Genomic DNA, 254,857 nt, shown 5'->3' on the forward strand with positions numbered 1-254,857 from the left:
ATTTAGATCAGACGTGTATTATAATTTTGTTTGATTTTCTTTTTTTGTAATGTATTTCTTTTTATATTCATCCCTCTTTGTTGTCTGTGGCTCACTTTAAAGTGGCTTAATTCTTGTGTACATTATCCGCCGGTTGTAGGTTCAAAACCTTTTTATTCCAAACCATTTTATTCACTAAACAACATGAATACCCGCACAACTCCTTTTTGTTCTTGTTTATCTCTACAGGGTGATTTATACTTAGTTGTGCACTGGTGTCGTGCACCATAAATCGCAAATCTACTTGTAAATCAGCTGTTTCCAGTGCAAACCCCTAGTATAAGACCTGAGGCCCATTAAAAAAAATGACGTATACATCCTAACAGTATATTGAAAACCCTTTGTTGCTATATCAGTGGGTTCTCAAACTCTTTCATGTCAAGGATCCCAAAAATGTATATGCATTTGGTCACGGACCCCCATCTCAAAATATTTTGTTCCAGGGACCCCCAGAAGCAAAGATTTGAGTAAGAAATATTTGCTTTAAAAATGTCTACACAAAGATTTGCACACATTCACTTTTTTCTCCCCCCCCCAAAATGGGATAACTCAGGTGTATCCCTCTATTCTACTATAAGTATGACCATATAGGATACTACACCAAATGTAATTCCCATCGCATCTTGCTGCATACATCCACAATCTTTACAAAGCATTTGTGTTCTCATACTGTTTATAATTTGAGGTCTCTTCAAGTCAGCTACAGTAAATCACTGACTTAAGACCTCAAATCAGACATAATTATACATACATAAATAAATGAGACAGTGGAATAATTTTTGTTGGAACCATATAGCAAGATTCAAGCTGGGTTAGCGATGTGGACAAAAAGCGGTGCAATTACTCTACTGACCTCTGTTATAACCTCTTATCTCTTAACCCTTATAAAGTCTATGTATATTTGTAGTTTTTGCTGTAATATATTTAGAGGCATTTTTTTATCATGGGGAAATATATTTGGCAATTCCTTGGGATTGCATGAGTTTCTAATAGTTTTCTTTTGTAGGGACATAATCTAGGCACAACTGTTTTTGTAGTCTAATCTGAGAACTGACTTAGATCTGTATTATTTCACTGTTAAATCACCAGGGCAAGATTTGTCAGGTAAATGCCACAGATTATTGCGCAGTGAAACTCATAAGTAACAATAACATGCCAGGGAGTGATGTGAAGTCATCATGGGATCTGCAGGAAAACGGTTGACTGTAGAGAATTGGAGAGGGGGTGCTGAAGCCTACGGTATTTGTAAAGTATGTTTGTAAATTGCCCTTGGCATGGTCTTCACAAAGGATAAACCACTCTTTATCATGTGTTGATATTTGCTGTGGCAAAATTATCATTTCTGAAGCAAATCATTGTTATCTGACATTGTGTTATCTGACATCAAGTTAACTACACACATTTTACATTTTTAACCACATGAACTTGGTGTCACACTATTCTGGCCATCTCCTAATCGACCAACATTTGGTGAGAACAGGCAAACTTTTGCTGGGAATAGCAGAGCTATAAGATGCTATTTTCAACAGTTCTATATGCCACAAAGCGACTCATTGTGATCTTGTTGATCGGCTATTTTAGGTGAAGAGGTTTGTGTAGAAGGCAGAAAGGAGATTACCAAGTATTAGACCCCTGCGGGACCCCAGCCAACAAAGTATGTATAGGGTTTAAGTGACATGGGACAGAATACAGCATATCCAATCATGGAACTACAGACTTCAACTAGGAACCCGGCCACCCGAATTGTGCACATTCAGTATCTAACTATTTTCTATATTCTCAAAGTGTTAATTTTTAGATCGTGGTTATGAAATAACCAGTAGCGAGACCTCCATGGGGAAGCATAGATATTTGAGCAAGGGAGCGGTGATAGAAATGAAGAACAGCAGGTTAGGGGTGGGATGGGAGGGGAGTTGGTGCCAATGACTGAAATGTTAGTCGCCCATTACCTCATATTACGAATCTGGGAGAAAAGACAGCTTGTCTGGTGTGAATAGAACCTTGTAGATTGGTCTTCTGTGTTTTTGTCTGGTCCTTATGTTTTTGTTAACTTTACTGTTATTTCTTATGAATCTGATCTTGTACATTTGTCATAATAAAATGGGGTTAAACCTGATTCTGACCTGGACTTTTTTTGTTCTTTTTTTGAGGGGCGCTCCTATAAACAGCTATAGTGTTCAGAGCTCAGGGGCTGCCACCGCAAACGCACGGTCACCTCTTGTTCTGAGGGTTTGGGTTGTTGGCACGGTCAGCAGTGACTGGTCTGCAGACCTCAGAGCTCTGCAGAGGTTGTGGCGCTGTATGAGTTCGGCCATACATGGGGGGGGGGCAGCAGCATTTTGGATTAATTGGAGTCGTCTGAGAGATTGGGGGATACCATAATATAGAGCATTACAGTAGTCCAGCCTTGAGGAGATGAATGAATGGATGACTGTTTCGAATTGTTTGGGGGGGAGGTAGCTCTGGTCCATAGCTCTAATTAAGGCCAGTCTCAGAGCTTTTATAGTGTTTGGAGGACACTGGCCAGGTGTCTCCAATCCAGCACTGCAATAAGGCATGCCTCACATACGGAACAGAACCCACAAACTAGTACTGTGTTCATACCTCTTTTGTGCCTTTGATACTAGTGACCTTGACAGTTGACATGCTGCAGCTGTATGCATCAACTTCCATTCTACTCCATCCAGCATGATATTTGATAAAACACAAACCAGGAACTGCTTGGTATGGTATGTAAGATGGTATGGTGGGTACATCAAGACAATACAAGTAAAAGTTCCTGAAGGAGAGGGTGCACTTTCTACTAGTGCCCAGAATAGGGATGCTAGGGTTCATGTGATTAAGGACATAATGATGAAGTACACAACACTCAGCCTCAGCTGAATTTGCACACCATTTGAATGGTTATGCAACGTGTGTATGCTTTTCAATATGTTTTCAGTGTGCGTGCTAGCCTCAACAAGGCAAAAGGTAAAAAAACCTCACACAGATCTGATTCCCTGATGATTATAGACTATAGAGAATAGAACATATTTACGTGTGTCATTGGAATGCAGGCCACCCTTTGGGGCAAAGTGGCTATTCTTAGAATGCATTTTATAAGAAAACTAAAACCTACAAATGAATACATTGTAGGTATACGATCGCTCTCGACTGCAGTCCTGTTGATGTGAATGGGGGTGCAAGTGCTGCAGCCTCCTGTATCCTAGTTCACAAACATAGATTGTGTGAACTTGAAAATTGTTAACATTTTCACTTTTTTCACTAAACTCCAGAATGCAAGCCAGACTTCTTTGGAATATTGACCTACATGCAATCAGCAAAGCCCAAACCAAGCAGCCGTGTTAGAAGAGCCTGAGATAAAATCACCAGCAGCCCTGGCAGCAGATATGTTGTCACATGTGTGTGCTAAGACTGCCATACGGATTCCATTCCATTTCTAGCACGTGTGAACTGAGAATGCCACTGTGTAGGCCTTGTCATGCACTTGCCATGACTGAGACTGACGATTTGGGGCTAAGAGAGCTCTCCTTTCATTGCATTCCGGGTCAATTTTTACACTGAGAGTTAAAATAACACACCAGGTTTTACTGTGTTGTAGAGCTACTTTGGCGCATGCAAATAAATTGCATTTATACTAAGGTCCAAAGAAACATTGCTATTCTTTGATAAAGCTGGCCTTAAGTTGAAGGTCTTGTTTACATACGTACATTTACTCAAGTACATACATTACTGGAGTATTTTCAATTTGCATTTATTTTTACTTCTACTCCACTACATCTCACATCAGGCAAATATTGTACTTTTACTTATTTGTAACTACTTACGTACTGTACATCATGTGAGTACTACTTCCATCACTGCAGCTAGGGCCAGGCCTATACCTGGTCAGATATCATAAGCTTGAGTCCACCAAAAAGAATAGACATTGACTACTCTTCTCAGCCGAGTACATGCCTTTGTTAGGCCTTAACATCCTGAGTAACCTGGTAGTAGGTGTTAGTAGTAGATTGTGCGGCTTGCGCCACAAGATCCTGTTGCTACCACGTGTTTGTGGTTTCAGCCCTAACCACTTATTGATGTATGATGATATTAAAACAGACACAAGTCTGGCTTGCATGAATGAACAGCAGGGGCTCACGGTAATGCCTGTAATGTATGTTCATGTCATGTGATGAAGTAAAGCAGGCTTCATTCATTGATAACTAGGTGAGAAGTTAGATCAGACATACCTCACACCAAAAATATCCCTCAGATATCTGACAAAAAGGTCACACCCTTGATGATGATGTGGGTCCAGCCTCTGATTGGCTGTCTTTAACATGTTTGGGATAGACCCGTACCCGTAATCTGGCCATGTGAGATCTACAAATCTCATGTTGCAGATTGAAGGGGAAACTGGTGCTCCTGTCTTTGTAGCTGGGTCTAATTTGGACAGAGAGGGGAGGGAGGGAGCAGATAAAGGTCAGGTTGAGCAACAGATGCCATGCAGTCCCCCAGTGCTTTCTCCTTGAGCATTTGTCACCAATATAAATTCTTTTCCCTTTTCTCAACCACAAAATACAGAATAATGAACAGTTTGATGTGCTTTACACATTAAAATCTAATTTAATTTAACTCTGGGGTACATTCATTCTTTGTCACACGCACGCACGCACGCACGCACGCACGCACGCACGCACGCACGCACACAGGGTCGACGACAGAGTACAGCATCTTGCAATGGGTCTGGTCCACAAGATTCGATACTCCACCAAGATACCCATGTACCTGTCTAGATACTTCCTTAATGTTAACGAAGTCCACACCCACAACACCAGAGGGAGTGCAACGAACCATGTACAACCCAGATTCGGCACAAACAAGGGACTAAATTATTTTCGCTCCTATGCCACCAAAATGTGGAACGCCCTACCAACAGTCATTAAGACATGCAAATCCCTTGACTCCTTCAAAACCGATCTCAAAGGGCACCTACGGACGGCTGCAATTCAAAACTGCCCCCGTAAAAATCTGAATCCCCCCCCCCCCTTTTTTTCCCCTCACTGTATATGTCTCTTTTTCCATTTTTACCTCTATGATGAATTCCTGTTCTGTTCTTTGACTATATAGAAGTGTCTATTTGTACGTCTCTAAATGTTTTGATGAATTGAACATGGTGGACCCTATTGTAAACAAGTGTAATGCTTAATTGGGTCTCTCCACTCACAGTTAACAGTCTTTTGTATTGAGTTTGTGCTTGAAATGTACTGTAATTCTGCAAACTGTTAATAAATATTTCAATCAATCAATCAATCACACACACACACACACACACACACACACACACACACACACACACACACACACACACACACACACACACACACACACACACACACACACACACAACCCTCTAACAACCAGTCTGTGCATATGCCCTAGGCTAGCTGCCAAATAGAAAGACAAATAGTCTGCACCTATAGCCCAGCTCTGAGATGGTATGTAGAAGTGGTTGGTATTTAATGACCTTGGTCATAAAGGCTTCCTCTAGGCTGTGGTCAAAGGTGCATGGGCTATCTCTAATACAGACACTTCTCTGGACTCTTCATCAACCACAACAATATCTGGTGTATTAGCTGCTAGGGATGTAAAGGTATCTGAGTTATCACTGAGTTGGAACATGGATGGGATGACCCTGGAATGTTTGTACATTCTCACTGAAGATGCATGGTATTTTCATATATCCTTTGCTATGAGTTCCACTATTCTATCATGGCGTGCTATGTACATTCCTTTGTATGCATAACATCCATTCAAGATGTGTGACAGTGTTTCAGTGATCTGTTCTGTGGTGTGGTGCAAGCAATGAGGGACCTGAGTGGTGGGGAACCAGATGGATAGATTGAGTCTGGTGGGAAGGACTTGTAGTCTGGCTTTAACTGTGAATGTGATAATGTCCTCATTGAGTGCAGTGTTCTTGATGAATGCGTGTGAAACGGAGTGATCAGCATGGGGAAGACATGCAAGCTTCCCTTGGAGTTTTAGTCCAGTCCAGTGTTGTTGTTGTTGGTGCTGGTGTACATCCATGAGGACTCGTCTGGCACCTGTAGCTGTTAGCAGGTGACTGTGTCCAGCATAGCTGACCGTTGCCCTGACCTGGGTGAGGGGGTCAGTTATGATATCCTCGGAGACCCTCACAGTCTCTGAGTCAGACCGCACCCACTCCAGGGACACTCCAGTACGGACACAGAGGTCATTTAGGTCTGGCCAGTCCGGAACGGGTGTCAGCGGAACGGGTGTCCAGTTTCCCGTTGGGTTTCCTCCGGAAGCCAAGGAAGTGTGGCTCTAACTCCCTGGCCAGTGGGACCTTACGCCTCCTTAGGTCCAGGAACAGGGAGGATCGAGCCAGCTCCCTAATATCCTTGTCGTCGTTGTTTAACATTTTTAAGAGGTGAGAATTCCTCATGCTGGTATATATCCATTCCACGTTTGGGACTCCCAGCCCTCCCTCCCACTGTGGATGAAAAATTATGTTGCGGGTGCTGGGTGAGTTTAGTCCAAACCATTTTCGCACTAGGCTCACTGTTTTGTCATTCATCTCACACAGACCTTTCTGTTGAATGTGGACATTCGAGAACAGATGTTGAACTTTGGAGAGCGCCACCTGTCTGATTGCTTCCAACTTCATAGTTAGGGGCAGTGGACACCTGTCAATCAGGTCCAGCCGAGATGTAAAATCAGACAAGATGTTGTTGACCTGCTCCTTCCATTCTCCTGCGATGTTGATTTTATGTCCAAGGTAGTCTCATGGAGAGCGTATACACGTAGAGGTTTCGAGGCTATGGTGAAAACTGGGGGTGTGTCTGTTTTGGAGTGGTACCACCGGTTCCCTCCACTCCTCCTTTCGTACAAGACAGCACATTTCGTGTTTTTGACCTCTAGGCCTGACCATTCTAAAAAGCGGTCCGTCCTGGAGAGCATGTTTTTAATTGTGCTCTCTTCCCTAGAGGCCAAGGAAATGTCATGAGGAGAGGCATTAAAGCACTACATATTTGTTTTCCAGATTAATGGTGGGGTGCATGGGTCCCCAGCCAATTTAGTGTAGTTTAATGTCACTATTATTATTTTCTCTTGACATTATTACAATAAATTATTTCACTACACATACTATTCAATATTACCACTATTTATCTGTTTGTGTATCGTGTACACTGAACAGCTTGCTCATGTACGACTATTCAGACAATGAAATGGTAAGACAATTTGGGGGTTTGGGGGCCTCATGCGTTGTGCATAATGCACAACCATGCCAACCTGACATGACAACCAACAAGCGGCTGAAGAAGAGGTAATATCAGAAAGGCATACTGTAGGGGGTGTCAAAAATAAGTTACCATAGCTCCATTTATGAAATACTGGTGAAAATAGTGGCTCTACAAGTGGTGCCTATAATGACATATCCAAATAGGGATGCCACGTTGAAAGTGATTGATAGCATACAATAAAACGCTTATCTGAATGATCCCATTTAGGACTGAGGCTGATAGATACAATAGGATGTACATAGCAACAAGAAACCCCAAAAGGGGTTCCTGACCTAAATGGGTTAAAACATGTGTCATGTGTAATGGCAATTTTAAAATGCCAACTATACTATTAAATATATAAGCATTACTTTGTCTTCCATTCAGTCAAATTGAATGGACTCTCACCAATACGCATTCGAACTGAACTACAGCTGTCAATCTGACAGCTGAGTCTCCATACCACTGTCAGCAAAGGTGTTACTAATAGTGTGTTGCTTTCATCTTAGAACTATTAGAATAGCATGTTGTCTTCTGCTTGCTTAACTCCAACCATGAAAGGAGATGTTGAATCACCACCTGTTATTGACTATATTGTCTATTTCCTTGTTGTATATTGGGACTTGCCTGACAATAAAAGGGGGTGTACAGTATGTACCGACTGAAAACTCTGAATAAACGATGATGACTGAATCTTGATGCTGGAGTCCTGCTTCTGATGCTTTCTTATGCTTACTAATAATGAGATCAAAAACTCCCAGAACACATGTAGAAGATGGACGGGCATTGATTGCGATGAAATCTGATTAATATGCAAAAACAATTCAGGGTTGGGGACAATATGCATAACTGAATTGAAGGTGAAATGTGATTTGGGGGTGGCAATTTCCATCCCCTGATGGCCCAAATGAAGCCCCTGGGCTTAAGCCCTATAAATACTCATCGTACAATGAAGTACATGATGTTTTTTAAGTCCAAAATGGGGATGCCAGGTTTAAAGTGGACAAGTCTTTGAACAGTGCCATCCACATGGTCCTTAGCAACAAGCATGTTGCCTGTCTCACACTAGATACACCATTTAGTGCAAATTAGTTTCTCACCAACTGGCAGCCTTTCTGACATGGCATTGTGTGTTGTGCCAGTATATGCCCTGGGTTTCCAGTCAGTCAAGTTACCTCTTCGTTGCTGTCATAGAAAGGCCTTTGTGTCTCACAGATGAAAGCTATTGTATTACAGTGACACAGGCAGCTGCACTGTCAAAACATCAGCCCCTTGATCTAGTGCTGCATGATTCTTGCTCAAATGTGAATCTCGATTTTCCTCCACAAGAATTGAGATCACGACTCTCATTTTTCCCATGAAAATATTTATTGTCTTTAGTCTGTAGTTGCTGAACATTACTACATTCAAAATGTGGCACCTGGAGCCCACTACTGTGACTTTAAACAGACAACGTGCTTAACTTAAACCTCTCTTAAAGTATTTCTCTTGTAGCAAAAACACAAGAGTAACTAAAATGAATTAGTTATTAGACAGCCAACTAGTGCTGCACGCTTGCTCAAATTTTGAAATGAGATCGCACAGGTGTCTGAACCTAGATCGCACTCTTTTTCTGATTAATTGTGCAGCACTACCTTGATCGTTATTCCAGTTGATCTTCTCCATACTCTGAGACAAGAACTCAGGAGTCAACAACGATAGAAATATTTACAATGGAACAATTTGGGTCAGGAGATGGAGATGCAAAGGTGGTCCATCTAGACATTCTGCTTATATCATTTATATCTATCAACTCCCCTTAAACCACTCCTTTTTGTTTGTCTCAGTTGGCGTGGAGTGTGGTTGAATGGACTATGCACCCCGTGAAGGGAACAAATAAATAAGTGACTGGTAGGCTGTCAGAGTTGACAGTAGTCCACCAACTTGTGCTCATATTTAAATTGAACATGATTAAACCTGGTTTTAATCCATAAAGACAATATTGGAAATAATAAATTGAGCTTTTGATATATTATTTTCTATAAATCAGGCATACATACATTTCATTATAACATTACATAGTGAGGCATGTTTGGTTATGTAACCTTAACCTTTGAGGTATAAATCAGGCATACATACATTTCATTATAAAATAACATAGTGAGGCATGTTTGGTTATGTAACCTTAACCTTTGAGGTAATAGATCCTGTGTCTACATTTCGATCGAGTACTTCTGTGGCACACAGAAGATGAACTCAACCTCTATCATCAAATGTCACAAAGTATCTTCTGAGGTAACCCTAACTACAAGGCATTTAGTATTAGCTCTTATCCAGAGTGACTTACAGAGTAAGAATGAACCCTAGTCAACAAACATCAGCAGCAGAGGGCTTCCTCTTATTGGCTCCGAGTCCCCCCTCAGGTACAGTCAAAACTTTGTAGAAGAACTAACCAAAAACAAACATCGAACACCATGAGTGGAAATAACAGCACACTAAACGAAATAATTTCTACTTGGCCAGAGGCATATCTACCATAGAGGAAAGGGCGGTGGCTTGTCAATTCCGTAGCGCGACCCTCACCCATAGTAGTCTATGCAGTGAGTGACACGACACATTTTGCCTGCTTTGACCTCTCCCCCACCAGGAAACCCGATCCGGGGGTCACGATCCGAGATCCGAACCCGGAAATAACACCCGAGATTTGAACCTGGGTGACTGGCCTGGGTAACATCTAAACACTTTTGACATAATTATGTCAAATTATGTCAAATGTGTGTGTGTAATGTGTGTTGCACAATGCACATGGGGCTGCTGTGTCACAAGACTAATTTATGTGAAAACTGATATTGAAGTAATATATCGTATTGTATCTATACCACTCGTACAAGAAGGGAATCCCCTTGGCCAGTGGAGATATTAGGCATTTAGGCTTCAGGCTGAGCGACTCTGCTACAATTATCTAATCTTTCCAATCATATGGTGTTTTTTCCAAGTAATCCTAACTTAGATTTGAATCTGTTCATAGTGTTGTGCCAACATTGACTGTATCCTCACATTGAATAATTATACAAAAATGTATTACAAAACAAGAATCACATTTCAACACTACAACCTCATCCACCAGGCAGCTAGTGTGAAAATCTAACATTAAAATAAGTGTAATGTCAATAAAGGCATTGTGCATTTCATGTTGTGCTTGGAATTGAGCGATTGGAACATCCGAACATTTAAGACATGCATGTATTCATCCTTACGATGAACAGACCAAAAGCAACTGATCCACCCAGTGAAGCTGGTTAATATGGTTTTGCTACTGAAGTTTCTCTTTCAGTTCTTTTAGTCCAGCAGTACTTTTTCCAGAGAGGAACGGGATGATTTTCTCAAAGAGCAGTATGCAGCTTGCCACACCTAGGGAAAGACAAGAAAAGGGAGGTTATAGTTTTGTTCAGCATTTGGAACGACACAAGGCCTAAAAAAAATCTAGTTCTTTGATTACCTAAAACTGGTCCAAGCCAATAGACAAAACTGTATTCCAGGAACGTGTGGCCACTGCATGGAAACTGGATGGAGTACGCCAAGATTGGGTTGAAAACGGCACCCGATATGTTACCTCCTGCACACAAGAAACATACAAAACATTCAACACATAAACATATCAACCACTAGCTTCACAACCTCTAGCACAGCTCCATTTGGGTGACTGTAATGTGGCAGTCAGAGTAGCTGAGCCTGAAGCCCATAAGCCTAACTTCTCCCCTGGCCAAAGAAAGGGGATTCCCTCTTGTCCTACCAGTAGATGTTTCCCTTCACGGAAGACCCGTGTTCGAATTTCAGATGTTAACTTACACCTACCTAAGGAAATGCCTAAGCACATACCTAAGCAAAATTGAACTTAAGGTCACCTTCTCCCTCTATTATAGTCTAAAAATATCAACTGGGTTGGGTACTACTCCTCGGCCTTAACAGCAGATCAACACTAAGCCAACCACTGTGCCTACATATGTCTACTTTACCATCCATGTACAAAATATTTTACATCACAGTACAACTTTTAGCCTACTGTACATTTTGCTCTTTTCACACAATCAGAAAACAATTAATGCGTCATCATAATTTGATGGATTCTTGTATAAGCCCCTCGGCCTCGGGGCTTCTTACCTCACCATTACACAACAACTAACTGTCAAATACCATTCATATTCATGCATATGTATTACATGTACTGTTGTGCAAAATCCAATAAATACAAATAAATAAATTGATCAAAATGTTCCTAATTATTAATTTGGTAGCACCTTATACATAGCATGTATATAATGTATTATACTTAATCAGAAAACAAATAAGTTGTCATCATAATTTGATGGATTCTTGTATAAGCCCCTCGGCCTCGGGGCTTCTTACCTCACCATTACACAACTAACTGTCAAATACCATTCATATTCATTCACATGTATAGGCCTACGTACTGTTGTGCAAAATCCAATAAATACAAATAAATAAATGGATAGAAATGTTCCTAATGAATAATTTGGTAGCACCTTATACATAGCATGTCTATAATGTATTATACTTACATTAAGCTGCTTATGAAATGGCATAATTATAGTTATAAGCACTCTATACTCAATACTAAAATCATCACGACACATAAAGCATTTTATAATGACTTAGCTACAACGGTCAAGTATAAATGCATAAGGCACTAATAGCCCACTTTTAGTTAATGATCCATTAGCCAGATTTACAAAAAGAAAAGTTGCCTTTAGCAACTAAATGTGGGTAGAAATGTGCTGTTAAACATGCCATAGTAAACTGCACGGAACTATGACGAACCTAAGTAGATCAGAGTCGTGATAGCACCAGCAATCGCGTGGATCCTCAACCTTTCGTCCAGTTTATGGATGTGCAGCACTGCAGCTTGCATTGCGAAGGAGCAGGCCAGCTCCACGGCGGCGGCCTCGATCACACTCCCACTGAAGGGGTTGAAGCATCTGAACCCAAACCGCTCGTGTTTCACGTGGAGCTCGGACATCCCGAGGGTCCAGACGGTGGCTGCAAAGTACTGCGCTGCGGTCGCCGCTAAAAACTGACACGCTATTAGGAGAAATGCACATTTTGCGCTGAATCGCCCGCGGTAGGCATGCTCCAGAGCTCCTATGGGATTGCCCGATGCGCCTTGGAAAGTTAGTATGTGGATCACACATACTATGTAAGTTAGAGTCAACCCAATGTGAGGCTCGATTCTTGCAACTTCGCCCAGTATCTTGAGCTCATGCGTGCATGCACACAGTTGGAAGGTTGACACTATTTCCAGCAAGTAAATCCAATAATCCTTCTTCTGGGACACGAGTCTGGCTGTTGTCCTGCGTGTCGCCTCGCAGAGAAGCACGATCGCAACCAGCAGAGCTATAGAAATGATCAAGTCTGCCATTGTCCCGTCTAGAGAGCTGCGGACCGTCCGTCTCCCCTGGTTCACTGTCTCGGTGTACTTGATGCTTCAGTCTGAAAGTACAGTTCCACCACTGCATAAACTACTGACTAGTAGTAGTAACTGCAGACTGCAGTGCAGGCGGAAGCTGGTGGAATCTTTAGAATGTAGCGGTAGATGGCGCTAATAAACAAGTAGTGTTATACCGGTATGTGAAGTAGTGTAAAGTCTGACTCTGCAATAGTTGAGAGAGAGAGAGAGAGAGAGAGAGAGAGAGAGAGAGAGAGAGAGAGAGAGAGAGAGAGAGAGAGAGAGAGAGACGATGCATTAAGCTAGGAAAATGCCTATCTAGCCAGTAGCAATAATTGTGTTTCTATTAAAAAACAGGCTTAAAAAGGAAAGTAATTTTCACTCGCAGTCAGTTTACCAGGGTGAATATGAACACAAAAGTGAAATTTGACCAAATCACTTGTGATTGACAAAATATTAAGACATATTCATATTGTTAACTGTTAACCATCCATCCATGTCAAATTCCCTCCATTTCATGATTCCTTTACTTTTGTATTATTTTATAGATGTAGCCAGGCCTACTTATAAAGCACGATATGTGAAGCCTGAGTATGCTTAGAAAAGCACTATAGCCTATATAGTCTAAGTGTAATTTATTATTATGATACTACACAATAACAATAATAATTTGAGTGGCTTAAATTATGTTCAGAGACTTATGTGTTCAGACTTCAGAGCCAGGCCTATAAGAGTAAGAGATTGATTGCATTGATTCCCTCTTGGTAAATTATGTGAATGGTGCATGACTGTGGCAATGTGGCATCATCTGTAATGATGTTATGTTCTCTGGCTCTACCTTGTGGCGATGTCTAAGTGCTGCTAGTTACTAGTCTACTCTATTGGACCTACTGAAGTAGATTGTGACAAGGGGCAGGGAAGGATTCCACACAATTATCAAAAAGGATAATTAATCACGCAATGAAGCCACCAGATTAATTCCACTGCGGTTTATCCCTTTGACATCAGACTATCAGATTCATGTTCCTAAAGTAATCACATTATTAGATCAGTGGAGAGACGTGACACAAACTAGTGAACATATCAGATCGGCTATTTTCACTAGGCTACTTATTAAACATTTGTTTTCTAATTTATGGAATTTCTTAGATTTTTATTTTATTTCTTCCTTAAATTATTGAAAAAAATTGAAATGTTTCAATTACAGTAGCCTACCAAGTATTAAGTGGTCAAATATCAAAGTACAATATTTGCTTCTGAGATGTAGAGTAGAAGTAGCATATAAAGTATACTTAAAAAATCACACCCGTGTGAACTGAGTGGTGCAACTCCCCCCCTTACACCCCCCCCCCCCCCCTCTCTCTCTCTCTTGCTCTCATTAGCAGGCAACAGTGTAGCACTATTTCTCTCTCTCTGTTTCTGGCACGACAGCGCCCCTACTGGTACTCATGAAATGAAATGAAATGAAATCTATATTTACCCAGGGTATCTGGGCTAAGCTCATGAGTCACACATGAGTCACACACAAACATAGGTTAACACGAGTCACATAGGTGTCACACAGACACGGACATTGCTGTTCCTTGGAGTGGTTGCACCACTCAAAAAACACTCAAGTAAAGTAAACTACCTGTTAGAGCCAATTTAGTTATTTCGATCTTATTTGTTGGTTTGCTTGGACACTCGTTGCTGCCCCCCGCTGTTTGGGCAATGGAATAGTTGCCACAGGCCCACAGCTCACACAGCAGGATGGAACCTCTTGAGAGAGGGTGTGACGGAGGGTGTGACGGAGAAATGTTTGGACACGCACACGCGTGAGCGAGGATGGCAGCAAATAGTTTTTTGACCACATAACAAGTCCACAAGTTAACACAATATAAATAAGAATGAAATAAGAAGAGAATAGTTTGTTACGTTATATTGAATGAACTCTCACATTTACACTGACACACACATACACACAGCGAAGCCAGATCGTTTTGGAGTTTGTTTTATAAACAACGCTGTGTGATCACAAACAATGGACCCTTGAAGTGCGTCTCAACTACTAGGCTACACTGTCTCCGCGCTGGCGACTTGAAAACTAAGGTAGGACAAGTCTCCATAACACTCGCGCATTATCATGATGATAACATTTAAGTTACATTACTTAGGCCTAAGTACAGTAGGCCTACTTTAGTAGTAGTAGTAGTACAGACCAGATTAAAATTGGCTTCCTTGATCCCCCTAGTGACTTTTAAGAGGTTTGCCTCTGGCACACTCTCCAGCCATTGCTCCTGCTTTGATGAGTAGCAATTGTTGTGTTCTTAGTTTTATATTAGCTTAGTAGTTTCTTGATGTATTGTTCTTATTGGTCTTTTTGAGTGGTGTAAACCACTCCTACAACTGGCTTTGTTAGTTTGCGTGTCTGTCTGTCTGTCTGTTTGTCTGTCTGTCTGTTCCTACCAAAAAATGAGCATGGTTGCTATGGTCACCCAGTTCACACGGGTGTGATTTCATTACGTCAGACATTACGTCAGACCACAGATGATCAGTCTATATAAGACCTTACACCACTCAGTTCACACGGGTGTGATTTTTTTAGTCTGTACTTGGTTAGCTCTATCTGAGTCTCCCTGGTAGTAGGTTTTTGGTATTACGGATGTCATATGTTTGTCTTGTCATGTCCTGTATTTGTTGTTAATGGCAGAGCTGTGTAACATATATTTGCCTCTTCTCTTGGCCTATAAAAGATACTATGGTCTCAATGTGATTTTACTGGTTAAATAAAGCTTAAATAAAAAAATAAAAGTAGTTACTTTCCACCACTACAATGGTGTGGCTGAAGATACCCATTTAGGTGGCTAATAATATATTGTTTATAATTAATTCATAAATTGAACATAAATCAAAACATAAATTGACTGATGAATATTCTTCTGAATTGAAAATGGAGGACCCTATAAACAAGTCTTAGTGCTTTTCCTGGTTATATCCTCATCCTTGCTTTTAATTGATTTGTTTTTTTAATTTATTTTGTTATTCATGTCCTCACTGTATTGCATTACTGCTCTTGTTTTTTTTAATGTTTATGCCTTGCTTTTCTTTTTTTTTCTCTCTTCATTGCTCTGTAAAGCACTTTGAGCTGCATTTCATGTCATGAAAGGTGCTATACAAATAAAGTTGTATTATTATTATTATTATTAGTAGCAGCTTCTGTATTGACCTGTACTTTCTTTTGAACTGTACCCATTCTACAAACGGTGAATACAAATTTCAATCAATCAATAAATGAATAAACACAGAAGGCACAGCCGGTTGATTCCGTTTGCTTTAATGAAGGTATTAATAAATACAAGTTAACACAGCCTTAGTTATTCTGTTCTGACCCCAGTTCATATGGATCAAAAACATTGAACATGACCACATGTATGAATACATTTTGGAGAAAGTAAATTTGATGGTTTTGATTTAAGTATCTTTGCATGAAATCTCGGTGGATATTTGGCGCAAGATGCTCAAGATAGATGGCCTGAAAAGGTTAATATGCAACCACCTGCAAAGACATATTTTGCACTTTCACTAATACAGATTTGATACATTTGACTTGATTATTGTGCATACAAACTCAAACGATTGCAGTATAAGCTAGTAGTATCACCAGGAACCAAATTAAAATTTCACACAAAAAAAAAAGAATGCATTATCGGTGCCATTTTCCAGCATGGTATCGCATGACTTAAGAATACTGGGGGTTCATTTTTGGTCACTTGTCCGCCAAAACTATGTTGGCAGTGTGGGGCATGTAAGGGCAGCTTGCCTGGCTGAGTGAGGCCTTGGTGCTGAAGTAGGTTTTTGTGACGGCAGCACTGCACTGTGACAGTGGCCTTGTATTGTCTGTGTCACTGCACTGTGACAGTGGCCTTGTATTGTCTGTGTCACTGCACTGTGACAGTGGCCTTGTATTGTCTGTGTCAGTGCACTGTGACAGTGGCCTTGTATTGTCTGTGTCAGTGCACTGTGACAGTGGCCTTGTATTGTCTGTGTCACTGCACTGTGACAGTGGCCTTGTATTGTCTGTGTCAGCGCACTGTGACAGTGGCCTTGTATTGTCTGTGTCACTGCACTGTGACAGTGGCCTTGTATTGTCCGTGTCACTGCACTGTGACAGTGGCCTTGTATTGTCTGTGTCACTGCACTGTGACAGTGGCCTTGTATTGTAGGTGTCACTGCACTGTGACAGTGGCCTTGTATTGTCTGTGTCACTGCACTGTGACAGTGGCCTTGTATTGTCTGTGTCACTGCACTGTGACAGTGGCCTTGTATTGTATTTGTTAGGTGTCAGCGCACTGTGACAGTGGCCTTGTATTGTAGGTGTCAGTGCACTGTGACAGTGGCCTTGTATTGTAGGTGTCAGTGCACTGTGACAGTGGCCTTGTATTGTATTTGTTAGGTGTCAGTGCACTGTGACAGTGGCCTTGTATTGTAGGTGTCAGCGCACTGTGACAGTGGCCTTGTATTGTAGGTGTCAGACTCAGCGCACTGTGACCGTGGCCTTGTATTGTAGGTGTCAGCGCACTGTGGCAGTGGCCTTGTATTGTAGGTGTCAGCGCACTGTGACAGTGGCCAAGTTGGATGTGGTCGTCAGACTCGTCAGTGTGCTGCTGGGAGTTTCTTCTGTGGGACAGTTGATACTGGAGACGGACCATACGTCACTCATCTCTGTCACAAGAGAGGTGGGGGGGGGGGGGGTGTTTGGGGAGTACAGGTTAACAACAGAAAAACATTATTTTCTATTTCAAGTACATTAGTATGTATATATATATATATATATATATATATATATATATATATATATATGGTCCTGACAGCTGAGAAATTAAACTGTCTTCTGTTCGTCATTTGCGTTCACGAAAATACATTTTAAAGGAGTAGTAAAAAAGACGATCAATGAAGCTTTGAATTCATGGAGACTGTTTGAGCGGTGCCTAACGGCTCAATGACTGGCCGTCTGTTGTGTATGTCTGTCTGTTTAGAGTACCACTTTGTTTGTAGTACGGCCCATATCCGCTGCAGCTGATTGGGGTCGCATTCGGGTCACACACACACACACACACACACACACACACACACACACACACACACACACACACACACACACACACAGGCCAGGAAGGAGGGGTTATTACAACCCTCATCAACAACTGTGCTTGACTCCAAGGCACCGACCATTTTGTTTTTATTGCATTCCTAAGACAATAATTTGATGTGCACATTTGTGCGACTATAAATACAAAACAGAAGCGGGGAGGTCCCGGAGGTGGCGTCACATCCACTTTCAGAGCTTCCGTGCTCCAGACTTGCATGATGTAAGCATCGGAGAATCGTGGGAGGCCTGCGAGACTAACCTGGTTCTAACCTGACACCTAACCAAGGCCACTGTCACAGTGCGCTGACACCATTCTAACTCACCTGTTCTGAACTTGCTGTAAGTGCCGTTGTCTAGTGTTGTCCCATTTCCTGAGCTGAAGGCCAGTCCTCGCTCTCGCCACCTGTGTGAGAAACCCTGATCGTGAGAACCGTCAAACGTCTAACGTTCCATACAATCACTTATAAGGTCCATATACCGGCAGGCTGACAATCATGTTTAGCCCACTGACTACAACTCTCGGTACATGTGACATTACTGCCGACCATGTTCCAAAACGGGGGGCACGCGATAGTCCGACATCCTGTTTGTCCGACTACGTGGCGGGTTAAGACTCACCCGTGGCTTCCACGTGCGGTTAGGGTTTGGGAATAGGGTTAGTATGGGGCTCTATGGTTAGGGTTTGGGAATAGGGTTAGTATGGGGCTCTATGGTCGGAATATTTGGTGTCGGATTATTGGGACATCAGACTAATGCTACGCCCCTTCTTGGATTGGAACAACCAGAGACAAGAAACTTTCCTTAAAATAGTTAATCTAACACACAATAAAGTGTGTTTTGTCAAAGTTATGTCATTGCTTGAAGTATTTTTTAAAACACAGATTGATTTGAATGGTCTTGCCAAAAATAGTCCCCAGAGAAGGGATTGATGTAAGAATTCAAAGATTTGAGACTTATTGACATGATGTTTAGTTAATATTTGTTCTATTATTCAGATATGTTTGGTGGTGTCACTTGCCAGTGCAAGGCGAATATGGCGAGGACCAGCATGAGAGACACGAGATCTGTCAGGATCCACATCCGATTGTACTGATCTGGAGTCTGAGACAGACAGACAGACAGACAGACAGACAGACAGACAAGGCAACAGTTTGGTCATTTGATCGCTCTGGGGCACTATCAGGTGTGGTGATTAAATACTCTTGACATTCTAGGATACCAATCTAAACCAATGTTTCTAAAATGGGTATGTGTACCACTGAGTTTATGCGGATGTACTACAGGTTTGTGAGAGAAAGTGGAAAATATGTTTTTCAGTCATGTTTAATGATAACACACTGACACCCTTTGTGTGAAGCTGTTGATCTGTTAACTCACTCATTGCCACGGACTTCATTAACGTGCATTTCATGAAATCCCAGGTGGCCAGGAACGTGTTTAATGCCTTTTTGAGCTTTCTATTAATTAATAATCCTCTCGATCATATTTACGTTAATGCAGGGCTACCGGTCGCTCTGCAGCTCTGTGCCTAATGTGTTTTGCCTGCTTCCAGAGAGGAGCGCCCCGCACACAATGCTAGGGCCGCTGATGTTTATAGCCGCTTATCTCTGAATTAGGGCTCAGATTGAGCTGGATTGATTGGTTACTGGTTACCATGAGGAAGAGCGGCCTGTGCAGAGCGCTGAGGAGCTGAGGGGCGTTGGTGGTGACAGAGTGAGCGCCAGCACACCAGGCCAGGGAGTAGAGCCACGGCTGGCTGATCACGTACAGGTTGGTGCTGATGTTCGCTGCCGCGTAGAAACTGTGTGGGAAAACGGAGAGCCAAACACTGACACTTCCTACACTGTAAAGCAGGGGTTCCCAACCTAAAATCAAAACACGGAAGACAGCTGACTGGCCTCAAGTAGCCTACACGCTGCTATATTATTATATCACAACATAATGTTACATCATTGACCTAAATGAGCAATGATGTATCAACAAGGATAGGATGATTAGAAAAATGTTAGGCCTAACGGGTCTTTTTCAGAAGGACATGTGCAAAACTTTAGTTAAACATGCAGAGTGACGCGTTCTGATACTTAATGTTTTGACGTGAAATAATCATCCTGTACCGTGTAGTGCTTTGTTTCATTAGCGCGAGCATGACAAAAGAGGCTACAGCTTGTTGAACACACATGGAACGGTGAAGATACCAAGGATTTGACAGTGATATGATGTCACTGTTATGCTATGCAACACGGAAGTAACACAGACTCAAAGCTGTTTCACAGTCAGTGACGCACGCGTTGCTGCCGAATCCTTGGTATTTTCATTCGACAGTCAACTTTTCAGTGCTGTTTGGAAAATCCTGGTGACGGGAAAACTTGGGATTCCCTTCTCGCGTACCAGTACTCACGTACCGGCACTGGTCTGCTTACCAGTGGTTGGGAACCTCTGCTGTAAAGCAGTGGTTGTTCTCAACCTTTTCTGGCACCAGGGCCAACTTTTTTTAAACATATCATTTTAATTTTAATAATATTATATATAATATATAATATTAATGTTATCTTATCATAGAAATCTTAGTGTTTCGCCAATTATTTGGGGGCCCACTTTCAATCTCCTCAAGGCTCATCAGTGAGCCTCAGAACCACAGGTTGAGAACCACTGCTATAAAGTGTTACGGGTCCATTTGGTTCCATACACAGAGGGGCCATTTGTTCATGCAATGAATTCATATGACAATATATTTTGTTCAAACTGTGTGATAAGTACATCCACACACAACGGCGACATTATGTGGCGATAAAGGGACGCACACACACACATGCACATGCACATGCACGCGCGTGCACACACACACACACACACACACACACACACACACACACGGCTGCGCACGCTGACCTAATGCGCTCACTGGACATGGTGCTGTAGTGTAAATTCAGTTTAACTATGTGGTTGCGCTGCAGGTCCACCAGGGGGAGTTGGCTGCCTGATGTCTGTTGTAGGTCTGGGTCCAACTCCTGGACCAGAACACGCAGGTCTGGAGGAAGCCACAGAACCTGGAACACACACACACACACACACACACACACACACACACACACATGCGCAGTCTCAGCACAGATAAAGATTGACAGATAATGGCGTTTTGTGGCACATGATGCACTGTAAACTCTTCAGTGTTCATTTGAGAATTAAATGGACCCATAATGGTCCTCTCAGAGTTAAAATAATCACTCATGACTAAACAGTGCGGGGTTTAGGGCCTTTGTCATAACTGAAATCTAACAACTTTACTGAGGTCAACAGCCAGATAATCCCATGAGTACATATTTCTAGACTCTGGGTTAAACCAGCCAGGTCAGGGTTTTACTGTGCACGTGTTCTGACAATTCCTTTATTCTTAGTTCTTTCTTCATGCCGTGTGTTTCTAACTGCGCCACTGCCATGACAACATGACATTTCAATGCTTTTTAGAGCTCAACACATTCCCCTGACCTCAATTGAAGCGTTTCAGTAACAAAAAGTGCATGTGATTTAGGTTCAAATGTTATCGCTTTGTTCTCATCCAGGAGCAACTTCAAATGATTCAGCAGAAAGAGATTGTGTCGTCCTTATCTGGTCCTCTGCACTTGGACAGCCCATGATTTGCAACAGGTATAAATAGGCTATATATCATCGCCGTCGTGCAGAAACCGATTATCTCCATATTTAAACAGGTTTGTTTTGTGTACATTATAATGCCCTACATTATAGGCCATCACACGGCTAGCACTTTCAATATCAAATTACATCAATTTACAATTTAGGCATTTAGCAGATGCTCTTAATCCAGAGCGATTTACATTAAGCAAGAACAAAGAATAAAAAAGCATGGTAATACATCAAATACATACAAAGTAGTTATCAAGAATCATACGTAAGCTAAGAGCGTAACAGTGGAAAATCTATATAATGAAACTATGTATATATATACTATACAGTGCTATGTTTACATAAAATGCTATAAGTCTACATACACTGCTCTCTAAGTCTACATAAATATGCTATCTAAGATACATAACTTGAGCCTTTTCATACGCCTGTAGGAGGTCGAGGCTAGGTCAATTGCTATGGCAAGTGCTATGGGCTAAGATGGAGTCAGAAGAGGTGCGTTTTCAGACTGCGGCGGAAGATTGGGAGCAAAGATACAGAACATTGCCATGGAAAAAGGTCAGTTTTGTCCCCTCAGCCATCGCGGTATTAAACAAACTGCCCCGCCGATAGGATGGTTCTGTATACAGTAGGGACCTCATGTTTTTGAATTGTCTTGGTGTTATGTGCTGTGTTGTTTTTTGATGTGGGTGTTTGAACAGACTGTGAAGACAAATATCCTTCGGGGCAATAAAGATTATTATTATTACTACTTTATCATACACAGTGACACACAGAAGTAGCAAAACGTGATGCTATTTTGCCCAAAAGCAACGATAAATAAATTATAAATGTACATTTGTATCAAAGTGATTTCCTGAGTGTGTCCCACCTGGTTGGAGTGAATGGAGGATTCATTGCGGATGACCTCCAGCGTGCGTTGGATCCACGAGTCCCTGTACGGATGACCTTTGGGCGGACGGTAGAGGTCAAAGATCACCAGCTTGTCCCTGTGCGCTGCGAGCTCCAGGAACGCCTGCAGGCTGCACACAGACTGGTTGCGTGCCCGCGCCTTCTCTCCACTGCTCATTGACCCGACTGTACCGAACGGGTCATGCTGGAGGGAAACCATCGATATGTAATGAATGCACTGACACAGCATGCCAGTATGGTCTCTATACCAGGGCTGCCCACGCTTTTTTGAATTGAGAGCTACTTTCAATTTGACCAGCTCAACAAGATCTACCCACCAAAAAATATAGCGTCGCTGGCGTTACATATGAGACAAATGCACTTGGAATGGGAAATAGAAGGGGGAAATGGAATTAGTAGGGTTTTCTTTCTTTCTCTCTTTCTTTCTTTTTTAATAACCTTGTAATGTAATGCTACTGATGTTTGTGTGCAGGTATTGCATTATGGGTTTGAGCTGACAGGCCCTTTTTGATGTCAATCAATCAAGTCACCTTCATTCAAGTGGCAGATGCAAAACAATGCAAATTTAAATTATATATTTTTAGGGGCATGTTTTAGAGGCAAAGGCACTGCCTTTGTGATCTACTGATAGATCACGAATCACAATCTACCTTTTGGGCACCCCTGTACTGCTACTCTGTTACCTGCTGTATTGTACATGCATGTGACTATAATAAACTAGACATATTACCCATTGTCAAAATTAGTGAAAGATGTCGATCTACAATCTCACAACTAGATCTACTACAGTATTTTCATTGATCTTAGAGAAATTGTAGAACATTTACAACATTTTCACCTATAGCCTAATGGCATGCCCAAAATGGATTAAATAGCTGCCTTGTGTCTCCCTCGCCTGACTTCCATTAAAAGCATACATGCCTGCTAAAAGCTCATGCACTCCAAAAGACAACCAATGATATATTGATCATGGCAGTTTCTATGGAGGTTCTACTTTATGTCTGCTTTCACCTTTCATTTGGTGCAGCATTTGAAAAGCTAGTACTACTGCATGTGAGCAAGTGGACATTGTGTTGTAAATGTGGCTTTTCCACTGCATGGTACTGACTCAACTCGAATCTACACAACTCTGGTTGCTTTACTCCACATGTCGGAATGCATGCATGGGACCCGGATGGAAACAAGACCGCAAGGTCTTTCTTCGGTGATGTCCTTTTGGCCAAATGTGCGTTACTGTACCCTGTACTGTTTTGCATCTTATTGTCTAATAAAATTATCAAATGTTAAACGTTACAGATAAAGCTACCGTTGATGCTGTCTGGAAACAATTTATTTCACCTGTACAGTCCAACAGTTTCTGATAGCATTAGGTGAGAAATAGGCAATGCAGTTGCACAATGTTGATTCATTTCACATTAGGGAGCTTCCATGGAATGCAGTAATCAGTATCGGCATACCGCTGTGATGCAATGACGCTAGTCACGATTCTCTCTCTCTCCCTCTCTCTCTCTCTCTCTCAAAACAGTAGGCCTAATCTGCAGTGTTGTCACCTTTTGGTATCATCGCTGGTCGCTTGGAACCAATATGATATAGTGATATCAAAAAGAGGTCTAGCTAAAAGGTACTTTTCCTCAATGGAAAACCATAAAGTCCAACTGACTGAGGACAGTATAAGCTAAGGCACTGTTTCCCAAACACTGGGTCGGGACCCATTTGCGGGTCACAGACAATTTGTTATGGCTATGGGTCCCCTTAGGTTTTGTTTCCTACATTTAGTATTTAATTATTATTAACTTTTTCAAAAAACATTCCCAAAAAAGCAAAATTCCATGAAGAATAATCTAAGAAATTTGGGTCACGGGCTAAAACGTTTGGGAAGTACTGAGGCTAAGGAACCCAGGGCAGGCGACCTACAGAGAGGAACCAGGCCCCAGCATTGAGTCTCTCCAGCTGGCCCCAGGTGAACCAGGCTGCCGGCGTGTGTGTTTGGTTGGGAAACACGTCCTGGATGTTGGTGGTCCGTCGCAGGGTCCGGTCGTGCATCAGGAAGGGCACCCCGTCGTAGCTACCACAAACACATGACATGAAACATTTTGCTCATTTGAAAATAGCGGACAGGTGATATATTTTAACCACTTGAACTCTATTTACTTTGTTGACCGGATCCCCCCAGGGGTCTGTTTTTCTCTGTACAGTACACCAAGTATTTTTGCCGAAAATAGCACATGTGAGCTTATAGATGTGCTATTTTCGACTAATGTTTCGATTTACGCCGTAATGCTAGGGTTCATGTGGTAAAATTCATCTCTTGGCAACTATGCAGCTGCTTGCTGTGTGTTTGCTGTCAGAGGCCAGAAGCTCCATTTTCACTGGAGTCACAAGGTAACACCCACTTTTATTTATCTTATACTGTACATACAAATGACTGTCAAGCTCAGCAGGGAACTTTATCAGTGTGTTTGATTCATAAACTACACAGTGAAATCTATGGTGTTAAAATGACACTCCAAGTAATAGTTAGGATGTAAAGTGAGACTTTCCGACATGCAGCAGGATTCATTTTAAACGCAGTAAAACATCCTGGTGTGAATGCATGCGACCTAAGTGATCATTGAACAATGACTACGGATTACATGTATATATGACCTACATCCATAAGCTATACTGACCTAATGGTGACATCCGTCTCCAGGCCTTCGCTGCCTGCCTCCACGGCCTTCTCAAACGACATGAGGGTGTTCTCTGGAGCCAGCTGTAAGCGGGACAACACAGCCGTGATGATCACAGCCCTTCTCCTCAAGCACACACACAGAGGGAGGGAGGGGGGGGGGGGGGGGATTCTAAATGAAACATTTGAATCACTGACGCCTCCTCCTCACCATGGGTGCTCCTCTGTGCCCGATGAGGGCCGGTGCGGAGCCCAGGCTGCCCTCGGTCTTGATGCAGGGGGAGTACAGACCCAGGGGCACCATGTAGAGGGCCAACAGGACGACCAGGTAGACCCCTAGGATTAGCCCCCGCCTAACTGGTACGCACGCCACGCATGCACAGAAGCACGCACAGAAGCACGCACACACAGACACACACACACGCACACGTGCAGACACACACGCACACGCGTGCACACACACACACACACACACGCGCGTACACACACGCACTCACACGCACGCACGCATGCACGCACAGTGTAATAATACTTCAGTAATATGTTACTTCCAAAAAATGAATTAATGAAATAACCACATAAGCCCTATTAATTAGTAATGACAATAGCGGATCTACAAGTTCACAACGAGTTGCGATGTGACACGTTGTGAGCTTGTGGATCTGTTGTTTTCCGTGAAAGCTTTCCCCACAATAAGGATGCTCCCCGAGGCCGATTGTAGGCCCCTCACCTCTGTTGTTCATGCGAAAGAAGTGCAACGCTACGGGCCATGTCACGAGCAGCATCAACAGGACTCCCCCCACGTGTAGATATGGTGCAGTTATCTATGGCAGAACACAAAGAAAGGCCTGCCGGTTAGAAGAAGGGGTGCGCACCATAGACCAGCGGTGGAAAAAGTACTATATGTTTTACTGTACAAATGACAAATTAATGAAAAGTCCGGAATTCCAAATTTACTTGCATAAAAGTACAAAGTATTTTTTTATCAAAATGTACTTAAAGTATACCAACAATAGAAAGTACGCATTAAATCATTAAAGTTTTCAAATGTATAAATATCTTTTGAAAATAGCAGATCTACGAGCTTGTGGTGAGCTAAGTGGGTAATGTATGTTTTGTAATAATCACAATCTACAAAGTAAATAGTAACTAAAGTTTTCAAATAATTGTAGTGGAGTAAAAGTATAATATTTGCCTCTGAGATGTATAGTGGATTAGAAGTACTGAAAATTGGATATACTGTACTCCAGTAAAGTAAAAAAAAAACCTAAACAAACGTTGGCACCATTGCCATAGATGTACATTGGAGCGATGCATCATCGCGGCTGCCATATTTTGTGGGGAAAGCCGTGCCTTTAAGCCTAAAGGCATGTATGCATGCCCCACTATTAAACAACCATTAACTTGCTGAATTTCAACCGATTCTCATGTGGTTTGGTTTGTTCAAAACACCTAATCTTACATAGAAATAGTAACAGTAATGGTTATATTATAAAACAGAAGTTTTAGTCTCAGGTACGTCTACTACACAACTCAAGACGCAGTGCATGGAGTTATGGCAAGCCTCCCTACGAAATATGGAGGTGGTGTTGTCGTGCGGCCCCACTGGCCAATGAGGTGTCTACCCTAGGGGTGGGCACCTTTGACGATGGAGAGGGCCACTATATTTATACAGTCACTCCAGAGGGCCACATTGCATATTACGGTCGTAGCAAAAATAGACTATCTACTAGCTCAAAACGCGATCAGCCATTTGTGCTATATTTGAATTGAAATTCTGATTTTTCTTTTTGTGCTATTTTGGAATTCGAATCCTGAAAAATATTTTAGACTGAAGTAATTCAAGTAAATTTGAAAATTATAACAGAAATTAAATAAATACTTTATCACAATATTAACCTGAGGACCTCATTAAGTGAAGGTGGGGTCTACCTGTGGCCCCCGGGCCACCAGTTGCACCCTGACCCTATATGTCTAGATGTTGAGCACAAAGGAACAAGGGCGTTAGAAAGGAGGGGAGGAAGGGAGTCACCTGAAAGGAGAGCAGCAGTGTCGTCCACTCTTTACTCCAGAGGTCGGACAGCACGGCGGTGGCTACGATGGAGAAAGTCAAAGTCACCAGTGTACCCATCTGACAACAGAACAGTTAGTGATGTTAAAGCTGCTGCCACATGCCTCCATGCCATCGACATGCCGATCTGTTCTTCAAACAGAATGGGGGGGGGGGGGTTGGGGGGGCACAGGTAGACAGACAGATGCATTGATCTCCATAATGGGCACAGAAGTGTGCATCAGGGATTCTGACAAAGACCCCGTCCGACACTATGACTCAGACATGATCAGAGGGGCCCAAACCTCTAGTAGAATAAAATAGGGCTTGAGTGATTAAAACCAGGATTCCATATCACAATATTACGATATTCAAAGTAGTAACTAAAGTTTTCAAATACATGTAGTGGAGTAAAAGTAAAATATTTGGATCTGAGATGTAGTGGAGTAGAAGTAAAAGTATTGGAAATTGGAAATACTCAAGTAAAGTACAGACGGTATCTATACTAATCTCAAATCACCATATTGATCCATATAATATTGATATGTTGCTCAGCCTTACTTTTTGACGGGGCGCCCTCCCAGCTTTGAGTGTTTGTGTGTACCAAATTGAGATGATTTGATTGGCTGAGCACATAATGTGATGTATGATGATGTATGACGATAAGAGCGCCCCTCACTTCACATGAGTGTGACTTTTGTTTTTTTCAACATGACAGTTCGTTGTATACAAGATAAATAAAAGTGGGTGTTACCTTGTGACTCCAGTGTAAATAGAGTTTCTGGCCCTCTGACAGCAAACACACAGCAAGCAGCTGCATAGAATACAAACAGAACATTTAAGTTACATCCACAAACTAAAACCATGCTTACGAGATGCCACATTTAAATTTATTCTATTACAGAAGTACATCAAACAGATAACTGCCCGACTCTCTCCCCTGTTTCCTGTCAATCTCCACTGTAGGCTAACTATTGAAATAAAGACAGAAAAGCCCCAACAACACGTTTAAAAATAACTAAACAAAAAGCATATTATGCTATTCTGTATACATCTCTATCTTGTAGGAATAATTTGTATCACTAAGCTGTCATTTACTGTAGGTGAACAGTCAGTGCACAGTCAAATCCTTAGTGTTAATTGAACTGTCGGAGGGTTTCTGGCACAGCCTTATCTACTTCCAGGGGTGCATGAAGAAGGGAAAACACCCTTTAAAAAATGTTAAAGGGTGGAGGTCAAAGTTCCAGCAACACTTAGTATATAGAACAACTTTTATTGTTGGAACAACACGTCTCGGCTTGTGTCCTTCATCTGGGTCACCATGTAAAACATCACAAACATAGCTTCATACCTCCCCCATTTCCCTTTCCTTTCCTTTTTTTGTACTTCTACCCCACCAGCCCTTGCTTTTAGCGATTTAACTTTTAGACAACATTTTTTTATATTCTACAAAATAACGTTAATTTATTCATAATTAATTAATGAATTAATTATAATGTTGACAGATGTAGCGGCGCGCTCACATCTAGCTTAAAAAATAAATAAATAAAAAAGCGTTTCTAATCATGCACCTGTAACCCAAGAAGGAAACACAGGAGTCCAGTTCTGGCCCGTTTTAAAAGGCTGTTTTCTCAGAATCTAGGCGGTGTTAGGAACGCATTGCCACTTCCGGTTATCAGTGTTAGGCTACTGGCGACTGCTGACGACGTAAATTGCTATTTTTGTGCATTTTGTGTCGGCACCCACCATGCACCCAAATCACGTCAAAAGACTATTGGCTTAGGAATGTGACAAACAAAACAAATCTCCGTGAATTCAAGGCTTCGTGGCATGTATAATTGATACGTTTTTGGGAGAGTGAACTATCCCTTTAGCATGAAACGGTTTGAGAAACACTGCACTACAGTACAGTACAGAACAGTGCTTTATTATGAGGGCAGTGTTTATTAGTAGAGCTTAACTACACAACCTTGAATGACACACCGCACGTGTTTGACAAACCACTTGTTTTCACTACGCAAAGGTGACAGGATGTTTTCTTAATGATGCATAACAGCAGTGGTGGAAAAAGTACCCTTTTTTTTTACTTAATAAAAGTGTCAATACTGCAGTGTAGAAATACGTAAAAATATAAAAGGTGCTTTTGGGCAAGAAAGGGATTTCTTTTCACTGGAAAAATATTCTCTATGAAGGTTTTCTCTTGGCAATATCGGTAGAGGGCGCAGTGGAGTAACTAAAAGTATTTTTTCCCGGTGAAAAACAAATCCCTTTTTGGCCAAAAGTACCACCACGTGTGGTGAGGGGCTCAGAGTGCTTCCACTAAGGAAAGTAGGCTTTCTAATGACACAACCCGCCTTTGTATTGGTGAGTAGCAAAAACGTTCTTTTTATTTACGCTAAAGATGAGAGGCTGGTCTGCATTTATGCGAGCCCCGGAAGTCATCGGTAACATAGCTCTAAATGCAACGGCATTAGAGCTATGGATCAGAGCTAAGGGGGTCCCTGGAACGAAATATTTTCAGATGGGGGTTTGAAAATACATATAATTGTGGGGGTCCTTGACATGAAAACGTTTTAGCACCACTGATATAGCAAACACGTTTTTCAGAAAACTTTTGGGTTTCAGAAGACATTTTTCAAATCAGCCCCAGGTGGTCTTAATGGGTTAATGACACGCGTTACTGACCGTCAGCACAGTGACGTAGGTGAAGAAGGCCGCGGCGATGACCAGCAGCACCACAGACCAAGGAAACCAGAAACCCAGGTTCCCAAAGTTAAACCTGTAACTCACAGGATGGGGGGGAGGGGGGAGACAAGGAGAGGGGGTAACACTAATGAGTAAAGGACTGTGTCTGAGTGGTTCTCAAAGAGGGGATTGGGGACCCCATGCAGGCGTCCTTGAGGGGAGTTCCAGGGGGTCAAAGCGAAATTAGTCATGCCATTTAACCAACCACTAACACATCGGCTATTTTCAACAACTTGAATTGTTGTGAACAATTTTGAATGAAGAAATTGTTTGACCCTGATATACGGTATAATAGATTTATCGTGATTATACCACGGCTATGGGTGTTGTTGACAAAGGGCCTGCTTCACACATTATTAGCTATGGTATAATCAGGATATATCATGGCCTTTCGTGAATTATTAATTTTAATAATACCATTGCCAGTGACTAGCAACAAGATTCACAAGCCGATTCTATCACAAAATTGCATGTTTTGTCTAACCTTTCATGTAGCATAGCAGTGGATTATTGTGATTATACAATGGAATTCTTCAATGAATTACAATGGCGAGTTAAAATTCCACCGTCACTACAGATTATTACCCGAGCATTCGCCTGAGTTTATCCAATCAAGGGCAGGCTGGAATATGTGTGGCCAAGGTTGGATAAAGACTTTTGTTGGTACGCAGGCATTGCGTGAACTATGATGACGTTTTCTGATGTGTTTTGGTTCCAGTTGTTTTCTTTGGAAAACAACTGCTGTTTCGATCCCATAGGGATGGTTGCGTCAACCCTTTCAGTCTCATAACCCAGAGGGACCATTGCCACTTCAGCTACCATACAGTAAAGCCTTGAAATATACCGGTTCTGTCACAGTCTCTGGCTGCGTCCTTTCTGTTGTCTATGTGTTTGTGTCTGTCATTGTGAATGGGCATGTGTTAGGGGGTACGTAGGAAAGGCTCCAGCTTCCAGCTAGGCACACCTTTTACCAGTTCCCTCATCTACCTCACGTGCCTGGCATCAGCTCATCACCTCCAAGTCTATAAAGCTCTATGAAGATCTACATTCTACAAGCTCACCAATTCCACCTTTGTTTAAATAAACACCCTTGGACTTTAACGTTGTGTTGTTACTGCGTTTGGGTCTGCCAGTTGTACCAATCGTGACAGGTTTCGCTTGCGTTGAGTGGTCAGCTTCTAAATCACCCCTAGGAGTTATACAGCTATTCGGCTGACCAATCAGCACAAGCTTAAGATCAAGTCTGTCCTTTTATCATGGCTTTTTTTTCTTTTTTTTTCTCCCAATGTACTGCCTTGTCCAGGACAAGGAGAGACTTGTTGTCCCCACACTTGTTGTCCCCACAAGGACAGACTTGTTTTCAAGCACGGTTTCCCACCCTTGAACACACATTTTGGTTTGTTGGAGCGCCTATAGCCTAGTCAGCACTGCGGAGTTTAGGGGGGCTTGAATCCTCCACGGTGCATCAGGCTTGGCTAGGTGCTCCAACAGGTGGGCACAAACCTTTCCCCGGTGCCACCCAGATGCCCCAATACCGTGCCTCTTACCCAAATCAAAGATACGCTATCTATGCATGTCATACTGTATATGTTGTATATTTAACTATAATTTAAACAAATATTTGTGTGTGTGTGTGTGTGTGTGTGTGTGTGTGTGTTTGTGCGCACGCATATCTGTCCTTATATCTTGAGAATTGTCCAACCGATCGACTTCAAACTAGGAGTGTGTATCGCGGAGGCCCCAAAAGAGTATGGTGCCCGTCCGATAAGAAGTCAGTTACAGTAGATCAGCAGTTGTCCAGAACCACTGATAACCGGAAGTGGCAATGCGTTCCCAATTGGCATCGAATAATAATGAATATGTGTGTGTCTGTCTGTTCAGCGGAGACGAATACCAAAACGCTCGCCTCAAAACAGTTGCCTCAGGCGTACAGCCAGCATAACTGAGGTTACCTCAGTAAACTATGCCTAAATGGTTAAAACTAACCTTATTCCTATAAGCTTAACCTCAGTAAAATCGGTGCCAAACCTAACCCTATTCCTAAACTTATCCCCAATAAAACTGTGCCTAACCCTAAACGCGTTCACAACGGGCATTGTTCCCAACGGGTATCATCCTATTGCACATATGCCCAAGCATTTGTATGCATGTGTAGGCCTGGTGCTTGAGTGTATGCATTCAGAACTTGAAGCGCATATCGTTGCTGTCGGGAGGAAACCACCTAACTCAATTTTTGAGGTTTTAGATTATTTTTCTCCATAAATCAATCTATTGAACATCCTTTACGTTTGTGTGTTGGTTATACAAATTTGGAACCAATGGAAAGTATTAAAAAGTGCTTCGGACAAAACCTCTTAACTCCAGGACCCTCAAACTGTCTGCTAAAGCAGCTAACTCCACCACCTCTCCCCCTCTCATGCCAAGTAATTGACTATATAAAGTCACAAATTCACAATACCAACTTTGATGAGGCAGTATTGCTTTGTTTTCAAAATATACGGTTTTCTTCAATTCCTGAAAAATGTTTTTCATTTCCTGAAAAATTTACATTTTGGAGTTAGGTGGTTTCTTCCCAACAGCAGAGATATGCATGTATATCATTATACAGTAGCCTACTATAGGCTGTTCATGTGAGACTCAAAACCCACCAGTCAAAATCATTATAGTCATTCTGCGCTTCGCCCCAGAAGTATAGAAACACCAGCGTGAGACAGAAGGACACGATGAGCAATGCAAAACTGGCTCCCTCCACCTGCAGATAAAAGAAAAAGAAAAAAATCACACCCATGTGAAGTGAGAGGCGCTAATATATTAAAGTCTAACTCATGTTGATTAGGTGATGTAATGGTGATGTAAAACAAACGGTGCCAACACAAACATTAAATTATCTTTATTGTTAATGGCATTTAATGTTTGTGTTAGGGACAAACATTGAACTAAGTCAGCCAATCCTCAACATGTGTAAAATCAATGTTACTGCCCTGTAACATTCCACTGTGTTAAAAGAATAACTATTGAACCGTAGGGAGAGGAATTCCAAGAACCAACAGCTCCTTAATGGCTAAACTGGGATCATAAGTGGTATGACGCAAACTCTCAGAACTCTAAATACTGGAATGGAGACAGAACCGCTTTCAACGAAGCATTGTGTGGTGTGTGCGCGTGCGTGTGCGTGTGCGTGTGCGTGTGCGTGTGTGTGTGTGTGTGTGTGTGTGTTCTCGCGCGTGCGTGCGTGCGTGTGTGTCACCCACGTCACGGGCAGCACATGCAATGTGTTGTGTTCAGCCCTATAGTGTGGCCTCGTACCAGTAACAGTGATGGAAGAAGTACAAGTACTCAGTAGTGCTACTACTCTGCTACAATAAATGTATGCCTAGTCATTATGACGAATGCCCATTTCAGAATAATATATCGTTGCTGACAGATGTAAACCTTGTCAGTCCAAAACCATTCCCCTTTTGTTAATATTTAAAAAACGATTTAGAATAGTTTAATAGTATATACTAACTATAGTAATAGTATTTCCAATACTTTTGTGTGACACTCTTGTGTGATGAAGTAGGGCAATTTACGCAAAAACAAAAAGTTTAAATATGGCCTGACAGCTATGATCTATCATGTCATTGACAGTGTTGGTGATTCGGAATAAAAAGTGTTTTAGGTATTATAATACTTGACATTAATAAGTCAGTATAATAAGCTTTATAATTATATATAATTATAAATGTTTATGAGAAAATTATATTGTCTCGCTCTATAGACCCACATACAACCGTGCCCACCCCCCAACACACACACACACACACACACACACACACACACACACACACACACACACACACACACACACACACACACAGAGCATACCGCTCTAACTATTTGCAAACAAACACACCCTACACGTGCACACCAGTATGTACACTATTGCGAAAAGCGTACTTGTAAAATGCATATATACCCATACATGCACGCACACGCACACACTTCACTTAATTCTCTGTGACTGTCCGTGGGCTGGATTTAGTTACCCGCTCTGACTTTCCCGTCCCCTTCTTACTCATGATAGTTACCAAATTAAATACTGAACTGTAAACTCCCTATTGTACGGAAAGTGTACTCTGAAAAATATAGTTTAAAAGGATTAATCCAGCCGTGTTACCGAAGAACCAGGTTCAAGCCGCCATCCTGTTCCTTGCGTCACGTGACTTACTGGTTCAATCAACACAGATGATTTTACTGTGTACAGTAGGCCAGTGGTTCTCAAAGCGGGGTCCGGGGACACTCGTAGAGGTTCCAAGGGATCCCCAGCAAAATTATTGAAACCAAATTGACTTATAAAGGTTTTTAACTCTGACAGTGTACAAATGGCAATTTGTAGTACGCTGTCAAAGTTAAGGGGGATATCCGTGGCTTAATGCATAACAAAGTGGGGGTCCTTGAAATAGTTTCATAACTACTGCAGTATAGGCTGCTTGTGTAAACGTGCACTCACTCACATTTAACCTACCTTGTTACAGCAGCAGCCACCGGGCCGGGCGCGGTTCCTCTGGTACTGTCGCCACTGGCAGCCATAGAGACCGGCCAGGCACGACACCAAGGGCCCGTGCTCATAGCGCTGGAGCAGCAGCCGACGGACCGCTCGGAACTGGCCCAACTTCAGCTCGGACAGCATGGCCGAGGATGGGGCCATGCCTCACACACACACACACACACACACACACACACACACACACACACACACACACACACACACACGCCTGCACACTCACAACAGATATTCACCTTTCATACTTGTCACTCACTCACAAGAGGCAGCACGGCCTGGCAGATATAAAATGAGAGAGATTGAGAGGGGACCACCATTGCAGATTGATTGATTGATTGATTGATTGAAGTGTTCTATAGACAAAACGTGCATATACATGACCATATTTAACCATAAAGTCAATCATTTTATATTGAAACAGGTTCCTTTTATATAGTAGCCATGGTGTTCTTTGCTATTTTACTTCTCTAGTAGGTTGAACTTGTATGAATTGTATTATTATATACACACATTTGCACTCAAAGGCCAACAATGGTAATAAGTTGTCAAGCTTTTGTGTTCCTTCCTTTTGACAGATGTGTACTACAAATGATGGTCATGTAGGCCTATATGCAGAGAGAGAGAGCGAGAGAGAGAGAGAGAGACACACAGACTGATGTCAGTGAGTCACACTCAGGTTGCTCATCTCACTTTAAGTGAGACATAAAAAATAAAGATATAGGCCTATTATTCTGTCATTGTTAGAATAGTGTACGAATACATTAAAATTACGAGGACTGACAATGATTTCCTTCAAAACGTTATGTGAACACAACATATAGCCTAAAAGACATTTTACTCAGGTAAGAAAAGAAAACAGAATGTCAGAATGTGAATAAAACAATGCAACGTGGGCTGCATAGGAGTCCATTTCCAGTCTGAAATGTTAGCCTAATTCAGTCTAGCATCCTACTTGGCTTTACCATCGTCCGGTGAGACCCGTCATACGTGTATTATCAAATTTGAATGCATCTTTATTTGTTTGCAAAAATACGTGTTGATAGCAAGACAAGCCTCGATGGCAGCGTCAAAAGAGTCACCGTTATAAACTATTTGTAATCAAACGCACACTATAGGCAACATCGACCGAAGGGTGCAATTTTGTTATGATCGTGATGAATCCTTGTCTTGATAACCTACCTCGATCCTGAGCAACAAACATCCCCACGCAGGATAGTAGGCTAGAGAGAGAGGTCCAAATACGGGGAAGCCGCAGTGCGCTGTTCCTGTGCGGTCGTCTCGTCTCTATCGGTAGGTTACTGCTCTGGTTGTAAAGGAGCGGAGGTTTGGGACACCCTATCTATGACATCCACTGCCACCTGTTGCCATGATGTAGTCTACACAGGAATCAACAGCTAGCCGTATGTAGCCTGAGCCTCCCTACCGGTGTCCTCCACTGCAGTAGCCGATACCTACCACTTTTACTTGAATAACTTTGAAGAGAAAAAAACCCTTTGCCCTTCATTAATTTCAGTGTTACTTTCAGTGAATTATTGTCTCCACCAGGCCGAAGGCTTGGTGAGAGAGTATGTTTTGCACTCCGTCCGTGTATGTGTGCATGTGTGTGTCCGTGTCCGTCCGTCCTTCCGTCCGTCCGTTACCAGCTAATCTCCGGCACGGCCCGATCCATGCCAAACTTTGCACACACACTCCCTGGATGCCAACGACGAACCTCTGCCCCAAATATTCCTCAACGGCCTGTTATAGCGCCACCATGAGGCTGATTTAGGCAAAACACATTTATGTAGATTACTCATACACATTTTATCCATACATCACACAATTCAGTATACACTATCCCCATAGTCATGTGATCAACACGTATCTGCACCATTTCCCATCTTCCATCCTGATTGGCTAAGATTGGCTTCCAATTAAAGCTCACATAATTGGTCCGTTTCGAACAAAATGCCACAAATCACGTGTAAGTGTGCAATTTCCGTGAAATTATACACGCACATTTCCACTAGGCTGAGGACAAATCAGCCTCACGGTGGCGCTATAACAGGGCAATTCCTGTTTTAACCTATAACTGCGTCAATCGATACAACTTATGTATGCGCACTCCCTGGCCATGGAAAAACATTTCCTCTGCATTTCCTCAACAAAATGAAGAAATTTGTTGCAAAAAACAAACAAACAAAGAAACATGTTTATATTACTCCTAAACATTTTGCCAAATAGCCTATCACACACCCCTAACCTCCTGGTGGAGACCTGTGCCCAGAAGGGCACTTTCTCTAGTTCATATTAAAATGTAGGCTACATTGTTGAGGGGCACTAGTCCATCTTATGTCCAGCTTTTGAAATGACGTATGATAATGTACGATGATAGGCACGCCCCTCACTTCACACGGACGTGATTTCACAAAGCATATGGGCTACAACACACAACAAATACAGAAAACAAAATTATAAAAAATGACTGAGCATAAACAAGATTAGCATAAAACAGTAAAAACGGTAGGCCTATACAATTATAAACATTATAAATCACACTTGTGTGAATTAAGCAGCGAGTGAGTGGTGTGGCGTCTGTGACTGTCATTGCAGAGGGGGCAGAAAACAGCACTCGAGCTCTGTTCATGCAGCCCTGGAGTGTGACAAGGTGGAGTTTTTAATACATTGTTTTCAACGAAGGCGGCACAAATATCATCAATTTTAGGCATGTGTGGAACATGCCAACTGTATTATACAGTAGGCCAATAACAAGTACAAGTACAACTATAAAGTCTACTGTCTCGTAATGTTTATCTTGTATGTTACTGAAAATGATTTAAAATAAAGGGATTTAAGATAATTAAAGCTGTCTCACATTCCGTGCTCATACAGACAGCCACACATCCTGCAACATCTTACTACAGAAAGTGACTGCTGTTGTTTGTCTGGACTGAACCTGTCAGGGGTTTGTTTGAAAGACCTACCGGTATCGCTTTCAGGGTCACACACTGGGTAGGGTTTCCGAGGCTACCCACTGGGTCACTGAAACCTCTCCACCACAACAAGGTCACAGCAACAGGAGAGGAAGTGGCCCTGAAAAGGACCATATTTCTTTTTTTAACATTTTTTATTTATATATAGAGATTTTCTTATGGTATAATAATTTATGGTAAGTGTTGTTTGGCGATGACGTCTCCACCAAATCTTCTCCAACCTTCACGGTCCTTTCTCTCTGCTGGCCTCAATCATCCCCTCTGTCACTTTCTTCTCCAACTCCTCCACGTGCGTCAGCCACTTGCCATTGTCTTCCACGCTCCAGAATGCTCCACCCTGGAGAGAAGCTACACTGCTCCAACTGCAGCTTCTTCCTCTTCTTCCAATGTCCTCTCCCAGTCCACCTCCACTACTTTGTACAGCGCCATGCTGGCTTTGGCATCCTCCACGGACGAGTGTCCTCTCTTCCCCTTCTGGATGTCATGGTTGAATATAGCCTTGGTGAGTCTCTTCAGCGAGACACACTGTGTTTCAACGAAGCCGGCCTTCTGGTTGAGCAGAGGGATACGGGAGGTGTCTCTGGTGAGTGCCGTGGGGTGACAGTAGTCCAAGGCCTTGAAGTCATTGTCGATGGCATGACCAATCACCACCTTGCTCGTAATGAGCCGCAGTATCTCCTCTCTGGCATACGAGTATGGTGTGGCTTTAGCCAGGTCACGCCGTCGGATTCCACTCCAGCGGGTGCGAAGGTCAGTAACTGGCACGGGCGGTTTGATGAACTTGTCATACACTACGTCTCCTTTATAGGACACGATACTGCAGCGTGCCAGTTGACTGATGCAGCCCTTTGGGCCCGTGCCCACCATCTCACAGTCTATGGCAAACTTTGTTGGGTTTCCAGTTGGTGCTGACCTTCTGGAAGAGGCTGTATTGCACATCACCATTTCATTTGATTGCTCAGGGTTTTTACAGTTTGTTATGACTGCTACCCATGATTGCTGTGGTATACTTACACATGCCTCTGAGTGAACTAAGTTGAACATGGCTTTGAACCGGTCTACGGGTTGCGTCCCACTAGGTTCATCATTATATAACACCAATTCGATCGATAGCTCATTCATAATTTATCCTCTGCACTGAGATCTCTCTTTTATTTTGGCGGTGATGTCACTTACAGTATAGTATGACCTCACACTGGCTGAGAGGCATTGTCACACCCATATAGCCTACATATTGAAATGTAGAACTCAGAGTGGACCTTATTTAACTTATCGCCACATTAACAAGGTGGGCTTATCGAAGTCAGATCTGTGATGCTACGTCGCACCGCCAATCCGACAGATATATATATGTCTGAGTTAATAGTATCAGGGGATTTCTTAGTTCCCCTATGTACCAGTCTGTGCCCCTTTTATGCCCATACATTGAGATCCCTGATGTCATCAATATATGCCCATATATGGGCATACCAGCAACAGTTCGCCTGTGGCCCCTGGGACCACATGCCCCCCTGGTGTGACTATTGTCATGGCCTGACCGGCCACCTGACCGGTGTTTGCGCCAAGAATTGTTGAGAAACAGTGAGCCCTGCAAGTCTAGATGGCATGACAGTGGATAGATAATGAATTCCCAATATGATAGTCAGATTATGAGCAATAAATTACTTCCTTCGTCTACACACAAACAAAACACACAGGCAAAAACGTAATATCCATCCTGGCAAAGATGTAAAAAAAATCACACCCGTGTGAACTGAGTGGTGTAAGGTCTTATATAGACTGATCAACTGTGGTCTGACGTAATGTCTGACGTAATGAAATCACACCCGTGTGAACTGGGTGACCATAGCAACCATGCTCATTTTTTGGTACGAACAGACACGTAAACTAACAAAGCCAGTTGTAGGAGTGGTTTACACCACTCAAAAACCCCACATAGCAACCATGACATCATCAAAGTATTATCCCAATCAGCGCACACCTGTGACACACCAACTTGGGAGAGTTTGTGGATAAATAAACGTCTATTTTGATCATTCTTTCAGAGTTAACAGTTATACTCTCTGTTGTACTATTTCGTTACTTAACGTTTTTCGTCTAAGGCAAATGGACGGAGGACAGAACTTCAAGTCTGGGAACCAGTCAGGTGATGCTGACGGCACCCCAGTTCAGGACGAGCACCCTGTGTCAGATGGGGAGGCTATGAGCAGCGACAAGCATCATTCAGAGGACGTGGAAGGCAGGGAAGGTCTTCACAAAGACACTGAGGAAGAGCAAAGCCAAGGACAGAAGTGGAAGGCTGTTTTGCAGTCAGACAGTGAGGAGGAGGGTGGAGGCAGCATGAATGCTGGCAGTGACGGAGAGCAGGAGGACAAGAAGAAGGGTGCAAATGATGATGCCGTTGATGATAAACCAGTACAGGAGAAGAAAGCCATTCTGTCAGACAGTGAGGAAGATGATGATGATGATAATGATGATGAGGGCAAGGCTGTCAAACCATCAGTGAAGAAGATAAGAGTGGTGTCTGACAGTGATGGAGGCTCTGAGGAGCCTGACAGGAACATGTCTGCCAAGCTGAGGGAGTCAGGCTCAGACAGCGAGAAAGACAAGGATGAGATGAGGACGAATGCTGCTAAGAGTAAAGACAAGAAGACAGCTTCTGATAGCCACAGTGAGTCTGGAGAAGAGAAAACGATCGCAGACATCTTTGGAGAGTCTGGGGATGAAGAGGAGTCTGCCTTAAACCAAGAGATGGATGGAGAAAAGGAGAAGGAGAAGGAGGAGGTGGAGCAGGTGGAGGAAGTCGTGAACAGAGGTAGTAAAGACACCCGTTTCAAGTCAGACTTTGATCTGATGCGGGCTCGTAAGAAGGCCCAGAGTGGGAGGAAGAGAAGGAAGAACAGAGATGGAGGAACCTTACTCAGCGATGCCGACGACGTCGTCAGCGCCATGATCACCAAGATGAACGAGGCTGCAGAGGAGGACAGAATTCTCAACAGTCAGAAGAAACCAGCAGTAAAGAAGGTAACTCTGCTGCCGATTGTTGTCATGCACCTGAAGAAACAGGATCTGAAGGACACCTTCATAGACAGTGGCGTGATATCAGCCATTAAAGAGTGGATCAGCCCTCTGCCAGACAAGAGCCTCCCGGCACTACGAATCAGAGAACAACTACTCAGGATCCTACAGGAACTCCCCAATGTCAGTCAAGAGACGTTGAAAGACAGCAGGATTGGAAGTGCTGTTATGTTCCTCTATAAACACCCCAAAGAGTCAAGATCGAACAAAGATCTAGCGCTGAAACTAATCAATGACTGGTCACGGCACATCTTTGGTGTGTCATCCAACTACACAGCGATGACAAGAGAGGAGAGACATCAGAGGGACCTTGACCAACGGATGCCACATGAGAGAAGATTAAGTTCCGACAGTCCGACTCCTGGTAGAGATCTGGAGAAGCAGCTTAACGGAGAAGAAAACGTGATGATACAAGGTGACACTGGGTTCAGTGCACGGGCCCGGGTGCCCATGCCGTCTAACAAAGACTACATGGTCCGACCGAAATGGAACGTGGAGGTTGAATCCCACATGGGTCCTGCAAAGAAAAAACGTTCTCGTGTCAACAAACAGATGCGCCGTTTGGCTCACAACCGCCGTATGGCAACGAAAGGTCATGCTGTGAACATCAGTGTGGACGGAAGCCATATGCCACTTTGAGTAACGCTCAGTCATTTCCTCTTTTTTGATCGGTGCTAAACGCTCCAACATGTGACTTTGTGTGTAAGTCTATATGCATTATTATTCTGCCCCAATTCCCATTCAAGTCAAAATAAACAAAATTACATCATGTGGGCGACTAGCCCACATCATCATCATCATCAAATACTCATTTCACACTGGGGTGTGATGTTTTTCTTTTTTCCCCCACAATTCCTCCTTTAAAATATGTGCAGAGATTCTCTTTTCTGTCCCTCTCTGAACAGGACAGAACACCGCAGACTGCTCACTTAACCGGACATTAAGTCTGAATGAGAACAGCTAGACCGGAACAGATCTAACAGCCACCTGAGGACTGTGCATTAGTCCGGCATCCCGTTAGTCCGACTACGGCTGGTTAAGACTCAACCCATGGCGTCCGCGTGCGGTTATGGGTAGGATTTGGGTTTGGACTAATGATCGGTCAGTCGGACCAGTGACACACTACCCAGCTATCCTCCCTAGGGACTGACTGTATCTCTCGCGGTCTACAAAGCATACCTGTCTCTATTTCACTGTGCGCACCCCAGCTCTGTTCAGGCAGTTGAATAGATGTTAGACGTCGATGATGATACATCTTTACAGGAGGGAGATGGATGGCAAGAGATGAACTGGCCCTCAGCATGGACAAGTCTGGATTGCAAGTCGCCTCACGTTCTTCAGAAACATAATTTTAAATCAAACACCAGATTATTTCTGCAATTCACTTAATAAAACAAGCAACATCATTACCACACCAGCAATGCCAGCCACGGTCATTTAACACTTCCTTTTCCAAGAACTAATCTCCCCAAACGTTATGTATCGATCAATATAATTCTGGAATTCTCACATTAATCTCACACAAAATAAATTATCTTTCAGGAAAACTTTAAAAACACACATGATGCAGCTGACCACATGACTGGAATCATCATAATTCTTATGTTTATAAAAAATAATAATCATTATTATTAGATTATTACACTATTATTTATCATCATCACTGTTATTAATATTATCATTATTATATAATTAGCTATTGTTGTTGTTGATGTTGTTATTACTTGTGCAAGCAGAGAGCGCAAGTACTGTTTTCTGTCTTCAGTTATTATTAATATCATCAGATAATGGTTTATGATTATACAATAAGCCAGGAAGTGTCTGAGCTTATAAACAAGTCTGACAGCAGGTACAGGTCGAGACAGGCCTAGAAGGGTTCAAGACTATATGGTTTGCGCTTACTTAGAGCTGGGAATTCTCTGGATCAGAGGCTGGAACATTCTGCGTTGCACATCTGTAAATCTTATGTTGTATTTATTTTGTATTATGTCATAAATATACGGTATTTTCATGTTTTTATATTGAATGTACAGTACCTTCTATGGACCCCAGGAAGATTAGCTGTCGGCCCGGCGCCAGCTAATGTGGAATCCGTTTATAAAACAAAAGACAATGGTCAATGGAAAGACGAAAGAGCTGATCGGCGACTACGGGAAGACAGACTGAGAGCACACCCTGCATAGATGGCGCAGCAGCAGAGTGGGTCCGAGACGGATGTTGTGTCAACAAAGGTAAGCTCACATGCTTATCAAAGACCCTAGCCACCACAACCAACCATGCATGTTTCAGATGCTACCAAGGGGCAAGCAGGGCTTCGTAGCCTCAGAGCCTCTAGCTGGCAGGCAGTAGATTGCAAAATAGCTTCTTCTCCAGACAATCATGCATCTATTTGAATGATCTGGCTAGAGAAAAGAAAAACCAATGCCGCTAGTCCCCCTCGTCCCAACGGCCTGTATGGAGCCAGTGTGCCAAGGGCAGTGGCACAGGTCACTTTTCAGCTGTCAATAGATGTTTATAACCTAAGAGTACCCTGCACACAGCACCTTCAAGCACACTAGTCAATGGTCAAACTGTTTCTTGATTTCTTTTAAAGGGGCCAAGCATGAAGTGCTTAGGTACCCTATTGTAGGCCTATTTGTTAATTTTCTTATTTTTGTTCTGTCCATTTTAAGAAACTTTGCAGAATGGTATAGATGGTCATGCCAAACAGAATCGTACTCTCATTGGCCAAAGGGGTGCACTATAGTAATCAATTGGAAACCTTTAACAGCGTAACTCATACCCCTTTTGACTGACAGCCAAGGAACTTAGTTATACATATCTCTCCTTATGAGGAACAACTTTGCCACGATATTAGATTATATTTGAGATTTCCCAGAATTCCAGAATTAGAAAAGTTTGTATGACAAAAAACGACGCCTTCATGAGCTAATGAATGAATTTGGTCAATGCCAAACAGCCTTGATATGAATCTTATTCTGGTTGGTAAAGGGCGTTCAGGGATGCTATAATATTGAACTAAAAATGCAAAATTTGAACAGGCATATAATTTCCTGTTTGATTTACATCAAACCTTTTACACATACAGTACTGTATGTCACTCCTCATGAGGAGCATTTGTGATTCAAGGACCCATACAAGGTGGGTTCAAACTATATACGAATATAGTTTGAACATTTTGAGGAATCTGCACAAAACTCTATAGGCCTACACATAATCTGGGACTATTATCTGACATCCCAGGAAAAGAAACGTTTGTACATCAATAACTACAGCATCCATGAGCCAATTAATATTGCAGAGTACGTGCCTTTTCACACAAATGCTGATAACACAATTCCACAAATGCTTTCATAAGAACCCCAACACTGTAACTCAGACAGACATGATGCCCGGATCGACGGTGCAACATAGGTCTGAAGGCCACATAGCGGCCCGAACCTCTAGTATTTTGGAGCGGCGCTAACCGCTCCAACATGTGACCTTGTGTGTATAGTCGTTAGCAGGGTGTCTGTCTATTAGTTGGTAGCAGCACGGTTACTGCGTCTATACATGGTCATCATACAGTATATCATGATCAAAAACACCGCTCACTTCACACAAGTGTAGGGATGGAACTCGAAGCCTGATATCCGAAAAAAACAGATAAGAAGCTTATTGAGTACCCGGTATCAATAAGCTTTGGGCTTATCAAGCATGTTATCGAGCATAGCGGCCCATGAGGTCAGGTCATGTTTACCGGTATACAATCAGACAAGAGGTGATCAAAAAATAAATCTAATCACCCATGCTGGCACAAACATGTCAGTCTAAAAGTGTATCGACCTGCCAACCAACGCTGCCCAGGGAAACAAAATTACGCATTTAATGTGACGGTACACATATTTGAAGGCCCTAGTAAAAGATGCTGGTTCTGTTCAGAATTTATTGTCATCTTCTGTCTTTCCACAAAATAATAGGAAATGCTTGATAGTGGGCTCGATAAGAACCCGGCTCGATAAGGTGCCCTGTTATCAATAAAAATCACTCCCGTGTGAACTGAGTGGTGTAAGGTATTATATAGCCTGATCAGCTCTGATCTGACGTAATGAAATCACACCCGGATGTGATTTCACAACTGGCTTTTTTTGTGCAGAAAAAATGAGCATGGTTGCTACGGTCATCCAGTTCACCTGGGTGTGATTTAATTACGTCAGAAATTATTTTGAACATAGCAACCATGCTCATTTTTTTCTGCACACAAAAGCCAGTTGTAGGAGTGGTTTACACCACTCAAAAAATGAACAAGCTCCATCCCTGAGTGTGATTTTTATATTGACGGCTTTGGACATACAAGGTTTCCACCCGACAGAGACAATATGTTCTGTAGCCTACTAATGAGGGTACATTTTATTTATAGAGCACATTTCACAGACATCAGTCACAAATTGCTTCACAACAATAAAAGCAAAACATATCAATAGTAACAATAGTAATATTAATAATAAAAATAAGAATAATGAAAAATAAAGCAAAGAAAGAGAAAACAGAACAAACTGGTAAAAATAAATAATAATCAAGAGATCAATACAGCACTATGTTGCAAAGGCCTGTCTAAAAAGGCTGGTCTTTAAATGTTTTTTAAAAAGGTCCACTGAGGCCACAGATTTCAGGTGCTCCGGGAGGTCATTCCATAGCCTGGGGGCGAAACTAGCAAAGGCTCGATCACCTTTAGTTTTTAGCCTTGTGGGTGGAACGACCAGCAGGGCTTGGGATGAGGATCTCAGAGGCCTTCTAGGAACATATGGGTGGAGTAAGTTACAAATATATGGGGGTGCCTGACCATGGAGGGTTCTGTGTGTGATGACAAGAATTTTAAAATTAATTCTATTATTTATGATAATAATTTTGTGATGTGGCAGGATCTCCTGGACCTGGTTAGCAATCTGGCAGCAGTGTTCTGAACCAGTTGCAGGCAGTCTAATGAGGATTTGGAGAGACATGTGAAGAGGGAATTACAGTAATCCAGACGTGATGATATAAATGCATGGATGATCATTTCTAGCTCCGTGTGTGAAACGACTGATCTAAGTTTGGCGATATTGCGAAGATGGAAAAAACAGGTACTGGAGACAGACTTGACATGCTTATGCAGAAGCATGTCCTGATCTAGAATCATTTCTAGATTTCTAGGGTTAGAGCAGATGTTTGTTTTTAGTGACCCAAGGTGGTTGGCAACATCTGCAGTGACTTTATCAGGGGTGACAATTAAGACTTGTGTTTTTTCTGCATTTAATTGCAAAAAATTGCTAGCCATCCAGTTATTGATGGATGATAGGCATTCATGTAGTGTGTTGATTATATCAGTCTTTCCTGGCTTGAATGAGCAGTAAAGCTGAATGTCGTCGGCATAACAGTGGTAGGAAATACCCTCAAAGCTGCTTATTATTGGTCCTAGGGGAAGCAAATATAAAGCAAATAGAAGTGGACCTAAGACCGATCCCTGTGGAACGCCACATGATAGAGTGGAGGACTCAGAGGAGTAGGGACCAATGACCACAGAGAAGCACCTGTCCGATAGATAGGACTGGAACCAATCTAAAGCGGTCCCGGAGACACAGACCCACTTCCTGAGCCTATCAATTAAAATATGATGGTCTACGGTGTCAAAGGCTGCACTTAGGTCAATCAACACCAGGATAGAGCAATCACCGACATCGGATAACATCATAATGTCATTTGTTACTCTAAGTAGAGCTGTTTCTGTGGAATGCATTTTACGGAAGCCTGATTGGAATTTGTCGCAGATATGTTGATTTAATATGTCATTGAGCTGACTGGCCACTGCCTTTTCTAAAACTTTAGAGATGAATGGTAGTTTGGATATTGGCCTGTAGTTTAATGGTAGGGATGGGTCCAGGTTTTTTTTTTTTGAGGAGTGGTTGAATGATTGCCCTTTTTAAATTAGATGGAACGTAGCCGGATGTTAGTGACGAGTTTATAATGGAGAGTAGGCAGGGGCCTACCGACAAAAATACATCTTTTAATATTGATGTGGGCAGGACGTCTAGCGGACAGGAAGTTGTCTTCATCGACCTCACAAGGTCAGTTCATTCTTGCAGGTAGAATAGATAGAAGAGAAGATAGAAGAGAAGCTAGATAGGATTGACTGCCGGGTAAGACAGGGAGGAAGGGGAGAGGAGGAAGGGATGATGCTAGCTCTTACTGTGTGCGCCTTAATTGTGTACAAAAAATAAAAGAAAGTCACCACAGGTTCACTTGCTATTGTTGTGATCGCTCTGGTAGACTTTAACATGTAGTGATGTTTTCGATTATTAAAAGCTGAGGTTCTTTAGGAGCCAAAATAGGTTTAGATTAGGCTTTATTTATTATTACTTGTTTGCGTGCAAAGTCCTCAATTTTAGTTTTAAAATACAATTATTTATATTAAATGTTGTGCCTTAAGTTGTTATATCATAGTTTCATTGTTTTTGCATCTGTGAGATATTGCATATTTACATTTGAACATGTTTTGTAGCGGGTAAATTTATCGCAACGGTAAATTTATGCTTTGAGTGACAAGTTTCACATGACAGGAGAGAAGTACAGGACATTTTGAAATGTTAGTACCGTAATGAATCTGTTAATTAATTAGTTCACCCATCCCACTGCGTGTCCATGGTGCATAAGTGGAAGTGGTCATGAAAAGTGTTTATTTAACACAATATACTTTAATGTATTAGTCATATTTTTGTGAGGAAAAAGTGCTGGACTTTTTTGTGTTCTATCCTCGATGGTTAACCTCTATGCTTGTTATATTGTACTGTTTGGTTAATAGAAAATCAAATTGCTGGTTCAGAATCCAACGGTAGTGGGTCGGGGGTTAAAGACAGAGTGCCGTGATGTTTTCTCCCCTGAAACATTATACTAGGAAGAAGATTTCTTTCAAAAAAGTGTACAGAAAGTGTTAAAGTGATGTTTTTATGTGGCAACACCCACCAGTTAATTAAATAAGTATGAAAGAAGAAAGTGCCAGCACTCAATGAATGTCCTTTTCACTTTTATTACCTCTGACGAGCCGACGGCCAGGTGGGCCTTCCTCAGCGCTTGAGCCTTGCACCTACAAGAATTTACTCTTCTAATTTGGTGTGTTGCGGCTTGTCTGCTTCTGCAATCTTTGTTCCTCTCATTAAATAAGTAAAAGTATAAACCTTAGCACCACCCATATGAACTGAAGCCACACCCACAGCTGTTGTATGATAATGGAGGAGGGGTTATGGGAAGGGATGATTTTGGTGTATTTCGATTGGGCCTTTTGGCTCAAAGGCTTTCAGCTGTCAGGAAGAAACCAAAAATACACAGGGAAGACATATTTGAGTATTATAACCACACCTGCGGGTCTATTAGAGTAATGTTAACTCCATAGACACAAAACAGAAAAAGTACAAAAACCACAACACTCCAACTTTAAGAAAACAGTTCACTGCACTGCTCTATTCTACACCACTACAAGATCACAGTAAGAGAGGTTATTATTTTTTGTTTCTTATAATGTATTATGCTTATAATTATACATAATTTAATACTAGTGGCAAGGTGGTGTGTTTGAAAAATGTTTGAATCTGTTGTGTTTAACTGTTGATCAGCTTCAACAGGTCCTTGAGAACCACTTCGGTCTTGGGAGTCCACATCATCCTCTTCCTTCTTGGAGTGGTCAAGGATCTCTTTGAAGAGTTGAGGGAGCCTGGTTGCTTTTTCATTACAGATCTCGTCCAGTGTGTTTACCCTCGCCATAGTGACATGAAGACAAATCTGCTGTTTTGGACAGCAGTCCTGATCCGTTTCCCCACTCATTGCTACAGGGTCAGTCTTAACTGGCCACGTAGGTCGCTAACCCTAACCTCAGTCTTAACCGGCCACGTACTGTAGGTCAGACTAATGGGATGTCGGACTTATGGGCAGTCTCTTTCCTACAGTAGATGGAAGTTTGCAACCATGGTTTACACACATCCCACACCCACAGTTGGGTCCAGTTCAAAGCTCTGCAATCTGGATTAATTCACACCCTTAAGCGACTGAGGCTTTTTCCTATTTTGCTCCTTCCTCTCTCCTCCTCATGGCTTCAATTACTGCCATTTCCCTAGCTTCTTTCTTCTGGTTCCTCACCTCATACTGCAGCCTATTCTCAATGATCCTTTGGACAATGTCATCAGTGACGATGGCGTTCCCACTATCTATCGTGCGGAATATTCCCCTCTTTTTGGACTCATCGTAAGGGTCTGAGCCATCCTGGTCTGTGAGCACCTCCGACGTTCCGTGACACACCAGGTCCACCTTGAAATGATCCAGGAGATCTTTGCCCACCACATAGGGGGCTCCAATCACCACCTCTGATACATACTTGCAAGCAAGAACACTTAGTGTTCTCTCATGGACATTCATGATTGGATAGTTCTTCCCTTTGTAGCGATTCACTTCCTGATCAATGTGCAGGCCTACAATGACATAGGGCCTCTCTGCCAGCTTATAGACCGCTTCTAGGAAATCAACATGGCCGGTGTGGAACAGGTCAAAGGCCCCGGTCACATAGATGATTGTGTCTCCGCGCTGGGGCTCTTTTCCCGAGGCAATCTGGATGATCTTCTGTGTTGTCTGGAGGAACTGAGACACTCCTGTCCACGGGCTGTGCCCTTTAGGACCCTTCCCGAAGTTGTCTATGTGCTGCTGGAAGTCCGAGTTATCAATGTTCCTGTGATGGGCTTTGGTCATGATGTCTGAGCTATCAATGTTGCTGTGATGGGCTTTGGTCATGAGCAGCATGCGACCCACCAGCTCAGTGGTGGAGACTCCCTGCGTCCGTTTACACTCCCGGTACCGGCCCTCAAGCTTCACCTCCGCATATGTATCCTTTCCGTCCACCGTCAAGGTGATGTCATCTCCATGCACACAGAAATCACTGTTGTATTTGTTCAGAGTCTCTAGGGTGGTGACATAAGGTGCTCCCTCCACTATCTCGTCAACCCACTTGATGGCCCGCACCATCTTATAGCGTTCCGCCTGGGTGAACACTGGAGGACCTTTGTGTTTGGCGATCTCTGCATCCGTATGCAGTCCTACTAAGAGGTAGTCTCCCATAGCCTTGGCTTGCCTCAACTGGTTAGAGTGGCCATAGTGCACCATGTCAAAACAACCGTCAGACCACACCCGGATGATGGGCTTACTTTTGTCAGGGCTACGAAAGGAATCCGCAAGCTTAGAACCATTGTCTCTCCCCTGTCCATTTGTGGCATGGTTGCCATTTTTAATCATTTTGATGGCTTTGGCTAACAATCAAAGCAAATACCGGAACATTATTTGAATATTTAACTTAAATTAGCCATACATCAGAGGGATATTTGATATTCAAATTAGACGTCAGACTAATTATGTGGGGGGAGGGGGAAAGACCTGTATACAGTTTAAGTATCCTGTCTGTCCGCAGAAGCGTGATGTAGGTGATGATTTTCTGACAATCACATGATGTCAGAAAATAATAACCATGTATAGCTTTGCAAGACGTATTGGCAAAACATTTATAAAGTTGGAATACATTGTCAGAATACCCGTTGTACCGTCTGTCTGTGTCTCTTTTATGCCGCATATATGGAGATCTCTGTATCTTTGTCTGTCTGTATCCCTATTAGGCTTAAATGTGGAGATATTTGCTGTAGGCTACAGTATGTTTGTCTGTTTGTTGTTTGTTTGAGCATGTAATGTATTTGTAGCACGGAATGTGATGATTTGATTGGCTGATTTATGATGATGTATGGCTGTATCGCAAGACACGGCCAAAGCATTTCTGGGGGTAACTTTGAGAACCCCTGATCTACAGGACCAGAACATGTGGCCGAGAGATTTTGGAGAATGGTGACATCTTGGGCAGTTGGAGCTAACTGACATTCTTTCAGGGGAGTAGTGAATTGTATCAGATTCTGCACACAGAATTATGCTAATTAATGTGAATGAGTTAATTATGGAGATACTTGATGTTAGATAAATTCTGATATGTTGTTTACACGTCATGTCAATTTGGCCACTCCATCATATTCTGTTGGTCAACACAGATAGAACTTTGGGCCCAGACCGTGTTCCATTTAGGTCATTCATATTGTCACCTTACTCTTCAGTCTTCATCATTTTACTCTTAGCCTACTGCCTGTTTACTCCGAGTTGTTCTCCTTATCCTATTAAATGTCATGTCACCATCCACATGCCCTATATATAAGCCCTATATTATCCTTTATATTATTTTATCATATTTATATTATGGATTTCCTGACTCCACATTCAGATTTAATATCTTATATCTTGTTGACTCCATACTGTCTGTCCCCAGTCAAGTTAACTCGCAATAATGAGAGGTCTACTACATGTACTTGACCTTGGCCTAGTGAGAAAAGAGATAGCTGCTCAGTGGGAGTCAGGGAGTGTTTTTCTCTGCCGAAAGTTCCCAGTGCAGGGAAAGTTATCTTCAGGTTGCCATAGCAATGCCAGCCTCTGTGCTTTCCGGGTCTATGGCCATCAATGACTGAACCAAGGAAGATGAACTCTACGTCGCTACGCATCCTCATCATCAATGCGTTGATCTTTAAAGGCTGGTCTTTTTTTTATCCGAGAAGGAGCTTTATTCCAGATGAAGGTAGATATTATGTGATCAAGCTGGATAAAGAAGGATTTTGGAAGATACATGGGGATCATTTGGAATACATATGAGAATCTAGGTAATATATTCATTTGTATTGAATTTATGCGGCATGCGAGAGAGAATGGAAGTTTTGGCCAGCGTTTCCAAGTCACTCTTTGTGTTGTCCAGAAGGGGTTTAATGTTCTGACTGTAATGTGCTTTGAATTAACTAGTAACCTTTATTAAGTATGTGAAGGATTCACGTTCTAATTTAAATGGGAACTGATAACTATCTAGTTTGGCTAGGTTATTGAGTGGGAAAAGTATGCTTTGGAGAGGTTTAGTTTGTAGCCGGATAGTTTACCGAACCTTTCTAAAGGTCCAGAAGGTTAGGCAGACTACTGCTATAGGGTCTGTGATGTAAAGAAGCACATTGTCCGCATAAAGCGAGATTTTGTGGTTAGTTCCAAGCCTATTAATTCCCTGTATTCCCTTGTGGGCTCTGACAGCGATAGCTAGAATTTCAACCGCAAGATCAAACAAGTATGGGGATAAACAGCATTCCTGCCGGTTTCCCCTGTGAAGGGGGAAGTAATCTGAGGTAATGCCATCAGTATGTATAGAGGCCCTCGGGTATGTATAAATAATTTTAATCCATTTAAGGAAGGCTTGTCTGAACCCAAACCTCTCCAAGACTAAGAGCAAGTATGTCCATTCAATTCTATCAAATGCTTTTTAGGTTTGGTGCGTACATGATGTTCAATAGTCACCTCAAGTTAAAGAAGGATTGGCGCCCCACTATAGAGCACTGAAGTCTGACGTCACTTTCAGTAGAGGGCACCAACACACAGGTTTATAGGTTTTTTATTTGTATTGAAATCTCCATAGGGCGATTTTATGTCGCTTCATATAAGAACTGTGTTTGAAAAATAAACCGACCACCCCGGCGTTTCTGTCAGGGGAGTGGCTGTGCGTCGTTAATGATGTCCATTCATATTTGATACAGCCAGTTTCTAGAGAAAATGGAATTAATGTGACCGCAAAAGCCTTGAAACTACATATGAATGCAATGTCGCTGAGCATATACGTCACGCCCAGCTGTCAACATATTGCGTTCCTGAGATTCCTCGTTGACGTAAGCTCAGCTGGTGGTGACTCGACTCGTACTAACCACGATACATTATATATATCAATAAAATAAAAATAAAAATAAACGTAATTAACGTTCAGTTTCTGTTGTGCGACCGGAAATGTAGTCTCTGGGTTGTTTGGCTCGTTTCTAACGCTTATTTTGTTACTCTTTGGGTATATTTGTACATTTCCACCTTCAGTCGATGCTTCATATCCATATGAGTGAAAAGGCCGGGGTGATCGGTTTATTTTTCAAACACAGTTCTTATATGAAGCAACATAAAATCGCCCTATGGAGATTTCAATACAAATAAAAAACCTATAAACCTGTGTGTTGGTGCCCTCTACTGAAAGTGACGTCAGGACTTCGGTGCTCTATAAATCCCGTTTAGTCCTGATCGATGATATTGGGTATTATTTTTTCCAGCCTACGTGCTAATATTTTTGTGCTTTACAGAATAAAAACAAATACAGAGTGCAACAGTGCACTTTAAAATGAATACAGATTATAATAGATACAATTAAAATAAGATAAAGGAGCATATCAATTAGAACAAATACTCCCACCTTTTGATTAAAAAAGAAAGAAAAAATACATCATTGGGATGGTCAATGTTAAATAAATATGTTTTTAAATTGGACTTAAAAAACAGCTATGGTTGGGGATTTCCTTTGTGGTGCATAATAGTGAAATGCTGCTTCACCATGTTTTGTTCCAACTATGGGGTGAACAATTAGTAGGCCAGCCCCAGATGACCTAAGGGTTCTAGGGGGTTCATATGGCTTCAGCATTTCTGAGATGTAGCTGGGCCCAGAGCCACAAACAGATTTATAGACAAGTATTTTAAAATGAATTATCTGGGAGAATATCTGGGAGATTATAGTATGGGTGCTTGTGTTGCAATCTGCTGCAGCTGTTTATGCCGTGCTTATACCAATACAATAGCTGAGCATACTATGCTAGTTAAGGACACTGTTAGATGGATAGTATGACACTGTGTGTTGTTTTCATTATAGGACGGTCAAGTGTTTCATGTTAATGATGAAAACCAGCTCATTAACAGTTGGCACTGGCCAATTGACATGGGTATGATAAATAAGGTGCTCTCTTATTTCTATTTGGAGATGTTGGGAATGCCTCTCAGCCAATCGCAATGCAAGGAACTAACTGTGATGTCATCATGATAGAATAGAGATAAAAGGGAGAAATATTGAGTGACTGCAGACTTTGCATACGTGGTTTACACTGTAATTAAAGATATGTCTGATGATGAGGTCTTTCATGAATCTCCTGTCCAGCTTATCACCCTTTATAGTGATGAGGTGGATGACGCGATAGAGCCAAGGAAACGGTCCATGGCACACTCTTCTGGAGACTTCAACTCAAGGACGGGATCAAGACCTCCTCTCCTGAAAACATTGAGAGAGGCTGACGCAGCTGCCAGCTCTGCAGCTGATCATCTTGCGTCCGTTAGGGATGCCATGCAAGATGATTTTGGTGAAGTCCACCAAGACAGAAGACAGCAAGAGAAGCTTCTGGAGAAGTTGGATGATTTTAACAAAATAAACAAACAGGTTCGACTGCAATTGAAGGAGGCAACAACAACAGAGGCTGATCGCATGAAAAGAGATGGACACATTGTCTTACCAAAGAATAGTGAAAACCTGCATATAAAAAAGAGTTATAGGAAGGAAGAAGATTTGCGAAGGCAACCAAAGCAGAATCCATGCTGTCAAGATGTATGCAAACAGGACATGCGTGCTCACCTGCAATGGCACCTACGCAAAAAGGCAGCTGACAATGATCGTCAGACCGTGCAGCTCCGCAACTTGGAAAGTGATAACGGTAGTCTGACAATGCAGATTCGGGCTCTAAAGAAAACACTTTTTGACAGAAAGACAAGTATTGTTGACTTGAAGAGGTCCATCGATGTTCTGTCTGATAAGGCCCAAGAGGACAAAGAAATTCTCCAGAGCACCGCCAGAGCCCATAAACAGAGATCTGATAGACTCCAAGCTGCTCTTGATAGGATTAACACTCAACTGAGAGAGAGGGACGCTCAGCTGGACAATTCTTGTGTTGATAGGGAATCCGTTAGAAACCAGAAGCTGATATTGGAGCAGAAGCTAGTTGAATCCGAAGCTGCCCTGATAGAGGAGAGGAAGAAAAACACAGCTGAAAAGTACTTAAGTCAGCTGGCGCAGCTTAGAGATGAAGTAGATGTTTTCAGAACAAAGTACGAGCGCCTTTTAAGGCAGATGGAGGATGAGAGGTGTACAAAAGAATCAGAGGTTGAAAAGCTCAGGCAGGAGCTGGATGGGCGTGGCGACGAACTGCAAGCCTATCGTGATTTACTGAAGGAAGCCGAGCAGAGGTTCTGCGAGACCCAGGGGAACCTGCGATGCTCTCAGAGGAGCTTTTTAGAAAAGTCAGAGGCCTTAAGGAAAATGCAGCTTGAGCTGGACAGTGAAACAAAGAAGGCCAGATCGCATCAGAAGATGAAAGAGTCTATCCACGAGGACTACACTCGTCTGCAAGACAGAGTGTCTTCTATACAAAATAGGACAGAGGAGCTCCAACAGGAGAACCGGGAGCTGGTGCAGCGGCTGACAGATCAGGAGGAGGCTCTGACCTACAGCAACAAGCAGGTGGAACATCGCACTGCAGAGTCTCAAGCCCTCAAACAGCAGTTGGACACACATTTGTCGGATGCTATTTCCAGAGAGACAGCTCTAAAGAACAAGATCTTTGAGTTGGAGGCAGAGAAAGGGAAAAGAGAGGCTGAGCTGAAGAGAGAGTTTAATTCGCGTCTCAAAAACCTCAATACTAACTTGGAAAAATCAGAAAGCAGCAGGAAAAACACCTTGAATGAGATAGATTTCTGCCATAAATTGTATGATAAGACGTTTGGTGAGCCATATCGAGAGCAAAGGGCTGGATCCTCATATCACAACTCATTGACTTGATCATTTCGGAGTATTTGCCACAGTCTTCTGTTCACAATTCCAGAATAGCATTTTCATTTGTCTGTGTATGTGTATGTAATCTTCATTTATCCACTAATTTAGCCTATGCAGTTTTACTATAGGCTAAATGCTGACAAATAGGGATTAGTCAGCGTTACGTGTTTCTACCTCAAGAACATAGTTTAGGTTTTTTTTGCCAATCCCCACTGTTGACCTAGAGAGGGTATAGACTGCCATGTACAGTACATCCTCGGACTCAAATGGACCTAAAATCTCCTGCCCAGTTGGACAGCTATTTTTTGTTGTTTTTTTTGGATACAAGTTTGTTGCCAATTTACCAGAGATGCCTTGACTCGAGCCAGACTTGAGTTGACAGTTTGAGGACTTGAGAGGACTTGACTAACATTGATAAAAAGACTTGACTTGATGTTGACTTGGTAATAGTGACTTAAGACAACTGGAGACAATTAATTACTTAAAAGGACTTGACTTTTGTTCTGAAACAGTTAAGTTTTGCTTTAGTGCAATGCATGCACACCTGGCAACAAACTAGGACACGGCAGAACACATGCCAGCACACGAGGCAGGTATCAATGTAGGGGGCTAGTTAGTTAAATAAGGATTACAAGGATTATGTTGATGGTGATAGTAAGAAGAGAATAGCTGTATGCAAGATCTGCAGCTCAAACAAATCTGTGACACAAACGCCACAACATGCAACTTTCATCCATCAACCGAAGGATCCACAAGGAAATGTGAATGTGTCTTTTAGGCACCTGTAGTTTTATGTTATTTAACAAATCTTCCATGTTTTCACTGTAGGCCTAAAATGTTTGAATGTATGTTAATTAAAAAGTGTATATTTGTAAGTTACATTAATTCTATGTTAGATTTATAACAGACTGGAGTCTATGCTGTGATTGAAGTGATAATGACTTAACTACTGTATAAACATCCACAGTGGAACCACTAGCATCCACTGCTGGCCTAAAGTGCCTCATAAAATGTAATGACTATGAAATGTCCTAAAACTCACACATTACAAGCACCCGCATCCTCTGTCTCCTCAACCACAACCACACTAAGTGGCCTAGGTATAGGTCACTTCACTTGTCCCTGGCCAAACACGCTAGCAAGTTGATCACAAGGCCAGTGTGTGGTCCAAAAACAGAGCACCTGAATGTGCTGGAGGTACCTTATACCCTGCGATGTATTGGCCTGAGGCCCAATTCTTTTCAGAGTTCTATTAAAGGTTCCTTTAAGTTGATACATCAACTAAAATATGGCGTCTTTTTCTCGAATAAAAATAAATATTCATTCTAATACATTGATTCTGCATCCTACTTGTGTGTAGGTGCGCTATAAGCTCAATAGGATATTACAGATACAGAAATGTGACTGACTAGAATGATTATAGTTGTTCTTTGTTCTATTTTGAGAGAACAGTTCCTCCGTCATTTGATCTCGTGTTGCCTGCCTATATCTGCCTTTCAATGGTCCGATTAAATCAGTACTTCCACCATTATGTTGTGTTTTTTTTACTTTCATGTCCTACGTGGGATTACAGGGTTACAGGGTTCTAATTACATTGTCAACAATAACGTACAAATCGATCAAAACATTTTATTCACAAAATAAGTTCAAATGAATTATTCACTGAACTAGGACATTCTGGTGAATGGCTTACAGCTTATGAGGTTTTAGAAATGTACAATAAAGAACAGGCACATGCATCCACTGGACAGCAGGTGCAGGACCAACAGTGGATATTTTAAGATGGAATGCCATGAGTCTTTCTCCCGCATAAAACATGATCATCAGGTACTATGATTATTCTTATTTCTCTCAATTTATTATTTTCTCGTTTTACTATGTTTGAATTGTACTATCTACTATGTATCTGTATGCTGTCCTCTCATGTCTTGTTATGTCAGTTTTGTTTAGTGTTTAATGACTACAGATGGAAATTAGCATCTCTGCTAAATCCGGTGTATTTACGCTACATTTTTATGTAATGTTCATTAATATGCTCTGTCCCGTCCAAATAAACCAATAAAGTAAAGTAGAGTAAAGTAAAGTAAGAGGGGCCCTTCTTATGATGATGAGAGGGGCACTCTTATCGTCATACATCATCATCATACATCACATTCCGTGCTCAGCCAATAAAATCATCTCACTGACGCACAAAGCTGGGCATAGGAGGGGCTAGCGCTCCCCTAAAACAACATTTTAATACAAAATGATCATTCAGTAAGACTAAGACAGTGAGAAATTAAAACAAGAACGGTCTGATATAAAGGGCTTCGAGTATCTAATGTGGAGATCGAAAATGCCTCTCTCCTGAGAAGTACAGTATAGTGTGTTGATGTCACCTCCTTCAGGGGCAATTTGACCTGTTCAATGGCAATACTTTTATGAAGAAATGTTTGGCTTCTGCAAAATGACGAACCACTGGATTCCTGTAATCTTTTTCTAAGGTCGGCAGTGGCTCAGGCTTATTGGCCGGCCGGTAGAGTTGCAGGTTGGTGCATGCCTTGCATGGTTTCCTCCGCCCATTGGTGTATGAATGGGTGAATATGCACAATAATCTCTGTAATGCGCTTTGGATAAAAGCGCTGTATAAATGCATCATTTACCATTTGTGAGGGTCGCTACTCACTAGCCCCTACGTCATATGACTGCCAGTGCCAGCCAAGTTTATGGACTTTTAATGATGTAAAAAACGTGACGTCATGTGGCAGCCAAGTCTATGGACTTTTAATATTTGTTCAGAGTACCAGTTTGTTGAAATAATTAAGTGATGAGCCCCTCATCATCATCAGACAGCATCACCATACGTTATCATTAAGGCACCGCTCACTTTACACTGGGTGTGATTCTTTATATAGAAATGTACAATAATTGCACAATGTGGAATGAATGAAGGTTAATATGGTGCCATGTGGAACTCTATTTTTGGACATCAAAATTACGTCAGTACTTGGAGGTCAATATGACATCACTGTAAGGCCACACTGATTCTTCTGGAACAGTAATGTCTAGTTTAGCCATTTTGTCCTCAACCCCCAAGAAGTTGTCCCAGCGGGTGTGACAGAAGAGGATGAACTGGCTTTCCCCCTTAGCGTCCAAAGGCTCCGGACCTCTCCAGCAACTACGACGGCTGCAGATCGACTCTCTGAAAACCGCTCACCCCAGCCTAGCAGAGATCCAGAAGGATGTGGAATACAAGATACCGTTCACAGTCAGGAACTCGACCATAAGCCTCAGCATTTTGCTCCCTCCTCAGTTCCCCCAGGAGAAGCCAGTCGTCAGCGTCCACCCGCCTGTTGGCCATCATCTAGTGGACAACAATAATGGCACCATGATCACAAGCCCTCTCATCACAAATTTTGGGACGCATTCTGACTTGGGCAAAGTCATACAGCATCTGTTGGATGAGTTCTGGACGAGCCCTCCTGCTCTGACATCTAATGGCCACTCTGGCTTCCCATATGGTATGTACAAACAATCAGGAATGGCACCGTACCCAATCAGAAAAGGCAATATCCGCACTCATGAAATAAGTTACAAAGGTGCTTTTAATGCGTCACCTCAGCAGTCAAACAAACGAACATGTTTTGGCCCTGCTGACCTTAGTCAACGTTTACCAGCACCATACCCAACACAAGGATTCCACTACGGGTCTGGCCCTGTATGGCCCAATCAGGCACCACGGCCTGTCTCAGCTCTGATGCCTCATCCCGGTGTGGATACCATGCATGGCACCGCTAGAGCAGCGCCAGTGCCATATGGTTTAATAACTAACCTACCACCATCTGTGCCCACTGTAAACTCCCAGGCCGGGCTAAACGGCCATTTGTACAAGATGCCAGAGATTCCAGAGTATTTTCCTGAACTCTCTGAATTGAGTATGTCCCAGCTGAAAGACATGTATGAGCAAGAGGATGTGTTGCTGGACTTCTTTGTGAGCCTGCCACAGCTCAAACGGGTGACCAGTGATAAAGAAGAGCTGATTACCAACAATCGAGACATGGCCAAGAAGAACTTCCAGATGGAACCACTGTTGGAGCGGAAGAGGCAGGAACTCCATGACAAGTACCAGCTTCTAGCCAAGAGGAAGTTAGCCTTTGAGACCAAGATGGAGAGGCAACATGAGTTGAATGAGAGTTGTAATCTGAGTGCTCTGAGGGCCCGTTTACAGGTGGCAGCCCACCAGGCAGAGGAAGAAGCAGAGGAGACAGCTGATATCTTCCTAGAGGGACGTACAGAAATAGAAGACTTCCTGACCAGCTTCATGGAGAAGAGAACACTTTGCCACAGCAGAAAGACCAAAGAGGAGAAGCTCCAACAAGCCATCAGCAACACAAATGGACAATTCCCCACCAGCCAATAGAACTCAAGGGCTGGAGTTCTAGCAACCAGCAACTGGCATCCGAAAGGGTTGAGAATGAGATGATGAGAACAAGACGGTGAAGAGGATGATTAGACCCTAAAGAAACGAATGCCATCAGCACAATTCCCGTCTTCACAAACTTAGGAAAAGCATCCAAATGAGTCAACCTTATTTCTGTATTCCAACTGATTCAGTTGCAATTAGATTCCTAGATTTGACCGTCTGGAATGGTCTCCGTTTCAATTTTAACCCCTATTCTGGGGGGAACATAAGCCCTCTACAAACTCACAATGTGTCGCAATGGGACGCGCTGTGAGCTTGATTCCCTTTGTGAAAAATAAGAGTCAACACACCAGCAACATTTTACAACAATGGGTAAGTAACAGAAAAAAGTTTGTAATGTGTTTTTTGTTCGTTTTTTTGTTTTGTTTATTGCGACCATAGGTCGCATTTACTGTGAACCTGCATCTCCCGTCAGTTAGTCACCCTTTCATATATGGTCATGCCTTGTGACATCATGTCTCCATATATGGTCACGCCTTGTGACTTCATGCCTCGTGACATCATGCCACCGTATATGAAGATCACGACACTGACCTCATCTAACCCTGGATAACCATACATGGAGAAGACCCTAGATCTGCATATATGGAGCCGGCCAGCAACTCTACATCTGACCTCAAACCTCAAACCCTTAGATTTCCATATATGGAGCTGACCTGTTCTTACATTCCATATGTTGATCCTTCCCCACCTGTCCTTCATGGTTCTGACAATCCATATGTTTACCTGACCCCATCGAACCCTGTACACTCAAGACACGCTCCATATATGGCCTGTACAGAACCTGACCCTGCAAGCCGAGCGCTCAGCCTGCTGTCAGCCTTCCGTCAGCCTTCCGTCACCCAGGCAAATGCATACACGTGACCTCGCCCTCAGGGCGTCTTACTATATATTTTTTTTCCTGGCTGGTTGAACTACAATTCAAAGTAGGCCTAAATAAAAGGAACTCGAAAGGGATCCTGAGAAACATCCAAGGAAGGCAGCAGGCGTGCAAATTACCTTAAATCCTTTGACAAGTCTGGTGCCAGCAGCTGCAGTAATTCCAGCTCCAATAGCGTTTCTTAAAGTTGCTGCAGTTAAAAAGCTCCTAGCCGCAGTAATAGGCCTATCTCACAGCCCGCTTTCCACGCCCACTTCCGGTAAATAGTGGTGTCTTTAACATTAGCATTTACACGTTTTTTTCTCTGGAGAATCTAAGTACATTTTCTAATGTAAAAATGTGACAGACCAATATTATTATGAAGCAAACAAGATGGTAAATCAGCTCGAACAGATAGAACAAACCTTACCTTGAGAAAACAAAAGTTGTAGACTTCTTAAATTACCTCTGTTAACATGTAGCGTCTATGGAGTGACGTCACGCTATCACCACTAACCCCGAAAGGGGCGTATTAAGGGGGGCGGGGAAATTCTGTGAGATAGGCTTATTCCTAGCCTGGTTAATAAACCAGACCGAATCAGCCGTTGGCAAAAAAAAGTTGCCTACCAGCGGATTACGGTCTGGCGAGGCTCAGTAGCACGCCTCTTTCCTACAGCAGAGAACAGGTCGGACCAATCGGGACACGGTATGCAATATAGGCGGGCTTTGGTACAGTGACGTTCAATGCTTGAGACTTTTGACTGACAGTAGCTCTGACCAATTGCGTCAAAGAGAAAATGTTCCCCGGGAAATGAAATCCAAGTGGAGCCAGCCCAGACTGATATACCGCGACAGTGTTGTGTGATATTAGTCTGGCTTATTAGCCAGGCTAGCTTATTCCAGCTCCAATAGCGTTTCTTAAAGTTGCTGCAGTTAAAAGAGGCGAGCCACCTTCCGGCGCCCCTGATGCTCTTGGCTGTTCCGAGTGTCCTGCTTGGGTCCAGAGCGTTTACTTTGAAAGTAATCACAATTATGTGTATAGCCTAATATGTGTTTTTAGATAAAATTTTAGATTTGAGTCATGACAAATTTGTCATGAAAATGTGGTCTCACTTCCTTCCTGGACTACAAGTCACACCTCACGCAACCTCCCCCTCTCCACAAGAAGGGGAAGTGCAGCAAAGCATAATGGTCATTGTAGGAATTCAGCAATACAGTCAAACACACAGACTTCATTATTTTTCTGTCCATATGGTGCAAATTTGAAATTTGAAATTGTGCTACTGTTATCTACTACAAATACTATTAACATTGAGTGACTGGAGTTTCTTCCAGTGGTGAAATGTCCCTTTAAGGGCCAGGCAATTTTCACTCTGATGGCGGTTATTTGCAGAATACATTATTTTCCCTCTACAGGCACAAGTTCCTGTTGCATTCTCCCAACAGCTCTGTCTGAAGACATCCTGAATGTTGACCTTATCCCCATCATAGTGGGAACGATGCCCATAGGGAATGCATGCACCCCCCCTGCAACCTAGTACTGCACCCATTATCATATTTACCTGGAGACCAGTCTATGATAGTTCTCTCTGATGTCATATTGATGATAGAGATGCACAATATAATCGGTAGTGTAATCGGAATATAAAATACCATATCGGTATCGGATTGGTCTCAAAATAATCCAGATTATTTTCACCGATATTGATGACGCAATAATAATGTGACCGCCAATGGCTAAATTCTACATTTAATTTGCGTACTCATCTCATTCAGGAAAGAAATATTGATTGAATACTTTATTAACACTTTGGGTCAAACTCCTATAGGGCCTAGGCTTGTCTCCATTGTGGTCCTCTGTATAATATCAGAATCTGTATTGGCAGATATGTCCCTGCAAATAATCAGAGATCGGTCATAATTTCATAATCACGCACCCCTAATTGAATGACATCAAGGATCTCCATATGGCCATTATACTTGCACACAGACATGCACGCATTTCAGTGATGTTGAAACACTTGCCCATACAGTATATGCATTTCTAGATCTATCCTGAGACTTGCCATTGGTTTAATTGTCTTCACAGTGCCTGCTGTAAATAGGAATAATGAAGCACTGGCTCTATTAAAAAGGTGTTTTGTCCTGCAGAGAGACTTATTACCATTTTGTCATATCAAACGTACCTTTGTCCACTGTCAATTTCCCTTGTGTAGCAGTCCCTGTGGCTGCTCCCAGTAAACTAGAGCGGTGGTGCCATGTTGCATAATGCATAAAACACTATTCTTAGCTGGAGAACTGGAGTCTCTCTGGACGGAGTAAAAGATTGCAGCGAACTTCTCATCTGACAAGATCTGAGACTGGAACTCTGACATCAGAGGAGAGTTATTTGCTTCCGGGATCGGGATGGCGGGTAGAGAAACAACAGTTTGTATCGCACTGCACTGCACACCGCACCTCAAAGAGGTTTTTAATTAGGATCAATGTCTGGAGGTCTTCAAAGGTACGTTAGGAAAGGTTTGTTTGGTCTAGACAGGCAAGTATTAGTTGTTCTGGGAGGCCTTCTGCATGATGACAGAACACAGGCTCAGTATCTGCAGGTACTCATCTGCTCCATCTACTAGGCACTTATCAACAACCACCATCTTTTCTGTGATGGCTGACTTCTGCTTGTAATTTAGGTCTTGGCCTATGACTGTCTCATGGAGCTGACCCAGGATTTGAGTGGCTGCGTAGCCTTCATCCACTGTATTCCGCACAGCAATCTCTAGATTCTCAAACGTTCCCTTGTAACAGATCTGTAACACATTGTCAATCATCTTGGGAGGGACTACACCAGCTATCTCAATAACAGCTCTCTCTGTGATCTCCTTGTCCATGTTGAGACGAGCCGCACTCTGGAGGAAGGTGATTGCTTTTCGTAGGTCACCTTCCGACACGCTCACCAGTGCCGCTATAGCCTCGCCAGAGAATTTAAGGTTCTCCTTCTGACAGATGTCCATCAGGCGCTCTTTTTGGATCTTATTGTCTAGAGGCTTAAAACGGAACATGGAACATCTGGAGGTCAATGGCGCAATGATCCTGCTAACATAGTTACAGATGAGGCAGAAGCGTGTGGTACGAGACTCCTTCTCCATGGTTCGCCTGAGAGCGGACTGGGCGGGGGCCGTCATAGAGTCAGCCTCATCCAGGATGATGATCTTGAAAGGAGGGCATGGCTTTCCATCTGTGCGTTTCCCAGCCACAGTGAGCCGAGCAAAGTTCTTGACCTTCTCTCTGACCACCTGGATCCCTCGTTCATCAGACGCATTCAACTCCAGCACCCTCTGTCTGTAAAGTTCTGGACCATAGAGTTCTCTGGCAGCTGCTAGGATGGTAGAGGTCTTTCCTGTTCCAGGTGGGCCATAGAAAAGCAGGTTTGGGAGATCTGCCCCTTCCAGTGACTTCCTCAGCACTGCTATCACCTCTTGCTGAAACACCACTTCATCCACACACTTTGGCCTATATTTCTCTACCCAGGGAACAGGCATGGCTTTCTTCTCTGTGCAGGTCCCTGATACTGCCTTGTCCTTCTGAGGTTTAGTGGCTTGGAGAGATGCTCCTTTTAAAATCCCCTGCATGACTTGCCGATAATAATTAAGGCAAACTGTGATGCGAATAATCAGTAAGATCAGTAAAATGATTATTATATTTCTTGCAATGAATACATCCAACGTTGCACTGTTGTTATGACTGTGATTTCACGTCAATTTCCCTCCCTGCTAGTCAGTACTGATGGAATATTAAGCCATATATGGTTATTATACTTTCTGACCTCACATGTGATTGGCTGATTGGCTGAGTGGCAGAACTACATCACGTCTTGATAGAAAGACTGGCTACTTAAACTGTATTCTGGAAAATAGCTTTCCTGTAGAGCTTACCATGGCACCCACCAAAGCTTCAAAAGAACAGAAATATGACAGACAACTGAGACTGTGGGGGGACCATGGTCAAGAGGCTCTTGAGAATGCACATGTGTGTCTCCTAAACGCCACAGCAACTGGAACAGAGATACTGAAGAATCTTGTTCTACCAGGCATTGGAGCTTTCACCATCGTTGATGGACACACAGTCTCTGGAGAAGATGTCGGAAATAACTTTTTTCTCAGCCTCAACTGTATAGGGAAGAACAGAGCACAGGCTACCACTGAGCTGTTACAAGAGCTGAACAGTGATGTTTCCGGAGCATTTGTTGAGGAGACTCCAGATAAGCTCCTGGACAATGACCCAGAGTTTTTTCACAGGTTCACCCTGGTCATTGGTGTTCAGTTGCCAGAAAGCACGTGCCTGAGGCTAGGCTCCGTTCTATGGAACGCATGTGTGCCCTTTCTAGTTTGCAAAACGTACGGACTAATCGGCTACATGAGACTAGTGGTGCAAGAGCACACAGTGGTTGAGTCTCACCCAGACAATACCTTGGAAGATCTGCGTTTAGACCAGCCATTTTCTGATTTAAAAAAACACATCCAATCCTATGACCTGGGCAGCTTGAAGAAAAAGGATCATAGTCACACACCGTGGATTATTATTGTTGCCAAATACTTGGAGGAGTGGCTCGCTGAGCACAATCGCCAACCACCAAAAACCTATAAAGAAAAGGAGGCCTTCAGGCAGATGATTCGCGAAGGAATTTTGAAGAAAGAAAACGGTGTCCCTGAAAATGAAGACAACTTTGAGGAGGCTATTAATAATGTCAACACCGCTTTAAACCCTACCAAGATTCTTTGTGATGTGGATGAACTCCTGAAAAGTAAGCAGTGTAATGACATCACATCGCAGACCCCACCCTTCTGGGTGATGCTGCGAGCTGTCAAAGAGTTCATTCAGAATGAAGGCACTGGTAACATGCCTGTGCGAGGGACCATTCCAGACATGATAGCAGATTCCCAAAAGTTCATCAACCTTCAGAATGTTTACAGGGAGAAGGCCCTGCAGGATGCTACTGCTGTGTCTAAGCATGTCAAATGTATCTTGCAGTCTGTAGGAAAGCCACCAGAAAGCATCTCTGAAAAGGACATCAAACTGTTTTGTAAGAATTCATCTTTCTTGAGGGTGGTGTGTAGCAGGTCTCTGGCTGACGAATACAGCGTGGATTCAGTAAATAAAGATGAAATAACCAAATGTATGGACAACAATCCAGACTGTGACATGGTCCTCTACCTCATGTTGCGCTCTGTTGATGGCTTCTTTCAGCAGCATTCTCGTTTCCCAGGGGTTTGCAACTACCAGTTGGATGAGGACTTTGGCAAGCTGAAGCTGTGTTTGAACAGTCTGCTGCAGGAGTATAACCTGAACGTCGACGTCAAAGACGATTACGTCCACGAGTTCTGTCGTTTTGGTGGTGCGGAGCCGCACACAGTCGCAGCATTTTTGGGAGGTTCAGCTGCTCAAGAAGCAATCAAGATCATCACTCACCAGTTTGTACCCTTCAACAACACCTTCATATACAACGCAATGTCTCAGACAACCGCAACCTACCAGCTGTAGAACAAGGCTCACCTAATAACCGAATGGCTTCCTTGTGAATCTCCAACGTAATTTTGATGATGTCAGTCTTGGAGGGGCCGATTAATCAGATTCACACAAAAAACAGAAAATATATTCACACACACTATTCAGGGATTAACTTCCGGGATGTTTGCCCTTCTGTACATTCAATAAATCGTTATCCTAAAATATCCTCACCTATATTTCCCCCATTGCTAAAAGTAAAAAGATGTTATCGTACCTGCCATAAAGGGGGTTTTAGAGGGGTGCAAGCCCCTCCAATACATGGCGTTGGCTTTTGAAGATTATACGTCATATATGGCAGCCAATTGAATTGAAACAGAACCGGAGAATTCATAGAAAAAAGGAGCCAGAATGGAAAAAGGAAAGAAACAGTACCACTGTAAGCATTGTAGAAAAAGGTTCAGAAAAATAATGGTGGGGGAAGGGGGGCATGTGAAACTATTGAAAACCTGTTGAACCAATGATAACTTCCGGTAGACCGATGTACTGCACAACATTTAGGAGAAAGAACACATTTTCCTGGAGGAGTTTTATCTTTATCTTACAAATATATATTGTCAAGGCAGACCGGGAACCCAGATGCAGACAGACCGGGAACCCAGATGCAGACAAAGACAAAGGAAACGTGGTATGCCAAAAATACAGAGTATAAATATTTACTCAAACACAAGGCCTCAAATCACTCAAGCCAAAAGGCACAATTTAAACAAATCCAAAAGGTTATCTGATCTCTAAAGTCCAAAGCTAACAAAAGCTGAAATAATACCAATGTCCTCCTAGTAGAACTTAGCAACTAAGCTGCGTGGGAGGCGGTCAGGCTGGCAGGTACTGAGGGAGGAGATCGAGAATTAGAAGTAGGCCAGAGATAAGGAATCACATTCTCAAGTTCACAGACAGAGCTTAAACTGACCAAGTACGGAAGGCAAGAGCACTATGTGCAGTCGTAGCCAAACCCTGGAGATCAGCCAGGTAATTGCCAGGACACACCTCCCTGAATGTGCACTGCAGCTCCTGCAACATAATAAACAAAGAAATAGTAAGTGTCAGAACAGTCAAGCTGCCATGACATATACTTCTAAGTAATTAGAAATAATTAATGAAGCATAACATCTATATTCTATACAATACATTCAAATATACACTGTTGTTTTTTCTTCTTCTTTTTAGGTCAACTGTACAGAAATTAAGAAACATTCAGGTCCATGTTCTTTTGAAAACAAACTTGGTTGGATCATACCAACTTTAGCTTCAAAAGGAAAAGTCACCCAAAATATATTTACATCACGGATAAGTAACAAAATGTAAATAAGAAAATACAAACTAGCTGGTAGACTACCGGTACCTATGTGCCTCATAGAAAATCTACTATATAATGTATCTGCCTGCGTACGTGTGTGTATGGTTGTGATGCACGTAACTCGAGAACCGTTTGACCCACCGACTTCACATTCGACACACGCATTCCAAATCCCCACAGGGAGTGCAGTGCCAGGTATCGAGTCGGTCGGACCCACGGTTCTCCAGAACCACCACAAAAGGCTCTGGTCAGGCTCTGCCAGTGGGCCCAATGAGGCCAACTCCTTTCACCTGTGCAATTTCCAGCCTCTGCCTCAGCCAATTGAGGCTCAACCAGACACAGTGACAGGCACATACACAGATCTCCATGTGGGACACCGGCTGACAGTTAAAACGGGTGCTATTACAACATATATCATTAGGTTCCCAAGTTGCATCGTTCGACGAGCACGTACAGGTCTAGTATTTTTCAATGTAGGAAAAGAAAATGGGATGTGTTGGATGGTCACTTGTCACGTCAGGGGACCGCGGGTTCATTGCTCAGGTGCCAGTGAGTATTATGAGAAATTAAAGAAAATAATAATAATACAAAAATTACATGACATCAGGTAACAATCTGTTAGACCTGAGGCCGATTCTAAAAAAACGCCTCTTAAAAACCTAACCTATAAAGCTTTCAGAAACAAATTCGTATTAAAAAAAATCACACCTGTGTGAACTGAGTGGTGCAACTCCCCTCTCCCCCTGCCAACCACCCCCCCCCCCCCCCCCCTCTCTCTCTCTCATTAGCAGGCAACAGTGCAGCACTATCTCTCTCTCTCTGTTTCTGGCACAACAGCGCCACTTTTGCCCCTACTGGTACTCATAGTCACACACATTAACACACAGGTTAACATGGACAGGTTAACACGGACATTGATGTTCCTTGGACAGGTTAACACCATAGAGTATATATATAATAGAGACTGAACTGGCGCGAAGCTCCGCCCCCCCAGCTATTCATGTCAGTGGAAGTTGCTCAGTGGCGTTTTGAAGCACCCGGAAGACTGCCGGAAGTCCCTCCCAGGACCTCAACTTTGAGGTCCTGAGTGACGTAGGGCAACCGAGCGCTCAACGTTAAAGCCCAGCTGCACGGGGTTTCCCGGTCATGAATCCACGGGTCCGCCTGTAGTCCCTCCTCCTACCACTAGGACCCAGAGCTTCAACGTTGGAAAGTCTGCCTGCCCCCTTGGTTAACACGGACATTGATGTTCCTTGGACAGGTTAACACGGACATTGATGTTCCTTGGAGTGGTTGCACCACTCAAAAAAAGAAAAGAAATGATGTTGCTATATGAGACACAGGTGTATGTGACACATGAGGTTGCATCCGGCATGAAGAGTAAAACACTATATACACAAGGTCTAAATGGGTTAAAACAACAGAGTCCTACCTGAGCTCCAGAACAAGGCGCAGAGCATCACTTCTTGATACATATTGATTGACGCACATTAGTCTGAACGGGACCTTCACTTAACAAAGTGTGCCCTCTTCTATCTCGATTTTCGACACCTCAGCTCTTTTTTGAGTGGTGCAACCACTCCAAGGAACAGCAATGTCTGTGTTAACCTATGTGACTATGTGTGTGACTATGAGTACCAGTAGGGGCAAAAGTGGCGCTGTTGTGCCAGAAACAGAGAGAGAGATAGTGCTGCACTGTTGCCTGCTAATGTGAGACAGAGAGAGAGAGGGGGGGGGGGGGGGGAGAATGGCACCACTCAGTTCACTGTGATTTCAGTGTGATTTTTCCTTTTCATCAGGATGTGGTTTCTCTTCAACACATCTTACTGACAGGTGACAGGAAGCTGTTATCATTAAGATCTCATCTGAAATGGGAAATGCAACACTATGGCAACACTACTTAAACACTACTTAAAATGTGATATCAATTTTTATTCTCTAAAGTGATCTATAGAGTGTCACACTTTTTAGAGAGTTGTGATGATAAAGTCCCACTGTATCAAATACGCGCACGCGTACACACACACACACACACACACACACACACACACACACACACACACACACACACTAAACAAGAACATTCAACAAGAACATTCAACAGTCTTGCTCAAGATTATCAGGCTAGTAGTATGGTATTGTTGCAATTCAAAATTAAATATTGTATTTTTCAGAATACTATTTTATCTACAAATGTCCCCTAAGGCTGCGATCACACCAAACTTTAGTTCTGCTTATGTGGACGGATTCGGCTGATTCTTTTCATTGGGAACAAGCATTCTGTTTTTTGAGGAAATCCTGACTGTGACCGCACCATACCTGTATAGTGACATTTTTAGGTGAAATATTTCTAGAGGTATAGTTTTATTTTTTAAGGGTGCAGGGTGGAGTCACAGCAAACTGCCTATAACACAAGTGTTATGTCAGATTCAGGAAGGGAACTCCTTTTGGTGTTTTACCCCTTCTTGTTGCTATATGTACAGTATATTAGCATACATAAGATGTTTTGTAATTTTTGAATTAATATTTGAACATTTTCAGAAAACTTAGTTCAGTATTTAGAAGCTGTTTTTAGTATAGGCCTCAGTAGTCAGTCAATCATTCTGAATCCATTCCAAGCATTAGTTTTGCACAAAAACACTCCTTGGGCTAAAAACGGCATCACAAATGTGCCCAAATGTGATGAGGTCAGCACATTTGGCCAAGTTGCTATGGCCGAATTTAGCCCAAGGAGTGTTTTTTGTGCAAAACAAATGCTTGGAATGGATTCAGAATCATGAAAAAAACCCTAGTTTGACACGTCACATGCTACAGCATAATGACAGTTTGCCACTGTGGTGACCCCGAAGGTCGCCGCATCGGACGCCCTAGCTAAATCATTAGAGCATGCCCTGGGCTACATCTGTGCAAAATATGGCGCTTTTAGACGAATTAGCGCAAAATATCCCTTATCTCTCCGTAAGCTCCTCCACTAACTGTGTTTGTACAATACCAGCAGGGTCTTCACTTCAGGCCTGCTGGTGAACTTGACTCCACACATGGACATGACGAGTCGACACACATAAGGATGTGATGAGGTTTGTAGCTGCACGCCAGTGGTGGAAAAAGTACTCAAATGATTTTGTAAAAAAGTAAAATTTATAAAAAGTAAAATGATCAATACTGCCATATAGAAATACTCCGTTCCAAGTAAGTTTGGAATTCAAAATGCAGCCTACTTGAGTATTGGCATCAAAATGTACGTAAAGTAATAGTACTCTATGCAGAATGTCCCATTTCAAGTTGCCAAGTGTATACAAATATTTTGAAAATAGCAGATCTACAAGCTTACAATGCGTCGCATCGCATTGTAAGCGAGCTTGTAGATCGGATATTTTGAAGTGGTTAATGTATGTTTTAGTAGAGTATAGAAGTAGTAAAAGTATTGGAAATACTCAAGAAAAGTACAAATACCTCAAAATTGTACTTAGTACTAAGTACATAAGAAAATGTACTTTCCACCACTGCTGCACGCTTACATCAGATGCACTGTACTCATGTACTGTAAAGTCCAAGTCAATCCAGAACGACATAGATTGTGGCCATGTCATAATAGACAAACATTTGGAGAAAATAGAAGATTTAGAAGCTCACAATATGCTGCAACATGACACGTTGACAGCTTTGAGATCAGCTATTTTGGGAAAAGACATTTCGTTTTGGAGGCTTTCGCCTTTATTTTATATTTTTTTATGGAGGGACAGACAGTAGGCTGACAGGAAATGGGGAGAGAGATGGGGGGGTGACATGCAGTAAAGGCCGTCACACATCCAGTCTGGCACACTGCCAGACTGGATTACCAGCCACGGTGCCTGGACCGCTGAGCCACGGCCCAGGCCACAGCCACAGAGTTCTAAAGAACCTAAGAGAGATGGCGTGAGATAAGAGGACAAATCGAGATGGAATTTTCCATTCCATATCGCACTTGGTCTATCGATAAATGTGTACGTAATCTGTGTTCATGTCAAGGTGCGAGTTCGTCCAGATGGGTTCAAATGTTACAATGTCCATGTATTTGCCAGAGAATCCCAGTTTAATTATTTATATCCATAATAATATTTTTTTCCCTTTAAAAACACATTTTTGTCACTATATATTTTCACATACTGTATGTGAGGTGTTAGGGCTTTAGTGCATTGCAGGGATATGCTGACACATATAGCAGGGCCGGGGGGCAAACCCAGGACCTTTAGATTCCCAGACAGCCTCTCTACCCACTCTGCTATCCAGTATGTTAAACCAAGTTTAACCCTAGCATCCCTATTCTGGTGGGAAATGCAGATCTACAAGCTCACAAGCATGACATAAGCTTGTGAGCGGGGGCAGGCCGTTTATTTATTTTTAATTATAAATATTGTACAACTATACAAAACATTATGAATATATTTTACTATATCAGTGCTGTGTATACATTCTTCAGTACAACATTTTAATCATTTTAATTTTTTCTTTATAGCATATTTGCTGAAATTAATGCCAGAAGTATCAAAATTAATTCAGTATAAAGCCAAATCCACACCAATTGCAACTCCTTGCAACAAAACAGTTTTAATGCAACTGCTTGCAGTTGCAGCTGCCATTGGGGATAATGGTTGCAAGTAGTTGCATGGCGAATCATTGGTGGTTTGGGCTTTAATATGGAACAACATCTACAGTATGTCACCCTCTCAAAAATATAGTGTAAATAACATAATAGAATGTACACAGAATTAGCACTTTGTCACATTAAACCGTTTTTTGGTTTGTATTTGGCTACATTTATGGCTCCTAGAAGAGCATTAATCCATGTCCCCTACATTTGTGTCTGTCCACAGCTAATCTTGTGAAACACTACAACAATAGGCACCACATTTCTGAATATTTATGAGGGGCGCTAGATGAGAGAGCGCCCCTCACTTCACGGGTGTTATTTTTTTTAGACTTAAAGGAGATGTGGAAGAATTTAATGAACAACAGTGTATGTTTTGGTGAATATTAAGTAGTTCCGGTCATCTGGTGGGGGGCACATTGAAAACGAATTAATCCACAAAACTAACATCATTTGTATTGTTGACCTATTTCTACCAGTGCCCCCAGTGCCCCCCACCAAATGATCGGAACTACTTAAAGGGTAAGACCACTTTTTTAGAGATTTGGGTTGTTTTCTTACCTTAAACTAGTTTAAGAAATAAAAAATAGTCGATCATTGACTTCCATTGTAACGGGGGAACAGCTCTCAAAGTCACTCTTTTAGCACATAAACCAACGCAACAAAAGCTGATTCTGACAGTTTCTGACATCAGGAAAAATGCCTACGCCGACCGAATCACTGCTGTTCGTGTTGAGTAAAAAACTATCTGATTGGACCAAAACTGTACACCCACTCCTGAAGCGTATTATTGGAATGCCGTTGAGCCACGACGGGGATGTAAACAAATGGATTTGATTTCGTCCGCTTGTCGCTAAAAACATACACAATGGACGGGTTTGAGGGAGACACTTTAGAAGAAGTGTCTGGAACTGCTCGTATGCGAGGCTACAGCTGGGTGCATCTCAAACAGCGTGGCGACTTGTTTACAAACGAAACCTCGCAAGATGTCCCCGCGAGAGTTGGGAATGCCGTAGTAGTACTACTTCAGTATATCTCCAACCAAAATAGTAACTTTATAAATCTAATTTAAAAGACGAAAATAAAACCGCATTAATTTTCCTGATAATAAACTGTCAGAATCGGCTTTTGTTGCGTTGGTTTATGTGCTAAAAGAGTGACTTTGAGAGCCTTTTCCCCGTTTAATGGAAGTCAATGAGCGACTATTTTTATTTTAAATTGCAAATAAACAACACAACGGAGCGAAATAACTCATGGAATGAGTATTTCCTACAGCTTTAAGTACAAAGATCTGAACTAACTAAAGATAAGGCATTTCTGCATTTTTCAATTATCACATGCATCACACTGCACTCTGTGAAATTATTATTAACATTTAATGAAAACTTTTCAAAATCAACACAATAAACAAATCGTTACAAAAAAACATTACAAAATTAACATGTCTCATTTGTCACATTTGACATACAGACTGAAAAGCTTGTATAAACTAGTAACAAAAAGAATTTCAAAACAAATCCCAATGTATCTAACAAACAAGTCATTAATCTATAGCGGAGCTGTGCAACAGCAGCATGCTGCTGGCTGAGCTTGATGCTCTGCATCAGGAGTGGTGATGATCCATTCCGACTTCTCACTCTATAACCCTGTGGCATCTCACAGACAGGGCTGCCTGAAAATATCTTGCACTGCCCACTTCAGTCTCAGAAACATCCTCTACAAATGGCTTGTTAACGCAAGCTCACAGCCTCGTCATTCTCCCACCATCTTCAATGCTGCCATGGCCCCTGAGGCTAACCTGGATCTGGAACATTGCTTGGAGACCAGATTAACAGCCGGTGTACCTGTGGCAGGTGGACAGAGAAGAGACTTTCTCTTATTTTTGCGGAGGCAATAGATAAGAGGGTATGTGCATGCATAAAGTGAGTGGAAAAGTGAGTAACGTTTTTTTTAACCTAGTTTAATGCAATCAGATAGGACTTTTCTGTTTGGATGTATGGGCTGTCAAGGCCAGAAGGTAGTCAATCAGTAGGCATTCCTGCACAACTTCCTGGTATGATGATGATGCCACGCATATACCCGATAGGTGTGCCGATGGTGCAATGCATGTACAAGCCATGTAGATAGCACATACTTGCCGTCTCTCGAGACAGACTATTGAAAAGAGGGTGCCGTTTTCCCTTTGTTTTGCAGATGCGTTCCCACTTCCCAGATTGAGACAGTTGAACTTTTCATGATTAGTCGTGTGGCTTGACACATACGGTATGCCTGTCAGCTTCCTCTAACAAAACCTATCCGGGTTTGTGTTCACTCTGCCTCTACTATAGTTGCCGAAATACTGTCTGTGATGTACAAAATACAATGCAGCCAAAAAAGATTCAATTGTCTGAACCTGATTTTTTCACCTTTAATAAAAAGATATTCATCCTTCTGATGTTAGAGACAATTACGAATATGGTCTAGGTGCTTCTGGGAGGGACTGTGTTTATGATTTAGGTCTGCAAACATGTAACTTACAATGACACCACACACAACAATGTTTTTCATTATGTACTATAATCAGGATATGCATGTAGATTTATCAGCAGAAGAGGACTCCAAAACCTGTGTCCTGTTTCTGCAGTGTGACACTACTGGAGGCGGACGCAGAACACAGCTCGGGATTTCAGTTTCCTCACCACTTAATTCAGTGGCTTCACAGTAGTGACTAAATCTATATTTGAAGGCGGCCATAGCTGAATGGGAAACAGGAGGTCATTGGTTTGCGTCCAGGCCTCGGCTATGTGTCAAAGTGTCCCTGACTGAGCAAGACACTTTAACCCCTAACTGCTCCCCGGGCACTGCACCCACTGCTCCAGATACTTAGGATGGGTTAAATGCCAAGAACACATGTCACTGTGTATATACTAACATACAGGGGGCATGCATCCTTGGAGTTGAAAGGGGAGTTCTCCTACGATGGTGACTAGGTTTCTTTTCTAAGCGTCAATGTTGTCAAGGTTTAATGTATTCTATGTTCGGGGCATGAATCATGCTACTGACACTCAGCGCTATCTTGAGATCATGTTACCCAGCTTGTACTGACCTCAGGGGGTTTGGGGGACTGTTGCTGGTGGGACTTCTGGCTGTTCTGGCTGTTCGGAGAGTACAGGATTAGAGCTGGCTGCCGGGGCCTCCTCCTTCTTCTCCCCCGAAAGGAAGTCATGGATGGCGGTCTCGATGTGCGGCCTGAATGTGTGATTCAGCTTGGGGTCCACCACCTGAGTGATGATCCTGTCAACACCAGACTCCATCATACCTGATCTGAACACGAACACACACACACACACACACACACACACACACACACACACACACACACACACACACACACACACACACACACACACACACACACACACACACACACACACACACACACACACACACACACACACACACACACACACACACACACACACACACACACACACACACACACACACACACACACACACACACACACACACACACACACACACACACACACACACACACACACACACACACACACACACACACACACACACACACACACAAAGAGAGAGCTTTAATTCTCAAAGCACATTGACACAAGAGGTTAAGTAGATAATATAAATTATGTTAAAAACCAATACTCACTTTATGACACTTTGCCTCAGTCCGTTCCTCATTTGGTTCTTGTTGATGGACGGGTTCCAGTCCTGTGTGCTCAGGTGTGTGGCGACAAAGTTGTCAACTTTCTGCCGCAGGTTCTGATAGGCAGGCTGGGAACACAGTGACACAACAGTGGTTACTAACTTTAGAGTAGTCTAAACTAAAGTAACTAGGTGTATTTCTATTTCACTTTTAAGACACTTCTGGGATCATGTTAAAGTCTACTTGGGCTTGTGGGTTTTAAGATGCTTGGTTCAATATTTAGATAGTTGATATTCATTATTTTGATCAGACAGCCCCCCCCCCCCCCCCCTCCCTCCTAAAACAGTCCATGTTAACCATGTTAGAGACTCATTGAAAACACATTCCTGCGTCTGTGATTTATATCTTGCTACACTAATTGAAAGGGGGGTGAACCGTTTATACGTTTAAACGTACAGTTTGCATTTGAATTAAATACTATGTTATTGCGCAACATTTCACTGATACAAATTACAACACATTTTAGGCCACTCCCCTTTCCATTGCACACACGCAGGGTACAGTACGGTACAGTACGGTACACTTTACAGTACCGTGCAGTGCAGTCAGGCCCGGCGCCAGGATGAAATGACTGAGGGCTCAATTGAGATTTTTTCTTTTCAATATGATATATATTTTTTTTTAAATCATATTGTGTTGCTAAATCAAGCAGGCAGTGTCAGTTCTATGAGCTGGTCATATGCAATATTGGAATGATGGCACTGCCCTGCCAGGGGGGGTCCGGGGGGCTCCAGATTTTTTTTTTAAATTTGCGATGAAAATGCTTCAATCTGGTGCACTTTGAGATAAAAATGAAGAGGCTAGATCTATAAAGAACTACACACATCATATTAGATTATTATCATCTTTACTGTGCTATTCTTGCCATTTGCCAACATCACAGTAGGCTACAAAACAACATTGGATAGGGCAGGGGTGGGCAACTTTGATGATGGAGAGGGCCACTATATTTCAAACTCACTCCAGAGGGCCACAATGCATATAGTCAAAAGTAGCTGATCTACAAGCTCAAAACGTGTCGCAGTGCGATGCATTTTGAGCTTGTAGATCTGCTTTTTTGCTATTTTTTTAAAATTGGAATCCTGAATTATTTTCACCTATTTTTTTAATTGGAATCCGGAAAAGTAATATTTTTTATTTAATTTCAAATACATTTATGTTATGTTAACTTTATGATTATGAACTGAAATGCAAATATTGGACATAAAAAAGGCTAGTACTAGTCACTAAGCTACTAATATAGACTGAAGTAATTAAAGTGGGTCATGTTTGCATGTTTGGAATTGTAACAGCTGAAATCAATAACATATCAGTATTCTGATATTAACCTGCAGACCGCATTAAGTGAACTGAGTCTGTGCTCAGAGAATACATTCTTCAGCGTGTCCACAATAGTCCACATCTAGCCCAAACATAGACTCTCGTAGAGGTTTTTTTCGATTCTGACGAAAAAAACCTCTACGAGAGTCTAAATGTTTGGGCTAGTCCACAGCCCACTTTGCCACTTGCTCTGATCCACTGCATCAATAGCACCCCTCCCCCCCAATGGCAGACAATCATATGTCAGACACATACATTCAGTTGATCCGAATTAACATGTGTTAAATTCCTGTGCCTCAGGAATGTCATACTTCCTGTTCTTTCTTTCCAGATGGGAGATGGCCATGACGCATGTTAGATGTTCCTTGCATGCCTGTACAATACATGTTTTTGTTTGTAGCAGCATGTTTCGAGTTGTTATAACCAGTGCTGTTTTTTTTTTTTTTTTTTGGGGTCAAGGTCTGGTTGAGGGGTCAAGTACCCCCTTTGACCCCTGCGTGCAGTGCAGTATGGTACAGTACTGTACAGTACAGCATGGTACAGTACAGTATGACACAATACAGTACAGCACAGTACTGTACAGTACGGTACGAGGGATTACTTTTTTCATGTGATCACAAACTGTTGATGAATATGGCACGGTCTACTCTACAACGCGTTGACTGGAGTCTGCCATGGGTTCATCCCAGTAGCTCTGGTCCAGGCCAGGGCATTAAAGAGAACATCCCAGGCAGTCCCTCTGGCCTCTAGTCTAGAGTAGACTCTATACTAGCCAAATAAGCCAATATATCCGTGGTTCACAAATTCAGAAAAGGTAACCGACTCACCGAGGGTCCCGAAAGGGAATGATGACGCTCGTACTTTACTACTTTGTAACTCTAGACCAAATCTCTTCACCGAAAATAGCCGACATACGGCGTAGAGCTTGTATATCAGCAATTTATCCGACTGTCCGCCCAATGAATGGTATTATGTGATGTGGTTACGGTAGCAGTACAGTAGCCTTAAACTAGCCAGCCTACCTTGGTATCCACGTCTGCCAGGCAGTCTCGTCGGAACTCGTCGAAAAGACCTCGGTTCTTCAGATGTTCCACGATCATATTGATGAGCTGCGGGTCGCCGGGCGGGAGGCTCTCCAGCGCCGCGCCGACACCACCGGCCATGCCGCCGCTGCTGCTCCCCTCCGCCATGACGAGGAGCCGCTGATAATCTGTTGTGTTTAGTTATATATGGCTGATCTGTTCTGCTTTGTTGCTGGCTTCTGCTGCTCAGTGTTTACTGTTTTGTTTTCCTTCGGTTTGTTTGATTTCACGTGCGAGCGAGGTCAAGCAAGAAGACTTCAGTACGGAAGTAAAACCGAGAGTCACCCCGATTTGTGTAGAGAGCCCGCCTACTGTATCCCACAGTTACGCACACACACACACACCGACGTCTTGTAAGGGTCACGCATGCGCACTCCATCAGTGCTAGTGGGATTGCAAGTAAGCAGCACTGTGTATTCTATTCATTCAGGTGGCACCGCGCTGCATAAAGGTACTGTCTGTTAGCTTACTGCTAGTTCAAATGTCTTACTAAAACTCCACTAATAATACAACCATCTCCGTCACTGACTCTCAATAACTAACTAAATAAACTAGCAACGTCGTCCCATGATGTGCATATAATTTGGCGGCCACTGTTAACGTTATGCTAACGTTATGCTAACGCTAGTACACCGAACGTAGCGTGTGCAACTGCAACTCGAGCCACAGTTTAGCAGCATGGATAACGTTTGTTGTTGTTATTATTATTATGGCCATGTTTAGCCTGCTAATGTTAGGTCCAAGTGTTGATGAATTTATCTGTCTGGCTCCTCTCACTGGCAGACTGCACAGTGTGTTCTAATCTAGACTGAGCTATGATCTGATGAATCTATGAATTATGATCCACCCTGGGGGACTTCGTTGCCAGGGTGTGAGGGGGACCTTTATTTAGAAACATAACAGAGTTTATGATATGTTTTGATATGATATGATATGTCTAACCGTACGTAGCGCCTTGTTATCCCCCCTGGTTGAATTATGTAATATTAATATCGGTTATGTATTATGTAATAACAGTATGAACTATGACACGCTCAGTTGAGACCCAGTGGCACAATAGCCTTGGCTTGGATCAAGAATGTCAGATGTATTTGATCCATTTTGACATGTGACAGTCTTGAATGAATCATGGCTAGTTTCAGAAGTGAACCTATGCCTAATTATTTCTTTCTTTCTTCTTTTACTTATCCTAATTGTATTTTTGATCAGCCCTGGACTCACTCTTTATTACTGTGTTTCACAGTCACTGCTGTTGCTGCTATGTGCTATGACTACCTGCATTCTTCCCTGCCCCCTTTTCATTCTTTGAGTACTTTGGAGAGAGGCTCTGAAATATCAATCAGTGAAATCTCAATCAGTGCCAGATCAATTGTGATTTTTGGCATATCCAGATTATACGATTGTTTTTATTTGTTTAAGGCTGAAAAGAGAATACACATGAAAACCACATTCCTAGGTGGATTCAATCAGCATTCTGATTTATTTCATTTCATGGTTACCACGGGAACCAAAACCAATGCAGATAGGTCGGTGGAGGATGCCTGTCTGCATACACAAATCTGATCTGATCACTTGCAAATAAATGTATGAACAGTCAGTCCTAAAGATCGGATTTGAGGAGGGAGCCTGCAGTCTGAAATAAGAATTGGATTATTGCATGGCAGTGTGTCTGGACCAGAGTGTAGAGTAGGAGAGTAGCGACACACTTTGATCTCGCCACAAAGCGGGTTCCAAACATTGCTCCTATGGCTGGAACTATCCCATGGAGATAGAATGAGCACTTCCGCATTCCATTGTTACAATGGGAATCACGCTAGTATATTATATTGGTCTGGACGCTGTCGCTGCATCCATGTCTCTTTGTGATGAAGGGTCACTACTAACCCCACTGATTACGGCTGCCTGCTTGTCCCAGTCAAGTGAAACATTGTTAACGTTGTCATTTGTCATTAATATTCAACAACCCATGTGACATGTCATTGTGTGGTTGTAGATGAGCGGCGGCGACCCTGACAAGAACAAGGAGTTTGTGGAGCAGCTGCGGTTGCAGCAGCTCTATGGTCAGCGACCGGAGGACGGCACAGACCAGTACACCTTCACTGATCCAGAGGATGGAACTGTGTACGACTGGGACCATGACAAGAAGGCCTGGTTTCCTAAAGTATGAGAGCCACTCTTGGCACTCAGCCACCCACTAAAACGTCAATCCTAAGCGCCTAGGTCCCTAGGATCTCGATAGTGGTGCAAAAGTGAATCAAACTATTTAATCAGTTTACTCGCTTATGAAAATATCACACCCGTGTGAAGTGCGAAGTGAGGGGCGCAGTATAGTTTGGTTAGGTAAGGTTCCTCTGTGAGCAGCAGCAGACTGCTCACAGAGGAACTTGTCAACTTAAATGTGTATGCACCAGCAGGACGTGAAGCTAATATAATTGCAGCTGTTATGAGTTGCTCTGGATGTATATTGTCAGCTCAAGGCCATTTACAAAGCAAATGTGTTTGAGGCAGCTCACTTGACTTCCTGACATGTCTAGAGACTGGTGGTTCTTGGAGCTAGTTGGTTTAACAGACATGCCGTTGTCTGCCTGCCATCCTCCAGATAACAGAGGACTTCATTGCAGCCTACCAGGCCAACTATGGCTTCACCAAGGATGGAGAGCCAGATGCCAACGCCGCGTTGACGAGCAGTACTGAAACGGCTCCCCACGGTCCGGACGGCAAAGTACCCGCGCAGGAGAGCACCGATTCAGCCAAAGAAGCCAAGCAGAAAGGAGATAAGAGGAAGCCAGATCCAGGTAGCGTGCCGTCTGCATGTTTGCGATCACAGATTCACAGTAGGCTAGGGTACTGCTGTCCCTACAATAGCTGTGATACATTTCATGTATTCCAAATACATGAAATTAAACCAAATTCATTCTCTGCCCCTATAGCGGGTGGAGAATGTTGTCCGTGAGCAGCTTGTGGAAACGTTTTTATTTTATTTAACTAAACACACATTTTCTGCCAGAGCTTTCAAATGGATATGAAACTAGAGAAAAATATATGACTCCAAGCCGCAGTAATTAATGAATGGATGAGTACACACACAGTGCTGAGAAGTTTACAGAGCTGGGCATGAGAGCAATCTGTGGCTGTGTATTTTTAATACATGAAATGAATGTGATATCACAACCATACTAGGGCTAGGGTACGTACTGCATGTGATATCACAACCATACTAGGGCTAGGGTACGTACTGCATGTGCTTGCTATGGTTTTAATAGGATTGCTTGATAAATAATGACGATTAAATACATCTTTGTTTCCTGTGCAGGATGGTTTGATGTGGACAACGATAAGAACACCAATGTCTATGTGTCAGGTTAGTGCTGCCTCGCCCCGATCATACGTTGACTTTATTCTGCTGAAAATGACTTGGGGGTGGGCAATATGGAAAAATATTATATTCTTTTCAAGCAGTATCACGATGCTCACTATTATCACGAAGATTTTCTCATGTTTTTGTATGGTTACTTTTCAAGTTAGTTAACCACCTACAAGGTAATAACTAAAAGAAAAAGCAGTAACAGTCCATTTAGAACAAAACCGTCGTTCTACAGAAGAATAAATTAACGTATAGAACTTCAAATCATAGAATGTGCATTCACTGTATCACGATATATATTATGATATCTCTGAAAAGACATATCGTGGAGACATTGTATCATCTCGATATTTATCACCATATCAACCACCCCTAATTCTTATACATATGTTTTGTTTAGATCAAATTCAATTAATACGGTTATTGTGTCAGTGTAACCACTTTCAGCCTAGCGACTGTATTTTTTGCATGTCATTATTGCAAAAATGTTACCCCAAATCTCCCTTATTCTTCTAAAATAGCAAAAATAACTAGCAGATCTGCAAGTTATTATGGGGTCAGCCAACCTCCCATCCCCCTTTCTCCCTCCTTCCAGGGCTGCCTCCAGACACCAGCACTGAGGAGTTTGCGGAGATGATGTCTAAGTGTGGCATTGTCATGCGTGACCCCATCACAGAGGAGTACAAAGTCAAGCTCTACAAAGACCGAGAGGGCAATCTGAAGGGAGACGGCCTCTGCTGCTACCTCAAGGTCTGTTGTCTTTCTGCCTGTCTCTCGAGGGAAGCATGTGTGCCTCAGTCCCTGTGGGCAGATTGGGCACCTACCCACGCACAAACAAATGTACACACCAACACAGCATCCCTCTGTCATCTTTAGCTGTACCGGACTCAGAACGTATGGTAATTGGTCACTTCAGTTAATACTCATTAACTGGGTGACTATTCTTAGTTGCACACCAAAATATCTGACCTACTGAGGACCTGCTATTTTTGGTATGTGACACGGTGCTCAACCAAGTATTACTCAGATTTTTGCTGCTGTATTAAAAGCTTTTCTATGGACTATGTACTGTATGCGTGTGGTCTGTGCAGAAGGAGTCAGTGGCCCTGGCTTTGCGTCTGATCGATGATTCAGTGGTGCGAGGGTACCAGCTCCATGTCGAGGCAGCCCGCTTTGAGTTGAAGGGCGATTACGACGCCAGCAAGAAGAAGAAGAAGAACAAGGAGTACAAGAAGAAGTTACAGCAACAACAGAAGTAATTCCTGTTCCCTGTTTCATATTTATACCATTGGCTGTTCATGATTGTTACATTTGCTTTTCATGGTTATATTCTAAGATACTTGGTTGCCACTCACATCTCTCTCCGTGTGTTTGTGTGTGTGCACAACAGGCAGCTGGACTGGCGGCCAGAGAAAAAGGGAGAAGTGAGGAAGAGGCATGAGAAAGTTGTTATTATCCAGAATATGTTTCATCCCAGCGACTTTGAGGTAGGAGGCGACCCACACATGTATTGCAATGACACCCCTAGCTGTTTGTCTGTGTGTTGTATTCATGCCTCTGTTGATCTCTGTAGGAAGACCCACTGGTGCTGAATGAGTACCGTGACGATCTGAGAACGGAGTGTGAGAAGTTTGGACCCGTCAAGAAGGTCATCATCTTCGATGTGAGTTCAAGGTCAACTCTTTCATCACATTTTTCAAATGTGAACGCAAGTAGAAATTAAATACTGATCTCTTTCTAGAGTTTATGAATTAGTCTGTGTGTGTTGCAGAGACACCCAGATGGCGTGGCTTCAGTAGCGTTTAAGGAACCAGATAACGCTGATGCCTGCCTGCTAACACTCCATGGACGCTGGTTTGGAGGCAAGAAGCTCTCTGCGACGCTCTGGGACGGAACCACCGATTACCAGGTACTACAACTCGGGCTGTGTTCTTCTCGTATGATCGGTGTATGAATGTGTGTGTGAATGGGTGAATGTAATGCACAATCTGTGTAAAGCGCTTTATATGAAAGCACTATATAAATGCACCATTCACCATTTACTTTAACTGTGGCAATATTCCCAATTTGGGGAATATTATATGTGGCAATTTAAAAAAAAAAATGATTTAGAAAATAGATTTCTGTCTGACTCACAAACACTGAGGGGGCAGTTGCGTACCTGCAGCGAGCACTGAACCTGGGACGTTTCACTAACCACTAGGGCCACCCTGTCACCAAAAGTGTCTGCTGGGACAGATCCAGCTGTACAATATAGTGGATTCAAGCTAATTGACCTATGACATAGGTCCTATGACATAGAGTCCAACAAATGTTAAGCCACCGCTTGGAATTCCTCTGCAGTGCCTATGGTTTGGCTCAAACGGACACAGTTGTCCACGGTTAAATTGGCGAGAAATCTTTATTTGAAATAATGAAGGTGTTAATACTAAACTGTATAGCCTATAGAAAATTGTGTGAAGTAGCAACATTTCAAATCTTTGAATGAAAGTCTACAAGAACCTTTTATATTCAGTCATGTTAATTAATCACTGAACAGAAAAGGTCATTCAAGTTTGATTTAATAAGAAATGCAGGTATATTATAGATTTGTGTGTGAGTTTACGTGTACTTACTTTCCTTGTGACGACCAAATGTGCCCAAACACACGTAGCATGTACTGTATACCGGTAGAATTTGAGAAATACACATTATGAGGACAATTTTCCTGGTCTTCCCAAGAGAAGACATTATTTTTGCAAAAATGTATAAATTGGCGTCCTAAACTGCTGATATCCTCACAAGTACCGTAATTGTGTGCAGGTGGAGGAAACGACTCGTGAACGTGAGGAGCGGTTGAAAGGCTGGTCTACCTTCCTGGGGGACAAGGAGGGGCAGAAGCCGGCCTCCTCCACCACCTCCGTCGACCCAGCACAGACCACCAGCACCACAGCCCCGACCCCGGACCCTCCGGACAAGACAGAACCGCCGCAGGAACAAGAGGTGGAGACGCCCAGCCAGCCCGCACAAGTTCAAGCACAGCCCGCAGCGCAACAGGAAGACGACGTAGGCTCCACAGACAGCAGTATGGCAGGAAGTGATGATGAGGCGGCTTAAGTTTGATTTACGCTTCATCAGACAACGGTGGTGTATAAATTAGATGTTAGACTGCCCCCCAGCCAGACCTTTACATCTCTTTGTCAACTCATGAGGACAGCCCTGCCTGAAAGAGAATTGAACTGCTGCAAAACTCCTTGTGGAGTAGTCTTGAGAGAAGAAACTGCACTGTGGGATGTTTTGTAATTTGTGTAATGGAATAAAATGTGTCTCCCCCCCTGACCTTAGATCATTTACAAACACCTGATTATATATCTGTAGATGTGATCTAACTTAACACCAGAGACTCAATTCTTTTTTATGTACTTAAGTACTTGATTTCTTTTTAATACTTTAGTCCACTACATCTCAGAGGCAAACATGTTCTACTCCACTACAATTATTGGACGCTTTAGTTACTTTGCAGATTTAGATTATTATTAATACAAAACATAGATTGATGATAATGTATTATTAATATTATAGGTTAAGAAAGCTACCCAGGCAGCAGAAAGTAATCAAAATCACCTTACCAGCTACAACATTAAAATGTGTAAGGTAAAGTTATGCATTATTACTAATTGCAATGGAACACAAATTATGCAAAATAAGCACTTTTAATTTAGGAGAACTGTAAGTGTATTTGTCATGCCTGTACTTGTTACTCACTATTTTGAATACAGAAGGACTTTAATTTGCAACAGAATTTCTAAAATTGTGGTATTGCTACAAAAAAAACCTGATTTCCAGTTGCACTATTGGACTAATCAAATCATATGATTTGTTGAAAATGCAGTCCTGACTAGTGAGACTTGCCTTTTTAAAAGCTGTGCAGCACAGCAGAATATTATCAGTGGAATTGGATGACGGTACAGTAAAACACTGGAACAGTGGAACCACAAATGACCATGAATCCATCAATGACATTGATGGGTCAGTGATGGGTCACCTACACGTGCATGTGAGAGTCACTAGACCCTAGTCACCTAGTGTGTAATGGTGATGATGCCGGGACAACACTCCACATCATGTCCCAAACTTCTCCCTTCTGGCTCCAAAACTATGGAATGCACTTCCCATTGCAATCAGAACCGCAGACTCACTCCCAATCTTCTGCCGTAGTCTGAAAACCCACGTCTTCAGACTCAAGACTCCATCTTAGCCCGTAGCACTTGCCATAGCCTCGACGAGTCCGACGACCTTACAGGCGTATGCAACGGCTCAATCAACTTAAGTAATTTAGATAGCATTTTATGTAGACGGCAGTCTATAGTGTATAATATGCATAGTGTCATTATATAGATATTCCATCATTAGACCTTAGAGTATGGTTCTTAGCTTACTTATGATTCTTGATGACTTCTATGTATTTGATGCATTACCATACAGTTGTTCTTGCTTACTGTAAGTCACTCACTTTTAAGAGTGTCTGTTAAATGACTAAAATTGTAAATTGCATGACCCTATGGTCATCACCATGCACCATTTTTGCCGGCATGGACATACAAATGAGTGGACAATAATATTCCCAGAAATGCAAAGAGTCTGCCCTAATATTGGTTCCTTGAAGGTGGTCTATAACTCTGAGTGTACAAATGGGTACACTACATGTGGACTCCTGATGTACCATAGTAAATCAGTGTCCTACTGTCCTCAATATTCTGAAGAAAACCTGGAGACTGACATTCAGTAATTGGCCTTGTTCTTATCAAAATAAGAACATATATAAGGTTGTGTAAAAACTAAAGCTAACATGCCCCGGACAAAGACAAGTCTTTGCCAGGGACACATTTTGTCCGTGTACGGACCTGGTACGGACATATTGATGATGACCAGTGGTACTTTACTACTTTGGCATAGAATAGATCAACCTGGAGTTGGACTTTATTTTGGCGTTCAACCGGAAGTCTTTGTGGAGCCGTTTACTGCTGTTTTGTGTGTGTTGGAGCTGCATACTCTACGGTTGGAAGTGGACGCCAAACAACACGGAGAAAGACTTGTTTCATAAAAGGTATCGATTCAAATGAACTATCGTGCTATTTATGTCCCTCTTCGCAGTTAAAGTTATCTACATTAAAGCAAATAGCTATTAAAACGCAGTACTCGAGTCGTGGCTTATGTTTAGCTAGTGATTCATTTATTAAATAGCAGATTGATATGCAAGCTTACAAGGCGTCGCGGGTGACTTGACAGACAGTTTTTTATATTGAAAAGCTTTTCTCCGCGATGGGAAACGTCACAGATTCCCACCTTTTGTGTACAATCTTTTTTTGGACAGAAAACGAAATATAATACCAGTATGTCTATTGTGGACCAGGCGGATATTATTATTTAATCAAGTGCGCCACCTACAGATCTGATCAATAGCATTTTCCTATTGACCAGATCTGCCGAGGCTACCAGATCTGTAGGTGGCGCACTCGAGCCAATCAACGAGTATCCCCTCTGGCATAATTTCATTTTCTGCCCAAAAAGTGGATTTTACACAAAAGGTGGGGTTCTAAGACGGTTCCCACCGCTGATAATAATACTTCAACGTCACAAAACTGCCTTTGTTTCGGCGAGAAGCGAAATAGTTGTATTTATTTTTTACTACAGTTGAGACCTCGCACGTTTAATGGACATTTCAGTCTAGGGGAATAACAATGCTCTTGTGCAGAGCGCTCACTGACGCTACGGACCAGAGCTAACGTGCTTTTAGTGAGCAATGATGATAAACACGGGTGCTAATGATATGCGACTATGATTCATCCCCGTAGTTCGACGAGGCGATGAGTTGGTGGTCTGTATATATAATATATCCGAATGAATCTTTTTCTGGATTCCAGCCTATTCTTTTCCCTCCTAAAATGCAAATGACCGATGACGTCCTTCCGGCTTATTTCATGTTTTGTCGTAGTTTCATTTTATTGTGAAACTATTTGTATATAATATTTACATTTTCAATACAGATGAAATGGGACAGTCAAAATGTCAAATTATGTCAAGACGTTTAGGTCACTGTTAAAAGTACTAAGTTAATACGTCTAATTAATTTGACTTATAAATAGGATAATGGACAGTATGTGATTACTTTAATATTCATACATTTTCTATTTATATTTATATAATTACTACATTTATGCTATGGTTAAGTAATTCTGACAATACTTGAGCCTGTGTGGCTGCGCAGGTTCTCCTTGTAAATGGTGGTGTTCATTCAGACCATGGACAGGAGCACATTAACTCATATTTTCAGATGAGGCTCCACGGCCAATTACACATAATTTTGGGGTCCTTGACGTGAAACAGTTTGAGAACCACTGATAAAGAAACAGGTTTTTCAGAAAACTGTCATGATTTAGAAGACATTTGTAGAATCTAGTCTCAGGTCTCAATGGGTTAAAAAGTGAGGTCCAGAGCAGGAGGAAATGTCAGGGATCCAAGTTGACTGAAGGTGGCTGTAACTCTGAGAGTGGACAAATACTACAAATGGGACCAAATGGACGTTTACAAGTCCATTTGGCTCCATTTTGTACACTCATAGTTATGGGGTCCTTGGCAACCATTGCAGTTGCACATTGGCTGATATTTATAATAATGTTGTCTGTGACAGACAGGCTCCTGTTAACTTAATGTCTGTTCTCTCTTTATGCCTTTCTATCTGTTCCCCAGGTGAGCCTGTTTAGATAGGCCAACATGTCAAAGATAGACAAAATGAGTATCCTGGGGGTGAGGAGTTTCGGGATTGAGGACAAAGACAAACAAGTCATCACTTTCTTCAACCCTCTCACCGTGCTCGTCGGACCCAACGGAGCCGGCAAAACGGTGCTGTCTTTATTTCAGCTTAGCTTCATAGTCTTTAGCACTTTTTCAACAACTTTTTCCCCCCAAAGTGGAGTCCTGGGTTGATGAATTGAGTCTGTAACCGGACGTGTGCAAATGGAACAAATGCTTCCATTTGTACTTATTACAGTGTAGACTGTAGAGCGGGGTCCCAGACCTTGAAATAAAAAAGTATGTGCATTTCCAAAATGCATTGATCTTATCATGTTACGCTTTTTTTCTGTATCCAGACAATCATTGAGTGCTTGAAGTATGCAACGGCAGGCGAACTTCCCCCTGGAGCCAAAGGAGGTGCTTTTGTTCACGATCCAAAGGTGAGATGAATGTGTTCCTTCAAGGGGGAAATAATACTCTAACAGGGGTGGGCAACTTTGACGATGGAGAGGGCCACACTCACTCCAGAGGGCCAAATTGCATATTACTCTCTTAGTGATGTGTTTTGAGCTTGTAGATCAGCTATTTTTGCTATATTTGAATTAAATCCAGAATTCTTTTTTGCTATTTTTGAATTGGAATCCTGAAAACTAAAAATTTTATTTAATTTCAAATGCATTTAGTTATAACTTAACTTAACTTTCTTTACTTATAACTTACCTTATGACCTATACAAATACATTTCTAATACTAGTCATTCAGCTACTAATATAGACTGAAGTAGGCTACCGTAATTAAAGTGATTGCAATCACAAAAACAAGTCAGTGAACGTATGCTTTCAACTGTGTGCATTCATTTGAATGTGTGGTGTGGTCACTACTATCATCTATTCATCTTTGCTATGATCTTATACTAACTAATAACCATCATCATTATAAATAATGAGTAATGAGAATCAGCAATTATCATTCTGTTATGTGCTTTTGAATATCTCTGCCCTAATAGGGACGCTAAGGTTCATTTGGTAAACAAGATGCTTTTCTCTGACTGTGCCATACAGTGTTGATTTTGACAGCAAATTTTGATTTAACTTTTGTCATCGTCTAGTTTTAGTCTAGTTCCTAGTTGAATAAACACCGTAAGATTGACATTTTGGCAAGCAGTGATGGTGTTGATTGTTGAAATGCCTGATTTATACTCAGCTGTTTGCTATAAATAGCAGATCTACAAGCTCACGTGTCGCGCATGTGAGCTTGATACCTGCACACAACCAAACATAAAATGGCTTGTCTTTCAGTTCTACTGAATCTCTTCTCCACTAGTCCCTCCCTAACATTTTAGTCTGTTTTTTTATTTATTCATAGTTATAGAGCGTCACAGTCCCGCACCCTTTCATGACGACAACAGGCCCAGGAAATAATTCCCAATGCATTTTTCCCATAGACATTTCAAAAAGTATTTATTTAAAGATCTGTAAGCCTCGAACAAAGCCAACTCAGATTGTGACAAATCATGACAACAAACACAATATTTTGGGCCGAACAAATAATTACAAAGAAAAACAACAAAAAAAGTGTTCAGCCCAAAATGGGTTTATTGTCATGAGTTGTCACGATCCGAGTTGGCTTTGTTCGAGGCTTACAAATCTTTAAATAAATACTTTTTGAAATGTCTATGGGGAATTATTTCCTGGGCCTGTCGTCGTCATGAAAGGGGGCGGGACTGCGACGCTCTATCTATAGTGATCATAGCATAGTTTTTATTGGTTTTCGTTACTGAAAACAGTAAACAGTTTTTGTCGTAGTTTTAATGACACTGGTGCTGCCATGTGTCTGCAGGACGCGCATGAGACGGAGGTGCGTGCCCAGATCAGGCTGGTGTTCACAGACGTCAAAGGAGAAAAGGTGGCCATCCAGCGCTCCCTGTCCAGCACCCAGAAGGGCAAGACTCTCACGTTCAAAACCCTGGAGAACGTCATCACCAGGGTCAAGTAAGTCCAGACTCTTTCAGATGACTGCTTTGTATTGAGGGGGGGGGGGGGGGGAGATCAAAAAGTGCAGATCTCCAAGCTCACAACGTGTCGCAATGTGGTGATAATTTGGTCAAAGAGATGTTGTGTAGAGTGATACAATGGCATACCAAGTGTAAGAGCCATTATGACTTTGACTATGTTAATTGACGATGTCACAATGGGGCGTGGTCAGGACCATGGTTGCCATGGTTACAGGGGGTATTTAGCCCTGTCCCTGATTAGGCACAGGTGTTGCTGACAGGCAGAGGCACACTGTTTTAAATTGTGTTTGTTAGGCTGATGGTCTCTGTATGCGTTAATTGGCCATTTATGTTTATTTTATTGTATTTCATTTCTAGACTGAAGTATAGGACTTTGGACTTTGAATAAATATGATTTAATACCAACTGAATGGAAACGTTTTGGACTTCAGTTCTTCTACACACGTCTGAACATCCTCCCTGGCCGTCGGCAACCACGTAGTGCCAAAGTATTGGACTTGGGCACTACACCAAGTATGCTCTTTACAGATAAGTTTGACTAAAACACTAGAGGAGCAAACGGCAACTTGTGATAAAGATAAGGCTGAGCTAATGGCAAAATCATTTGCAAAGGTTCATAGTGTGGAAAACCTGTCAGAAGAGGGGAAAAGGAGAAGAGAAGTGAATATGAGTCAGTATCCAGGAGTGCTAATTAGGAGGATAGGTGATGGGCAGGCGATGGATGATAGGTTCACTATGGCAGAGCTTGAGAGAGCAATTAAAAGAGCTAAGCCCTCAGCCCCTGGGGAAGATCAGGTAAGCTATGTCATGTTAAAAAAGTTAGGGGAAGGGGGAATGTCTAAATTGTTGGGACTGTACAATAGAGTATGGGAGGAGGGTAGGTTGCCATGTGTTTGGAGGGAAGCGGTGGTGATTCCTATTAGGAAGCCAGGTAAGGACCCAGGTAAACCTTCTAGCTATAGGCCGATAGCTTTGACATCAAATGTATGTAAAATTATGGAAAGAATGGTAACAGACAGATTGACGTATGAACTTGAGAAGAGAGGAATGTTGGCTAGTTGCCAAAGTGGATTCAGGAAAGGGAGAAACACGATGGATGCAGTAGTTAGGCTAGAAAATGAGATCAGGAAAGCACAAGCTAACAAAGAGTCCGTAGTAGTGGTGTTTTTTTATATAGAAAAAGCCTATGATATGATGTGGAAGGAAGGACTGTTAATAAAGTTGCACAAGATGGGAGTTGGTGGTAGGGTCTTTAACTGGATTAAGAGTTTCCTGTTTGACAGGAAGATTCAAGTGCGAATTGGGTCTGATATGTCGGATAAGTATCTGGTAGGGAATGGTACTCCTCAAGGAAGTGTAATTAGTCCATTACTGTTTATTATTATGATTAATGACGTATTCTCAAAGGTGCCAGCAGATATAGGGAGGTCACTGTTTGCAGATGATGGGGCTTTGTGGAAAAGAGGTAGAAATTTGAAACATATAATCGGGAAAGTACAGGTAGCAATTGATGAGGTGACTGAGTGGGGGTTTGACTGGGGGTGCAGATTCTCAGTGGAAAAAACACAGACTGTATTCTTCACCAGGAAAAGAATTGAGGAGGGGATGAAACTAAGGATGTATGGGAAAGAGTTAGAAAGAGTTGGAGCTTTTAAATACCTGGGAGTTGTTTTTGATTCCTGGTTAACATGGGCAGATCATATCAGGAGAATAGGAGATAAATGTAAGAAAGTAATTAATGTAATGAGATGTCTGTCGGGGAGGGATTGGGGAGCTAGCTGTTCATCACTGAGAACAATATATGTGGCCATGATTAGGTCAGTGATAGAATATGGAAGTATAGTTTATGGATCAGCAGCTGTTTCACAGTTAAAAAAGTTGGATGTCATGCAGGCTCAGGCGTTAAGGGTGTGCAGTGGGGCTTTTAAATCTTCACCAGTGTCTGCCCTACAGGTAGAACTGGGGGAATTGCCCTTGGAACTGAGACGGAATCAGTTAATGTTGAACTATTGGGCTAATTTACAAGGTCATAGGGATTCCCACCCCACAAAAGCAGTGCTGCAGGAGTGCTGGGACTATGGGAAGTGTAAGAGGGATCATTTTGGTCGGGTAGGGAATAAATTGGCAAAAGAGTTTGGAGTGGTTGACATGAAAATATGTCCAACAGTGGTCTATCCGGAGGTGCCGCCATGGAGGTTGGTGTGGCCAGAGGTAGATTGGTTTGTGCTAGAGATAAAGAGGAAAGAGAGAGGAGAGGCTGACCTGGTTGGGGTATTTAACCAGCACGTGCTGAATGAGTATAGTGAATTTGTTCAAATATATACAGACGGATCTAAACAACCTGAGACAGGAGTGACGGGGTTTGGCGTGGCAGTTCCATCAAAGGGAATAGGAATCAATAGAAGGACAACTGATAGGCTAGGGGTGTACACAGTGGAAATGTTGGGGGTGCTGGTGGCATTAAAATGGGTAGAAGCAGCAAGAATGGCTAGGGTTGTAATTTGTACTGATTCTGCAGCAGTCCTAGCAAGTCTGAGATCATCCTATTCAAGTTGCCGTCAAGGTCTATTGTATGAAGTTCTACAGGTAATTACTAAGTTGGTGCAAAAGGGTGGTCAGATTAAATTCTTATGGGTACCAGCGCATGTAGGGGTGATCGGGAATGAGAAAGCAGATAAGTTGGCTAAGAAGGCCTTAGAGAAAGGGGAGGTAGAAATGAATGTAAGCATTAGCAAGGCAGAAGTTAAGTGTATAATTTGGGAGAAAGTTAATCTAATGTGGCAGGAACAGTGGGATAGTGAGGTGAAAGGGAGACATTTATATAATGCTCAAAAGAGTGTCAAAGTTAAAAGAGTGGGAAGTGGACAGAGAAGAGAAGAAGTAGTTTTAACTAGATTAAGGTTAGGGCACAGTGGACTAAATAATACATTTTGGCATTAATAGGGAAACATCAGTCTGGGTTATGTGAGGAGTGTCAGGAACAGGAGACCGTTGAACATGTTCTTTTGAAATGCAGAGGTTATGGGCCAGAGAGGGAGGCGATGAGGTCTCAGATGAGGGACATAGGGGTGCAGGATATTACATTAGAGGGACTCTTAAGAATGGGGGAAAGAAGACATGTTAAAATTCTATTAGAGTTCTTAAGGGAATCAGGAGTGTTTGACAGGATATAGTTTAGGTAAAGGGGTGTGAGAGAATGAGTGAGTGTGTGTGGGTATATGGGTTGGGACTCGGGAGAGGAGATAGAGGGAAAAGGATTCATAGTACGGTTGATCCAAGAAGATGGATCACTAGATGGCGGTAATGCACCATAATTTGGTTGCCAACTGCCGTAAAACTACAAAAAGAAGAAGAAGAAGAAGGCACAGGTGTTGCTGACAGGCAGAGGCACACTGTTTTAAATTGTGTTTGTTAGGCTGATGGTCTCTGTATGCGTTAATTGGCCATTTATGTTTATTTTATTGTATTTCATTTCTAGACTGAAGTATAGGACTTTGGACTTTGAATAAATATGATTTAATACCAACTGAATGGAAACGTTTTGGACTTCAGTTCTTCTACACACGTCTGAACATCCTCCCTGGCCGTCGGCAACCACGTAGTGCCAAAGTATTGGACTTGGGCACTACACCAAGTATGCTCTTTACAGATAAGTTTGACTAAAACGTACCCCCACCCCCCCTGGGACCTGTTCTTGCCAACTACGTGTCCATATATGGACGCGCCTTCCGTCTGTTTACCTTTTAGCATTGCTCCGCATAGTATCGACCTCCTCCGTCACCACCAGCGATGCGATTTTTAAATCCAGCTTCGTTGAGCCTCCATTATAACAGGATTTTCAAAGCGCCGTATCTCCAAAGGTTAGAGAGCTGTCCATGGTGCGCTGCCGGGCACCCGACGATCGTAAATCATTTGTGAGTTTGTATGGCACCGCATCGAAAATATAGCTGGTTGTACTGCTAGCTAAAGGCTGTGAGCTGAGTTGTGTGGTGGTGTTCCCCTTCCGGAAGCCCGCCCCTTCCTGTACCTGGAAACAATTCAAGCGCCATATAATGGGAGCAGACGAGAGGCACATCTGCAGTCAACGCATTCGAACACTAGATGGCAGTCAAAGATTTATGTGCTACCCGATCCCAACAAACATAATTTCCCGTATTCGAGATTGGGAAGCCATGTGGAGAGGGCTATTGCCGTTTACTGCAACAGTGACTACATGGTGATCAGGGGAACAGAATTTTGAGGACGTTTTGAAGAATAGCATATTCCTCGCTGCTCACTGTCCGGTAATGAGAAGGGTACTGGCAGTGTAGCGTGACGGAGGAGACACATGCTACAAGGGGCTACAGTACAGGGGGACATGGGAAGTGACAGAATGACTAAATCAAGAACAAAATATGGGAGGGGGGCGGGGGATTGATGAGCCCACCACAGGGCGTCATGTATAAATGCTATGTACGCGCAAAACATGGAGTTATTTTCGCAAAGTTGCTAAAACCTTCCGACCGAAATGAAGCCCCGTCTCTTTTTGTTTCCCCTCAGGAACGGTAAGAAGGTGAACCTGTCGTCCAAGTGTGCGGAGATGGACAGAGAGATGATCGCCGGGCTGGGCGTGTCTAAAGCGGTGCTCGACTACGTCATCTTCTGTCACCAGGAGGAGTCCAACTGGCCGCTCAGTGAGGGCAAACCGCTCAAGGAAAAGTTTGACTCAATCTTTGCTGCCACAAAGTAAGTAAAGGTGTGTGTGTGTGTGTGTGTGTGTGTGTGTGTGTGTGTGTGTGTGTGTGTGTGTGTGTGTGTGTGTGTGTGTGTGTGTGTGTGTGTGTGTGTGCGTGTGCGTGTGCGTGTGCGTGTGCGTGTGCGTGTGCGTGTGCGTGCGTGCGTGCGTGCGTGCGTGCGCATGGTTTGATTTGTTCAAAAATAAATGTTTGTGTGTGCGTGTGCAGGGTTTGATTTGTTCAAAAATAAATAAAAGGAACACTGGGAGGCATTTGCAAAGGTGTTGTTATGTAAATGCTATTCAGATTATTGTTTTTACAATGAAAATAAGTGTAGTAAAAGGGACACTTTCAGTAACAAAAGAGAAGAATTAGCAAAGCTAAACAGTGAAAAGAACCGTGGGAAAACAAATATTTCCAGAAAAATCAGTCCTGTCTGAACAACGCTGCGCAACAGTGCCATCCAGTGTTATTGGCGAGGTGTTTCAGCTTTCCGTGCTGAGACAGACGGGTAGGTACGTACGTAGACATAGGGACACAAATTGGTGTCTATAGGAGTGGCTAGCACCACTCAAAAATGCAGGAAATGTACAGGAAAGACTTATAATCTGTAGATTATAATTGAAATAATAATGCTCATGTTGTCTATGATCTGCCAGGTACATCAAGGTCCTGGAAACCATGAAAAAGCTGCGTCTCAAACAGGCCACCACGGTCAAAGAGTGCCAGATTGAGCTGACCTACCTGAAGAAGAACAAGGAGAAGGCCCAGCAGATCAAAGACCAGCTGTCCTCCAAGGAGGTCGAGCTGCAGGTGTCCAAAGACAGCGTCCAGAAGATAGAGGGCCAGATAGAGCCACTGGAGGTGGGCCGCCATTCTCTCTCTTAGGTCATTGAGACCTGACACCAGATTCTACAAATGTCTTCTAAATCCTAACAGTTTTCTGAAAAACCCTATGTTTCTATGTCAGTGGTTCTCAAACTACTTCAAGGACCCCAAAAATGATATCTCATCTCAAAATATATTGTTCCAGGGATCCCCCAAGCAAAGATTTGAGTTAAAAACATGACAGACAAAAATAATGGTTAAAGTGTTTAAAAGCTATATGGTGGCTAGAAGGACGCACAGATGCGTCCTTGGGTCTAAATGGGTTAAAACGAATCTTGCTGCGTGTGTGTCGTTTGGCAGGCGTGAAGGCTCATTCGAATTTTGGTGGGCATCAAACAAACAAATTCTAGTTCACCAAAAAACTGGGGTTTCACTTCGCTTCCAACCGCTCCTCACTTCGATTCACTGCAGGTGTGCTGTGAATGCAATCCGCATCAAATAAAGGAAATGTAGCGGATGTCTGTCTGTGTGTAAACATAGGGCTCTGTCACTGTTTTAGCATGATCGATGTAACTGTAGCTAACATGGCACATGCATAATCATTTTATATGAAGATCGGATCATCAATCGATAAAGTTCCCTGCTGCGGTTGACATGGCGCATTGTGAATGCAAACACAGTAAATAATAAATGCAAGAATGACGCAACTTCACCCCCCCAATGACACCCCCAGTCTACCGAAGTACAGCTCTGAATGCTACGTGTGTGTGCGTGCGTGCGAGCTCGACCGATGCCAGGTTTTCAACTTCGTACTTTACGTTGCAGGGGCGAATGGACGACATTAATCAGGACCTGGGCAAGGTGATGAAACTGGACAACGACATCAAGGCTCTCGACAGCAGAAAGAAACAGATGGAGCAAGACAACAAAGAGCTGGAGCAGACCATGGAACAGGTTGGACACGAAGACTTTCACACATTCTGTTAAACTACTCAAACCAGATATACACTTTGTTGTGCGGAAATAGCTGATCTACGGGTCACATTGCGATGCGCTGTGAGCTTGTAGATCAGCTATTTTCGCTGAACGCTTGCCTATTTTCACAGAATTCCTGCCCCCTTCTCACAGAATTCTTGCCTATTTTTGACAAATCTTATTATGACAGTCCCACAATACGAATGCTAGTTTTTAAATATTTTTTTTGGTTTAAAATTATTTATGCTGTATGAAAAGAAACTAACTAAGTTTGTATTGACTAATTCCAACACACTTTGCTAGTTTGGCACGGCTCAGGGTAGAAGACAGGGTTAAGCTAATATCACTGGGATTAGTATTTAAGATGATCAAAGAGTCAGTGCCCTCAATACCTTCATACCTCGAACTACTTCTCCAAGGTGAGTGACACCCACAGCACAGCCACAATACTAGAGGGTGTGACCATCATCTGGTAGCACTCGCATTTAGAACAAACGTGGGAAAGTTCTCATTCTACTGCTCTGGCTGACACTCCTTTTAGCTTTAATGTCTTACTGTACCATGTTTTCATTTCTGACTAATAAAGTATTCAATCAATCAAAGCTAGACCCATGCCAAGCCAGTAATGTATGTGTTGTTTTGTGGCTGCCAGGTGTTCCAGGGCTCAGACGACCAGTTGCAGGACATGTACCAGAACCACCAGAAGACTGTGAGGGAGAAGGAGAAGAGGCTGACCGACAGTCAGAAGGACCAGGAGAGAGCCAACCGCGAATGGCAGAGACTCAACAAAGTCAAGTCTGACCTCCTGCAAGAACAAGGTGCATACTGTAACTTCATTATTTGGATATCAAAATCCAAGTAGAGTAAAAAAAGATTCACAGTTGTCTGTATACACTAGACACAAGCGTGCAATTAATATGGATCTACTATACAGAGTGTTTCCACTGAAAACAAATTCAGTAAAACAGGTTCAGTATCCTAAAAGTTGGTTCAGAACTGGAAAAATGGCAGCCGGGGGTGTGGAGTGGGAAATTTGGTATATCGTTTTTTTTTATTGGCCTAAAATATTGTCTATATACATACATTCATGAATCCACTTGCTGACTGGCTGTCGGTATTGAGCAATTATTTTAATAGCACCCCTATTAAAATAATTGCTCAATACCGACAGCCAGTCAGCAAGTATAATGTGACCATACCATTGACAACATGTCAAAATGTCATTATGCTTTAAGTAGCATGTGACGTGTCAAACTAGGGGGTTTTCATGATTCTCAATCCATTCCAAGCATTAGTTTTGCACAAAAAACACTCCTTGGGCTAAAAACGACCATAGTCGTCATCACAAATGTGATGAGGTCAGCACATTTTGGGCACATTTGGGCAAGTGGAACCAGTTCTAGAACCAAAGTTATTTCCCAGCAAGCCAAATGACGTGATGATGACATTATGATGACTTCCTCCGGTGACGTTAAGGACTAGGCCAGATCACAGCCCATATGGCGATGATCTTTTAAATGTTTTTTTGTGGCTTTCGCCTTTTATTTTATATTTTTTTTATGGAGGGACAGACAGTAGGCTGACAGGAAATGGGGGGAAGACATGCAGTAAAGGCCGTCGGGATCGGGAGTCGAACCCGCGGCACACTGCCAGACTGGATTACCAGCCAAGGTGCCTGGACCGCTGAGCCATGGCGATGATCTTTTATGTCATTTCCAGGACGTCTTCACCAGTTGAAATAATACAGCTTATGTGATTGATCTGGCCTCGATCAAACTCTCTGATTCATCCAGCGACGTTTGTCTCAGTGGGCAGAATTTATGTTGGTTGAAATCAGGTGATACTGATATTCTGGGCCAGATCTGACTTGTCTTGGTTTGACTTGATATGGCCCCAATCGAGACGTCACTAATTTGTCAAGGTCCTGACTGTGCTTATTGGTATGGGTTTGGTGGAAAAGGGACCTACATTTATTGTTATATTGAGAGCAAATCGGTAAGTTACCGTAATATGGAAATGAGTGGCACAGTGCAGTTCTTTAACAATAAACACTCTCATTGCCCGGGGTTATTTAATCCATTAAATCATAGCGCCCGGTGATTTATAGTAGCGGAGCACTTTTACCGATGGACCGGATGTTATCCTGGATGTGGCTGTAGCAGCTAAATGTAGCCAAAACACTCTAGAGCCGATCGACAACAACGGGAGGTATGATTAAATCTAACGCGACTAGCGACGGGACTGCGGTGGGCCATCTAAGACATGATCTTTCTTAGAATTGGACGGGATGATTTAGATCAAGAGTTATTAACGTTTTAAGATTTTCGGTCTCGTCGGCAAAACAGGGGGGGAACATTTTTGTTGACGTCCCACTGTTACGGAACATCAAATGTTGCGCAACAGGGGCTCCCAGGCTGTGGAGCGATGTGATCGGTTTTGATATCAATAACCTCCGTCTTTTTGATAAAACTTCGTCTTGGGCGCTGGGTGTTACTAATTGAAAGGACGGTGAACTTCGTCCTGGGCGATTGGGGTGTTAAACACACACACACACACACACAAACACACAGAGTAGAGCATCACAGTGACTATCTGTCTCTTTCTGTTTCCCTAGGTCGTCTAAATCTGGAGGCTGACAATCACGCTCTGAACATCAAGAGTCGTGATTTTCAGGTCAGTCATTCTCTATACCAGCTCTAATTTTCTGATTGCTAGCTAGTCATCCGTTGACCAGTCAGCGAGCTAATATGACTCTTCTGCTAGCAAAGAAATGGCCGATCTACAAGCTCACTACGCATCTTGGATGTGGCATGTTGGATGCCTTGCAGATCTGCATTTTTCAGCGTGCGACACAGTCATACAACAGAGCATAAATGAAGCATTATTCTCCGTCAGATTCCATCTCTCCCTGCCTTCCCCTCTCACTTTCATCGTCTCTCTCATTTCTCTTAACTTCTCTCTGTTTGTCAGGTGCGCTCCCTGTCCTCCTATCTGGAGTTGGACGGCTATGACCGGACACCATTCACAGAGCAGCAGTTGCAGAGCTTCCATCGCCATGTGACAGACCGACTGGAGCAAGAGAGAGAGACGGCCAAGCAAGTTGTGGTAAGAGGAAGTTACACATGATCTGTGTGGGAGGACGGTGGCTAGGCTACACATGACCTACTACACATCGTTTTCGTTTCAAGTGTTGTACCCTGCACTTTTTTCTTCTTTATAATTATTTGTTCAGCCCCAAAAATGTGTTTGTATATAGTGTTATATAGTGTGATACTGTAATCAAGACAATGTAATGAATGTATTTCCATCAAAAACGAAATAAAGTTAAGTAATTGGAGTAAATCGGTTGCCTATATCAGTTAAAAAAGTAAGTAAATTAAGACAACAAATTGATGAGAAGGGGGAGAAAAGCTATTTAGAATTAGAACAGTGGCATTTGTATTTATCCACAGTACCTCAGGCCCGCGGGAAGTACTTTACATTAGCTGGGGCTGAGCGTCAAGTAGGGGGTTTCACACGGAAAAGTGGCTTTTACTTTCCCTCTCCACACGCAAGTTATATGAACAAACTGACATGCATCATAAAAAGGCATAGGCCTATTTAGGCTACACATGACATTGGCAAGGCGCCGATATCAAAACAAAACATGTAAATTATAGCCCTATTATACAACAGACGAGCTGACAGTGCAGCGCGTTTGGGCTCGGCGACCCGGGTGTTGTATCGTCATCATTCATCATAGATCCCTCCCCGTCAGAATCTAATATCTAACATTAAATTGCAGCAGCATTCAGCAGTTCAGTTGGCACGGCGGCCATAGTAATTAGTAAATACTATATTATTTCTCACTGCAATAGTGACTATTAGAGAAATAATATAGTTAAATAGTAAATGCTTTACCTTAAACCCCAAATGTGCTCTTGCGCTCCGGGGTGGTTAATTCCCTCATCATGACATTTACTGTATATCCAACGTGTGTTACGAATGTCATTATGTAGGCTACGTGAGGGTAATAACGGTAGTCGCCTGGCTCATGGCTGCAGGTACAGGGGCTGCTGCTGCTGTTGTTGTTGACGACAACTCCACGACAATGTTCAATGTTAGCACTCGTCCCCTGCTGAACACTGCTGCTGGTGCTCATGAAGGGTTCATGAACTAGACTTGATTTGGGCTTGGACCCACCAAATAAATCACTCATTCTCTTCTGAGCCATGTTGACAACAACACACACACACACATTCAGGCTGACCGGAGAAATTCAAATGTGTGCGCCCCGTGCGTAAAGGTAACCGGAAATAGCGTCAGAAGCAGAGCAGAGACGATGATAAAAATAAAACCCCAAAAAGTCACACAAGTGTAGTTTAAGAATACTATTTATTTTATCCTCCAACCAGTCCACTTTTATTTATATAAATAATAACGTGACATTTCTATTATTCATATATATTAAAAAAAAATGTTGCAGTACCTGTAACATTAGTATGTTTTGAGCAATCTGATATTTCCTTTACACATATTTGCCTATATATATTGTAAATAATCTATTTAAAAACACGATGCAATCTTTGCGTTCAGACGGACCTGCAGGAGAAGGAGCAGCAGAAGCAGCAGTGTGTGGACGAGCTGCGCGACAAGAAGACAGGCCTGGAGAGAACGGTGGAGCTGAAGAGAGACCTGCAGGGCAAGAAGCAGCAGGAGCTGAGGAACCTGAAGGCAGAGCTCCAGAGGCTGGAGGGCTCCTCCAGCAGGCTGCACACACTGGACAATGAGCTGGCCAAGGCGGTAAGGCTCAAGGCCTATTCATAGTCCAGTTTTCGGTGAAGAGGTGACCACCTGTTGGTGGTTAGTAAAAACAGAGATGTGTTGTGTGCACGCTTGAGCGTTGACCACCGCGGCGAGACATCATGTTGATTTCACACTGTTACATAAATCTTTATCTCTTAAAGACGGAGTGCCATGATTTTTGTACTTTTTCTGTTTTGTATTTGTCTATGGAGATAACATTGCTCTAATAGACCCCCAGGTGTGGTTAGAATATTCAAATATGTCTTCCCTGTGTATTTATTCTTGAGGGTGCGTTCGGAAATGCGACCCGTGAGCGCATTCGCCTATTGGTTTGTATTGGCAGTGCGCTCAGTGTGCCTATATCTGCACTATACTGGTTTTGTTGGTGTCAATTTGTCATGCACCGGAAATCGACAATCTAATCACAGTGCAAGTTCTTATGAGCTTATGAGTTGGCATTGTTTGGTACGTGACACTGGCACACGACAACATATAAATCAGGCATAACCCCAACCCCTAAAACTTAAATATTTAGACTTTAATTAACCCCATAAAGGCTGATACCGACAATAAGCCACTCCCGACCGACCAACCAAGTTAATATAGATGAACCGCTACACAGACACACCTGCACACTTATGTTGAAGGTGCCATGATATAGCTCTGCATTGTGAAGGTGCATTGCTATGCACCTTAAGCTGCATTTGAGTTGGTTTGTGTGTGTGTGTGTCCGTGTCCGGTTGTCCTGGTGCAGGAGCGGGACTTGCAGAGCACGCTGCAGAGCTCCAACGTGGAGGGGCTGAAGGTGGAGGTGGTGGACCTCCAGAAGGAGCGAGCGGAGCTGGACCGCTCGCAGCGGCAGCTGGACCAAGAGATGGAGACGCTGAGCACTAACTCCACCTCACGCACGCAGATGGACATGCTGAGGAAAGACAAGGTACCACCACACGCCCCGTGTTGATTTTGACAGCAAATTTTTATTTTAGTTTTAGTCATAGACTCTTGGATAGTTTTCATTTAGTTTTACTCACATTTCAGTCATTAAAATGTTTTAGTGTTAGTCTAGTTTTAGTCTACTAATGTCGCATTCACACCAGCATGCGATTAAAAGGAATCCTGCTGCGTATTGTCGGAAAGGGCGCTTTGTTTGGCAGGTGTGAAGGCTCATTCGAACTATAATGCGGATCAAACGATCGCATTCTAGTTCGCCAAAAATCAGGGGTTTCGCTTCGCTTCCAAGCACAGCTGACTTCGATTCACTGCAGGTGTGAATGCAACCCGCATCAAATAAAGACTGAAGCCCTCATCGAAATATGAGGACGAGCACATTAATCAATTGCTTAAGGAAACACATAAAAATGTATGATGAATTGAACACCTATTGTAAACAAGTGTAATGCTTTATGGTGTCGTCCACAGTTAACACAATTTGTGCTCAAGACGTCTCCAGACGTCCTAGGAATTATCAGTCTTGTATTGAGTTGTGCTTGTGGGGAGTGGGGACTTTCTTCATCTCGATAAACTTGTAAAAGTCAGAGGTCGGGTTCATTTTGTACTGCTGTCTGCGCTGAGTGTGCTGTGCCTCCACGTTCCCAAAAGAACAGCACACACACACACACACACACACACACAGTGTCAGAGAGTGAGAGAGAGAGATACGTCCAGCCCCAGGACTCAGCGACTCTACTCCGAGTCTCTCGTGTGACTGAACTTCTCATGCTATCTCTAAGGGAGATGCCAGCCACCCGTCGAAGAAAACTCATTTCGGCCGCTTGTATTCGCAACCTTATTCTTTCGGTCATGACCCACACTTCATGACCATAGGTGAGAATAGGAATGAAGATTGCTCGGTAGACAGAGAGCTTTGCCTTTTGGCTCAACTCTCTTTTCGTCACAGCAGTGCGGTACAGTGACTGCAATACCGCCCCTGCCGCTCCAATTCTCCGTCCTCCCCTCACTCGTGAACAAGAACCCGAGATACTTGAACTCCTTCACCTGGGGTAATGCCTCATTCCCTACCCGGACTGCACTATCCACCGGTTTCCTGCTGAGAACCATGGTCTCGGATTTGGAGACGCAGCCTCATCCCAGCCTCCATACACTCGAACCGGTCCAGTGAGAGCTGAAGGTCTTGGACCGATGGTGCCATCAGGACCACATCACCAAACGGGTAGTCGACGAACATTTTTCGTCATAATATTAGTCGATAAAATCAACACTCCATGCGTCCTGCATTCAACCACGTCCTCATTAACCACTTTCATCCTTGCGTCCCATATTTTGGGCATGTTATTATCGATAGAAATGTTCTAAAATGTATTTGCAAATAGCAGAACTACGAGCTTGTACAACGTCATCATATGAGTGGAACGAACAACCCTGCCTCCCTACTGGGAGGAAATTAAAAGGTGCTTCTCTGAGTCTCGATTGCACATAGTTTTCTTTCTTTCAACATGGCACTGGTTTCCTTCCCTACTCTAATTTAAATTGTTAATGGCAGGTTTTTAAACATTATGATTGAGGTTATAATGAGGATATTATGAGGTTGGGTGTCATCAACCATGCTAGAAAGGTTAACGGGCACCATACAAGCACGCAGACACCACAGACACACACACACACACACAGTCAACTGACCAGGCCAGTGTAACGAAGCCTATGTGAGTGACCTTTTCTTAGTGGTAATCTGACTCCGGAGAGATCATTGCTCTCCTCCGCCGCTCTCCTTCTCTGTTCTCCTTCTCCTCTCTTCTCCCCTTTCCTCTCCTCTTCCTCCTCCTGCAGACAGAGAAGGAGGAGCAGGTACGCAAGATCAAGTCTCGCCACAGTGACGATCTGGTGTCTCTGCTGGGTCACTTCCCCAACAAGAGGGAGCTGGAGGACTGGATCCATGCCAAGTCAAAAGAGATTGATGGCACCAGGGACAAGCTGGCCAGGCTCAAGTTGGTCACATTTCTACTGTCTTACCCAAATTCCAATATATATTGAATAATTACTTTAGTTTGTCTTTTAAAGATGGACTGCCGTGATTTTTCCCACCCTAAAACATGATCATCAGGTATTATTGTTATACACTGTACACAAAAAAGTGTACAGTGTTTGTTAAAATGTTGTTTTTATGTGGACACGCCCACCAGTTCATAAGTATGCCTGGTGGGTGGTGATGGGTGGTGATCCACCTGAACTGAAGCTGCACCGACAGCTGTGGTTGTATGATAAAGGGGGAGGGGTTAGGGGAGGGAATGATATTGTGATTTCATTATATCACTGTTTTTCTCATTGGCACGTTTTCACTGTCAAGGTTTCAGCCTCCAGGAAGAAACCCTAAATTCAAAGGGAAGACATCATTTCACATAACAACCATACCAAGGGGTTTAATGGAGTACTGTCACCTCATAAACACATGAAAAATCACACCCGTGTGAAGTGAGCGGTGCAACTGTACCGGGGGTACCCGGGGGGGCCCGGAACATCAGACCCCCAGGAACGCGCCCAGGGGGGCAGCCCAGTTCCGGCGAGCATTCCCGCGTCCGAAACGGTTGAGAAATGACAGAGTTACCGTGTTGCAGCTTTTCGTGCTCGGACATACAGACCTAGGGACAGACACGGGGGCATACATACATTGCTACGTAATGGAGAGGTTAGGCACCGCTCAAAAACCGGAAAATAATACAAAAACGGCACTCCATCTTTAAATGTATCTTTTTCGATAGAAAGATATATCCATTTCACTCTGAAAACATTGTCAGTAGTGTACTTGTACAGCTGACACGGATGATTTATTAAATGACACTTCCAAGTAGAGTCTAATGAAAGGAAGAGCTGAAATGATGACATTCCAAATGTAAATCTAACCTCATGGTGTTTTGCAGCAAAGAGCTGGCGTCCAGCGAACAAAACAAGAGCCACATCTCCGGCGAGCTGCGCAGGAAAGAGCAGCAGTTAGCCAGTGATCAGGAGAAGTTCTTTAATGTGTGTGGCAGTCAGGACCTGGAGCAGGACCTGGGGAAGCTACAGGATGAGCTGGAGAAGACCTCAAAGCAAAGAGGTGAACGCTTAAAGGATGCATGACCTGGGTTTTCATGAGATTAAAATACAACAGTGACCCATCACCCAGGTTTTCATGACATTAATGGACTGCATCTATAAGCTTTTTCTAGTCGTTCCGGCCACTCAATTGCGCTTTGCGCTGTACTTCATATTCATCATAGGCAACTATGCAAGAAGCCAACCTGCTCATCAGGAGAAGTTAGGAGTCTTGCTCAAGAACACTTCAACACTTTGCCAGTGTATGGGACTTCCCTTACTCTGAAGGGAAGTGACAAGGTTGACTGCAGGGTCAGAAACAAATTAAATAGAAGTCACATTAAATAGACTTAAGATGATCAAAGTATTTTGATACTAGCAGTTAATGGTATGAATAGTACAGTAGCAGTTATAGTGTGTGAGGTGTACTAGTTGTGGTGGTAGAAGCAGTAATAGTTGGAGGAGCAGTATTGACAGTTGCTTTGTAAAGAAGCAGTATTGGTGGTATATGACTAGTAGTACAATACTGTAGTACGAGAACAGGAAGTAGGATGCCCTCTCATCTGTCCCGTCTGTCTGTCTCCGTCTCCAGCCATGTTGGCGGGAGCCACGGCGGTCTACAGCCAGTTCATCAGCCAGCTGACAGAGGACAGGGAGCCCTGCTGCCCCGTGTGTCAGCGGACCTTCCCCTCGGAGTCGGAGCTGCAGGACGTGGTCAACGACATGCAGTCCAAGCTGAGGCTGGTGCCTGACAAGCTGAAGAACACCGAGCAGGACCTGCGGAAGAAGGAGAGGAAGAGGGACGAGATGATGGCTCTCAAGCCCGTCAGGTATGGAGGCTTAACCACTCAAACGTTAAGTGTCTCAACCCACCGCAATCTATCTATAATAATAATAATACATTTTATTTATATAGCACCTTTCATACAAAAAATGCAACCCAAAGTGCTTCACATAAAACAAATAACAAAATTGGCTTTTGTTTGGTTTCTGGGAAATAATTATAGTTTTTGCATATATTCTGTAAGTTACCAGCAGGTTCTTTGGGGAACTCGAACACAATAAATTAGTGATTTCAGGGTACTCAATGTAATGTTTAGTTGTGTTGCACCACTAGGTGGGGCCAGAGGTGTTCCCTCCCAGTCTTTTTTTTTAATCATTATTTTTATTGGGTGATTGAGTGGTTACATACATTCTTGAATACAGATCCATACACAATATCATAAGCAATGATCGTTGTCAAGGAGGAACAAGGAATGGTTTTACATGACATTATAGATTTTAAACATTACGTATTTCAGTAAGGTTATGGCTTCACCCACCCAAGGTTTTATCATTTTATTTTCATTCACACCTCATTCTCACTCAGCCTCGCTCTCACGCGTACACACACACACACGCCCGCACGCGGCTCCACTTTACAATGCCTCATAAATTGAACTCCACTGATAGTTAAATTGGTTTTCTTTATGACTGTCCTCCGCCATTGTTTTATTATTAGTGATTTCCAATCTTTTTTTATTTTTTGATTTCCAATCTTGAAGGGAGGGTGCTTCTTTGTTTTTCCAGTTTTGCAATAACAGTTTTTTATATACTAAACATGAAACAAGACATGATTCATTCTGAATAATAACCAGCATCTTCCGTATCTATGTGTGTTTAATATAAGGTTAGCATTTTTAGGAGCCTTTTCAGGCTGTGACCCCCCCAAAGTAATCATATTTGAAGTGGGGACCCCCCACTTCAAATGTATCCACAGATAAATGTTGTGAATAGCAGATGTACAAGGTCGTTGTGAACTTGTAGATTGGCTATGTGCACAATTATTGCCTCCGTCTTATATAATAATAATAATAATAATGTATTATTATTTCTTGTAATAATAATAATAATTATTGTGACAATTAAAAAGCAAAAGTAAAGAAATGAGATTGTCCCATTCAGACACAGAAGTACAGGCCTATGTCTGCATCAAATTGTCTAAGGAAAATAAATCACACCCGTGTGGTGTGAAGTGAGTGGTGCAACTCGGTGTGTGTGTGTGTGTGTGGGGGGGGGGTTCCAGACCCACAGGAAGGCACCCAGGGCCGACCCGATTCCAGCGAGCCGCCCCGTGTCCGAAACGGTTGAGAAATGAGGGAGTTACCGTGTGGGGGTCCCTCTACTGTAGCCTACCCTCTATGTACTGTCACTGTACTGACCCACAGGAATGCACCCGCCACCCATCCAGAGCAAAAATATGTACGCACATGTAGGCCTACACAAGATGTAATGAATAAATGCTAGGAATCTAGGTTGGTTTACTTTATATATACATGTGGGCCTATAGTATTGCCTGTCTGACCTGCTTTCATGACGTCGCACATGATCAATAATAAAGTTTGGGTGCATGCACTGCACACACATTTAACTGTAAATGTCTGTATATAAAATATAGCTAACTCAGCAAATCTCTTAGTTCCATCAATATTGTTCCTCGTAAATAGTTGGTTTCACGTCACGCATGATCAATAATAAAGTTTGAGTGCATGCACTGCACACACATTTAGGTAAGAACGTCATGACACTGCTACCCCTGTGTGTGTGTGTGTGTGTGTGTGTGTGTGTGTGTGTGTGTGTGTGTGTGTGTGTGTGTGTGTGTGTGTGTGTGTGTGTGTGTGTGTGTGTGTGTGTGTGTGTGTGTGTGTGTGTGTGTGTGTGTGTGTGTGTGTGTGTGTGTGTGTGTGTGTGTGTGTGTGTGTGTGTGTGTGTGTGTGTGTGTGTGTGTGTGTGTGTGTGTGTGTGTGTGTGTGTGTGTGTGTGTCTTCAAACATTCCGCCTCGCGAAAAAGGGAGGAGGAAATGTTGCATAGCGATTTTGCTTATTCCTTCTAAATGTCTGTATATAAAATATAGCTAACTCAGCGAATCGCTTAGTTCCATCAATATTGTTCCTCGTAAATAGTTGGTTTGTGCCTAAGTATTGAGATTATAGAGTTCGCTTTGGCGATTTTGCCTGCACATTCCCATCCATGTCCCATGATCGCGGAAGTTTGACTCAGAATGAACTGACTGAGAGAAAAGCAGCCAATCAGCAATCAGAAGTACTCGGCAGTATGGTTGCCAGTGTTGCCAACTGTCGTGCCAGAAATAAGCTAACCAGCCTCCAAAAACCAAACCAGGCAAGCAACTGTGAATGAATCCACGTTAGGCTGGAAATATGCAGACTTGGCAACACTCAGCAGAATGATCTACCGTCGACTACCAGTGTTGCAAGTTGATCTACCGGGGACTACCAGTGTTGCAAGTTTCCCATGCAAATACTGACCAGCACTTCTCCGAAGATGCTGGTAAAAAGAATTTGCCTACTAATTGGGCATCTGTTTTTCTCTACATTTTGGAAAATACAGATCATAGGTGTAAACACGAATGCACAAAAACTCAATTTTCTCCTAGATCTTTCTAACTTTCTCACAGTACCAGAAGGCATGTATAAGGGAGTCCCTTTGTGTGCAACACTTTAAACATCTGTCAGAGGATGTGGGATCAAACTTATTAATCTTATCTCTAGTGTAGTACATTCTTGTCATTACTGGATTAGTCTTAGATTTGAGTTTGTGGTAATTTTACATGTACGTTGTAAGCACCCCTTCCATTTATATTGTTCCCTCCCAGTCTTAACTATGCTTTCCCCATGACTTTAGAACAACTGCCCTTCTGCAGTTTTTCCATGCACACTGGACCCTATTTTGAGCATTCCATTATACGTGAAAAAGAAGAAGATTGTGTGTCGTGTTCCATCGTTTTCAACTTGTATGTCTGCTATTTTTGCTATTTGTTGTACAAGAAAGAATTATAGGGCTTAAAGTGCTTAAAAACAAATGCAACAACAAGTTAAGTATAAAGATTGGAAAGACTTACCTTAAAACGTTCCCCCCTTTGGCGAAGATCTACAGGAATTTAATTAATCTGACCCCCTACCATTAGCGTAGATCTACGGCAATTGGTCTTTTATATAGCTTATGATCGATCGAGTCGCAATGATACTCACATTAGCATTGGGTTGCTAGCTGGTGTTGTCAACAACACTGGAGCGCGCCATCTTGTATTGCTCGTGTTCCTTTCAATTGCCTTTATCTCAAATTCCTTGTCCCAGATAGCATCCCTCCATTTCTGGTCAAAACAAGGTTTATTCCACGGCCCATAGCCGACGCTGTGATCCTCGCAATGAGGCTTTCTCGTCGCTGATCGCGGGACCGGGAGTGGATGCGACAACAAGTAGTAGTAACATTTGTAACATCTGGTCGTGTGTTTGGCTCTTACAAATAAGGGTTGCACGGGGGGAAATCGATTAATTAATTATTCCTGGCAGGTAAAGTGTTAAACGACACTCAGAACAGAACGGCACTCAGTGAAAGCCTTTTGATATGTCTGTATGTAATATTGTGTATTGTGTTGTATACTTTTTATTGTACACTATTTATGAATCTGTGCTCCATACCATGTGATCATGGTCGTGAGTTAAATAAAATGATGATGATGATGATGAGAAATCTCTTTTGCTGTCTCGTCTCTCTGGCAGGCGGTCCATAGTGGAGATGGAGGACAGGGAGCTGCCGGAGCTGAGGAACCGTCTGCAGGCCGTCAACAGAGACATCGAGAGGCTGAAGCAAGACGTGGACGACCAGGAGACCCTGCTGTCCCACCTGGTGTCTGAGAAGGACACGGCCACGGCCTGTCTGCAGGACATCTCCCTCATGGACAGATACATGGTAACGTTGTTACTCATGCATGTCCTACCTATGCTCCTCACATTAACATGGTAACGTTCCTAATGCATGTCCTACCTACTGTACGCTCCTCACATTAACATGGTAACCTTCCTAATGCATGTCCTACCTACTGTATGCTCCTCACATTAATCCATTTAGGACCGTAGGACGTGTGGAGCCGTCCTAGCTAATCGAACCGATGGATTGCGAGGACGTGTACACACGTCCTAGCGCATTTTCATTGATATTAAACGAGAGAAAAATATTCAGATTCTTTTTTTGCCTCTCCTTCTGCACCATACTCCTCCCTGTTCACGCATGCGACCTGCCGTTCACTTCCCTGTTTACCGCTCAGAAAGAAAGGCTCCTATCTCCTAATCTAGGGAGCTCTCCGTGGTTTTGACCAGATGGATATATACTACTAAGCTCTTCATTTCTGACATCAACATGCCTCTCGTTTAAAATATGAACGCGAGGGATTATCGAGCGACTTTATCGTAATCATAGTGAGGTAAGCAAGCAACATTATTTCTCCCGGTTTTTGTACGGAACGGAAGGGGGGGGGGGTAGCTTTCATAGTAAAAGCTGCCATATCTGCGCGGCACCCGAGCGCTGATTGTGTTAACATGGTAACGTTCCTAATGCATGTCCTAGCTAAGCTCAAAACGTGTCTCACTGCGAGCTTGTAGATCAGCTATTTTTACTATATTTGAATGTCTCTCTCACTCTCTCTCTTGTGTGCTTTGTGCCTGTTCTCCCTCCAGACTGACCTGAAGGAGGTGGAGAGAAAGGTGGCCCAGCAGGCTGCCAAGCTGCAGGGAATAGACCTGAGCAGAACCATCCAACAAGTCAGCCAGGAGAAACAGGAGACTCAGCACAGACTGGACACGAGTACGATTGCAACGTGCACGCATTACACTCGCATACACTTACTGTACTTACAGAGGCCCGTGTTGTGATCCGTACTGTTGGCTCAGCTGGGAGAGTGTTGGGGTTAATTTATACTTGTCAGCGTGTTGCTCAACTCGAAAACGTAATTTAATTTAATAAAATGTGATTGATTTCCCTCGCAACACAGTCGTGGGACAAAGTCTAAATTGGGCTTTAGCTTCAGACTGCCCCTACCATGGTTGTGAGTTTCAGCGAGTCAATTCTAGATTCTTATTTGGTTACAAAGGCAGCCAGCCTTTGTTGGATAAGCACTTTCCCATTTAGGACGGGAACGCATCTGTGTCTCCTTAGCTCTTGTAGGCACTTTAATCATTATTTTAAACGTCAGCTGTTGATAAATAGCAGATCTACAAGCTTGTAGATCTGCTATTTTTGAAAAAACGTGAAAATGTGTCCGAATCTTTGAATATATATTCTTTCCCAACAAATGTTTTCAACTCAAATATTTGCTTCTGGGAGTCCCTGGAAAAACATCTTTTCAGTTGGGGGTCGGTGGCCAATTACAATTCTGGGGCTCCTTGACATGAAATAGTCAAAGCACCACTGACATAGAAACATAGGTTTTTCCGATGACATCATCAAAATGCGTCACCTATCCCACTCCGTCCGATGGAAACCCTGTAAGTCTTAAAACTTATTAAAATCAGGAATTAAACAATGAAAACATAACTTGTGTAACTCGTTATTGGGAGGGATGCTGTTCTACAGTCAATTAACTTGTGTAACTCGTGTTAGGGAGGGAAAGTGTTACGGCAAAGTCTGTTTGAGTGCGTTTGTGTGCGTGTAATGTATGTGCCCAGGCTTCTCTCTCACGCACGGCAAAGAAATTAGCATTTGGGTAATGTCCCTCCCTCTCATCGCAGCGTCGAGTAAGATCGAGCTGAAGCGTAAGCTGATCCAGGACCAGCAGGACCGGATCCAGACGCTGAAGAGCTGCCTGAACGAGACGCGGGCCGAGAAGCTGCAGCTCAGCAGCGACCTGCAGAAACTGCAGCAGCTGCAGGACCAGAGCGTGGAGATCACCACTGAGGTCCAGATGTTGACCAGAGAGATCAGGGTAGGTCCAGATGTTGACCAGGGAGATGGGGGTAAAACCGCCAGGCTTGTACTCTTAAATGGACTCTTAAAAAAATATATGTTAATGACGTTTAGAAGATTTAGAATACTTTCCTGGGCGTCTTTATGTGTGTAATATGTGGTTTTAGATATTTGAGATTTTAGCAGTGTCCATGATGTCACAGACACTGGTCTCACTTCCTTCCATGTCCATGTTGTCATTGCTGTACCTCCACTGCTCCATCTAGGAGGCCAAGGAGCAGCTGTCGCCCATGACGTGCACTCTGGAGAAGCTCCAGCAGGAGAAACAGGACCTGGCGGAGCGAAGGAGACAGAAACACGAGGAAGGACAGGAGAAGGTAAGGCACTGATGAAGGACAGGAGAAGGTAAGGCACTGATGAAGGACAGGAGAAGGTAAGGCACTGATGAAGGACAGGAGAAGGTAAGGCACTGATGAAGGACAGGAGAAGGTAAGGCACTGAAAGGAGACAGAAGCACGAGGAAGGACAGGAGAAGGTAAGGCACTGAAAGGAGACAGAAGCACGAGGAAGGACAGGAGAAGGTAAGGCACTGATGAAGGACAGGAGAAGGTAAGGCACTGATGAAGGACAGGAGAAGGTAAGGCACTGATGAAGGACAGGAGAAGGTAAGGCACTGAAAGGAGACAGAAGCACGAGGAAGGACAGGAGAAGGTAAGGCACTGATGTCTCAAGGAGACAGAAGCACGAGGAAGGACAGGAGAAGGTAAGGCACTGATGGAAGGAGACAGAAGCACGAGGAAGGACAGGAGAAGGTAAGGCACTGATGCCACCTTCCCACAATTTGGCTTCCTGGCCTTCTGTTTCAGTGGTTCTGACAACAAGGACTCCCACATTAACATGCATTTGGTGGGAACAGGCTTTAGTTTAGACATACTATTGGTCCGACTGTCATTAGATCGACCCTGATCTAACCCTAACCGAAAGCATGGGAGCAGCACATGTTCAACCGCATGTCCGACCATTGTTTCCGCATGTTGGTCCGTCGGTGTGTCTAATCTGCGTCCACATTCGGCCACGGACCCCCATCAGAAAGTGTGTGTGTGTGTGTGTGTGTGTGTGTGTGTGTGTGTGTGTGTGTGTGTGTGTGTGTGTGTGTGTGTGTGTGTGTGTGTGTGTGTGTGTGTGTGTGTGTGTGTGTGTGTGTGTGTGTGTGTGTGTGTGTGTGTGTGTGTGTGTGTGTGTGTGTGTGTGTGTGTGTGTGTGTGTGTGTGTGTGTGTGTGTGTGGTGAATAGCAGCGCTGTCCGTGTGGTGTGGTGCTGCAGTGACTCCCGATGGATTGCGTTTTCAAACATTTAGAGAGACTACGTGCAGCAGGCAGCAGAGAAAAGTCAAGAATGAAAGAAAGGCTGATTTATATTATTTATATATTTGATTACATGCTTGTAGACATTGAATCTGACTGTGGTAAGTGGTGTTGTAGCCTTGTCATTAGAAAGAACAGCCTGTCCTGGCTGCATTTACATTACTGACAGTTTTACAGCCGCGGTGCCTCAGACACGTACTCAATCACATACTGAATTTGTGAATACAGACAAACAGGTTGTTTACTATGACACACATTCCTAAAGAAACTCCCTAAATTGCATGCCAACCTCTCCTCTACTCTGAGCCATGAGAGACTGGCATGCAAACTCTCTGTACTCTGCCTCACACCCACTGGACAGTGCAGTGCAAGCCTTGCAGCTTTATTCTGAGCTATTTGAAGCTTGGACAGATGTTTTTTGTCTGCACCCGACCAAATTGTAGAGCAATAATCAAGGTGAGATAGTACCAGTGCCTGTGTCACTAGCACTCTAGAGGCTGGGGTCAAAAACGAGGAACACCTTTTGATGCATGCTATTCCTCTGCCCATTTTCTTAACAATATTTTCAATACGTTTCTCCCATGTTAGCTGTCCATCGAGTGTGACACCCAGCAAGACAGCCTCTTGAACCTGTTAAATATTTGAGTCCTTACGTGATAGGCACAGCTGACTAACCTCCTTAGTAGCATTTCTAGCAGTGAACACTATACTTTTAGTTTTGGCTACATTCAGAACAAGTCTGTTCTCAGATATCCAGTCAAGTAATAGTTTCAGTTCTGATTGAAGTGCGTTTTTTATCTCAAGTAAACTGTTTGATGCATAATAAACAGTCGAATCATCTGCAAATAAAGTACAACGACTCTTATCTAAAACAAAAGGCATGTCATTTGTAAATATTGTGTAAAGTAGAGGGCCAAGGCAGCTCCCCTGGGGTACACCACACTGTAAACCTTTAGAAGAGGAAAAACTACCATTAAAAAAGACACACTGCATCCTATTGGATAAATAACTGTTCATCCAATTGATTGTTGTCGGACTAAACCCATATGCACATAATTTCCTTAACAATAACCCATGATCTACAACATCAAATGCTGTAGATCATGGGTTATTGTTAAGGAAATTATGTGCATATGCAGAGAGACCGTCGTGGAGAGAATGAGAGAGAATGAGATGTGTGACAACATGGATTTACTTTAGCCTATTGTGTGCACAACATAGTGTTTTTTATGAACAACTGAACATGTGAAGTTGCCATTTTGCCAACTATTATGTCAGTTCTCCCACGCTATAATTTGAGCCTGCTGGCTATTTCATTTATTTTATTTTTGTGACAAATTGGTCTACAAGTTGTGGACCTGTAGATTTTTAATGCCTATATTAACTAATTGGGTGATTGTCACCACCTAATATTAGTTGGTCACCACTACTTGCTGTTGCGATGCATTTTTTTAAGTCTGTATTCGTTCTGTGCACTGGACAGATCAACGCCATCAAAGACAAGCTGAAGACTATCACAGATTTGGAAAGAGACATTGCCAAGTACACTGAAGAAGGCAAGGAGCAGTATAAAGAGGTAAAATGCATGAGTTGGTTGAACCCCTCCAGTATGGATGTCAGCACGAACACGCACTCACACACTAGCACGGTCATCATCATTTGACATACAGTAGTGTTTCGATTGATTGAATACTTTTATTAACAGTTTGCAAAAAGCGGCACGGTGGCACAGATTTATACAAAATAATGCTAAAGGGATAACCCAGATAAGCCCTCGGGGCTTGTTTCCATTATGGTCCTGTGTATTCAATTCATAGAGACATTTAAAGACAAACAAAGGTTAAAGTCCGATTTGCCACTTACTGCTTGCTGTATGCAAGATTTGTTCTCCGCATTTGATCCATCTCTTGGAGCGGTGAGCTCCAGCTGTGCCGCGCTCGGGAATTGTTTGTAGTTGATCTAACACTTGATGCCGAGTGCCAAGCAGGGAGGCATTGGGTCTCATTTTTACATTGTCTTTGGTATGAACCGGCCGGGGATCGAACCCCAACCTCCCAGTTTCAGGCCGGACACTAACCACAAGGCCACTGAGCTGGTAATAATATACAATAGTATGCAAAAACATCATATATACTGTACAAGTAGTAATAAGAAAGAAAGATATGTACAGTAAAGGGGGTGGGGGTTCATTGTTGTTACAGGGGCGAGTTACAATTTGCAGCCACCTGTAGGTGCTCTTATAGTGCGGTTTTGAACTGAAGTAGGCAAAGAGTCACCCTTTTTTATGACTGTTCAGTTGGTAGGGCATTCCACATTGTAGCGATAGAACAAATCTGACCCCATTGACATCAATGGGGCTCCTTCTGCTGTTGTGCCTTTGTGTGTCTTTTATGCTATTGAATTAGTCCAACGGGTGCATGCCTGCATGGCTATGCTCTATTTCCTCACGTATCTTGAAGACCGGATACATCTACAGATAGGTCTTCGTTTGCATTCCGTTGTTGTCGGTGCTTAACTTGCTTACAATGACCGCTGTGCGTGTTGTGTTTTGAATGTATTTTTAAAACGATCAAACGTAAGTTCACGTCGCTGTGTGTTGCCCTCGACAGCGAAAGGACAGCGAGCTTCAGGAAACGAACACGCACCTCCACGAGGCCGACAAGCAGAGAGAACGGATCAACAAGGAGATGGGAAACCTGCGTCAGGACATTGACACTCAGAAGGTGCCTTTTTTCTTCTCCGCTCAACAACAATTTTGACTTTAGTACTTCCTTTTTCTATACTTATATACCAGTGGTTCCAAACTATCATTTAGCTGGGGACCCCCTGGAACTCCCTCAAGGACCGCTGGGGGTCCTCGGACCCCACTTTGAGAACCACTGCTTTATACATCTCAAAGGCAAATATTCAATTTAAAAAAAAAAAAAAAATTATCCACCACACGTATTTGACAGCTTTAGTTACTAGTCAATTTGCAGGTTTAGATGAAAACAGAACATGTGCATGAATCACTTAAGCCCTATTTTATTCTTTGGCTATTGGAAGATAGCTGATCTACAAGCTCATCTATGTGACATGGTTGCGATGCGTCGTCGGCTATTTTCGTAAAAGTTTGACAAATCTTTGACATTGGTACTGCAAGTATATTTTGATGCCAATACATTTGCACTTTTACTCGAGTAACATTTTGATTACAGCACTTTTTGGTTTTTGCCGCATTCCTGAGCCAATAACATTGATAGGAGACCAATCTTAACAAGAGCAATAAGACATTTAAAACCTTTTCTTTGAACCTGGATCATCAGGCCTCTCCGTGATGACACAGAGTTGTTTCTCATCTATATTATTCTTTTATAAAGTCCCCCAGCAGCGTCGTCAGCCTATATTGGATTATTGTCTCAATCGCCATGAATTCAAGGCTTCGTGGGGTGATTAATTGATATGAATATATGAATATGATAGAAAAGTGGTGAAGTATTCCTTTAAGATATCTGTGCGCTTTTTTCTGCCACTGCTTCAGGGTGACACGACTCAAGCCCTGAGATAATACTCTACTCCTCGGGTTAAAATTGTAGCCGTTACTGAATTTAGGTCAGCCTCAACTTTGAGACATTACATGTTCATATCCTCCCAGAATCCACTCTCCACATCTCCGTCGGGCAGAAACCTCTTATCTCCATCTTTTTTTCTTTTTAACTTTTTGTACTACATAACAGTGGGTGGGTTTCCATCAAAACATTTCGAAAATAGGAAGCGAATAAGACTCATTTGACGTTCTTTTAGGCTATTCAAGTTGGTCTGCATGAAGTCCGACTGTCCAGATGTGCCACTGGGACAGGCAGTCTTTCAAACAGGCTGTCTGTTAAATAAATAGGCGTGTGTTTTTGTCTAGACAGGGGCTGGTATAGTTTCGTTTTCAAAGTACAGGGACGATCGGGACCCCTGCCCTGCGACTTGACAGTACATTTCCATTTTGACTAGTCTCCTCTCGTCCATTTCGTTCCGAGCTGTTTAGGAGAAATATCACCGATCTAACTTCATGATCAACGGCGAACGCCCTCACCGGGGAGAGCAAAAGAGCCTCAGACAGAGGCTTCGAGACTCGAGTGTGTAAATTTAATAATTGATGTATCCGCATCCCACCCACCCTCCCGTTCGATCACTCCACAAGTCCACTATACTCACCATCACGTGTGTTTTTTTCTTTTCCAACTGTTAAAAGCGATATAATGCGAGTTCAATGCTTTCTAATTAGAAATATTTTCCGCAAGTGTTTCCATAACCCATTTGCGCATTTCACTTTTTCGATATAGCCCCAAAATCCGCCACCTTCTAGCGAAAAAGTGTTTTTGCGAAAAATGCAGACTTATGCGCATTTTGAGGTATTTCCATCAACGAGATTTTGCGAAAGAACCTTAATGCGCAAAAAAAAGGCTTTATGGAAACGCACCTACTGTCGCACAAAAGTATCCAAAAATAGCAGATCGATCTACAAGCTCAAGACAACATTTTGAGCTTGTACATTCTATGTGCATTGTGTAATGTACATTTCTATTGAATTAGGTTTTTTTTTGCTATTTCTTTACTTTGAATCCTGAGAAGTAAGCGTTTTGGGCCGGTTTCCACGGACTTCCACGTCTCCATGTCTCTGCGTGTGTTTGTGTTGGACAGGTCCAGGAGCGCTGGCTGCAGGACAACCTGACCCTGAGGAAACGCATGGAGGAGCTGCAGGAGGTGACGCTGAAACGCCAGGAGCTCATGAAGGCCATGGGCACCATGCAGGTCATGCTGCTCCAAAAGTAATTAGTTATTACATCACTAATCATTCTTTGATCGCAATTATTTGAGGTAATCGCAATTAGTTTGTCATAATAGTGTCCATGTTGTAACATTTTCATACATACAAAAAAAGAGCAGAAATGGCAGATGTACAAGCTTAGTACAGAGTACAGTGTGTGTGCCTGTTCGTGCATGTGCGCGTGTCCGTTTTATGCTTTTATTTTGGCCTATTCGCAGCTGCCTCCCCCGCCCCATGGGAGGTCAAGTCAACTATGTACAGTTAGTTCCTTTCCTCCATATTTCATTAATTCATCACAATTTTCAGTATACTATAGCGTGGGCTGCGTCGCTAAAAAGACTCGGACTTGTTTGTTGTGGTTTTTGTGGGCGTTCCCTTAACTAGCTGCATGCTTTCCCCCGCTGTGTGCCCGGCGGTTTGATTGACAGGATCCTACCTACACTAAAGTACACACGCATACACACGCACACACACACAGGCCCGCCCCCTGGCCCTGGTGACAGTTTCTGAAGCTGTTCTGTTCTCCTCACACACAGCACAGGCACACAGGAAAAGTAATGGTTGTCCTCTCGTGTCCCTCACAGATCGGGAAATCAAATTGGTCACCCTAGGTAGCGGAACGCCCTCTACAGGTACCGGAGCGCAATCAGCAGCTCCGGCATTAAGTCCTGCTTACAACATGTCACTTTGTGACGCTATCTTTTAAAGTACAACATTTATTTAAAAAAAAAAAAAAAGGTAATTTCTTGGTATGTTTCATTTATTTGGCATATCTGCCCTGTGTATTATTTTATTACAAAGTCTAAAAGGCAAACCAATGCCAAAAACACAATCGTCAATTAATTAATTAATTGTTAAATGTGTAATTATGTCAGCGCTAGTAAGAGTATCTGTTACTGTAGGTAACCATGGACCATGGTTACTCTTTTTCGTTTAGATTCTATTGATAAGTAGATAAAGCAAATGGGAGCAGCTTGTGGTGCTGCTACGCCGTCGCCATCTTGAACGTCGTGTGTTCCCCCGTTTTGTGTGTTTTTCTCCAGGGAGCGTCGCGACCTGGATCGCAAAATCGAAGACCTGAAGAGGAACCGCAGCATGGCCCTGGGTCGCCAGAACGGCTTTGAAGATGAGATTCTCCGCTACAGGTTAGATTCAGTGCTTCTCGACCTTTTCTGGATCAGAGCACACTTGAAAATCTCGAGAGGTCTTTGTTTGCTGGTCAGTAGGAGACTGTTAATGGGGTGTGTAATTGATAGAAAATAAGTAATCTTTTGGGTGAATTCCTCCTTAAAGTGCGTAGCTGTATTGAGAACATAACATATGTAGAATTAGGATTGGGCAGTTGTCCCTTGCGATCATCCAATGGGCTATAAGCTATATGCACAAAGTGTTACTGCTGATACTAATGAAGGCTCTGTTCCATTCTGGTCAAACAGGGGCAGCACACCTAAACCTAACCTTAACCCATGTCTAACCAATGACTAGTCTAAACGAAGTATGCACCCCCCTAAACCTAACCCGAACGGCCTAACCTCAGTAAAACGATGCCTTCCCGGGAGCCAATCAGACACATGGTGAGGCGGGTCTACCCTAGAACGTTGGTGGGATTCATAATCACGCGTCAGGGTGCTGCTATTGTGCGTGTTGGCTCACTGGAAACACTCTGCCAGTGGGTTCCAAATGGCCCTGTACGGGTGTGTAACTCGGAGTGTACAAATGGCCCTGTACGGGTGTGTAACTCGGAGTGTACAAATGGAACCAAATGAACCTGTAATTGGTTCCATTTGTACACTCTCAGAGTTATGGGGATCCTTGAAATTAAAACGTTTGAGAACCACTGCACACTAATTGGAAATCATTAGTATCATCAGAAACACCTGTGAAGGAAGTAGGGAGTTATTCTGTGTGCATAAAGCACATTGGCAATATCTGAGCTCGCCAATGCCCAATCACTCTGGCCAAAGGCCCACAGCTTGCCAGCTGGCACCAATCACAGACGACTGATCTTGCTCAAAAAGAGATTATTGACAGAGGCCAGATCCATCCTGTGAACACATTGTTTGCTACTTGTTGTTTTACACATCGCCATGCGATGTGTAAAACAATTTATTTAAAAAAAAGAAAAGAGGTGAATAATGGTCTTGACATAATGGCCCGACAGCGATAATATGAATGCTCAGCTGCAATATACTGTACAATATACCCGTTTTATGCAGGAAGGAGTTGCGAGACGAGCAATATGACAAAGCTGATAAACACTACAGAGAGAAGATGATCATCATGAGAACCACAGAGCTGGTCAACAATGACCTGCAACTCTATTACAACGCTCTGGACCAGTGAGTGCTCTGCACGCGTACACACACACACACACACACACACACACACACACACAAAGTCACACACACACAATCACACACACACACACGCTTGTATTACTATTCTTGTGAGGACATTAACATTTTAGGACGCATTGAAAATTGCTGCTGGAAAAAACTGCCAGAAAATGGCAAATCTACAAGCTCACAAAGTGTCACAGTCAGCGTGACATCACCGCACACCTGTGTATAAAATAAGGACAACTCTAACCCTGACCCCTAAACCCAATATTCTAATGTCACTATTTCATATTCTTATAGTATAAGATTTGTCGGATCAAAATTGGAATAGGTTAGGACATTTAATACTTTGATATCTGGTGAACCTCTCTGGTCACCAAGCAAGTTATTCTGAGATGCTGGCAGCCAGCAGTAATAATACTTGTTGATCTCATGTATACATTTATATTATTAGTTTAGCTACAGACAAGGGCTACAGCTCTGCATTATATAATTAGTGATAATTCTATTGAAAAAGTGATTATTATTGAAAAGGTTATCACATTTTCAAGTAATTCTGAAGCAGGTTTCTTTTTATAATTTGTATTTGTACCAGCTGCTGTGTAAGCACAGCTGGCTCTGCGGTGCTTTCACACCCACCTGCTGTAGTTGAGACCTATGTTTCTAGACGACCTCTCAGCCATGGGGCAGAAGCTGGTAATTAATTGATGTAATCAATTCTTGTTTATGTTTTATAATCAGTACTGTACTGTACTGTACTGTACTGTACTGTACTGTACTGTACTGTACTGTACTGTACTGTACTGTACTGTACTGTACTGTACTGTACTGTACTGTACTGTACTGTACTGTACTGTACTGTACTGTACTGTGTGTGCGTGTGTGTGTGTGTGTGTGCACGCGTGCAGAGCACTCACTGGTCCAGAGCTTTGTAATAGAGTTCCAGGTCCTCGTTGACCATATATACAGTTTGTGTGTGTGTGTGTGTGTGTGTGTGTGTGTGTGTGTGTGTGTGTGTGTGTGTGTGTGTGTGTGTGTGTGTGTGTGTGTGTGTGTGTGTGTGTGTGTGTGTGTGTGTGTGTGTGTGTGTGTGTGTGTGTGTGTGTGTGTGTGTGTGTGTGTGTGTGTGTGTGTGTGTGTGTGTATTAGGCTGCACAACAGTGACACTTCATTTCGTGCTCGGACACGGGGGGGGGGGGGGGGGGGCTGGCTATCGTTGCTTATCTGCAAATATCATCGTTTTCCCAGGCGATGGTGTGGGGAAATCCCACTTACAAATGAGTTAATGTATACACCAAATGACTCAAGGTGTTTACACCATCTGTCAATGTGTCTGTGAATATTTCACATGCTGGTAGATGCATCATTCATGCAGGTTGATGCTTTTATTCACAGTGAAAAATCTATCTTGTTTGTTTTTGGGGGGGTTTGTAAAAAAAGAAAAGAAAAGCAAAAAAAAAAAAAGCAAGAAAACACATTGAAATTATATATTTTCAGGTGAATTGATTGTGCGCACACACACACACACACACAATACTTTCTGGTGTGTTAGGGCTGTAGCACCTCATAATGTAAGAATGGCTCATAATGTAATAATTAAAATGTAATACAAACTTGTGATGTAATAATCAGCTCATGATTGTAATAAAAATGAGCGCATAACGTAATAATAGATTTTTCTATAATGTAATAATGTGTTACATTAAGAAGTAGAGAAAAAAAGAATCCTGCACACTGTCTTCACTTGAGTTAAATGTATTGAGCAATGTTTCGGTCGTCAGACCTTCATCAGCCATAAAGAAGAACTGACAAACATTTACAGTTACATTACATTAAAGGAGCATTCAGTGATTTGGGTGATTTGGAAAAGAACCCCGTCTGCCCCGGTAACATGATGTGCACATGCACACGCTCTACAGTGGGGGAAGTACAACAGACCAACAGCACATGCACCAAGGCCCGCCCCACTCGATCATGATTGGAGGAAGGCCCCTCTCATCCTGATTGGATGAAGGCTTTGCCGCCCAAACCGAAACTAGGGTTTTTTTGACCCCAGGGGCTCACTGGGGACAGGGAGGAACTCCTTATATGGTCAGCACACTTTATAGTAGGGAGGATTATCCAAAAAATAAGTGATATTTGAATTTAAGAACCACACATGTATAGTCACTCATAATGTAATTCAAGTTCATAATGTAAAAATGGCCCATATTGTGGAGAAAAGTCTTACATTGTCATATTTATTTGACACATTATTACATTATGAGTTGAGTTGCTACAAGGCCTTTGTTCTGGAGCTTTACACCACTGGACTTTAAAAGGTTCACATAATTTATAAGGTGAGGGAAAATACACAGCTGATAATGCTACAACGATCAGGGGGTGTCAAACTCAATTGAGAGATATATGTATGATGGTATTTGGCGATGGTATTTCAAGCTTGTAGATCGGCTATTTTCACTACTTCTTAATTAAAACACAGATGAAAAAAATTATAATAACAAAAAGATACATAAAAATAACCAAAACATAATACACTGACAACAACAACAGATCTTATCCTAACTGCTCATTTGTCATTGGAAAGAAAGAGAAAAATAACATATTCACTACACACATACACAGTTGTATCACACAGACAAGTGAAATCACTTGTCATGTATGTTTGGCCTACTTATTGCACCTTATCTCCATTTCCTGTTCAACTGATGACTGAAGGAATTAATGAGCTTTTGTCTGTGGACATGAAAAGCTGCAGTGCAGACAAGAGCAACTCAGACTTGGTGTGGGAAGCATCCAGTGACGTTCTCGTCTGACCTCTTAGTCACTGTAGTGACGTAGACCAGGGGTTCCCAGACTTTACAGGTCGAGAGAGACCCAAAAGAGAGGTTAGACCTAAACTAATGAAAATGGCAGATCTGCAAGCGCTTGTACTACTACTGAATTATTTTCATTTTTTTATTCATGATATTTCTTGACACAATCCGTGCTTTCCTCGAGATCTCTCGTGGAAAGGTATTAAGGTCACCTGGGCCATCTACGAGAAACGAGATTTGATTAAAAGAAATATTTAAAAATATGTATTTACCTTTTTTTTTAGACTCTGTTAGCATCCATAGGCCTGTTATTGTAGAAACAGAGTACATGATAATCCACAGTACACGTGCATGTGCTTATTAGTCTCAAGCTGCGCTGATCATCATCGCTTCTATGGGGATGATGGTCCGTCCGTTCCCTAGGCTTACCTTATCACTTCCGGCGCGGGCAGAATTGACCCGTTTTCTATGCTTTATTTGCAGATTTTTCTGGCACTGGTGCCACCCTCTGGCTTGAAGGGCTGGGCAGTATTGTGTGTATTTATTTGTTTGTTTTTAAAATAAATCCATTTTGTTTATTTTATTTATACAAAAAAAATATTTTGAATTCTTTTTTTAAATGTAGGAAAACAAAATGGGATTTTTACTTTACAAGTTGGTCCGTGACCCACCAATGGGTCCCGACCCACTGTTTGGGAAACGATGACGTAGAGGCTAGCGAAATCTTTCTGTTGCTCGGCTCTATTCGTTGCACTACTACTAGACTGTAGGGTGAGGATCACTAAGCTGCTCAGTGTGGTGGTGTCAGTCGGATACCATCTCTGTTTGTCTCTGAGTCAGAGAATCAATCATAATCAGAAAGACTTTCACAGGGACTTGCCAGTCAACCCCAGCAGCAAGTGCTCATCATCATTTTAGTTTTAGTTATTGTCAGTAGTAGTAAGAAGCTGTGGACTGTATTATCCTCATGAATAAAGGAGAGGATGTTAAACTATTCATTACATGTCTTAAATTCACTAAGGCTTAAAATAATAATTTTGTTAATTAAACATTTGACCTCTTATTTAAGTTATTTTATACCATTTTGGAACCGAAATAGGGAACCGCTAGGAACCGGAATCGGTACATGACTCATAATGATCCTAATGATACCCCTCCCCAGGTGTGAACGACTCAGATTTTGCGAGTTGGCATGCCATGGTTAAAGTTATTAGTTTACGTGTTGCTGAGAATCCTGACACTCAGCGAGAGACGACGGGCTGACTTTAATCCCGGGCCCTCTATTCTCAAACTTGCTCAGGCTGAAAAACCGGCATAATGCCGAGAACACAGCCACTTTCAGGATTTCTCATTCTGTGGTCACTTGAGCATACGGCACGCTCAAATCTCATGTTTTTTTTGTTCATCAATTTGAAACAAATTAAATTACTTTTAAAAATAATTTTCATAAATCAGGAAAAATAATGTTTAAGAAGTAGTGAAAATAGGCATAGCATAGCTGCTATTTTCACTAGTTTGTGTCCCGGGAGAGACATCACATTTCTATTTTGGGTCTCGAGCTAAAACCTTTTGGAACTAGAAAGATGCAATTATGGATTGCAAAGTGTGGTTGCTTCAATCGCTAATATAGACCCCTCAGCATTGTTTTACAATTTGACAGGCATTTAAACATTATGCAGTTGCCACTATTCACTTAAAATGATGTAACCGGATGGGGAGATTTGGTAGATGGCACAGCGACGACTCAAGTCCAGTTTACTAAGTCTAGGGTTTAAGTACTTAAAGGACCACTTCACCACTTTTCAACCTATCTTCATATAATAGGTCCTCACTAATAATCATGATAAAATGGCACAATTTATTTTCTACTCGGTCTGTGTCCTCATAGGAGGGCTGTGGGCACTTCAGAAACCCGTCCACCAGTGACATCATCGATGGGTAATCCAAGCTAATAGAACCTGCAGGCTTTCTAGTCCTGAAAAGTTGCAATGCAGAAATGGAAGCCATCGTTCTCACGATAATAAAAATCGAAACATTTTTGTAAAAAAAATATTGTTTAAAAGAAATCTGCGTAACGATGATGTCACTGGTGCACAGGTTTCTGAACTGCCCCCAGCCCTCCTATGAGACACAGACTGAGTAGAATAATTGTGCCATTTTATCATGATTATTAGTGAGGACCTATTCTATGAAGATAGGTTGAAAAGTGGTGAAGTGGTCCTTTAATGTGTGAAGAATGGGAACTATGCATGTGGTTTTTCTTTCTCCTCTTCCTTTTTCTTTTCACCAGCCTCTGCTTTCTAAGTAGCGTTTATCATCGGTATGATCTTTATCATCGGTCTGATCTTTATCATTGGTCTGATCATGAGAACGCGTTCATCACCCAAAACAATGTATACCGCAAATTGGAATCATTAGATTCATTATTCATTCCAAGACCAGTCCTGTCATAGCTGTCGACACCCCCATATGTCGTTGTTGTCAAGATGAGGTGTGTGGGTGTGTGTGTGTGTGTTTGTGTGTGTGTGTGGGGGGGGGGGGGGGGGGGGGGGGGGGGGGGGTGTTGTAGTATAAAACCATTTTCCCAGCCAAACCACTACTTTGGCTATTCCAAAATTAACCAACTCAGTGGCCTTCGAAACCTGGCTTCGAACCCTGCCGGGTCATACAAAAGACTAAAATGGGACCCAATGTCGACCTGCTTGGCGCTCGGCATCAAGGGATGGATTGTCCTGTATGTTTATGTAAATTTAATGGAGACCGTTTGGCGTTTTCCAAAGCATACTGTGATTAGATTGGATTACATTCACTTCAGTGTGGTATGAAAATCAACTCCCAACCCTAAACTAAATATTTTCAGATAGGGGTCCGCGGCCAAATACATATAATTGTGGGGCTCCTGGACATGGAAAAAGTTTAACTTAAAAGTAACTTTTTAAACTGGATGTAAAATACATTTGTAGAATCGGCCTCAGGTCTTAATGGGTTAATAATCAACGTCACAAATCTGTGTTGCTCTTTCTGTGCTCTGTGTGAGTTTCAAATGTGGTCTTCTTGTCAGAGTTCCAAACCATTTTTTTCTTTTTCTTTTTTAGCTCAACATGAATCTCAGGCCTACTCTTATCCGGACAGCTGCCTTTTCTGCAGTTATGGATAACTTTTCACATTTTATTTCCATCACTCTTTTCAAAAGGCAACTGATATTAGGTCAAACCTAAATTCAGATCCTGTGTTGTTTGGATTCTGTCCTGTGAAGAGCCACGGCTTCTATACATTCAGATATACTTAAAGAAAGGGAAAAAGAGAATTTTAAAAGCTGGAAATTAAAAAAACAGTACCTTTTTAATCGTCATAATTTGGCATTCTCATAAAGATTTTGGAACTTGGTGTTTGAACAAATAAATACACTCCGCCCCCACATTAAAAAAATCATCCATTAAATAACATGCTGTGATGACGGGAGTGGAAGAAGTCCACCCCGGTGAACTCCACCGAGCCCCATAACATATATAAGAACAGTTCAACACTTGTATCATCAATATATATCTAATGTAATATTTAATAGTAGTGAGGCTTCCAGAACCTCACTAGCTGGTTTTGAATGTTATGCCAAGTGCAATCAATACAGTATGTACAAATAGCAACTTCTCCACTCCTTGATGTCATGATTCTTCATATCCGGACACATTTTATTTCAAAAAGCAACTGATATTGTCTAGATGTGGACAGTAGACTGTGGACTGTATGTAAACATCCAAATTTTATCTGTTCAGCCATTTTCAACCTTATGTGCATATTATTCATACTCACTCGCTCATGACATGATGGCACCAGTTCCATCTGGTCACTGTGCATCTCAGAGGAGGGCTGTGGACGGTTAAGAAATCTCTGCCTACCAATGGCATCATCGGTTGGCTCGTTTGGTCATTTCTAACATGATTTCAAACAGTTGTTCGTTTTATTAATGCAAGAACAATGGCTTGTATTTCAGCCTACTAACATTCAGTGGCGTTTCCAGGAATTACATTTTGGGCAGGCAAGAATTACATTTTGGGCAGGCAAGAATTACATTTTGGGCAGGCAAGAATTACATTTTGGGCAGGCAAGAATTACATTTTGGGCAGGCAAGATGTGTTAATTGTCGTCCCCCCTCGCACAATCAGTAGCACTGATCATGAGAACGCGTTCATCACCCAAAACAATGTATACCGCAAATTGGAATCATTAGATTCATTATTCATTCCAAGACCAGTCCTGTCATAGCTGTCGACACCCCCATATGTCGTTGTTGTCAAGATGAGGTGTGTGGGTGTGTGTGTGTGTGTTTGTGTGTGTGTGTGTGTGGGGGGGGGGGGGGGGGGGGGGGGGGGGGGGGGGGGGTGTTGTAGTATAAAACCATTTTCCCAGCCAAACCACTACTTTGGCTATTCCAAAATTAACCAACTCAGTGGCCTTCGAAACCTGGCTTCGAACCCTGCCGGGTCATACAAAAGACTAAAATGGGACCCAATGTCGACCTGCTTGGCGCTCGGCATCAAGGGATGGATTGTCCTGTATGTTTATGTAAATTTAATGGAGACCGTTTGGCGTTTTCCAAAGCATACTGTGATTAGATTGGATTACATTCACTTCAGTGTGGTATGAAAATCAACTCCCAACCCTAAACTAAATATTTTCAGATAGGGGTCCGCGGCCAAATACATATAATTGTGGGGCTCCTGGACATGGAAAAAGTTTAACTTAAAAGTAACTTTTTAAACTGGATGTAAAATACATTTGTAGAATCGGCCTCAGGTCTTAATGGGTTAATAATCAACGTCACAAATCTGTGTTGCTCTTTCTGTGCTCTGTGTGAGTTTCAAATGTGGTCTTCTTGTCAGAGTTCCAAACCATTTTTTTCTTTTTCTTTTTTAGCTCAACATGAATCTCAGGCCTACTCTTATCCGGACAGCTGCCTTTTCTGCAGTTATGGATAACTTTTCACATTTTATTTCCATCACTCTTTTCAAAAGGCAACTGATATTAGGTCAAACCTAAATTCAGATCCTGTGTTGTTTGGATTCTGTCCTGTGAAGAGCCACGGCTTCTATACATTCAGATATACTTAAAGAAAGGGAAAAAGAGAATTTTAAAAGCTGGAAATTAAAAAAACAGTACCTTTTTAATCGTCATAATTTGGCATTCTCATAAAGATTTTGGAACTTGGTGTTTGAACAAATAAATACACTCCGCCCCCACATTAAAAAAATCATCCATTAAATAACATGCTGTGATGACGGGAGTGGAAGAAGTCCACCCCGGTGAACTCCACCGAGCCCCATAACATATATAAGAACAGTTCAACACTTGTATCATCAATATATATCTAATGTAATATTTAATAGTAGTGAGGCTTCCAGAACCTCACTAGCTGGTTTTGAATGTTATGCCAAGTGCAATCAATACAGTATGTACAAATAGCAACTTCTCCACTCCTTGATGTCATGATTCTTCATATCCGGACACATTTTATTTCAAAAAGCAACTGATATTGTCTAGATGTGGACAGTAGACTGTGGACTGTATGTAAACATCCAAATTTTATCTGTTCAGCCATTTTCAACCTTATGTGCATATTATTCATACTCACTCGCTCATGACATGATGGCACCAGTTCCATCTGGTCACTGTGCATCTCAGAGGAGGGCTGTGGACGGTTAAGAAATCTCTGCCTACCAATGGCATCATCGGTTGGCTCGTTTGGTCATTTCTAACATGATTTCAAACAGTTGTTCGTTTTATTAATGCAAGAACAATGGCTTGTATTTCAGCCTACTAACATTCAGTGGCGTTTCCAGGAATTACATTTTGGGCAGGCAAGAATTACATTTTGGGCAGGCAAGAATTACATTTTGGGCAGGCAAGAATTACATTTTGGGCAGGCAAGAATTACATTTTGGGCAGGCAAGATGTGTTAATTGTCGTCCCCCCTCGCACAATCAGTAGCACTAAAGGCTTTCAAAGAGATATACCTGCCAGACAGTAGGATACAAAGGCTGAAAGGCATTCGAATGGGTGATTGAGGGTCGCGCTCTATACGCGCAATGGCCAATCCGCTGTCCACTAATAGTTCTCAGGTCTTGTTTTTGTCCTAGTGTATGGATTTTGTCCAGGCAGAAAATGGATTTGGACAGGCGGACGCCTGTCCTCGCCTTATTGTAGATACGCCTCTGCTAACATTCCAGGAAGAGAAAGACTTTAGTTATTAGCTTGTAATCCCCATCAATGTTGGCAGAAATGATACCATCTTCTAATGACCATTAGTGAGGACCGATTTTGCATTGAATTAAAGTATTGAGTCTTTGCTAAAGTTAATATTTTATGTTGCCTTCAACAGTTTTAAATCGATGTGTATTGATTTGTATTGATTGTACTGTGCCTAAGCTCCAATGGGGTATGTGACTGTGTTTTCTCCAGAACCATCATGAAGTTCCACAGCATGAAGATGGACGAGATCAACAAGATCATCAGGGACCTGTGGCGCAGCACCTACCGGGGTCAAGGTGCTCATCCTGGCTCCTTTTTTTGTCGTCATTGGGGGAGCATGGAACGGTTTGGAAATCCCTGATCTTAACTACTCCTTCCTGTCCTGCTGCGCCCCCACACCCCCTTTCTCTCTGTGCGTGCGTGCGTGCGTGTGTGTGCGTGCGTGCGTGCGTGCGTGCGTGCGTGCGTGCGTGCGTGCGTGCGTGCGTGCGTGCGTGCGTGCGTGCGTGCGTGCGTGCGTGCGTGCGTGCGTGCGTGCGTGCGTGCGTGCGTGCGTGTGTGTGTGTGTGTGTGTGTGTGTGTGTGTGTGTGTGTGTGTGTGTGTGTGTGTGTGTGTGTGTGTGTGTGTGTGTGTGTGTGTGTGTGTGTGTGTGTGTGTGTGTGCGCGCAGACATTGAATATGTGGAGATCAGGTCTGACATGGATGATGCTGTTAGTTCAGCTGTCGGGGCGAAGAGGAGGGTGTACAACTACCGGGTGGTGATGGTGAAGGGAGACACGGCCTTGGACATGAGGGGGCGCTGCAGTGCTGGACAGAAGGTACTTCCCACAATGGACCCAAACACTCACTCCTGCTGAGCTCCGTTTTAAATCTCCATTCGCCATGAATGAACAGTGTGTGTGTGTGTGTGTGTGTGTGTGTGCTTTGTAGGTGCTGGCATCCCTGATTATTCGCCTGGCCCTGGCGGAGACCTTCTGTCTGAACTGTGGCATCTTGGCGCTGGACGAGCCCACGACAAACCTGGACCGAGAGAACATTGAATCACTGGCCCACGCCCTCGTCGAGTCAGTACACATGCATGCTAACTGTCTGTCATTGTGTTTGCTAATTCATGACACTCTTTGTTCAACTCTTCACCCTATCACAATATTGCTTTTTGATCGTGCACCTGTAGTTTACTGTGATTAGATTGGACTGCATTCATTTCAGTGCGGTATGAAAATCAACTCCCAACCCCGCCCCCCAAGTTCCTGAAGAACAATTTGATTTATGAGTACATTTCACACATGACTCAATATTATCCATGCAATGATGTTTAGCCAACATTGATTCCGTTGAGCAGCCGGCCATAGCTGAATGGTTAGAGAGCTCGCCTGGGGAGCCGGAGGCCCCGTTTGTCCCAGGTTTGCATTCCAGGCCAAGCCTCGCAATGTGTCAAAGTGTCCCTGAGCAAAACCCTTAACCCCGCTCCCCCTCTGCGCCCCTCGGGGACAGCAATCAGCTGGGTGAAGCTGAAAACAAAATTTCCCTGGCAGGAGCAACTAGGTCTAATTTGTCCTCATCCAGTGTTGACACATATACAGGGATGGTGGAAGATGATTCCGGCCGGATTGAATTAAAGTTAGGGCCGGGACTTTAACGCGTTAATTGAGATTAATTAACTACAGAAAAATTAACGCGTTCAAAAAATTAACGCATTTAATCACACCTTTTTTTTCACGGCGGAACGTTTCTCATTGGGCGCATTTCTAGTACTGAATAGGCTCATTAGGCTGCTGCACTCCTTGCACGGCTTGCAGGCAGGCTGCAGGGGGAAGAGCAGCCCCCTCGCAGCAGCAGCAGTCCAGACCAGTTCACTCTACACTACAGCTCCGTCAGACAACAACAACATACAACACCCAAACAAATCGAATGAAGAAGCCGCTTATATCGCTTTTGCTCCGTGGATGGGACATTTAGATTGAAAAGCTATCGGATGGACGCGTGGATAGCAGCATGGTTGTGTGCAATGTCAGAGGGAAAGGATCCATAAAGCCATATGACCAACGCTAGCTTCCATGCTAGCTGCTTCAGCTTAGCATGTCTCGCAGAGTAGAGGCTCGCGGAGATTTCACCACAGCACAAAGCTGTCAAGCTGTCCTCAATGCGAAACATACTGAAGCAACAAGTGTGAAAGTCCGTGGTCAGACAATGGTCTGCCCCAACCCCATGTGAAATGCACTTGCAGCTAGTTCATTCCACCATTTTTTATTTTATTCCTTTGTCTAAGTGTTTCCCCCCTAATAAAGTTGTTTTTAATGGTTTTATCATGCCCCACCATGTAAAGCACATTTGAGTATTCATAGACACTTTATATAGGCACATGCTGCACTTGTTTATCTGTTGGAAAAAAAAGTTGTATTGCTTAAAGGGGAATACCTCTCATTTTCAACATGTTTCTATGGAGTTGTGTGGAAAACAGGAAATAATAAAAAGTCACCCCATTTTGTGTTGCCTAGAACTGGAGGTCTGACAAAAAACAGTAACAATATGAAGTACAGCTTTGTGATGTCACTGAGATGTACTGTACTTGTTACTGTTACTGATTTTTGTCAGACCTCCAGTTCTAGGCAACACAGAATGGGGTGACTTTATTATTTCCACACAACAGCTCTAAGGTATATTAATGACAGTAAAATGTTGAAAATGAGTGGTATCCTGTAGTCACTATTCATTGATTCACTGGGATACCAAAAAACATTTGAAAAAAAAGGTTTATCACTGTTCTCGCGTTGAATATTGATATGCGATTAAAATGCGATTAATCAAGATTAATTAATCACAAAGCTTCAAATGAATTAGATTAAAAAATGTAATCGAGTCCCAGCTCTAATTAAAGTATACGGCTAGCACTCTCAATCTCAATCAAATGACACTGATCACCCTCTGTATCGCTTTTTTAGACTCATGCCATCTAGACAAAGATATAGAACATTGCTATGGAAAAAGGTCAGTTTTAGTAGGAGTTTTGTCCCCTCAGCCATCGCGACATTAAACTGCCCTGCCGATAGGATGGTTCTGTATACAGTAGGGACCTCATGTTTTTGTATTGTCTTGGTGTTATGTGCTATGTGTTGTTTTTGATGTGGGTGTTTGAACAGACTGATGGTAAATATCCTTCGGGACAAGCCTGCATGCCACCAAAAAGTCTAGAATACATGTATTTTTTCCACCACTGTCTCGTAGGATCATCAAGAGCCGCTCCCGCCAGCGCAACTTCCAGCTGCTCGTCATCACCCACGACGAGGACTTTGTGGAGCTGCTGGGACGGTCCAGCTACGTGGAGCACTTCTACCGCATCCGCAAGAACCAGGACCACAACTCTGAGATCACCAAGTGCAGCATCACCTCCCTGTCCTCTTATCTCCACTGAGGTCCAGCGGCGACAAAACGCAATCGACATGTTCTGTAAAAAAAAAAAAAGACGTTTTGTCATTCTGTGGATCTGGTTGGTGTCATTGAAGGATCGATAACTGTGACTAAGCTATCATTTGAAAAGGGCTTTCGTGTTGATGTTGAAATATCCGTGTTGTTGGTTTAGGGAAAAGTGGAGCAAATTTGGAGGAGAATCACATTAGACGAGTCTCTGTCGAGAATTGAGCGAATGCTGTGCGCTTGTTTGGAGTGGCATGAGTGAGTCGTCCCCAAACGTTCGATCGCTTTCAGTGTCCGCCGCTATCTACACAGAGAAAACATGAAGTGGTTATACGGGGATAGAGCACTGGAGAGAAACTCGATGTCGTTCACCTCTTTTTGAACTTTGTGCAAAGGCTTAAAACCCCAAATGAGCAGCAAAGTTGGTTCACGCACCATTTAAAACCCAGACACTGCAAAGAAAGTAAGTTGTTCACTTCAAAATGGTGTTATTAAAAAAAAAGGTTATTGTTTTGTTTTTGTACACTATGTACATTATGTTATGTTGTACAATGTTGTTGCCATCTGTTGGTAAGAATGTATCATTAAGCAATGTTGATGCCATTTGTTCAGGGGCCAATTTAGCATGCAGCAATTTTGCAATGGAGATTTAAAAAAAATGTTTTGTCACCTATCAATAAATAAGTTCTGATATTCTGGAAGGCTATTGTCAGTGAATGTCTAAGTGTCTTGTCTTTTCCATGTATCAAGGATGCGGCTCAGCGTCTTGTCTTTTCCATGTAGTGAGGATGCGGGTCCGTAAGTGAAAGGGTTTTCTTTCCTGAGTGTGTCTGCCGATCCGCCGATCAGACAAAAGTCAGTCAAGGTCGCGTCACAACAGGTGGTTAATCTACCACATCTCACTCAAAGATATTCTCCATGGTTCCTCACATACTGCTGACAATCTGTGCGTTTTTCTTTTTTTCTTTTATCTTTTTGATCTTTTTTTTCTGTAATTGAGGGGAAAGCACAGCGAGGCGTGGGCCAGAATGAGCATATAAACGCGGTTCCTCAGTGGAGACATCATCGTCGTAGGCAGCTGTGAGACGACACTACTGACCCGTTTACAGTGAACCTCCTGCAGTAGCGCTTTTCAACAGGTCCACTAGAGCCATGAAGATGATGCTGCTCCTCCTCCTGGCGTGCTCTGCAGCGCTGATCTCCAATGTGGACGCCAAGACTAGGCGCATCTACCTCCACCAGGCCAATAAGGCCAATGCCGCCAAAGGCAAGGCTGACCTGGAACGCCTCAATGCCACGCTCGTGACGCTCCCCCAAGTAAGAGCTTGTGACCACAGCTGCAAAAACAGACTTTGTTCGTTGTTTTGTTGGGGTTTTTTTCACCGGTAAACTGCACAGTGCAGAACTTTTTTTTTATATCAGTTCTCTAGATTATTAGTTCTCTAGAATGTCCTTTCAGTGCTGTTGAATACATGTTCACTTTGCATAATGCATAATTGCATATTTCCTCTTTTTCATTGTAGGAGGTGAAGGATACATTTGCCCACAAACGCAAGTCTGTCCTGGATGCCCTCAATGCCACACGCAAGACACTCCCCCAAGTAAGAGCTTGTGACCACAGCTGCAAAAACAGACATAAAAATGTGATCGTTGTTTTGTTGTTGTTTTGACACTGGTAAACTGCACAGTGCAGTACCTTTTTATATTAGTTCTCTAGATTATTAGCTCTCTAGAATGTCCTTTCGGCACCATTGAAAACATGTTCACTTTGCATAATGCATATTTCCTCTTTTGCATCGTAGGAGGTGAAGGAAAGCTTTGTGGAAGACATTGGGAACCTGACACGTGCACCTCACAAATGCAAGGTGAGATATCAACTGCTGATACACTCTTTTCGCGATTAATATCTTAAGCAGTATTTGTAACTGATTAGCAGGAGTCTGCACAGCAGAACACATAGTCGTTATAAAGGATAATGACACATATTTGGCACATGACTAGATATTTAGATCATGCTTATTGTTTGTTGTTCCGTTACAGGCTGAATTCTTCTGCAAAGTAGAAGCGATCCTGAAGATGGTGAAGCCAAAGGGGAAGGACCTGATTAAACTGACTAAGACTCTGACTGTACTTAACAATGACAACAAGGTAAGAACTGCGTCTGCAAGCATACTGTAATTTAATGTACATCTACAGTATCATGTCAGTCGGCTATGACATATCTGTGACGTGTGACTCATAATTTGGCAAGATTTTAAAAATATGAAAAAAATACTACTTCTGTGGCTTGGCAGTGTGCACAAGAAATGTGGTGCTGATCGGTCCAGCGGTTTGCAAGATTAGTTCCTGACACACGGAGAGCGACACTCTTACAGACAGCTAGGGAGCCATGTTGTATAAGACAGATAAACGGAATAACTGACATGTTATTAACAGGGTGTGTTGAAATGATTTAAACTAGAGGTTTAAACTTCGAACTAGAGTTCGCGAAGATGCAACGCGGCCCTCCCATCAGTATATATGCCCATATATGAAGATCTCTGTAACTCACGACCCATTAGACGATTTTAATTATGCTAGACCGGTGCCCGGCTGTAGAGCACTGAGTTTAACGATGGAAGCCCCACACGACTATGCAATACCCGTTGTACCCGTGTCAGAGTACCCGCTCCACCCATTTGTCTGTGTCCCTTTTATGCCCATATATGTAGATTTCTGTATCTGTCTCTCATGTGTCCCTTTATTCTTATGGAGTTCTGTGTCAGGCATGCCCAAATATGGAGTGTTGTGATGTCGGAACAGGCCAGCTCCATATATGGAGCCTGGGCAGGGGACCTGTCCATATTCCGGGCAGAGGCCTTTTGTGGCGGTTCTGGACAACCGTGGGTCCGACGGACTCGACACTCCCTGTGGGGGTGTGTAACGCGTGTGTCGAACTTGAAGTCGGTGGGGCGAACGGGTTGCGTGCATTACAGAAGTACACGTATAGACAGACGTACAGAGACGTGGTGCATTCATAGATAGATGGGGTGTTCAAAAAGACGACCTTTGAACATTAACATGAAATGTAATGCCACTGAGAGGAGTGATCATTTTAGCGTCACAAGTTCAAAGTGAAATGTTCATCTTTCAGGGCAAGGTGAAGGAGAGGGAGCCAATGGATGACCAAATAGAATTCCACAAGCTGCTGACACTCCTTGAAGAATGTATCCAATACTGCAACGTATATGTCCAAGAGTGCCTCGGTCTACAAACATTTTACAATGTGTAATAGTAAAATGGTGAAGACGAATACGTACAATGAGAACTTGGTTATTGCAACTGGGTCAGCTAAACCTTCTGATTGATTACATGTAACTTTATTTATTTATTTTTATTCTACTTCTAAAAACCAAGGCACTCTTCCAGCGATTATGTCCCCCCCCTTCTCCACAGCATTGTTTACTCTGTATCTAGGCAGCACCCCTCTCTCCATTTTTGTAATTGTTGAAACATTTTGTAAAATGAGCATAATGTGCTGGTGTCCCTGTTCGGAGCATCTCGTAGGCAAACGATCAAAAAGACATTTTCAAACATACTATAAAATAGCTATTTTCAGTTGAGAAAATAGGTCTTTAGTTTAATACTGGATATACTGCTTTGAAAGTATAGGGAAGATCCATTGATGATTCCATGTTTGAACGATACCAAATACCATGTGCTTATTTATTGAATGTCATTCTATTTAAGAAAATAAGTTAAAAACAATGTAATTTATTTATTTTTTTGAACTGCCCAAAATCCATATTAATAGTGATATTTATTGGGACTGGAATGTAGGTGTGATTGTATGATGTGGCCATGTGTTAATAGAAATAAAGTAATTGTATGAATCAAATGCATGACCTGTCTATACGAGTCCAAATGGTAAACAATGTATTGAATATCAGAATAGGCTTTTGAAAAAGGTATTTAGCTCCTGCTTCTCCTATTGCCTTGACCTAATGTTAATTAAATCACACACATGGTGAGTGTGCACGGTGCAACAGCGCAACCAAGAGTCAATATTGCAAAGGGAGGTACAGTATATTGAAAACACTTACAGTATGTTTAATTTATGCTTTGTGATACAGTGTTGCGCGCCGTAAATAGACGATCTGTAACCAACCACACAACGTGTTTTGGATGTGATGCATTGTGAGCTTATAAATCGGCTATTTTTGTGACAAAGTATATCAGGCTTTGCCACTTGTGGTGTAAACATGGATCTAACACTGTATACCTATAATACTTTACTGTGTTTATCATTATTAGGGACCAAGAAGTCACGTAGTGACTTTGGTCACTTATTGTTTTTGTGTTTATTTTTCTTCTTCTCCTTCTTCTCCTTCTCCTTCCGCCAAAAATAGCTGTTCTGACTGAATGGTGCAGTCGGTTTTCGCGAAACGCGGTAATCTGGTAGAGGGCCATGCCAAACGGTGAATATGCGAAGCCCAAGACGATTGGCCAAATGGTGGCGCTATAGCGCTCAATTGAAAATGCTAACTTTGAACGTGCATAGCTCATGAACCGTTTGACCGTTGGCAATGACACTTTGATACCCATATGCGTCTCCTCATGCTGAACAACTTTCGTGTTCTGACTTTTGACCTCTGACCTTTAGATCACCCGCCATTTTGAATTATATGATCAGTACTTCTTCTCCTTCTCCTTCCGCCAAAAATAGCTGTTCTGACTGAACCGTGCAGTCGGTTTTCGCAAAACTTGTCAACATGATAGAGGGCCATGCCAAACGGTGACTATGCGAAGCCCATCATGATTGGCCAAATGGTGGCGCTATAGCACTCAATTGATGCAAAACTTGCAAACTTTGAACGTGCATATCTCATGAACCGTTTGACCGTTGGCAATGACACTTTGATACACATATGTGTCTCCTTATGCCGAACAACTTTCGTGTTCTGACTTTTGACCTCTGACCTTTAGATCACCCGCCATTTTTAATTATATGAAAAACAGTTCAAATGTAACTCCTCCCAGAATCTTTGCTCAAAATGCACGAAAACTTCTACACGTGAACTTTGGACCTATACGGACAAATACTCGTAGCACATTTTTTCTAAGTGAAAAAATGAAGTTTTTATGAACCAATGAAAATTGCTGTTTTGTGAAACTTCTTCTGCACCTAATACCTATATGAATACTGAATGATGTTACTGTTTAGAATGACTGTGTCTGCATAGCTCAGTTGGTAGAGCTCTCGCCGTTGGACCACAAGGTTGTGTGTTCAAATCCGGGTAAAGACAACTCAGTGTATGCATTGTGTGCTGCAAGATTTGTGATGACTCAACTATAGAAATATTGAAGTAGTTTACATTTGACATATTGTTGAACGCCCTGTGGGCTATATCAGTGAGATCAATAACTTTAAAGACTGGTGTGATAATAGCCACCTTATGTTAAACACCACAAAAACTAAAGAGATGATCTTCAATCCAAATCCATGGTTATGAACGATTGTCTGCCTAACACACACACGCATGCAGCCATGCACGCGCACGCACGCACGCACGCACACACACACACACACACACACACACACACACACACACACACACACACACACACACACACACACTAAAGTTTGAGTACTTATGCTGAACTAACACTGAATGATTTTCCTGTTAACAATGGAGTAACAGATTGTCTCTGTCTAGCTCAGTCAGTCGAGCTCTTGCCCTTGGACCGCAAGGTTGTTGTTTCAAACCCGGGTACAGACAACTCAGCTCGTCAGTCTTATTTGTACATATTGTTGAACGCCCTGTGGGCTATATCAGTGAGATCAATAACTTTAAAGACTGGTGTGATAATAGCCACCTTATGTTAAACACCACAAAAACTAAAGAGATGATCTTCAATCCAAATCCATGGTTATGGATGATTGTCTGCCTAACACACGCACGCACGCACGCACGCAGGCAGGCAGGCAGGCAGGCAGGCAGGCAGGCAGGCACTTTAACTGTGCGTGAAAACACACTGTAGTAATGGATAAAGACATGCCCAAAATGAGGACACACCTTCTTGTTACCAAATCACTGAATGATTTTACTGTTTACAATATAGTCACTGATTGTCTCTGTGTAGGTCAGTCAGTAGAGCTCCCGCCTTCGGTCCACAAGGTTGTGAGTTCAAATCCCCGTACCGACAACTCAGCTCGTCAGGCTCATTTGTGCATGTTGTTCTTATTGCGCATTGTTCTTCTTCTATCTTGGTCCCGCTTTATCGCTGCTTGCAGCTATATTTAGTATTATTACCTGCTTTTTTGAGGGGCGCTAGACCCTTCTATATGCCCAGCTTTCCGGGTTTGCCCTCACTTCACACGGGTGTGATTTTCTTTTGTTAACCACTTCACCACATCACTTTTCAACCTATCTTCATATAATACTGTAGGTCCTCACTAATAATCATGATAAAATGGCACAATTTTTTTCTATTCGGTCTGTGTCTCATAGGCAGTTCAGAAACCCGCCCACCAGTGACATCATCAATGGAGAATCCAAGCTAATAGAAACTGCAGGCTTTCTAGTCCTGAAAAGTTGCAATGCGAAAATGGAAGCCATCGTTCTCACGATAATAAACCCTGTTAGGGTCCATTTGGTTCCATTTGTACACTCTCAGAGTTACAGACCCATAAGGGTCCATTTGGTTCCAAACCATCATTTCCCTGGGGACCCCCTGGAACTGCCTCAAGGACCCTGAACTGCCCACAGCTGTGTGTGTGTGTGTGTGTGTGTGTGTGTGTGTGTGTGTGTGTGTGTGTGTGTGTGTGTGTGTGTGTGTGTGTGTGTGTGTGTGTGTGTGTGTGTGTGTGTGTGTGTGTGTGTGTGTGTGTGTGTGTGTGTGTGTGTGTGTGTGTGTGTGTGTGTGTGTGTGTGTGTGTGTGTGTGTGTGTGTGTGTGTGTGTGTGTGTGTGGGGCTGATGGTCGTTAATGTCAAAGCAATGCTGTTTATGCACTGTCAAATAGGTACCTACATCTATTCTAAGGTAGCATATACCTGTATAGACATATTATCCTGCTCATTACTGTACGGAAATATACATAAATCTTCGTGTTTGAGGACAAAATGCATTTTGAGAACCCACAAATTTTCACACTGTACGGCCCCCCATACACAATCATTCTACAGTTGTGGCCCCCGGCCTAATCTAATTGAATACCCCTGCCTTAGGGTTACCATTCAGGGAGGGGAAAGGAGGTTTCTAAAGGTCTGGCAGTGGCAACCCTTTCTTATTTTAGTTTAGCCAGATGGCTAATGTTGTGTGATCTCTCCTTTGATTGTATTATTGTTATTACTAGCCCTTTGGGCACTGGCCTACTTGGAACGATGCAAGTTGGAAATGCATGCCCCACCCAGTTAGTTATTATGTCTGTGCCCATATAGAGTTCTTTGTCAGGCATGCCCAAATATGGAGTATATGCAGACGTCAGAACATTATTATGATGACGGAACAGGCCAGCTAATACAGTATATGGAGTGAACGAGTTGTGTGGATTACAGACGTACACACAGAGACATGGTGCATTTATAGATGGATATAGATATTTTATTTCTTATTTCTTTGCTGTAAAGGGGGAGGGTTGGAAGGTCTGTGAGGATGGTTTACGCCCCCAGGCACTCTGTATGGGTGGGTGGGTGGGCTGGTGTGTGATGTTTTGTATGTAAATTTAAAGCAGAATAAAACGCTATGAATATGTATCATGTTGTATGTACTGCAATTTACTCGGTTGCACGACGGTGTCTCGCGTAAAAAAATACCAGACAGAAGTAAACTGACAGTCATTGGAGTCTTTTTGTAGGTGGTGTACATACGTACCCGAGCGGAAGTCATGTTTATAATTATGCATTAACAACTTTTGACAAGATTTAGTTTGTGCATAATTATGAACATTTATAACTAGTGTTATAAAGCCTTATAACTGCATTATAATGCATTATAGACACAACCTTAGTAAGTCAAGTTGTAATGACCATAATACTTCATAAATCATTCATAAAAATTATAATACTTCATAATACTCGCACTGGTGAACTTGAGTGCAAACACTCAATAGTAAATGCCTCAAAAGTACAAGTACTGAACTTGAGTAAATGTACTTGGCTACTTTCCCCCCACTGCATGCGCACACACACACACACACACACACACACACACACACACACACACACACACACACACACACACACACACACACACAAACAGGCGACCTCGACCTGAGATGATAAAAGCCCTGCCTTGGTACCCAGGCTTTTATTTTAAGGAACCAAGTTTCTTTAGAGTGATAATTGTGGCACCCCAGCAGAGATACATTAACTTGCCATGTTCTCTGCCTAGCAGTGTTGTGGGTAATAACTCTGACTGGCTGAAGCGCTCGCTCTCTGAGAGAAACATGTTTTGCCACTCCTCTCCCCTGCCGAGGACAATGTAGCCGTCACTCATTGACTTGATGCAATGTGAGAGCTGTTAGGAGGTGTTCTGCTTCTGGGTTCTCCCTGTGGCATTCAACCGTGTGTGTGTGTGTGTGTGTGTGTGTGTGTGTGTGTGTGTGTGTGTGTGTGTACCATGGCTCCCTCATTTACTAAATAATAGAGATGCTCCGATAATCGGCCACCGATCAGAGATCGGCCGTATCGGCCGATATTCACTCCGATTGGTGATCGGCAATTTACCCTATGTAGAGAAACCGATCTTTTACACTATTTAAGTGGTATAAATGTCAATCAGATATATAGTGTAATATAATTTTTCATTTTTGTGACGGGCCTAAACATTCTCCCCTTCCTCCCCACACACAGGAACAGTTTTGATGTGGGTTTTGACATAATTATAATAATTTTGGAAATATTCAAATTTGCCTCTTACGCACAAGATCGGTATCGGCCCCAAAAAACCTGATCGGAGCATCCCTACTATCCATATTTTAACTTTTTGTGTTTTTGTGTCGTCAATAATGCCATTTTAATCGTAGGTCTACTACAGCGTCGCACAAAAGCATCAAGGAGTATAGCATCTAGAAGCTCAAAACACGTTGCTTCATGCCAGACGCCACGTCTTGAGCTTGTAGATCTGCTATCTTATTCTTTTTAATGGGGCTTTCAGAATGTTCCATATACACGTGGCAAGCTATCCACTCCCACACATTTTCCTTAAAGGAATGGTCTACACAGATGCTTTTGGCAACTTGACCCTTCTTTGACTAATCTCTGAGGTTTGTACACGCTACCAGCAGGCCAAGGAACTCAATTCCTGAATTTTCTTTACATCTGTCAACATCCTTTTGTCCATCCAGGTTATGGGAAATGTTTCCCCAACAGTATAGAGTGGGACTTGCTATTACAAGCTGTCCGTCCGCCATATGGGATCTATACACTCTATGCCAATTCACGCCTCCATTCAGCTGAAGCTCCACAACCCCAACTATACCCCAAACTATGTTTGACGTTAATGCATTAGACCAGTGGTTTTCAACCCTTTTCATGTCAAGGTCCATTATTTATTCGGCATTTGAGCCACGGACCACCATTTGATGGTATTTAGACTCCCAGACCCAAGACTTAGAATATTGTGTTGCCGTTGGATAGGATTTCGTCCACATTTCCATTCTGTATTCATGTGGTACCAACCATAGGAGAGAACAGGTTGATCATAACAATTCTGCTGCATTCTCTAATTGTGTCGAATTCTTGTAAATTAAGTAATGCACGTGTTTAACAATATTTAACTCTTGAGAGCGTGACATGAAACCAAATTGGTTGGCAAGAGTTCAGGATAAGGGTCCATTTGGTTACCAACTCCATCATTTAGCTGCGTCCACTCAAGGACCACTGGTGGTCCCCTGGTTGAAAACCACTGCATTAGACTGTGAAGGCCTAAATATTATTATATATTTAGGAGTGCAGATATTAGCACTCCATCTGAGCGTCTCTGTTGAAATAGTTAATAATAAAAAATAAAACGTTTTAATCAGCTATGGTTACTGAGAAGTGTCGACTGGAAGCTTGTTAGTATGCTGTAGCAGTGCTAATGGAAACAAATGTGATCAGCTAGCTGGTATCTGGCTAACTGATCATCAAAAGAAAGTACACTTATAACAAAATAAGCAAAGTGAAGCTGTTTAATTCCTTCGTTGCATATTATTAATTATTCTATATGTTTAGTACTGTGTCCTGATAAAAACAAATGATCACTTTGATTAAGTCATTCCTTTGTCTAACTCATCATCCCAGGGGTGTTTTGATTTTCTCTCAACTCCACTAGTGACATGATTATTCATAAGGAAGATTATTAATTATTCATCGTTGTTTAATATTTAATAATTGATTCAAGGTAGACTCGTGAGGTAGGCCTAGACTTAGGGCAATGTCTCTGTGAGAGTTTCTTGCACAGAGGTGTGTGTGTGTGTGTGTGTGTGTGTGTGTGTGTGTGTGTGTGTGCGCGCTTCAAAGTTACCTTTTTTACTGTGGTTTTAAAGCATTTGTGTGTGCTAATGCATGCATGCTTGCTCCAGATTGGAAAGGTGTGTTAATAAGGTGTGCACATCTGTTCTGATATATTAGCCTAGGTCGTGGAAGATGTTTGTTCCTCCTCCTGCCTTCCAACCTACTGTAGTATACTATACTGTGTATGTATGTGTGCCCTCCAAGTACAAGGCCTGTGGGGTTAGTGCTTCAAAGAACGACAATGTGCTGAAATCACCCCATGGCATTCTATTCAGCCCAGATCTGGTCTCTCTCAACTGATCTAACCTTATGTGTTGCAGGTTATCACACATTTAAAAGCCGTTGTCAAATCCAGGAAACCTCTCGGCTCAAAGATCATTGAGCAGGTCTGAAGAAACGGCTCGCCTCTTTGCCAACTATATGGTTAAAGCTGATCCCCAATCAGTGTTCTTTATAAGACACTTAATAGATAGTCTATACTAGCTACTGACTACTGGGGGTGTCTTACTTTAGGGTCCTCCCTTGATCTATACACACGTATAAACAGAGAGAGAAATGACGGTCCTGGTCGACTAGCCCGGGGCTACTCTTCAGGGCCTGAGGCCAGAGGGACTACAGGAGGGGGGAGGGTGACTGCTAGGGGACCTCCTTCAGGGGTCCCATGGTGGGCCTGGCACTGTTTTCATGTCTGCCTTCAAAGGCACAAAGAGAGAGAGGAATGCTTAATCTAGGCTCCATCGCACGACTATGTCGCGCACATGGAGAGATAGCGGATCTACAAGCTCACAACGTGGCACAGACGTTGTCAGCTTGTAGATCAGCTATCAACATCAGGGCTAAAGGCAGAAGCTCTGCTCAGCCCGACACTGCACACTTTTTTTCCTGTGTTATATACCTTTGGGCTTTTCCATTGCCCTGAAGCTAAGGGAGACGGACGCATTGGTGGACAAGGATTTGGAATGGACCACACACACACTGTGTCCAGTAGAAAACCCACTGGGGTACTCCTGTTGTCACAGCAACTCACTGTCACAGCTGGTAGGAGTTATTCTCCTCTGAGATAAAAGAGCCAAGAATATACAGACATCTTGATCATCCTGGGATTTTCTTTCTGTCCTTTTTTGATGGTAAAAAGATATAGAAGATACATATCCCTCTCACCTCTACGCCTCCCTTTGACCTCATTGTCTCAAAGAGGATTGTGATGTCGGGTGAGACACTCGTTGGCCCTGGCCTGTCCTTCATGTCGTCGAGCCCTGCGTGGCCTGCTGTCTGACTGCGAATGCCTCTGCTATAACCCGGGCCAGCTAAGTGCCGTTGTAAGGGGATAAAATCACGCCACAGTCAGTTATTTCTGGCTGAGTTAATCTTATTTCTCTGGGCTCTGTGATAATGGAGAGGACTTGAATAATGAATGCCTTGGTATAATACTGTTCTCCGGGCCGCTGCATGAATGAATTAAGGATGCACCGTTCTGTGAGTTTTCTTAACACAGGCTATAACACCACATCCCCTTCTGTCCAGCTATCTGCCTAATGGTTCCTGTATACATTTGGAATTGGACAGAAGTAAGGTGCCGTGTTGATGTGACAGGCCTGGCTGTCACCCATCTCCATTAGTTTTCAGAAAAACAACAAGATGTATAAAAACTTTTTCAGAGAGTCAAATGATAGGCTGCTGTACTATGCTCGAATGGACCACAAACTATACGGTTAGTAAAGTAAAGGTACTTAAAAGTATTACTTTTACTTAATTAAATTAAGTAAAATGAATTTAAATACATTTTAACACCTTATAGTTGACTTTTGATACATATAGGCCTACCTACTGTATGTCTATAATGTGAACTACTTTAAGACCGACTGAAGTCATCTTCATTCTTGTGGGTGACTTTTTGCTTTTACCTGAGTCACTTTCAAGTAAGATTTTATTTAGTCCTATATACTTTTACGCAGGTATGGTTCACAAGTTGTTGTTTTTTTAAATCCATGGTAACAAAGCTAACATATACACACCCAGAGAGAGGGATTATAAAGTCCCTGCCTTTTATCATCTCCTGCAATCCAACCATTTTCATGTTGCAGGCGAATGGAAGCACAATGGAAGTATACTATATTTCACTTGTTGATGAATACTCCACAAGACATTATTCCCCTGCCTGTGGTGATGAAACTATAGGCAACAGCAAGACGGGTATACCTTGCTAAATTACAACACCTGTTTGCCAATGTTAAAGGTATGTTGTTAAAATGAGTTGAATTAGTTGAATAGCTCTATTTTCTGATAATCATTGTTATAGAGAGTTGGAAAATGCAATTTATTTACTTTGTAGATGTTGATTATTACCGGTATTACAAAACATGAATCTGAGTGTGATGATGAATTAACTTAATGTAATCTTGTACATCTGTTATTTTGATCAAGCGATACCACTGTGGAGTAGGTCTATATAAATTGAGCTTAATTCATTACTCAGGTTAGCCGTGCGTGTGTGCGTGCGTGCGTGCGTGCGTGCGTGCGTGCTCCATCTGTTTATAATAGGCCCAAACAGCGACACGCAACAGTTGGGCAACATATCCAGGACTGGACCTTTAAATGGACATATCATCCCGGCTTCATGTTTCCATATACAGAAACCCAATATACGTGTGTGTGTGTGTGTGTGTGTGTGTGTGTGTGTGTGTGTGTGTGTGTGTGTGTGTGTGTGTGTGTGTGTGTGTGTGTGTGTGTGTGTGTGTGTGTGTGTGTGTGTGTGTGTGTGTGTGTGTGTGTGTGTGTGTGTGTGTGTGTGTGTGTGTGTGTGTGTGTGTGTGTGTGTGTGTGTGTGTGTGTGTGTGTGTGTGTGTGTGTGTTCGTTCGGTCCATATGATGATAATAGAGGGTGACTAATAGCAGCCACAGAGGTAGCCTCTGTCCTCCTCTGTCATTTGTTGCTACTGGCACTGAATGAATTATTGAGTTCAGGGTGTCTTGACTGTCATTGGCCCTGTCTACGCCCCTGGAATTCACTCCCGAGAGAGAGAGAGAGAGAGAGAGCGAGAGAGAGAGAGAGAGAGAGAGAGAGAGATGCGTGCAGTCTGTAGCAATTAAGCTTAGCTCTCATCCTCATTCTGTCAAGAACGGTCTTCCCTGCATGAAAACATCCTGAGCCAACTTCACACACACACACACACACACACACACACACACACACACACACACACACACACACACACACACACACACACACACACACACACACACTCTCTCTATCTCTCTCTCTCTCTCTCTCTCTCTCTCTCTCTCTCTCTCTCTCTCTCTCTCTCTCTCTCTCTCTCTCTCTAGTAAAAGTAGGTCTACCTACTTTTATACTTTTAACTCAACTCTACATTGCTACATTGTGGTAGCAGGTTAACAGGTTACATTTCGTGTCAGATCTCAGATGAGACACAACCTTGACACGTTCTAAATCTCTCAATAGAAGAGCATGGGGAGACCAAATTCAAGTAGCCTAACAATAACCCCAATTACGTTATATTGTATTATCATAAACTCTACCACACAGATTGGAAAACTAAAATACATTTCATTCATTAAAACAAAGTGCCTTTAAGTATAGCCTGCCAGTGCCAAAGTAGGCCTATTGGCAGCACAGTGTAGGAGCTAAAGTATCAAAATAGAATAGACTTTTTCAAAATAACTGAAAAGCTAGCTTTTTTTTCTCTCCTTTTATAATTTTTGCAACCCATTTTTTCAATGTCAATTATCTAATCATGTAATCTTGGGCGCTGCACTTCCTCTGCCAACCTGGGGGGCAGCGGACTGACATCATGCTTCCTTCTATGCATGAGGAGTCCAGGCTGCTTCTTTTCACCTGAGGGGGGGGTACCCCGGCCGGACACGTTATTACGACCAGTTACTTTCCCCTCCATCAAGGTAGTTTATAGAGACCAGGATTACTGCATGTTTTTTGTGAGGGTACCACTACACACAACATGCAAACTCCACGCAGAAAGGCCCTTTCGCCAACCACACTTCGGGCATGGAGTGAAAAGCTAACTGTTTTCGAATAGCTAAAGTATAGGCTATACTTTATAGGCTATGGAGCTGTTTTTTTTTTATTAAACAAATCTGAACAAATAGTCCTAGGCCTAACTAAAGTTTTCTAATAATTGTATGGTGGAGTATCACTTTTAAGCTATAGCTGCAACAATATAGGCTACTTTAGAACCAATGAAAGGTATAGGCAATACATTGTAAACACTTTCGCACGCAGGTGTCTTGATAAAAACAGATCGACCCATGCACGCCACGCCACACACATCCACAATATACCTGCTGCTGCCTGCTGCTGCTGCTCACCATCATAAATCCAAGGTTTGGCCCCACGGAATGGATCCGGTGCACCTCAATTATTGCACGAGAAAACGCAATATACCTTTCAGCTGCCGATGAATAATTGAAGTGGCCTCACTCGCCACATGGTTGCGAGCCTTCAGCTCAACTTACCGCATGGTGAGGTGGTGCCGGTGGGTTATGATATCAATACGCAGTATTACAAAGATCAATAATTCACACGGAGGGGACATTTTTAACCTTACATTTAGGCTATAGGCCTAAATATGATAAGCCCAGAACCATCTCCTACATGCATCCCCGCTATACGCTCACGACATGTGGAATATATTTAGTTTTTAAGTCCTCATTTGTTAACTCCGAGCCAATAGTCTGCAAAATTACAATATTTAACAGTCTGTGAGTTCATAAAATGAATAGGCCTACTGTGTGGATGGTATAATGTTTAGTTTCAATTCAAATTAACCTTTAAATGCTGAACAATGTCAGGGTGTTGTTAAATTACTGTAAACAGAGCCTATATAGGAATTTCAGCATCAGTTGAAATAGCCAGTATAGCCCATATTATATAGGCCTATCCGTGGCAGCAGGAAAAATAGCTAGGCCATATTAATGATGATGAAAAATAATAACCATAGCCTTATTTGCATTTCATTTTGCCCGCCATCCACTTACAAAATCCTCTTTAGCATCATAAATTACGTATAGCTTATAATTAATCGCCTTCTCTCATCAAAGAGAATATTAATAAGGGCCCCGTGTATTTCCATCTGAAAATTATTGATCCCCCATGATGACTACAGCAACCCGTAGAGAGAATAACGGCTGTGTAGTCTCACTGGGAGAAATCACACAACCTGCGGTGCTGTTTACTGTTCTCCTCGCAGAAGAGGGACGCAAAACAGAAAAGCTCGTGAATATATCTCTTATAATTGTACAATCTGCATGTCGCTTATTGTGTCCACAAGGCCTATGTCAATTTATATACGATCTCTGGCTGAACTAAGAAGATCATCCTTAGTAGTAGTAAGACGCATTTATACCCAAATTACAATTAATAGATACATATAGGCTAAGGGATAACAACATTTCAAATGAAGAAGATAACTGTGCCTACCTTAGCCTACAATAAGATAACAAATACAACATGAAATAAAGAAAGCTATTATGTTACAAAGCGAAGCGTTCTTCCAAGGCGAAGAAAAATAAATAAAAAAGGAAAATAAAACGTTCCCGTTTCCAACGAGTGCTCTCCGGTTCACCTGTCCTGTTAGTTAAATCCACAGTCCCTGGAGTCCCCGCGCGTGCGTCCCCGGCTCGTGCTTCCCACGAAGTCCTCTCTCTAACATAGCCTCCTTTTACTTCGTTTTATACCAATATATAATTAATATTGCATCGTCATTACTTAATAATTTCAAACCCCACGACATAACCCCGGTGACACAGGGGCATCCATAATTAAAACTTTAACTAATTAGGGAAAGGAAGAGGCCCTTTGGCACCGCGTTTAAAACATTCACATGGTCTATACACGCATGCAGTATGTGGCTTTAGTGTGAAAACAACTGCCGCTGAAAATGTATATTTTCAATTTGTTTGTATGCATATCTCTCCGATACATTTTTAATCCCACAGAGTTTCGGGGAGTCATAAATAAAACAATCCGGTAATCCCCTGTGAAAAAGTTATAGTTTGATTTTATCGCTCACTGGAGTGGCTTTTTGTTCATGCATTGTGTATATATAGTCTATTGCAATCACCGCTCAATGATATAGTCTATAGGCCTATAAGAAAGGATCGCTGTTTAGTATTTAAAAACTACTTTGCATAGCCAGTCAAATAATACAATAACAGCCGTTTGCCTAAAACATATACAATAATAATAATAATAATAATAATAATAATAATAATAATAATAATAATAATAATAATAATAATAATAATGATAATAATAATAATAATAATGGTAATAATAATAATAATAATAATAATAATAATAATAACTGCGTCTGATTGCATTTTTAGAAAATAGTCAATAATTTATTAAGTTTAAACTTCACACATTTTTTATCAAGTGAAATCAAAGAGTGCAGGAGGAAATACTCAAAGTATTTCGGTGATTACTCCCAAACATGTTCACATCAAAATAACGCTATGATATATTATGTCAAAAATATAGCAGCAGCCTTAAAAAAAAGACCCATAATACCGTATCACTGGTAAATTAAATTATTTAGGATAAACAGACTGCGTGTCTCTCATAGTGTGAAAATGTTACACAGTAAAATCCTCAACGCAAATGTTACTCTGAAAGTGTAGCTACAAAATGGAACCAAATGGACCCGTATAAGAGTTCTCACTCTCAGAATTATATTAACACTGACGACTCGTACAATGCAGAATACTGTACTGTGCGTGATGTGTAAGTTAAAAAGAGCACGCTCATGATTTGAAAATATATGTGTCGTTTGATTAACCACTTTGAACCCCAATACATATTCTATGGGTGGGAACATAATTAGCCAGAATTAGCAGATCTATACAAACGCACAAAGCAATGCATCACAATGCAGTGTGTTGTGAGCTTGTAGATTGGCTATTGGCGAAAAGATGATGTAAAAGGGGAAAAGTAACTCAGGTCTGTTTTACTAAAGGGTTTAAGTGGCTGTAAGAGAGAGGCTAAAATAAATCCTGCAGGATATAAACTATGAATCAATGGATTATGATCAAGATGGGTGTGTAATAATAATAATATACATGTGGACATCAAAAACTTTCCCAGACCTTTAGCACAATTATATAGAGGATACATGTTATGTTCAACACCAATAAACAAATATAAATGTGCATAGTAATAAGACAGACGAAGAGTGAAGAACATCAAAATGAACTCGAATAAAATCGATAATAAATCCTGTAGTCTTTTTTTTTTCTTTTTTTTTGCGAGAAGAAATATCCCAGAAGACGAAACGTGACGAGATGCTGATAAATCCCAGCCAGTGGGGCTGTTGTTGCTGTTATTGTTATTATTATTAATCACCCGATCAAAAATGTCGTATAATATTCATGACATGACGCGCGCGCGTGCACGGCGTGCACTCAATGCACCGCCGAGTATTTCATCCGTTTTTGTTTTTGCCGCTGGTTGCAGAACCACACGCGCACCACGTTCTTTTTCAGGTCCAGCTTCTCGGCGATCGCGGCGATCTTCTCCGACGAGGGCCGCGGCTGGATGGCGAAGTACGCCTCCAGCGAGCGCTTCTCCGGCGCGGCGATGGACGTGCGCTTTCGCTTGCGCTCGCCTCCGCCGTTGAACATGTCCGGCTTGCTGTTCTTCTCGCGGTACGCGGCCTCCGCCTCCTCCAGCCAGGCCTGCAGCACCGGCTTGAGCGCGATCATGTTGTTGTGCGACAGTGTCAGCGACTCGAAGCGGCAGATTGTGCTCTGGCTCAGCGAGCCCACGCCGGGGATCTTCAGGTTGGCGAGCGCCGAGCCCACGTCCGCCTGCGTTACGCCGAGCTTGATCCTCCGCTGCTTGAAGCGCTCGGCGAACGCCTCCAGCTCGCGTGGGTCCGACTCCACGTCGCTGATCGCGCCGCCGCACGGCGGCACCCCCACGCCGCCGTGGACCGAGAGGGAGTGCTGGCTCATGCTGGCCATGGCCTGGTGGAGCTGCCCCATGGTCTGCAGGTGGTGGTGGTGGTGGTGATGGTGGTGCCCGTGCCCACCGTGTCCGTGGTGGCTCATGCCCGGGGGCGGAGGCGGGGGAGGCGGCTCCGGAGGGCCCCCCATACCGGTCACGGAGGACAGGCTGGAGGACAGGTGCTCCAGGAGGTCGCCGGCATCCAGGCTCTGTCCGAGGTGGTGGTGGTGGTGGTGGTGGGGGTGGCCGAGGGAGTTGAGGTGGTGGGACACCCCACTGGCAGGGCTGTCACGAGCACAAGTTTAATTACAGCTTGACGATTAATTAATTGTCACACAAATAATTAATTAACGATTTAATTGTGTTTTTTGGCTTTGAGCATTGGAACATTGTAATAAAACTTCTGTTCGGCTTTTTAGGCTTCATAGTCAAAATGTGCAATGCTTTTATGCTATTCCTACTATTTTTGGAAAATCCAACATGCATGGAATGATGGAAATGAATTGATCATGACGATTATGACAAAAAAAAGAACTGCGATTGTCTCAAATAAAAATATTAGACGATTTATTATGTAGGCTATAACAATCGTGACATGCCTTTACTTACCCGCTGGTGGAGTTGATGTTCGAGGAGTTGGTGCAGGCGGAGGTGCAGGGCACGCTGCTCATGGTATGGTACGTGACGTCGGGCTTGAATGGGTGGCTCTTGCCGGTGGGAGAGACGCCGACCTGCGCGGCGCTGTCAGCGGCAGCGCGCACCAACAGGCTCTCATCAAAGCCAGAGAACAGATTGGCCTGCAGCTGGTGATGGAGAGAGAGAGAGAGAGAGAGAGAGAGAGAGAGAGCAGCAGCAGCAGCCTACTGTCAGTGGGGAATTCTACCAAAAGCAGAGGGGATGATTTCAAACATTTTTTTTTCTCTCCCCAAAGGCAAAAGCTGAAGCAGGAAGACAAAAAAAAAAAAAAAAAAAAAAAAAACTCATATAAGAACAAACATGCACGCGCGGGTCATAAAAAATCATATGAAAGCACGTTTTGCGCCAATAGACATGACGTGGATGATGAGAGAGGAAGGGGAGTGAGATCGGGGGGAGTGTGGGGGAGGGGAGGGAGGGAGGGGGGGGGGTAGAGAGATATACAGTAGACTTAAACAGAAAGTCAGATAAAAGCTGAAACGAATTTCTGTCAAATTTCTTTCTCAAACCCCTCCGTCAATTTGCCCATTTGTAACTCTGTGAGTGTACACAGCCATTTGTATAAACACTCTGAGTTACAGGCCGACAATAGAACGCTCAGCAGCAGTGAACGCTCCACACTATAGTAATCACTCCCGTCACTCCCCAATGCATGCTAGAGCCGAAGCTCACCCAACCTACCTGCGGGGCGGACAGGCAGACCCTGCGCATGCCCTCCGAGCCCGCGTGCAGGCCGGTGTACTTGGGCTCGTGCAGAGGCGCGTGCATGGAGAAGTGCTGCTTGCCATTCATGGTCATCATCGTCCTCTACGAGCTGTACGGTCGGTGGCCCCTGTGTGGCCCTGACATGCAGCCTGAGCCAGGGGACAGACAGAGAGACACGGACACAGCTCACACGGGGAACTATGGCTGCTCCCTCACCCTCTCTCTCTCTTTCTCTCTCTCTCTCACCTCAGCACGGACTGAGCTGAGCTGCAACACCGGGGCAGCACCTCCCCTCCCTCCTTCCCTCCGCGGCTTCCCTCCCTCCCTCCCTTCTGCTCTCTCCATCCATCCATCCATCCATCTATCCATCCATCCCTAGCCCTCCCTCACCCCCCTCCACCCACCTGCTCTTGTACTCAGCTTACAAGTTACCGCAAGTCAAGAGGGGAAGCAAGCGACATCTCTCTCTGTGCTGAGCGCAAGTGTGTGTGTGTGTGTGTGTGTGTGTGTGTGTGTGTGTGTGTGTGTGTGTATGTGTGTGTGCGTGCGTGCGTGCGTGCGTGCGTGCGTGCGTGTTTCAATTTCCTTTTCCACATCAATGCGAATGTCAGAGTTATAGCTATGAGCCAATTTTCTTTTGCAATTATACAAGAAAATGAAAGAAAGAAAGTTATAACATGCAGCACGTGCCGTGCTCCACTTGTAATCTATATCTAACGACACTTTTTTATTAAACTAATTGTAGAGTTTGTTTAATACTCACATGAGTGAGGAACATAGCACGTTGAATGGTTTCTATGCAACAAGGCCAACAAGTTGTTAGTTTCCTTTCAGCACCTCGGACAGCGTCTGTTAGCTATATATATATCCCATATCCTGGAGGGTTGTGTGTGTGTGTGTGTGTGTGTGTGTGTGTGTGTGTGTGTGTGTGTGTGTGTGTGTGTGTGTGTGTGTGTGTGTGTGTGTGTGTGTGCGTGCGTGCGTGTGCGTGCGTGCGTGCGTGCGTGTGTGTGTATAGGCTATAGCCTTATATGGCCGGCGTCCTCTTCATTAATTACGTCTGCTGTGACGATGATGACCAGACCAGCCAATCACTTGATTGTTCACAGGTGTAACATTGAAATTCATTCGGATATGGGATTAGCAGGAGCATGTCAAGGCAGCAGCTTTAATCAAATACATTTTATTTCAACACATGCATTTATGTTTTGTCTGCATGGGACCAATCTGACATTTCAAGGTCCTAAGAGCCTATATAGAGTATAGCCTATATATACTTTATCTATAGGTGTACTATAGGTGTATACTGTACTATAGGTCTATTGTGTGTGGGAATGCGTACGTCAGGGTAGGAACCCAAACTAGCGAAAATAGCAGATCTACACTTGTAGATCTTCTATTTTCCACTATAAACATTTATATGATTGTTCTTTGATTTATTCGTGAAATTACTAAAAAGTTTTTTTGATATATTTTTTATAATAAACTAATTAAAAACAATGTAGGAAACAAAAACATAAAGGGACCCATAGAAATGTGACTACGACCCACAAATGGGTCCCGACCCAGAGTTTGAGAACCAGTGCTCTATCCATCTGACAGGGTCTATATATACAGACCCTCCTCCAACCACTGCAGATGTTGGCAAAGGTCTGGCTATATACATTTTGTACAGATTGCTGCATGAAAATAACGTTTATAGGCCTACATCTTCGAAATTGGATTGCTTTAAATTATTTAATTATAAGGCTACACTAAAAACGATGCTTACACCATGCGTTTGAACTCGTTTGGCCACTTTTGGACAGGCTGTGTGAAGTGAGGGGCGCTCTAATCATCGTATACATCATCGTACATGTTCATCAGCAATGGTGGTCCCTTATTGGCCAAGGGTGGCCACGACACGTCAACATACCCAGCCTATTTTCTCAGACACATATGACGTAAATTCTCCATTCATTGTCAATGCCATTTAATGTTTGTGTTCAGACAGAATCTACAGCTTGAAATATGCAAGTCTTTACTCTCCTCGTGCATGTCAGGCTATAGGCTATATCTCATGGAATAGGCTACCTACAGTAGCCTACTACCACCACTTTACACTAATTGGGTGGCCTCAGTCTCCACATCTTTTCAATTGTGTCTGCCTGGTGTCTGCCTGGCCTTAGCCAATAGCATACTCCGTAGTGTACGGTGTCTTGCCGATAATGTAGGCTGCCAACGCGCGTTGTCAGCTCACCAGTTCTTGTCGGTAAGCGACAGTCTAGGCTATATGCCTTCGGGGACCGGCTTTGCGGCCCTATATAGTTTCCTGTGTATAGGCCAATAGGCCACCCATCCATGATCCATCCATCCATCGGGTCACTATAAACAGACGGCAAGAGCTCCTCCATGCAGCCGAAAGAAGAGCCCTGCAGCGGCCGGAGGGGGGCCGATGACACAGAGGTTCCATCCGATCCTCGGTGCCGACTCTCCGGTTCCCTCAGACCGTGAATAATTCAGCAGTGCGGTGGCAGGCATCCATTACCACGTTGGCATGTTCTTATTCATTATACAGATTAAAAAAACACCCATCTTTTCTCACCTCGCAACTATATAGGCCACTCGCACACCACCACACCTGGATATGATCTGACCTAGCCTACTGGTTTACTATAGGCTATAGCCTAATTAATAGGCTGCGCACGCGCACACACACACAACACACACACACACACACACACACACACACACACACACACACACACACACACACACACACACACACACACACACACACACACACAGCGCGGGCCTACCAGATGTGGATGTCACTTTTGGTAACTTGGTGATCCGCCGGCTGTCTTGGTTGGGGTCTGTAGCCTACACCCCCGTCCTGCTGTCCCGTCAGAGGCCAGATAGGTTTGACGTATAGCCCAAGATTCAGACTCTCGTAGCGTTTTTTTTTATTCTGACGATATCAGAATCGAAACGAGAATCTAAATCTTGGGCTAGGTTTGACGCGGCCTTCCCCGACAGTTCTTGTGTTAAAATCAAACAGACTGTGATAGGCCAAAAATGTGAACTCTCTTAGATGGATTTATCGATTAAAATACATTTACGAGAGTTCAAATTTTGGGCTAAGGCTGTGAGTGGTTTCACTTGGCTTCTTAAAGTACGAAATGAGCATGCATTACCTATTCAACATTTAAATAGGCCTATAGGCTATGTCAGAATCACCAACGCTCTACTAGCATATAGGAGTATAGGTCATGGTTCTACCTATTTGGAATTAGTCTGAGGATATAGAATAATGTTCTGACACACTTATTAAAGATGGAGTGCTGCATGCCTGTAACCCCCCCCCCCATCATCATCATGGTAGCCTACTATATAATTATACTAGGAGGATTTTTTGTACAGAAGTGTACAGAAAGTGTTAAAATTATGTTTGTATGTGGCCACACACACCAGTTCATTAAGTATACGTGTTTTTCACCACCCACCTGAACCACAGCTGTATTGTATGATAATGGCAGAGGGGTTAGGGTTATGATGTCACAAAAATTGTGTATTTTCAATTGGGCCTTTTGAGCTAACAGCTTTCAGGAAGAATCCAAAAAGACATATTTGAATATTCTAACCACACCTGATGGTCTATTAGAGTGATGTTAACTCCATAGGACAGAAAAAGTACAACAATGACAGCACTCCATCTTTAAGTGTGCAGTCATTTAGGCAAGGTAGCCCAATATGCTTAGCTATATAGACAAATCAGCAATTTTGTCATATAAGGCCTACTATTGGCCTATATGTAATACTTTGACATTTAAGTGATAACATTTTATATTAGCAATTGTATCTTACTAAATTATAATGCCCTATATAGCATGACATTGTGACATTTACTTTAGGTAAAGTGACAGTATTAGTATTCCTATTAGACTTCAGTTATCGATCTGTCATCCTGTGCAATGAAATACTGAGAAGACTGTTGCTGAACGTCAATCTCCTCAAAGGCTACTTTCATGGACCTTACCAGTGCACCACACTGAAAATGTATTTTCTGTTTAAGGGCTGGAGAGAAGTTACTAAACAAACACAACAAATATATATACATCACAAATACCCTACTTTCTAAATCTGTACATTGTGATGTCAAAGGGTATAGGAACCAAAGAAAGGAGACCACACACGATTTCAAGGTAATATTGCGGAATGGTTTCTTTTTTTCCCCCACCAATGTTGAGCAATCTTTTTTTTTCTTTTTTAATCTTTTAAATCAGATATTTAAAAAATATATGTTTTGAATTTCCAATTCATATGAATTCTTAGGTGTTTTTTTTTTCCTTTCTTGATCACCCTCAACACAACCCATTCCTTCATCTTTATTGGCAAAAGCAGACATGCTAGTAAATTAGAAATCCTTTTGTTTTTACAAACAGAATAAATCAAGAAAATACATCCACATCCTGCAAATATAAACAGTAACAAATCCAAAACTATTATCCAATAAATGTTTTACATTTTTACAGTTGTGTCGTAGTAGCATACAGTATAGTACAAAAAGATAAGTCCAATCTATACTTCAGCGTACAACAGTGTTGTATCATGCAGATCGGCTATTTCCAGTGCGCGACTGCAACACCACCATACGAAGGAGCATTAACTAGGCATTAGGGTTGAGAGACGGCCATCCTTTCTGAAACTTCATTTACACAAGCTTGACAGTAGATAATTCCTTATATAAAGGCTACCGCCAGTGATCTAATCTAACCAAACTATTTCAAGCATTTTTCAATCAATGCTCTTAAATAAAATACGTTTTCTAAAAAAAATAGAAAAGGACAGCCGATTCCTGCAAACTGAAAACGGATAATCTTGTGCGCCTTGGAGCTGCCTTTGTAAATTAAAAAAAATCTAAAGTTTAACACATTACAGCTCCACACCGTTTAAAATAAGTTTATTGTATAGGCTCTGGCAAATAGTGTGGTATCTCGCTTACACCCTGATGTATGGTGAGGGCCTTGAAATCTGCCACCTGTAAGTTTCAAAGCAGGATTAATCAACTGACTATAAAATAAAACATGCACCCCTCAGCTGAGAATTAGTGGAGCTTATATTACTTAGTAATACAAGGTGATTAGGTCACTGGCGAAGGCCTTGAGATACCAGACTGCATTCTGTGAGATATGTAACTCAAATATTATAGCAAACAGTACATCTCTAGGAGGAAAGATGAGATAAAGCAGAACCAAAACAGTAGCCTATACCTTTACGTAGAACTAAAGGTGAATCGTAGTGTACCACTGTACATTCACAAATGAAATAGAAAGTGCTCTCGTTAGCTGTTAACCTCTACTTCCACAATAACAATGTGGTTCTCTGACTGATGACTAGGTTTCCACACAGGCTGAAAACGGGGCCATCTTTTCTACCGATCTATGTATGAGTAAAACAGGAGGTTGGGTTCCGTGCCTTGTTGACATAAGCAGTAATATATCACCATATTTTGGTATTGTGACTTGGGATAGCCTGGCAACTGGCTCTAGTAGCAGATGATAGGGTTGTATAATAACAAATACTGTGAACACATCACTCTCACAAAACAAAACACATCTAGACAGAAAAGTATTAACTTGTCATATGGGTCTACTGTGTTACGAGATTAAGAATTTCTCCCACCCGATGATTACTAAATACAGTATACGCAAGACAAAATACAAAATCTAGCTTTTGTCATCAAAAGGGGCACTTTCTTAAAAGCTTGTCTCTTAGGGCGCCGTCTTGCTGACTTTATTCTACACTCTGCAGCACTGTGCGTGAATCACGATGCCCTTTCAGAAACCAATATTCAACTGCACGGAGAAGTGTGAAATGTTCACAGAAAATGACTGTTGGGTGACGTTACAAAGTACATGGGCTGGTTTAGCACTAAAACCACACTGCTACACGACTCTTTGCCCCCTGACCAAAACCCCACTCGCTCAAAACTTAAAAATGAAAGACAAAATAATAATAAAAAAAAAAAAGTATCAACAGTAATTTCTCTTTCAAACATTTACAAAATTTACAAAAGTAAATCACAAATTCTTGTAAAAATCCAGCCTCGAGCTGATTATGTAAGGCGAGAAGGAAATTATATATTAAAATCAAATGTTCAATATTACATTCAAACACCCGTCTATAGATGTCAGAAATGTTTGACATGGGTGACATGATCCTTGTCCTGACAGTGACAGGCCTCTTGGACGGCCAGGACATCGACTGGGGAACGGCCCTGTGCCAAACTGTAGTCCTGGGTTTACAGAAGGTTGCTATACCAATTTCCATTTCCAGCTCATTCTCCCATAGCTTCAATTGATTGGCTCATTTGATTGATTGCTGCCGAGCCAAACAAAGCAATGGGAAAATCAAACGGAGCATGACACGGTATTCCACCTTCAGGGAAACCCGGGACTACAGTTATGCATGGAGCCTATTACTCAAAAATGGTCACACTAGAAAAATGTGGAGCACCCACGTAATTATTTAGGCTAATATGTACAGAAAGTGGCACCAGACGTCAAGTCGGGAAAAACAAAATCAATCAAGAGGGGATGCCATTTGTAAACATTGTTTAGGGTTTGTCTCTCGAACCTTTGCCCACTGCTCTGTACCTGTGCTAAAGTTGTGATGCGTGTATGCCTTTTGCACCCAAAAAACAGCCCCAGTTTTTTCCACTGGCTACGCTGTCCTCACTTGCGTGCGCTAGCTCGCAGCCAGTCTCTTTACATTATGTAGCTAAGAAAGTCCGCTAAAACAGGCCATTGGGGGCTCAGACCGGGCACTCGCTCACCTAACTGCTCGCACCTGCCTTGTTGTCAAGTGGCAAGAAAACTCACAGGGTGGAGGGCATGATTTGTGACATTTTTGGGTGCAAAAGACATATGCAGTTGTAATACAGTATCAACACCCCATACTGGTACCATATTCACAGGGCAGCCATTTCGCTCAACATGGTTGTCATGAGAATATGGTGATATTGCCTGTACTCATATTCACGTAGGCTGGTAGTAATGTATGTTTGGATGCTTCATGAATGCACACTTTCAGTTCATAAACTCTTAGCACTAGATAGTGGATGATCATACCTCACTACAGCAGTACAGGGACGGCACGGTAACTTTAGGTAGTTGGGTGTGGGTGTGGGGGGGTCCTATTTAAGATCGCTGTCCCCAGGTTAGGAACAAAACTGTGGGAACGATAGAGGATAGCTTAAATATGTATAAAAATACCTATTCACAGTAGACACAAATGTTGTGCATTACTGATATCATCTGCTTAAACCACACTGAAAACTTACAGACATATAGATTTGTTTTCTATTTATAAGTACAACTTAACACTTAATCATTCTCAGCAAAAGTGAGACGTTTTAAATATGCCTTCCGTCAAGTCAAGGGATAAAAAAAAAAAGCTTTGCCCTCCAGGTTTCTTTACACAAATAACTAAAGTCAAGACATTAGTCATTCATTAGAAGCCTCAAGTCTCAAAACACTGGAAAAGGAGTAAAAAGGTGAATTCAAGTCGCAGCAACTCAGGACGAAAAGAAGATAACCGGCCATCTGTGAGTAGAATAAGGGGTTTGCGGTTTGGCTTCGCCTTCATCGTCTCCATAATCGTCTCCGGCTCTCGTAATCATCATCTTCATCCTCGTCTTCCTCCTCTTCTTCCTCCTCTTCAGGCAAATAAGAGCTACTCTCCTCCTGTGGGATTGAGAGAAATCAGTACCCAATGCGATGCGACCAAGAAACTACCAAGACGCCAATGCATTTCTTACCAGTATTTGAAAGACAAATGTGCGTAGATCAGCTATTTTCACTATTTGTCATGCACAATAACAATCAAGTGGTGAAAGTGATGAAGAGTGGCGTACCGCATTGTCTTCCTCCTTCGCCTCTTCTTCCTCTGGCTCAGCTGAGACAGATGGCACCTTGGGCTTGTACCATGATATCTGCAACACGCGACCTTTGAACTTGGCCCCTTGGTTTGCTGCCTAAAGAAGCAAGGTGGTGTGTGGGGTGTGTGATTAAGCTGTGGCTGAACACAATCACTCTTTTCTACACAGACAGCACTGAGTAACGCATGATTTAAATGTAGTTGCGTGCCAGTGTCGTGTACCAAAAATAGCCGATCTAAAAGGTTGTGAGCTTGTAGAACTGCTATCTGCTTCATTAACAGATATCACAAGAAATTGTGGGAAGTATTGAACGCCATAAAACCTATTGGCCTATCTGATCTGATAATCTGTTTTCTATTCAATAGCACATTCAAATGTAAATAGTAACTGTTTTTGGCCAAATATGTTTATGCAAGCAAGCCAACAAATGACCGTTGAGAGAGATATGTGAGAGGGAGTGATGTTCTGTTCTGTGTGACTTACATTCTCTGCTTCGCTTCGGGTCTTAAAGGTCATCACCACACTGGTGGCGTCCTGGTCACGCAGATCCTCGATCTCACCAAATTTCTGGGACAGAAAAACAAGCGATGAGCGAGGCGTGACGTGCTTGATTTAAGGCTGAACACAATGGGGTCACAGGACCCTCAGCGTTCCTTGAGGGGGTTCTAAATGGTCACTTACAGGCCTGTAACACTCAAGAGTTGTGGAGGTCCTGCCAATGTAATACCCCCAGTGTCCCCACTTACACAATTCCAGACATTTTAAGACATTTGTAGGCCGTGAATTTCGCAAACTAAATTCAAGACTTTTTAAGGATCCGCGGGAACCCTTACTGCACTAATACAATGAAGGAACCTCTGTCCGCCCGTCCGATCTGCATTTTCTTCTCCTCAATGGGTGGAGCAATTGATCTGAACTTGCACATTGACCATTAGCATGTGAAGACAGCACATGGGCATTGACTATTAGCATGTGAAGACAGCCACATTTAGGCTCTTTATTCATGTTTTTTGGAGTTTCATAGTTAGTGCACATGCCTTGTGCAGGGTTACTTACTGCATCCATACGGTCCCAGTCGGTGGACTTAGCCGAGTAACAACTCTCGCTAATGATGAACTCTTTTCCAATGGCAGGTATTACAGCTCTTGAACCCGTTTGTAAACGTACGGTCATTTCCTGTACTTACCACAAAGTGCGGCATCAATTCCTCTTTCTCTTCTTGGGTGACCCCCAGGATGGCCAGGGCCCGGGTTCGGTGGTCAACCACCATGCGGTTCAGGACCCCGCCCCGGGACATCATGTCCCTGCTCCGTCCCCGGCAGTGGCCCACGTGCCCAGCGCCGGGATCCAAGGCCATCCTCCCTCTACCCCGGCCCCGACCCCCAGGAGGTCGGATCAGACCCAGCCACGTCGCCTGGAAGAGGAGGTTTAACAATCTGTAATTCTCATACCTTCAAGATTTTTCAAAAATGTTAAAAAATAGCAGCTGTACAAGCTCAACATTTTTCAACAGCCATCGCAGAAAATAAAAAAATGACAGATGCTTTCCCGGTTTGAATGGGTTGCTGTCGTTCATCGATACATTAACGCACACACACACACACACACACACGCACACTTCAGAAATTAAATCTGAGCTTTAGATAATGGTGTGTTGGCCAGTGTGGTAGGAATGGTCATCACAATCAATCTATCACACTATAGTGGCTTGTCAGTTTCAGTTAAAATGCACTTAGTCTTCAGTTTGACAGATCCTTCCCTCCACTGTCTCTTCAATGCAAACTCCCTCTCAGCTTTCCTGCTGTCAGTCTCTCCTACGCCGTTTTCCTCTCAGCTTTCCTGCTACACTGTCTCCCTCTCAACTTTCCTACTGTCTGCTACTCCTACACCGTGTCCCTCTCAGCTTTTCTTCTACAGTCTCTCCTACACCGTGTCCCTCTCAGCTGTTCTTCTACAGTCTCTCCTACACGTGTCCCTCTCAGCTTTTCTTCTACAGTCTCTCCTACACCGTGTCCCTCTCAGCTTTTCTTCTACAGTCTCTCCTACACCGTGTCCCTCTCAGCTGTTCTTCTACAGTCTCTCCTACACCGTGTCCCTCTCAGCTGTTCTTCTACAGTCTCTCCTACACAGTCTCCTTCTCAGCGTTCTATTGTCCGTCTTTCCTACACTGTCTCCCTCTCAGATTCTGTGTCTATCTCGCCTATACTGTACACAGTGCTATATCAATAAATAAAGAAATGCTAGTCCCCATTCTCCTAAAAGAAAAAAACAAAAACACATTTGGCACCTGGTCAAGTCTAAATACACCAAACACTTCCTCTCTCCTTCCCTTCTTTACAAATGGCTGTCACTCCTCCATTTTTAAAGTGACATCTTCCGTCATGCCAGAACCTCACAGCCTCTCCTCCCATCCATTTAGTCCCTTCCTCACCCACTCTCTCCCCGCTCACCAATTGTCACCCCCTCGAGTCTCTGCACGAAGAGTGGCGGCTCAAACTTTAATGAGGCGTGCCTCTATCGAGTCTGGCAAGCGGCATCTTTATTTGGTTCCTTAGCAGACAATCCTCTGGGCTTGCTTAAGTGGCTGCAGTTTAATGTGCAGAATGAGGCTAGGGGTTGGATGGGGTGGGGGCATGCATATTTAACAATGGGGCTAATTTAAAACCCCGCAGGGCAGGAAGAGTGAGGGCGGTGGCACTCGTGTCAGATGGGGATTTGTGAACACAAGCCATGTTCTTGGCATCTATGTGTCTTGCTTTTGAGTGTGAGAGTTCACGGTCATGGTGTTTGCCTTAGAAGGAGCTTTGGTCAGGGCAATACTACTCCCATTGTCTGTCTGTCTATATATGCGGTTTTGAGCGGTTTTCAATACTAGCTAATGTATGCACACTAATAAAAATGCCAATCAATTGATTGATGAGGAATAGTTTGGGTTAGGGTCTGCCTTCCTTCCATCTCCACTGCTAGCTTTCTTTGGCTATCCTGACGGCTACAAGATTTGGGGGGGGGGGGGGGGGGGGGGGCTTCATTCCATGTAGAACACCACACTTGAGATTATTCTGTTAAAGTGTTTGAACACCTGGAAATCTGAATTGGCCGATAAATAAAATAATCAAAGGCTATGCTATGCCTTGCTCCAATGCTACAAGATGTATTATTAGTACACTTATTGTGGGATCACTAAAGCGATCAGACATTTCACTTTTAATTTCACCATTCATTTAGATCGGGAAATGTCATGTTTTCTGCCCATTCTGTGACATCCAACTAGGAAAGTGATTTGAACTTGGAAAGTGATGGAAATTTTGAAGAACTATCAGCATTCATACAACCTCCTTCAACCTTTAGTTGAACGAGGTCGACATGCATAGCCTGCCCTTAAACGTATTCAGCCAGTTTGTTTCTCTGTAATGTTATTATGCACAGGATGTGGTGTAGCTTGTAGATAATATATCACTCAACCATCCCAGTTACTTTGTTCTTTTTGGCAAGAGACACCCCTGCATGAACGAGTAGATGAATGATGCTTTTTGAAACTATATGAACAGACGTGCAGTGCATCTGTGGTTGGAAAACAAACACGCGCTGCACTACTTGGCTGTAGCAACAGTTGGGGTGGTGCACACTCACGTAAACACGCACGTTGGCGTGTATTAAATTATGGCCGATTAATTTAACACGTTGGCCGGAGAGGAAAATTCCTAGACGAAACTCTGACCTGGACCTGTCCTCTATTCAGGGTCAAACTCAATTGTTACACATATACACAGCTCTCATCAGTCGTCTCATTTGCTCCAGAAATGTGTTGTGTCAGTTAGACAGCAGAGTCTCCATGACAAAGGCAACCAGCCCACATGCAAGCGATGTTACAGAACAGCGTCAACCAAGGATGTTTAGTTGTGAACACCATTTTCTTTAAAGCAAAATTCCTCAAAGTGTTGGTGAGTTCATTAAAAAAAAGCTAATCATTGGTTAGATATTTAGCCAAATAGTGGCTCATACCAGTAATTCTACATGTGATCCAGCTGAGCGGAACATGTGTGAACACTGTTGTTTTCTGGTTGTGTCTATAGCGCCTGCATTCATTACATATCCACTCTCAACACCACACAGCAAAAGCCTATCAGGTTGTCGGATAATCTCAGTCTTATTTGTATATATTTTCTATTCTCTTTTGCCAGCTTCAAATCCAAAATGCCACACTGCATTTTGTTTCTGACACTAATGGGCCGTGCAGACATATACAGTGTCAGATTTTCAGTGCACTGGTGCTTGTTTACCAGTCTAAACATGTGCGAATCGACGTCTAGCATTGTGCCACTCTTGCAAACTCAACAGCAAATCACCAATTCTCCACCAATGGGGGGAAATGCAACACCAGAATTACTTTTATTTGGTGAGCACTGTGCCCGGTCGGTCCGATCGCTTCCCTCTCCATGCGTCTCCAACAAAATTTGGAGGTTTCGTATCAGATTTAGAAATTGCAGTATGGCATCAACACTGGCGTGTACCCTACCTCCACCTGCAGCTGTCCTAGTTTCCTTCTCAGGTCTGTGGTGTCCTCTCCAGAGCTCATCTTCTTATGGAAGTCCAACTCAGCATCCAACAGCTCCTTCTGGGCCTGGATTCACATTATGTAATAGAATGGGACACGTGGAATGAAGCAAGGTTTGTTTGTCATCCACTTAAGCATACTTTGTGTCACACCCTTGACCACTTAAACCCTACATACCACACTTCCTTGGCAGGTGTACCCCCAGGGGTCTATACTTGGGTCTCCGCCCTTTTACCGCTCTACACAAAATCTCTTGGAGGTCGGAGTCAATCCCTAGCCGAGTCATGCCAAAGACTACAATAATGGCACCGTGCTTGGTAGTAAGCAGCATCAAAGGTTGGATGGGGGATAAGTCCCTGCAACATACTAGCGTCCTGTCCAGGGGATGTACTTGTACATCATGTCCAGGGGGTGTACTTGTACACCCCCTGGACATGGTGTACTTGTACATCAAGATAGATGTCTCACGCTACAGAAACAGGAGATAGGCTCCTGAACCATTGGCCACATGGCTCAGGAACTGTCGGTTTGCAGGGCTACTCATTTACTTACCATATACCTCATTAGCCCATATGCAGCCATTGGGGTTTTCAGCAAAATGTTGCCCTCTTGTTTCTGAACACTGTAAAAAAATAAACCTGCTCAACTGCCTTCCAAGATATAGAATGTGCGTGTTTCTTAGGCTCTTTTATGGGCTGTATGAATTGGAAATAGTATGACCTTTAATAACGAGACTACCGGGAATCAGTTAAAAGGGAATTGTTAACCCATTAAAAATTAGGACTGGAACGCATCTGTGTCACTTTATAGCTTTGTTTTACAATTATCAAGTGTAATCCTGGGCGCTACACTTCCTCTGCCAACCTGAGGGGGCAGCGGACTGACCTCATGCTTCCTTCTATGCATGAGGATCAAGTCCAAGCTGCTTCTTTTCACCTGACTGGGGGAGTTTCCCCGGCCGGACGTAGCGTGTGGAAGGAACACATTATTCCTTGACATTTTGTAGAATCTGGTCTCAGTCTTAATTGGTTTAAGGAACCAGAATCGCTACAATCTGAACCCCAAGCGTATAGTGTGTGAGTGCGGGGTGAGGGGAGTCAGGGGCGACTCACGTCTGTCTTGGTCTTGGGCTGGTTGGCGGCATGGGAGGCCGGGTTCATCTCGTTCTGTAGCTGCGAGATCTTCTCCGTCAGCTCCTTGAGGGTTTTCATGATGTTGGCTCGGTCTTCTGGCTTCATCCCCCTGTTCTTCTCCAGGCGGTTTATCAGCGCCTATACGGGAAAATCAAAATGGTGGTGCAAGAGGTTGATCGATCCACTATAAAAAACCCATAATAATAATAATAATGCATCATGAGGCTGATTATTTTATCATTTTAATTTTAATTTGAACTTATATACTCAAGTTATTTTATTGTTTATATTCAAATATGGAATATTTGTTGGTTGCTCTACTGTAAGCTGTAGTCATTATCCACGTTGCTTCGGTTTTTGTTGGGGACACTATTATGTTTCCCTGGAGGAAGGCCCTGCGTTACAATGGTGCAAATGGCCTTATAGATGTGACTCGGACTATTATACAAAAAAGGTGCTGTGATGTGGAGTTTAGTGCAACATCTAGTGGCTGAATGTTGTCTATCCATGCCACCTTTAAAGTACATTGTTCCATTTTGCTTCTCTAGTAGCATTGATTGTGTTCCGCCACAGTTTGTCTCACCTTCTGACACTCGATCTGGGTCTCCAACATCTCCTGTTTCTTCTTCCTCATGTCCTGCTGGAGCTTCATCGTCTCCTGGACAAAATAAAACAAAAACATTTGTTTTACTGATGTGGGCAGCAACGTTTGGTGGAGCTCCTTTCCCCCCCCCCTCATCACCAAAGCTCTTTGCAGAAATTAACCTACAAGCTCACAACGCATCAAAAGCTTGTAGATTTCTGCATAAAAACAGAGCTGATCGCTGATCTACAAGCTCACACCATGTCATGTTGAGAAGCGTTGCAAGCTTGTAGACCTGCTATTATTTGCCAAATGTTTGTCCCCCGAATAGAGATGCTAGGTTTCCTCTTGAGTCTAGCAGGACGATAGGAGGTGACTCATGAACCTGCCTGTTTTTTCCTCTGGGCCTCCTGTGCTTCCAGTGCTTTGCCTGTCTTCCCCAGGCTCTTGGAGGACTTGTGGGCCATGGACGCATAGGGGCCCTTTTGGGTGGCCGTCAACGCTGATGTGGACACCTAGGAGACACGGAAGACAGATTTGATGAGAACAACATGTTTTTAGAGCAATGTCAAGGACTTCAGATAAAGATGCCAATGTAATGGCAGACGACCGTCACGTAAAACCCAACATTCTCGGCAGGAAGCAAGCACATGCTTACAATACTAATTGACTACAATAACGCGTCTCTCGTGCGAGGGTGGACCTTTCTACAGAAAGCCTGCTTTGGCAGGAGAGATATTGTGCTTTGAGCTTCAGGCAATACCTCTCGCAACCAGTAGATGTCCTAAATTACTCAATGGAAGAGCAGGGAGACCACCTACTGTACAACCACTGCACACCTCCAACCACTACAGATATTATGCATGAACATACACTGTCATACAGATTGGTTAAAAATAACGTTGCTTTACACTTACAGCAACACATGTTGTTTGACCTAGGCCAGGATCTCAGTCCAACAGTGTTTTCTTTTTTCAACCAATAGGACAAAACATGTTCGACTACCTTTTTTCTGTAACCAAAACTAAATGGAAACTAAATAAAAACTAAGCTATGATGACTAAAACTAAGAGTAAATATATTGATAATTATCAACAAATAAAACTAGATTAAAATGTTACGAAGGGATTAGTGGACAAGAGATCCAGTACAAGTAATTTTACACTTTGTTGCATGCTGAAAATAGCCGATCTACAAGCTCACGTGTTGCAGTGCGACGCATTGTGTAAAATCAGTCATTACGACAGCATCAAGGCCCGCCAAAATACATTTGTCGACTAAATCAACTGTAGATTTAGTCGACTAAACTCTTGACATTTAGTCGACTAAAACTAGACTAACACTAAAACATTCCAGGTGACTACAATGTGACTAAAGATAAATGAAAACTATTCAAGAGACTATGACTAAAATCAAAATTTGCTGCCAAAAACACTGGATATGCAGTCCAATCACACGTGCACACGAAGGAGAGAGCGAGTCGTACCGCGGCAGGGTCCGTGCTGCTGGGGTGCAAGCCGTCCAGCTTGCTGGCCGCCACCGCCCCCATTGCTCCCACTAGCCGGTGCTTGTTGGGAATGGTTTTGTTCAGCACGTAAGCTGCCGGGTTGTGTTGCTTGATCCCCTGTGGAGAATGAACAGAAAAGATGTTCATGGTGTGGGAAATGTATGGAGGATCTTGCTCCCTGCAGCCAAAAGTAAGTTACTACGGAAAATAAAGTAGGTCAAACTGTTTTGATGTGGCATGATAGCTTGGCATTTCATATAGCAAAGCGGTGCCATATCAGATTTGGTTTCCATTATGAAATGAAATATTAAATATTAAAACATTTATGAAATGTTGGGGGGAAAAAAGAGATGGATACTTCTGTGGCCTACTGGCAGCGTGGCATGCATAAAAAGTATGGCACTGATTGGTCAAATCATTTGTGAGATTATGACAGCCAGATCCCCTCATAGACAATAGTCTATGAGGGGTCACATAGCGAGACACTGGATCATAACTATTTGGCAAATAAATCCGGTTCTCAATTGTCCCAGTTAACCACTTTATCCATCTTTTAAACTCATGTATACCTGTAGGTCCAAATTAAATGTATTTGTGAGCTTGTACATTTGCTATTTTTGAGTGTTTGAAAAGCTTTTTTTAATACGTTTGAATTACAAAAACAGTTTGAGAACTGATTTGGAAGGCAATAGTAGAACCGGCCTCAGGTCTTAATTAATGGGTCGTTCTGTTCCCTGTATTAACCTTATGCAAGAGGCTGTGCTGTGGTCCCAGTCCCAGGCTGGGGCCCGGCACCACTCCCTGAGTCACTCCAGAACTCTGCTCCTGCTGCTGGGGCCCCGTGTTGGCGACCCCAACCTCACGGTGCCAGTAGACGCGGATGAAGCGGTTGTTAAGGACGGCCTCTGTGCTGGAGATGGCCCGCTTGGCTTCTTCGTTGACCGTGTACTGGATCAGCGCCGCCTCTGGGTCCCCGCCAAACACCACCTACAGGGAGACAAGTGTTTGCATTCGCATGACAAAACAAAACACAATTTCTAAAACGGTTAGTCCCAATACTTGATTCTGATTGGCTGGTTACCGTCATGTGACCGTTGGAAACTGCCTACGCCTCCCAGCCATTGTAAAATACCCGGTAACCTGAGACCTCTCATGGCTTATTGCTTTATTCTTCACAGAATCGGAATTTTTATTTTTTGTTTGATATCAATAAAAAAAACGTTGTGGTTCAATCTAGCATTGCACCACAACGTAACACTCATCCAATAAGTCTTAACAGCTCCAATGGTGTAACCTCCAGCTCTAAGTCAAGACATGGTGTGTGGTTTCACCGACGTTACCTGGATGTTGACGATGGTGCCAAACTTGCTGAAGTGCTCGTTGAGCTTGGTGATGTTGTTGAGCTCGCGGGGGATTTTGCGCACCTCCAACTTGGTGTTGATGTAATGGTTCCTCTTAGGGAAGCTGCTCTTGTGTTGGTTGTTGAAGCTAGGCCTGGAAAAAACAACAGACCGAGAGCGTGAGAGAGAGAAAAGTGATATCTTTTGGTTTGCTGGTAGAAAACTTAGAAAGAAAATGCCAGGAAAAGAGGAAGCCGGTAGTTACTAGAAATTGCAATCAGTAGTATGGGATCTAGATCTGTGGCTAAGTGGGTACAAACTGTGTAGTCTGAGACGAGGGTTACATTTTATATCGCTGATGTTTTAATACCCATATGATTAAGCCTCTCTCTTCCTGGAAAGTTAGCGTGCTGAACAATGTTCTTCCATCAATGGGGGTCTGTAATCTTGTTTGAAATGACCAGTGACCACTGAACACAAACTAAAATGTATAGCACCACCCTGTGTCGTGGCGAGTCCTTACTTGTCCATCCAGGGTTTTTTAGCGGGTGGACCTTCAGCGATACTGGCTCCCAGTCCCATAGGTCTCTTCCTGTTGTCCTGCTCGACGATGAAGCGTGATGTGTTGCTGATGGCAGGGCTGGCGGCGACCGCAGGTTCTGTCTGTATCACTATGTTGGCAGCTAGATAATATAACACACAACAAAAATCACAATGACATGATTGAAACAGACAATAGCAAATCTAGATAAGACTATTTTCACCGAAAATGCCTATTTTGAAATGCCCGGAATATGGAGGTAGTGGAAATAGTATTCACAAAATATCACAAAATTAAAAGTCTGGTATTCAAAATTTACTTCAAAGTACAATGCATCAATGTATTTAGGGTTGAAGTGGTGAATGAAGGTTTTGTAATATTAATCAAAATCTTCAAAGTAACAAGTAAGTCAAGTTTTCAAAGTACAACATTTGCACCGAGGTGTAGTGGAATAGAAACTGCTGAAAACTGGAAATACTCCAATAAAGTAAAAACACCTCAACATTGTACTTACAGTATGTACAGTGCTTGAGTAAATGCACTTAGTTACTTTACACCAGTGGTTCCCAAACTTTATAGGTGGAGACCCAAAGAGAGATTAGACGCTTGCCCGGGACCCAAATGTATGAAAACAGCCGATCTATAAACTCATAACCATCAGAGATTAACATAGGGTGCATTTTGCATCTCAAAACGCAGTTTATAGTTAAGGGACTCAAAAAAACAACGACCTCTGCATCCACGGGATGCACTACTGTACTCAGCATGTACAGTAATGTCATTGAAGTGGGACTCATAAAATGTCGCTGGGACTCATCTAAAAGACCATCCCTGCATCCCAGGACTCATTAAACTCATTGAAAACCATAAACGCTGCGCAAAATAGATCGGCTATTTTCACTACTTATTTATTCAAGAAATTACTTCAAAAAATCATTTAAATTGGTATTAATTTATGAAAACTTATTTTTCTTTTTAATTATAATAATTCAAAACAATGTAGGAAACACAAAAACTAAGCGACCCATAAAAATGTGTCTGCGGCCCACAAACGGGTGCCGAGCCACTGTAGCCACTGTTTGGGAAAGAGTGCTTTACACCACTCCCCAAAAAACGTGATCTATCACTATCACTATGACTATCACTATTATTCTAGGCTAGGCTGTTTGAAATGAAATGCTATGCGTGTTATCCCAGGCCTATGAGGAGGACTATACCTCTGGAGCTCTGTCCATCTCCTGAGGTGAGGCCAATGAGGTTGGAGCGTTGGGTCTGGACCCGAGGGATGAAATGACGGTACTGGTTACGACCCGCTCCTGTCAGACCTGGAGATTCTGGGTTGTAGCCCTCTGGGTCGTAGTTATCTAATGGAGAGAGACACAGACACAGACACACACACACAGATGTTTTACAAGATTGAATAATGAGGTTTTTAAAACACACACTATATATATATATATATATAATATGCGCACACTTCACATACTGAACACCTGCTACAATTCCATTGTGGGAATTAAGCCATTTAGGACTGAGGCCGATTCTAAAATTAAACTACGTTTTCTGAAAGAAATCAAATATTCATTCAAAAAATAGATTTTTTATGCTGCTAATATACTGAACCCAAAAGGGGTTCCCGTCCTGAAGGAATAAAACACCAAAAGGGGTTCCCGTCCTGGAGTAAAACAACTTAGAAACCACCAAAGAATGTGCTCTGAAATTCCATTCAAATCTGAATTCTAAAGATGTCTCAGTCTGGACACTTGGACGCTGAAGCTTGATTTATACTTCGTCTTATGACGATGTCACTTACTGAAATTCTACTGAGCTTGTTTATCTGCCATTTTCAGTGATGTCTAAACACATGAATCCGATCACTTTCAAATAATAATAATAATACAGTGAGTCCGAAAGACCATATTGGAGAAACTGAGAAATCAGATTTGCCTACAGTCTGAAAAAAGCCTCAATATCTCATGCAGCAATTGCTAAAGCTGAAATCAAGCAGCAGTGGTCCTACCCAACCACACAATGTAATGTCTCAATAGAAGAGCAGACGGACTACAACTGCCGCAGCTGTGTTAGTTATATTGTATTGAGATATTCTACTGGTTCAATATAACATTTCATTTAGTGATGCATCGAATATTCGGCCGCAGAAAATATTCGGCAGAAAATATATCACCGAATAGTGTATGCAATTAATGCATTCAAAAGAGCTGAATAAATGCCAAAAGCTGGCCAAAGCATGTGTGTAGTCAGTGCTTACAAGAAAACATCTACTTCAATGGAAAAACAAAAAACAAACAAAAACAGACAAAAACAAACACAAATAACAAATGCGGGCAAGTGCCTCCCCCAAAGACACAGTCCCAATCTGAAGAGAAGAAGCATCGCTGCTTACATTCAGACTGGACATATTGGGGACGAAGCAGAGACACAGATGACGAGGAGGACAGAGGAGGAGGAGGAGGAGGCGGAGGAGGAAGAGGAGGAAGAGTAGGCGGCAGCCCCACACCAGGCGGTCCGATGGGAGCGGCGGCGGTGATCGCCGACTGGCGGGTGGGGGTTTCTAGCCCACTGGAGGCTATCAGTGGGGGCCCTGAAGGAGACACAAGGGCCCTTAGCTGATGCCTCAACGTTAAGGGTGATTTAAACGTAGTTGCGTGCCAGTGTCGAACAAAATATGGCAGATTTATGAGCTCACAATGCGTCGAAGCGATACTCGGGCACTCTGTGTGGGGATTGCATGTAATAACAATTTATCGTTTAAGCCAAGTTATGCATGAAATCAGTGTAGTTGTGGTCACATACAGTAGACAAGGATATTGGAATGTGGGTTGTAAAAAAATATTACATATAAAGACCATATTGTCGCTGTTAGGCGGAAACATTTTATGTTCTAAACTAATACGCTTTAGGAAATGGAGAAAAAATAAAACCTTTGTTCCAATGGAAACTGCATCCCAACGCGTTGTGAGGTCATTGGTCGTCTAGTTCCGCAACTATTTGTGTAACTCTGCTGTACAATAAACTAGGGCATCCATTTATGGAGATTGTATGGAGGTACAAGGTTTCTGCCCGACGGCAGATAGCCGATATCCGCCTGGCATGGCCAGACCAATATCAGTGCGTACTGTGTGTAGATATTAGTCTGGAATCTCTGCATGGAACCTGCATTTCCATGGGGCAAATTATGAAAAATCCAATCACAACCGACCGGGGCCAGACAAAATCTGCCAATGGCTGTTATTTAAAAAATATTGCACAGGCAGATTCGTCTGGTTTCCAGGCTAATCCGATAATAGCGTAGCTGGGATGTGTCTTCTTGTTTGATATGTTTTGGATTGGATTTCTGTGCATGTATAAACATAGCCAATGTCAAAGCAGTGCTTACCAGTCAAGGGGAAGACCCCGGGTGGAGGTGGCTGGCCGTAGTGGGGCATGGAGGGCATCCGGAGGGAGGGCGGGGGCTCTGTGATGGGGGGCATGGGCATGCCTGCAGGGGCCATGCCGGCGGGCAGGGGCATGCCGGCAGGGGGGGGCATGCCGGCAGGGGGGGGCATCCCGACGGGCGGAGGTGGGAAGGGGATCATAGCCGGCAGGGTCACGTCGTCCACGACGAGGGGGTCGTTGCCGTGGTCGAACGCGCATAGGTCACCGCGGACACAGAAACCTTTCTCTGAAAAAAGGAGAGAGGGGAAGAGACCGTGTTGAGCACAAACATGTCACCCGCAAAATGATCTCTCAAGACAGATTCAGAGCTGCGCAGCTAGATCTGTCGGCAACAACCATTGCAATGTGTAGAGTTGTTATGTTTATGTGTGTTATTAGGAATGACAACAAAGTAGCACCACCAGTAGAAGAGGCCTGAAGGAGGCGAACGGGCCAACAATCCAGCTCAATCTGAGCCATAATTCAGAGAAAAAGGGCTATAAAGGTCGGGCGTCCCCAGCATTGTGTGCAGGCCGCGATATTCTTTTCCTATGACACTTCGAGCCAAGCGTTGCCTAGCTATCGGTAGCCTTGCTTTACGGTAAATATAAGCGAGATGATTAAGATCATATTCATAACATATGTTGTTATGGGTGAGTGATCTATAAGGACAACCTTTTTCAACAAAGGTTCATGTTTTAAGTAAGTTATTTTTGACAGAGGGCATTCGAACATGGGGCTAAATAAGTATTATTATTTTTTTTTTTACAAACTTTTGGCGATTTCTTTATTATTATTTAATTATTATTATTATTTATTTATAGTGCTACTAGACCCCAGGAAATTGAATCTGGCCACAAAAGATCACAGGAACCTTGGTTGAAAAAACCCAAAGTTGTCCTTTAAATTAGCACAATCTAAAATAGTATTAGGATGCAATATAATCCATCTCATGACATGCCTCCAAACAACTGGCTCCCTGACTCTGGTATGATTGTAGAGCGGCAAGACAACAAATGGAGATGGAGAGATGGACAATCGAAACATGGAGCAAAATGGAGCATTATTTTGTTTTCTCTACTTTTTCTTTTTGTTCATGGCTTTTGTTAAATGCTGGGTGGTCCCTGGTGGTCTGTTTTAAGCCTGTGGGACACTGAGATAAGTATAAAGTGACTGCTATGTCCCTGTGGAGGGGTGGCCGTGGACCCAGCAGTGGGAAAACATTAAACAGGGGTCATTAGCACCAATTTAAAGGACCACAGCAGCGGCACACAATAACCAGAACAACCTAATACAACATGGTTCCCTTCCACAGCAGCCATTTTGACCGGTAAACACAGCAGAAGGTAATAATATATATAATAATAATACATTGTATTTATAAGGCGCCTTTCAGGGCACTCAAGGTCGCCGTACAAGTTAAAAACAGTCGATGCTAAACACAGTTAAAAAGCAAAGCAAAAACTAAAGTACAGCTTGCAGCAGAAGACACACAGGTCAGCCTAAACAGGTGGGTTTTGAATATGGTGACCGAGTCCATGTTTCTAATATAATCAGCGTTAGTTGTGTGCTTGCTTCATTGAGGTTTGTGTCTGCTAGCGTGAAGTTGTGAACTGTAGTTAATTATTCATGCTGCCACACAGTAACCCCAAAATTAACCACACGCATATGCACATAAAAAAAGAAACTGAATGGTCTGTCGTACCATCGTAGTCCCGACAACGCTGTTTGAGCGAGGGCGCACCCTTGCTGTTGAACGCTTTGCCACCATCTTGCCTCTGGTTTCCGTAGTAGCCGGACCAGCTGTCCGTCGTGCTGTCCGGCAGGTGGGCCAGCGTGGATATGGGGCCGCCGCCGGTGCCCGGGACCCCGGTGCCGGAGGAGGACGAGGAGAGAGAGGGGAACGGGTGCTGCTGGGGGGTTGGAAGGAGAGGGGAGGGGTGCGGCTGTGGCTGAGAGCAAGAGGTGCCAGAGGCGTCCTCCCTCTTCACCTCAAACTTTGACTTGAAGTCTGTTGAGAGAGCACAGAGACAGTACACAGAGCAACATCAGACAACTGAGCTCATTTGTTTTAGTATCATTACCATGGTTCAACACCATACTTTCAACCGGTCAACTTCATTGCTTCTTCAACCGTCCTGAGATGAGATACATTTATGTTGCTATGGCAACGCTGTGATGCTAATTAACCACACGAACCAGTGCGTCCCCATTCTGGGTATGTCGTTAACAAAAGTACAGACAAATATTCAGTGAAAACAGACAGACATTTGGACAAAAACAAAAAATAAAGCCGTTAAGCAGCAACAAATGTTAAGCTAAAACACACACCTACAGTAAATATTACCCTAGCCACACGAAGTGGACAAAGTGACAAAAGCAGCTGATCGGTGTGGTTAACAAACAACCTTGTAGGTAACAGGCCCAATTCCAGTCCATGTCGTCAACTCCCCAGTTATAAGCCTTCGGCATTGTCTGCACGGACGGCACCTCGTGGACACAAAAACACTGTGCAACCCGCCACGTCCAGCGCTCTTCTCTCAGACCCTAAAAGGCCTCTACGCTGCACAAAAGCCACAACAAGGCTTCTCCGGAGACAGAAAACGAGAGACAAAAAGTGTGTGGTGGGGACGGGGGTTGGGCTCTGCTATAGGCTCACCTCCTCTGCCTCCTCTGTGCTCACGCTCTCTGCTCTTCCCCCGGCTGCCGCTGCGACTCCGGCTCCGGCTGTAGCTCCGCCTGCGGGGGCTTCCCCTGCGGCGCTCGTGGCGCTCTCGCTCCCGGTGGTACTCGCCGCCACCAGGTCCGCCGACTCCTCCACCGCCGCCTCCTCCACCGCCGCCTCCTCCACCGCCGCCGCCGCCGCCGCCTTTCCCGTGGCGATCCAGCTCACGCCGCTTGCGCTCCTCTCGCCTCCTGTCGTCGTGGGTCCTGTGTGCGCGCGTTATTTAGATACATGATACATACGTGTACAACAGCTAAATCCTAAAGGTATATCTAGTATACTAGTACACTCACACACATGTTGTGTGTATGTGAGAGTGATAGTCTAGGTAGGAAATGTTTACTTTTGCAGATACAAATTTTGTCTTAACTGTGGGCATAATTAATAATATATGTTATTATCTACTCTAGCATAGTGTTACTTAGAAGCAGATTCTTCCAGCTCTACAAGTTATGTATTGAAGTCGGACATTGTGCTAATTTACCGTTTATATGACAATTAATCCATTTCTGACATATCTTTGCTTTTCTTTCTTTCTTTTTTTACCATCCTCATTAAGCAGAATGGTTCCTTGACAGTGACGTGTTTCACAGACCAGGGACACCAGGGCCTTAATCAAGCTAAAAGTGGGTCTCACAGGAACAAACTCTACGTACATGCAACCATGGAGACGTACACACACGTACACCCCCCCCCTTGTCTTATATGTAGTTAGTTAGTCAATCAAGAAGGGTTTATTTGTCTCACGCATACAGGTGTTGGTGACAAATAAATGTTGGTGACAATGTCCATCCATTGTTTACGACGTTCGGGTAGGGATGGCCAATATATTTATGACCTGAGAATAGATATTGTCTTATAGCGTGACCTGAGAATAGATATTGTCTGGGATTTTGGATATCGTAATATTGTCATTGTAATATTGACCTAGTTATGCATTGTCTCTTTGTCTGGTTTTAATCACTGAATATGAATAGGTTTAAAACTATGTGAAATAGGCAATTTACAAGCTCACGCTGCATCATATCGCAATGCATTGTGTGATTTGTCACAATATTGATAGAGGTCAAAACTATTTGGACATTTGATTTATCCATATTGGCCATTGACGTCCTGTATGTTTGGACCCTAAAGCAGGAGTTAACGTAGAGGCACATATTTTTGAACGGGTGGTGAAGTTTTACTGTAAAGTCTAGTCTTCTCCATTGACCACTTTGATGCCATGATTGCTCATCTGCACATACATGTGTAGTGTACTGTATATAATATACTGTATATCCGAGATATGCACTGAACTTGAAACTTGAGCCTGAACGGTTAAATTCATCATTTATTAAAGCTGCCCTTTGTCCTTGACCCTGTCAGAGAATCACACCAACTCAACGATTGAGAATCAGAAGCAGGCTGGTGGACAGATGGATCTCATACCTGGCCTCATTGAAGTCGGGACGGTTTCTAAGAGGACTTCTCCTCTGCCTGACGTCTCTCTGCTCCTGGGCAATTTCAGCCTTGAGAGGGAAACACAACAAAACCACAATACACAAATGCAGAAGTTTAAAGGTTAACTCTGACAGTACGTTTTAACAGCGGGCGACAGCCAGTCGAATTTTCCGGAAGTGCATTATTTGTCAATGGGACCCGGCAACTACTGGCGATAGCTGGCGAACAGGCGATGGTCGAAAAGTGGGCGGAGGAACGTCGGCCGAAAATATAAAAATAATTCATCTTTTGGGTGACGTCGTCTGGCGATAGCCAATGAAATTCAAGTGTTGCTCGCCGTTGTTCTCCCGCTGTTAAAACGCACTGTAGCTTCCAGTCTCCAGCCCACCCACGGTGACCTTCTACCAGCATAAAGTACTTCACAATATATAAAGTAAAGCAGTATATCGAATTAAAAGCACCAAATGGATGAGACCAAAAAAGGAAATTGACTTTATGGTTAATTTATGCTAATAATAATAATAATTGATTAGTTCAATTAACTGTTGTACCCCTAAGGTATACTCGTAAGTCGAGCAAAGTGTAGTTGATTCCAATTAGTAATATAAACATTTGTATACAAAATGCACTTTTTTGGTTTTTCAAACAAGACAGACTCTGAATCTATTCATTTACAATTCTTACCTCTACCACTTCAGTTTTCACCACCACAGGTTTTACTTCCTCCTTGGGTGTGTCTGTGGGAGGTGGGTTGCCCAAGTAGTTCTTGGTTGTCAGACATTCAAAGAGTTTATCGACAAATCCTGTTGTCTCTGCAATGAAAGCATTCATCGTTCAAAAGTGGTGTCCAATGTTTCGGACATTCAAGAGTGTCAACAACACCGCATAGTGCGCATACAGTCTTTATATTACCTTTCTGTAGGAAGACATCAAGTTGGTCAGCACAGAGAGCTTTCAGGTCTTTCTCAGGCTTGTCCTTCTTCACGAGAGCCACAACATAGTTGGCTAAGGCAGAGGGGTCCGCATCACATCTGTAGAGCAACGCACATCATCAGTTCTACTAAACAACTCTTCTGGGGGGAACATTCGCCAACAACAGCAGATCTACAAGCTCACGCTGTGGGCTTGTTGATTTGCTATTTTTGTCGGAGACTGAGCGATTTGGTATACTGTAGACGGGCAAAAAACAGATTCAGGTCCGTTATACTAAGAATAGGGGTATTAAGTCCCCAACATCCAAGTGGTTAGAGTGCATACCACAAGGGCTCTAATGCCTGACGGCAAGTACGTGTTTTGATTCCCGGCTGGCGGGACCAGTTGCTGCATGTAATGTCCTTCATTTCCTATTTATCTCTTCACTGTATCCATCTGAATAAAGCATGCAAATGCAAAAAAAAAAAAAACTATTTAAAAAACGCATTAGATTGGCTTCTCGACTCTAAGTCAGTGGTTCTCAAAGTGGGGTCCAGGGACCCCCAGCCCAGGGGTCCTTGAGGGGTTTCTAGGTGGTCCCAACTCCCCAGCTAACTCTGAGAGTGTACAAATGGAACCGATTCATAGACTCCTCTCAAGGGTCTAATGCAATAGTAAACTGTAAGTTATGTAATTTAATTAGAAAGGACTGTTCCCTCATAGTCGATGAATTGGTCGGCCAAGACTAACTTTTTAATTGTACCAGTCTACAGGCCTATAGCCATTGCTCACTGTAACGGATCCGGAGGGGGCTTTCCATGGTCACAATGTGTTGTCCCTAAGACTTTTATTTTGAAAGACTTCCCATATGCCCATATGTCAGGTCTCTGAGATTTATTTTGACCGTTTCCTGCACATTGAAATTGATTTAAATCACCTGTGGTGCTGCTGATGCCCAGCTGGGGAGGCAGATAGCAGCATTATATAAAACAGCCTCAATGGCAGAGGAGCAATGAACACTGCGTACACCGAAAGGTTTTGTCTGATGAGGACGGATGGCCAAACCAACCTTGGATCTAAATGCCACTTGCACATGCCACTTTATTAATGCCGAGCTGGAAGGGGAAAAAGGTGATCATTTTATTGTTTGTCAATCTTGTACTGTGTTGAGGGATGTTGGTCTTATTGTTGTATTTTATTGTCCGAGGGTCATTCTTGCCATCTTTTTAGATTGCATTTTGATATGGAGGTTTATGTATGCATTATCTAATTGTATTGGTGATGCAGGCCTATGGAAAACATTCTAATAATAATAAGAGTTTGACATGACTGTTTGCAAATATGACATGTTCATTTGTGATAATTGATTATGATGCATTTCGTCATTTTGCTCTAGTTTCTACGTTGGGTTCCGAAATAAAGATCAACGTAAAACTCAGTCGGCTTCACCCTTATTATTCAGCCAGTCCACTACGCTCACCAAGGAACCAACCTTAAAGCTGGTCTCTACATGATTGTATGCAGCACACACAAGTGTGTGTATATATTTTACACACACACACACACACACACACACACACACACACACACACACACACACACACACACACACACACACACACACACACACACACACACACACACACACACACACACACACACACGATTACTAGTAGTTGACACATTCCTTTTAAGAAAGAATGAGTCTGTTGTTAATTAATCAGGGGAGAGGGGACTTTGTCACTATGGTGATTTAAAACAAACTGACAACAGAACTAGCCAGATCATAGATGCCACTGTTGCGCAACTCTAGAGATCCATCACATACAATGTCTCAATTCATGAACGATACAAAGTAGAAATGTCGGTGTTAAAAGTATCCAAGTGTAACTGTAGTGTACAATGTAACCAATGGACCGATACATTTGTACACTCAGACTCAGTTACTTGAACTCAATGCAGAATGCAGATGTGTCACCTGGTCCCCAGATGATGCACTTAAACATCTGTAACACACGAGTGGTGTCTCTGTGGGGCCCTCAAGAGTTCAGTAAACAGTGATCAGCATTTAGCTAACATGAACATCAACCCTGCAAGCAACAGCACCAAGCTGTGCACACAACAAACACACTCCTCTGCTAGTGCTGCTAACTAAACCAACAACCCGGCTGCCTGGGACGCAGTTTACACCGCAAACTGCGCCGTTTTTGCAACTTTACTTTAGAAGTAAGTGACTAAAATCGTGCCGAACCGATCCGGGCCAGGCTGATCTGTGCCACACACGGGCCAACAGTGACTGCATTTAATGTGCCAACAACAGAACAGACGCACACACACGGCTGTCTGCTGCGGCTAGCAGCAGCTGCACACTACTAGCACGGTTGGTTCATTAATACCAACGCATCACTCAGACAGTCACACTGGCTAGCATGCATGGCTAACAGGCTAACGGTTCATTCTAGAGGCATCATCACACACACATCTCTGCTAGCATGCTATGAACTCACATCGGCTCCAGGAGTTTGGCCAGCCACGACTTCAGAGCGTCCACGTTGTCTATGATCATCGTGGTCGTGGGTTTTTAGAGGAGACTATAACAGATGTCCAGACGCTGTGGATCCTTCTCTCATCATCTATGGAAATGTTGAAGCTTCAGCAGCAAAAGAGAGGCCTCGGCTCGTTCGCTGCTCCTTCTTCTTCACTTCGCAGCAGTCGGGACGAGGCGATTTACGGCATGGCAACGCGTTGCGAGCGGCGCTGTCGCAACGCCGATGCAATGCCCGGCCTCCGTTTCAAATGACAATTATACAAATCTACGACAAAATGCTAAATATCATGGAATGTTTTACTAGTTGGTTAAATTATATAACAGGGAGTAGGGAGGAAGTCGAGGGAGGGCGTAAAGTAATAAAAGTATACATAAACTGACTGCATGCACTACATTTCCCAGAAGTCAATGCGTGTGGGCTTTGCCCCTTGCGTAGCCGACTAGCCGTATGACTAGCCGGCGTAGATGTCATCAGCCGAGTACCGGTGCCTGCCCTGCTGCTGCCATCGCGTGGGTTTTTCCACTACAACTGTTACAACTTCTTGTGTGTTTGTGTGAGAATTAAAACGACAGCAAAGCAACTCAACGTTTCAGGATCAAAATGACGGTAGGTTATATAGCCGGCAGATGTCATGTCATCAGTGTCACCTGCTGCCACTCCAAACGTGTTAGGTTGACGTGTAGCCATGCTGTTAAGATAACATAACATTGCATGCTAACTTAGCTAGCTAATGCTGCTGCTGCTGCAGCTGGACAGATACGTATACTAGTAATAACTGAGCGGTTAACTATACTCTCTCTGGGATTTCAAACTTTATCATGACACGATTTCATTATTGATTGCATACTTTATTAACAGTTTGCAAAAAAGATTTTCTCACGAAGAACATAGTGGTGGTGGTGGTGAAACTGAAACATATTGAATAGCCTACAGTTACTTTACACAATGATGCATATAGTTCAATTCAACTACTCATTTTGCATGGGGACCTCCTCATGGGGCTGCAACTAAGCAACTAAACTCAAGTTTAGACGCTATCTGCATGACTGCATCTAAGTAGCAAGCTACCCAAATATTAGCCCTGAAACATGAGTGTCATGATAGTACGACGAGCGTCATGTGAACCATGGCTAACCAAATATAAAACAAACATGGGAAAAGTCTCATTCTACTCCTCAGCTACCAAAATGTGGCATGCCCCGACACCATCCATTAAAAGAAGGTAAATCACTGCATTCTTTCAAAACTAGCCTGGAAAACTAGCCATGGATCAAGACTATCTTATTGAGTCTGAGTTTAACTTTCACATGTAAGAATCAATAAAATACATCTACCGGTATGATAGTCTTCATCCAAGGCATCTGAAAGAAAAGAGGAGGTGAATGCAATTTCCCATAGAAAGGATCAGGTGGAGGTGCACTGCTGACGTTTTCCGTTTTTCTCCTTTGTAGTTTGTACATATGTTTTGTATTTTGAATAACATTGTTTCATTTTTGAGCGGTGCTTACCACTCCAACTTGTGGCTTTTTGTGTGCCCCCCTATGGACAATGGCAAAATAATTTTCTGTGATGTCATGTATGTAGTTGATAGTGGGCACAGCAGATCAGCTCATCAAAGCCACAGCTCACTTCACACAAGTGTGATTTTTGTCCCAATGCCTGGCTTTTGAAATTATTTGTCATGTGGCCAATATTATTTTTAATCCTGTGACTGATTTTGTTTTATACAATAACACACTGCATTCATGTCTCGTAACATGTGGGCGCCCCTCACTTCACACGAGTGTGATTTATTTTATGCTATGTTGATATAGGAACTGGGAAGTTGGGAACATGGTGGAAACAAGTCCCAGGGACCTTTTTGTGTCATCCTGTTGGCCTTAATGTCTGACTGCACCTCGTGCTGTTTACATTTCTGACTAATAAAGTATTCAATCAATCAATCAATGTTCCATTGACGGCCCATTCATGAAACGGAAAAGTCATCTGATTTTATTAAATGGCGTTAAACTCACCAATATTACACCTCTATGGACAGCCTGGGTTATCCTCTTTGTCTCTGTAAGAAAATAATAAATCAGTTATGTTATGAGCAACTTTCTGGCTATAAAGTCCATAGAGCCATGATTTTCAGATGCCGATAGTATCTAAGTATAGTATCTAGGGGTCCCGCCCGGACCAAACTATGAAAACCATTTGAGTTTGATGATAGTGACTTGTTTTTAGCTTTAAAGCCATAGTTCTCAGTTATTCTACAATGGGAAATCAACAGTTAATTCAACTCGGAGAGTGTACACATTTTACTGTGTATTCTATTATCCGAGCAGGCTTTTGACTTATAAAGTATCTTGAGAATTTGGATTTCTGGTGGTGACTACTGACGACCATGCTGATTCCAATTCCACCCTCCCCTCTGCATGTTAGGAGCGGAAGGGTACAGCGAAGTTGGACTTTTTGAGGAAGATCGAGATGGAGATCCAACAGAAATGGGAACGGGAGAAGACTTTTGAGTGTGATGCACCAACCACTATTGGAGAAAGCACAAAGTAATTATGATATATGTTTAGTTTTTAAATGGTAGCTATATTTCTTATGCTAAAACATGAGTGGTGTCTCATATTTCAACCCCTAGTGGGTCTAACCGTTGCATTTTTATTCACTTTCTTTTGTTTACCACAGCAAAAATAAGTACCTTGTCACCTTCCCCTACCCATACATGAATGGAAAACTGCATCTAGGCCACACATTCAGTATGTCCAAGTGCGAGGTAAGGTCACTTAGAATCGATTTACAATGATTCATAATCCCAGAGCTAATGATGCAAAAACTACTTCCAAATTAAGTTTGATGTCCGCTGTCTCCCTCCCCTGATGGAGAGAGGTAATTACAATGTTGTCTGAACGACAATAAAGATGGCAGTATATTTATATCCAATCTGTGTGTATGCTATCCCCTTTGACAAATGTGATTATTTTGTTATTGTAAAATTATTATGTGAACCACACATGATCGTTTTCATTGGCTATGGCTATGCTGCACTTGCTTTGGGTAGCCTAATTTCATAATGTCAAGTACTATGTGCAATGTGGAAATGTGCGTGTTAATAACATATTCCATCCTCCACGGCTTGCCAACTCAGACGGCATTCACAGTCACACCTCACGAGCCTCAACACCGTCAAGTGATGTAAATATCACACAGATGTATAGGCTATTATTACTATTTTATTTTTTTATTTTTACTATTTTTACAAATCAAAGCCTCTACCGTACATATTCTTTCAAATAAGTCCCAGGTTGTAGCTTTTAGGCAGGCAACAAAACACTCATTTCCATCCACTACTAGTCATTATTTGCTTCCGATCATCTTTAACTAGTTAGAGATGCTGATGTAGATGGACAAATCTGCTCATGTTGACTCATGTGGATTCACTATATTCTAACATGTATCTGCCCTCTATGCTCTACAGTTTGCTGTTGGATACCAGCGTATGAAAGGGAAGCAATGTCTCTTTCCATTTGGGCTGCATTGCACAGGGATGCCCATCAAAGTGAGTCTTGTTTTTCATTCCACTGCATAGTGCATAGTCACAATACTGTAGGTGTACTTAAACATAATACTAGTTTAAAACCCCTTGGCTTTTATAATAGCTACAAAATTCGATTCATTCATTAATCGATAAGTGATAACTTAATTTTAATTTCCCTCAATGTCTAACATTAAAATCTACATTTTGCTGATCTATACAGAAAGAATACAAAAGGCATATTATATTCCTTAATCAAATATGTATTTGACCATTTGAGATACAGGGCCAGGCAATGGCATCCTTTATGAGGAATTAAATGAAAAGTGCACTGTCTTGTCTGTCACAACACATGCACAAGCAGAGATGTTTCTGTGGCTACCAAAGGGAGTGGGGGGGACTTTTAACCCGCCCACATGTGCATTCCTCGGCCACGCGAGTGGGCACTGGGCAGACACATTACATTCACAGAAAACCGCCCAATGATGGAACCACAGTATTTTCGATTAATTGTTAAGATTAATTTAAGAATTTCTTAACCATTGATGAACTATTAACATCCCTACTTCAAAGGAATAATACTCTAGTGGTATATTGACTTGTAGATAAAGTAATCATTTATTGAGGCAAAATTATTAATGCCTTCAGGGACTGTCATCAGGATGCCATCGTTGTGGTCCAGTAGTTTGAATCAAGTTATTGCAAGATGTAGTGCCTTAGTGATATCTTTATGAAATTGTGCTTTAGATAGTTAATAAATACTGAAGGCATGGCATGATTAGTCACAAAACATCAAAACAATTCATAACCTTTTTCTTAAAAGACAGTAAATATAATGTCTATATATTGTGATTGGTATTCCTAACTCACCAGCCTGGCTAGATGAGGTTTACATAAAAGAAAAAGCTTTCCAACAAGAAAATAAATCATTGATTTTCATTCATTCATTCATTCATTCATTCATTCATTCATTCACTATAATTTGTACTGTATAGTTGAGAACAGTTGTATTGGCAATGTTTGGTCCTTTTGACCTAGATATATTATTAATTAATTTGATATCAGCCATACGTAGTTGTGTCACTAGAAATCGAAACGGTCCTCCAAACCTCTTCCTCTATGGCAGTACGGAGGCTACAGTATATACGTTGTACTTGAATGAATGGCCCTCTCCAATTCCCTAACAATACTAATGTCTTGATCTCTATCTTCTTGTGTACCCAGGCCTGTGCAGACAAGCTGAAGAGAGAGATGGAGGTGTATGGAAACCCTCCACAGTTCCCAGAGGAGGGGGAAGAGGAGGAGGAGAAGCCAGAGATTGCTGATGAAATCATCATCAAGGACAAGTCCAAGGGCAAGAAGGTGAGATTGAACACCAAGATAATCATCAGCAGTTCAGAACAATTAGCCATTCGCTAAACCCCACCCCAAAAAGCGATTGTCCAATGCCAATCCATATTTTAGCAACCGTTGCTATGCTGGGCAAACTTTCGTCACACAGCTTAACGTCGGGAATGTTACACGACTCAGCCACCCAGGTGATGGCAATAATACTAATCACCGTAGTCTGACCATGCATTGCATGAAAACTCCTATTGGACGGTCGTTAAAGTGGATTGTTGCATACCGTTTCTCCCTCTGTCATTTCTTCGTATTTCTAGTTTATTGAAATAATATCATGCACATTTATCCAGTGCAAAGCATACTGCAGGCCTAGTTGACAACGTTTTTTTTTCTACACGATTGAGTCAAAAGTTGGCTGTTAATTGGCTTACATTATTAAGATGATCAGGGAATGGTGACCTTACATGTGTTTTATGCATGAACACTTTTACATACAAAGACTCTTGTTCTTGGGCTCTTAGGGTGGCTTCTGCCAAATACGTCAAAATCAATCACAGTTTATATTTGCAGAGACATCTGTGAAAGTCAGTTTAATACAGAATATTTAGTGTGATCAACAACGCACATGACACTCTGAATTAATCTGGTGTGGAAAACCAATCTCGTAATCCTTAGGCTTTAATAAGCATTGACAGCTATTTTAACACAGCATTTTGTGCATTCATCCGCGTGGTCCCCTTTCTGTCTCCGAGGCAGCATGCCAGGCATGCCAAGTTTATCCGATTTGCATTGTTCTGAAGACCCATCTCTTGTGTTCTCTCTGGTTCTGTCAGAGTAAAGCAGCAGCCAAGGCTGGCGGCGCCAAGTTCCAGTGGGACATCATGAAATCCCTGGGGCTGGCGGACAAAGACATTGTCCAGTTTGCCAACGCTGAACACTGGCTGGACTACTTTCCTCCTCTGGCCATCAAAGACCTCAAAGACATGGGGGTCAAGGTAAAGTGACTGCTGGAGTCTAACAAACCTTCAGAAAACCTTAACATTTCAAATGAATGCGCTTCTTGAAAAAGAACGCTTCCAGCTGCACACTGCTGAGGAGAACTATTATAGTGAGGTCAATTATTTTGATCGAAGTGCTGAATGTGCTGCACATTACGGAAACAGTCGATTCCGCAGAATGTTAGTGTTTGTGTTCCCTACCAAAATAAGTTCCGAGCTTCCTATACCTGTTACACACTCCTCAATTAAATCATAAAAGTCATTTCGATCTGGGGGTCTGTAGATGGCACCAATCAGAGGTATCAGAGGTTTAGCTTTAGGACAGCCTTCTTAGCTTGCCTTGTGTTTGACTTTTATTATACTAATTATTCAATTTTTTCTCTTGATTAACTAATACATTTGATTTTGTTCAAATTGAAATTTGATCAATGTTTTCTTCAATCAATTTATGATTTCATCCCTATATCGATTATGTAATTTGAAGCATAATGTGTAGTATGTGCTTCCTTTCATTTCAATATTTCTTTCCACTGAGTTTTATCATCACTTCTTTGCAATACATTTCCACTTTCTAATTGGTAATATTAATGACCAATTACATTAGCCTGGCTAATAAGCCAGACTCAAATCACACTGTCGTGTGGTATTTGAGTCTGGAGATGCTGTGTATGGATCTTGTTTCCCGGGGGGCAGGTTCAAACATTTTCTCTTTGACGCAATTGGTCAGAGCTACTGTCAGTCAAAGGTCTCAAGCATTGAACGTCACTGTACCAAAGCCCGCCCATATTGCATACCGTGTCCCGATTGGCCACACCAGTTCTCTGGTGTAGGAAATGGGCGTACAATTGAGCCTCTCCAGACCGTAATCCGCCGGCAGGCAAATCTTTTTTTGCCAACGGCTGATTCGGTCTGGCTTATTAGCCAGGCTACAATTACATGTTCTTTGCTGAAAGAAGTGTTTCGTTTCAGTTAGAGCTATAATCCAGGACTTCTTTTAATGAATACAATCTAAGTCTGTATGGTAGAATATGCTAATACAGTATAACTAGCACATGTTTGTTGGTGGTCCCCCTACCTACTCTTAAATTGAGAAATGTAGACCCTGGTGTAGGGTAGGGCACCTACTAGTTGAAATGGAAAGGTATTTTAAGCAGTCAGTAGTTTGGACATTGTTGCAATTACCTCTCTCTGTCAGGAGAGGGAGACAAGACAAAACCTACGATGAAATTGCCTAAAAAGACAAAAAAACGTTTGAGAACCATTGCTATAATTAGTATAATAAGTTGATAACGGGTTGCTCGTCCTCCTCAGCTGAATCACATCATGTTTCTTCTCTCAGGTGGATTGGAGGCGTTCGTTCATCACCACAGATGTCAACCCCTTCTATGATTCCTTCGTCAGATGGCAGTTCATGACTCTAAAGGAGAGGGGGAAGATCAAGTTTGGCAAAAGGTCAGATAAGACATGTCGCGACACATTGTGTTAAATGTGGCATATGTTGCATTTCTGAAGGCTTTGACATTCACTGACCCTCTTCAGGTACACCATCTACTCGCCCAAGGATGGACAGCCGTGCATGGACCATGACAGGCAGACTGGAGAGGTATTGTAACTTTGGCTACTGAAACCCTGGATTCTAGTTTGCGGGTGGCAACAACAGCAATGTATGTCTGTATATCATGCCAATTTCCACTAAGCACTTTTACAATATTCACAAAGGCTAGCCATTGCCAAATGTATTATTTTTGTTAAAATGCAGAAAAAGGAACTCAGCTGGGCAAAGATTTGTGCTCTATCTATGATGGTAACACCGCCTCCCCCACCCTCCATTTCTAGGGAGTTGGACCACAAGAGTACACTCTCATCAAGATGAAGATTGTTGAGCCCTACCCAGCTAAATTCAAGACCAAAGTATTCTATAGCAGGTAACAAACTGTTTGCCTTCTCATTTAATTGGCTTCTAAAGCTATTATAGCTTATTCCACCTGCAACTGTGCAGTTAAAAGGTAATGCTGTGTGAAAGTGCTGTCAGGGATCCACAGTATGTAAGGGATATTGAACAGTGAGCCAGTCATTATTGAGAAATTAACCCTGACAGGGCGATGCAAGGCTCTGATCCCCCTGAAGGGGTCACTGGCTCACTGCTCAATTATACTACTTATTTCACAGCTACTTGAAGGAGCACTTTACCCATTTTCAACCATATCTTCATAATTATTGGTCATTACCAGTGCACAATTTCTCTGTACTCACTCTGCGTCTCTCATTGGTGGACTGTGGACAGTTCTTAATCCTGCCTACCATTGACATCATCGGTGGGGATTCCAAGCGAATAGAAACTCATACTGACATTAATTAAGAATAAATAAAAAATCACATCCGTGTGAAGTGAGCGGTGTACATTTTCCCTTCATTGTCAATGGCATTTAATGTTTGTGTTGCCACAAATGTATGTCATATTTGAGGGACATATGACCTAATTTCTCCTTTCATTGTCAATGGCAAATATGAGACGTGTGGGGACAAAAGCTGTATATAGGAGGGGCTAGCGCCCCTCAAAAATAAATAAATTACCAAATCTGCCTACTGATGATGTCACTGGTAGACACAAAGCGAGTAGACAGAAATGGTGCCATCTTATATGTATAATATACATTGAACTGAGGTTGAGCGTTAGTGAGTACCACTTATATGCAGATAGGTTGAAAATGGGTTTGGTCGATCCAATGAATACTTTATTAGACAGAAATGTTAACAGCATTAGGTACAGTCAGACATTTGGGCTAAAAAGATAACACAAAAAAAGTCCTAGGGACCCATTGTGGTCCTATAACTGTGAAGTGAAGAAATGGCTATCAAGAAATAACAGACCGCTGAACGCCGTGATTACCCAATCAGAATCAAGCATTCAACCTAGCTGCGTAATAACTATAACATGTTTACAGCACAGGAAATAAATTTGATTCTGATAGCAGAATTTGCTGGAGGTGCAGACTGAGCTCTGTTCTGTAATGCATTTCTCAGGAGGAATGGCATTTATTGGATGGAGGCGGGAGATGATTCAGAGAGATTCTTTCCTTCCCATTATTAAAGAATATTTCAGAAATATAATACTTATTATAATATGTTAATATGTCCCGAGTTGCTCCTTTCTCAGTGTTCTTGGTCATATGGATTTATTTTGAGGATATGCTCTGACAGTAGTAGCATGGGTTTATGTTTAGGATATGCTCTTATAGTAGTTGCATAGATTTAATTTCAGGATGCTTTGATAGTGGTTGCATTGATTTATTTTCAGGATATGCTCTGACAATACTAGCTTTGCCTCTAGCTTTACGTTTGCTTGTTTTAGTACAAACCACATATCAAGACCAACAGTGGAGACAATAAAGACTATTATTATTATTATTGAAGGTGGTAACAGTCCATTTGCTCAGTACAATATTTCGGGGGCATATTTAGAATGTGTGCAGGTTTGAGTATGTTGAATCTAGTTTGCAATTAATGAGGATTTAGTTGACACAATGAAATAAAATGGCGATAGTATCCAGTGTGGGGCAGACGGCCTGTCACAGCCAGATTTGGGAGAGCAGCAGCTTTGTTGTTGCGAGGAAAGTGGTAAAATGAGACTTTCGTGGTTGTTTTCGTCTCCGATTTAGTCCGACAGAGCGTCACAGTATAACTCTATGGGGACACAAAAGTGACACAAAAGTAGGACCCGGAAGTATCTCTGGAGGGGGTGCTCACGTCACGGCTAAAATACTGAATGCTCTATAAGCCATCCTCTGAAGCCATTTGGACAGGTATAAAAGCTCACTCTGGCATCATTGTGGGATTGTTATTGTGTGCTACTAGTATGGACAAGTCCCTTTAGTTAACTTCATGAACAAACGCCACAATGAAACACACCCACAATTACCTGCAGCTACGTTTACCCGTCAAAACGGTTACTGTGTTTTTGTAAAAGCCAATTAGGAGCCAAGATTAAAAAATTAATCTAGTATATGCCTGACTTTAAAAGTTTTAAGGCTTTAAGATTTATTGCACATGATTCTACCATTTATACGTGTGCTGTCATATTCTAGAATAAAAGTAATACTTTGAAGTACTTACCTTTGAAATCAAATTGATATGTGAGGTGCCTGTACAACCTTTGAAGATACTTGAAATGTGCATAAACGGGATTGTTGGAATAGATAGGTTAGAATGGACAGTTAGAATGCCCTTTAAAGTCATTCATCTCATTGAATTAACCACCTAAAACCACATATACTTTCACCAGGATCGGTAGTATTGGTCCCTAACTTTTTCCCCTCTACGCTAAATCTCGTTGACGGAAATAGCCAATCTACAAACTCACAACACGAATGGTAACTTTTGCTGAATGTTCACCTATTGTGAACTGCCCAGAATAGGGACGCTACAGTTTGTGGTCAACAACACTCATAAAGACGGCACCTTTGACACTATCATCATCATGCCTTCCGTTCAGCGCTCTGAAAGGAAAGAACATCTACCTGGTGGCAGCCACCATGAGGCCAGAGACCATGTTCGGCCAGACCAACTGCTGGGTGAGACCGGACATGAAGTACGTCGCCTTTGAGACGGCCAACGGAGACGTGTTCATCAGCACCATGAGGTCTGCCAGAAACATGTGCTACCAGGGCTTCACCAAGGAGGACGGGGTGGTTCCAGTGGTTATGGAGATACTGGGACAGGTATCTGGCTTGTTAACTCTGCACGTAATGCTCTCTCCTGCAGATTAGGCCTGATTAGGCACAATATGTTTGACCAAATACATCGATATCGATCGGATGCCTATGGGTTCTTTCTTTCACACACTACTTAGGTAATGAGATTTATTTATAAATTATCATCTGTAATGGCTATATAATAACTAAAAGGGAAATTACAGAACAACTAGAAACAGTCAGGGAAGTTTAGAAAACATAACAATACTACCTTACTGTAATGTAGCCTTAATATTACATAATATTACAATATGCAAAATCACACAGTATCTAATCTCATGTCACTATTGCCCAGCACTACTGCAGATGTTTTTTGTCTTTCTCTTTTTTTAAAAAAAAACGTTGAAATCAGTATATCTAAATGGTAGCTCCCAGCTGCATGACATATGATATATTAGGTTGTGCACAAGGCTCTGTCGGTGAAGATTTCATTCAGTAACGGATATGATTTGTACGAATGGTTCTAAGCCTCTTTCTCTCTCACCAGGATATTTTGGGCTGTGCTCTGAGTGCCCCTCTTACCTCTTACAAGGTCATCTATGCTCTTCCCATGCTCACCATCAAGGAGGACAAAGGTATGGGTTTAAGTCATTTATTTCACAACACAATCCTAATGGTGTATTTCAAAAAATGATGGATGTGTCAGGTGGACGCTGGCAAATACTGCGGCATGGTCATGCTGGACCTCCAAAAGGCTTTTGACACAGTGAACCACTCCATACTGGTTAACAAGCTAAAAGCAATTGGTTTCGATAGCACATCAGCGAGCTGGATGCAATCCTACCTGGAGGGGAGAGAACAGATGGTGGAAGTGAACGGAACACTGTCCCCCCCCCCCCCCTCCCAGTGAGCTGTGGCGTTCCACAAGGAAGCATACTAGGGCCTCTACTGTTCCTAATATATGTTAACGACATGACTTCAGCTTGTGACTGCAACTTGTTCCTGTTCGCAGATGACTCGGCACTGCTGGTCTCCGACAGGGACAAACTGCAGGTTGAAAATGCCCTCAGCTCTGAACTCGGTAGAATCTGCACCTGGCTCGCTGATAACAAACTATCTTTACACCTGGGGAAAACTGAATCCATTCTCTTTGGATCTAATAGTAATCTCAGCAAGGCAAATGGCTTCTTGGTTAGAGTGGGTGACAATGTTATCACACGTAAAGATGAAATTACCTACCTAGGTTCCATCCTGGAGGCTAATCTTTCCGGTGATAAAATGGCCACCAACGTAATCAAAAAAGTCAACCAAAGAACAAGATTCCTTTACAGGATCTCCTCACTGGTCGACAAAAACACCTTGAAGACCTTAACAGGAGCCCTTGTACAAGGCTTCTTTGACTATGCATGCACCTCCTGGTACCACAGCACCTCAAAGGCCCTTAAAACTAGGCTCCAGACCTCCCAAAACAAACTGGTCAGGCTCCTACTTGGCCTCACCCCCCGAACCCCTGCCCACTTTGACAGACTGGCATGGCTTAGGGTCGGCGACAGAGTACAGCATCTTGCAATGGGTCTGGTCCACAAGATTCGATACTCCACCAAGATACCCATGTACCTGTGTAGATACTTCCTTAATGTTAATGAAGTCCACACCCACAACACCAGAGGGAGTGCAACAAATCATGTTCAACCCAGATTCGGCACAAACAAGGGACTAAATTCTTTTCGCTCCTATGCCACCAAAATGTGGAACGCCCTACCAACAGTCATTAAGACATGCGAATCCCTTGACTCCTTCAAAACCGCTCTCAAAGGGCACCTACGGATGGCTGCAATTCGAAACTGGCCCCCGTAAAATCTGAACCCCCCCCCACCGCCCTCCCCCTTTTTCCCTTCACTGTATATGTTTCTTTTCCCTTTTTACCTCCTTTTTGATGAATTCCTGTACTGTTCTTTGTCTATATAGAAGTGTCTATTTGTACGTCTCTAAATGTTTTGATGATTTGAACATGGTGGACCCTGTTGTAAACAAGTGTAATGCTTAATTGGGTCGTCCACTCACAGTTAACAGCCTTTGTATTGAGTTTGTGCTTGAAATGTACTGTAATTCTGCAAACTGTTAATAAAATTTTCAATCAATCAATCAAGAACACACTATTAAAACAATGTGGGTATATTGGAACACTACTGCTAAACACTGCCAGTGAGCTCCTTGGAAAGTACACCTCATCTTATGTTTGTCACATATCCTGTATGAGGGGTGTGATATAAGGATTAAGATAGAGAGAACTGAGCCGGATACTACAGTTATCAGTCCTAGGGTTGATACGGCAGTGACTGACCGTCAACGCAAGCTATAGGGCCCGATTAAGCAAGTGGAAAAACCCATGCGGTAATACAGATTTGGGCCTCGCTTTGCGCCTTTTCGTATTATGGAAGCCGTGGTGAGTGCTCACTCAGTACTCACCACGTTTCTGCATAATTTAGCATTGGGGGAGTGTCCATATGTTAATTATTTTCGCTTTGCGCTATTTGCTATTAAGCCCCTTGACCTAAAAACACTCGGCGCATACCGATTCGACCTGGGTCTGACCACGTCTTAAAAGCAAAAAGCACTGTTTGATTTTACACTTGAGCGGCTCTGGAGTGTTGCCATGTCTGTTTGCTGTTTATTATAAGCGGCTTCTTTTTCTGTAAAGTTGCTTGTAAATATTGGTAGTTGTGGTTGCTTTTCTTGTTTCTAAAGTGCTTATTTGGGCTTTTCTCCTAATGTTGTTTAAACCAGTGATCCTCACACAGCGACATTCCCATGTCAAGGACCCCCAGATGAATGCATTTGCCCAACTAAGCCAGTGACCCCCATGACAGATTTGTGTTTTTAAATGTTTCAATAACATTTTTCAAAAATATTCCACAATTGTCACTTTTTTCAAAGATTACTTTTGAAAATAGCAGATCTACCAGCTCACAATGCATCACATTAATTCATTAAAACTATGAACTCTGACTGCAGGGGGATATATATTTATAAGAACTTTATTCATTATTTATTTGTGGACAATCAAAATATGCTGGAAATTTTAATGTGGTGTCATTAAAATGAATCTTGATATGGCAGACTCACTATCTAGAAAATAAAAACATGGCACTTCATTTAAAATAGGTTGCAGACCCCTGTTATATGCGATTCTTTAGGGAGTATGTTTATAGACCTATTTACTTGTTTCTATGAGACATGGCAACAGCATGAGACGAGCTTTCTGGCTCAAACGTTCAAACGTTGAGATTGTAAAGGGTCATATATCGCTCATTTCTCAACCTTTAAAAAAAATTAAAACATCTCCATAATCACTGGGAAGTTAGCTTTCATATGCTGTATCACACCCGACTCAATTCTTCTTCAATAAAATGCTACGAGCGAAGACCATAACATTGGGGCCGCAACAATACGCATGGCGCACGTATGGCATTTCAACTCATTCCTTCGTCGTGACTCGAATTAAATAAAATAAAATAAACTTTATTTTACTGGTGTTTTTCAATAGAAACAAATAAAGAGCGTGTGTGCAACAGTCAGTGCATATACATGCATGCACTATAGGCTATATTTCCTCCTTGTCGGGATGGTGAGCTGAGCTCTTCACAGCCCGTTTGTCTTTCATATTATTCTTATAATATTTGATATTATAAACACTCATGGTTCTCTCATTTCTCAACCGTTTTTTAAAATGTAAAAATCCCCATATTCCTTAGGAATCTTGCTTTCATTCGCTGTATGGTACATGGTTCTATTTGTATCGAATTAAACAATATCAAACGAACTTGTATGTTCGGGGGTTAGACGATTCTGGGAACATTACGCATGGATTGCCAATTTGCCAGCCAATGCTGCGTATCTACTCGCAGTTCCATTCCGATCTGAAAGGTATAGGTAGGTGCCATTTTAAAGTCTTAGTTATTCATTTATGAATCAAATCAACTAGAATAAAGATTTTACAGCTGTTTTTCATGCTTAGAACAGAAACAAATTAAGTGATGATGTGCGTATATCTCCCTCCCTTAGCATATGGCTGCGCCGCTGTAATGACTTTCCAATGAAAACTGCAAGTTACTTAACAAAATAGAGACATAGGCCTACAAGCTATGCACATCATGGCTGTGACAGCTTGTGGATCTGTTCTTTTGAGGCATAAAGGTGACAGCATGCAGTGCAATATGAATAATTAACCCAAATGTGACAAAGTCATGTCATGTCTATGGTGCCAGTCTGCAGAAATGTAATACCACTTGCCGAAAAGGGCGCATTCCATGAGGACATCAGCTGGTGTCGTAAAGAGAATAGTACGGACATGTTCATTGGGTAAGCCTCAAAACTCCCTGAAACACTCCCATGACTAATTCAAGGCCGTTTTGCTCACACCACGGGGTGTCGAAAGCGCTTCTTACCTGGCCCATAATTGTAATATGACATTGCACACGCCCCCACGTCTTAAAAACTGTAAAATTATATGTAATTAGATTCCACTTGCTTAATCGGGCCCATAGTGTCACCACGCACTGAGCGTGTGCATCATCACTGTGGAAGGAACTCTTAACTCATTGATATGTGATGAACATCTTATCGGCCATGGGTGGGCATTCGTGAGTGCCCTTTGTAACCAATGGCAAGGGCGAATGCCCTTGTGATCATCCCTATGTATCAACCTGCTAGAAATGCTTATGTGCTTTACAGTAATACTATGTATTGTCATATGTTCAGCCGGTTGTGCACTGGCACACGAATAGACACATACACAACTTCAAATGTGCTCAAAACTGTATTTTCTTATTTGCCAGTGCTATGATGGAATCATAATAGCCTTTTTGCTTTATGGATTTCATTGTTTGTGTATATAGACCAGCAAGGGTCATCCAACCAGATAAAATGAATGAGACACGTAGCACAAGTCTTTGTAGCTTTTGCAGTAGCTACAAACATCAGATGCATCTTTGAATCTTCATGTCGCTGGCTTCCATTGACAATTAATGGTAGACTAGCTTTGCATCTGTCTGTGTGAGCGTGAGCGGAAACATTAATCAGGACCTATCCTGTGTGGTGTTGCGGTGTCCCTTGTGCTCCTTCAGGTACCGGGGTGGTCACCAGCGTTCCATCTGATGCTCCCGATGACATCACCGCTCTTAGAGACCTAAAAAAGAAGCCGGTGAGTTTAAAGATCCCCTCCACTGAAATCTGAGTTGCATGTGCAATGTAATGTCACCAGGATGATGTGTGATGTCACCAATAGGTCAAACATATAATGTTCCAATGTGTGGTAACCTGACACCTGTAGCCTCAGCATAGACGGAAATCTGAGAAGGTATTGACATAAGTTGCCGACATGGAATGCCAGGTAACTATCCTGTTCCTGTTCCAATTTACATATTCATAGATCCTACAGTAGCAATCTAAATTCGATTCAATTTTTATTAAAGTGTCAAGTTGTCTCAAGACACTTTACAACCAACAAAGATCCACCCAGAGCAAGCAATATTGCGACAATGGTAACTAAAAACTCCCCTTTAGGAACAAACGTCAGGCAGAACCCGACTCTAGGGTGGGCGTCCATCTGCCTCGACCGTGTCGGGGGGGGGGGGGGGGGGGGTAGAGGGGGAATAGGAAGAAAGAATAGAAGAGAGATAGACATAATTAAGGCTAACGGTGTAGATATGCTGGTATGCCAACTTCAGTTGTTTGTTCAACATTTGTGAAGGTTTTAAAATGGTGGTAAACCGATATTTTGATAGCACAGCAGCCGATGGCCTTCAAATAATTACTAATGCCTGCTATTTCATTGAATAACACAGAAATGGTAATCTTTTCTCTTTTTCCGGCTTGCCTGTAGCTTTTGTGAGTTGTTCCATTTTGATACTACTGTGCTACACACTGCACATGACATACGCTGCAAACCATTAATCAAGTGGCTATTAATGCTCTGTGTTTTTTTCCTCTCCCAAAGGCCCTGAGGGAGAAGTATGGAATTGAAGACAAGATGGTATTGCCTTTTGAGCCAGTAAGTTAATATCCTCCATGAACTTACAATGTTATAGTTCACCCAACAAGCTCCCCACAGAGAGAAAGTAATGTGTGTGTGTGTGTGTGTGTGTGTGCCTGTGTGTGTGTGTGTGTGTGTGTGTGTGTGTGTGTGTGTGTGTGTGTGTGTGTGTGTGTGTGTGTGTGTGTGTGTGTGTCTGTGTGTGTGTGCACCCGTATGCGTGTGTGTGCGTGTGTGTCCATGTCAGGTTCCCATAATTTTAATCCCAGAATATGGGGACCTGTCTGCTCTCATGGTGTGTGACGAGCTGAAGATTCAGAGCCAGAATGACAGAGAGAAGTTGGCCGAAGCGAAGGAGAAGGTCTACCTTAAAGGATTCTATGAAGGCGTGAGTCTCGTTTGATTCCTCTGCAGTGAATCTGGCTTGGCCAGATGAATGAAAAATATGAAATATCCAACAATGCTGTTTGCACCCGATGGGAACACAATAGATACTCTATGTGTAATAAGTGTATTTATTCATGGATTTAAGTTCTCAGTGATCACGACTGATTTCAGTTATTTGCATTCTATAATATAATGTCAGCATATCTTCTATGGAAACATGTCACGCACCAACAATAGGCTATCTACAAGCTTACTATGCGTTGCAAGCATATAGATAGCCTATCAATCTTCCAGATCCCAGCTATTTCATGAGAGTGAAGGTTAAAGCCTCAACCTGCAATTTCTTCAAAACTGGTTGGCTGTTTGGCTACCAAAACATCATAATTCCACATATTGTGCTAATTGTTTATGAAACACAGTACTAGTGTGTCGCGGCTCCTTTCATGCTGTGTTCACGAATCGTGAATTTGTAGTACTTGGCTGAACAACATTTTCAGCCGTGACTCGTGAGAAACAGCACTGCGTAAACCTCGTTCAACCCAGTAACCAGAGAAATGTACATAAACCACCAACATGTAAACTCTGTTGATGTTCCTCTCTCCTTTAGATCATGCTGGTTGACGGCTACAAGGGCCAGAAGGTCCTGCATGTCAAGAAACCCATCCAGAAGATGTTGATAGACAAGGTGCCCCCCCCCCCAACATGACTTCAAAGCTGTGTACTAACTTAATCACTGTGAACCTGGTGTCCCAATAGGCCTGTCTCACAGCCATTCCCCGCCCCCTTTCCAGACCTAGTGGTGTTGATGTGACGTCACTCCATAGACATTACATGTTAAAGGGGAATTTCTCCCTAAACCTTTTTTTACAAAAGTAAGTTGATAATTATGTATATAGACCAAAAAAATATATATATATATAGGGGAGCTGGGGCTGGAGCTGGGGCTGCTGCTGGGGGGGTCTAACATCAGCTCACGTAGACCAGGAAGAGTGCAGTGTCAACAATGCATGGAGTGTTGCTGTCACATCATCTAGAACAGATGTGAACAAAAAACAAAAACCAACTGCGCGATTGAATAGGAGTTCTAGCGTTAGACCCCTCCAGCCCCGGCTTCATCTCCCCTATATCTTTATTTTTTTATTCTTTTTGTTTTTGTCAATATACATAATTATCAACTTACTTTTGTAAAAAATGGTTTAAAAGACCTACATTCAGAGAAAGCAGGTAGGGATGTAGCTCTGGTTCTTAGCCTTACTCATGGACCAGAGCTACATCCCTACCTGCTTTCTCCGCACCATTTAAGGCCGTTTCCAAATGTTAAAATGTAAAAGACCAATATTATGAAGAAAACAAGATGTTAAGACCGCTAAACCAAATAGAATAAAGTTTACCTTCAGAAAAAGCGTTGTTTATGGCTTCTGAATGTAGGTCTTTTAACATGTAATGTCTATGGAGTGACGTCACGTCATCACCACTAGGTCTGGCAGATCAACAAGCTCACAACACATCGGGATGCAATGTGTTGCGAGGTAGCAGATATTATATAGGGCCGCCCATAGTTATTTTGTGAGTCACGTGTGATTAAAGCCTAAATTATACTCACAACACATTGGCAACTAAGCCACGCCGCGTTCAATGAAGTATGCAGGACATTAAACTGAACATATTGGAGTAATGTCTCGTTCATTTCTCCATCGCAGGGAGAGGCCCTGCTCTACATGGAGCCTGAAAAGCAGGTCATGTCTCGGTCAGCCGACCTGTGCGTGGTGGCCCTCTGTGACCAGTGGTGAGTGCTGCAATACCACTGTGTTTCTGTAACTCAGTAGCTCCATTAAACTAGCTAGAGGTGCTAGCTAGAGTGTTAAATACAATAAATAGCTCTACTGTATATTCCGTAGTTTGAGCAGTAACAGGGGTCTCTCCGTCTCTCCAGCTTTTTAGTAAACTTAAAGTACATTTTCAGGTCGGGATACCAATTCTAACCAATCCAGGAGAGAGAACTCATGCACGATACAGAATAAACATGTGAAATTGGAAGTAATGTTTTCCCCTGGAAGTAATAAACAAAAGCGAGTAGACACAAAAGTGGAACTGGAACACTAAAATTGAAGCTGATAAATGGGTTCTCCTGTTGTGTTCCCTCTCCTTTTAATGAAAGTAATATTTTCTTACCACTATAATAATTGTTGTACTATTGGTGATGCATTTACCCACATATATTATATTGTGGATGGCAGAAGTGTATGGCCAATATCTGTAAAAGCTTAATTCAGTAGAAAGTAAAAAACAGCTGTTTTTAATGAACATTGATTGTATTTTCAGGTACCTGGACTATGGCAACGCAGAGTGGAAGCAGCAGGCCAATGAAGCACTCAAGCCTTTGGAGACGTAAGATGCCTCACTGTGTGTCCCATTTCTGCATTGTGAGCCTACTGTTGGAGCGTTCTTTACATTGTAGAGTATTCTATACTTGCACTGTTAGTGCTCTACAGTATGTGCTTTGCATTGGTTCCACTGTGCAGGTTCTGTGAGGAGACAAGGAAGAACTTTGAAGCAACACTGGCCTGGCTCCAGGAGCACGCCTGCTCTCGCACATATGGCCTCGGTGAGTGTGCGTGCGTGCGTGCGTGCGCACATGTTTGGAAGAGTAGCACCGCCATCCACTGCAGGATAGTTTTTGAAGTAGATCATGAATTCAGGTTTGATTGCAAAATGAAAGATGAGCTTCTTCAAACGTCCAAAAGTCCAGTGCCCCGACAGGGAACAGGTCTCCACAAAATCAGCGTTTAAATATGTAATGTAAATGTAATGCTCTGTACAGTACACTGTCTTGTCTCACATTGAGAGATTATACACGCAGTGTGAATATGAAGTGTATAGCTCTGTCCCTGTAACAACCTACATATACTGTACATCATTGAACAGGTGCCCTCCAGAGGTCTATAATTGGTCCCCTCCTTTCTTACCCCTCTACACCAAATCTCCTCATTGATAATAGCTGTTCTACAAGCTTGTAGATCTGCTATTTTTTGCAGATAGTATGCCTCTATAGTCTGTGGACTATAGAGGGAGCTAGAGGACTGCTGATGAAACCACATATCTATACAGGAATAGACAGACACACTAAACAAACTCAAAACCCCACAGGTAAATTGGTCAAACCTCAGCTCATGCTGAGGGCAAACTTGACATAAAACACCTGCTCAGTACAAAGCAGACTGTGACTGACATGCTTTTGCATGGCTGTATGTGGTTGTCGCACCCCATTGTCATCACTGTGTGTGTGTGTGTGTGTGTGTGTGTGTGTGTGTGTGTGTGTGTGTGTGTGTGTGTGTGTGTGTGTGTGTGTGTGTGTGTGTGTGTGTGTGTGTGTGTGTGTGTGTGTGTGTGTGTGTGTGTGTGTGTGTGTGTGTGTGTGTGTGTGTGTGTGTGTGTGTGTGCGCAGGGTTGTTTAGGCTTTGTAAACAAGATTTAATGGCAATTTATTATTTATTTATTTATTTGCAATAACTGCAACAGTCTTTACAGCTGTATCTAACACTTCAAATGACCATAGCCTATTAGACTATTGCTCTGATCAGCGCAATATAGGACTAGATTTGAAGGCCACATAGCGTCCTGTAAATATAGTTTGATTATAATAATTGTGATTATGTCAAACAACTGCGATCAGACGATTATGTCATAATTGTGACGGGCCTATAATGTTGTTCCTTTTGTTGGCAACAGGAACACGTCTGCCGTGGGACCAGAAGTGGTTGATCGAGTCTCTGTCAGACTCCACCATCTACATGGCGTACTACACAGTGGCTCACCTCCTGCAGGGTGGTGTGCTCAACGGACAGGGGCCGTCCCCGCTGGGCATCAGGTACGCCTACAAGCTATGGTTGGGACCCCGGCCGGAACCGGTTCTTTTTCAGACCCCGGTTCCGAGATTGAAGAACGGGAATTGGTTCCATCGTATTTGGAACCGTTTCTGGAAGCATTTTTGTCTCCACCAGGCCGAAGGCATGGTGGAGAGAGTATGTTTTGCACTCCGTCCGTGTGTGTGTGTGTGTGTCCTTCCTTCCGTCCGTCCGTCCGTCCTTCCGTCCGTCCGTTATCAGCTAATCTCCGGCACCGTTGGCCTGATCAATGCCAAACTTTGCACACACACTCCCTGGATGCCAACGATGAACCTCTGCCCCACATTTTCCAGAACGGCCTGTTATAGCGCCACCATGAGGCAGCTTTTCACATTTTTTACCTAAAACTGCACCGATCTGCGTGATACGTTGCATGCACACTCCCTAGAGGCCAAGGACAAACCTTTGACCTGCATTTTCCGCATCTGCCTTTTATAGCGCCACCAGGAGGCCGACTTTTGTAAAACACATTTTTTGATATTACTCCTCCAGATTCTGTTAAAAAATCTCACAAATCGTTACACAGTATCTCTATGGTCATGTGCTCAAGTCGGATCTGTCCGATATTTCATATTCCATCCTAATTGGCTATAATTGGCTTTCACAGTTTGCAAGATTGCCCCGTTTTGAACAAAAGCCTCAAATCATGAACGCAGCATGCAATTTACGTGAAATCTTTCACACATTTTCTTACTAGGCTGAGGAATATATCCCACCCTTTTCACATTGGCCTGTTATAGCGCCACCAACAGGTTGATTTTTGCAAAACACATTTTTGGAACAAAATGCCTCAAAAACATGTTTATATTAATCCTAAACATTTTGCCAAACATCTCACACAGTCCTATCCTCCTGGTGGAGACCTGTGCCCAGAAGGGCACTTTTTCTAGTTTCTTTTCTTTTTTTTCTTTTTTTATATCGCACTGTCAGAGCTGGTATGTGGACTTGATGTCTGCTATACAATTACTATACCAGTGTTTTTCTTTTGGTTCCATTTGTACTCTCTCAGAGTTAGAGTCCTGTTAGGGTCTACTTGGAACCCCCTATAGGAATCGTTATAGGAAACCGTTAAGGAATCGGACCGTTAAGAGGGAATCGTTAAATAATCGTTAAAATCCTAAAGGTTCCCAATCCTACCTACAACTCTGGTTGTGATCCGGAACCATATCCAACATTGAACCGATTGCGGTTTCATCACATTTGGAACCGCAAGGGCTCCACAAATCCAGTATCGGCCGACTCCATGAACAAGCACTGTTCGCAGGTTGTTTCTCTCCCTCTGTGGTAGAGGGAAGGTGTTTATTTTTTCAGCACGTGATTAGTAAAGACATTTTTCTACAAGCCGGATGTCATCAGTATCATCATCATACCACACGGTAGCCATAACCTTGTAGTCAGCACAGTTCCACGTTCCACTTTGGCTTCTTGATCCTTCCAATGTTGGCTTTAAAGATGGTGTGCTGTGATTGTTGTACTTTTTATGTGTCTATGGAGTTAACATTACTCTAATGGGGTCTAATAGAGCAATGTGTGGTTAGAATATTGAATATGTCTTCCCTGTGCATTTTTGGTTTCTTCCTGAAAGCCTTTGCGTCAAAAGGCCCAATTGAAATACACCACGTAAGTAACATCACAATATCATCCCCTCCCCTTATTATACAGCTGTGGGCTGTTCAGTTGGATCACCACCCACCTGGGAAGTTAGGTATACTAATGAACTGGTGGGTGTGGCACATAAAAACACATTTTAACACTTTTTTGAAAACTAAATCTTTCTCCTAGTATAATCCTAGTACCCGATGATCATATTTTAGGGTGGAAGAAATCACGGCATTCCATCTTTAACACGAGGCCTGCCGGGAACATAGGAATTTTAACACGTAGAATCTTGTGGCCTGCCACAAACGGAAAAGCCGTTTTAACAGCGATGTATTCATTAATGCATGTTTTAATACGATCGTATCGAAATCTACCGTCCGTTAGCTTTGTTATGCTTCTGACCCAATGGGCGCGGCCATTTTGAAAATGCGCGCGCATCCACTTACATTGCCGGCTCTGTTTTCAGACGGCTTTATCTCACAGAAGCGACATTGCAGAGGACGCTTTGTCCCAGACAAGCGTTTTCAACTGCCTGTAGCAGGCGCTGTGATACTCGCGGTCCACTTTTTCCACCACCGACCGAGAGAAGAAGCACCAGCTTCGTCAACACACACGGAATGGTTTCATAGTAAAATGCGATACGGATATTTGGCTCTTCAAAGTAAGTGTCACGCGTGATTAAACCATGGCAATACGCAATCGAGGGATTAATTAATGGCGGCAGGAATTGTGTTAAGTATTGTATTCTTAGCTTGTCACTATTGCAAATAAGGGCCATTTCCTGGCACAAGTAATAAAGATCCCCCCCCTCTCTTTCTCTCACTCTCTGCCCCTCCCTCTCCCCCAGGCCAGAGCAGATGACCAGAGAGGTGTGGGACTTTATCTTCTTCAAGACGTCGCCGTTCCCTAAGACGGACATTCCTAACGAGCACCTGCAGAAGCTGCGGAGAGAGTTTGAGTACTGGTATCCCGTGGACGTGCGTGTGTCCGGCAAAGACCTTGTGCCAAACCACCTGTCTTACTACCTGTACAACCACGTGGCCATGTGGCCCAAGGACAGGTAAGTTGGCAAAACCCAGTGGTAAAAAAAAGTACTCAAATGTTTTACTTAACTCCTTGGATGGAAGACACACCCGAGATCCCGAGATTAGCCAGGAATGAGACCCTGAGATTGTATGAATTAGCCTTAATCCAGAGTTAAAAAAATACATTATTTACCTTTCTTTTGGGTGGGGGGTGCGTGCACGTACGCACCGCTGCTGAGCTGGCCTAGCACTGTAGATGCAGAACGCCTCGTTTAAAACTGTTACTTCAACATATTTTAGATATTTTTCATCATCGTTTCAATCTTGGAGAATGTACTAGAAAAAACATTTACAGAAACGTACAGGCTTCCTTTTCAGACAAAAATAAAGAAATAAGCCATTGCAGTCCTACTTTAAAGTACATCCAAAGAAAACCCTAAACCCGATGAGGCGGCCTATTGACGGGTGGCGGCTGGATCTGAGGAAGTGTTGTTCTGAGGCAGCTCTTCAGCGAAGGCTTTCTCCAGAACCTTTATGATGGACATGCGGAACACGTCCTTGAAATCCTGACCCATGAACACGTACAGCAGTGGGTTCAGGCAGCTGTTGAGAAGTGCCAGACCGACGGTTACGGGGACCCCCAAGCCGAGCGCAAGATACAGTGTGTCGGTGTATCTTGTGTTCCTATTCACACCCTTAATCAGATACAAGACGTGATAGGGGGTCCAGCACAGGAAAAACGCGGCCATAACAGTCACTATGATTTTGAAGGAGCGACCTGATTGGCTGGCCAGTGAGCGATTATTCCTGAGCTGGTAGATGATGACAGAATAGCAGGAGACGATGACAGTGAAAGGGACCACTAATCCCATGAGGAAGCGAGTGATGGCCATGGCCCCATATCGAAATTTAAACAACTTCACTGTGTCTGTACTGTAGTCATCGCTGAGTGCAAAGTTGTTGTAGCACAAGATGATGTTTTTATCATGGTCGGAGGGCCGTGTGTCCCTAAAGATGAAGTGAGGGGAGCTGAGAGCCAAGGCCAGCACCCAGACGCCCAGACACACCCAAGGCGCTTTTCTGACGGTGCGGTGGTTTCGGGTCCACACTGGACACACCACACATACACATCTGTCACCACTGATGGCAACCAGGGTGTAGATGCTGGCATACATGTTCATGTAGAAAACCATACTATACAATTTGCACATGAAGTTTCCAAAAGGCCAGTGTTCGTCCAGAGACACGTATGCAATTCCCAGGGGCAAGAACGCTGTCATCAGGATGTCTGCCACAGCAAGGTTGAGGTACCAAACGGTGTTGACGGTTGTCTTCATTCTGAAGCCTGTCACCCAGATGACAACACCGTTTCCCAACACACCGAGCACAAAGACCAGGCTGTAGATGAATAGGGACACGATCTTGTAGGAATGTTTTAATTCAGTATGTTGGTCATCCTTGTATTCATCCTCATTGTCTTCCCAGAGAGAGCCGTTTCCACCAGACAGATCCATCTCTTTATTGTGATAAACAGCAGTTGTGGTCATCGTTCTAAAACCTAACATAATAAAAGTTAAAACATAAATGCAAGGGTGAAAAAAATAGGTCTTGAGCTGTGTTTTAAACATGTCTGCTTGTTTAAGGTGCTGGGGGAATTTATTCTAGGCCGTAGAAGCAGAAAGCTGCTTCACCATGTCTTTTTAAATAATAAAATAACAAAACAATTAAGTTACATGCTTTGTTTTAACATATGTATTATTTATTATTTTATACTGAAAATACTTGGTGCCAGGGAGACGCCCATACAAATGGTATTGTTAAATTGTATTATTTTTTATCACATGCACTACATTTTACTAGGGTGTTCAAATACGGTATTTTTCTAACAGACAGAAGGCAATTGACTTTATTACTTTTGGAAAATAATACTGAAGAAACAGCTCCCTCCCCATTACTGGATACAAAAAACTATCATTGATAGGCCTACCGTTACTAAATACAGCTGATGAAATTTCACACATGATATGATATGATGGTGATATATTTCATTTAAATAAGTGTTGAATAGCTCTATATTTCAGATAGCAATCATTGCACGTAGACCTATAAAGAAATATATATAATAAAGAAAGTAAAATGAAAGATACCTGTTTCAAAGGGTTGAAGAGGCGTCAGAGATGTGTCTTGTTCAAACTGTGGTCGGTAAACACTGAGGAGTTCAGAGCAACTTTTTCGTCTATATAGATGTCATATGCATTTGTAGAGAGGTAAAAAATAACAACCGTGTGAAATGGGGAAGTTGCATTTGTTTTATCAAGCCACCCCAGGAAGGCCCCGTGTTATGTCAACCAGTGGCGTAAGACATTTTAGTGTGGTGTGTCCTCAATTTCAACACTGCGATCAGCAACAGCAAGTGGTTGTTGTTCAAGCATGTAGTGCTTCCTGCTCTCCAGTTTGCTCATAACATTAGGCGGTGTTATCAGGCGCTCTGCTGAGTCCGCTCCGTTGCAGTGTTTATATATGTTTATGGTTGAGAGTGTGGTCTGGCATTGCAGATTTGCAGACTTCCGCCATGCCTGTGTCATAGCTTAGGAGGCAGCCAATCATGACTAGGTTGCTACTACGCGATTGGCTGGCGGCGTTTAGGAGGCTCCCATTGGCTTAGCCGGCGTTTAGGCGGCTCCTATTGGCTTAGACGGCATGGGGGCGACTCCCATTGATGACTAGGTCGAGGTTAAAAAACGGTTGTATGTCAGGTTTCACCTGGCAAAAATCGAAGCGGTTTAGTTTGGGATGAGCTGCTGGTTCGTCTATAGCAGACAGGTCTGTTAGAGCAGCCAAGCCACAGGTGTTACCGATGATACTAATTAAGGCTCTATTCCCTTTAGTGTACCCTTTCAAACTTTTTAATTTCAAGGACCCCATAACTCTTCCATTTGTACAGTCTCAGAGTTACAGACCCGTACGTGGTCATTTGGAACCCACTCAAGGACACTTTGAGACCTACTGGTGTAGCAGAGTGTTTCCAGTGAGCCAACATGCACAATAGCAGCAGCCTGACTCTGTTTGACCAGAATGGAACAGAACACCCACCTGTGATGGAAGTCGGGAATGGGCCCAAGTTATTTCCTAAATGGCGTGTATGCATGGAGCCCATTGGCTCACTGCTAGCCTCGGGGACCTCGGGGAAATTTGGTGATGTCAGTGTTCGCAGCTGTGTTCTACAGGGGAGGGGAGGCGGGCACAACGATTGGTGAACCAATAGGGAGCCGGTGTCCGTTTCCAGTGCTAGTTTGATCCGCCTTTCTATGCCAAGAAAATGGAGCGTTCTTTCAGGCTAGCTCACTGAAAACCCTTAACATATCATACTCTGCATGTTGAATAATGTGATGGTGACGCCAATTTGTTCTTCTTCACAGTGGGAAGTGGCCACAGGCGGTACGCGCCAACGGACACCTGCTGCTCAACTCTGAAAAGGTAACATTAATATTATTCCCTTGAAAAAATGTCCACGTTTGTGTGTTCATTGCATCATGCAATGAACACACAAACAGCCATGCAATTTGCACAGCTTGCAGAGTGGCTACATTATATAGACATCTTGGTTAACTAAGTATATAGCGTGTAAAAAGTTAACTGGTGTATGTTGAGAATATGGCACCCTAGACTCTAGGAATTTTTATCATTATTTGTAACTATGCTCTAGGGCCTAGAGCATAGTTACAAATAATGAACAAAATTCATTATTTGTATAGCACAGTTTAAGAATGACATCAGAGTATGACGCAAGACCAAAAGGAAGCAGTATGAATATGGGTAATGGAACTGTGTGTGTGTGCGTGTGCGCGCGTGCGTGCTTAATCTCCAGATGTCCAAATCAACCGGAAACTTCCTCACCCTCCGACAAGCTATTGAGAAGTTCTCAGCAGACGGTACATTTCTTTTTGTTCGTAATTATATTGTTTGCCTTCCAGCTAATCTCACCCTGTCATTCTTATTGCCTCCTGTGGATATTGTAATGGCAGATTATACAGCCAACAATAAATACTGTAGCTGTTTGAAAGACTTTGGGGAGTATATTAATAATACTAATAATAATTATGATTATTATAGAGTAAGGTGGAGTTAATTGTTTATGAAGCATGCTCTCATTTAGTTTATAATTCCATAGAGCCAGCTTTGTCCAGTCCTCTGAAATACCATTTCAACTTAAACTAACCGCTTAAATAATACTGGGATGTTGCATCAGAATAGACATTATTTCAATTTGTTTTAATGATCAGTGATGCATTCATTCTCCCCGTCTCTCTCTCTCTCTCTCTCTCTCTCTCTCTCTCTCTCTGGGTCTGTCTGCAGTGCACCACTGTTGTGCTCTTTGATGGCAACTAAGTGATGTGAGAGGAAAAGGAAATAACGGGAGGAATAATTTAGAGCAAAAACGTAGCCTCAGAAGAGTCGGTCGGTCACTGTACATTAGAGATGGCAATGCCGGTGACACATTTGTAACGGCTCCCCAGAAGAGGGTTGTTAAATATTCCATTTGGCCCCACCTCACCTCAAAGCCTTGGAAGAGGTACTGGGTAGAATCTACCAACCAGCAACATCTACCCGGTAGATGTTGCTGGTTCATTTCTAGCATAGACTGTAAAAGCAGTAGCACGAAGGGAGCCGTGACATCACCCATTGGTTTCTACAGACACGTTTTGAAGCCACTATTTCAGCTAATTCAAATCTGCCATCTTTGAATTTGCAGTCCCCGGAAATGAATCCTATTTCCTGGAAGGACAGCGAGGGTGGGTCTTCTCTTAGTAGAACCAGTAGAGGCCCCAGAAGCATTATTACCCTACTTTAGCAAAACACATATCATGATAATTGAAAGAAGACTTTAAACTAGCAATTGAAAGCACCATTGACACTGATGGAATGTGATTTTCTTATTTTGTTGCAGCCGGTGACACCCTCTAGGACATTAATGAGAAGTGCAGTGCTTTAATGAACCGGATGCTTGCTGCCTGGTTACTAGTTAGACTCGCAAGCTGGTCCCTTAACCCATTGGTTCCCACCCTAACCCTGAGGTGGTACTTCAGTATATGAAGTACCACCAAAATATTTGGCACTCCAAGTACCACTGTAATATCTGATGTTAAAATACAGGAGCGTATACCTGCCCTGCCCTTTCTGTTCCATTCCTAAGCCAATTATGCTGCTGCTCTGACAACTCTGTCTAATCACTAATCAGCACAACTGATGATATTTCCAATGTGATTAATCCGTTCTCAAATCTTCTATTAACTGTGTGCTGTTAGGTGTGCTGTCATGCTCATTTCAGCATGGCTGGATAGCCTATTTCAACCAATTGCTTGGTCAGAAGAACTACCTAGTAATATAAATATTTTATTCCACTTTTGTCTTTTTTTCTCCTTTTTTGGACGACTCCTCTGTGTACCACTACTACTACTACCAGTGGTTGGGAACCTCTGTAATAACCCACCCACTCTGTCCCTGCATTCCACCCTGTCCTCCGTTCCACCCTCTCCTCCTCCAGGCATGCGTCTGGCCCTGGCCGACGCTGGCGACACGGTGGAGGACGCCAACTTTGTGGAGACCATGGCGGATGCAGGCATCCTGCGCCTCTACACCTGGGTGGAGTGGGTGAAGGAGATGATCGCCAACCAGAACAGCCTGAGGACCGGCCCCGCGGACACCTTCAACGACCGAGTGTTCTCCAGGTATAGCTATAGAGCTGTGGTTTTCGGCCAGTGGTCCGGGGACCACCAGTGGTCTTTGAGGGGGTTCCGGGTGGTCCCCAATATGACGAAGAGTCGGTAACCAAATGGACCCTTATAGATCTTTAACTCTCAGTTCAATTGTTGTTAAACATCTGCGTTACTTAATTTACAAGAAGTCTACGCAATTAGAGAATGTAGAAGAATTGTTTTTTTGTTTTTTTTAACTTTGTTTTTATTTCAAAAAATGAAACATGAACAATGAAACAGAAATCAAACATAAATGCGAATGCAAGAAAACAAAAATACATAACAAAAACAGAGACAATAAAAGAAAAGAAATCAAAGAAAAAAAAACAACAGAAAAACAGCTTGACAAACTTCAAAAATACAGCATTTTTCAGACAGTACCAGGCAAGGCAGGGAACAGCAGGAGACATGACTCATAATATAATATACAGCAGATATCCAACAGTAATTGTAAGAATTGTTATTTTGATCAATGTTTGCCTGTTAACTCTCCAATGGTACTATATCAATCCAGCATGGAATTGTGGACAAAATATTACCCAACGATAACAAAATATTCTATGTTTTGGGTCTCGGAGACTACATCTCAAATCTTTTGAGCATTTGAGTCTGTGGCTCAAATTCTGAATAAATAATGGATCTTGACATGAAAAGGGTAGAAAACCACTAGCATAGATGAATTAATGAAGAGGGAGCCGTTGAGGAAGGCGGCGATGTGAGTGAGAGATGAATGAATGAGAGCAAGGGATGAGCGATACAACGGGAGATGAGCGATACAACGGGAGATGAGCGATACAACGGGAGAGAGAGAGAGAGATGGCGCAGTGGTAAAGTCCCTGCCCACCGCCATGGAGGTTGTGGGTTCTAATCCACCGTGGCGCAACCGGCTTTGTCTGGGGGGGGCGGCACCTGTCAGTGGGGAGTGTTAGTAGTAAAGCGAAGGCTCTATGTCCTCCCGCTGGGGGCTCCTCACTGAGGTGAGTCAATGGGATACAACACAGAAATGGGTGCAGGGAGGAATCAATTGAACCTGACTCCGCCAGATGGGGCAGCAGAGAGTACACTGGGTTCCCCCTCCTGCTCCCATCCTAGGACAAATAAAGAGGATAGTGCACGGAGGTGCGGCCCACTCTCCTGCGGGAGGTTTGCACATGCTCAGTGTAAACAGGAACTGCGATGATGGAGTGTTCCAGCAGAGGTGCTAGAGGTGCATGAGAGTTGCTGACCCTGAACTGAAATAATAAAAAGGATATCACAATAAGAGAATAGTACAAAGTTGATTTTGTTTTTATTTTTAAAAAAACTGTGGAAAAAAATGTTGTGTATAACAGACTGAAAGATAAAGGACAAGTACATTTACTAAATGTTAATGTTTTTGTATATTTTCTTTTGTGGATTTTCCATGTTCTTTAATTAGTACATGTGTCAAACTTTTATTGTTGTGAAATGACAAAGAAACATGGATACTGTTCATTGTGCTGTGGATGATATAAAACATTTGAAAAGGGAAGGGTGACTGCTGTTTAATTCTCAACTGTTCTGGATCTCATTTACATGAAAGTTATGAGCTTTCTATCTAGCACCTCTGCTGGAACACTCCATCATCGCAGTTCCTGTTTACACTGAGCATGTGCAAACCTCCCGCAGGAGAGTGGGCCGCACCTCCGTGCACTATCCTCTTTATTTGTCCTAGCTCCCATCTGGGAACTCTCAGGCAGACTTGATGCTCAAGGCATACACAGTGCTGCCTTGATCCCGCCTCTAGCTGCCGCTGATTGGCCAGGCCGTTTTGTGCCCGGGCATCAAGTCTGCCTGAGAGTTCCCAGATGGGAGCAGGAGGGGGGAACCCAGTGTACTCTCTGCTGCCCCGTCTGGAGGAGTCAGGTTAGAATCAATTGGTATAACAAGTAAATTGGGGGAAAGGGAGTAAAAAAATGATTGGCTACTATAGCCAATATTCATATTTCAATATTCATATTTCAGCACATTCTTGAAATGACCACCACGCTAATAATGTGTAAGGTGATTAATTAATTGCGTTCATCTTATGTTAATTGCTTGTCCATTGTGAATGAAAGACAATGCCACTCCAGACATGCAGATCGAAGCCCTCCAGACATTGAGATCGACTTGAGTCAATCTAGCATGTCTGGAGGGCTTTCTGCTCCAGACTTCCTGACCGCCCAATCTTTTTCTCGCTAATGACTGTTTGAATGGCACCAAATGACTGATGGCAGCGCTAAGAGACTCACTGATCTGACTATCCATATGATTGTCCAGTGAGATGAACGCAGGCATCCTGAAGACGGAGCAACACTACGACAGGATGATGTACAAGGAGGGGCTGAAGAGTGGCTTCTTCGAATTCCAGGTAAACGACTTGATCTTTTGTAGAAATGTCTCTTAACACCCTCCGCGCCATTGCCGACGATTAAAGTCAATTGAAGCTTAATTTTGATACTGGCGCTTAACGCCATTGCCGACGGCCTTCGGCAATTGAGCTTTTATAGCGCGTTCGATTGCTCGAGCCAAAATGCTACTCACGTTAGCCGGTTAGCTAGCTGTGTTGTTAGCACAGCGCTGGATCGCCCATCTTAGATCGTCGTCGCCATAAGCATCCATTCTATCCATTTCTTTCAATCGCCTGTAACTCCTATTCCTTGTCCCAGATGGCATTTTTGGTCAAAACAGAGTTTCTTTGACGGCACAGAGCTGACAATCTAGAGCTCTCCGGAGCTCCGGCCTGGATTCACATTGTAAACAAGGCCCATCCAGCTGTGTGAAAACTCCTAACGTAGGACTACCGGTTGTGGACCGGAAATGGCGGCTTTTCAAAATAAGAGCTCAAATTAAAAAAATGCTGGCGTGAATTAGATCCTAATTTTCAATAAATGATAGCGGTCTAAGTGTTAACCACACATCCCCTAACTGGGGCAAACATTGGGTGAAAATTGGCAGATCTGCAAGCTCACAATGTGTCCCAATGTGGTGTAAGCTTGTAGATTGTGTATTTTTGGTGAAGAGATGTCTCTTGATATTGCTTGTTTTTTTCTTTCTTTTTTCAATCTTTTTGATTGATTGTATACTTTATTAGTCAGATATGTAAACGGCACAAAATACAAAAAAAATCAACGGGTGCAGGATCCAAAAAAGTAACTAAGGAAAGAGGAGATCCGCACACCGTTTCGTCAGGTATGACCTGACGAATGCCCCTGAGGCTGAAACGTTGTATTGTTTTCCGCTCTGTTGTCAATAAATGTTTTTGGGAGCTTTTAAAACGGTGTGCGGATCTCCCCTTTCCTTTCTTAGACATTAGAGAAAGCCATTGAAAAATGTTCTGCTCTGTGTGTGTGTGTGTGTGTGTGTGTGTGTGTGTGTGTGTGTGTGTGTGTGTGTGTGTGCGCGTGTGCTTGTTTTTCTGTTCACTACTGCAGGCAGCCAAGGACAAGTATCGTGAGCTGGCCATCGAGGGTATGCACGGTTACCTTGTCTTCCTGTTCATTGAGAGACAGACTCTACTGTTGGCACCCATCTGCCCACACATCTGCGAGTACACTTGGGGCCTCCTCCGCAAGGTGACACACAAGTTACATACTGTAGGTGACAATGTGTTGTCCACAATTAGTGGCAGCTTGTTGTTCATTTAACATGTTTGCTCATCTTTACCAAGGGTGCCACCAATTCTGGAGCACACTGTAGGCCAGGGACTATTGTAGTTGCAATTCTCTACACTTGAGTGAATAATACACCTTATGTGGTATGCTCATCAAAGAAAGACATTCAGGCTACAGGCAGGGACTATCGCTGTGTGCTGTGGACACCTCAGATAGCTCACCATATTGTCTCTCTTCATCTCTCTCCTCTCTCTCTCTCTCTCTCCTAATACACAAATGTATGCCTATTTTGATAAAAAATTATAATAATTGCAAACACCCATATGGGTGTGCGTGTCTCCACTCTTTAGCCTCGATTCCTACAAAGGCGTGGTGACCCTGGAGTCAGCTCCAGTCGCTATGAGTATGATAACTACGCTATCTGGGTCTTTTCCATTTAATAGCGATTCTCAGTTGCTTTTTACCAAGGCAGTCCCTCTGCTTAACCACTTAAACCTTCTAGACAGTAAACTGGACCCTAGCTGATTCTGTACTTTTTTTCCCCCATCTATCTACATCAAATCTCAAACAAAAATTGCCGATTTTGGCTGTTCACTCCAGTAGATGGATGGTGGTGAACATCAGCGACCTGAGCCATATTATAAATGGGGAACACAAATAGCAGATCTAGAGCTTGTAGATCGGCCATGTTCGGCAAAGAGATTTGGTGTTGAGGAAAAGAAAATCAGTGGTGGAAAGTAACTAAGTACATTTACTTAAGTACAATTTTGAGGTATTTGTACTTTACTGGAGTATTTCCCATTTCCAATACTTTTACTTCTACACCACTACTCTATCTCAGAGGCAAATATTGTACTTTTACTGCACTACATTTATTTGAAAACTTTAGTTACTTTGTAGATTTACAAAACATTAATTGACCATCAGCTATATTTCGCATCGCGACGCATTGTGAGTTGTAGATCGGCTATTTTCAAAATTTGAAATGGGACATTCTGCATAAAGAGTACTTTCTACTTTTGTTATTTTAAGTATATTTTGATACCAATACTTCGGTAATTTTACTCAAGTCATTTTTCCTGACTTTTACTTGTAATTTTACTCAAGTCATTTTTCCTGACTTTTACTTGTAACGGAGTAGTTCTACATTGCAGTATTGATACTTTAAAACTGTTTTTAATATTTAATATCAAATTGTTTATGTCCCTCAAACGTATTTCTAGTGGTTTCAGCCTAAATCACCACTCTGATATAACCAGTTCATGTCATTTCTGTTTGGCTTCTAAAGTAGTTTTAGCTGCAGTACCACAATGTCCTGATGTGTTTGAGGCGCTGATATGCAAATTCTTTAATATTTGAGTCATTATTATAATGATGCTAGATAAACCCAGGTTTGTTTCCATTCCATGCCAGCTTGGAAAATCAACAATTGCGGACATTGATAACAAAGTGGAAATGCACATTTGGAACTGAAGACTGAAGAGGGGAGGAATTATACAAAGTAGGGTGTACAGATGACATCACGCATATGACCAAATCAGTTGAGCTGTTCCTGAGAGCAATTTCCATAAAAGTGCTATATTATGAGAGAGCCTGAAATTGCATATTTGTGGGGATAGAAAACACAAAAAGTTAAATTTCATGTTAGGACCTTTTAAGTAAAACATGGTTGAGGGGGAAAAAGGACGCCCATATAAACCTCCGGTCAGTGTGTGTATATAGGGTTTAACTGGTTAAATAGCAGATCTGTCCTTCCTCTCAACCCTTCCTCCTCCTCCTCGTAGCCCACCTCTCTGATGAAGGCGTCGTGGCCCGGGGCGGGTCCCGTCGACGAGATTCTGATCCGTTCCTCTCAGTATCTGATGGAGACCGCCCACGACCTCCGACTGCGCTTGAAGGCCTACATGCAACCGCCCAAGAACAAAGTAAGATCCGCGTGCATGTGTATGTGCAAAGGGTTTTAATGCATGGTGGTGTGCGCCGGCATAGCCCCCGGTCATCGTCAATAAATTGCTGTCAGAGGCAGAGTTAGAGCTTTTCATTGATGTCTTTGAAAGCCGATGCTTGGTCTGAAGGCGATTAACGTTTTTTGATGATTGAAGACAGAGTGGCCAATGTGTTGTGTAGGACAGTGGTTCCCAAAGTGGGGTCCGGGGACCCCCAGGGGTCTTTGATAGAGTTCCAGGGGGTCCCCAGCTAAATGATAGTTTGGAACCAAATGGACCCTTATGTGTCTGTATCTCTGTAACATTTATACACTCTGAGTTAAATTAACTTTGATTTTTCAATATACATTGGGGTCCCAGAGATAGAAATGGGGGTCGTAGCCTAATTCAGGTCAAACTGGGGGTGCTTGAAATTGCTAGAGCCGTTAAAAGAAAATGGGGGTTCGCGGGCTAATGAGTGTCAATTTGGGGGTCCTTGACATGAAACAGTTTGGGAACGAGTGGTGTAGGTGATATGTAGCGTCTCCATGGTTATGGGGGGCACAGCACATGTGCCCCCCACACTTGTTACAAATGAGATTTTCCACTATTTTCTCTTTCTGCATAGCAGCACAACGGGCTCAGTGTTGATCACTGAGTGCATTGATATGTTCTCTGAAGAGTTGTGGACAAATTACTGCTCTGATTCAGGAAATGTGTGTGATTTATTAGGTCTGACTTGATGGCCACGGCAAAATACTACCAGTTTGAAATCAGTTGAGGACCATGCTGGTTCCTCTATTAGGCCTATTATATGACTACCGGTAGTCTTTTTTTTTTTTTTTTTTTAAACCTTGACTGAAGATTATACATTGATTTCATACATTTTACAAGGCAAGGTATATTTGTATAGCATATTTCAAAATAAATAAAATAAAACAGAAAATAAGATTCTAAAATTACAGTGCAATCAGAAAAACAAAACGATGACCATGGATTATATACTTGAATGTTGTCCCCTTTTCCAAATAATGCATTATTAATTATTATTGAGGTTAGTTATTCAGGAGAGTTCAGCAGTTGCTGGAATTGTGCTTGAGCCGTGCTCGGTAAGAAGTGAAATACCTTCAGGTCCTAGTGTCATTTGGATGGTAAGAAAGTTAGTTTATCGCATATTAACAATTCAGTTCTCCGATAAGTGGCCTCAGGCCAAAGGCAGGAGACATAAAACAACGTATTGACAAGATTTATGTCGGCAGATATCTCTGGCCACCAGACTGCTGCTGCGATTGATTCACGCTGGGCAGATAGATGTCTTGTTACTGTTGAGGGTAAAGTGGGGAAGAGGAGAGAGGACCATACTACGCTGGGCAGATAGATGTCTTGTTACCGTTGAGGGTAAAGTGGGGAAGAGGAGAGAGGACCATACTACGCTGGGCAGATAGATGTCTTGTTACTGTTGAGGGTAAAGTGGGGAAGAGGAGAGAGGACCATACTACGCTGGGCAGATAGATGTCTTGTTACTGTTGAGGGTAAAGTGGGGAAGAGGAGAGAGGATCATACTACTCTGGGCAGATAGATGTCTTGTTACCGTTGAGGGTAAAGTGGGGAAGAGGAGAGACGATCATACTTTTGTACATTTCCCCTACAGACAGTATTGTATGACTGAAATAGCCTAATGTCCAAGTGTCAGTTTGGCGCCATATTTACAACAAAAAAAACAACAACAACACTACTTATTCTAAGAGCCAGCTTGCATGCATCATTTACATTAGCGACTGCTCATTGACTGACATGTTGATGGTCCAATGCTGTAGCTCACTTTGTAACCCTGAATCTGGAATATATAGAGCTGTCTGATGCACATGCTAATGGATGATAACACTCACCATACAAGTTGATATTGGAGAATTCTGCCCAGCCCTACACAGCAGTAGTTTATCAGTTGGAGTTTACCAGTGTTTTGAGAGCTGCTTGAAGCTGATCCTCCTCTAATGCGACTTATTACTTGAGGGAATTAAAGTCATATCGTTCATTCATTTTTTATCTGTTTTTCTTGGGTTTTTACTTGATTTTCTTTATGTACAGCACTTTGAGCTGCAGTTTCTGTATAAATCGGTGCTTTATAAATAACATTATTATTATTAATATACTAATTATATTTGGCTGGAGCGTCTGGAGCTATATGTATGGATCGACTACAAGGTCCTGCTGATCACATACAACTGCATAAACGGACACGCCCCTCCCTACCTACAGAAACTAATCAACCCTCCAAAAACATCCTCCACCCGCACCCTCAGATCTGCAAACAAATTCCTGCTCCAGGTTCCTGACACCAATCTGCGCACCATGGGGGACCGGGCCTTTTGCTCGACAGCACAGTGCCTGTGGAATAGCCTCCCCATGGACTTGAGAGTGCCACAGACTATAGACCAATTATTTGTTTACAAACATTGGGACTGGGCGCACGGGTGACTGTTTCATGTAATCAATTCCCAACAGATCTCCAAACCTGTTGTTTTGGGGAGCGCTGGTTTCAGTCCATTCAACCTCCTCTTGTGAGTTGGCTAGTGAGATGCACCCTAGGAGACATTTATACTTCAAAGCCCAACAGTATTGCGCACAGAGAAAAGCTGATATACAAGCTCACATCGCATCGCAGATGCGACTGTTGTGAGCGTAGAGGTCTGCGCGCGCGACACCATCGCGGGACGAAGCATACATTATTCTTGATGGACTGCAGGTGCGTGTGCAGCCGTGCACAAATAGGCTCTGCTGCCGTGTTCATGAGCGCACCTCCCGTTCTTATGACAGCGACTGGAGGTGTGGTTTTGAGGACAACTGTTTTGAATTGCTATTATTGTTCAAACACAACAGAAACCAAGGATTATATATTTCAAGGGCGAGAGATCACAATAAAAATCCTAATCATTCTTCCTCCACACTGGGAGAAAAACAGCATCTGAAAGTTTGATGGGGCATTTTTTACACGTGAGTGCAGTTAGAACTTTTCCATTGCATCTTATGAGAGGTGGTGTTCTTCTGCTGCCTTTATGCGCGCGCATGCCGTTTCTTATCAGTGTGACGTCGTCTGATAAGGCGTCTATAGACACTTTTAAAACAGGCCTGAAAACGTTCCTGTTTCGGAAGGCTTTCTCGTGTTGAATTGTTGTCGTTTTTGCACTTGATTCTCTTTTGATAACCCTGTTTTTAACCTTCTATGATTGATTATATGTTTTTAACCATGTAGCACTCTGAGATTCCCTGTGAATGAAAAGTGCAATACAAATAAAATTAATTATTATTTATTATTATTGTATGAATATGCATTTTTGTTATTATAGTGTAAATACCTAGGAGTCATCAAACATGACAGCTGAAATCTCCACACACACACACACACACACACACACTTATCTGAGGAAATGCATATTGACAGTGAGTGAGTAGATGTCCAGTTTGATAAGGTGACACACATCACACACAGCCGCCTTAAATTATTAAAATTGTGTATGTGTAGACTATGGAGATTCCTAATGCTAATGGTTTTATAATTAATGCAACATTCTGAACACTGTCAAGTTGACACTAATAGCTCGCCTGATACGCACGCAACGCGCCCGTGCACACACACACACAAAATGGAGGAAGAACACATTTCATTGCAGACTGTGTGATGATGAGCTATTACCACAGCCCTTCACTTATCTGAAGAAATGTGTGCACAGTCTGCACACACAATATACTGTAGCAGAGTCGAGAGTTTTCTTGTAAAATGAGCGAGTGGATGTCCAGTTTGATAAGGTGACACCCCATCACACACAGCAACTTAAATAATTAACATTTAAAATGACTTAATTTACGTCTTATGCAAAAGAGACTATTATCAATTACGATTATCATTGCATCATATTGGTCACAACATAGTAGCATAATGTGTGGAAGGAAAATTGCATCTTAGCAATTATTATATTGATGATTACTTTTTTGATAAAACACATAATTGAGAAGCTCATTTATTATATTCATTTATTTACCGGTACTTGTTTATTTTTATGGGGGAAAGTAACTAAGTACCTTTACTCAAGGACTGTACTTAAGTAAAATGTTGAGGTATTGTTTCCAATACTTTTACGTCTTCTCCACTACATCTCAAATCCAAATATTGTACTTTTACTCCACTACATTTATTTGAAAACTTTAGTTACTAGTTAGTTACTTTGTAGATTTTGATTATTATTACGAAACATACATAGGCTTATTAACACAATCAGCACCGGGATTCCTTCAAAATAGAAGCTCTGGGGTGCCGGGAAGACATGGCCGCTTTTACTCTGTAAAGCCCCCCCAACCCCCCTTCTGTTCTGGAAAAAAACTGAGATATATATATTTTGCTAAATAATCCATCGCGTTCATATTTTGAACGAGAGGCAGTTGTCAGAAATGAAGAGCTTAGTATATCCATCAGATCAAAACCACGGAGAGCGCCCTAGATTAGGAGAGACGAGGCATTCTTTCTGCAGCGGTAAACGGGGAAGTGACCGGACCGCGCATGAACGAAAAGCGAAGCGTACGGTGGCCTTGGAGTCCCACTCAAAAATTTAAAAAAAGGAAAAAAATTCCGAATATTCTTCTCTCGTTTGATATCATTGAAGATGCGTTAGGACCTAGGACGTGTACACACGTCCTTTGAATCCGTCGGTTGGATTGCTTATGACGTGTGGGCACGTCGGATGGACGGAACCTGTTAAGTGCAGCTTGACACCGCAGCATTGATTGCCTACACCTGGCCTACAACAAGGCACCTCTCCACGGTTTTCGTCTATATATATACCTTTGCCGTCTCTGTTTCTCCCCCCTTACAGAAAGGGGATTCCAAGCCCCCAGCCAAGCCCTCCCACGGTACCATCTACGTGGCCAAGTGTTACCCTCCGTGGCAGCACAGCGCCTTGTCACTACTGGGCAAATACTACAAGGTAAGGAACATGTCCACAACGCATAGCAGACGGACAAACACACACATGTCCCCCACTTCCGTTTTGCATGTGCAGTCGCGTAAATCGGTGGTTGCCAAACTTTGTATACTGAAGTACCACCTCAGAAAATATTACCATAATAACTGATGTTAAAATACAGGAGCATCAGCGTATACCTGCCCTTTTTGTTCCATTCCTAAGACAATAATGCTGCTGCTCTGACCAAACTCTGTCTAATCACTAATCAGCACAACTGATGATATTTCTAATGTGATTAATCCGTTCTCAAATCTTTTAACGGCTAGTGTGCTGTCATGCCCATTTCAGCACGGCTGGAGAGCCTATTTCAACCAATTGCTCGGTCAGAAGAACTACCTGTAGTAATATCAGCAGGTCGCCCTAGGCGGGGAACTGTTCCGCCTGCCCCTAGAGCAGGCCCTGAGTAATATAAATATTTAATTCGCCAGAGGTTTTCCACTCCTCTGGCGTAAATAATTCTGACTAGAAAAAAAAATGGTCAATGCCTGTCTTGCTAGAAATAGAAATTCAGAAATATATTTTAAAATACATGTTCGTGAACACAGTGAGTGATTGGTCAAATATCCTTTCAGAGAGTAGATAGTAGCGGCTTCTGAACATTTAGCAGGTATAATTGCAGATTATTTACTATTGCATTGTGGAAGCGATTGTCGAGCTTGAGAGATATACAATGAGTGAACTGGTGTCAGATCAAGAGCCTGTCCGTCCATTCATGCTGTATACTTTAACCTTTAACCCATTCAGGCCTGACGTCGAAATTAAATAAAAAAAGTTTTCTAAATCATGACAATTTTCAGAAAGATTTGAGGCACATTTTAACGATTTTTCAAAAATAGCAGACCTACAAGTTCATAGCGCGCCACTCGGTGGCGCGCTATGAGCTTGTAGATCTGCTATTTTTCAATAGCTAAATTATAACATAATGTTTAAAACACCAAAAGGGGTTCCCGCCCAAAATGGGTTAATGGTTAATGTGGTTAAACGCTAACGTGACATGGATGCGTTCCAGGTCTCAATGGATTAACAACATGAACCCTAGTTTCCCTAGCCACTCTACAAGCTCACAAGGTGCTAATTTCATCCAAGACATTTGGTATAGAGGGAGAAAAAAGGAGGGCACGTACTGTAGAATATAAACCCCTTGTATAGACACTAGGGGTATATAGAAGTATAAGGCTTAAGTGGTTAATATTTAAACTTTCTGCTGCTACGCTGTGGTGGGTCAATTTGACTGTAGAATACTACAACTACAGGTGTCCGCTGTCCGGGCCTTTTCAGTTGTGAGCTTGTAGATCGGCTATGTTCCGTGTAATCTTTATTTTTACCTTTTTTAATCATTCTCATTTATATATTTCTTTATTCACTTTTTTCTTTTTACAGATTCTTAACGGCAGTTTTGAAAAGTGCTTTGTAGATAAAGATGATATTACCCTCACTACATGTCTGTAGTGCTCTTTAGGAACAGGTTTTGACTACAAAGCTAATGTTTCTCCCTCTCTCTCCCCCTGGTGTTCCCTCTTGCCTGCGTGATTGATGCTGCCCTTCTCAGAGTAACAGCGGAGTGCTTCCAGACAACAAGGTGATCGCTGGTGAGCTGGGAGCCCTGCCGGAGCTCAAGAAATACATGAAAAGAGTCATGCCCTTCGTAGCTATGATCAAGGTAAGGTTGAAGGCTGACGGTTGTTTTGTGTGTATATTAAAGTGTCTGTGTAGAGGTACAGTATAGCTTTGGCAAGATGCCAGAGCTGCAGCTTTTCTCCTGTTGCAGCATCGCCTCCTTTTCCTTTAATATTATGTTCCTCTCCTTTCCTCTCCACCTCGCTCCTCTCCTATTCTCCTCCCCGCTTCACTCCTCTCTTCTGTCCTCTCCCCTCCTGCTTCCCATCATTACTAATTAAGGATACCCTGGACATTGGCTGTTACACATGGAGTTTCAGTCATATTATTGAGATCTGTGGAATTATGTTGCAGTTGTTGAGCGGAAAACAAAAGCGGAGTTTAAAAAATAATAATAATCTCGGACTGTGGCACCCACTTTAAAACATGTAATCTATTGCACCCACAAAGTGCCTGCCCTGTGTACACAGCACTTTGTGGGTGCAATAGATTCTGTGTTTTAAAGTCGATTTCTATTATGCATGCCATTATTTATCTCTCGTTTAGGTCCACATAACCTTGCTTTTGTGCTCTTTCTCTTTCCATCCATTGAGAGTGTGTATCATGAACCAAACAATAACGGCATGACATTGTCATTGTGATTTTGGCAGAGATAAGAAAAAGAACACTTGAAGCTGATGTAGGGGGAAAAAGGACAGGCATTTCCTGGGTGTTAACTGTCACTAGGCCTGTCACAATTAATCACCTAATTGCAATTATTAGAGATAATTACAGTTATTTTCCATAATTGTTTCCATGTTCAGAAAGGTTCACACCTTTTGAAACATTTAAAAAAAATTGTGGAAATGGCAGATCTACAAGCTCACAACGCATGGCCTTGTGAGCTTATAGATCGGCTATTTCCACTATTTTGTAACACATTTTGAGTATAAGGTATTAAATATATCGGTCATTGTCAGTCATTTCTTTGCGCATTTGATTTTTTTGTCAGGTCTGCCCCGTGCAAGTCTTGTTTAAGCCATATACTGCCTCCTGCTGGACGCAGAGCCAACCGCAGACGAGCCTATTTCAATGCAGCACACACTGGTCTGACGTCCTGACGTCTTTAATGCTAAATAAATAGCGTTAATGCTAGCGAGCTAAAATGAAGCCATCCTTGCTCTAGAAAGCGCCAATGTTTCCATCTAAACCTCCGAACATCGCGCATTTTATCCAAACCATGGAGAGCTCCTTAGATTTCGAGTTATTCAGCTTTTTAGTCAGCCTGTATAAAGGGAGGTGGACGGCAGCGCGGTTGCGCAATCCGGTCTAGGATAGCTAAAGAAGGAAAGGCCAAGCCAAAATAATGATTAAAAAAAAGAGATCCGGTTTGATATCAATAATAAAGCTTATCAGGCGGAACATTACGCCAGAAGCAGTTGCTGGTTGGATTCCTTATGACGGAACGTTCCGCCAGGAGCAGTAACACCGTTAAAAGCCACACAATGACATCGTTAATCGCAACTAATCGTCAAGTAAAATGTCATAATCATGACAGCCTTAACTGTCACATGGTTGGCAACCAAGCTGAAAGAGAGCTAAGAAATACCGAAGTAATACTTTATATTGATGAACCCAGTGATGTCCCAGTGATAGCCTGCAATGTCCCTTCGGTTGTCAGTTATTTTTGTCTCTCCCTCCCTGGTGTCGTTCTTGTTGACTTGTTTCAGTTTGTAGACGAAAACGTTGGTCTGATGATGAGTTTGCTCCAGTGGTCCAAAATCCAAAAAGGAATCTCTGCAGAATGTTGGCATTTTAGTCATGCTTTGTCCTTTGCTGTCAACTGTGGGAGTAAATGATGACAGCGTGGGTTTAATGCGTTGTGCAGAGATCAGTCGATTCATGGCCTTATTCACACAAAGTAACCCGCTCACTCATTCACTCTCATCTACTTGATCATTAGAAAACAATGCATTTCCCAAGTGATTGAGTCACTCGCTTAAAACACACACACGCTCGCGCACGTCCGCACGCACGCACACACACCAAGTCATTGTTATCTACACAACCCATTTAAAAACAACAGAAGTTGATTTGAGAATGACAAAACACACTGACCTTCCCCCTTCCACACTCACAGTGCTCACAATTGCACGCACGCACACACACACACACCCCATTGTCACTGATCCATCTTTCAGTGTTGTATATATTTCAATGGTTCTGGCCTCCCTGTGATTAGGTCTGTTACAATGATTACATTATTATAACCTGGCCACAATTATATGAGATGTTCCATAATCATCAGTCGCATTCCTGAGCCAATAACTTGATGACCAGCTCCAAAAAGCTAAAAACTCTCTTCATAGGGTCTGTAATTGAAAGAAAATAAGCAATTTATTTGGGTGAACTACTCCTTTAACACATATATTGCCTAATTAATTCATCTTTGACAGTTAATGGTCAATGACATTGTGATAACGGTGATCCACAGGAGAACCTGGAGAAGAATGGCGCCAGGGTCCTGGACCTGCAGCTGGAGTTTGACGAGGCTGACGTGCTGGAGAAGAACCTGGTGTATCTCACCAACTCCGTGGAGGTACTGAGAAAGACCCATCAAACCAGCAACACAGCGGGACAGTTTATTATGGGCTTTGTTACATTAGTATAATGATTTGGTGAAATGAATGGGATTTATATCTGTGGAAAGTAACTATGCCGTGAAAAAACATGGCTACCACTATTACGCTCTGTAAAAGCCAAGTATAGACCCCTGGAGGACCCCGCTCAAGGAGGTATATAGGGTGGTTAATGAACTACCGACCCCATCTCAAGCAAAACACCCAGCAGACCAATAAACTGAAAGCAATTTCTGTGTTTCTCTCTCTGGAGAGGTGTTCTTATTGCAGGGCATTTTTGTCATCTAGAATGAATGTGTGTGTGTTTCTCTGTGACAGCTGGATCAGATCGACGTGCTGCCTGCGTCCGAGGCTGATGACAAGGTGAAGGAGGACTGTTGCCCAGGGAAACCCTTCTGCGTGTTCAGATCAGAGGTAGGCGCTTTTGTGCCATTCAAACCGGGAAAGAATCGTCCAGGAGATACCTGATGACGGTTGTAATAGACCGAAACGTTGAAACCTCAGTAGCCTAATAAACTACTGCTATAAGTGATGATACTGACCACGAATATGATACTAAGATGATACTGACATGATACTGACCACGATACGAACATGATACTAAGATAATACTGACCATGACACCGACATGATACTAACATGATACTGACCATGATACTAAGATAATACTGACCATGACACCGACATGATACTGACCATGATACTAACATGATACTGACCATGATACTAAGATAATACTGACCATGATACTAACATGATACTGACCATGATACTGGCCATGATACTAACATAATACTGACCATGATACTAAGATAATACTGACCATGATACTAACATGATACTGACCATGATACTGGCCACGATACTAACATGATACTGACCACGATACTAACATGTTACTGACCATGATACTAACATCATGTCAGTATCATGTTAGTAACATGATACTGACCATGATACTGACAATGGCACCGACATGATACTGATATGATACAAACCATAATATTGACATGATACTGACTATTTGAGAATAGCAGCTCACATCTGAGTGGCGGCTGTAAGTCACCTTCTCTCGGGATACGGTTCTTCATGGCTCAAGTCCCGCAGTGTGTCCAATTTAAACTTTCCGTGTGTGTGTGTGTGTGTGTGTGTGTGTGTGTGTGTGTGTGTGTGTGTGTGTGTGTGTGTGTGTGTGTGTGTGTGTGTGTGTGTGTGTGTGTGTGTGTGTGTGTGTGTGTGTGTGTGTGTGTGTGTTAAACATTTTTTATTTATGTTTCTCTCAAAATACAATGAATACTTGTGCTCTGGCTCTCCCTGATACACATCCCAAAGTTCTCACCTATTCAATAGGCAGCCTGTGGGCCCAGAACCAAGCAACCTCCGAGCGGCACAGCAAGCTGAAAACAATGGGCCATTTCAATAGCTATTTTAATATTATTTCATTTGAGAAAAAGAAAGATATACATATAATTGTTAATATCAATGTTATTATGAGACCTAAACAGTTAACACTGAGTATGGTCTAAACTCCGTAAGCAGGTAGATTTGTTTTCCTCCAACCGTCGTGTCGTATCTATTTTTGAAAAAGGTTTTGCCTATAATGACCTGCCCTGAGCACTGAGCAGTCAGGTTGCCAAACACACTGGTACAGCCTGTCAGTACACACACACACACACACACTCTCTCTGTCTCTCTCTCTGTGTCTCTGTCTGTCTGTCTGTCTAAAAACCAGAACAAATGCCAAACATGTAGAACTTTCACTGCAGGAGTAACTTCTTTGTGGAACAGCCTCGATAAAGATGTGAAATTGTGCCGCTCATTAAACAAATTTAAAAAAGACTTCAAATTAAAAAATGTAGATTATAAAAAAGATATAATAGGAATGTGCCTTCTGTATGGTCAAGTTATTTTATTATATCAAATTGTCTTGTCCTTGTTTTTGTTTTTTTTACCTTTTTGGTCAGAAATGTGGTTATTCCTAATAATTTAGTTTTTTTCTAGCATCTATGAAATTTAAAACTAACTAAACAAAACTCTGTCGATGTCTGTCTCTCTGTCTGTCTCCCTCTGTCTCTCTCTCTCTCTCTGTCTTTCTCTCTCTAGCCCGCCGTGTCTGTGTCCTTCATCAACCCCCAGCCGTTCAACGGCTTGTTTTCCACCAGGGTTGACATTCGACAAGGGGACAACAGAGATAGCGTTGTTCGCCGACTAGCCAAAGTGAACAGACTCATAAAAGGTCAGTAGTGTTGAGGAACAGTACATTCATCCCCGTGGTCTCTGTACGTGATCGCGTTTAAGTCCAGATTTTATGAAGCCTCAGTGTGCCTGGGAACGTGGCTCACTGTATTCGCCGAATGCAACAAACACCACGCCGGAAATGGTCCTTGGTGATATTGCCGGGGCAAGAATTGTCTTGGACCTTCACAGGTGATGCTAGCAGTGACACACACACACACACACACAGTGCTGTGAACTGTTATTTAATTATTCCATAATGACACAATTCAACAACCTACTACAGTACCTCTGTGTTTTCTGTCCTTCATTTAGTAATAGAGATGCTTGTCATTCTGACCTGGGTTCTTAACACTTTCATCGCCCTCTATATATACCTTTATTGAAAGGATGAGCCCCTTGAGATGCCTCATCTCATTTTAGAGGGGGTCCTCCTGTGATGTTACCGCAAGCAGCCAGGCAATATCTGTATATTTGTGCCAACTACTTCCGGGGCACATAGCCCAACACAGCGAGAGGAGGAGCAAAAAGTTGTACGAGCATGTCCTGGCTTTCACCACAAACGGTAATATGTCGGGTGTGATGCGATAGAAATCACGTCGGGCGGATTGGACTAAAACAACAACTTTGGAGTATTTTTCTGAGAAAACAAGCAGCAAAGAAACGACAATGAGTGGATCCTTAAGGGGTGTGCGCGCATTGATCCACATGATTGGAAGAACGTAGGCGCTGTCTAGCAGCCTGGACAGCACGAAAGGTTAGTTTTGAGCTTCGGCTGCTTGGAATTGATATAAACCTTATTACCCGCCATATGGCGCGTATGGCGACCTGCGTGGTAAAATCTTAACCCGTCATTTGGCGGGTTATGAAGTGGCTTGGCGTCGTGAGTATTAACTAGCGTTCTCTTCTGTCCTCCGTCATCCCTTGCTCTGTCTCCTTTGCTCTTGCTGTGCTGCCTGCCCTTCACCTTCCCCTCCCTCTTCCAATGTCACTTTCTAACTCTTTTCACCCAACATTCACTCTCCTGTCTTTCTCACTGCCATTCTCTGACACACTCTACCTGACACACTCTACCTCCCTCTCCCTGTCCTCCTTCAGACCTGTCCAGGGTGAAGTTGATGCGCTACGAGGACCCGGTCCTGGGACCCCGACGGGTTCCTATTCTGGGCCGCGAGGAAGAGGGCAAGCTGCCCGTCTCGGACAAGTCTGTGTTCAGCATCAACCTGGAGGACAAGCGGGTCACCATGGCTGATAACGGCCTCACGGTTGACATCGGAGACTCCCTGGTTTACCTGCTCCTCCAGTAGAACAGCACGTCACTGTGTGCCACCCAGCAGAACAAGACGGAGGAGCTTTATGTCATTTTTTAATTTAAATTTTTTAAGGGTGATTTATACTTAATTGTGTGCTGGTGTCGCAGCACAGCGTATAACTCGGGCTTCACATGTGTTTCTGTGCTTCTGCCGCCATACACACTGAGGTTTATCCGATATACAGTCTGCCCTTATTCTGTTTTTGAATATTTCAGGTTTTCCCCAACATGGCCTCAGTAAACGCACCAGACGTAGAACCAGACGTATATGGGACCTATTAATAATGTACTTAGACTCTAGCATCGCGTTAGATTTGATACTCGGCATACATATGCAAAAAGGAAGGGGCGTCTATTCCGTCTAATCAGGCTCATGGTTCAGGTTGCTAAATAAACGGAGGTGCGCAACATTTTCTGCATGTCCTTCAGAGGGAGGTGTTATTTGGGGTTCCCTTCCGTTTGAGTTCACCTTATTTTTGTTCTTCCTGTAATGGTCACACAAAACATCTCGTTTTGTTCTGTCTGCTCATCTCGACTCCAAATAAAGTGCAAGCTCAGCAAAGCTAAAGCATTTTCGTCCGGCCCTTTTGTGCCCCCCTCTGGGAAATAAAATGAGCTTTCAGCGAGCATCTGCTCAAACTTGTTATAAGATCAAAAGAAATAGATGGTCCCTTTTGCCGTCCTGTCATCCTGTATTGCTGTTGGCCAGCCCTCGCCTGCGGGATCATCGCAGTAGATGTTAAAACATCTACTGTTGTTTTGTACAACAGGTAGTTTTTTTTGCCCTAATGGTTGGTGGAGAAACGTGCGACGGACAGGACTATTTTCTAGCAGCGGTTGACAGTTAATGTGGATTGTGCTCTTTTTTTTCCCAAGGAAATAATAATAAAAAAACCCATGAAACATTCAGTCGGTCTCTCTGTTTACCTGTTCTGCTCGGTTTCTTTCCAGAATATAAAACAAGCAGAGCTTCGCCCCACTAGACGGAACACCGACCTGCCTCAGATGTCAGTAAGGTTTTGTAGCCACGTGGGCCCCTGTTTTGTGAAAGGTGAGATACGTTGCATTGAAAGCAGTGCCCTGACGAAATGAGTAAAACGTGGCGCTGAGCTAATACAGCAGGAGGGATCCCTCAAAATGTTGCCCATACACAGACAAGCAAATGGAATTGTAGGAAACTACATAAGGCGTGATTGACGATGAGCCGCTGGGGTTATCAAAAACAAAATGCATCGTGCATTATTTTTTAACCCCGATAGTGGTGCTGTGTTAATTTTGACGGCGGATTGTGGTTTAGTTTTAAACCACAACCACAATTCCATCAGTCATATTTTAGTCATCTGAAACATTTTACTTTTAGTCAACTAAATCGATGAATCGTTGATATTGTCCCTACATTTTAGTGTAGTTATTTGTTGATGAAATTGGCAATATTATATATTTAGTCTAATAGTTTTAGTCATATTTCTACCATCACTTACTTAGATCTGAGTATTTCTTCCACTATCAAACTGACTTTGACCCATTAAAACCGGGAAAGGATCATCTGTGTCATTTTAGATTTTTACGTAGGATATTCAAAAATAGCAGATTCACAAGCTCACAGTGAGTCACTTTGTGCCATTCTGCGAGCTTGTACATCTATTTTTGAACATTTTGGAAAAAATCTTTGAAAGTGTGAACTGCTGATTTAGAAGGCATTTGTAGAATCTGCTTCAGGTCTCAATGGGTTAAACACGCTGGATTGGGTGTATGCGACTGATAACAAGATCAATGTCGGAGTACAGGAAATCTAAGGGGAACAGTTTTGTCCTTGAGCAACTGGTTCCTGCCTAATTTATACTCTGTTTTAAAATGGTGCTTGTATAGCTTATCTGTTCTTTTTGACAAGTGACACCCTCCAGCGATGTATAAATGAAGTCCTAAGCCTCATACATGTGATGCGTGCGTTGCTACTGGTAAGATTGGAATTTCTGTTCAATAGATGGTAACAGAGACCCGTTGTGGCTAGTCATTATTTAATTTAGTTATTTACGGTTCATTGGGTGGGTTCAACTGAGCATGCAGGAAGAGATCAAATGTTCCTTTGTGCTCATCCTGGTTTCAATTTAAATTGTTTCACAAAATGTAATCTAATAAACGCCAACAACAGTAAGTTACATTTTTGCCATAACTACCCCCGTCCCCCCTTTTCCCTCAGAATGCAGTAAAAGACCAAATTGGGCATGATTGACCCTGCTGAACTTCTGAAACAAATTCTGTATTTAATATTAACCTCAATTGACCCTGAAACTAGTTCTGCTTTTAATATGCTATAGATATGCAAGATCATTATGCAAGGATTACCTAGTGAACCATTATTGTCTCACTAGTCCTACTGAACCATATTGTCTCACTAGTCCTACTGAACCATATTGTCTCACTAGTCCTACTGAACCATATTGTCTCACTAGTTTCCAGGTAATTGCTTGCTTGTGTGTGTTTGTTTCACTATCTCTGTGTGGCTGTCTAGCTTCTGGTCTTTTGTTCTGTTGGCCTGCCAAGCTTAATCCTCTGTTTCACTGCCTCTGTCAAATGCTTCCAGGCAAACTGACCGACTGGCTGAGATACCGCAGCCATCTCTCTCTCTCCGTCTCTGACAGTCCACATGTTCCAGGATGTACTTTAAAAAAAGAAAAGACAAATATTCAAACTCAAGTGGTGTCCACTCTACAACTATGACATTGATGATATTGTTATAGTTATTGTTATTACTTATTACTTAGTTACTGTAGTTATAGTGCTTGGTATTGCCTAATTGTTTTCTTTGCAGTCCATTTACCGTTGCAGTCGATTGTTGATACTCTGATCCTGAACTTAGTATGTCACAGAATAAGATTTTCTGCTAAATGCCTGACTTTATAACTGATGGTATAACAGCTAGTCCCTACAGATACTAGGTGAAAGCTAGTGGTAGGTAAGAGGACATTGATGTAACTACAATTTGGCCATAAGAAAACTATCATTTTGTGTTGTTGTATTCGGTTGCGGGTAGGCCATGTATCACTTTGGCGAGCTTGCATGCATGATCTGCTTACCGTGCGTGCGTGCGTGTGTGTGTGAGAGAGAGAGAGTGTGACGTACGTGCATGTGTGTATGTGTCTTCACCATGGGGTGTGTGTGTGTGAGTGTGAGTGAGAGACGTTCATGTGTGTACGTATCTTCGCCATGCAGAAATGTGCATTCATGCAGTCGCATCATGTACTGTGTGTGTGTGTGTGTGTAACGACTTCTCTACAAAGCATTCTGGATTCTTGTCTCGGCATCAGCCACCCAGTAGAAGTGTGTGTGTGTATGTGTGTGTGCGCGCGTCCGTGTAAGCCTCTCTCATTCATGTAGCAGTACAGACTAACAGAGCCACTCAGCTACACTGTGGTTATCTCCGCCACACAGCCGCTGGTCCAGCCAGCACCACACCACATTATCTCCTCCTCCCACTCACTCAACCCCACCAGAACCACATCCTGATCTCTCTCTCTGTCCCTCCCCTCTCCTACCCATTTGTTCTCCCTCCTTTAATTTCCTTTCTATTGCTCCTCACTTTGAATCACCATAACACATGCATGTGTGTGCCTCTCACACACACACACACACACACACACACACACAAACGCACAAACTGCCCTGGCAGGGAGCAGACGGGTAGAGTTGCCATGGAACAGTCGACTGTCACGGAGCAGTAAGTGTCATTTTTGTCCCTATCGGTGCAACTGTCACTGCTGTCTGTCCACTACTGGTGTCACGGTCAGCCACGTGACACTAGTATAAAATATAAATTGAGATCTTTGAAAGTGTTGCGCTGTATCACATATTTGCAGGGGGTTTCCCCAATGTTCATTTTTACTCACAGTACCATTGGTCATCTGAGGACAGGGGTGGTTGCTGTAACAATTGGGAATGAGTAGAATGAATTGAAGTACATTAACCGAGGATGGATTTAAGAGGAATTCTACTGTGTATATACAGTAAGGTAAAAACATATGCTTTAACGGTAAAATTAAGGGGATTGTTAAATCAATACGTCATTTTTTCAACATCAGGCACATTTTCCTTTCACCCTGTAGCTCTCTTGTGCGTTTTCCATATGCATCAAATGTGCCATGCAAATCAAAGTTGGCACATGTCACATGCAAGTAGCCAGGACCACATCCGCTCTGGTCAATGGCTTGGGGAAATGGGAGATTGGCCCTAGAGAAAGGTTCATCTTAGAATCTGCCTTTCAGTAGGGATCCTCTCGGGAGCATGAGGATGCACATCAAATTACAGAATTAGAGGTAGTTTTGTATGGTGGATGGACAGATTGACTGACCCACCGATTGAATTCGTATCTTTGATACATTTGGAGAGGTTGCGTTGCAACGGCCAGAACAGTCTAGCAACATTCGAATATATATGGGGCCCTATTACAGCTCACCTTGCTTCATCTGTGTAACTCCTAGACTGATTGCCCTGCTGTACGTTTGTTGATGCTAATGCTCTATGGCTGCTGCTCTGCATGCCCTCCTGTCGATGTATGATGTTGATGTTTCACGACTGTTGTGTTCATGGCCCATGCTATCATCACTCATCACGATAGGTTTGCCTCTCGTTTCGTAGACATTGCCCAGTCTGGTGTATTTGTTATGTATGTCTTGTTTGTCATGTCTATAAAAAATCCAATAAAAACTAATATAACAAAAGACTGTTAACTGTGAGTGGACGACCCAATAAAGCATTACACTTGTTTACAAGAGGGTCCACCTTGTTTAATTCATCAAAACATTTAGAGACGTACAAATAGACACTTCTATATAGCCAAAGAACAGAACAGGAATTCATCATAAAGGAGGTAAAAAGGGAAAAGAAACATATGGTGGTGGGAGGGGATTCGGATTTTTACCGGGGCCAGTTTCGAATTGCAGCCGTCTGTCTGTAGGTGCCCCTTGAGAGTGGTTTTGAAGGAGTCAAGGGATTTGCATGTTTTAATGACTGTTGGTAGGGCGTTCCACATTTTGGTGGCATAGGAGCGAAAATAATTTAGTCCCTTGTTTGTGCCGAATCTGGGTTGCACATGGTTTGTTGCATTCCCTCTGGTGTTGTGGGTGTGGACTGTTAACATTAAGGAAGTATTTAGACCGGTACATGGGTATCTTGGTGGTGTATCGAATCTTGTGGACCAGACCCATTGCAAGATGCTGTACTCTGCCATTCCAGTGTTCCATTCACCTCCACCATCTGTTCTCTCCCCTCCAGGTAGGATTGCATCCAGCTCACTGATGTGCTATCGAAACCAATTGCTTTTAGCTTTTAACCAGTATGGAGTGGTTCACAGTGTCAAAAGCCTTTTGGAGGTCCAGCATGACCATGCCGCAGTATTTGCCAGCATCCACCTCATGTTTGATGTGGTCGCTCAAATAGAGAAGGCATGTGTCAGTGGATTGGGATGTTCTGAAGCCAGATTGGAACTCGTACATTAATTTATTTGTGGCAAGATACTTTTCAACCTGTTCATAGACTATTTTTTCCATCACTTTCGAGATGGAGCTTAGAATAGAAATAGGGCGGTAGTCTAATTTACTCCCTTTCTTGTGCAGGGGGGTTACTTTGGCCAGTTTGACATCTTGGGGAACCTGTCCCTATTTGATGGAGAGGTTTACTATGTGGGTGATGATTGGAGCTATAGAGATGGCTGAGTCTCTGAAAATTTTGGAGGGAATATTGTCATGGCCAGTGGCCTTGTGGGGTACAAGTGCTGTTAACTTTCTGATGGACTAGTACTACCTGTTTAAGGACATGTAGTTCCTCTAACTAGACCGTCACCAGATCTGCACAGTTTAGGATGAGGCCAAATAATGTCTGATCATTGCTGTCGGGAGGAAACCTCCTAACTCAATTTTTGAGGTTTTGGAGTTTTTTTGCATACATCAGTGCTATTGAACACCCTTTACGTGTGTTGTTTCAACAATATTGAACCAATGTAAAGCGCTTGGGACAAAACCTCTTAACGCCATTGGACCCTCAAACTGTCTGCTAAAGCAACTAACTCCACCACCTCTCCCCGTCTCATGGAAGTAATTGACAATATATAAAGTCACAACACCAACTTTGATGAGGCAGTATTGCTTTGTTTTCAAAATATATGGTTTTCTTAATTTCCTGAATAATGTTTTTCTTTTTTCTCTTTTCCTGAAAAATGAACATTTTGGAGTTAAGTGGTTCCTTCCCAACAGCAGAGATATTCAGTGCACATCCCAAAACCATATCAATACTGGAGCCAGTTTGTGTTTCGCCTGATAAAATAAAAAGCTGTTGAATCCAAAATGAGGTGCTTAAGCCCACCTGCTAGCACCCTAGCCTTTAGATCAGGGGTCGGCAGTTAAGTTTGGCCTCAGCACATTTTCTTCTAAGCCATTAGATGGAAGGCCAGCTGCCAGACCATAATCAATCGCTAATTTAAGAAGTGGAACTTGCAACTGCCTTATAAATCATGCATATGATGGTGGTGGGAACGGGACTCAAGAAATAAAAGGGGACAATAAGCCCATGAATTGCTCATTTTAGCTGGGTTTTATTTCCCCTCAACTGAAATGTTTTATGTGGCATACTGTTGTTAACCAAGATGTATGTGTAGCATATTTCTTGGATTGTGTGAGGTCAGGCTGACTGTATAGCCATTACTGTGTGTTGCCAAGTGGCATAAAGTAAAGTAGTTACGATAGACCCCAGTGCACATAATTATGAAAGGCCCTATAGTCCATACTATAATTATGAAGCATGCGCACCACTATGCTAATGGAGCTAATGGTTTTACCATTACTAACAATGTGTTGGATAACTCAAATTAGTTATTTGGGCTTATTTAGTATTTTTAAAAAGTACAGAGGTGAAAGTTAAACGCTTTGAGAACTAGCCATTCTTCTCTCTGACATACGCATACGGTAATATAGTGTTTTTGTCATGTTTGTCTGCCCTCTAATTCCAGACCCAAACAGACTCTGACCAATGCTCTGACGCCGACATTTGTGGAACAGGGAGTGGACAGTTCCACCACGGGTGTTGGCGATGACCGTGCAACGAAGGGCTCGCCGGACCCGTTCCTCACACAGCCTGGCCTGGGAATCACTACGACAACCATCACCACCATCACACAGACGGGAGGGGGCTGGAGTTCTGGCCTGTTTGATGTCTGCAGAGACGAGACTACCTGTAACACACACACACACACACACACACACACACACACACACACACACACTAGAGTAGAGTAAGGCATTGGAACTGATTTGAAATTGCGTTTGTTGTCAGTTGCTGATTGTGGTGGTAAAGGGCAGATCCCAGCTATGAATATGTGTAATGAGCAGGATAATACATTATATCATATATCACCCGGGCAGTTTGTTTGTTGTCCAACAGAAGGCGATGACGAATGATAATGTATTTGTCGCACACCCACATATCCTTGTTCATTCCCAAATACAATGAGACCAAATCACCTCACTCTCAGGTCGTAGCCTACTATATTCTCTATATCCATTATTTTCAATTATTCCCAACCACTAGAATGGCGATCCGCTGACCTTGCTTAACGTGTCTGATAAAACCAGACACTGCCTGAAAAGGGCAGGCAGTGGCACGCTAACTGTTCCTGACTACTGTTGCATATCCATAGGCTTGGAATTGTGAATCATACGTCCTCGTCAAGACGGGAAGAGAGCCCTGTCGCATCAATGTCTGACACAGGGGAGTCCCATTGTGTCAAGCGGTGGTGCAACCAAGTGATACAAGTCCATTTTATTTATAGAGCACATTTAAAAACAGCAGAGGCTGACCAAAGTGATGTACACCAAGAGAAAAACAAGTAACTATACACAATATAAAATCTCAGTTCACAATAATATCACATATTGCTCAATACAGGCTATAGACACCTATAGGCACATGGTGGGACTTGTATTTTCCCAAGGGAAGATCTCCATCTTACTGTATACATCCATACCAAAATACTGACTTTGTAGAATATTCAATTGGTTATTCAAGGAACGTTTCGAATAACTGACCAGAGGTTGTGTCAAATGTCCATGTCAAATTATTGCTTTTGTTTGTAAGTCACCAAGTATTAAGCAGGATAATGTACAGTGAGGGGGGGCCATTATTGGAAACTAATGCACATCATCCTCCCTGGGTTTAGGTGACAATAAGGACCGCCTCAGTTTATATTATCCCTTGGATAGTTCACTCACTGTCACCTTGGTGGTTCAATCAGAAGACACCACCATTAGTGATGAGACAGTTATCCTCTGCACTTGTTTGACCAGTATCGTTCACTGTTTGGGTGTGTAAAAGTAGCTTACTGTACATATGTAGGCTGTAAACTCTCAAAGCCTTGCTCAAAGCTTAGAAAGTATTTTTCCCCCCCTTTTCATATACCCTTGAATGTATCAATGTAACCAGGCAGGACTCTCAAGTAGAATAGAACAAATATACGGTAAATATTTATTTGGTACAAATAAGGAATTGTGCTCTCATACACTGTGCTCTCTCGAATGTGTCGAACAGCACCCTTGACTCCTTCAAAACCGCTCTCAAAGGGCACCTACGGATGGCTGCAATTCGAAACTGGCCCCCGTAAAATCTGAACGGGGGCCAATAAACTGAAATATTTCAATCCATCAATCAATCTGATGTACCGCATGTAGTCTCACCACGGCTGGAAACGTTATTGTACTGATCAATTCATCGCGATGGATGTTGGATACTCAACATGACACTATTCATTCTACGAATATAAACCTGGGAATAGATCTCACTGGCTGTCAGAAACATAAAGCTGTGCTGCATCTGTTTGTTCTTGTAGGTATTTTGGGGGCCTTGGTGCCATGCTGTCTGGACCTGAGCTTAGCCCACCAGTTTGGAGAGTGTCTGTGCCTGCCTCTGCTACCTGGATCCACCTTCGCCATGCGGGTGGGCATCAGGGAGAGATACAAAATACGGGTGAGTCTGTGCATAAATCTGTGTAAATGGAATTCTTCCCACAGGACCAAATATCCAAACACAGAAAAGGTTTAGGATGAAAAAAAAGACAATATAATAGGCATATATAACATGTTTCACATGATTTCACTGCCGAATATGTGATCACATATTTCTAATTAGACTCGTTGTCTGCCGAATACGCCATATCATGTATTTGATCGCTTTATATCAGTATGAAACGGCTACGCTGAAAACCAACTTTTAATCCTGTCCTGTATGTCGATCCATCGCGCACCGTTTTTGGCGAAAGATCGCATCGCGAAAGATAAACATTAGCCGTTTCTTCTTCTCTGTCTGAGAGTCAGGGACACCGGATGTAAATGAGTAGTAATCCATTTCCGTCGGCAGAAGCTAACTACCTCCAATGACCACTAGGCGGCAGTCAAAGATTTTTTTTGGTGTCACGTTTTGTATAATTTGAACACAAATTACATCACTTTTAGGCTAAGAGTTAGAGAGTGAATGCAGGCAGTGGATGATCTTCACAAACGACTAGTGGTTGCTGGCCCTCCCATTACACAATTTTAATATAAGATAGTGGTTATGCATACAATTGTTTTTCAATACTCCTTGGTTATTGTAGGAAACGATCTTCCCACAGCAAAAAAAACGCCTGCTCCCGATCCCAATGCAGGGCTCTAATATGAAAACATCTATCCCTGAATGTGAAACACTGTATCCGGTATACTTAAAGGTATATTTCGCTTTCAAACATGTGTGGCGGTCATTTTAACATCTACGCTGGCTGTGAGCTTGTAAAATGTATATAGGGCTTAAGTGGTTAATGCATGTTTTGTAATAATTCATTGAGACACTTCAGCTCAGATTGACCATAAACCATTTATTGCAAAGCTATTGCATGTTAGTATGGCGGTGTGGCTCTGCTCATGTGATATCAGATGATCTGCGTACCGAGACACAGGTCTGATATCACATTGATATCTCCAATTATCTGAGCACCAAGACACAGCTCTGATATCCCCAGACCCCCAGAGCAGAGCCAAAGATACAATAATCCATGAACAGCAATACACAGTAATGACACATCAACACATGATTCAACACAATTAATCTACACAATCACAAACAATACAATATCCCATAACCCCTGGACTAAGAATTACAGGGAGGAGGCCAGGGAGGAGGGGGAAATTTTCACGCAGACGCCACACGAGCTGCTTGACAGCTCAGCATGCAAATATTGAGTAGAGAGCTGAGGCTGCTTAAGTAGGCGGCCTGAATTGGGGGGGGCGTGGCCTGGAGAGGCAGCAGATTTAAAGAAGCAGTATAGATCACTAGGGGGAATGAATGAGGGGGAACTATGTACACACATGTATAAACCATCTGCCTTCCGTGCCGTAATGAACTAACGCTACGCTTGAATATAGTAACTAGTTACAAAAGTTTTCAAATAAATGTAGTGGAGTAAAAGTAGCCTACAATATTTGCCTCTGAGATGTAGTAGTAGATGTAGAGTAGAAGTAAAAGTTATGGAAATTGGAATTAGCTAATTAATAAGTAAAGTACAAATACCTAAACATTGTACTTAAGTACAGTACTTAAGTAAATGTACTTAGTTACTTTCCACCACTGCAGGGCAGTGTGTGTGAGGACTGGACGGCGGTGTGCTGCTGCTATCCGCTGGCCGTCTGTCAGATGACCAGAGAGATGAAGAGGAGGATGAAGACTCAGACCTACCAGGTGTCCACCGCCCTGGAGTCAGGCCCACGGAGGCCCAGTTAACACATTTCGGGTCCATTTATCAGAGTTCCATTTCTACCATGGGCCCTGGTGGCCACCGGGCGGACGAAATGTTGAGGGACAGTGGTGTGTGTGTGTGTGTGTGTGTGTGTGTGCGTGTGCGTGTGCGTGTGTGCGCGTGCGTGCGCACACATTTCATAATAAATATACTACTGTCCAAAGTATATGGATTTAGTGAATATGTAACCACTTAGCATCCGTTTAGCAACCGTAGCATCCCTATTCTGGGGCAGACATTAGGCGATACTTCGCACATCTACAAACTCAGTGTGACGCTTGTAGATCAGCTATTTCACGCCAAATACATTTAGTTTAGTCAACTAAGTATCGGGCCCTAGGGTATCCTGTCAACTAAGTATCGGGCCCTTTGGTATCCTGTCAACTAAGTATCGGGCCCTTGGGTATCCTGTCAGCTAAGTATCGGGCCCTTGGGTATCCTGTCAGCTAAGTATCGGGCCCTTGGGTATCCTGTCAGCTAAGTATCGGGCCCTTGGGTATCCTGTCAGCTAAGTATCGGGCCCTAGGGTATCCTGTCAGCTAAGTATCGGGCCCTAGGGTATCCTGTCAGCTAAGTATCGGGCCTTAGGGTATCCTGTCAGCTAAGTATCGGGCCCTTTGGTATCCTGTCAGCTAAGTATCGGGCCCTAGGGTATCCTGTCAGCTAAGTATCGGGCCCTTTGGTATCCTGTCAGCTAAGTATCGGGCCCTTGGGTATCCTGTCAGCTAAGTATCGGGCCCTTTGGTATCCTGTCAGCTAAGTATCGGGCCCTAGGGTATCCTGTCAGCTAAGTATCGGGCCCTATAGGGTATCCTGTCAGCTAAGTATCGGGCCCTAGGGTATCCTGTCAGCTAAGTATCGGGCCCTAGGGTATCTTGTCAGCTAAGTATCAGGCCCTTTGGTATCCTGTCAGCTAAGTATCGGGCCCTAGGGTATCCTGTCAGCTAAGTATCGGGCCCTAGGGTATCCTGTCAGCTAAGTATCGGGCCCTAGGGTATCCTGTCAACTAAGTATCGGGCCCTAGGGTATCCTGTCAGCTAAGTATCGGGCCCTTGGGTATCCTGTCAGCTAAGTATCGGGCCCTAGGGTATCCTGTCAGCTAAGTATCAGTCCCTAGGGTATCCTGTCAACTAAGTATCGGGCCCTAGGGTATCCTGTCAGCTAAGTATCGGGCCCTAGGGTATCCTGTCAGCTAAGTATCGGGCCCTAGGGTATCCTGTCAGCTAAGTATCGGGCCCTAGGGTATCCTGTCAGCTAAGTATCGGGCCCTTGGGTATCCTGTCAGCTAAGTATCAGTCCCTAGGGTATCCTGTCAGCTAAGTATCGGGCCCTAGGGTATCCTGTCAGCTAAGTATCGGGCCCTAGGGTATCCTGTCAGCTAAGTATAAGGCCCTAGGGTATCCTGTCAACTAAGTATCGGGCCCTAGGGTATCCTGTCAGCTAAGTATCGGGCCCTTGGGTATCCTGTCAGCTAAGTATCGGGCCCTAGGGTATCCTGTCAACTAAGTATCGGGCCCTTGGGTATCTGTCAGATGTTATGTGATATGTTATAATGTTATTATATATACTTTTTATATTTTATTTAAACAGATGCTAAGTTAATATTGATTACCAAGTATCCTATAGTTTCAATGTATAGACTATTATTTTGACTCTGGATAAGAGCTTCTGCTAAATGCCTAAATTGTAAGTGGTTAAATCACAAAGAAACCTAACTATGGGATTCTACTGTACGTCCAGAAATGCAGTCCTATCGAACACTGTATCAAGCCTACATCAGGTCTCAGAATGGTTCCACTCGAGGCCCACAAGTTTTACTAGAAAACAAGATGGTGTGTGTGAGTCTGTGAGATTATCCTCGACCCTCTGGTCGAGGAGTGCTTCTCATGTTTATTGATTAGGGTGTTGAAGTTGATTTGCGTTTCTCTGAGCATGGAATTGACCAGTTTGTCAAGTTGCTTAAAATTCACAGGTACTGTGAAGTTGATACCAAATCAAGCCTATTCCCAAGGCAACGGGGAGCGTATTTTGCAATACGGAACAATTGGCAGAAATTAAGGTAAGGTGGAGAGTGTGTAATTTGAATGAAAGGACCTGAGCTTTTGAAGTATTGGTCTCAAACACAGTGTATGAGCTATTTAAAGCTTCTGCTTTTCCTCATGAAATCATACAAACATACTGGCAGCTTTCTCTTACTGAAACCACATCTGTCATTAAGAAGAGCTTTAGAGGTTGGACTTTGAAACTAGGGGTGGGACGATATGGGTTCCTCACGATACGATATATATCGTGATATTAGGCCCTCGATAACGATAATATCACGATATTCGATATATTGCGATATTTGCGATATATCGATATATTGTATGAAATTTCATCAACGATATATCACGATATCTGCAACTACAAAATACTTGGAACTGAAAAAATGCAGCATTTTGTATTCCCACAAAGCTGTTTGGAGACTTTGGACAAATCACCATCCAGTAATTCAGTACTTCTGGTTGCTGTGGAATCTGAGTGGGATTTGCTTTATTTTAGCTGTCATTTCCTCCTTTTCTAAACATGTTGTTTTTTTTTCTTTTTCGATATCGATATTTTAATAATCAATACCGATTATTTATCGCGGGAGGACGTATCGATATATATCGCCATATCGATATTTCAGCACACCCCTATTTGAAACATTGGCGTTGCAAAGGTACTCACGCATTTCAGTGTTTCCGTACAGGTCTGTGTGCGTGTCAGTGCGTGCTTAAGACAGTTTGGAAATGTATAGTAAAATAAAATAAATGAGTGACACACCATTGTAATATAAAACGGCTAAAGTGGTTAAATGTAGGGTAAGGGATTTGTTTTGTTAAAATAAGTATTAAATATCCCTATATTCTGCTATAGTCCTCATTGATTAGTAACCAGAGTAGTGGAGTAGAAGTAAAGAAAGTATTGTAATGTGGACATACTTGAAGTAAAAGTACATCACAATTGTACTTAAGTACAGTACTTGGAGTAAATGTACTTACTTTCCACCACTTCGTAAGGCGTCCATGGTTTGGTTTGGAGTATTGCCTTCCTTTTCAGGACGAAGTGCGCGCACGCACACGCGCACGCACACACACACACCCACACACCATCTACTCAGTATTCAGAGCTTCACAACCTGTCTCAAACCCAGTTTACAAGCCACAACGTCTTGTAGATTACATCACACCCCTCCTCCACCCCCCCCTACACCCTGCCACCCTTCAAATGCACTGTGATGATATTAAACTAAAGTGCATTTGCATATTTCTATTATTCCTTTTCTCGCCGAGTTCCCCATCTGACCCTCAGGCGTTCAATAGTATTATTCATCCAACACAACTGGGTGGATGTCCACGTACTATAGTGAGTGTGGGCGCAGCCATCACCGGCTGGACAAGAAACTCTTATTTACGCACAAAGCAGATAGGTCCCCCGGAGGCCAAATATGTAATTACTTAACTTGTGAGGATTTGAGATTCAGTTGCCTAAACCGTGATTGTATTGATGTCAAACACACACACACACACACACACACACACACACACACACACACACACACACACACACACACACACACACTTTAACCATTTATTTATGTTCACACAACGGATATGCATACAAGGACACAAATAGGCTATTATAGGTGGTGCATTAGAGTTACATCTGCAAAATGGTGTGTTTTCATGATACAATAGGCATGTCACTCAGTACTCTATGGGTATAAGTAACAGCGTCTCCGCCATATATATACGGCTGCCAATTATAGCAGAGACACCACAATACTTTTCCAGCCTTTTTGCCTCCTTTTTGGGCATCCCAAATTGTTGGAACCGTCTAACAACTAGACTGTGCGTATGCCCTAGGCTGCCAAATATATAGACAAATAGTCTGCACCTATTCTGAGATGTTATGTAGGAGTGGTTGGTATTTTATGACCTTGGTCATAAAGGCTTCCTCTAGGCTATAGTCAAAGGTGCAGGCTATATCTAATACAGACACTCTGGACTCTTCATCAATCACAACAATATTATATTAGCTGTCTGAGATGTAAAAGTATGACATTTCTATGTCATATATGGGATTTGTGGACTCTTACCTCACAGTCCACAGGCAAATCGGAGCACTTGTTTGAGCCAGAAAACCCCAGACCACAGAAAATCCACTGAATGTTAAAAGTTCAGGTTTTTTGGGTGCAATTGAGCTCAGAAAACAAAAAATGATAATACAAAAATAATAAAAATACAAAAACCTTTTTTATGTCACGATCCCTTTAAGAAGGCTGGAGAAGTGGTGACTGGTAAATAGCATCTGAGCAAGTGACAATGCGATAGATTGTCTGTTGTTCAGTGTGGGTGCTGGGGAGAGAGCAGGAAGATTTTTGTGTTCTGAATCTGATGAGTGAGGAGGGAAAAGTACTTCAACGATTGTCTGTCTGGCTGACTGTTTGATGAAGAAAGCTCAGAGGGACACAGTATGGGAGACAAACTGTAGGAAAGCTGAGAGAGAGATAGACAGACAGTATAAAATCTGAAATGGGATGGATGACCATTGACCAATGCGAAAGCCCTTGGTTCAGCATGAGGACACTCATACCATGAGGATGAATGACTGAATGAATGCTTCAGTGCTTGACAAGCCAGTGGGGGGCAGTGTTGCCCCAGATATTTTGCCCTGCTGCTTGTGTGCATAATGTAGCCTGCTCAGTAGAGTTACATTAAGTTTGAATCGTTTTAGGATTTATTTTTAAGATTTTAATGATTGGTTTTAAGGCACTAGCGTTGCCTGGTTCCTGCCTGCTGGTTTCCTGAGTGCATGCATGGAGACTGAAGACAAAGTCAAACATACATCGTTTGAAAATAGCCAAAGTTTAAATAGAGCTGAAGTGGTAAATAATCAAAATCTACAAAGCAAATAGTAACAAAAACTTCCAAATAATTATAGTATTCAGTACTTCAGTAACCTGTCTGTAAGTCTGTAAAACTGTAACTGTTGCTGACGATGTTATTTTGTCACTTTTCAGGCAATGGTGGAGGAAGTATACTCTTGGGTTCCATCACACAACAAGTAAAAGTAGCGATATCACAATGTAGAAATAGCCCACCTCAATTAATGCCATACTTCGTTATACAGGAGTGTCACACTAAAGTACTGAAAATAACAGATCTACTAGCTCACAACGCATCGCTGAGCTTGTAGATCTGCTATTTTCTCTGTTTTTAAAGAACTAGATGGTCTAACTAGACGAGTCGGTAATGATGGAAATTGGAGATCCATGCAATACCCGTTGTACCCGTGTCAGAGTACCCGTTCCACCCATCTGTCTGTGTCCCCTTTTATGCCCATACATGGAGATTTCTGTATCTGTCTCTCTGTCTGCCTGCCTTTATTCCTATGAAACATTACTTATGTACTTGAAATGTGAAACATTTTGTTCCTTCATTTTTATGCAACCATGCACTTAACAACATGCATGGCTTGTTAAGTGCTTTAGAAACATTATTTATCATTTTTAACCATTTGAACCACAACTATTATAAGGGCGGAGGGATATAAATACCCAATCTACAAGCTCACATTGTGCCACAGCGCTACACGCAGTGAGCTTGTAGTTCTGCAATTTCTGGCAACGAGATTGGGCGTAGAAGTCAACAGCGCACAGTTGCCACTCGGGTCTGTTTCACTAAGCATAGAGGTTGGTAGGATTGGAATCTGACAGTAATATGCACTAACAACAGAGGTTGGGATTTGGTCCAGGCATGCTCAGTCCATCATCATCAGGCACATGGAGCCCGGCCACTGTTTGAGCAGCACTCGACGAGCATCAGGAGTAGTCTACATCAGGCTGTTGTCAACGGCGCCCGCCCAGGGAGCTCATTGTTTGCATCCGTGAGCATATTTGAGTGTTTGCTCGAGTGTGTGTGTGTGTGTGGTGTGTGCACGTTTACAGTGGGAGTAGGATCTTGGCAGGGAACACACACACAGACGTCGCCTCTACGCGCTTCAGTAACCTGTCTGTAAGTCTGTAAGACTGTAGCTCTAGTTGCTGACGATGTTATTTTGTCACTTTTCAGGCAATGGTGGAGGAAGTATACTCTTGGGTTCCATCACACAACAAGTACAAGTAGCGATATCACAATGTAGAAATAGCCCACCTCAATTAATGCCATACTTCGTTATACAGGAGTGTCACACTAAAGTACTGAAAATAACAGATCTACTATCTCACAATGCATCGCTGAGCTTGTAGATCTGCTATTTTCTCTGTTTTTAAAGAACTAGACGGTCTAACTAGACGAGTCGGTAACGATGGAAATTGGAGATCCATGCAATACCCGTTGTACCCGTGTCAGAGTACCCGTTCCACCCATCTGTCTGTGTCCCCTTCTATGCCCATACATGGAGATTTCTGTATCTGTCTCTCTGTCTGCCTTTATTCCTATGAAACATTACTTATGTACTTAATATATAACATTACTTGTTAGTCTAATGCAGTCATTGTAATTATCATTGTATTGAGTATCAAGTAATATTCGCAACTAATTAGAAGACGCCCGTCTTCTAATTAGTTGCGAATTACAGCTTTTTTCGTTATTGTTCTATAGGCCAGTCAATCTAAGATTTGATCCAAAAGAAATTGCAATAGTAATCGCTCAAGGTTTTTTATGATCCTTAGGGTCATCCAAATAACTTTTAAAAATGTATTATTTATAATTTGGATCATGGTCAATTCAGGGGTTGAACGCATTGAAAACCTATATAATGCAAACATTTCAAATTTGAATTATGCTTTAACCATAGCTGTCTTCACAAAATGTGATGAGGTCATCACGTTTGGGCAAGTGGCTATGGCTGTTTTTAGGAGCATGTCCGAACGCCAACATAAGGGTATAAAACATGACAAATAATAACAAAATACTTGTAACTTCTGGGAGAAGTATAAATGCAGCACAGCAGCAATACTTGTGAGCTGCTGTGACAGGAAAAGTAGTGTGCAATAGACTACAACTGTGAAGACTGTCAACCAACCTTTGCGTTGCATTCCCTAATACACTATGAAGAAACATTGAACCTTAACATCTTTTTGAAAGGCACTAGCCCCTCCTATGGCCAGCTTTGTGTGTTTGTGTGAACACATTGATTAGCGATGAATTGATTGGCTGAGCAAAGTACATATTGAAGATAAAAGTAAGGGCAGAAAAGTGAAGACGCCAAAAGGGATTGGTCGGAATGACATTTGTGAGCACGGATTGGGATGTATGATGTATGATGATAAGAGCACCCCTCACTTCACACGAGTGTGCGTGATTTCTTCCGTTTGCTGAATTTGTTGTGTAAATTACGTTTACACAAGCATCCCAAAGCTTTACACAAGCATCCCAAAGCTTTACACAAGCATCCCAAAGCTTTACACAAGCATCCCAAAGCTTTACACAAGCATCCCAAAGCTTTACACAAGCATCCCAAAGCTTTACACAAGCATCCCAAATAATTGGCAAAACACTGATTTTAATCATCATATAATATATATATTTTTTTTTACCTTGAAATATTTGTTCAAGGAAATTTAAAACCAGAAACCGAGCCAGTCCCTGAAAGAATGCCCATATTATTCGTATTATTAATTAATACAGCTGTTACGTGGAGAGAGAGAGAGACAGAGACAAAGACAGAGATGTATTCATTGCAGGTAGTATTTCAGTTGAAATCCAATGCCTACACAGGCATTACAAAGGGTGGATTAGAGTAGTGCTGTAAGTGGTTGTTCCTCATGTGGGATTGTGCTCTTTTCCAGTTACAGCGGGATTTATCCTAAAGCTTGTCACATGATGCAAGAAAAGGAGGCTTGTTTCCCCACCTCATTATCTGGCTTTCTCTCTGAACTCCGAGGCCAACTGTATATAGTCGGCTGACACAATAGCTGAGAAGATTTCCCAATGCTACAATATAATGGCTTAAGTAGATTTAGACAATTTCTAATTTTTGCTGACCCTTATAGAGGATAGAGACCAGCTAGGCCCCATCCTGTATACAGAACCCTCGGTCCTCTTGTATGCGGTAACATTTCAATTCAACTCAGACTTTCACATTACAGGTTTGTAGGTGTAAAAATAAATTTCTCTCTCGCTCTCTCTGTTTTAGGCCTCCATCGGTCAGGGTTGACACTGGCTCAACTCAAATTGTATAAATATAGCACATTTAACATGACCAAGTCAACCAAAGTGCTGTACAGGTTAAAAGAAGACAAAGGGCAAAACAATACAATATAAACAAACATTACAGAGAATTAAGAAAAGAGCAAAAACAGTAAACAGTGCAATATAAAAAAAGACACAACAGGCAATATAGTAAACACAACCAATCAGACATTGCCCCAGTGGGGGAAAAAGACAGGGGTACCTCAGCTGGCACTAAAGGCCAAGGAAAGAAGTATGTTTTAAGCAGGGATTTAAAAGGAACTATGAACTGAGCGGCTGGTTCTTGAACGCCAATCTCTGAGCGATACCAGATGGACGCTGTGTTGTGAATCAATACCAGTCCCATCTGGCGGAGTCAGGTTAGTCTACTCTGGTGCAGCATCTCTTATGACTGAAGAGGCCTATGTGTGAAGTGGCAGTCTGGGTCACGGAGATCACATTATGTATGAGGTTGTGCGGTCGGATGCAAGAGCTTCCTGGGATCGGTATGTCTCTCTTGCGGACATCTCTGTAGCGCAGGTGGCGATGACCTGTTGTCGTCCTCCCACGTGCCAGTTCTCCATAGAGGAGGTCTTTCGGGATGCGAGCATCTTCCGCATGTGCAGCCTGTGCAGTCTGAGCTGTGTGTACATGATGGAGTCTGGAGAGGCCAGCACGCGTCCAAACATCATTGTTGCACACTTTGTCTTGGCAGGATATATGCCCAGGAATGCGGCGGAGGCTTCTCAGATGGAAGGAGTTGAGTCTTCCCTCCTGCCTGGCATAGGCTGTCAACGTCTCTCTGACATAGTGTGCTGACAACGAAGGCGTTGTACACTGCCATCTTGGTTTTAAACGTCAGCTTTGTGTTTTCCCCACACTTGTTTGGACAGACAGGATAGTCTCATTGCTGCTTTCCCAATCCTCTTGTCGATTTCAGTGTCCAGGGAGAGGTTGTCACTAATTGTCTCATTCAAGTTTGCTGTCGCCAGTGAAAGTATGTTGCGCAGTGAAAATCAAACTAGCAATGTATACAGAAACATCTTCCATTAAACCCTAATGGTCTCGGAATCATAAAGGCAAAGTATACACTCAATATGTGATTTAATCACCTGGTTGGCTGTATGTAGAACAGCAGGAACAATATTACTACAACATAATTCTACATAATTGTGTTCATTGATTAGGGAACAGCGCTAGTGTGGGCCTTGTGCGGTCGGATGCGTTCGTCAGTCGTGAGAATTGATTTGGCTTCAATCCATGAATAGTTTACCTGAGGTAAATTAACTGATGGACAGCATCCAGGTGGTGTTCTCGATGGTGATTACTGGTGGAGCCTCAGGGCTCTGTCCTATAGGACATTTGTCTTTTTCAGGCTGTTGGTCAGTCCAAGGTCAGGCCTAAGTGGTCCATCGGCTTCTGAAGTCCGTGCCTAGTGTGGGTCACAACTAGCTGTGTCATCTGCGAACTAGATGTCTAGGTGATGAGAGCTGTGTGTGCTCTTCGCTCTGAGACGGGTGAGGTTGAAAAGGCGGCCATCTGATCTGGTGTGGATGTAGACACCCTCTGTTGCAGCACAAAAGGTATACTGAGAGAGAGAGAGACACAGACAGATGTATTTCAGTTGGGAATCCTTGACATGAAAATGTTTGAAGAACACAGTTTTTATCCACAAGGAACCATCCCTTTATATCATTGTTGGCCAATAACCTGTGCATGTGGACTCAGAGAGGAGTTGATCTCCCAGTGTTTACCACAAAGCTTAGAAAAACAGCTTCAGCATACTGTATTCATACTCCAGGAATTCACTGGATAAGCACTATATGCAGCTGATGTTTTACTGATGTTTGACATTCTAATTTATTTCTTCTCTCTGCAGGCTCAAGAAAGAATTGTCTGCGCACCATAGGTGAATAGATAATGGGACAGCAGGATAAATTAACAGCGAAGGAACTTCTACCATGTGCACATGTATGTATTGATGCTGGATAAATAGAGGAGAAACGTGTTTGTCATTCTGTTCGGCTCCCAGCTTAGGCTATTTCTCTCTATTCTATAGAAGACATCTTAATGGAACGCACCGTTCACTCTTGCCCTCCAGTCAGACCCTGTACAGATGTACAGCAGACACATGTGGGCCCTAACAAAAAAGAACACATCCCTGCAGTATAGTGCTAATGTGAAATGGATCATTTGTGAATCATTTTTATGTATGTGACGGTATGTCACCCGAAGTGCACACATTACATAGCCTACTGCTTTTATCTCTGCATCATGCATGCAATGCAAGTGCTTACACACACATTGATGTAGGCGTGCTTTCATCTGTCAACATGGACACAGGCTGAATGTGTGTGTCAGTGTGCTTACTGCAATTATGTGCCTATAGGCACATGCACATGTCAGAAGCAGCATCACAGGGTGTCACAGGGTGTCAAAAGGCTGTATAGCTCCCCTGCAATGTGTGGGCACTGTGTTGCTAGAGAACATGACAGAGAGTAGGGCTGCAGATATCGAATAATCAAGAAGCGTGTTTTCTTATATCAACAAATCAACGTGTACATTTTTATTTAGTCTGTCGATTAGTCCGATTAGCCACTTATTTTTTTACTTTGTCGTACAATGGTGTCGCACACACATGAAAATAGCTCTACACAGAATAGATTTTTATTATTTTTATGTTTTTTTTTTTTTTCTTGTTTTGTACACAGAGTGCATGAAGCTGCAACTTGCAGTGTCGGCAAAGCATTTCCGTTTTTCTGGCAGACGCTGCAAGTTGCACCGTGGGTGGAGTTTCATTTCCATCCACCAGCTGTCTAAAAACCAGGAAGAGACTCTTGACTCAAGCGGCATTTGGCATCTTCATGAATCTACTGTCTGGATGCGCCCATTGACTGACTAGAATGGAACAAAGCCTTCAGTTCTTTCCAAAATCGTGTGTGTGCATAGAGCCCATTGTTGCACCCCTAACATAGAGACGGATAGATTATGCTGTACCATGGCCGCCTGTCCCTCTTCCCTTTGTCAGCCGGCCGCCCCCTTCCTCCGTGACGCTCTCGCCTATTGGTCACTATACAGCTTCAGATGTTATGCAAAGAGTTTTTCAACCACAGACCACAATCAGCTGGAGATCGCTGGCGAATGGCGATTGTTCCTCAAAAGCCATCACTGCAATGAAGTGAACTTTGCTGCTACCTCCTCTGTATTTGTTGCATATCGTGTTCATCTGTCATAACGGCTCTCATAATAATCACACTTGTGTGAAGTGAAGGGCGCCCACTGTGGCCATGCAGGTACACTGTCGATTTCTTGAGTTCTTTTGGGAAATTAAGCATCATTTTGACTTTTAGAACTTGAAGCCTGCACATGGAAGGGTTACAAGACATGATTACATGCAGTGTGTTGTTGTATAAAACAAAACCAGTCACAAGATGTTTTTATATTGGCCACATGACGTGTCACGTCGTCAATGTTTGTTTAACTGACCTAAACAAACATTTAATAATGTTTTAATGTTTAATGTTAGACTTGGCTGCCATATGATGTAATATCAAAAGCCAGGCATTGGAGAGGCTAGCACCCCTCAAAAAACTCAAATCATGTTTGAGAGCATTGCTGAGGACCACATACAGCACTCCTCACTAGACTGGTAGCTGCCATTTGTTTGCTGGTCTATGTAACTGTAATACAATAAATTATAAATAAGCAATCAGAAAGCCGCAAGGAATGCTAAGACTGTCTTACATAACACTGATGATTTACATGAATAAAGTAAAAAACAAATATTAATGAAAGGGGAAAAAGTAGGTTGCCTTTTCAAGGCAGTCAGTCAATGTTTCAGGAAAGGCCTATTTTCTTTTCCCCCTGGCGTTAGAGCCCTAGATGAGGACATGGTCAAGAAATAACAGAATGAAACAAGTGGCTCTTCTTTCTGATGTGTACTGTATGTATGCATTAATGCATTTCCCTTTTTTGCACATTTTTTACACTGCTGATAAAGATAAAATATGTTGTACATCTCATAAGACCCTAACACTAATACTTTTATTTCAATCAGTTCCAGTATTATTGTCCTTATTTTTATTGTGTTCTTTTTTTATTATCACTTCTTATTCCCCTTGTTACTGTTATCGCTCACTCAGACAGCTTTATGAAGTGGATGACAGATCGACAGCCACTGCACTGAAATCCTTTTAACAACGATATAAAAGTCACTTTCCTGTGACAGGTGCGCGCGCGTGCGTGTGGATGAGAGAGAGCAAGAGTAAAAGTCTGAAACGTGTGTGGCAGACAGAACCAGTATGGTGGATAAGACTGCAGACTTATTGCTTAAACAAAAAAACTGCCTGAGATAAAGATAAAGAAAACTTTATTGTCCATAAAATTTACATAAAATAGAAATTTGTCTTTGGCACACCGGCAGTCAGTTACAACAATAAAACATTACAAAAAATACACAGGTGCATTAAGATACTATATAAAAATGCATTCACATTAACATAACAGTGATCATGAGCAGTGGCGATTCAGATTGGTGAAAATAAAGTTTTATTCAGTAAAATAAGCTATGTCTTTAAAATTGTTACTGTATTTTCACGTGGGGGATATCCAGTGCGGAGGTACTGTGCCTTTTGTGGTAGGCCTTGTGGTGAAGTACTTTGTTACTTCCATCAACTGATCATTACTTTGAGAGGGACGTTAAGGTTTGAGCTGATGTTATGATCTCTCTCTCTCTCACACACACACACACACACACGCGCGCGCACGCACGCACGCACGCACGCACGCACGCACGCACGCACGCACGCACGCACGCACGCACGCACGCACGCACGCACGCACGCACGCACGCACGCACGCACGCACGCACGCACGCACGCACGCACGCACGCACACGCACGTACGTGCATAGACATGACAGTAGGATGAATTGCTCCCGTATGTACAGTATCTGTCTCACAATGAACACAATAACATGAAAAGACAATATTTCCGTAGATAATACTGAAGGACCGTTGCAAAAACAATTGCTCTTTATGATAAACTAGAGTGGTGCCTGTGTTGTGATGTCAGAACAGGCCAGATCCATATATGGAGATAGGGGTGATCAGGTCCAGCCTTTTTCTAAAAAGGTTGCCTGTTTTGGAAATAACTTGTGCTTTGTTGGCTATGAGATGTACTGTGCAACCTCTTTTATATTTTCATTATTATTATTTTTTTACATTTCCGCCTACAATGGCATGCCCCAAATATTTGATGCCAGGGTGAAACTGGTTTATAGAACATAGTTCAACAATATAGGAATATACATATTAAGTAAAATGTGATACATCTTAATGTGCAACGATAAAGAAAAAGGTACAGAAACCAGGTCAAAGATGTGTAGTAGGCTATAAAATAACTGATGTTGGTAGTCATGGTGAACCCACTTCCACTTACCTGGTCCATTTACCCTCTAGCTCTCTAGACTATGGCCTTGATTGCTCAGATTTAAGACCGTCTTACTGCAGTGGTCAAATTTGAATGATCAAATCCAAATGAATAATTCATTTCATTTTCGAGGCTGATATACGCATAGCACCTCCGGTGGTACGTAGCCTACTGGTTATAACTAACAATCAAACATCCCTGAGTTCAAAACAGAAAGTGCAGCTTGCCGACTTGGACTACAATGGGTCTGCCTTTCCTCGCCCCCACACTGTCACTCATATCAAGGAGACACCGAAGTATAAATCAGCCAAACTAGTTTTTGAAAGGGGAGACTGAAGCTCAAATGGCCATGGGGCAGAATAATTACCAACAAGCTCTAGTTGTATATGGCCAACAGACGATCAAACAATAGAAGGTGAATCCACTGCCAATAGGACAATCATTCCAGTCCAAACAACACATTCATTTACATAATGCACAACAAATTAATGGGCACAGTTGGGAAACAAAATATAGACTAAAACATGGACTATATACCTCCTCTCCAAGTTTTGTAAATATAGCGCTTACGGTATCCAATTAAAAGAATACTTGAGTGGGAGTCTTCTCATTATAAGTCAATAGGGAAAATGAATTCACGAATAAATGTAATAAACAGTGTTAAATTGAAAAGACGTTAAGACCTCCATAATGTAATGGTCAATGCCTGTGTGGACTTCAGAGCCATTGGTGCAGCCAGTGGCAGTGAATAGCAGCGACCGTGTTTCGTACAGACATACGTTCCCTTAATTATGTGTTAGATAATTAAACCAATCGGAGTGTCTGCTTCCATTCCCTTTAAAACCCAAACGGTCAACCACGCCAATGCAACTCATTGCAACTCAATAACCGTCTCGTCCTGACCCGAGCCATTGGTGTGGTTTTAGCTTAAAGGGGCATTCCACTCATTTTCAACATT

General features: G+C 42.7%; 16 protein-coding genes across 23 annotated transcripts; 7 read left to right on the forward strand and 9 right to left on the reverse strand.

Annotated features, from left to right (window-relative positions):
• Positions 1-8,703: 8,703 nt before the first annotated feature.
• LOC306927644 (aquaporin-11-like) lies at positions 8,704-12,774 on the reverse strand. 2 transcript variants are annotated; one of them, XR_013790551.1, is made up of 4 exons: positions 12,144-12,774; positions 10,804-10,920; positions 9,495-10,715; positions 8,704-9,409 (listed from the first exon to the last, which is right to left on the reverse strand). XR_013790551.1 is itself a non-coding variant. In XM_079507450.1 (3 exons), the coding sequence occupies exons 1-3, from the start codon at positions 12,739-12,741 to the stop codon at positions 10,618-10,620; spliced, it is 813 nt and encodes a 270-aa protein (XP_079363576.1). In that variant the 5' UTR covers positions 12,742-12,774; the 3' UTR covers positions 9,435-10,617. The 2 variants fall into 2 exon arrangements, 1 of the variants encoding a protein (XP_079363576.1); XM_079507450.1 differs by lacking the exon at positions 8,704-9,409 and having other exon boundaries at positions 9,435-10,715.
• A 4,491-nt stretch (positions 12,775-17,265) lies between these two features.
• Positions 17,266-35,862, reverse strand: LOC306928522 (glycerophosphodiester phosphodiesterase domain-containing protein 5-like). 3 transcript variants are annotated; one of them, XM_079508719.1, is made up of 17 exons: positions 35,639-35,862; positions 34,970-35,064; positions 34,421-34,734; positions 32,562-32,665; positions 29,854-29,947; positions 27,923-27,982; positions 27,151-27,249; positions 25,849-25,942; positions 25,330-25,475; positions 25,120-25,202; positions 24,365-24,515; positions 22,410-22,634; positions 20,786-20,943; positions 19,550-19,697; positions 18,915-18,997; positions 18,220-18,299; positions 17,266-17,469 (listed from the first exon to the last, which is right to left on the reverse strand). In XM_079508719.1, the coding sequence occupies exons 3-17, from the start codon at positions 34,601-34,603 to the stop codon at positions 17,354-17,356; spliced, it is 1,824 nt and encodes a 607-aa protein (XP_079364845.1). In that variant the 5' UTR covers positions 34,604-34,734; positions 34,970-35,064; positions 35,639-35,862; the 3' UTR covers positions 17,266-17,353. The 3 variants fall into 3 exon arrangements, with proteins under 3 accessions (XP_079364845.1, XP_079364844.1, XP_079364846.1); XM_079508718.1 differs by lacking the exon at positions 34,970-35,064; XM_079508720.1 differs by lacking the exons at positions 18,915-18,997; positions 34,970-35,064.
• Positions 35,863-37,779: 1,917 nt separating this feature from the next.
• On the reverse strand, positions 37,780-38,370 carry LOC306928091 (interferon-stimulated 20 kDa exonuclease-like 2; the record flags this gene model as incomplete). Its single annotated transcript, XM_079508010.1, has 1 exon — positions 37,780-38,370. The coding sequence occupies one exon, from the start codon at positions 38,368-38,370 to the stop codon at positions 37,780-37,782; it is 591 nt and encodes a 196-aa protein (XP_079364136.1).
• Positions 38,371-39,537: 1,167 nt separating this feature from the next.
• Positions 39,538-41,148, forward strand: LOC306928093 (protein IWS1 homolog; the record flags this gene model as incomplete). The annotated part of the gene is made up of 1 exon (XM_079508013.1): positions 39,538-41,148. The coding sequence occupies one exon, from the start codon at positions 39,538-39,540 to the stop codon at positions 41,146-41,148; it is 1,611 nt and encodes a 536-aa protein (XP_079364139.1).
• A 7,428-nt stretch (positions 41,149-48,576) lies between these two features.
• Positions 48,577-49,668, reverse strand: LOC306928094 (ethanolamine-phosphate cytidylyltransferase-like; the record flags this gene model as incomplete). The annotated part of the gene is made up of 1 exon (XM_079508014.1): positions 48,577-49,668. The coding sequence occupies one exon, from the start codon at positions 49,666-49,668 to the stop codon at positions 48,577-48,579; it is 1,092 nt and encodes a 363-aa protein (XP_079364140.1).
• An 8,681-nt stretch (positions 49,669-58,349) lies between these two features.
• LOC306927645 (vacuolar protein sorting-associated protein 37A-like) lies at positions 58,350-59,642 on the forward strand (the record flags this gene model as incomplete). Its single annotated transcript, XM_079507451.1, has 2 exons — positions 58,350-58,771; positions 58,886-59,642. 2 exons carry the CDS (start codon positions 58,350-58,352, stop codon positions 59,640-59,642), a joined length of 1,179 nt encoding a protein of 392 aa, XP_079363577.1.
• Positions 59,643-63,107: 3,465 nt separating this feature from the next.
• Positions 63,108-64,184, reverse strand: LOC306927917 (replication factor C subunit 4-like; the record flags this gene model as incomplete). Its single annotated transcript, XM_079507802.1, has 1 exon — positions 63,108-64,184. One exon carries the CDS (start codon positions 64,182-64,184, stop codon positions 63,108-63,110), a length of 1,077 nt encoding a protein of 358 aa, XP_079363928.1.
• Positions 64,185-64,488: 304 nt separating this feature from the next.
• On the forward strand, positions 64,489-66,093 carry LOC306927949 (NEDD8-activating enzyme E1 regulatory subunit-like; the record flags this gene model as incomplete). The annotated part of the gene is made up of 1 exon (XM_079507838.1): positions 64,489-66,093. The coding sequence occupies one exon, from the start codon at positions 64,489-64,491 to the stop codon at positions 66,091-66,093; it is 1,605 nt and encodes a 534-aa protein (XP_079363964.1).
• A 6,465-nt stretch (positions 66,094-72,558) lies between these two features.
• Positions 72,559-78,268, reverse strand: bod1 (biorientation of chromosomes in cell division 1; the record flags this gene model as incomplete). The annotated part of the gene is made up of 4 exons (XM_079508246.1): positions 72,559-73,885; positions 75,127-75,344; positions 75,702-75,826; positions 78,101-78,268. 3 exons carry the CDS (start codon positions 78,266-78,268, stop codon positions 75,128-75,130), a joined length of 510 nt encoding a protein of 169 aa, XP_079364372.1. The 3' UTR covers positions 72,559-73,885; position 75,127.
• Positions 78,269-78,424: 156 nt separating this feature from the next.
• On the forward strand, positions 78,425-84,839 carry htatsf1 (HIV-1 Tat specific factor 1). 2 transcript variants are annotated; one of them, XM_079508244.1, is made up of 10 exons: positions 78,425-78,559; positions 80,154-80,321; positions 80,760-80,955; positions 81,474-81,521; positions 82,120-82,274; positions 82,616-82,779; positions 82,915-83,011; positions 83,098-83,187; positions 83,296-83,433; positions 84,327-84,839. In XM_079508244.1, the coding sequence occupies exons 1-10, from the start codon at positions 78,527-78,529 to the stop codon at positions 84,618-84,620; spliced, it is 1,383 nt and encodes a 460-aa protein (XP_079364370.1). In that variant the 5' UTR covers positions 78,425-78,526; the 3' UTR covers positions 84,621-84,839. The 2 variants fall into 2 exon arrangements, with proteins under 2 accessions (XP_079364370.1, XP_079364371.1); XM_079508245.1 differs by having other exon boundaries at positions 78,469-78,611.
• Positions 84,840-86,458: 1,619 nt separating this feature from the next.
• On the forward strand, positions 86,459-134,054 carry rad50 (RAD50 homolog, double strand break repair protein). The gene is made up of 28 exons (XM_079508225.1): positions 86,459-86,610; positions 88,254-88,406; positions 88,655-88,738; positions 90,138-90,289; positions 94,852-95,037; positions 95,687-95,891; positions 96,681-96,809; positions 97,483-97,648; positions 99,445-99,503; positions 99,801-99,935; positions 101,406-101,612; positions 102,370-102,552; positions 104,400-104,557; positions 105,488-105,663; positions 106,234-106,471; positions 110,202-110,391; positions 111,156-111,282; positions 112,206-112,399; positions 112,647-112,757; positions 115,228-115,320; positions 116,354-116,467; positions 118,416-118,543; positions 119,586-119,687; positions 120,759-120,881; positions 130,154-130,239; positions 130,614-130,762; positions 130,875-131,008; positions 133,170-134,054. Exons 2-28 carry the CDS (start codon positions 88,278-88,280, stop codon positions 133,354-133,356), a joined length of 3,945 nt encoding a protein of 1,314 aa, XP_079364351.1. The 5' UTR covers positions 86,459-86,610; positions 88,254-88,277; the 3' UTR covers positions 133,357-134,054.
• A 17,217-nt stretch (positions 134,055-151,271) lies between these two features.
• On the reverse strand, positions 151,272-153,312 carry pou4f3 (POU class 4 homeobox 3; the record flags this gene model as incomplete). The annotated part of the gene is made up of 3 exons (XM_079507522.1): positions 151,272-152,100; positions 152,425-152,618; positions 153,193-153,312. The coding sequence occupies 3 exons, from the start codon at positions 153,310-153,312 to the stop codon at positions 151,272-151,274; spliced, it is 1,143 nt and encodes a 380-aa protein (XP_079363648.1).
• Positions 153,313-157,393: 4,081 nt separating this feature from the next.
• On the reverse strand, positions 157,394-182,134 carry rbm27 (RNA binding motif protein 27). 3 transcript variants are annotated; one of them, XM_079508401.1, is made up of 21 exons: positions 181,816-182,134; positions 179,309-179,427; positions 179,081-179,208; positions 178,385-178,464; positions 176,891-177,162; positions 175,937-176,242; positions 174,194-174,478; positions 173,201-173,398; positions 172,014-172,160; positions 170,779-170,938; positions 170,256-170,409; positions 169,660-169,902; positions 168,895-169,032; positions 167,798-167,923; positions 167,409-167,483; positions 166,805-166,963; positions 165,654-165,758; positions 162,324-162,551; positions 161,621-161,704; positions 161,114-161,233; positions 157,394-160,943 (listed from the first exon to the last, which is right to left on the reverse strand). In XM_079508401.1, the coding sequence occupies exons 1-21, from the start codon at positions 181,872-181,874 to the stop codon at positions 160,842-160,844; spliced, it is 3,288 nt and encodes a 1,095-aa protein (XP_079364527.1). In that variant the 5' UTR covers positions 181,875-182,134; the 3' UTR covers positions 157,394-160,841. The 3 variants fall into 3 exon arrangements, with proteins under 3 accessions (XP_079364527.1, XP_079364529.1, XP_079364528.1); XM_079508403.1 differs by lacking the exon at positions 173,201-173,398; XM_079508402.1 differs by lacking the exon at positions 165,654-165,758.
• A 131-nt stretch (positions 182,135-182,265) lies between these two features.
• Positions 182,266-230,370, forward strand: lars1b (leucyl-tRNA synthetase 1b). 2 transcript variants are annotated; one of them, XM_079508399.1, is made up of 32 exons: positions 182,266-182,366; positions 184,282-184,403; positions 184,537-184,624; positions 185,327-185,407; positions 186,608-186,745; positions 187,561-187,722; positions 189,065-189,177; positions 189,265-189,328; positions 189,562-189,650; positions 192,218-192,443; positions 192,964-193,051; positions 197,543-197,619; positions 198,415-198,468; positions 198,698-198,838; positions 199,445-199,522; positions 200,538-200,623; positions 201,160-201,225; positions 201,360-201,442; positions 202,567-202,705; positions 205,189-205,401; positions 208,786-208,843; positions 209,235-209,298; positions 210,912-211,095; positions 213,403-213,493; positions 214,557-214,697; positions 216,521-216,661; positions 221,530-221,640; positions 223,229-223,339; positions 225,770-225,874; positions 226,233-226,328; positions 228,018-228,150; positions 229,248-230,370. In XM_079508399.1, exons 1-32 carry the CDS (start codon positions 182,322-182,324, stop codon positions 229,454-229,456), a joined length of 3,597 nt encoding a protein of 1,198 aa, XP_079364525.1. In that variant the 5' UTR covers positions 182,266-182,321; the 3' UTR covers positions 229,457-230,370. The 2 variants fall into 2 exon arrangements, with proteins under 2 accessions (XP_079364525.1, XP_079364526.1); XM_079508400.1 differs by having other exon boundaries at positions 182,272-182,463.
• On the reverse strand, positions 205,822-206,880 carry LOC306928016 (chemerin-like receptor 1; the record flags this gene model as incomplete). The annotated part of the gene is made up of 1 exon (XM_079507935.1): positions 205,822-206,880. One exon carries the CDS (start codon positions 206,878-206,880, stop codon positions 205,822-205,824), a length of 1,059 nt encoding a protein of 352 aa, XP_079364061.1.
• A 2,778-nt stretch (positions 230,371-233,148) lies between the features above and the next one.
• plac8l1 (PLAC8 like 1) lies at positions 233,149-240,255 on the forward strand (the record flags this gene model as incomplete). The annotated part of the gene is made up of 4 exons (XM_079508015.1): positions 233,149-233,179; positions 236,462-236,685; positions 238,334-238,470; positions 240,109-240,255. The coding sequence occupies exons 1-4, from the start codon at positions 233,154-233,156 to the stop codon at positions 240,253-240,255; spliced, it is 534 nt and encodes a 177-aa protein (XP_079364141.1). The 5' UTR covers positions 233,149-233,153.
• Positions 240,256-254,857: the final 14,602 nt, after the last annotated feature.

This window comes from Electrona antarctica (assembly GCF_951216825.1).
Source record: "Electrona antarctica genome assembly, chromosome: 8".
NCBI classification, from domain to species: Eukaryota; Metazoa; Chordata; class Actinopteri; order Myctophiformes; family Myctophidae; genus Electrona; species Electrona antarctica.

Coding starts and splice junctions, on each gene's coding strand:
- LOC306927644 (XM_079507450.1), bottom strand. CDS start 12,741: ATGGCAGACTTGATCATTTCTATAGCTCTGCTGGTTGCGATCGTGCTT. Junction 10,921..12,143: donor CACGACTCTGATCTACTTAG/GTTCGTCATAGT, acceptor TCTTGTGTGCAG/GAGGTAACATATCGGGTGCC. Junction 10,716..10,803: donor TTGGCTTGGACCAGTTTTAG/GTAATCAAAGAA, acceptor GTCTTTCCCTAG/GTGTGGCAAGCTGCATACTG.
- LOC306928522 (XM_079508718.1), bottom strand. CDS start 34,603: ATGGCCCCATCCTCGGCCATGCTGTCCGAGCTGAAGTTGGGCCAGTTC. Junction 27,250..27,922: donor ATTTACACTGGAGTCACAAG/GTAACACCCACT, acceptor TTCTGTTGTCAG/ATGGGTACACTGGTGACTTT. Junction 25,943..27,150: donor CACTGCTGCTCTCCTTTCAG/GTGACTCCCTTC, acceptor GTTCTGCCATAG/ATAACTGCACCATATCTACA.
- htatsf1 (XM_079508244.1), top strand. CDS start 78,527: ATGCGCACTCCATCAGTGCTAGTGGGATTGCAA. Junction 82,780..82,914: donor AAGTTACAGCAACAACAGAA/GTAATTCCTGTT, acceptor TGTGCACAACAG/GCAGCTGGACTGGCGGCCAG. Junction 83,434..84,326: donor ACGGAACCACCGATTACCAG/GTACTACAACTC, acceptor AATTGTGTGCAG/GTGGAGGAAACGACTCGTGA.
- rad50 (XM_079508225.1), top strand. CDS start 88,278: ATGTCAAAGATAGACAAAATGAGTATCCTGGGGGTGAGGAGTTTCGGG. Junction 112,400..112,646: donor TGTTGACCAGAGAGATCAGG/GTAGGTCCAGAT, acceptor TGCTCCATCTAG/GAGGCCAAGGAGCAGCTGTC. Junction 130,240..130,613: donor CAGCACCTACCGGGGTCAAG/GTGCTCATCCTG, acceptor GTGTGCGCGCAG/ACATTGAATATGTGGAGATC.
- rbm27 (XM_079508401.1), bottom strand. CDS start 181,874: ATGATCATAGACAACGTGGACGCTCTGAAGTCGTGGCTGGCCAAACTC. Junction 174,479..175,936: donor GCGTTGTCGGGACTACGATG/GTACGACAGACC, acceptor TCCTTTTTTCAG/AGAAAGGTTTCTGTGTCCGC. Junction 167,484..167,797: donor AGGCCCAGAGGAAAAAACAG/GCAGGTTCATGA, acceptor TATTTTGTCCAG/GAGACGATGAAGCTCCAGCA.
- lars1b (XM_079508399.1), top strand. CDS start 182,322: ATGTCATCAGCCGAGTACCGGTGCCTGCCCTGCTGCTGCCATCGC. Junction 184,404..184,536: donor ACTATTGGAGAAAGCACAAA/GTAATTATGATA, acceptor TGTTTACCACAG/CAAAAATAAGTACCTTGTCA. Junction 200,624..201,159: donor GTGGCCCTCTGTGACCAGTG/GTGAGTGCTGCA, acceptor TTGTATTTTCAG/GTACCTGGACTATGGCAACG.